General features: G+C 33.5%; 10 protein-coding genes, 1 non-coding gene and 1 pseudogene across 15 annotated transcripts; 8 read left to right on the plus strand and 4 right to left on the minus strand.

The window, feature by feature from the left end:
* Positions 1–18,167: 18,167 nt before the first annotated feature.
* LOC133197518 (uncharacterized) lies at positions 18,168–22,300 on the plus strand. Its single transcript, XM_061333595.1, has 3 exons — positions 18,168–18,346; positions 18,829–19,977; positions 21,455–22,300. Exons 1-3 carry the CDS (start codon positions 18,340–18,342, stop codon positions 21,694–21,696), a joined length of 1,398 nt encoding a protein of 465 aa, XP_061189579.1. The 5' UTR covers positions 18,168–18,339; the 3' UTR covers positions 21,697–22,300.
* A 36,155-nt stretch (positions 22,301–58,455) lies between these two features.
* Trnas-gga (transfer RNA serine (anticodon GGA)) lies at positions 58,456–58,528 on the minus strand. The gene has a single exon. It is a non-coding gene; the product is annotated as a tRNA-Ser (tRNA).
* A 19,829-nt stretch (positions 58,529–78,357) lies between these two features.
* LOC133197526 (uncharacterized) lies at positions 78,358–142,763 on the minus strand. Of its 3 annotated transcripts, none has more exons than XM_061333607.1 (13): positions 142,616–142,763; positions 140,027–140,150; positions 139,100–139,343; positions 136,432–136,523; positions 132,404–132,530; positions 131,601–131,722; positions 131,291–131,380; positions 130,648–130,734; positions 128,763–128,851; positions 119,128–119,347; positions 96,292–96,414; positions 93,974–94,130; positions 78,358–79,069 (listed from the first exon to the last, which is right to left on the minus strand). In XM_061333607.1, exons 1-13 carry the CDS (start codon positions 142,727–142,729, stop codon positions 78,886–78,888), a joined length of 1,773 nt encoding a protein of 590 aa, XP_061189591.1. In that variant the 5' UTR covers positions 142,730–142,763; the 3' UTR covers positions 78,358–78,885. The 3 variants fall into 3 exon arrangements, with proteins under 3 accessions (XP_061189591.1, XP_061189590.1, XP_061189589.1); XM_061333606.1 differs by having other exon boundaries at positions 132,404–132,527; positions 136,432–136,544; XM_061333605.1 differs by having other exon boundaries at positions 136,432–136,544.
* Positions 142,764–142,844: 81 nt separating this feature from the next.
* Positions 142,845–158,435, plus strand: LOC133197523 (pleckstrin homology domain-containing family M member 1-like). 2 transcript variants are annotated; one of them, XM_061333601.1, is made up of 18 exons: positions 142,845–142,951; positions 144,158–144,281; positions 144,607–144,685; positions 144,956–145,009; positions 146,195–146,290; positions 146,395–146,474; positions 146,615–146,685; positions 146,891–147,022; positions 147,789–148,898; positions 149,113–149,238; positions 149,564–149,712; positions 151,804–151,854; positions 154,667–154,769; positions 155,792–155,914; positions 156,172–156,284; positions 156,542–156,673; positions 156,795–156,965; positions 157,635–158,435. In XM_061333601.1, exons 1-18 carry the CDS (start codon positions 142,930–142,932, stop codon positions 157,791–157,793), a joined length of 2,895 nt encoding a protein of 964 aa, XP_061189585.1. In that variant the 5' UTR covers positions 142,845–142,929; the 3' UTR covers positions 157,794–158,435. The 2 variants fall into 2 exon arrangements, with proteins under 2 accessions (XP_061189585.1, XP_061189586.1); XM_061333602.1 differs by lacking the exon at positions 151,804–151,854.
* Positions 158,436–163,878: 5,443 nt separating this feature from the next.
* LOC133197528 (ATP-dependent RNA helicase DDX19A-like) lies at positions 163,879–180,477 on the minus strand. 2 transcript variants are annotated; one of them, XM_061333608.1, is made up of 12 exons: positions 180,412–180,477; positions 177,644–177,712; positions 174,111–174,330; positions 173,258–173,396; positions 172,971–173,063; positions 172,680–172,782; positions 169,994–170,108; positions 169,686–169,863; positions 169,303–169,543; positions 166,373–166,535; positions 164,517–164,714; positions 163,879–164,334 (listed from the first exon to the last, which is right to left on the minus strand). In XM_061333608.1, the coding sequence occupies exons 1-12, from the start codon at positions 180,469–180,471 to the stop codon at positions 164,273–164,275; spliced, it is 1,641 nt and encodes a 546-aa protein (XP_061189592.1). In that variant the 5' UTR covers positions 180,472–180,477; the 3' UTR covers positions 163,879–164,272. The 2 variants fall into 2 exon arrangements, with proteins under 2 accessions (XP_061189592.1, XP_061189593.1); XM_061333609.1 differs by lacking the exon at positions 177,644–177,712.
* A 799-nt stretch (positions 180,478–181,276) lies between these two features.
* LOC133197520 (dnaJ homolog subfamily C member 16-like) lies at positions 181,277–195,365 on the plus strand. The gene is made up of 13 exons (XM_061333596.1): positions 181,277–181,430; positions 182,924–182,990; positions 184,772–184,983; positions 185,126–185,259; positions 185,829–186,013; positions 186,149–186,409; positions 187,903–188,033; positions 189,407–189,596; positions 190,611–190,802; positions 191,816–191,883; positions 192,520–192,666; positions 193,497–193,661; positions 194,260–195,365. The coding sequence occupies exons 1-13, from the start codon at positions 181,282–181,284 to the stop codon at positions 194,651–194,653; spliced, it is 2,295 nt and encodes a 764-aa protein (XP_061189580.1). The 5' UTR covers positions 181,277–181,281; the 3' UTR covers positions 194,654–195,365.
* Positions 195,366–199,281: 3,916 nt separating this feature from the next.
* Positions 199,282–201,595, minus strand: LOC133197521 (cilia- and flagella-associated protein 107-like). The gene is made up of 3 exons (XM_061333597.1): positions 201,387–201,595; positions 200,744–201,032; positions 199,282–200,442 (listed from the first exon to the last, which is right to left on the minus strand). The coding sequence occupies exons 1-3, from the start codon at positions 201,489–201,491 to the stop codon at positions 200,174–200,176; spliced, it is 663 nt and encodes a 220-aa protein (XP_061189581.1). The 5' UTR covers positions 201,492–201,595; the 3' UTR covers positions 199,282–200,173.
* A 25,036-nt stretch (positions 201,596–226,631) lies between these two features.
* Positions 226,632–230,216, plus strand: LOC133196534 (uncharacterized). Its single transcript, XM_061332407.1, has 3 exons — positions 226,632–226,845; positions 229,709–230,012; positions 230,156–230,216. The coding sequence occupies exons 1-2, from the start codon at positions 226,749–226,751 to the stop codon at positions 229,999–230,001; spliced, it is 390 nt and encodes a 129-aa protein (XP_061188391.1). The 5' UTR covers positions 226,632–226,748; the 3' UTR covers positions 230,002–230,012; positions 230,156–230,216.
* A 3,733-nt stretch (positions 230,217–233,949) lies between these two features.
* LOC133196940 (LIM domain-containing protein A-like) lies at positions 233,950–235,879 on the plus strand. The gene is made up of 3 exons (XM_061332786.1): positions 233,950–234,140; positions 234,467–234,970; positions 235,357–235,879. The coding sequence occupies exons 1-3, from the start codon at positions 233,950–233,952 to the stop codon at positions 235,877–235,879; spliced, it is 1,218 nt and encodes a 405-aa protein (XP_061188770.1).
* Positions 235,880–237,491: 1,612 nt separating this feature from the next.
* On the plus strand, positions 237,492–248,752 carry LOC133196535 (spermidine synthase-like). The gene is made up of 8 exons (XM_061332408.1): positions 237,492–237,674; positions 238,861–238,981; positions 239,475–239,567; positions 241,266–241,419; positions 242,342–242,425; positions 242,724–242,869; positions 248,105–248,227; positions 248,426–248,752. Exons 1-8 carry the CDS (start codon positions 237,544–237,546, stop codon positions 248,471–248,473), a joined length of 900 nt encoding a protein of 299 aa, XP_061188392.1. The 5' UTR covers positions 237,492–237,543; the 3' UTR covers positions 248,474–248,752.
* An 11,205-nt stretch (positions 248,753–259,957) lies between these two features.
* LOC133196941 (uncharacterized) lies at positions 259,958–264,447 on the plus strand (annotated as a pseudogene).
* Positions 264,448–268,760: 4,313 nt separating this feature from the next.
* Positions 268,761–286,991, plus strand: LOC133197530 (uncharacterized). Its single transcript, XM_061333612.1, has 5 exons — positions 268,761–269,064; positions 270,761–270,877; positions 274,495–274,543; positions 286,219–286,278; positions 286,628–286,991. Exons 1-5 carry the CDS (start codon positions 268,851–268,853, stop codon positions 286,683–286,685), a joined length of 498 nt encoding a protein of 165 aa, XP_061189596.1. The 5' UTR covers positions 268,761–268,850; the 3' UTR covers positions 286,686–286,991.
* The last annotated feature ends 1,367 nt before the right edge of the window (positions 286,992–288,358 follow it).

A 288,358-nucleotide genomic window follows, 5' to 3' on the forward strand; every position in this document is an offset into this window, starting at 1 on the left:
ACATCGGTTTATGCGGTCCGGGGGTCCGTGTTTTATGCCCTGTCCACAAATCTGTTTTGTTTGTAGATTTTTTGAGATAGGTCAGTGTTCGTTAACTTCACCTTTTTCATTAAACAATGAACAATATTTATTTTTATCCATACATGTTGATTCGATATATCCCACTGAATTCGAAATAAGAAACACCAAAGTGTCTAACATGTCTGCTTCATATTGTTTTGGATATTTTACTAGAGAAAGAAATTGAAGGCAAACTAACAACCACACTTTATGATAAACGTGATAATTTTAACATTCCTACTTCCTTTAGTTAGATATACCATTATCACCTGCATATGGTGTTTATGTCTTCAAATTGGTTTCGATATGCAAAAACTTGTTCAACGTACGAACAATTTCTAAACCGACGCAGGCTTCTGAAAAATAATTTGGTCCAACAATGGTATTAAAAATATCATTTAAAGTAAACATTTCTAAAACTGTATGGTTGATGCAATGACCTTGTTTACTAAAACAACCTGTTGTTAGGTCGAAGTTGTCTACTGTTTCAGTACAAATCACTAGGACTTAGTTTTCATTCTGATCCGATGAAGACAAAAACTAACCCTGCCGAAATATATTATAGTAAACTTTATTTTACTATTGTTAACTATGGTCTACTATAGTATCTGTAATGTATTGGAATTATCATATTCACGAATTGTTTATGTATCATTGTCTAACTCTCTAGTAGAGAAGACAATTAAATCAGTAACATTTTGCCAGGATGACGGGTTAGTTGACAGTACAGTATATGGTGTCAAAAAGCTGGAATTATCGCCTTGATTTATTGACATCAACACTTCAAACGTGTGCAAACGTAAACAGGACATTTGGAGCATTTTTTGGAACGAGAACGCCTAGATAGAACGTTCCATCGTTAAAATGATATTGTCCTACGAACCCGGTTTAACGATAGAATTCATTCCGTGTATTGGCAATGTTGCAAAATAAACAAGGGCGATAACTCGAACTCTATGCATTTTCTATGAACAATCCAGAGGTTCCGAATGTCATCATGGCGTTAAATTTGAAGCGAGGAAAAAACGTTTAGAAAATGAGTTGAATTTTCGTACTTATATGGATTATTTTTTAGGCAATCGACCGTAAGTGCACCGAAAAGCTGATGGAAATACCTGCGGCAGAGCTCGCATAAGATGAAGTAATACAAACATGTGGACAAGTAGAACTTACCAAAGCACATATTGACCCACTTACAGAAAATACAGCAGTCAACTTTGCTAAATCATACAAGCCAAAACAAATTTCAAAATCGGTTGGAAATCAAGGGAAATACCCGTAATGTGAGAAATACAACATGATGATCGACACTGTCCTGCATTCAATAAACCATGTAATGAGTGTAGAATCAAAGCCGCACCATTCTGTAAAGAACACTCAAGACAATATCATCAACTCAGAGGACATCCGCATCGTAGTTGTGGACATAGACAGGGAACTGGCATACCCCCACAGCGCCATGTGTACTACTCAGACTACCAGGAACCAGAACCAGATCAGAATGTGTGTGACATTTTCAATCAGAGCATAATTCAAAGTGCTATACAGCATTCATGGAGAATTCATTTGAGAATGTGCATGTGGCATCCAGCTGAGAGTGATTGGACTATTATTTTTCGTGTACAAGGATCACCATTCACATTGCAATTGGCGATAGACAGTGGAGCAAGATATAACATTATTTCCAAGGAGATGGCCCGGCGATACACCAGTTCGTGAGAGTGGTAGAGTTATATATGGTGTTTGTGAAAACCCTACGAAGGAGTATGGTGAAATAACATTGCCTTGCAAGTATGGAATAGTGTTTCAGAATGTAGCTTTTAAAATTATGGACACACAGAAACACATCAGTCTGTTAGAAGACCTGACTGTCTACATTTTGGACTCATTATGCGAGTGAACATGGTGAACAGTGTAAACCTCTTAATAAATGAAATCATTCAAGAATTCTCAGATTTAGTGGGAAACAGTATTGGTTGCTTACCTGGAGGATGTGATGTAAAAATGGAGGATTCTGTGGAACCTGTGATTCATGCACCAAAGCCGTTGCCTGTTGCAATGCGTGACGATGTGAAGAAATAATTTGATCACCTAGCAGAGAGTAACATTATTGCACCAGTAGAAGAGCAGACAAGTTTGGTGAGCAGTATGGTATTCACAAGAAGAATGGACGTATTAGAATCTGCATAGATCCTACCGATCTAAACAAAGCTTTATAACGTGAACATTTTCCTATGACGACTATAGAAGATATAGTCACGAGAGTTCATGGAAGCCGGATATTCTCTACATTGGATGCAAACATGAAATATTTTCAGATTAAGCACTCTAAGAAGAGCTCGCTTTTTACAACTTTTTAAACCCCCTATTGCTATTATCGTCATTTGCGCATACATATGGGACTCAAGTGTGCAGCAGAAGTACGAGGGGCATTTGAAAAGTTCCGAGAACTGTTTGATAAAATATTAACCGTTTAGAGGAAATATTGAGTTTGATATCATTGGAAAGATCAGAAAAATATACCCATATTGTGACGTCACTTTGTAATTTTTATTAAGTTATAATACCACTTATACGAGCCTGGTCTCGGATAAGTGAGTTTATTTCAGTAACCCTAGTAATATTTACCTATTAGGGATAAGTTACGTACATTCGAATATATATAAATTTTCACCCTTGGTCACAAGCTATCATTCCGGATAATTTAGGTCCATTTGTATATAGTCTAATAATAAGTTCTTTTCTACCTCCTTTCTCGAAGAATCGATTAAACGGTAAGGTCATGGAAATTTTCTGGGAGTTAAATTGTGGTAATGTTTTAAATTTTTAATTAAATAAACTTGATTTTTAGTATAATTATTGAGGTTTGTAGTTTCAAAGCAAATTAGACGTACATGTACCGATGGCGAAGTTTGACTTTGGATTTGGCCTGATTGGACTTCTTCGTAAACTGAATTGATTGTACGCGATATTCTCTTGTTTGCTTTGAATAAAAGATTAAGTGCAAGAATATTTTCACATCCTCTAAATATTTATAGTCTATTAAGTGTATGTATGCTCAAAACTATAATATTTATCGCTGCAAAATGCTGAAAAAGAGTGATGAAATATTTCTATGATATAAATTGCCTACGGAAGCTTATCCGTGTTAAGATTGTGAGATTGAATACGTTCAGCACTTGCTAACTCGTTCATGAAATTATTCGTTATTATTTAATTTTATATCATTTTTATAAAAGACATCATAAATATATTTTTTGTACGACTGCTTCTTTTACAGATGAAAATAATTATTTGACATATTAAAGTTTAAAAGGTAATCTTTCAGAGATGGTTTTAGCATGAATGTCCTTATAAGATTCCATACTTTTCGTATCATTTATCAACAGGGAAAATAAAAGTAAAAGACGTGGAGTACTGCTGCAAGTGAGTTTAAATTCCTATGCATGTTCAAAAGATGTCACCTCCACGAAACCAAGCTATGAAATTTTCCGTTTTTGAACAAATAATAATATAACTTTTAACGAGGTTGGATCCCGATATTTTAAGTCTTAAACTTTTTTTGTCAAGTATATTTTTAGTTTCTACATACATAGCTTAATTAAAAATCAAAACAAAATATGGGAGTCAATATGCTTCTTTTGGCGCTACAGTACATTTAATATGACCTTTTTGCACTGAAATTTGTGTCTTAATCAAAAATCACATCTTCGACATTTTCCCTCCAATGTTTTTATCCAAATAAATCATGGGACAAAATAAACTATTAGTCTATTTAAAAAAGACACATTAAAATTGTGACTAAGAAAAAGTTGCAAATTGCTTCGCGTAATCAACTATTTGACCTTTCTGCACTCACAAAATGTGATTTTTCTGGCTTTAAAATGTAACAAGCAAAAAAATTATTTTAAAGTCTTAAACTTTTGCTGAATTTAAGCAGATTGACCAAAGTTATCTTATATATTCAGAAAAGAAAAACAAAAGTGGGGGTCTATGATGTAAATTTCTAGATATTACTAAAAAAAATTGTTAATTTTATATTAAATTTGGCTCAATTTTTTCCTGGACTTTCAGAATATGTTTTCTATATTTGTCACAATATAATGAAAGAATTCATGAGAAATAATTTTATAGATATTTCAGAACCAGAATAAAGCATTTCACTGCAAAAAACAGCTCTCTGTGCAACCAGCATGGAAAAATAGGAATTTAAACTTAACAGTACTGTATATACTTCAAAAGGGAAAAATTGATCATTTTCTTCTAAAAAAAACCTTCCGCCACAAAATATAGTCCCTAGCTTAATCCTATTTGAATGCAATTTAATCACGGTTTTTTCATTGGATATAGTTTAATTTGCATTGTAGAATCTAGATTTAATGTTAGAACTTAAAAATGATGCAGAATTTTATAAATAAAGGTCCAGACCAAAATCTGCTCAAAGGCTCAGGATCGAACCTCCTTAAGGGAAATATTCATATCCGTTTAAAGAATATTCTGATGTCGTGCGATTAAATCTCATCTTACTCCTGTCTGCAGCACTAAAGGGCCGATTTTTTTGTCAGGAAGGTTAGTTTAATAAAGTATAAACACACCACATCGTATTTTTCATGCACTTTCTATTTAATAAAAGGATTTGGGGCATTATTTTAAAAATATGACGAAAATTCCCGTATACAGTAATGTTTTTTACTACTGAAAAGAGTAATAATCCCGTTTTACAGTAATACTTCCTCGAGAAAGGAACTGTGCCCAACCTGTTAAATCGGAGAAAGCATTCACGAGAACTTGTGCACTTTCACTTTTTGAAGTAATCAAAGTACTGTATGTACTGAGAGGATGTTTATTAAGTTGTGTAAGTATTATGATCTAATTGCAGACTTGTATCGTTTCATTTGTTTGTTTGTCTTGTGAAAAAGTTTGGAACAGTACTGTTTGTTTTCTTTTCCTATTTTTTTTTTTACATGTTATCCTGGCATTTACATAAAACATGTTACCAAGAAAACAAAAAGGTCCAAGATTTTATAGGTGACATAGTATGAACTGATTTTCCTATTACATAATGGGAGGGGAGTTAATTTGTATATGATGTTACACAACATATGGGAACTCGTGTGGTCCACATGGTCAATTACTGCATAAAAATCCTACTAATGAAAGCAAAATCACAGTTTATTGAAATAGGATGAAAACATTTCTTATTAATTTTGCGAGCATTTTTCTCACAGTGAGCAGTGAGTCAAACCGCAGCAAAACTGTGGAAATGTATTCTTCATATGCTTTAGAACAGGGAGTATATTTCAAAGAAACTGGTAATTTTTTTAAATAGATGGTCAAAATCAAAGTGGTTCCTCATCTCCTTCGGATCGATTGAATTCTGATATTTAGTCAAGCTATTAGAGCACTGTGATAGGCAGATTAACAACGTGATTGGTCAGGAGTCTCACTAGGATAAGCAGCACCCATTACTTGCTACGTATGTTTTGATCTTCATATTGATATTTTAAAAAGGAAATTAAATTTCACAAATAAATCAGCTTGCTGAAATTCAGTTTTGGCTTATCAGGCTCTACTGGAATGGCTAGTCTGCTGATGTGTGCGACGAGACGGGGAAACAAAGCTTGTCGAATAATCAGTTAAATAGAAATTATATATGAATCAACGATTAATTAAAGATTTAATAGGTTGATATAAAATTGCAATATGGAATATTAACTAGTATATTGAATTTACTAGTATATAAGAAAAGTCAAAACCAAGGAGTTAATAATGTGTTGTCAAAACAATATTGATCCATTTATTTTAGGTACACTACGATATTCAATTCTAAGCTAATTTGGTAAAGGATATCCAGGATATGTCCAAAAGTTACTGTATGCCTTATATAGAATACCAGTTTTTTACAGCGCACATACCCATGGACAAAGAGTTGCAAAATACTCAAGATTTTGTATTCTCAGATATTTTATTGTGCTTGTTTCCTTTATTGCGCACCTATGTCAGTGTCTAATGGGAATTTAAGCCTTGAGACTAATTTTATCATTCCGTTTAATTATTACCATATACATGTATAATTGTGTATAACACACAATGGTCCTCGCTTATACCTAAAGAATCTGGGGGGATAAGACGAGCCATGTGCCCATGCCCATTTTTCGGCTATGCAAGAAAATTTATTGGAAAAAATCTCTCAATTGTTCGAGTTTACTTAAGCATTTTAATGTTTACCGTAGTTTTCAAAATGATATTTATATTCTAAACAAGCTAAACAGTTGACTTTCATTTACTGTCACAAATGTCTAACATGGGTAAGGACTTCTATTAATTAATCTGCATATTGAGTGTTTACACTTATTGTGGAGATATTATAAAAATGTTAACATCGTATGTAATGATAATGGTGATCTAGAAGCGCTTTTATTTAAAATAAATAAAAACGGGAATAAAAGTATTCAAATATCTATTATAATTTTTATCCGGCATTTTAATTAATTAACTATAAATAAGTTCATTACTACATGTATATATTTTATTTCCAGTGAAAAATATGTTATTCCTATAGACATTTTTTATAAAGTAAAACAAAATTAAAACCAAAGAAAACAAAACAAGAAAAAAAAAAACAACAAAAAAAATCAAAAAAAACAGAGCATGACTCGAACACTTTCCTCAATAAACGTCCCTTTAAAGAGCTCCTCGCTAACCACTGTACCACGGAGTCACACATACATACCGATTTAAATAGCATACAGTTCTCTATATTTAGCAAGCGTATTTGGACTTAGAATTTTTTAAGACCACGGTGAAAATTTAAGTAAGTTAACTTAATTTTTTATGTAGAGTGGGTCTTCGTACCAAATATTTGCAAGTGTAAAATGCAACATCTTTCCATTGCCTTTCATTAATCGTTCTCAAAAAAATGGTACGATGACCCACTCTATTTAAAAAATGTAGTTATATCATCCAATTTATGTCAGTTTTTGTGAAAATTGAGCGTGATGCCATTTTCTTGTGTTAATCAGAATCATTTTCGCTGTTACAGTATTCAGGTTTTGTCAAATTTGTATGCAAATGGTAATAAGCATTACATTAATTCAACAAAAAGTGAAATTTTTGTAAAATGAATTTATTGATTTTTTATCGATCGTTATGTAGGCATATGGCTCGGCTTATCCCCCCAGTTTCTTTCCCAGAGATAAAACTACTCCCTTATAGACATTTTTTGAATACTCAGAATACTTGGTATCGCAATTACCTCGAATTATATAACTTACTGTCGCAGTTTTGCGATAAAGTCAAGAAAGTTATAAATCTCCCTTCATTTTCGGGGCATAACATATTGTTTACATATATTGTTTACGCTAGTGACAATTGAATGATACGAACAATAATTATGTCGAATGTACAATGTAATGCTGATGGTTGCACTTTAGAAAGCAAGTCAAAGTACTCGGAATGTTTAGACTTCCACAATAAAGTTTATCAGAAAGAAATGATTAAATTTATTATTAGAATAGTCTACTTAGCGGGAAACATCCGCACAAATTTAACACAAGAGAGCTTGCATGTTAAATTCATCAGCGTGGTGCACCGAACATTTAGCAAGGTATTTCACCAGGGCTTCTTTCTTATATGTCCCTTAAAAATCTGCAGTGATCGATCTCATAGTGTAGTCAATAGCACATTGTCCTCAGCTATCAATCAATGTTTCCTACCTTCAACGCAAAAGAGTTTCATTACGTTAAGTAATGGCGATATCAAGTATTCTTTCTTTTGTTTGAAATAGTCAAACTACCCTTGTGGTATGAGGTTATATAAAACTAAAATTAGTTGTACTTTAAAACACTTAATAGGTGATGATTAAATTAATAAGCCTTGGCAGTTATTGGTAATTAAAACATCTTAACGATTCGAGTGTACTTTCAAGTACTTCCATGACCAGTCATAAAAGGCGTTTATCCTTTTTAAGCGCTAAGCGCATGCGCAAGCGCTTATTAAGGAGTCTTCATAAACAGGAAGTCATCCAATCAACGACTCCTATCGGCATTATGTTCTTCTAAACATAGCACCTCAGATATTCCGATAAGCGCATTTTCTAAAAATAGCACCGCTGTAGTGATCTAGCGCAGTGCTATCATATCTTAATTTTATGATGGATCTAGCGGTGAAGACCAGTAAAGTTGCTTGCACTTTTTTCTTTTAACAATGTTTAACATTAAAAAATGAGTTGGTGTACAAATGATGAATACCGGTATGACAAAGCAATAGTTATACGCCAGTATGAATGCACTATTGTATATGTATTAGTATTTGTTTTTGTCATCACTTTTACGTACCGTATTCGATGATGGGCCACATCGATAGAAATATGATTTTGCGCGATAGCAACAAATTACTTGAGTTGTTTGCATATTCATGCTCCAAGGATCGTAATCAATCTGATCAAAGTCTGGGCATGAAAATAATTACTCAGCAGCTAGGTGAAGGTATTCCTTAAGTAGTTAAATTACGCTCATGTCAAACGTTAAATCTTTTTTAACATTTTGAGACACATAAGATCGACATTAAATTCTGAAAAAGTGTATGTAAGTAAAACTGTGACAATTGTTGAAAAAGGGCATACTTATTCACCAGAGTTCTATTAACTAACTTAGCTTAGCGCTTTTCAGTACTGTAAGTACTTTGATTCAGGGAAACTGCGAGCAGGTTGAGTCAGTATTGGATACTGTATATCATGCCGATATGTTTTATTATTTGTAGAATACAACATTTAAATCTCATTCACTACAATTGGGGAGCAACCGCTAAAGCACATTTGCCATCAAGATGCAACAGGGGAGGTTATTTTAGCTTTGAAACGCTGGCTATAAAATGCACATGTTTATGCATCCATTAATTAGGTGTTACAAGGCTCACACATTTTTACTTTTAAATTTTTTGAATTTTACTATGGATTATAGTTGTTTGATAAATTGTGAAGAGGGAATTTGATTTATACAGCTGGGGAAATGAGAAAAGGGGGGGGGATTTAAGGACAAACATATAGTTTTAAAAGTATTCTAAAAGTTGAGAGGTGACGTAAATATCTCGTTTTGGTTCAAATTGGGTCTGATACACTCCAAACTTTTTAGTACAACTATAACCAATACTGCAGAGATAGTTTAAATTTTTATAAAAGCCATAAAAATGCGTAACAGGAGTAACAACCTAGTAGGTAAGTAATACGATAAAATAAACCAACGGGACAGGGAATAGAGTGCAGGTAAGGATCCACAATTTTAGATTAAACGGGGAGTTGTTTTATACTGACAAGTCCATCATTGCATTTCAACACATTTGTTAAAACAATTACAACGGAATAGGTGAATGACCGTTGACGATTTAAATTCATATTTTGTTTTAATGCATTAAATAGTAATTGACTAGTAAGTCACTTGTTTTATAAGTTGTATTGGTGAATGAGCAGGTCCTGGTCGACGGTGACCATTTGCGTTGAGGTACTGCCGCCGTCACCATGGTTCTTTGCACCCCCATTGGTGGTTGTTGCAGTTCCATGATTACTCGTGGTAGACACGAGTATTCATGGCCTTTGCAAGTGGCGTATCCCGTCGCACCTCAACGCAACTGGAGGAGTGCAACACATATTCTTACGCTCATTCCATTGTTTATCCTATTGCACATGTAAATTGAAATTCAGGATTTGAATTTTGTGCATTGGCTTGTAATTGACAAGAAGTTGGCTTGATTGATACTGAATTGATTGATTGATTGGTTGAACTTGATTGATTGATGATTGATTGATTGATTGAACTTGTTTGAGAATTGAATTGATGACGTTCATGCACTTGTGACCTACCCAGTGCATGATCCGCCGGATTCGGGTCGTCATATTTGTTGTATTGCTTGTTGATTGTGGGGCAGCCCTGTGGTAGCCCCAGAAAATTGATCACCGCGGCCAGAAGCGCCAAATTAAACAAGCAAAATAATATCTCTGTTGTTTGTTTGATCAACAGGGAATCTGCAATACCTCCGTAGATAACGTCAGCATACTGAACATAAAAATGACGTAACAAGAGACACAATTCAGCGAATTAAAAATTTTAAAGTCAACTTTTGCTCAGCACTCGGATGCACGCTAACGGACACAAATGTCTGATGGAAGAATATTTACATACTCTATCATATTGTGTTTTATTTAGGAGATCCTATAGTTCTCAGGTGGTTTAATCGTTTGTCCAACATAGCATGTTATTATCGAATCTCGCTCAAAATATTGCGTAAAAAAGATCTAGCTGTGAGAAAATGACAAAGCTGACAATCATAGGAGAATAGTGGACTGTGTTACAGAATTTGCTGGCAGTGATTCGTCAGGTGTTTTAACCAATTTTGTGGGAACGATTAAAGTTCAAGAGAAGTTAAGTTTAGGGTGCCCCTTATTTTCTCGTAAAAACCCAAAATGGCGCCGGTGCAGTTGTAACCCCACCGTAACTTAATATATTCGAAAATTTTAACTCATGGCAAATAAATAAGATTGTACACGGCAATGTAACTCAGATTCATTTTTTTTAGTTGAAAGTCAAAAGCAATGGTGAGTTTTGGATCGGCGAAGTTGAAATAATACAGAAACAATTCCGGGGGAAGATTTTTGTACATTTTATTCCTAAACGGTAAGATTCCTGTTACTCAAGATACATTTGTGGAAAACTGCATTAATACACTTCATTATTATACAGAATATGTTTTGTTTAATAAAATGGAGAGCTATATAATAGACCGTAAGTCCAGCTGTATCGTAAATAAAAATCTTAAATGGATGCCAATGATAGAATAACCGGACATAAACCGTGCTTATAAACCAACCATAAAATGAAATATGGAATTGCTGATAAAGAGTACATTCTCTACCATCATACAAATTTTCTATGAAATATATTTTCAAAGAAGCATTTGACAGCACTTTTCCATTCTTCTCATGTGGACAAAAAACGCGACTTTTCAGTATGCTAAACATTCGAGATTCTGACGTCATTTTTGGAGTTATTATGTCATAAAAATAAGAAAGTGTCTTCAAAATAAGTGCAAATTTCCAGCTCTTTTAAACGGTATCAAATTTATTAACTTCCGTGAAACGGTTAATATTTTATCAAACAGTTCTCACTCAGAACTTGTTCAGTGCCCCTCGTATTTCAACAAGAAATGATCAACCACTTGAAAAAGTTAAAGGAGAGGAAGTGGTTATGGATGACATCCTGGTACATACTCACGATGAACACAACATTCGTCTCCGAAAAGTAATTGAACGTGCTAGTCTATTAACTTGAAATTGAACAAGGCCAAATGTGTTCTAGCTAAGAGTGAAGTTAACTATGTTGATCATTTATTGATTGATGGAGGACTGAAGCCTACCCCCGAACGTGTTAAAGCGATTACGAAGATGAGAGACCCAGAAATTCATGCAGAGTTCTAAACGATTCTTGAGATGCTTGCGTATGTTGCGAAGTTCATACCAAACCTTTGTGACTTGAATGCACCCCTCAGAGCTCTAAAAACTAGTGAGGACTAGAACTGGACTCCAGAAACAAAGCAGTCATTTGAAATTGTGAAAAAGGCTCTCACATCTACGAAAGTTCTCAGATACTTTGATACTACTCAACCAGTATCCCTCAGCGTGGTTGAATCGATGAAGGGACTAGGTGCAACAGTTATTCAGCAGAATGGTGTATGCTTCAAGAGCTCTTACCCCGGCAGAGCAGAGTTGTGCTCAAATTGAAAAGGAAATGCTTGCGGTGGTATTTGGATACAAGAAATTTCACAAACTTGTTTGGCAAAAGTGACGTTACCATTGAATCAAACCACAAACCCCTAGAGACTATTGGACTTTTGCGAGAAGCGCTGACTTTTACAATCGACGGCTTACTTTTCCACCAGGAAAATATATGGAAGCTCTTTTGCGATATAAATATTTAGCTTAACAGTAATAAAACGATAAATAATAAAACGATAATAATGGGCCATTTCAAAGCCCATATTACGTTGTCTAGGAAGGGATCGGCAACAATCCTTCCCTCAACCCCCTCCCTTCCCACCTTGACTAATTTCTGCCAAGTCTTCCTTCCAAAATGTATTTTCTTTAATATTTAATTCCTTTAGAAAATGAAAATAAAAGGAGATACTATCTCTCATGAGTAAGGCATTTTAAGTAATTTTATTCTATCTCTAATCATATCTTGTGTTGGTAAATAATTTTAGTGCCCTTATACCATAACTATAACCTCTATTAATGTTTTCTTATCTATTATATATTCCGTACCTCCGTACATAATGCAGGTTTAAATCGTCAACAGTAAAAGTCGGCGCTTCTCGCAAAAGTCCATTATGTGCAAGGCAATACCCTCTGCACCATTGCGTATTCAGAAGATGATGATGAAATCACAATCTTACGAGTTTCTCTTGTTTATGTCAATTTGAAAGATCTTGGACTTGCATATTATCTTAGTCGTCTACCTCTACCAGAAACATGTCAGTCTATGGATGATGAGATGATGATTTTTAAAGCCGATACGCTGACGAGCAACAAGCATGACTTGATTGCAGAAGCAACAAAACGTGACTACCAGTTGCAGATGTTGAAAAAGGTCATTTCTCATTAACGATGGTTTGCCTGAGAGAAGAGCTGATGCACCTTTGGAAGTCCTGCAGTTTTTGAACTTCAGAGATGAACTACCGACATACAAAAATGTGAGCTACCGAGGAGAACGCATAGTGATGCCATTATACCCGTCTCGGGTATCTACATTGAAAACCATTCACATATGGGGATGCTGAAATGTAAACAAAGAGCCAGGGAACTAGTTTATTGGTCAGAAATGAATAAACAGGTAGAGGATGTAGTGAGCAGTTGCAGTGCATATTTACAACATTAACGCCGTCCTCAAAAGGAACCTATGATGATACACCCCTTACCGTCTTTACCATTTAGCAAGGTAGCTACCGATCTAATTGAAATAGATGGATTGGACTACTATTCCAACATTATTGAGGTTGCATCACTGAAACATGACAGTACCTCAAAGAATGTTATCAAGCACCTGAAAGATGTAGTATCATCGACATCTTGATCAGTGATAATGGTCCCCAATACACATGTGCAGAGTTCAAGACGTTTATTGCTAATTATGGTATTGTGCGCATAACCTCTTCACCTTTGTTTTCGCAATCCAAAAGGCTGTACAGGCTAACAAAAACCTCTTCAAGAAATGCAGTGATCGAATCATACTGATGATGTTTACTTGAGCCTCTGAGATTTAAGAAACACTCCGCTAGATGAGCAGATTGGATCACCAATGCAGAGGGTAATGGGTCGACGTGCGAAAACTTTACTACGAATAAGTGACAACTTACGGGAACCGACGTCCTTCCAACCAGAAACTGTCTCTTCCAGATTAATGGAATACCTCAAAAGCAAAAACAGTCAAAGCTTTGACTAACTCCACAGGTTTCCATCCTTCTGGACTGTAGATACGAACGGTGTCGCCAGGTTGACATTGGTCAAGATGCAGGTCAACCGCGTTCGCACTTTGTCAAAGAAGGAAGCGGAAGATTCTATCGTAGAAACAACAGGATGCTTAATTCTTAAAACAAATATATTTTGCTTATTATTATACTTTTATATAACGCCTCATTTAATTATACAATTACATGTATCCTAGCATGCCAAAACAAGTACAATATAAAACGAAGAACATTAAATAAATTAAAAAGACATGAAAATAATACCAGACTGAAATTCGTATACTACGAATGAAAATTAAAGTTTTTTTTTTAAATAAAAATTAAGTGGATGCTTATTTGTTACATTATAAATCAAAAGCAAGTTTATAAAGAGATGTGTTTTAGAACAAGTTTCACAACAAGTGACTGTTCGCACCAAGGTCCAGCGGGCTGAGGATACATCGAACCTTCTAACACCATACAGCCTACTACATGTATGAGTGCGTGGCTTTAGAAAGCACAATGAATCCCCAGAACGAAGTGCACGCTGTGGGCGGTATAGACTTGAACCAGTTCCTGGATTATGTTGAGGCTAGTTTCTGTTAAGCCTTGAGGGTATACAAAAGGATTTTATATTTTTGTTCGATATGCCACAGGTAACCAATTAAGAGTTTTGAGATTCGGTGTAATATGCTCATGTTTCCTTAAACGTAAAATATATAATATAAATACGCTAAATATTAATATTAATATGAAATACATAATAATTAATAGGGTTGGGACGGTACAACCTTTTCTATATCGATACGTATCACGATATTTGAGCCACGATACGATATGTATCATGGTATGTTGAATTGGTTATAAAATGTCTTTTTATGCCCCCGTATCGAAGATTAGGGGGTATATAGTTTTTGCCCTGTCCGTCCATCTTTCTGTCTGTCTGTTTGTTTGTCCGCAAAAACTTTAACCTTGTCCATAACTTTTGATTGGTTAGAGCTATGGCTTTCATATTTCACATGTGTATTCCTTGTGAAAAGACCTTTCTTTGGGTACCATCATATTTGACCTTGACCTTGGAGTTTGACCCAGTTTTGCAAAATTTTAACAAACTTTAACCTTGGCCATAACTTTTGAGCAATTAGTGCTAGGGCTTTCATACTTCACATATGTAATCCTTGTGGCAAGACCTTCCTTTGGATACCAACAACTTTGACCCTTTGACCTTGACCTTGGAGTTTGACCTACTTTTTAAAAAAACTTTAACCTTGGCCATTACTTTTGAACGGTAAGTGCTATGGCTTTCATACTTCATATATGTAATCCCTGTGACAAGACCTTCCTTTGGATACCAACAACTTTGACCCTTTGACCTTGAACTTGGAGTTTGACCTACTTTTGGAAAACTTTAACCTTGGCCATAACTTTTGAACAATTGGTGCTAGGGCTTTCATACTTCACATATGTAATCCTTGTGACAAGACCTTTCTTTGAATGCCAACAACTTTGACCTTGACCTCGGAGTTTGACCTACTTTTGGAAAACTTTAACCTTGGTCATAACGTTTGAATGATTGGTGCTTTGGCTTTTATATTACACCTGTGTATTTCTTAGGAGAAGGCCTTTCCTTGGGCTCTATTAATTTTGACCTTGACCTTGATGTTTGACATACTTTGAAAAAACTTTATCCTTTTCCATATCTATTCAATGGTTGCTGCTAGAGCTTTCATATTTCACAGGTTTATTCCTCGAGACAAGACCTTACTTTTGGTACCAACATATTTGATTTGCATTTGAGAAAGTTTAACCTTTGCTATAAGTTGCCATACGGGGGCATCAGTGTTTCACAAACACATCTTGTTTGTATTGAAATGAACAAAACATTTCTTCGCAAATAAGAATAAATTCAAAGAAGTTGAATACCTGTTGTAAAAGAAAATAATTTTACACAAGTGGTGTTAATTATTATGTATTTCATATCTATATTAATATTTAGCATGTTAATATTATATATTTAACCCAAAATGTTAAGTAAACAAAGAAACACATTAGTTATAATATTTCTTCATACGTATCAATATGCATATCATCCGTACATTGAATCGATATATCGTCCCAGCCCTAATAATTAACACCACTTGTATAACATTATTTTCTTTTACAACAGGTATACAACTTCTTTGAATAAATTATTCTTATTTGTGGAGAAATGTTTTGTTCATTTCAATACAATACAAAAAAGACATTTTATAACCAATTCTACATATCTTATCGTGGCTCAAATATCGTGATACGTATCAATAGAGAAAAAGTTGTATCGTCCCAGCCCTAATACCTATCATCAAACTTGATGTCAGTTCGAGAACTTGTTTGAAGAACATAGACTTTCTCTAATTTTCTGGATATTTCCAATAAAAATTAACCAAATTTGGATGCAAAATCCATTTCGATGGCATGCTCAGGCAAGACTGACACATTTGTGTTTCCCAGGAGTTTTATAAGTAAGCTTGAATAATTGTTTCGAGTCATTGCCTATTTCCTGAATTTTGTTTGTGTAGTATTGAGTTTTACAATGACCTTGTAAACAAATACAGCTGACATTTTTCATACAAATTGTAAGGCCATTATTTTCACACTGAATTGTCTACAGATTTTTCCGTTTGTCCGCTCATGACAAGTAGCGCACGGCAGATGTGACCGGTCGACAGGGCATGCTTTCTCCTCCATGGAACCTGATCTCACCTCTGATGTGTTTAGAGGTCGAATTTTGCTCTGCTGCACAGTTGCATTGTTTCAATGGACGTTTGAGCTTGATTACTGTTCGTTTTCGTCTACATGTGTATCACATTTTACATACAAATAACTTTTACAATATAAGTTAACAGTTTTTTCGAATACAAATTTTAAAAATTTCGCATATAAATCATAAGATTATCCCATATGAATTACAGGATTATCAAAAATGATTCACAGGTTTTTGCATATAAATAACGAAGTTTTCAAATATGATTATCATTTTTTGAGAGGGAGAGAGAGATCTGAATTTATTACATGATGAGACGTTTTACTTTTTATTACAGAAAGGTCCTCTTCAGAAAATTTCAAACATATATATATATATATATATATATATATATATATACAGTGAACCCACTGCTATCAATATACAATTCGAAAGTGATATCCGTGAGGACTTATCATCCCCTTTTAACGGATATGTGTACAAAACTTTTATTTTAAAAAAAAAAACTGGGAATAGAAGAGGCATAATGATAGTACATGCAAAAATCAATTTATATTTTTTTCTGCATAAGTTCGGATTGCCTTTAATAAGGTATCAGTATGTTGGTCGGGGTACATCAAACATCATTTTTTAGTGTTGACCTTAAGCATCAGCGTTACTTTTTTGTCCAATACGGTTGGCATACAAAATCAGAATGGTGGCTGTCTTGATAGGTTGTCTTTCTTTGGTTATTTATCATTTCACATTCTCTTTCCAGAGTTACCATTTCACATTCTCTTTCCAGAGTTATCATATGGGAACGACAACTCTGGATAGATCATTTCAGTCACTGGGCCGAAAGAAATAAATGCAGCGGGAGTTGTCTCGGTTTATTTGTGTGTATGTTTTCCAAGTGTTGGAAACATAATCTTATAAAAGCACATCTCTCTCTCTCTCTCTCTCTCCTTAACAGATTTCACTTTTCTAACATAAATTCTATTGAATTTCAAGTAGATCTAGCACAAAAAACGTTTTTCCTTTAATTTTTTTTTTAATATTTCAGATATATACATAGATCTATATGAAATTCCCAAAGCTTTTCCATATGAATTCATTCAAAAATTATATATTTTCAATTAAAAACATAAAGAGTTAGACTATTGATTTAGATCTAATAATTCGTTGAGTCTCCGGCCTTGTAACTGAGCCGTAAATATTTGTGAGCGTGCGCAAGAGTCAACGCAGGTCAACTGACCGACTTTTCGTACGAAGACTTGTAAACAATCGTGAAATATTTTTACACGAGCAAATTTGTTTGGGATGGGCTAAGTGGTCACGGTTGTGTAAACAACCTTGTTTATAGGAGAAAAAATATTTTTAATGTAAAATCATCCCGCGTAGCATTTAATCACTGAAGCGTTTTATTAAGACAGATTTTTTTTTCAAATGCAAACACTTTTCCTTTTAAACCTAAATATAGAGAAAAAAATTTCAGTATTTAATTTACTTTATGAAGATATTTAAAGGTAATGTAGATTAACCTTCATTTTTCATACACTGACATGGTTATTTCTGGAATTGGGTCAGCTATTCGCACTTTGTTAATCATTCAAGGTTACCTACGTCATCGAAAGAAGTGTAATCTCAAACCAAAAGCAAACATTAATATTCAAATAAAACATGATTTTTTTATCGCTTTCTTCTGAAAATCAATAATATCTTTCATGCTATATCTTATAAATTGCCATTGTTGAATTGTTTGTGAATCTTTCGTTATTTTTTAAGACACTTGTTTAGAGAGTGTAGTCAGATTATATCCTATTCAAGGAAGTTGTACTGGAATCCAAGGTCATCGGAGGGCGAATCGGAGTAGGGCAAGTGCACTTTATGACGTTATAAACACAGAGAATAACTCATACTCGTCATTTATGATATTGACAGCGCCAGCGACGGTTGGATAGCGGATTACATTACTGCAACGTTTAATAATATTTATTATATTGGAAAATATTTATTTGAAATTATTTTTTCATGGGATTAAGATTTATTTAACGATTTACATCTAAATGTTTGGTAAGTATTTTTTAAATTAAAATATTATCACAGTATTTATTCTTATTTTATTTTTATTTTCAGAAAATAAATATTGCAGTTTTTTATCCTCATGTGCTATTTAAAAGTTTTATTTTAAAAAATTATTCTTTTCTTTTGATTTTTATAATTTCAAACAAATTTAAAAAAATAATATCGAATAAGAGTTTTGTAAACAAAATAAATTATACAATATAATTTTCCTTTATTATATCATTGGTTTCTCCTCTTCTAAAAGGAATTGTTAAGTAAATCTTCTTTTTAAAATAGCAGTTTCCCGTTTGGCCAGACAATGGCTTTGTTGGAGAAACACCGTTGTTAAAAAATGTAGACCAGTAGGTCACCGACTTAACCGGCGCTGAGAGTGGGAATCAAAATTGTGTGCGCTCGTATACGAGTAACACTGTACTTGATGCTAAAGTTGAAACTAATCAAATTACATATTTGTGTTTCCTCTTTTTCAGACTTGACTGTTGGAACTATGTCTCAGTGTTATGATCGGGGATCAGTCTGTGCCTGCCCTCCCGTGTCATACGAACCTCACAAAATGCAGAGACTTATGCCAAGACACAATTTGTTCTACACTATGGATTCTACTCCGAATCAGCCAAACTTGCTACAATCAAATACCTCCGCCCCAATGGACTGTGAAGTAAAACAGAGCAACACTTTGCAAAGTGTCCTCTTGGGAAAAGTCCCTGCGGCCTATTCTCACTTGACTTCCCACAGGAAGTCACCTTATCAACTCAGCCCTCCCCATAGCGCCTCATCTCCCCGAAGGAGTCCCCACACCCCTAACACATTCTTGAACATTCCGTCAAGGACTCCACCTAACGGGTCCCCCCAGTCGTTCCAGTTTTCTCAGGAGGTTCCATTTTCCCGTCAAATGTCTCCACAATATCCTGCAATCTCATCCCCCCACCGCTCATCCCCCCGCCACTTGCCATCACCACATTTGATGGCCTCACCACGCCCCTCACCCTCGCCTCGACATTCGATATCGCCTGCTTCATCTTGTTCAACAGAAATTTGCCAAGAGGAGCCAATTGATCTTTCTTGCAAAGTGTTGAAGGAAGAAAATAATACTCCTAGCGGTGAGGACAAGGACAGTGCAGGATTTTCTTTATTAAGGAACTTACTGTGTGTTGGGAAAAACAATCAAACGGGTTCCCGTAAAACACAGGACGCTGCCAGTGAATACAGCGAAAATGAAAGCTGTTTAGGAGTACAAGTCACTGGAACCACACCGGTTACACTAGCCAAGAAAAATATGTATCCCGTGGGATCGCGTGTGTCGGACTGGCTTGTGAAAATCATCCAATTTGCAAAATCCATTCCGGAATTTGTCAACCTTTCGCACAATGACAAAGTGACATTGATCTTGAATTCTTGGACGCGGCTGTTGCTGTTGTACATGTCAGAGAGTAACTTTCAGTTTGCTGTGACCCCCACTCATTCCGAGCAGCAAAGTGAGGAGGTAGAGGACCCCCCACCCAGCCAACCGACCATGAAATCAGTCGAAAATCTTCAGGGCTTCATCCGCAAGTGCCAAACAATGAATCTTGATCAGAAAGAATATGCTTTCCTTAGAATGGCAGTTTTGTTTAACTCTGGTAAGTTGAATTTTTTATTAACATTTATAGAAATTTGATCAGCATTTTTCTTTTCGATAATGCCAGCAGTATACTGACCCAAACTTGGTCCAAAGTTAGACCGTTAACTTTGCCCTGAAACTGACCGCCGAATGACCACACCTGACATCAGTTAGTGACCGCTTGTTCAACCCCTGATTGCTCTAATCTAAAATCGATGGACACTAAATATAATGAAAAATGTGATACCAAATTTGCATAGCATCATTTAAGTTCATCAAAATTCTTCAGTATGATTTGGAGTTCAAAATCAGTACATGACCCGACAAAGGCCAAGCTGCGAACACAATGGCTACAGCAACAATACGATGAGGTCGGCCACTGACGGTAATTATTGGCAATGGGCCCACGGCCTCCGTCATCCCCAGCCTGGGTCCTAATAATTACTGGTAATCTTTGCAAAAGTCGATGTCCTCCTCACCGATTTTCAGCCCTACTGCGAAAAGCCTTTGTCGACCTTAAAACCCATTACCATCAAGAGGCATCGCCCTGGTGTCAATGTATTAACTCAGAGAGTCAAAAGTATTTTCCTCGTAAACAAATTTACGCATAATTGATATTCATTTATACCGGGTTCCTGATGGAGTTTCTTATTTGTATCTGACCTTTTTCTTTCTTTCTTTTTTCATAGCAACCCTGTACCTTTCGTTCGAGATTCTATCTTTAAATATCCTGAAAGACAGGTGGCCTTTGTAATGCAACAAGGTTATCGTGAACAAAAAGATATCTTTGGTGCTGGAAATAGATGATTGGCATGCTATTCAAAAAACATTTCAAGTGTAAATATACTCTAGTTGTTAAAGAATTACTTTGCCCTTCAGTATTTTCGAACAAAAAAGTTATTGAATACCTCTTATTATTTGCCCTTGACGTAAATACCTCATAAAACCACTGACTAGTGTATCATATGACGACAAGAAATTTGGACAAAGAACTCGCCTTGCCTTTTTTTTGTAATTGGAATTTGATACTCTGCCAAAAAAGGAGGTGGTTTTAACCCGGATTTCGGTACCTACCGCTCCTTTATATTTCAAGGTTTTAAGGGACGCAACATAAAAATATATAAATGTTTTAATATGCTTTATTTTTATCTTGTACAGAAAATTATGAATAAAATTGATCTTTAACTTGATGGCCAGACTACTGCATACATTGCAATCAGGACCTATAAACTTGCGGTATCTAGCCACAGCTCTCGCAATTCCGTTTTGTCAATGGTTGTACTGACGCATTTTCCCGATTTCATCAATAAACAACCCCAGCGTGACTATCCCACTTGCGTAAACAGGACTTAAGTACATACGTTTGTTACGAATGTCGATACCAACCGGGCCTAGTGCTGCTGACCTTATTGTTAAGTTTAAATGTATACAGATATAATTTACTCTTACTCTGTTTGGTCACGTTCATTCAGATGTTTTAACTTTTGTTTTAACAGGATATGTGGGTTTAGATAGACCAGATCAGGTAGAACAACTGAACACATTAATCCAGCAGCTTCTGCAAGAGCATGCGCGCTCTACCCGCCCAAACGACCACCTTCACTACAGTCGAGTCCTGCTTTGCCTCCCTGCCCTTTATGGCATTAACTGTAAAATGATCGAAAATCTCTTCTGCAAGCATATCAACGGAAATATGGACATCGATGTTCTTTTAAAAGAAATGTTACAAAACTTATAGCAATTCCATGAAGTGACTATTTTTTATTTGTTGTTTTATTTATTTTGTGGACTTTATATGGCGCTGGGCGTCCTTATTTTAACCCATCATTCCATGGAGTGTGTGGTTTTCATGAATGCGGAAATATGTTGTCAACACTCCTTGAGATGTATACATGTATGATATTATTTCTTGTCGAGAGCCGTGGTAGGCGCACCTTTTATTCCCCTTCACAGCTACATGAACATATTTTGATGATTAAGATAGTTGAGTTATTGACCTTGATATTATTCGTCCAGGGATCGCTGACCTGCCGTTTACGGTGCGAGCGTTCAGTCAACTCACCGTAAAAAAAATACATTATACTCAACTATGCTTAGACTTTTGGTGAATTACAACAAAAGTGTGTGAAAAGAAGATCTTTGGGGATGAAAGAAATCGATATTGAGATTTCATGTCCTCCAGTGCGTCAACCCTTCTTGTCACTGCCCTGTGTATCAGAAAATGAGAATGAATAGTCACTATGTATATTTCTGATTGTCGTAAACATATGAGTATATGTCATATCCATTTTAATTTATTTTTCTTTTTTTAAAAAACTATTAAAATATATGATAACTCTGAATATTTTCTTTCTTTGTTTTTTATCTTTGACAACACAGATACATTTAGATTACAAACTTTTAACAACAACAAAAAATCAAGTAAACAAATGGCAATGACTTAAGGACCTTGGGGGAAAAACAAGGTTATCGTTCTTTTGTGACGTCACCTAATGGGAAGTTGAAAACATTGACCTGACTGAGATCAGTGATCTATTATAAAAGAGGAATTAGGTCACCTACTATTTATCATTAATAATAAATAATGTGTGGTTTTTTTCACCAGTCTTCTGCAGAAGCGGAAAGAACCTTGCCCGTGTTTTAAAGCTTAATCAAAGAAAGTGTGTGTCTTTGAGAAATGTCAGGCGGCCAAAAAGTAACGGTGTATACGTCAGACATTGATGTCGACCGATATTTTATATAAGCCGTTTTCGATCAAAGTTTTGACTTTTTATGAGTTTGTAGTGTTTTTTTTTTCTTTCTATTTTTTTCACATTATAAAACGCAAATTATCCAAACCGTTCTACAATTTGTCTTCTAATATACATAATTACACATGTATTCCAAGTCTGTAATTCGACAGTTGTATTTTGAATTTGAAACTGATCATACGCGTCTGATCATACACCCAGGTATAGTAAATGATTTGAAGGTGGGGTATGGAGGCCTTCTCTTCCTAACAAATGAATATTTAGATGAATAAACCATTGTGATCAGCAGATTTCACAAATTAAGTTAAAGTATTTTATGCCTTACTGTCAATTGTACAAATTGTGGCAATTTTTCTCTTAATGCCAATATGTTTAATTAATTTTTTATAAATAAAAATCCGTTCGCAAATTGTAGCTCCTTTCTTGGAACTGAGGCTTTAAACATGCTTCGAACATACATTACCAAAATTATTAGTACATGCTTGCATATCAATGTGAGAAAATGATTTTTAAAAACATTTCCATTCCCGTAAAACTTTTACACCCTCCCCCCCATTGCGACCCCATTCTTGCATCGGGGTTCATACCTACCTACCTAGTCCTTGTTGCACCCGGAGGCACATAGGGCAAGGACTAGGGATTTCCACTGTTCTCTGTTCTCGGGTTCATAGTCTGAACAAATGCACAAAACATTGGGCTGGTTAATTAACAAAACATTGGGCTGGTTAATTATCTAACTATTTGACTAAACAAGTATAGCTTTTTCAAAAAGCTTTGCCGTCTTTAGCAACACTTAAACAGTAAACTGGTATAAGCCTATCATGCCGTATTATTCTTCAGTATTGTAGTTTTCTTCCAAGTTCTTGGCTTTGTACATCTGTCATGTTGTAAATTTTGAATTTAGTTGTCATGTTGTAAATTTTGTATTTACTGCCACCCGGTAAATTCAAAACTTTTGAGTACATTTTTGTTATTCAAAAGTTTTGAATTTACCGGGTGGCAGTAAATACAAAATTTACAACATGACACATCTTTAACAGCTTTTTACAGACATTAGCTCTACCAGATAAACGAAGGAAAAAAGAATAAACACAATTTTCAATGTTTGCATGCATAAAAAGAACATATTCTGTTAACCATGAAAATATAGAAAAACATAATAATTAGATGCTCTAAAAAGTTGGTCGTTTTCATTTATTGCAATTTTCTTTTGATCGTTTTGTCGATTTTTTAAAGATTGAAAATCTTGAAATGTTGTTAAGTCGTACGAAGTTAGACCGCCAGAAAACTATATCTCCCTTGCCTTGAACAGCATTTCAACCAAATGAAATTATTGAAAATTTCACATCATGCATTTTCTACCAATCAAAGAAAAGAAGAAGCGCACAGTTCGAAGACTGTAAAATACTTCAACTCTGTGTCATGTTCTAAATTTTGAATTTACCGGGTGGGAGTAAATACAAAATTTAGAACATGACAACTTAAATTTTGTATTTACTCCCACCCGGTAAATTCAAAAGTTAGAACATGACATCTGTATACCGTATTCCAAGGAAGACGGTCAGTATGGCATCTGCTGTTAATTTTTTAGAAGATCCTTTTTTTCCACATTTTTTTCATTTCTCAATCTGATTAAAATCAGATCCTTTGATCTGCTGGCATGGATTGCGACGCAAGGACCTGAGGAGACCCCATTCAGGTTAAAGGGTCTGATTTTAATCACTGCAGGGCTCTCCATTCAAAGTCCAAAGGCCTCATTCCCTATTCAAAAAAGGTACCTTTTTCCTAATTGAAGTGTTGATTTCGCAATTGTTAGCCCCCCCCCCCCCCCGAAAAAATTAAAGAACATTTAGTAAGATAATTTTTGTAATTTCTAAACTTGTTAATATTCATATTCCTCTATATTGCAAAGCAGAAAGAACAAGGTTCAAGTAGGGCCTTTTTTGGCCCTGTGAATTTTTGACAAATCAAAGCTGCTCAGTATTATTTGAAAATACATTAAATTTTACTTGAACCTTTGGTGACTGAAAATCAAAAATGGCGTAATTTTCTCGCTTGTCGATGGATTATGGCGTCATGAATTGTGTCATTATCCTCAAATCCTGAAAATTTCTTTGAAAATGGCCAAAACTTTAAGTTGTTTTTCAATATTTTGCATAGACTCCAACCTCTTATCCAAAATATCCAATTATATAATGAAGAACTGTTTGAGAAGATTATAATCAACGTTTCATTTTTTGGATCGAGGGATGGGCTTATATTTTAATTCTTTGCTGAAGGTACTCAAATACACCCATTTTCTTCATAAATGTAATTCAAGAACATCGTAATTTCACAAAGCCTGCTTTTCAATACCTGGACTCTCAGAGGAAACTTTTTGTAGGAAATAAAAGCTCTAAGTCTCTTTATATTGTTCGAATATGGGGCATCGGGACTTGGTCAGCTTTGGTAGATGCGCTAGGCCATTTTACGGATAAAGTTAACCTAGCTCTTAAGTTGATAACAAACATAGAAACCCAACATATAATGATTTTGATGTATAATTAATTTCACAAAATTCCTAGTAGGTCGCTAATTTTTCCCAAGAAGTGGTTTGAGAGACCTATAATCAAACTGCTACATTCCCATGTCTAACTCTGAACCCCTTTTGCGACTTCACACTATAGCCCCAGGTGCCATGAGTAAATCTAATTCAACATTATACGGAGGTGCATGTAAATTAATTTGAATAATTATATATCTTTTATCCCGAGGAAAAAAATTCTAATACTAGCACATGTAGATCTGTATACGAAAATATATAAATTCGACCCCATATTGTGGCCCCATCCAAGCCCCGAGGACATGACTTGAAGTATTCTGATTCTAAACTAAGCGGAGCATCCCCTCGCGGCAGGAACTTCACCGGTAATGGCAATGTCTCCATACGAGAGAAAAATTCTCAAGAGGGACGTTAATGATCTGAAGATACAATCATCTAGTTAGGTTTAAAATAAGGTAACGAAAATAAAATATGTTGCAGCACTAATTATTTTTTTTTACAAAATCATCGGGGGGGGGGGGCGGTCATTTTTAAACCAAAGTGCATAGCATCCGGGGGGGGGGGATAACATGCATATGTAACTGGGCAGTTTCCCTTATTCCTAACAGAAACATATCACGTATGCTCTAAGTTTCAGTAATTTACCTTCCTACTAGGTATATCTCAAAGTTGCATACTGTATGCATAAAATCTGAGAATACCCACGGAGACAATATTTTTTCGTAATAAAAATGACAATATACCGCCGTTGAGAGGTCACTGAAACCATAGACCTAAACTTGCAAAATGTCTTTATAGCTTTCAGGAATTACGTGTGCCTCACGAATAAATTCCATGTTGTAAACATACACCTGTGGAAATTTGGTAATGAAACAGCGACGTTCATCATATTATTTCAATTACTCAGCATCCGAGATGAAACTTAATTCATACAGACTGTCTCAAGATACGCACAATAATAAGACAATACGCAAAAATTTAATACAGTTGAGTGAACTCACTGAAGCGAGTCTATCGAAGCGACCCGAATTTTCCAAGGTTGATTAGGCGGAAGCGAGTATTGTCAAGTCGTACATAAAATTTCAGGGTTTGAAGGTAGTAAAAACGCAATATTTTGAGAAATATTTCACCGGTTTATTGAAAATGAATAGGGTTCGTCCTTTTACGATGCTACATAAGTATGTGGAAGCTGAGAATTGATAGTCTAAAGGTTCTCTTTGAATCTTCGCCAGAAGCTGTAACGGACACACTAACACACTAACACACACACATACGCACAGTAGCGATGCTATATCCCCTCCGCAACTAGTTGCGCGAGGGGATAATAACAAGAGGATGCCTGAATGTATCAACATGGCTAATGGTCACCTTGTTGTTCTTGAAAAACAGATTTCCTACGATTTTTCCTTTATGTTCCCTTGTATAAAATCTTGAACCCTTATTTTGGCGCCCTCCTATCCCTAGGGACAATGATTTAAATAACTTAAAATTTAATCTCCATCGTTCTTAGAACGCCTTCATATAATTTTTGTCTTTTCTGGCTAAAAGATTCTTGAGAAGAACATCTGTTTCATATTTGGATATTTCATTAGAAAAAGACGTTAATGTTAACCTTACAACAAAAATTTATGAGAAACGTGTTGGTTTCAGCTTTTCTATCGTCAAAGTCCCTTATTTATGTAGCAAAATGCCATCATCACCCTCATACTGAGTTTGATTCCCAGTGGATTCAATATACTAGAGTATGCACTACGTACGAACAATTTCTCAAACGAGGCAAGATACTGACAAATAAGTTGATGAAACAATTATATCAAAAAATTTTATGGTCGATACAATGATCTTGTCAGCAAATACAATCTATCATTAAATCGAATGTTGAATGACGTTTTTCATACAAATTGAAAGGCAAATATTTTCACATTGAATTGTCTACTGATTTTTTCCGTTTGCCCGATCATGACAAGGAGCACACGGCGGGTGTGACCGGTCAGCAAGTGATGCGTACCTGATCCCCCACTCTGACGTTTTTAGAGGCCCGTGTTTGCTCTGCTCCAAATTTGGATTGTACTTTTGAACTTGATTACAAGTTCGTTATCTTCATATTTCATTAATGACTCCACCAATTGTCACTACTTCTTCATTATCTCCTCTTGAATTTGAGAGTGGTACTTCATTTGATCAAATTTGAACCCCATGTCTAAGAATACTCTGTGGAAGTCTCTTTAAATTGATTTATTGCTTCTTGAAAAGAAGTTGAAAATATTAAAAAAAAATTACAAGGGATTCAACTTGTTCGACAAGGAGCCACGTCATAAGGGGCAAATGTTGAGAAATATGTATAGTGAAAATTATTTTCAAGAACCATTTGACGAAATCAGAGAAAACTTGTGTAAATTTTTCCCTATAAAGTGTAAATCTATGTTTGTTCAAATTATGTCACCCAGGGCTAGGGAGGGGCTTCAAAAAGGGGGCCAAAGTTTATTAGATGGGGATGTGTAAGAAATATCTTTAAAATATTGTCAAGAAAACCTAGCTAGGGCATAATTTATCAAATACAAGTAATAACACAAACATCCTTAGATAGTGCTAATAGGATTTTTTCAGGACACCCCCCCCCCCAAGGGGACAGGAAGGATTCATAATAAGGGATCATGGTTTTAATAGGAATATCTAGGATTTTTTAAAAATCCAATTGCAAAGAACAACAGGGCTATAATTAGTCATATTAATATGCAAGTATTTTCAAGGAGTGCAAATTCAAGTTTGTTTTTTTTTTTTTCAAGTCAAGCAAGTAGGGGTGGGGCCATAAAAGGGAATTAAAGTTTTATATGGGAAAATATAGGGAAAATCTGAAAACATCTTCTCAAGGCCAGCAAGATCACGATTAGTCATATTAGTATGCAAGCATCTTCAGGTATAATAGATTCAAGATCAAAGCATGGACCTCGGGGATAGGAGGGGCCACAGCAGAGGAATAAAGTTTCACATCATAATATACAGGTAAAATATCTTTTCAAATCTTCAACTCAATATCAGCAAGGCCTTGAATAGTCAAATTATAGGCATTCCCAGGAAGTGCAGATTCAAGTTTGTTCAAATCGGCGCCCCCTGGGATAGGATCGGACCAATATATGGATCGGAATTTTACGTAAGAAATATAGGGGGAAATCTTTAAAATATGAATCTCAAGCACAGAAGGACCACAATGTGTTTATTTTGTTTTGTCAATGATTGCATATTGGTATATAAATATCTTATCGATATAAAATATGGGGACACAAGGACATACTGGGTCCTTTATTCATCCAACAGGATACCGTTTTAATAAGAGCGGAAGTCCTCTCTTAATAGAGTAAGTAGAGAAGCCTATATTTTGCCACGTACTGAATGACAATAATATATCCTCATGATTTTCTCGTTACTACTTTTCCACGAAATGTTGAAAGATAGAAAAAATGAACTGAATAATTGTTCAAAATATCACATAAAATTTAAGAAACTGTAAGTACTTTACACAAGTAAAAAGGTTGAAAAATACACAAAATAAAGTGACATAAAAATTTACATGTTCATTAATATACTTGACCTATTATATATTACATGTATCTATAGCCACATACAGAATATCTTTTACTGCATGGATGAGAATTGAAATGTAAAGATAACGAACAAACTGTGAGCAGAGCAAACACGGAAACTGAAAACATCAGAGGTGGGATCAGGTGCCATGGAAGAGTTAGCATCCTCTGTCGACGACCGATCACTACCGCCGTGTGTCCTTTGTTGTCGGGTAAACAGAGAAATCTATATCAATTCAATATATAAAAATAATGGCCTGACAATTTGTATGGATGACGTGAGTCAACATTCGACCTATAAAGACAGATTGTATTTGCAAACAAGGCCATCGTATCGACCATAGAATTTGCGAAATGTTGATTTTAAACGAGATTGTTGATATCCTGGTATTATCAACTTATTTGTCAATAGCTTGACTCTTTTTTAAAATTGTTCGTTCGATCATAGAACATGTTCTTGCGAATCGAATCAACTGGGATACATATATGCAGGTGATATATAATAGTAAATTGCTACATAATAAAGGAAGTTGACAATAGAAAACATGAAATCATCACGTTTATCATCAAGTTTATTTTTTGGTTTGCCATTGTCTTTCTCTAGATAAATCTCCAAATATTAAACAGACGTGAAGACTCTGTGGCTTATTTAATTTCGAGTTCAGTGGGGTATATTGAATCAACTATGAATGAGATATTGTTAATTGATAAGAAGTCATCGATATATGTCTAAATGTCGAACTGGGGGCTCATCATGATCATGTACTTCCTCTTTTCATGAGAATGCATTTTTCTATCATTATTTCTCATAAGCAAATAATTTTGTTCACACAAAACTTAATGAAAATTTTGGATTATTTCTTTTTGTAAATTCATTATTGTTATATATGTCTCTCGTTTCTTAATGTTTGATTTGAGGCAACACTGACATATGACCTAAAAGTCTTTTTCAATAATTGGGTGTTTAATGAAAATATAATTGATCTACCTTTGGCAAATAAGTCCACTGTATAATCAAAGTACTGAAAGTACTGAAAGCCGGGCTTTAATATGTTCGAGTGTATTGTCTAATCCTAAATTAGTAAATATTTGAAAATCTTTCTTTCTGATCATTGATATTTAACAGGTAGAGTTTGTATGATTATAATTAACAATAACCCATCTACCAATAAAATTTACGGTCCAGAACCCAACGTTAAGACCCCAGGATAGGACTTCGTGATATTTTTAATGAAAATACATTTATACCTTTCTAAACATTAAGCTCACAATGGTTATGCATGGTAACAGTGCACTTTGAGTGGTTTTGCTGATTCATACAGGCACATATATAGTATCGGAGGAGCTAGGGGTGTCACCATTTTTCAAACATAAACTTTTACAATGGACAATGTACATTGAAAGGTTGATTGACTCTTCGCAATCAAATTTAAATTGGAACTTTCAACTCACTCTTCGTAATATAAACCAGGTATTTGTCACGAGCGACGAACAGATTTACTAAAAGCAAAATGGATAGTCTAATTTTGATTAGATTGTACCCATCATTTTATTGTAGCATATTAAAAGTACGGTAATTTGGTAATGAATTAATGAAATTCGAAATGTGAAAGTAAGTTGTAGCCCACCCCTACTCCTTCTCCAACGGAATAGGATTTTCGGGTTTGGACAATTCTCCTTTTTTCTGATAATGATACTACATGCCTGTATTAATCAGAAAAGAAATATTCTTTATTTTTGGTCCTCTAGGAAACCAGCTGCACGAAAATTATAATTATCTAATCTTTATGACATGAATATGAGTCTAGTTCTAGTTCCAGGTTCGGCCATAATGGTCATTGCCTGAGAAAATCATGATGTATTCAGGTCTTTATGGCTCGTACATAGATGGCTCTTCATTCTGAACAGGAAGTTTTGAAGCAAAGACTAACCAACTTTTTCTGAAAAATTATAATGTGTTGTACTTAGATAAAGACTAATGAACATTTTTATATGTTGTTTTCTTTTAATTATATATTAACATAAACGATTTTTATTTCCCAGCACCCTTGAGAGCTTGCGTGTGTTTTAAGACCATTTTTTTTTTTGGAATGCGCGCACACACTCAATATACTGTAAAGCGCTTATGGAGCACATGCGAGATGAATCCAAGGTGACATACCATTGACTTTTCACTAAAAATTTGATCTGAATTTGTAAGCATAAAAATTTTCGACGCTAAATTGATTGTTAAATGGGTATAAATAATTTATATATTATACATAAACATATTCACATGAAATTTCTATCTTAAAGTTTACGTTTTTATTTATTTATATTCCATGCTTCACAGAATATAAATCTTTATCCCAGTCATTTAAATTAATACTATTAAATTAAAATATTAACCAAATGGAATCGCATTGTTTATTTCATATTATGAAAGAAAACAAATAGTTTTGAACTTCATTTACATCACCTTTACACAAGATCTTAGTCGCCCGCGTGGCGCAGTGGTAAGAGCGTCTGCTCTAGAGTCGCGAAGTAAGGAGTTAATCCTTACGTCGCGGGTTCGAATCCCACTGTGGGACGTGGAGACCGGTACTTCCGTTGAGACCGTATAAACCAAGGGCCCGTGTCGCAATAGGTGCTTGCACGAAAAAGATCCCTCACTGCTCAACGGCCGTAAGTGCCGAGTATAGGACAAAATTTGGAGCTCTCCACCGGCAAGTGGTAGTGTCTCCATATGAATGAGTGAGGGACGTTAAACAACATACAAACAAACAAACACAAGATCTTAACCATCATAAGGATTTCTGTTCGAAATTATTTATTAGAAAGGAGAAAGTTAATTTAATTGCATTCAGGGTTATCGAAGTAATACCGTATTTTCAAACCCTTTTCTTTAAACGCATTCAAATTTTAACTTTTTTATTTGAGTAGTAATATATTGAAAACATTTCAGCATTACCAGTATTACAACTGTAAGATTAATCTTCGTGAATATTTACATACATACATCATTAGGCTAAAAAAAAAAATTGTTTGTTTCCGGTTATACCCGACTGACCTCCTACACATTTTTTTTCAGAAAATTACGAGTATCCGTAACTGTCTCTTTGTTTTACGAATTCGTAATGGCGGCGCACTTGTTTGCTGCAAGTAGTCGGTGTTCGCTGTTATTTTATGCCGTTAATATAATCATAAAATCATCATCTTTTTGCAATTATTTTGAAAGGAAAAATTTAATAAATTGTCTCCTGTTAAGCCGTTTTCACAAGATCAACCCTGAAAATATCAGCAGGAATTAACACGGTATCGTACCAAATTACATCTAATAAATGACCACCGATGTTTTTAAAATTTATTATTACATTAAATTTCTTGCCATTCAAGACACCTTAATGCTATACTGATCTTAAAAAAAATTACAGATATCACGACATTGTCAGTGGGCTTACTGTTTATACATGCATCACGGACGTAAATAAATATAGGTCAGACTAATTAAAATATAATATCAGTAAACGAACAAAAAATGTCATACAATTTTTTTTAATTCTACCAATAACATATGGCTAGTGAGGGGAATATATAAGTCATTTGTTTTATTTAATTTCACTAATTTAAACATTTAAGGTCACTAATTTTAACTTTTAAGAAAACAATTTTTTACAAAAAATGTTTGTCTGTCAATTGCCAAACTTTTTTTAAAAAGAATGTTGAACCATATGGTTTGCTGATTTTTCTTTAGATAGATTTGAATTAGAATTTAATTTAAAAAAAAAAAATAAATTCATATTGGTTTAATAATTTATGTAATTCATAGTTAAAGAAATGCACATTTTTAGAGATATTCTTAAAGTTTCAAACAAACACTACTTTTATCGCCGACTAGATACACCAGATACACCATGTACAATTGTCAGGCGACCTAATTCAGGCATAACGCACATTAATTAATTCTTTAAACTCCAATTTACTTATCTATTTATTTGCTGAAAGACAAAACAGAGAATATAACCACTCACATAACATCGACGAAAACGATATGAAATATAGGCAACCTGTCGAAAAGCCCGCGCTTATTGAAAATAGTTCGCTTACAATATGCATTCAGTAGCGTATGTGCACAAATTGTTATATCACGATAATAATAAAGTAAATATCTAATTCCTCTTTCAATTTAATTCTCAAACAAAAATATTGATCAATTAACAATTCCGTAGATTGAGATGTAAAAAAATATTTGTTTAAGTATCGTCTTTCAATGTGACTATTTTGTTTATCGGAAGCGTCTGCTTTGACGCTGTTAGGCTTTTTGTTTACTTTTCTGAACATGTGCTATTTATAGTAAGGCAGTCGATCACGATGCCTACAGCCAGGACTTTGCTTTCAGCAAAGCCCGGCTAAAAATATACTTTGACTTATTTTTCTGCAACAAACCTATAGGTGGCCAGGAGAGATGTCAAATCAATACATATAATTATACGGGTTCACAATCCCTTGAACTATATGTCATGCATGAAAAATAACGCAAACTGCGAGTGAACTATCCTTTGCAGTTGGACTTGTGAATTATAAAAAAGTACGCATTTTCATATGTGTGTGATTTAAGTATGTATGCATATAGATAGTGTATATATAAACAAATACTTTTGCTCGGAACTTATGTAAATGTACAATATATTGGTTTAATGACAGTCATTATAAGTATTGTATATATAGGGAAAGGTTTTCCTAAGTTGTTAGAATTTGTAACCAATCCCTTTGTATTAATTATGCAATAAAATATGTTCAAAACAAACTGGTTTTTCCCCTTTTTATGCCCGTTTTCCCTTTCAATCATGCAACTCTCTCTTGTGTATATGTATATTGTATTACATGTATATGACTATGTATGAGTATTAAGGACATACGCAAGGTACCTTACCTACTGATAATTTTTCAAGATATTCTTAATGTACGATTATATGCCATCAGATGTTCGTAGACAAAAAGTTAGCATTATCTGGGGTTTTGAAAAGATATCAATTGATGAAAATTCTTGTACAATTAAAAAAAAAATACAAAAAAATTACTAAACATATATTCTAGATGTTTTGTTTATATCCAAACTTGTTTTAGAAGAAGTGTACAGCAGCATATACAGACATAAAAATGTAGCACACAGTTTCTTTAAGTATTGGAACTCTTCAACTCCAGGGGAAAAGACAATAAAGTTCAAACTACGTTGCGTATGTCCTTAACAGTGTAGTTTCTTTTTTGTCCCTTAAGGGCCCTTAATTGGTCAATAAGCCAGTTGAATTGAATTGAAATTTTAAAATTATGTGGACGTTTAAACACATATCTTTTCCCTAATAGTGACAATGGCATTGCAGGGAGAACACATATCCAACTCAAAATTTGGATCTGTAGCACTGATCAAAAAAACGCCTCCATCTGATTGTTTTATTTCCTTCATTATTGCTACTGTTTACCTGATGTATGGAAAGGAATGAAGTTGTATTTTGCTGATATAGTCCCCCATATGTGACATCTACTCTGTAACATCTCTGTCATAAGTGCACAAAGGGAAGTTTGCTTCACCTCTCTGTAACTAGACAGACGTGTCCTTGATTTGCCCCGCTGACCGTCGTCTGCACAAATGGACAGTGGTCAAGAAGGCATGTGTCAAACAAGTGTGGGCAAAGGCTATTTACGTATTGGTTTATTCAGAGTTCGACAGATGAAAGAAAAAGGGAATAGTAAAATCTTTAAAAACAAAAAGACAAAAAAGAAGGAGAAGAAAACTTGGACTAATTATATAGGCGTGTTCCAAAAATGATTTGAATGTTTGCAAGTGCAGCTCCATTAACAAACGTCACGCTATATTTTCGTCTGATGAGTATGGGACAAAAAAGAATCGTATGGGTTTTAAATGTAGATTGTTTAAACTAGGTTTAGCTTGAAGTAAGGGCACTTATGAATATCACAAAATTTGACATTACAACTATTGTGTCAGTAGGGTAAAGCTAAATAAAGCAAGCGAAGGCCGTGACATACATCTCACTACAATGGTGTGTAGCCCTGGCACATTGCCAGGGTCCGGATCATTTGTCTTGGCCGTGCTTGTAAAGCGGGTAGGAGGCAGATAAGGCCATTTGTTGTCGTTATGAATGAAGAAAATATGGGACATCTGATCGTGATCAATACTATTACATTGCAAATTTTGGATATTTTCTTTAGTAATTCACCGGGAACACATGGTCCCAGTTTGGCCTGATACGAAAAATTGATATATGTTGAGCATCGTATTCATATTTTTTAATATTGAGTCAACATTTTGCATTGATGAATAATTTATTCGACCAACGTTTTCAAAATGCTGTAATGAAAATAAAAAGAAAAGAAAAGAAGTAAATAAATAAAAATTTGGTAAACAAAAATACCAGTAATATTTTGTTTTTGTTTTTTTCGACGCCTACAATATAAATCTGACGTTGTTTACTCATTTTACTAGTAAGTCATGTGAAACTTAAAAAAAAATAGTTTGCCTTCATTCAAACAGCAGTGCACAAGGTCAGAAAAACTGGTTTTCAAGGTCAAAGTGCATGCACACACTTACAAAATCATTCTATTTTTCCATGCTTGGAGGAATCCGAGAATTTTTATTATATTACCTGATTTCCCTACTTTCAATGACCTACAACCAAATATAGTTGCCACGTCTAAGGATATTAATATATATATATATATATATATATATATATATATATATATATATATATATATATATATATATATATATATATATATATACATGTACTTTGATTTTTGATTTTCACCGGAAATAGCATTTCTTTCAAGGGGATGTAAAACAATTAAGTTGTTGGGACTCTAAATATCATAGTACAAAATTAGTTTAGAATTTATATGAAAATTTCTCAAAGAGAATCTTGAGGAAATATCTGCATCAAAAATATTAAAAACTCTATTTCACGATACTAATTTGAGATACGAAACAAATTTCTTGGACCTGAAATGCATTTACAATTTCAATTATTAGTCTCGATAGAACAGTATATATGAAGTTCTTTCAAATGTTGCAACTTGGAAAATGAATCCAAGTTATGCAAGCAAAATTAAAATTACACTGTAGCTCCTTCAGATCCAAAATTAATAAAGAATATTTACAAGTTGTATTCAGCAATTGCTAAGGATCCGTTTCTCTTTTGTAGGTTAGGATTGGTTATCCAAGAATGCTTTGTGTAGCACGGTTACCTAAATCTTGAATTCGTTCTTAATTGCAAAGGTATTGCAAATCCTACATTTTTAGATCAAGTTTGAATCTGAAATATTTAGGTCAACGTTGAGCAAAGTTCAGTGGTCCTTTGAAGCCGTGTATCATAAAAAGCTTGTAAAGCAGTTGTTTTCTCAGAACCTTTTTTTTTTTTAATCTAATGAATATTTTCCTTTTCATTTACGTCTACATTCAGATACATCTCAAGAATATATTATCTAGTTTAACTAGAGTATAATTACAATTACCATACCGACAATACATCTAAATATATTTATACATGACCACGTTTTCCCCTTGACTCTAAGTCGGTCGTGGTATTTCTCATTAACTTTTTATTGAGATGATTTTCAGATTTTTCGATTAATTGCTTCAGCATTTTCTAAGCAGGATGCAAAAGTGAACATAGCTATTTAAGGTGAAGCAATTTCAACTTTCTTTGAAAAAAAAATAGTGTCGTAACATCCGAGAACATTTATGGGCTAATCAAATTGTAGTATTAGAGGAATGAATTTAGACGATATTTGATAAGCAATTCGGTCATGTGTTCACAAAACTTGAGACGATTAGTTAGGAATGCCGATCATTCATTTTATCTCCCGCCGTAAAATTCGGTCGCACATTAATAAGTACAAATATGCCAAGGAGAAGCACAGCCCAGAATTTCCGCCGAGCGACGCGCAACAATGCAAACTCGGGCTTGTTCAAGGTCACAACATCAGATGAACCTCGTGGTTGGACACTGATATTGGAATTCTTTAGCTATTCCTTGTCCTCCTGTGATCCTTTGAAGTTTTCCCCAATAATCCGGTCAGTGGGCCAATGCATTTGGGGGTTGCATCACTGAAATTCCATATCTTCATTTCTTTCTATTAAAAAAAGAGAAAAAAAACTTAGGTGCTCCTGCAAAAACATTATGTACAAAAATAAGTAAATAATATCATGTTTACGAGCAGCTGCATGTATTTTACGAGTCAACCAATAAGACGAAAGTCGAATACATTCATCGATCAACTGTATCCAAACTGTCTACAAGGCAATGCCTTTCATTGAGCATAAACTTGATCTTGGTTGGAGGAGCTAGTAAACTGATTCGTTGATTAACTTAAGTTTTACTGGTAATATAGTAACCAGTTGTGCATTACACTGACGATGTGGCAAAATACACAGGAAACAGCTAAAATTAACATGATCTGATCAATGCAGCGGTTTTTTTTTTTTCAATCGGAAAATTATTAAATGTACTTTAGTTCAACTTTAAGAAATGTGGACCCAAGTTTTGAAATCTTGACGTGTATAATTTGTTCATAAGAAAAGAAAGCACTTCTGTGCTCTTCAAGATTAAGTCTAGCTTTATGTCATTTATGAATGTTTTTGTCCCAAGTTGTTTTTGCACAATTGATTTTATTCATCACGAAAGTACACCTTAGGCTTGCAGCAGTCTATTCTGCACTACGCAACACCGATAATCCATTGCGGGATCTGCCTTTCGTCATTGATTACGATGAAGCTTTAAAAAGCCAATCGCTGTCCTTGTATCAAGTATTGATCGCGTCACAAATAGATGGTACGCAGAAATAGGTTAATTCATTTTTTCCATCAGTGCAAGTATGGCCCTGGTGTTCTGTGCACTTTACAAGGTTATTTCGGGATAATTGGACATAAAAATCGACAAAATATTCATGCACTGCAAAAATTCGAACAGTGTGATATTTTTAAGTACCCGTTTTAGCTATGTTGCACCACAGGCATTTCAGATGACGTCATAAATGCTGCTGTAGCTGATTACCATTTACAAGTCTAAAGTTTTACTTATATACTTATCATTACCCACCACCGACTTTATTCGATCCTGTTGAATATATATAAATATTGGTAACAGAATACGTGGGTGGCGCATACCGCTAAAGGCTACCCATACATATTAAAATCATACAACCTTTTCCTACCAAAACTCGGTGAATTATGAATATCACTTTATCGTTAATAGCAGCTGGATTTTCATTCAGCTATTGAAGAGTCGTGAACTATTTTAACAAGTAGGTACCTTCTCTAGGCTGCAGGGGATGTTACCATACTCGGAAATTGACGTTTGATCTTGTCTTCTTATAACGGTAAATTCGGTTAATTACAAATTTATGAAAATCATTCGAATACGATTCGCTGATAAAACATAACTACATCCAGATGTTTGAATCAGCCGATAGATGGTATTTAAAGTATGGGAAAATGTGTTCCATAATCATTATTATTCGGATTGCCAATTTGAAACATTTCCAAAGTCATATCAAATAGTGAGAATTCTTCCATTGTAACCATAGTTAAAACAAAATAATCGACTAGGATGCATAATCTTAGATGCATATATATATATATATATATATATATATATATATATATATATATATATATATATATATATATATATATATATATATATATATGCATAATCATAGGTATATAACATGAAGTATTATGCACTTATAAGAATATGCACTGTTTGTCTTGGAGTCTGTCGTAAAATCTGTCGAATATTGATTGGTTGAAAAGAAATGCGAGGTAAGAAAATTAAAAACATGTATGGGCAACAGCCTATGAGTAATTCGAATTGATAACAGTGGTTGTTTTTCTCGTTTCTATCTTCCTATCAATTTTTCCTTAAGGGTACATCGAACCGCAAAAAGAATGCAGTCTGTCCATTATATATGCTATCCTTATTTACATATTGACGTGCGGTCAGCGGTGCTAGTTATTGAATTATGATACTAATTTCTTGCAAAATTTGTTACATTAAAATTAATTGGGTAGATAACAAGATGTAGACGATTTCTATCATTCGCCAAATTGAGATCATTAAACATTTGTTTAACTTGTCTTATAAACACCCCCATATTCAGGGTTTTTTTTTTCATTCAGTCTTCAACAGGATTCATGCCCCCTTCATTCCTCACCAACCCCGAGGTGTATTTTTTTCCAATTCACCCTTATCCTCTTATTTATAGAAATGGGGGTATATGATACGAAGAAGCACGTCTACGAAAAGACAAAATAATGATTTTTGTAAAAGATGCTACTATTACACTCATTTGTGTACATCCAAGCCTTAATCGCCTAAACAAGAATATCTCGCCTGAACTTCTGTAAACCAGTGACACTTTTATAAACATTATTGAAATATCACATAGAAGATATACTATAAAGATGTTATCTCAGATGATACAAGATATGCACCCTGTTTATTTCACAATATATAAATATTGCATGTAGTTGAGTGTAACATTGAAAATTTTCACCCCAAGAAAGCCATTGTCAACCGAGGCGCAGCCGAGGTTGACAATGGTTTTCGAGGGGTGAAAATTTTCAATGTTACACTCAATTACATGCAATATTTATTATATTATACTGAATGTTTTATATAAATACATATAACAGTGAACCTTGCGCGCATAAATTCTGCGCAGTCGCTATTTTTTGGAATAACACCCGTCGTCAAGCAATGTTAACTGTTACTACGCTGGTGGGCGTGGCTTCATTATTCAGCGGGTAATAGTGTTTTTTAACAAATGTTTCTCGACGAATCAGATTCAACTAATTTACATGAAAGTATAATATAATCAATTAGCAGTCGACAGAGACGGATACTGGAGGCTTATAATCTTATAGTATTATTATTTATTTATTGCTTAAGACATACATCTTATCGCATTTCAACATATAATACAAAATATTACAAAATGGCATTGTATAGCGGTCCTTATTGATTACAAAAATATAATACAATATAACAATCATGATTTCATGGAGAATTACCATATGAGAGAATGCTTTCTCTCAATTTAAAAGCAAAATGAATATATTTCCCTAAATTACAAAGATCATGGACATTGCGTGTACCTAATAATTGTACAAATTTAAAAACAGATGGTTTTTGCCAGTAATACAATTTGATATATTTTTTACGGAGCTTTTCAAAATGTGGACAAATTAAAACAAAATGGTATTCATCCTCTATTTCACTTTTACACATTCTGCACATTCTACTCTCCCTAAGTATTTTATTATGTCGTCCTGACTCAATTTCAAGGTTATGAGATGAAAGCCTAATTCGACTAATTTGCTTTTTGTACATAGAAGGTATGGGCTTACAAAGATAATACTGTAAAGAAAAATTGTCTACTATATGTTTGTAAATGTTAACATTTTGATGAATAGTTGATTTCTTCCATAAGGTTTTGAGCACATATGTCATTCAATCTTTGTTTTATAACTGGGAAAAAAATTCTATAACAAGCTCTATCTTGTTCACACCACATATAAATGTATCCTAACCCAATTTCATACAATTTTTCTTTAATACAAAAGGCCCAATTTTTCTTACTGTTTTTCATTCTGTCACAGTTAGTGAATTAAGTCAATTGATGGCATTGATCTCTCAAATTCTAAAGATTGGTTCTCTCAATTCAAAAGATTGGGTTTTTTTAAACGATGAGGTATAATTTTTGTAAACCTGTGCTTTATTTATTCATCTATAAGTGATGTTATTTAATTGGACATTTAAAGTTATATAAAACATCTATATAAGGAGAATACGTACATCTGCACTTCATACGCATGCGCTTATTAAGATTCTCAGGTACAGGTAAAGAAAAAAGTTTACTGTCCATCTGAATATTTAAATAGATAATCTGATTTATGAGTCAGATTCTGGAACTGACCTTTCTGTAGTGGTTGAATGATCGGTGAGCTCCATCACCTGGACATATATACCTGACACGTGACTGCGGTGTTACAATATTAGATTAGAATTTTGATGCAAAGTCACGGATTTTCTACCAAAGTAGTTAATTAATCCGAAGAAGTCTAAATATAGATACAAGCTCTTAAAACATATAAATGCGTTTTTAGACATTTTCATTTATAGAATGCCAATTTATCGGTTTATATATCTGGTATGAAATATATAATAAATATATCAAAAACAAGAACATTCGCTAAAAGAAATTATCATGTATCTTTGAAAATTAAAATAACATAAAACCCATTGGTAGGGGAATTCCTAAAACATGTGTTGAAAGCAGATAATCAAATTAGTTTCGAACCTAAATTAACTCCCAAGCGCAGATGTCGATCTAAAATATTTCTCCACTTCCTTGTACCATCATCTTTTATTAAATGTATTGAATTTAATTAATCACGGTTTACAAGTACTTGAACAATGTGTAAATTATGAAAGTGAGGACTTTCCGCAAGCTTTAGATTTCCCGATTTCATTTCTTCAAGAAGTGTTCGTTATATAACGTTTATGCTTTGACATCTCATGCTAAGCACAATTCACTGAAATGACGAACGATTGGAGCTTTTATTGAAATTTTAATCATAATGTACATATCAGACTAGTTAGGCTGTTTTCTCCACGACACATTTCCTTCAGTTTAAGGACAGATTATACAAACAAACATCGATGCCTGGATTGGTATATACTTTTTTTTATTCTATATTGATTGTAAATGAATAGAATAATAAATTTCTAAAATATTAAGAAATTCTAAATTTTCTACGGTGTTCAAAATTCCACCTCTCTGCAACCTTCCTTAATAATCAATACAGTTTTTTGTCACTTTAAATCCCATAATTGTGAAAGTTTGAATGAAAAATAAAAATCTGTACGGTTGAACTTATTTATCTTATATAAGCATGACTGAAGTTGTTATTTTCAAGATTTTTGATAAAAGTTTGTTTGTATCATCTGTCTTTAAATTAATTCAGATGTTTTATTATTCACGAAAACCCTTTATAGAATATATAGCATACTTTGTGTGTCTATAATACTTCGTGTGTTTCCAAATTATATACATGTACTTAATTATGATGATAAGTATTTCGCAATAAATAAAATCTTTTACCGTTTAGGAAATGTTTATATAGCAGAGATGACCTTGGTACGGTTATTATTATACTTGAAATTCATGGTAAAGATAAGTACGAAAAGGACGCTCCACTCGTTAAATTGTGACAGTTGTTATTTTTGTCCAAGAAAGTTAATGGATGAATGTATCATTTTTGCACGACATTGCCGCTGTATTTCTGAAAATGGAAATATATTTAAAAAGAGGGGAGTACTTGTCACGCAGGTGTACAAATGTCACATGTTTTAAAGGAAATCTTCAAAGAGACATCGAATACTTTCAAACGTTTCTGAGCAAAACAAAATTACGGTTAAAAATAGTATAGTTTATGTATATATTATAGTATGGGGTTATTTTAAAGAAGTCGACACCTGGCCTGGCCAGGTGGAATAAACTTTTACATACACTCCATACAACAGCTTCGGTAAAGCAGATAAACTGAAATGGTTTTTCTTTATTCTAATTTTTTTAACTACACTAATACATGTACTTCCCATTTAAAAAAAATATTCAGCTGCTTATCGTACAAAACCACTGACCTAGTGACACAGAAACACACATTCGAGTCGCATTAATGAACAAGGGCACACTAACGCGGCGATTGAAACCGACAGCTCGTGAAGGTCATCCGTCAAACGTTCGATTTTGGACGCAAAAATATTCGAGATTTTGTCGAGTCGGCAATAAATTTGGCGACCTTCAGTTCTAGTAGCAAAGAATGAATTAATTTTGTACAAAGGATCGCATGTTCATTGTATTCTCATTTGGTGATGCAAAGACAAGATGAATGATCATATTCAACGCGCTGTCACTCGATATGCTAATCAACTCATGCTTTACAGAGTTGAAAAATTGCTCATCTATACATTGAAAGCACCGTACAGATACTTTCAAATACTCTTGTAAGCTCTCGGGTTTTGAACGTCTCTTTAATGTATGTACTAATATTTTAATTGTCAGCATAAAAAATCAGGCACGTCTTCATCTTTGAGTACATAAAATACACATTCTTTTATACAGGAGTAATTTAATAACAATTTTTGTTTTTGTTTTGTTTTGTTTGTTTGTTTTTTGTTTTGTTTTGGGTTTTTTTAAAATAGATTCTAGAACATAGATAATTAACCAAGTAAACAATCATTCCACAACAAAACACAGGATGTCGCCAACTTATGTATAAATCATTATGATTAATATTAAGATTTTATCTGTGAACGAAATCTTGAGTTTTATCGGTCAATTGACCCACTAAAACAATTACGTGTACTTGACAATTTGAACATAAAATTTATTTAGATATTAAGATTAATGCTTTACAACAATTTTAATATAACCCTCATTGTTTTAGATATTTAGGTTATTTTTTAGAACATTTATCATGAATTTACTGATCGTTTGGGTGTCGCTGTGTCATAGAGCGATAGCGGTGTGGTGACATATACACGTCCTTTTTTATTGTACTGAAGTTCTCGTGGTGAAATTAATTTACATATTCTTCCATAAAACAGAGGATGACCCCGTCCGTGACCTAATTACGTCATTTCTTCAGCCACTGTGATTGATTTGTATATGATATTTTTGCATACATTATTTATACATGTAATTGTTATTGTGTAGATTGTCGTGCATTTTTTGTAAGATATTATAACGCCATTACACGGTCCATAGGAAGTCAAAACATATATTTGGAATTTCTCAGCATCATGAATATATCTTATCATTTTCAGTAATTCCTTACTTTCTCTTCATTCATTTAATATAAATATAAAACCAAATGGCCAAAGCTGCACCTAATGGTTTTAGTTTTTAATATGTATACACAGAAGTACTTTTATATGAGACACAAATACATACATAACATGTATTCACAGTATGACTAGAAAAACAGATGTCATCCCACTCGCCATATTGACGATGAATAGTTATGTTCGATAACTTTGACACAAAGTGTCCCTGGATCTCAATTTGACAATATGGTCACCTGACATCAAAATGATGTCCCAAGGGATAGGACATTGATATTGACCTTGTGACCTGAAAGAAAACATGGGTCAGCTCTTCTTATTATGCTTCATTGCTGTACATGACAATTAAAAGGCTTAGATTTGAAGTTATAATATTCATAGAACACGTGACCAAGTAACTATAAATACTTTCGGTCATTCATATTCTTTATCTCGACTCTCGCTGTAACTATTCACGAAGAAGAATGTAATGTTATAACAAGAAGGAGACGTCTTAATACCAATCTGTGTATATTTTGTTGACAGAAATAATTACACAATGGAAACATATTGGTGAAGATGGTAATACATGTATTAAAATTGTGTACTAATTTGTGTAATACATGTTAATTGATTAAAGGTCATAGCGAGTAGCACTCCTACTTTGGTGTTTACTTGTTATTACTTAGAACAGAATTAATTCATATTCGGACGAACGAAGTGAGGGAGAGTATAAAATATTTTCAAAAAATTTCGGTATAATATCATGACCTACATGTTGCTAGAGCATTTCAGACCGATAAACTATAAAAGAAATTTCTCTTGTCTGAAAATATTTAAAATTACGAATTTCAGGTTTGATTGACACACATCTTAACTACCATGCTTTAAAACGTTTCCTTAATGAGAAATTTGCTGAGTTTTAATGAAAAATATGAAAACTTTAATCTAAAAATTTCAAAGCAAAAATGTGAGGAAGCGAAACGAACACATCAGTATTGTACGTCAGCTCGTGTTCAGTGATGTGAGCAGAATAAATTGAACACACTCGGTAAAACGTAAAGTAACAATATAGAGCTCATGCCCATGTTTACAAACTCAGATGTTTTACGCAATGTCACATGTATGAAAAATATCTTTGTTACCGAAAATTGAAGTATTTTCATGTAAGTTCATTTCATTAAACTGAAGTTATTATTATTTTTTTAATAAAAATAGATATGTTAAATTGTAAACAAAGCATAATTGCAACTTTGTAAGGCCCCTTTAAAGACTGGTCGGTCAAAATTGTTCCTGATCCTGTACATGACTAGAGAACCTTTGACAATTTATTTAAAAGAAAAATGGTTGGGTTACCGCCATGACTACTGATGCAGTGTCTACAGAAATCAGACAACGGAGTGAAACATTAATTCACGTGCCTCACCAAACATGTATCCCCTCTTCTTCAAAGGACCATGCTTAATATATGATACGGTTTTTTCACATTTATACAAGTTGTTCGAAAAACTTTGCTGTAAACCCCAGTAACTGTGGAAAATGCCAAGCAATGTGTAGTAAACTATTTCTCTTATTTTTGTTTTTTTCAGAATTTCTTACACATTGATGATCCAAGAAATGTTCATACATGTATGACGTACATGTAGACCAAAGAATTGCCTAGCGATGACCCACCCATTCAGTGTTCCTACACTGTATGACGTAGTGTCTTGTCAACCTTTATTCTCATAGCAACACATTTCATGATAGTAATTTTATAAAACTGCAACATTATAACATTCAATTGAAACTGATACACAATTAAGTAAATATATTTTGAATTATATAAAGGTAATCGCTAATTGAGCGATTTCGAACTCTTGTTTTCTTCGGTACTCTTATACAATTGATGAATACAGTATGATGTAAAAGTAGGTCCGGATTATCATCTGAGTACAATGTACATTCATTATATTCAAATTTTACTGGAGACTACATCCTATGTGTTACGAGGTTCTGCTTAGTATCAGTCGCGTACTCCGTAATCTTTACTTAGTTTAGAATGAAATGCTGGAGACCGACTTTTACTTTCATAGCTAAAAGTCGAGAAAAATGAAATGTTAAAAATACCTATATCTATATACTTTGTTAAAATAAAAGGACAATTTCGGGGCTATATATGAAACACATTCTTTCTTTACACAGTACGTTCAAATCAATAGCAGCACACAGAGGAGTTAAAATTCACTTCAAGTTGCTATAATTTCATTTTTGAAACAAAAAAGTTTCAAGAATTTTGATATATCAACAAATTGTGGAAAGTTATGTACTTCGTGTGCCATTAAACATGCAGCAAAGTACTTCAGTCCAGAATCCTAAAGTACATTAGATCTAGGTAACGGTGATTTTATAAAATTAATCTATCACTGATGTGATATTATAAAATTACTATACAGTGTACATGTACTTCAAATGTGACATTATAAAATTATTCAGTTTCCAACGTGACATTATATAAAGTCTATTTCAGACGTGACAATACAAATTCGTTTTATTTCTGTCAGACTTAACACATACAGGAAATGTTCCATAAAAGATGCCGGAATATAATTCTAAAAAATCCTACTAACATAATTCTTAAAAACCTACTAACCCTTTTGAAGTTTTTTTTTTTTGAGTGAACTCAATCTGATAATTGATTAATCTATTAATTAACACCCCAATTCGTCATGTATATAGAAAGTTCAGATAGTATGTACATGTGAGTAGTTTAAAATGGAACTCTTATAGCCGAGAGAACCAATCGACTTGGATGGTAGTAAGTGCAAATGAATCCATGTTACATGTAATGTTCAGAAGTCTTTTCTAAGGGCGGGGATACCGTTAACGAACTTATTTTAGATAATTATATTATGAGAACGGATGGTTCTCGGCAAATTTTTTTTCTTCTATAAACTTGACTTTTTTTAAAAATTTTATTTTCATTTTTTTTTAACACGCAAGTCTGTGTGCATAATTATCTACTAAATATCTTTGTGTTGTTTATCCCACATTCACTTCACGATTCTTTTGTATTTCAAATCCCCTTACACTCCTACACAGAGGGTAAATATTCCATACCCAAAATGTATACTAAAAATTCGTGTATCCACGTCAGAGAAAAGTCTTGCGTAATCTTCCGGTAGGTTAATAGTGGTGTCGCTTATCGCTTAGAAAGTTGGAAAAAGGTCAGAAGATAATCGAAACCTTGTTACCTGTTGGACCATACAAGCTTCGGCAACCTTCCGTTGTTATGTCTGACCATTGGTCGCCTTTGGGTATTTGGGTATGACTAAGTCGGTCATGTTTATAGTTACCGAGGTCAGCCTCATATATCTGGTAACCGAATTTACTTAATAACGTATGAATGAGTCTATGGTCGGTCATAGTACTTTAAAGGTCCAAAGTCTATATTTTCATAACAAACTGCCCACGTGATGTTTTACATGAAGTGTCCGAACTTGTCTTCGAAGCATGCAGAGTTGCCAAAAACATCTGCATTTTAAAAATTATTTAATCTCCTTAATTCGTTTTTTTTTCCAGTCTTTATTATATATAGGAGTGCAAGTTATTGAATTACTGTTAAGAGCAAATAAACAAACTGCGTTGACTAAGGTCAATGAAAGGTATTCAGGTACATCAGAAATTATTTATATACTTATCTAGTTGTCTACATGCGCGTCCTGACCGGTGAAATTTGAGTCAGCTTGTCCTTTATCGTAGAGGAATGCCAACGTAAACAGACACCCGACCCCTTTTGTATTCACTCGACGTGTGCATGATAGGTAGAATTTTGGCAAAGTTATTTGTTTACATTTTTATCTCATTTCTGGCTCTTGACGTAAATAAATAGCGCTCCTTCGATTTCGCTGTCCCTGAACCTAAATTGTGTAAATATGAACGTTTCCCTTGACACAGTGCGCTACTACGGTTTAACGACAGACATGTGATGTATTTGTAAGTGTTTTGTCTCAACTGCAACGAGGAAACAAAACAAAAATATATATATTACCGCATGAGAGAGGTCTAAAGTCAATTTTTGATGTCAACTGCTGCAAATAAGTTCAAAGTACAAGTACTTGTACTGCGTGATTTCTGAAACAAGTGTGTGTGTTGTATTTGATGATCCAGAATAAGAAATGAATTTTAATTGATATTGTAGCAATTGTCCGAATGAAGGAGACAAAACAACAAATATCAATTACCCTGAACGTTAATGACTGATGACCCCTCCCTTTTTTTTTTAATTTTTTTTTATACGTGATGTATATATTCATATGAAACTTAAAAGCTTTAAAATTGTAAAAAAAAAATTTAATTGATAAACAAAACTACATGTGATTAATGCGACATTGAAGGTTTACCAACTATTAAATTGGCAATTTATTGTACTGATTTCAAAGTTAAAGCAAGACTAAGACTTTATACTGTGTCCTGTATGTACCACTGCGGTAATGTCATGTTGTAAATTCTGAATTTACCGGGTGGCAGTGAATACTGGTAATTAATTTACAAGTTATCATTTTGTATTTACTGCCACCCGGTTAATCAAAATTTACACCATGACAGCAAGTTTAAAATGTCTTTCATGGTCCCTTTTGGAAAGCAGTCTTCAGTAGAGTTGCTCATCACTTATTGTATCAAGACAGGGGAATTTTGAACATTTCTGTAAACATCTCCTCATCAATAACATATGATAATCTCTGCGGTTTAAATTTGTAAGGCATTTTGTCTGAGGTTAAAACACACAGAAAATAATTTTGAAGGTTGGCTTGCACTCTTACCACATATCTTTGAATTAAAACAAAATTGAAAGGACCTTAAAATTAAAGTCAATTGGATGCAAATGGCTGACTGGCTCCCAAGGCCACCGGGGTTAACATTGTTAGTTTTTAACACGACTGCCGGGAATTACGAAATAGTGATCTATTTCTAGAAAGCCGTGAAGTACTTCGCCCACTTTAGCTGATGTAAGAGTGCGCGGTGTCACTAGCTTGGGTGTACCTTTTTCTTAGAACCGTTTGGCAATCTTACTTCTGTCGACTCTCTCAGGCATCTTTTGCAATTTTGCGTTACCTAATTGATATAAGAAAATGTAGCGGCAAGTGGCTGCCAAATACGTACAACACAATGTTTTTTTGCAATTGTTTCTCAGTGGGTTTTTCGTTCCTGGGAAAGATTTTTTGTCCTGGGAAAAAGTACATTGATAAATGTTAAAGCTGCGTCTTTATTTGAATTTAAGTTAGCTACAGAACTGTAGCGTTATGGTTTTATATATGTCTTTGACCATAAATAACGGTACAGACTGCAGCTAAATCAAAGTACACCCAGTCTTAAAATAATTTTCACAGAACGATTAACTTTAATTAAATAATTGTATAACCTTTTGCTACAATTCAATTTTATAAAATACAATGTAATTAGCACGTTTAACTTTTATAAGCGTCGACTGAAGACGTACATGCAATTTTTCATATCACATAGCGCAATTGTAATCAGCCCTAAAGACACAATATAAAGGTGAGGTTGTCTGCTTGGTCAGGGCCGGGATTCCTGTCCTATTTATGACTTCATAAAGACATGCAATTTACAACAGCCCTGCCCTAGGTTCATGGCGACATTTGGTCATGAACTATGATGCACAGTGGCAGACTGGTGATAGTACCAGGTATTGCAGGAAAAGTTTATTTTTTATGTTTTCAGCAAGAAAACAAAGACACATCTGGTTATTTTTCTTGACAAATTCATTGAAAAAGCCCCCCAGTCATTCAGATAAAAGTATATGCAGGAGTGCATCCAAGTGCAGAAGACTTATTTTTAGATCTTTATGCGAGAGGGAATATTTTGTTAAACAGCCCCGAGAACTATAAGAACTGCTAGCTGATTCTTTATATATAGACATAATGTATATGTACCAAACTTGATGTTCTTATACTTTTTCAATCTTAAAAGAAATCGGTGAGTTAATGATACTCCAGTTTTTCCTTTTGTCACGACCGATTATTTAACAATGTTCTAGATTCACAGCTAAAAGTAGACGTTTGTGGTTCCTGGTGTTAATGGTGGCGATATTCCCTGGTTTCTCCGTGACTTTGAAACGTGGAGATCGCGCAGCTGTGCATTTGGCCTCCAAGGCCGCAGCAAACTATATTTGACCTGAAACGGACAGTGACCTCGCTGTTGGCCTTACTGGCCGACTGACCAGAGAACGAGTTTAGGAGTTGATCCGTAGTCTTGTGGAATTGCCAGCCCCGCCAAATACACAACCGAAAGTTGTCCTACATAAGCTTAGATTGACCTACATACATACATACATACATACATTCCCAGTTTGTTGATTTAGTTGCAGGTGATATATCCGTTAAATTGCACTTTTCTTATATATTAAAAGAGATTAAAACATAACGTGTTGCTTTTCTGTAATTATTGCTCGTATATGAAGTTGATTTCCTCCTCAATTTATTTCTTCAATTATTTTTTCTCTATTTTTCAAAAATCCATACACTTTAACAATATATCTGACTGTCTCTTTCTGGGAAATGGATAGCTAAAATTTCTAACGATATTCTTAAATTAAGTCGGTATGATTAATGCAGGCACACGGTGCAATGTGCTGCACTTTAGGTGAATGCTGGCGACAGATAAAAATTGATTCTCCCATCTGTTGTTTTATTGAGCTTAGATTGCATTCTCGTCAATAAATACCCATTGTCAGTGCAAGTACTTTACCGAATAAAATAATAGTGGTGCGAGGGTCACTAGGTCTATTTACCGAAAAAAATGCCAAAAATATTGAGGCTTCTCATTAAGAAAAGCGAGTTCACCTAGAAGGTTGTGATTAAAATCAAGAATAAATCACACAGGGAAATAAGTGTACATTTTTTTCAACAGTGCTGTTTTTTTTTTTTTTAAATGTACTGTATGCACAATATTTGTGTTGTTTGCATGTAACCTTGTAAATGAAGTCAGAACCAGTGAAAACAAATTCAGGCAATTTTAATTTTCCCACAGTACATTGCTATTGACATTACGAACCCTTTTGTTTTAATTCAATCAAATAATCTGTTTAATGCGCTTTGAAATATTTCACAGAACACAAGAAAAATACAGCTACCAAGACAAGGTTATATAACGATTAACGATTATATTTATATACGATTTTTGTCACACTGTAGTGAAAATTAACTTGTTAACGAGCTTTCCTCCAACATACCGATAATATTTTTGTCCTTGGGTCTGTTAGTTTTTGTGTTGTTCTTTTAATTTCCAGTATAGTGTTTTTGCAATCAAAGAAAAATATTGCTCTCCCTGTGAACTGCCCCGTATTGGGCGTAACCTTCCGAGGTGGCCCTAGTGTCCACTTCTGAACCTTGGCCGACGAGTGTCCGTCTCACGACAGACAGAGCTCCCCCTGTAGTCTGGTCAGTTGCTCATTAATAAAGAACGACCTTCTCTTGACCTATTCCAGAGCTAAAACCAATTGTCAATGGTCAGTTCAATAACCGGGCAGCTCGGAAAGCATCCTTGACTGTTGTCCAAACTATCGGGTCAGCTGTGTTACGGCTTTTGTCCCCAGGGGTCACACTGAGTAGCCAAATGGATTTAAAACATGTGTTTTGATATCTTCATAAACTACACATGAATACTGTTCGTTCAATATTTCGTATTTATGATGGTACATTTGCTTTAGAATATTTTCTTCTATAGTATAAAATGATTCTAAGGCTATTACCCATACGAGGGTCGTTCAATAAATAATGCAATAGGTCATCTAAAAGTAAGAAAAGTACGTAATACATATTCTAAACATTTTCAATCCCTCAAAGCATTCCCTGTTATCCTTTACACATGTCTTCAGCCTTTGTACCAATGACCAGAAAACCTCAGCATACCTATCTTTAGGGATGCCCCAAAGACACTATCTGACGAATATCACTTTCCATGACATATCAAATATTGTCCAATCTCCTTTTGATTGTTTTCATGCATTTTTAGAATAAAAAGATCTTACAATGGCTGAGATGTATCGAATATGGGGGAGGGCAAAGCTCTGTAAATTTTCTTTTCTTCATAATTTCATTTTTTCCTCTGCACTTATTTGCAACAGCGTTGCCAGGTGCAAGAAAATCACCCTGGGGGCGGTATTTGGACTTCCTTTGCAGGAAATCTGTTTATCTTTCCTCAGTGCAATATGAACACAAGGTTAGCTTTTTAAAAAAAGCTGAGAGTCAGCCACTGGAATATAGAAAGTTTCTTTCATGCTTTGTGATGGTATATGACTTGTTTTATTCATCATGTTATGATTCTTAAAAGTCATTGTAATCTACAATATTTACATTTCCAATGTCTTTGTCCGAGATAAAATTACAAATTGTTAAAATACTTTATTTCTATATAAATCTACTGGTTCATCGATAGGCGCGGTTAAAAAAAAATCACGTGCGGGGCGGGACAAATAGAGACAGAAACGGGGCTATTAGCACGGGAATTTGCAGAATCAGGAGCATGTAAATATAAGGAATATCTGTCTTATTTTTTGGATTCATGACGATGATCAATCGATTGGCTTGCGTGATAATTTTATGCATAAACGCCTTCGGCGTTTATGCAAATTATCACGCAAGCCACTCGATTGATCACATCATGAATCCAAAAAATAAGACAGTTATTCCTTAATTAAATTCGCAATGTTGTACATAATAAATAATAAAGCATGGAATAAATTTTAGTTAGACTACACCGTGATCATTGTGATGACCTCCAATTAATTTCTCTTGGGCGCGGACGTCAGAGAAAGTTCGTCACAGAAATGAACAAAGCCAGTAAGAGCCCAGTCATTGAACGTTGACAGATGTATACGAGGGTTGTCCCCAAAAAAACGCAAACATTTTCAATATTTTTTGTTTCACTAATATTTTAAAGTTAAAAATTGGCATGCATTAAAATCAACATTTTTGAAACAATTCACAGAAATTTCAGTAAATAATATCCATAAATAACATTTTTTTCTTTGGTAAAGGAATCATTCAAAACAGCTGCCGGCGCAACACCGACGACGTCAAAACGTAATTCTTGGAGTTTTTGAATTTGTTCAGGAATAGTGCGTCTTTAAAAAATCGTTCATGCATAAATTCGATAGTGCATTTTATTTTCTTTTAGTTACCGAGTTATCCATTTCACACGTGTACTGCAGTTAAGAATAAATCAAGGAATAAATTCTTTTAATAAACAATTTCCCAACCCCGATCATAAACCTAACTGCTCGAATACTTAACGGTGGTCTCCATGCATGACGTCCAGCTCTAGCCTTTTCAGTTTATCGTCCTTTTTGTTGGTCAACCAAACGCTTCTTCCATCGGATAACCAGTTCATTCATATATGAACCTCTTTTACTATGTACGAACCTGTGATCGATACATGCATTTGTGTCGTTCCCTCGTTCCCAGCTCTTTTTCCGTATGAACAGGAGTCAAACCCCGCTCCACACAACACAGAGTGAAAATTTGGTGCGCCGCATTACCGCTCGACATCGCCGTTTTTGGCAATATCTAATTAATAGTGTTTGTGAATATAACGTCATATTTTTGTCATTAATTATGAAGTCAGAGTATTGATTTTTTTTTTACACACGAGTACTCTAGATCATAAAGTTTCTAAGGATATAATTTTTGTCACATCATATATCCGTATAGCCTGGTAGTAAAGAAAACATTGCTGTCAATGCTATTTTTGAATGTCAAGAAATTGCCGTGCGCCGGCCACCGATATTTAACACCCTTTAAACGATGTTTAAAAATGCAAATGGCATTGAAACCTTATTATATTTAGCCAAAATTACAAAAATATAATTTTCCAACTTTATGCCAAAAATGAATAATTTTGGTCAAATAGTTTATGAAATATTTAAAAAGTTCGCGTTTTTCACAACCCTCGTACATTTTCATTTTCATTGTTAAATTCTATAAATGATATAGATTATGATACAAAAAAAGAAGGTAGACTTTGGGTTAGCTTGTTTTAATTATTTACAAATAAAAGTTTTTAATCGTGCAGGTTCCAGGCAATGCATGGGGGGGGGGGGCATAGTGCATGTAGTTTTAAATCAATTTCTTAGTTTAAGCATCCATTTTAGTGTTATTAAGAAAGAAAAGAATTGCTTCCAGAATAAGGTAGTGAAAGCCATGGAAAACAATTCAAACTGGAAATTCAAAATATTTTTATACATGCAGTACGTATACCCAAAAACGTAACTAATGATGTCTAGCATCAAAGCAAAACTAGATTAACATACTGGATTCAATCTCTCTCACTCTTTCCCGGGGGGGGGGGGGGCTGTCTAAATCTGCGCAGTTTCTCTCAACTATCGCAGTTTTATGTGGTCATTATCTCACCTTTCGGCGCGCACAAGCGGCACTTACACGTCTATCATCATGTAAATTATAAGAATTTACTGTCATACAGTAGTCTTCTGATATTTTCATAACTTTCATCATTTTTCACTGTTTTGAGACCTTTGTGGCAAGTGGATTATTGTGTGAATTTCGACCCGTACATGTCTTATGCAATTGATCGAGGGAGTCTTGCATCAGACATCCAGGGGAATACACTCACTCACAAATCCTTGACTTGCAACGGCGATTTAGGATATATAATCAAGTGTTAAATGTGCTCTACATATATAAACTTCTTATCTTTTATAAGAAGCACTGAAATATTTTCATAGAAGTATATAAAACAGTACAAATTTCCCACTAAGAACAATCTATGTCTTTAATTTTTCGCCGAGAACAACGAAGCACAATGCAGTCTATAAATAGATCGAGGTCTAGAGTGTGCGTGAAGAAGCACGCCCTCTGGTTGGAGCAAATAGTACGAGTTTCTTTAGAACAAGTCGTGTAAATCTTTTTCCCAGAATTCCAAATTACGCAAGCGCACTTGCAGTTTCATCCCACCGTAACTAGTCAGCCCGTCGGCTGACTAATAAAAGTTACCATTGATGGTCCTTCCTTTGGGTGTATGTACATGTTTTACCGGACCTCTTGAAAAAAATGAAAACTAATAAAACAAGCTTGGAACCCTTGTTTCTCTTTACAATAATAAGAACAATAGCTCTTTCTTTGATTCCACATTTTATTATAGAGATTCCTTTGCAGCTATAAAAAGTGCACCCATGTTTCGTCATCCATATGCAAATTTAACAAATCTTCTATTTTGTTAAAATATTTGTTTTTAAGTAGACCGTTAGCACATTTAATGCGTATTTTTCTCTTACGCAATTTTAAGAAAATAAGGCACATATCTGATAGAAATATTATTATATTCCTTTCCGTTGTCAGAATTCTATAAAATTTTATGACGATGAAATGCTTAGTGTTCTAGCAATGTCTTTGGATGTAAATCAGATATCATGTTGCACATTGCATAGATAATTTTTGTGTCCCTACAAATTTCAATCGACCAGTTTGACTTTTATATTTTAACTCTCCTTTTTTACTTTTGAATTTCTGAATCAATCTGAAAACTATACAGCGTTAAAGACTATTCTTTCAACATATAAAATTCATATCTTTAATATGAGTTCTTCGGCGATTTACCTAAGGAAGCACAGTTTTCACAACGCTCTCATTTTCATCTTCTTGGCAGAGATCATTTTAAACGGTTTTCAGCTCAGTGTAGTGAACATGCATACTTTAAAAGTGAATTTCTTTGCGAAGACAATAGGAATAATCATGATCATGGAGTTTTCTGTGATTAGGAGCTCTTTAATTGAACGTTTTAACTGTGAAGAAATAAAATTAAATAGATCCACATTTACTAAGATATACTGTTTGTTGCATTATTTATTGAACGACCCTCGTAGACTTCTATATATACCTTCAAAGAATTAGACACCTTAAGCTTATTAAAAAAATCTTCCAACAGATTTTATGCATGTTCAGATGTTAGTAAAATGTTCCAAAAAGCAACGAGAGGTATGTGGACCTGTTATTAATACGGGAGAAATTAAGTATATAAAGTGTAGTAATTAATCTTAGGTTTCCATGTTTCCATGGTAACTGGCTCAGTGATAAATAATTCCTGTACTTAAAATTGTCCATAATAAAACGTATTTTACATTGCGCATGTGTAGATTTGACCAGATTATATTACACACGTGTTTTCATTTAACCTGACCTGTCTAACAACTTCCTGGTAGAACAAACGGGCGGCCAGGAAGACGGAAACAGATTGCAGTCCAAGCTGTCGTCTCTGTAGAGTCAAGGTCTAGAGAGCCGAACGTGGGGAACTGGTTCCTGCTTAGCGGGATCCCACTCGTATTGAACCAGGACAGAATTAGCGTCAGCCCCTAGCTACTTGATCCTACTTGCGTTAGTATAAAATTTCCTACAGATGTCAAACACGTAATACAATGATATAATCTCCCCTTAAATTCAGAGGTCTGTGTGTCGTACAATGTGTCATATTCGGCCTTAATTCCTTCAGTTTCATTATCATAGATAAACATATGCATGACTTCCTATTGATTACAGGCCCGTAGGAAGCATTTTCAGTTGGGGGAGGGGGGGTCACAACCAAACATTTTCAGTTTGTGGACACTACCAAAAATTCCTTGACAAGTAAAGAAAAAAAGGTCATCAGAAGTTATTATTGAGGGGGCACAAGCATATAGTAGCTACATAGTAGCTATGTTTTCTATAGTATTTTATATATCGGCAAAATTAGGGGGGGGGGGGGCACGGGCCCCTTCCCCACCCCCTCCCTGGTTCCTACAGCCATGGATTTAACTGGGCAATTGATCATTATGAAGATTCTAATTTCATAAATCTCTATGTTTTTCATGTTTTTATTTCATTTTAAAAAAATCTTATCGTAAAGAAATCATAGATATGCAGATTAAGAGAAATTATACAAACTCTGACTCTGTCTCTGCTTGTGTACATCCCGTTTTTTACAAACATACAAAGGTATTCTATCCATAGCTTCGGAGTTTAACAGGAAGAGGCCCAAGGGTCGCAACTCTTACCCGAGACTTATGGGTTGTGCTGTTCTTCTTCAGATTTCGATGAAGGTCTGCAATCACTTTTTGAATGAACTGTCTTACTATTGCACAAACTGGGATTTATGCATTATTGTATATAAATCTAAGGTTTTAATTTTTAGAAATAAGGACAAAATCAAATCTAGCGAAAAATTATGGTTTATTGGTTATCATATTTTGGAAATTGTTGAACAATTTACATACTTGGGATTTTTTTTTTCCATTATAAGAATAAATTTGCAATGGCGGAAAAACAGCTGTCTGACCAGGGAAGAAAAGCATTGTTTGTGTTGAAGAAAAACCTAAGAGGTTTGTCTTTTAATAATGAAACTTTATTATCACTTTTTGATTGTTGTGTTGGAGGCATTGTTAATTTAGCATCAGAAATCTGGGGAATTCACAAGGGTGACAATGTTGAAAAACTACATCTTGATTTTTGTAAGCAAATACTAGGAGTTCAAAAATCTACATGTAATGCAGCTGTTTATTCTGAGTTAGGTAGACTTCCTCTGTTGTATAAAAGGATGTTTTCAGTGGTAAAATTTTGGAGTAATATATTAGCCAATGATAACTGTATATAATTTATTAGAAATTGTTATGAGAAAAATGTACATTAACTGCGAATTTCATGCACCAAAAACACAAAAAAAAAACCCAAAAAAAACTGGGCTTTTCAGGTGAAGAAATGCTTAAATGATCTTGATTTTAGTGAAGTTTGGGTTAAACAACAAATAAATACAGCTACCATAAGATCTATTAAACAAAGGATCTTGGATCAGGCTAAACAAGAAATATTTGATAAAATTGAAAGTTCGCAGAAATGTTCACTTCTTACTATAAATATCTACATGATGGGTTTTAACTACAGTATTATTTAAGAAAATCAATTCCGGATAAGTTTCAAAAATGTATATCAAAGTTATCAAAGTATTTAAACAATAAAATGCTTTCTTTGGTTTGTTAGTACGGGAATTAATGTCGCAGCTCTCGCAGAAAAAAATACATAACCCGCGTAAGCGGTTAATACCCGTACTAACAAACAAAGAAAAACATTATAATTTTTATATTTATATCTGAATAAAAACATTCAAAGTAAAATTAAATATGTTAAATATTGTATTATAGATGTGTATGTAATGATATGCATAATTGATGGAACAGCAGTTGCTCAAGAAATCTATGCAGGTGGCTTGCTTAGTGGTGTTTACAAACTGATAAAGAAAATGGTTTTCATAAGAAATATAGGAAATAATACTCAGGGGATGTAAATATATCCTCACAACTTTTAGATATTAAAACTGTGAGATATATAATTTAAATTTTGATTTCTCACACATATTTTCACAACTTTAGCTTATCCGGGAGATTTTTACTTTTATCCGGGATCATTCATCGTATATGTAACAACTAAAGCTAAATATACCTACATGTATGTATTATACAATTTTTGAAAGTCATTTAACCGCTGACTTTAATTACAGAAATTTCTCACCGCAATAACATAATGCATACTACATACTGTTAATTTGCCCGTCACATCAGCAGGATTTAAATACTATTTGTGTCCCAACGACTCATTAAAATTCAATGGGTCACGGATATCGCTGCATATTTTATTATTCTTCATTGACACCATTACAAAACCAAATAATTGTAAAGGGAGAGGAGAAAAATGCAGCGGACCAGACCGGGATTCGAACCCGGGCCCCCTGAATCTCCAGTCAGGTGCTCTACCAACTGAGCTATCTGGCCACCGGCGATCGAACCCGTCTGACCGCCACGTTCCTCCCTCCTTAAAGGTCTTTGGCCCCCCCAAAGACTCCAACCCAGGCTCATCCCTGGCAGGCCTCTCACCGGTCACTTCCAGGGCATGGCACGGCACCAAATGTAACGGGAGAGGAGAAAAATGCAGCGGACCAGACCGGGATTCGAACCCGGGCCCCTTGAATCTCCAGTCAGGTGCTCTACCAACTGAGCTATCTAGCCACCGGCGATCGAACCCGTCTGACCGCCACATAATTTTAATTTTGTATCTGATGATATCAGATTTTGTATTTTGGTATATAAAACTTCAGTATTTTGTTGAGATGATTGCACTTTCCATGTATATTTAAAAATTAATGTATCTTAAACTCAGTTTTGGTTTTCTAATAAAACAAGAATTTGGATCTTAAATTGTTATGAATTCTCTGTTTCTGAATCTTTAATCGGGACATTATGATTTGGCCTCATCATTGCATAGCGAAATCTTGTGCTGTTTGGAAGTATTAAATATTAATTATGATCATAAAAAAAAACACTAGCTTTATAGAAAATTTCCATTTGCCTTTTCACTGAAAACTGGGCAAGGAAAGCGTTAAAAGAGGGTGTAGCATAGGGCATAATAGCTTTTAAAAAAATCAAATCAATATCAGAAAATTTAATTTAAAAGAATATCTATCGTGTTAGCTATGGTTATCACAAAAAAATATACACTTAAAATTAATAACCTCTAATTTTTTTCTTATACTAGTAAATAATGTTTTTCAATAACCTGTATCAGCAATATCTTCTTTTGAGTAATATATCCTATAATCGGATTTCTGTATAACAGGCTGCTTTAGTATTACTGTTTCATTATATAGCTTCATAATGAATACTATTTATACGGACAAATGGCCTATATTTGCCCTAACGACCTTTCGGTACCAAAGCGAGTATTCTTGTTCAAGGTCAGTAGTTTTTCCGACCATTTGATCGCTTTATTGCCCCTTTGTCGTAACTTAAGTCGAATTCACCTTTGCTATAAGCTTATTTAGGTTTGAAGTTTTGTTTAAGGAGAATGTGAATCAGGTCAATACATAGCCAAGACTTACTGAATAAACCGATGCCTTACGTCCGTCCTTCTCATTTACTTACGGTTTGATTTTTTTCGTTTGTTTTGAACATTTTTTTTTATTGACAATCAAAAAGGATCAGAAACAAGTGCTATCAACTTACTAGTTCCTCTCCTTGATGGTTTGACAATTAAAAGATTAAAATCTTTTCTTTCAGTCTTCTCTGCAAAGAGTATTTTAGAAGATCAGGGGATCTAAGGGCTACAACGCTCACCCGATTCACCTTGGTCATTTGTTCTTCATATTTAATCGTTTCAAACATATTCTGCATTGTACTGGGAATGTTTGCATAAAAATATGGCTATAATTGTCTGAATAGTTCTTAATTGAGACGAACATTGACAACGACAGTGACGGCAGACAACTTACAATACTCATGAACCCTTGGCTGAGATGAGCTATAATAGGTAATACTAGTAATAGTCATGACATCAATGAATACCAGTTAGATAGAGAGAGAGAGAGAAAGAGATGATCAACGACTGGAACAATAGATGAGTTCAACCCCGGGGGTTGGGGTGGGAATGGGTTTCCTTATAAATGTGAATTTCTCAGTGATTTCTTTATAAATATCGAAATAAGATAACGTTTATCAGATTTCCTTTCTTGGAATATACTTGTTACTGAGTACTTCAGAAATTCATTTAGCACTTTTTTACTGTCTCTCTTCAGCAAATCATCATCGCAAAATAATGAAAATATACCCTGAATTAAGACTGTATACGTATTTTGATAGAGTTTCCTTTTGTTTTATTTACTACTGTCAGCTTGTTATTTATTTAATTTAGCATACTAGTTATAATTTGTACCTTGTCACCAAAGATAAGATAATATGTTTTCTTTCTATGCAAAAGAAATATTGACAAACAATATAAACGCATGGGTATCTCCAACCTTTTCTATATAACTTGGACATTTCTTTTTATGACTACAAAATAAAAAAACGTAAGATAATATAATTTTGATAATTTTTTCCATTGATCTTTCTGATGCGATAATACATTCCGCCACAGTTGAACGTGAAGTCTTGACCTTAAGACGGGTAATTTATATCCTAAGGCCATAGTCTTGATTTTTATGAAGTACCCCCTCCCACTCTAAGTCTTATATTTCGTTTAATTCAAATGTAATAAATATATACTTTGGAAAGGTATGGAATTTTTAAATAAATTCATCATAAAATTTTAATTTTTAAAAGTTTATGTAAGCAAAGACTGTTTCTCGATGTGTGCCACATGATTTTGTTTTCTAGATTAGCCACAGCGAGGAAATGTAATTTTAGAAAAATGGTCGCTCACACTCGAGATGTTCTTCCAGTCTGTGCAGTTGTTTTTAATCTTAAAGAAAAATAAAATTAAACACTTGAAAGAAAGAGTTGATCGTACCTTATGCTTTTAAGACTTAAATCATCATTTCAGTCTCGGGAAAAAAACCCAATAACTCTAATTTTAAGATGTAAAACAACATTAAGCGTCTCTTGGATATAAAAAAAAATAAGTTTCTTGGGATAAGAAAAACTTTATTAAGTAGTGATATAGTCATTTTGCGTATATGTTCATGTGGATATTTAATTAGAGAAACTTAGTACAAGACTTGGTTGTTCTCTTTTGTCCTTCTTACAGCCAAATTTAAAAACTCGTATCTCATTTAAATAGAGAAATTAAGTAAACAAAAATGCAGTCCTAGCCTCATATGGTCCAAAACAATTGCGCGTTCATGAGGACCACTTTATTCAAGTATGAAAAATTGTTTCACGCTTATTAAAAGCGTGCTTGTCCAGCAGATTCAAAATGTTGTCACGTGTGGATTCATGAAATCTTTGTTTACCAACATGCTCGCTTGGGAAGGTAAACTTTTAAAGATTCTGAACCATACTTTCAAAATATTTTTTTAAATAACGCATATATTGAAACTGTATACGGATCACGGATATATCTGAAGCTATTTATAGATTTTTTTTTCTTTTTACTAGATGACCATATAATCTTTATCAATTTCAAAATAGACAAGTTCGTGAGTCCCTTGTGTACATCGCTGATGGCTATATGGAGTGCAAGTACATATGGACTAAATAACTGGGTCACATTATTATGTACTACTGGCTCTGTTGTGAAACACAAAGAGAAACTAACAGCTGGTACACTGTACACGACTACCCACGTCCAAATATTTTTCAATGTGCCATATACATGTATAGTAAAAGGATCATCTGTCATCAATTTCAAAACTACACTTGTTGTAATGTTGCTCAAAGCTACAATTGTTGAAATGTTGTTCAAAGCTACACTTGCTGAAATGTTGTTCAAAGCTACACTTGTTGTAATGTTATTCAAAGCTACACTTGCTGAAATGTTGTTCAAAGCTACACTTGTTGTAATGTTGTTCAAAGCTACACTAATTGAAATGTTGTTCAAAGCTACACTTGTTGTAATGTTGTTCAAAGCTACACTTGTTGAAATGTTGTTCAAAGCTACACTTGTTGAAATGTTTTTCAAACCTACACTTGTTGTAATATTGTTGGTCAGGGTGTCCCCTCCATTTTTCGGATTTAAGAGGGCTGGGTGGTTGTGGCCATTTTTAGACTATATTGATCTCCTTTAGAAGAAGAGCTCCATATAAAGATATACAAAAATGATCAAATTTTAAAACTAAAATGTATGAAATTTTTGTTTGCCAAATGATAGTTGACAGCTTAAGATATCATATCTAAAAAATTAAAGTTATATCTGATGGTTAATTTGTTGACCCCCAGCCTCCTTAAAAGATTCATATAAAAATCAGTAATTGTGGTTTGTATACATGATATGTTCTTTCATGAAATAGAAGAGCTAGATTTCCTGCAATTAAGTAACTTGCATTTGAAGACTTAATTCAAGTTTCATACAATATGATAAGTACATTATTGTAATCACGAATGTTTTAAAATACACTATTATAAAGCTTACAACAGTGATTTCTATTGTACGATTTTGTAGATGTATACATTTACTAACAATACTATATAGACCATTTTGCTATAAATTCATGTTTATCATGTATGGATAATATCAACCACAAATAGTATGTTAAAATAAATACATATTTATCCAATAATGATTAACAGATTTCAAAAAAAAAAAAAAATGCTGGATTCAGTCATTTACTTAAACTACATTTTATCCCTAGTGGTTAGTTTAACTGTTTTCAAGTACACCGCGACTTTCAAATTAAGTTAAAGGTTTTATCTAGATGTAAACTAGTATAGACACTAGCCGGGTAGAATTAACCAGATTATCACACAATACTGAATTAATCCAGGCATTGCAATTCTTAATGTAGGTAACCGTAATCCAGTATGGACGCACTGCGAGTTGACCCACATTTACTTGAATTAACGCGGGATTATCCTGGTATTGTGCCGTCCAGTCTTAAATATCCTGAATACATTTATTTTTAAACATTAAAATGTTTCTATGATGTGTTTTAAGGTATATGACGGTTGCAACATTGCAGAAAAAAATGCACGTGATCAAATCTACCATAAAGCCCTTCGGGTTTATGGTAGATTTGATCACGTGCCAACCCTTATTTACATCCGGATAAAAGTTTTAAAATGATACCTTATTACTTATATTTACATTTGTGACTGATTTAGTACAAATAGTTGGGTCCTTTAGTTTTAAACCCATAAATTGATTTATTTTTTTCAAACCTCAACGGTATAAATTGAATGTGTTGAACGCGTCAATCACTTCTGACGTCACAATGAAATTATGTAGATCAATCATTTATGGTCACATGACGAACCTGTTTTTACACAGGTGTAAAAACGACTTGTTCAAATAGTGTCATTTAAGGGAAAACATTTGCAAATGTAAATATTATTTTTAAGATTTAATCTTTTCATGAATTATTAACATAAAGTAGCTCATGAGAAAAAAAATGCTTCCTGAAAAAGATTTGGAGGTAAAGTGCGTAAAAATCACACGATCGCACTTGAAAAGATGAAAGAGCCCCTTGTATAGTTCTTCCATATTTGGAGACACTTCCATATTTGGAAGTTAGACGCATTTGCAGACGATTGTGCATACAGATATGTGATAAACAAGAATGAATAAATCATATATATATATATATATATATATATATATATATATATATATATATATATATATATATATATATATATATATATATATATATATATATATATATATTTATGAATGTCACTTCAACTTCACACCGTTATTTAAAACACGTTCGCTAGCAATTTTAGAAAATGGTTCAAGGTACGTGTATATTCATTCACAACCAGCTTTGAATCATGATTAGAAGGTATATTAAGTGGATGTAAATAATCAGAATTATACAGAAATATGACCAATAGTTGACCTTATTGCTTCAGAAATAAGGGATCTGAGTATCGCACAACGTTCACAATTCAGTCTATAAATATAAATATATGTAGATTGCTATAGGTCAAGTTGTTATCGAATGATAACTGATAAGTCACGTCTTCTATCCTTTCAAAGCTTTCTGACAGTATTTTTTTCTTTCGCCATTAGGTCAAGAAAAAAAAATCAATATGTGAGGGCAAAATAACGCTAGTGAACGAGGGCCACAAGCGAGAACGCAATGCAAGGACGACAACATAAAGGAGTTAGAGCGACTAGAGGTAAACAACCATATATATTGATGCATTTGCGCACAGATGAGACTTCAGCGGGGAGTTTTGCAGCAAGGTGTACATCAAGTCATGTGCTCATACCATAAGCGTTAGCTTTGTTTGTTAAACGTCCCTTCGAGAATTTTTCACTCATATTTAGGCGCCACTACTTGCCGGTGGAGGGCTGCAAATTTTGACCTGTATTCGGCACTTACGGCCTTTGAGCAATGAGGGACCTTTTTTCGAGCCAGCACCTACATGTACTGCGACACCTGGCCTCGGTTTGTACGGTGTCATATGAAGGACCGGTCTCCGACTCTGCGTCACACAGTGGATTCGAACGTAAGGGTCAACTCCTTACTCCGCGACTCTAGATTAAACGCTCTTACCACTGCGCCATGCGGCGACTGTTAGCCTGCTAACACAACCTCTATTTATAGAATATGACGCAAGACAAGGGAACCTGATGAAAACCTTTCGCATGTTTCAAACTTGATAACACTGGAGAAAATACATTACCATAAACATTTACATGTATTAGTTGATTCCTCAATTTACCGTTTGATTAAGTCAACTGTGGTCCAGAGTAGGCACTATATTTTTTAGCGTAAATTTAATTTTGGTGGGGAAAAGTCAGCATATCCCATTGAACTCCGTGACAAAAGCTGATTATTGCTTTACGAGCAATGAGCCCAGCTAAAAATCTGTTTCAAGTTATTCAAAGTTGCTTTATGTACACATCTGTTGAAATTGGCTCAGGAGGCCCGTAGGAAGCAATTTCACTTTGAGGGGGCACGACCATACATTTTCAGTTGGGAGGGGGGGGCAGGGGGCACTATCAACTACCAAAATTCCTTCACAAGCAAAAAAAAAAAAAAAAAAAAAAAAGAAGATCATCAGAAGTTATCATTGAGGGGGCAGAAGCATATAGTAGCTATGTTTTTTATAGTATTCTATATATTGGCAAAATTATTGGGGGAGGGCACGCCCCCCCCCCCCCCGTGCCCCCGGTTCCTACAGCCACGCTCAGTTATTTCATAGAAGCTTATTACGGACAACGCACTATGGACGACGAATAGCAATAGGTCACCTGAGTGACTAAAACAAATGAAAGTTGATAAATTCATGGGGCTTAAGCTTGCCAACTTCAGAAGTTGATAATTGTAAAAGTTCACATGGCATTCTATAAACATCGACGTCTAGATTAAGATCCCGGCATAGGAAAGTGCAATAAAATGCTCATTTTAAATGTCTGTGTACTTTAAACCAAAATTTCTTAGCGGAGATAGACATTTATTGTGTTAAGTATACACCAGCAGAGATCGTCTTCTATGTGCATGTAATCTTCTGTATATAAAACTGTAAAATTATGTCGTGGTGGCAGAATATTGAAATTCACGTTGTCTGAGGCATTAAAAGTACAAAAGGTCTCTAGGTGGATACTTATTTTGAGAATAAAATCACTTTCATTCAACTTTAAATTTGTAGGAATTACAGTCGATTTAAAAGTCTTAGTTTTATGTAACAAAAAACCCCAATGTTTCTTCGGGAAATTATTAGTAAATAGGACTGTTTTCATTATTGGAAGATTCATTGGAATAAAATATCTCAGGGGAAAGAAAGAGCATACAACAGTAAGGCCTGTAGGAACTTGGGTAGTGGGACACGGACTTTCTGTTAGGTGACACCCACACACCCCCTCCAATATTATCGCGGCCTGTAAAAATTCATTTCTGTCCCGGAGCGAAGCGGATTATAAAACAGCGTAAACTGACCCAAACCAGGTTATACTCGAATAATTTGGCCAAGAATTAGAGTCATTCCTTATAATTTAATTTTAAAATCATTTAATAAGTAATTATGGGTGTAAAATTTCGTTGCTTTTTATTAGTTCAAATTTGCCGCTCGATAATACAACCGTAGTAACGGAAGTGATGGGAAGCGAGGGGAGGTAAAAACTGATACATAGGCCCAGCAGCCTTGTTGTTTGTTTACGTGTGGTAAGATCGAATTATTGTTTGAAGTTAAAGGTACATTTATTAAATCTGGAATTTTCCATGAGTCCCGAGGACTGGAAATGAGAGGATTGTCTGGATACAGATGATTCAGCTGGTTGTCGGGGGGGGGGGGGGGGGTGTCCCCATACCAAACAAGGTTATACAGAAATAATTTGTGTTCCTTTTTGGATATTAACCAATCAGAGGCTAGAATACAAACAAAATTAAATTTTATATATATATATATATATATATATATATATATATATATATATATCATATTTCACTATTTTTATATCAGATATACATGTATACCATATATACCATCTTTGAAAGTGTTTAATATAATGTGCTCATACCTATACATGTAATACCAAGATTAGATTTTGGGATTCAGAAATAATATGCAAATACGGAATGAGTTATGGTGTAGTGGACAGTATTATACACCTAAATCAATGGTACTTTTAAGTTGGACTCGAGTGGTCACTTACAAGGATGAGCAGCCACTAAGTTGTCTTCCTTTAGAACTTCACACTTTTTCAAGGAAATACTTGAACCAAGTATTGATGTTAATTTATAAACTCTTAACACTTCCCTAAAAAGGAACGAAAAGTAGAATGAATTTTGTCTCATTCACCGCAGATGAATTATAATAATGACCAACACTTCAGAAACTATTTATATAGGGTCAGTTTTCGGTCAAAAGCAGACAATTGAACACACCCCGCTTTCGAGTAAGAGGTATACATATATATGTATGCTACAATCAGATACATTATTTGTATTATGCAAACTCTCATGCCCTTGATACCAGAAAAATAAGTGTCCTTCATATACAGTCCGATGGTATTATTCATGAATTATATTTAGAAAATAGTATTAAAGCATGGTAGAGATCAGAGAATAAAGATATAAAGAGAAAACTTGTTGACATATTGACTAAAGCATGTATACGTGTATCAAACTGATTGTATAAAAAGATTTTGTCATGAAAAGACTTTCATCAGAATAGTTTCATACATACAATTTAAATCAATATTTCATCCGAATATTTACCCACAACTTAAATCACTGAAGAGAATTCGTCGGATTTTCTTGTTCTCCTGACATTTTTTCAATAAACATGTATATTACAAATGCACAGCAACAACAATTTCAAAATATTTCATATGATTTTTTTCAAAGGATTAAGTAAATGAAAGTACCAATCAGATTTATTTGTGAGTGTTATTTTCTTGATAACAATGTTACAGGATGACAAAGAAAATCTTAGCTGATTATATAACTTGAATATGCTTATTTCTACAATATGTTTTTTGGGGGGAGGGGGAATTTGTTGAGAGTAGGCAATTTGCATTTTATCGTCCGAATATCCTTTGCCTCTGAAAAAAGAAATATAATTTATATATATCACATATCAAAACATCAAATTTTCTATTTCTTTTTTTAAATAATAATAACAAAAATAAAATAAAATATTTGTAAAATATTAAGCCAAATAATTGTCCACTTAAATAGCATAAATGAGGTTAGGATAACTAATTCTCAGAAACTGCGCATTTTCACCTCACATATTGATTTATTTCTCTCTTTAATCTTTATATGTCTTGTAGATTTTGTTTTGAAAAACAGATTTGTATTTAACCACAGTCGGTAAAAATATCCTACTGACGTGTCTTTAGGTGCAAAATGTCTCCACAACATTGTTATGTCGAAGAATCCACGCTTCAAGTTCAGAAATGTCAGCAGGTTAACTGTTTTATATAAGCAACGTACTCAAAAAAAATATAGCAAACAATATAACCTCTTATATAAACGATCTGTGTAGAAACGGCCTGTGTATGGTATGTCAGATTTCCATGTTTTCAAAGGATTTTTTCAATAAATAAATATATCTTTGTTCTAATATATATATATATATATATATATATATATATATATATATATATATATATATATATAGAGGTCCTTAATCATTTCTTGGTTTACAATTAAGGTTTTCAGTATTTATTACTATCCGGATTTTAATTGTTATTGTCAATCAAAGTGGTTCACCGAAAATAAGTCGTCTAAAATGGTATATGTCCTAGGCGCCGTAGGTGCACTGAAGTTATTTTATTTAAGTTAATTTTTAAGTAAAGTGCTTGTGCTTATTAACCTAGTACATCCCAGGTCAGCAGGTAAATTTATACTTTATTTTAAAAAAAATGATAATCTACAAGAAATGATTTATGATGCGTAGTTAAAAATTCAATTAATATACACTTATTACTACAATTTATATTTCAGACTTCATTATCTAAATGATAGTTTTTTACGGAATCTTGATATTAGTTTCATTAAATGGTAATATTTTGGTGAGTTCTGTTCCATCTGGATACGAGTTTTCAAAAATCAGTCAGCTCAGTGCTGCACCAATAGAAAGGGGAACGTTATTACGTCACACAGTATCGTGCTGTTGGTGAAACTACTTATCGACTTGGTACGGTATTTAGCAATATCTACTGATAAAATCAATAAACAAACTTTTTTATTTTTCTTTGCAATGTTTACTTTGTTCGAAGACGAGGACATAGTTTGGTCAGGATCTATATACTAACGTTAGTATAAGTCCCTGGTATGGTTAGCATATTTGGTGAATCAATATGATTCAATAGGGAAATGTGCTGGCAAAAGCATAACAAAACAACTTGACAGTGCACTTGTTAAATGAATATCATTCCACATTTTTTTATTAATAAAAAGTGTTCAGTTCTATAGAATTCTGAAATCGCTGTCGTAAAAAAATTGCCAGAGATCTAGAGCACCCGGCCTACCCAGTATTTTTGCATGCAAACTATTTTATTATCACACATATACACGAGTAGGATTTTTTCAATTCTGTTCAAAGCATTGAAAAATAAAACTGATTTATAATTTGATGCTTATCAAGATATATTGGTACAGTTATTCTCCCCTAGTCTCAACTGTCTAGTGCCCTCCTATCAATAATAAGGGTGTAAACTTTTTTCCCAGAAAATGATCATTAAAAATAAAAATAAACTGTCCTATCTACCGAATAACTGATGAATGATTTATAAAAGTGGCATAATTGTACTTAAAGATTTATGTCCAGAAAAATAGGTTTTTAACATAATTTTGCTGGAAATTTTTGTGTTTTTGCAAAATTAATAGGCGACAGGCACAGAAAGTAGCGTGGTTTGCTCTTTCCTATTTATCTTTATTAATATGCATAATTAATGCTTCAAGTTGTGAAATATTTGAAATGATTTACACCGTAGTAAAATTTTCCAAAATAGGCGTTCAGATTGTATTGCCATTTGATGAATGGCGTGTGGTCGGTGCAGTTCGGAAGATCTCGTTAATGACGTCACGAGCTTAATGCATGCTGACACAATTTCCGAGCACGTGGTGAAACTCAGATCCAGGTACAACAAACCCCTACATTAACAAGTTAATAAAAAAAGTCAGACAAAACGTCTTTTTTATCTTGTCGTTAATCACCATATTTTTTTCCTGAGCATTTTCAATCCCAAGGCCAGTTCAGTCTAGTGGCAAAACAGATAGCTGTTTTTAACCAGATTTTATATAAAAAAAAAATTATAGAAAGTAATTGCATGGAACTTTTCTCTATTCATGGTGTGCTGTGTCCGCACATGTCAGCGTTGACAGTTTTATTCGGTGGGGATTTACATATTTCTAACTCTGTCATTATAATTAGTCGCAAATACGGTCCGACCTTGTTCATGAGACTTTAATTACCTAATTTTTTATAAACCATGGCTTCAGCGGATTTAAGGTAAACAGAAGAACAAAATCAAACTTTAAAGGGCTTGACTGATTTTTAGAACATGTTGTAAAGAAAATTTATCTGTAGGTCAGTATTCACGTATACAAACGAAGAGATCAAGGTAATCTAGAACGAATTTAGTACTTTCCATGGTCCCTGGCAAGGTAAACCCTCCATCAGGTGATAAAATGTCCGACAAATTTCCATACTTAAACATGGCGTCGAAACGTGAAAAACGGTCATGAAAAACTTCAGAAATGATCGTATAAAGGTGACTTGTACCAAAAGTGAAGACAAATTCATTTTTCTTTTTAATTTCGATTTCGTGCTGTCTTCCCACAAACACTTTGCACATGTTGAGTCGAGAATAACTTTAAAAAATGAATTTGTATCTTATCATGTTCAGACTGTGAATTTACTCAAGGCATAATGAATATTTTTGTAGATTCATTAGAATTTTATTTGTTTATTTATGAACAAATGAATAAATTTGACTGGGGTTGCTGAAGTCTCAATATGGGGCCCTCTGACGGGGAAAATGACTCGTATGTTGTTTTTTTTAAAATTCAAATTATCTCAATACAATGGTAAAAATTTCTTTCCATTTTTTCATTTACTCAATAATATCATGGGGAAAAATATTTACAATCAGTCAAGCTATAGCACAAAACACGTACAAACTTGTTCATGTATATATATATATATATATATATATATATATATATATATATATATATATATATATATATATATATATATATATATAAAAGCGATGATGATCACTTCCACAGATTTATTTCATTACACTGCATGGTTTGTTTAAAAAAACCTAATTCATTTTGAATATCTCCGATTTTTCAACTTCCTTTCCTTTGAAAACTTTATATGTTCATTTTTTTTTAAAGATTTAATTTAAAGAGTGACTCCCTATTATCACCTTGTAAATTTTGAATTTACTGAGTTGAGGTAAATGCAAAATTTACATTGTTCAGGATAACTAGTTTTTATGTTGTAAATTTTGCATTTACCTCCACCTAGTAAATTCAAAAGTTACAACATGCTACTTTATCGTCATTTGAATTATAGATCCATTGAAATCGGACTGCAATGGTGTGTTATTCTTCTAATTTTTATCCTAAAGTAAAGACTGCTTCCATTTTATTTTAGAGAGAGAGAGAGGGAATCATTGTTCTTAATATAAACGGCTAAGATAAAGGAAAATATTGTTGTTCTATCATCCTCGCATGCCAGTGTTGACTCAGGACCCCTGGCATTGCGAGGATGTTGTTCCCTATGATTAGTTACTCTCCTGATTCTTTTTAAAGTGAAGATAACATGTGTAAAATTTCATTATCTTTAAATTAAATCTTTTAATGAAAATTATCAATTGAATTTGAAACAAAAACTTTAAAAATCGAGTAGCACATACAATATGGCGTACGTGTGAACAGATTTTGTGGGTTCTCGAAAGTACAGCTAACTTCGTGATATGGGGTTAGACAGGACAGAACACAAGAAACAGGACACAAGCTGTACTCGTTGACGCAGGGCGTGACGTCATTAATGAAACTGTACTACTGAAAACTCTGCAATTTAAGTGTCTTGGTAGCCTAGAAATATATTGAAATAATTTCCAATGCTTGTATGGTTCTATCTCCTAAATTTAAATGGGTTAAAATCCACACATAACTAGACATTATAGATCGGTTCCTTTACAGAGATATCATTGAAGAGTTTTATCGGTGACCTTGGCGGCTAATCCATTGACGTAAATGCGCTCACAGAATTCACCATGCACCATTCTTTAGATAGCTGGGTTGGCAAAACAAAACGCCTGCAGTTATGAGAGGACAACGCAATTGCGGTATATTTAGTTCTGAATCGCATGAAAGAACGCCTAAATGTGTTGTTTTATTTTTAATAACATACCTTAATTGGACACTTGCCAGAAAATTATTCACTTCATATTTGCGCTGTTATCAGAGTATTGGATCTTTCGAAAAAGTTGGTTAATATTGTGTTTATCATGGAAGCATCAAAACAGGGGATGGGATGAGACTCATAATAATGACCTTCGATCAAACAGAATTCCATCACTAATCAATTTACAGATGCATTTGCAAGTCAATGAAACCGGCCTGGTTAATTGTTTTTCATGTTTAATTCGACTCTGTAAGTTGGGAAGAACGAATTTCAAATAAAATCTCATTAATCACCGACATAAAGATAGAACTGGCTGTAAACTTATTTGACTGATGATAAAACCACGTTTAATTAAAAACTATAGTCGGCATCAAGGTCGTCCAACCACATATGTGCCTTATTTGGGCGTTCTATCATAAATTTTCATCAATGTAATGTGTTCATATTAATGTCGGGTTATATTGGTACAACCCTGACAAGTCTGCATCATCTTTTAATGATACATAGCCAATGTCAAGTGTTCGCCTCCGCACCTGGTAAATCACTGGTCACATAAACAAGTATTCTACGCAACAAAACAACAACAAAATTATCTTCATCAACAACAATGCGCGAAATGCTAATTAGGAAAAGGGAAAGAGGCGCAACTCGTTCAAGGTCACCTCAAAGATTGTCAAACGAGTCCAAAGTTTATGGAGCAACAAAGCAACCGAGAAGTGTGTGTGTTTGAGGGTGTGTGTGTGTGTGTGTCCACGATAAACACTGAATAAGTAGTCATGAAGACTACATTAATAGTTGTTGACTTTTTAACTACACTTATATAGAAATAACCAAAATTGCTCTATGTAAAGAATCAAGGCCATAACAGAACAAAATTAACCTATACTGTCAACAAACGACGGAATTTGTGAGAGTCTGTTTCCCTAAATATCTTCATCTTAATGCCAGTGTTAGCCACAAAATCTCATTAAAATTACTAGATTTGAAAACTAAGTGCGTGTTGTTAGCAGCCGGATCCTTATTATGGTCGATGTATGAATTCCTCAAAAAGGAAGAAAGTATACACGCTGATGATATAATGAAGACCTTCTGTCGCAACGAGATTTTTTTTTGTTCTATTACGATAGAGTGCTCTGTATATATAACTTAGATTTTGTACAACCAAATAAGGTATGGTTATCTACTGGATTTGTGACGTAAGGTTCTGGTCCGATTTCCTATCTACCACTGTACTCAAATACAACAATTCTTCAATTGCAGGTCAATAAAACTTGAATTGAAGACCAACAAATTAAAATTATATTTTCTATTATATAATGAATATAATATTCATGATTGGGTTTATGTGCCAAGTACTTATAGTCTAAAACTGTTTTGCTTTTCCTTGTTCACAAAGAGCAAAAGCCTCTTCTAGTACATTAAGGTCGAGAAAAATGTTCTACATACGCTAATAAAAAATATGCCTGAAATTTAAGAAGTTTTGCGGGTAACAGTGTCTGGAGAGGTAAATAAAGTTATGCATATATTAACACAGATTTTGTACATTCTATCGACATCGTGCTATCTGCTTTATTTCTTTTTTTTCTAAACCGCACAGAATTGACGCAGACAGATATTTTTAAACCAGGATTCATGAGGTTGAGCATTGGAGATCTATTATTCAACTGAACGGGATAAATTTTAGTGCACTGCTGGTTTCAATGGGGAAAAAGATTAAATGGTGTATTACGATCAAAAATAGCGAAGTTTAAAACTTCAAGTCCGTATCTGGTATTTGACTGGGGGGGGGGGGGGGTCCTTAAATTCGTTCCAAATGTGTGTGATGTTTTGCAAGGTCGCAAAATCTGTTTCCTGTTCAGCTCCGATTCGTCAGCATATGAATATATTAAATACAAACGAGTAAAATATTAATATACTAACATAAATGTGTTCAGTATATGCAAAGATGCATCTATTTGCATAATTTAGAATAATAGAAATTTAGAAAATAATCTTATTCTTTCTTTTTGATCTCAAGTTTCAATGGGAAAATTACGCTCTCACGCATTACTTGTACGTAGCAAAAAAGAGATTCTAAGGAAAGGTTTTGTCTGTCTGCCCCTCTCTCTGTTTCACGCATGGTTGAAGATAAAGGGCACTGGCACAATTGTCATAGAGAGACGACGAGGCCTCATAAAAGCGCCATCTAGATCGACCCAAGGTCAGGACACCAGAGCTATGAAGCAGCAGCGCCTAACTGTATCTGGCTCGATCAACAACCAAACGTTTGCCTTTATTAATCACCTAATATTGATAATATTTTGGTGTCTACCCACGTGGTTAAGGTTATTATATACTCACGTTGCATGGTTTTCTTGAATACAAGAATAAATACTTTCAAGGCTATAGGACGAATACAATTATAGTATTTAATATATATATATATATATATATATATATATATATATATATATATATATATATATATATATATATATATATATATATATATATATATATATATATTGTTACATGTTCTATTTTTTTATTTTGCTTCGATGAGTGTGAATACATAATATCTACATGTGTACATCAAACAGGTTAATTAAAAAATTAGAACATTCAAATTGTTCCCTGATTTTTTTTTTCTTTTATTTACAAAAATATTTTTTTTAAAATTGTGAATAAAACGTCAAAATATCAAGAAGGTATGCGAAATGTATTTTATAATGTAAAATTTTAAAACAAAAATCACAGAAGCTGTGCGATTTGAATTTGCACATATACCACCGAAATAATAGTTAAGTACAAAAAAACGAATAAGAAGTGTTTGATGAAAGAAGTACCTCTTATAACCGTGACAAGGTTTATACACTCCTCTCCTCTGTCCCCTTCCCTAGCTTTCCAAAAATTTGTTATTTTTTTTATTTATTAAAAGATACACATGTAGATTGTGTATACTGTAGAGGTCACAGGGCAAAATCGTTTTAATTTTCTGTAATATGATTAAATTGTTTGGAAAGCATTATATTTATCTCACACTGGCACATTTCAGTTCTATAAATGCTTTAAAATATGAATGGCACTTAACGGAAAGTCAGCCTAAACTGAACACCAATGTGAAAATTAAAAAAATTGCTACTATTTTATTTAATTTTTAAATTTCCATATTAAGAAAAAATGATAATAATAAAAACCTCATTGTCACAAATGTATTCCCAAACAGCGCGGTACTCATGAGCAAAACAATAATCGCGAAAGAATCATGCATGTTCTTTAAAAATAGGAACAAGTCGCGACATAAAATCCAGAAACCTTTGTGTACGAATAAAACTGTATTCTAAGGCATTCCTTTTGCGTTATTGGTACACATATAGATATTTATATATATCAAGAACAATGACCAGCTTCTATTCTAGGTTTTAATTAAGATAGAAATCTTGAAGTCACCAAGTCATAATCGTCTGCAGAATCAATCTGAAGAACGAATTCAGAGATTGACGTCAGCAAACCCACCAATATAATACATAACAGACGAAAATAGTTACAAGTCTCAATAAATAAACCTTATGCAAACGGCATCGATCAAGTTTTAAATGATTTTCTAAGATAAAAAGATACATTTCAATGAAACTGTCTAACTAGCATTCATATGATTTTGTAATTATTCACGGTCATATAAATCAAGGACCTGGACGCGTGATTTGTTTTAAGAATGACAATTAAGCGAACTTCTAGAACCCGACACCCATTGACCTATATGACAGTTTTGATAGCCTCTCCATCAGAAACAGCACCCGGAAACCAGCTCTAATATGTGGGCTTAACTTCTTACATTACCGTCAGATTTTCCGTGTATAAAAGTATATATCTTCCAGGTCTTCCCTGGAGATCAATACCTCTTCTTAATACAGTTATCATGTTCCTTGTCTAATGACTTGCAGAATTTTTGCTGCAGAACACTCCTCTCTTTATAAAATCGGTCAGAGCCATAAGGAGTTTTTGTTACATTTTGTACGCCAAGGAGCTATCTCTTTGTCACTGTATCGGGTTAAGCTCAATGGATATAATTTTGAGAGATGGAATATAGTGTTAATTGCTTGGTATTTAGCTTGTTTTCTCAACTATACAACAATTTCACGAATCAATACTATATTTATATCTTCGTGAGAAAAACAATCCTTTGCTGTTTTAAATCATGAGCCATACACATGTACTTGACTATAACATTTACTTTGGTCTCAAATATTGTGTGAGCAAAGTAGAAAATGATCATCACAAACTTTTTTTTCAGTAGAAATCTAAATATGTCGTATTCAAAAGAATAAGACATAGTTAAACATCCCGTATCATTCCTTACAAAGAGGCCCCAGGGCCATAAGGTAATTCCACCCCAGTGTGATGTCATACATCCTTGCAAAATCTTTTATTAATTCAAGTTCGTGCCAATAGAAAGATATCTTTTTGGAAGAATGTAATTAAAAATATTGTTTAATAAAAGAACTTCAAACACAATATTTACTATAAATAGTCATTTTTTTCATTAAAAAAAATTTAAAAGGGCAATTAATAATACTTACTCATGTATCTAATCATAAATTTCAAAGATAGAATTACAGAGTTTACGCACTTTTACTATATGATCAATAGAGCCTCGGTCTAACATCAGAACCCCTGACCCAGGGGCCATGAATTTCACAAATTAGGTAGATTCACCCTTGGTCATCATAACCATGCACTTAGCAAAAATAGACCTGTTCATGGCGTTTTTGCGAATCTTTGTTATTTATGTCTATGGTACAGTAATGACCTTTCATCAACCCTGTGTGTATGGTTTTTGCTTTTTATTCGCGAAAATTACGACACAAATATCCACGCTAATAGTCCCACAAAGACTATACAAACGATAAACTCATGAAATTTTCAATTCAATTTTTTTTTAATTAATTGCTTTAGATACACGTTTACAGTCATGATGACGTACGTGCAAATCCAAGGACATTCCAAGGACAATCATCGAACGTGGCTGATTTCCCCCCCTAAAATTTATACATACAATTTTAAAAATAATCATTTTGTACTTTCCATTTTAGCTTTAATGATTCAGAAGTCTCCTCTCATCTCGACTTGTGATTAATTTCCGTCATAACTGTAACGCGTTCACACTGAGGTAAACCTTCACACATATGGGTCAAGGAGGAAATTTCATTTAAAAATACTGAAAGACAGAATCGAATGAATTTCCTTGTTGAGATTTCATAACGTCAAATCTTTGATACATTTATTCTCTTCTTTGATTTGTAAGGCAGTGCATTTTCCCCTGCTTCTTGCTGCAGACCTTGTATTGCGACAGGCTTCAGAAAATTTCACGCAGTTAAAAATACATTAAGATCAAAAAAGGGATGTTTTATAAGACAGAGAATAATTAATCATGTTAAAAATAGGCTAGGCCAATTCGTGTCCTGTAAACTTACAAAACGTTTTACATTATAATTAACTGAAATTAACATTTTTTTTCTTTTAGATCTGCACTTTTATCGTGACCAACAAAACAATTTTGTTTATCTCTTGCGGGATCAGAGAGGAAAAAACAGAGCCTTTTAAACACCTACAGTCTTAAATCGAGTTTGCTGTGTTTAATATTACCATGACGGGATGCACTTTAAAAAGCAGTCAAATTACTGTTTTTCATTTTTTTTTTCTAGGACTTCCTTTTTTTAAAAAAAAAAAAAAAAAAAAATCACAGTAGATATACATTGTACCAACATCAATATTTTCAAGTGTGACTTTTTTTAGGAGCATCATTACAGGAAGCCTTGATAAGCGGACACTGAAGTTATTATGGGATCTACTACAGAATTCCTATTGATCAGGAGAAATGAATGAAATTTTGTCGTTACCAATAACTTAAATCCTGATCAAATCCTTTAATTCATTCGACCCCAACGCCACCTATACGATTCCCCCACGGTCACATACTTCGATCTTATCCTAGCGAGGTCGAGGCTAGGCACACAATACTTCGACAATGCAGAGCTATAAATGATGTTTGTCCACTTCGAGGCTCTGTAGCCGTTTTTGCAACTATATTTCAGTTTATCGTGAATTTAGTCACGTAATTGGATTTATTTTTTCCAGACCTTTGTGACAAACTTTAGAATGCATATACAAACACACGCAGTATATCCACAAAAGCACCCCCCCCCCCCCCCCAAATGCAGTGGGAACCACAATTCATTTCAAAGTTAAAACAAGCAAAACAAAACAAAACAACAACGTGCCCAAACAGTTCGACAACCGGATTTTGATTAATTATTCGTATTTAATATTAGAGCAATCTTCACACTGAAATGAGAATAACATACCCCAACATTTTCCGCTTTTAAGCATGAATTAAATGATTATGCATACATTATCTTCAAAACATGGAAATAAATATTTTGACCAAAAAAATGTATACTGGACATACACTGGAAGAACTGGGCTGTTAAACGGAAGATAATCCACTCCCGTGACATAGCGTCATATCCGGGTCTGCTAAGGAGGCGAAGTCATACAAAACAAAACTCTGGACCACAATAATAATGCAAGTGAATCTATAAATATTTAACAGTTCACGCTTCTTGAAAGATAAATAAGTTTATGTATTCTTCCGAACATTTCATGTTGAAATCAGAAAAAAGTTTCATCATTTCTCTATAATTTTGTTCTCTATAATTTTGCTAATGTTTCGCTTCAGTCTTTGATTAATTTGCTATTGGAATGACCTACATACACCATTAAGATGTAAAATTCATGAGTTTATTTATCCCTCTAGTAATAGAATCCCTAAACGGGGAAGCTGGTCAAGGATCAATAACAATCACCCTCACGACCTTCCACGGTAAAAGTTAGGCCTAAAAAATGGTACACCATGACGTCCATGATTGACTTTCTGCACTTGGTTGTTCGTCCGTGCTGGTGTCATCCGATCCCAATTCGCTACTTTCCAGGTCGGATTCGACATCCGAATGCCGCGGAGGTTTGGTAAGCCTGGGATAATACGAGGGCTTAACCTGCCTGGCGTCAGCACGGATATACCTGAAACAGTTGACACATTTAGTTTGCAGTTTTGTTTAGATTAAGTGTACAATACTATAAGATAAAATCCTTTAACTGTATAAAAATAAACTAATGACTTTTTTTCCTCTAGATGGCAATGGGGCAAAAAACAGCTAAAGAGGTTATTCAATGCACACTTTCAACAAGCATTTATATAATTCTCTATATCATCATGTAGTACAAACGACTCATGTATGTATGGTCCTTTCTCTTTATAGAGTCTTTTCTTTTTATTGAAACACACTAAAAACCAAAAATCATGCCGGAAAGTGACAATTCAGTATTACACGAAGTTATTCCTCATTAGATGGCAAGTCAAAGTCAAAGCTCTCTCTTTGTAGAGGCGATTTTTTTGGTTTGGTCCCCTTTTTGAAATCACAAAACGGAATTACTTTCATATTTCGGGTGTGTCATAGCTTGATTTGTGATCATAAATGGAAGCCTCAAATCTATTTAGAAATTGGGCCAAATGTCGATCTGGCTAATCTCACTCCTTTCCTCTCCAGAGATCTTCATCTCTCTCTCTATACCTCACATACTGCACTTAATATGCTTTCAAATGACCATCTTTTCATATCCCCCCAAATAATTATGATGAGGATGGTTGTAGATTTACCTTCTGTATCATCGAATTCTACACACCGTAGCTCATCTTTTTGAATTTATTCTTACAATTATTATAATTCACACGTTTAATCCATTTTATATCTTTAAAACTTCCTATTTTTTTCTTCAATTCTTGTAATAGTAACTTTATATGATACAAAAGAAATATATACTGTGCCCAACTGATAGAAATAGAGTAATTTATTATCAAAGATAGATATGATTAGCTAAAGATTTGCACTGCACTTGTTCAAGAGGTTTAGAATACTCTACACCGAATACAGGAATAGGAGAGCTCTACGAAACTTTTTAATTATAGACAGGGTTCATTTAAGTTCGGGTTGTAAAATCCTTTGTCTTAGCTTGGTACAAGCCGGCAATCACGTTATAACAAATTCCTGCTATGTCACCGACAATACCAAAAAGGCGAGGCCTTAACGCGATCTTAAAAAAAACTAATTTAATATCAAGGGCATGACAACATGGAATCTTATCCGGATCCAAAAGTCAATCATTATAGGTTTCTGAATATGACACACTTTATTTCCCGATATTTATCAAATACATGATTTTAAAGTCATGTTTTTTCTGTAAGATAAGTAGATTTGAAAAGAACCCTTAACCCACCCATTTCAAAAGTCATTCAATCATTACCTGAGCGATGAAGGGGAAAAGGATATCTAAATTGAGAGGCGTAATTAGATTGGCTGATTTTTTTTCCTTCATGCTACATCAAACGTGCACTTTTACTCTTGAAAAACTGGGTTAATTCAGTAGCTTCTCCATTGACAGCGGAGTCAAAAATAGAAACAGATTTCATTTTTTACGATTTTGACATCTGCACATAGGTCCACTAAAATCATAATTATTATTCAAACATATCCAATAAGCACAAGCTATTTGCGTAGGAATGATTAAAAATGTTGAAAGGCGTGGGCTTTTTTTTTCCATCACATCAATATTAGATGATATTAACTTGCAAGACAAGCAAATGTAGTATGGTACAAATGTACCTCTCTGTTTAAGAGAACGTATGTCATTAATGGCATCTTTAGGAATACAGTACCTGCAATGTAACCATACATTAAGCCAACTTCCTATCATTAACCGTGTTAATAAAAAGCGAGATCTTTCACCCCAATTCTAGCAGTGACGTACACAAAATGTCGTTCACCATATTCTTCAGTGATAGCGAACACTTCCCCGGTGGATCAATAAAATCAGGAACAAGGCCAGTAAAACATACAGTATCAAGAAAAGACCGAAAAAATAGCATGCCTGCACGAGAGGGGAATGGGAAAATAAATGAAGCAAGGAAGTCCCAAGGACAGGAGTATCTGTCCATTCATCACCGCTTGCATGTTCTCACCTCACCCCGAGGGATAAGCCTAGTGAATGTTTGATGTTACATTGAATAGACAAATGATACACTGCAAACTCATTGCGAAGACGTGGGTTTTCAGTTGAATCAAGGGTGGTTCAAAGGAGTTATATCATCATCCGTACACAAAGGTTAAAACATCTTGATTCTCCTTCGTTTGCACATACATATCCCTTCAAGCTCCATTGATTTTGCGACTATAAATATATCGGGTTTCTAACCTTCCCGAAAATAAATGTTCTTATTTAATTCAAAATGTATGATTTACTGCATGTAGTCAGACTGGTAACCTTGAATGCGTCTGATGACCTCCCTTGTTCATTGCTCTTTGTTGTAATTGCAGATGTCGAGATTGCGCGGGTCGCCGACCAGACACGGTTGGCCGATTGTCGTCTGTTCTAAAGGATGTTGCTCCGACCCAATCGCCTTCAAAGATGTTCACTTTTGTCTCAAAAGGCTTTGCTATGTTTTACGATCATAATTAATGGTTGTTATTTTCAGACATAATTTGGGAGCGGAATGTTTTTGTTTGTGTGTGTTTTAGGGCATTAACACTCTTTCAAGGCCCTACACAAGGACACAATTTGAACAGAAGTACAAATCCACTAAAACTTTTTTGTTGTTGTTTGTTGGGTGTGAAACTCCTATTTTGTGCTTCAAGTATCCCAGCGTCTCTCTTTTTTCTTATGTAATCAAACGTTCAATAGTTTGCTCAATTCAGGTCTAATATCATTGATTATGAATTGGTTTCCATGTTTTCTCGCATGCTATTTCTTTCTCTTTAGAAAGTGGACATGCTTTAGTCCAAGCTAAAGCCTGTCCATTTCTCCAAAAAGAATAATTTATGTCTATGATCAGTTGTCGTAATAAAACATAAATAGGTATATATTGCGACCTTACATAATTGTTCATGAACATTTTTAACAGAGCCAGTGCAGAAGGGTTGTTAACAACAGGGAATTTCCAGTCATAAATTTTTATCAATATCTCGTCCTGATGCCCTGAGCAGGAAATGCAGAAGACAAGTGCATATTGGTCATTTTCAGTAAACCAAATAAAGGCAGGAAAAAATGCTTATTAATCAAACTACGACAATTTGGCGTAAGCATGAATTGACTGGATATTTTCTACCTTTAAGGTCTGCGTTTTGGTCTCAAATATCCCTGAATGTTACGGACCTTTTATTATAACCCATTTGTTGAATTATTTACGATCTTTTGGTGAGATAATAATACTTTTACCTGGAGATTAAAGACCTGAGTTGGAATCTTGACATTTCATTAACATTTCACAAATATACATTATGAACAGAGAAATGGCTTTTCCGCCTCATGTAAGCCGGGATGGCACAAAAACCAGTGTTTGCCTCATACCAGTATCTTCATTTCCCTACGTATGAATTCTGAAGGACATCATATATTCTTTTTTTTTATCTTTCGGTGACGTATATTCTTCTGAAGTAATAGGAAATCTTTTCAGTTATTTAAAATATTGACGTCAAGAAAAACTTACAAATGCAGCATGTATTCGGTTTTTGGTTTTGAGTTTCAATTTCTTAAACAATATTTATTTACAAACATATAAAGCTTGATAAATAAATTAGGTAAGTAAAGTATATTTACAAAAGACTACAGCCTATTTAAACTGGAATTAAAACAAGAGGCCCATGGGCCACATCGCTCACCTGAGTAACTTTGGCCATGCTGTTCATTACCAGACTTCCCCCCTTGTAATACCTATTGACCTATTGTGGCCCCGCCCTACCCCCAGGGGCCATGATTTGAACAATTTAGAATCTACACTACCCCAGGATGCTTCCACATAAGTTTCAGTTTTTCTGGTCCAGTGGTTCTTCAGAAGATTTTTAAAGATTTTTCCTATATATTTCAATGTAAAACTTGGGATTCCCTATTGTGCCCCCCCCCCCCATCCCCGGGGTCATGATTTGAACAATTTAGAATCTACACTATCCAAGGATGTTTCCACATATGTTTCAGCTTTTCTGGCTCAGTGGTTCTTGAAAAGAAGATTTTTAAAGATTTTTCCTATATATTTCAATGTAAAACTTGTATTCCCTATTGTGGCCCCGCCCTACCCCCGGGGGTCATGATTTGAACAATTTAGAATCTACACTATCCAAGGATGCTTCCACATAAGTTTCAGTTTTTCTGGCCCAGTGGTTCTTGAGAAGAAGATTTTTAAAGATTTCTCCTATATATTTCAATGTAAGACTTGGATTCCCTATTGTGGCCTCGCCCTACCCCTGGGGGTAATGATTTGAACAATTTAGAATCTACACTACCCCAGGATGCTTCCACATAAGTTTCAGCTTTTCTGGCCCAGTGGTTCTTGAGAAGAAGATTTTTAAAGATTTCTCCTATATATTTCAATGTAAAATTTGGATTCCCTATTGTGGCCCCGCCCTACCCCCGGTGGTCATGATTTTAACAATTTAGAATCTACATTACCCCAGGATGCTTCCACATAAGTTTCAGCTTTTCTGACCCAGTGGTTCTTGAGAAGAAGATTTTTAAAGATTTTTCCTATATATTTCAATGTAAAACTTGTATTTCCTATTGTGGCCTCGCCCTACCCCCGGGGGTCATGATTTTAACAACTTAGAATCTACATTACCCCAGGATGCTTCCACGTAAGTTTAACTTTTTCTGGCCCAGTGGTTCTTGAGAAGAAGATTTTTAAAGATTTTTCCTATATATTTCAATGTAAAACTTGTATTTCCTATTGTGGCCCCGCCCTACCCCCGGGGGTCATGATTTTAACAATTTAGAATCTACACTACCCCAGCATACTTCCACATAAGTTTCAGCTTTTCTGGCCCAGTGGTTCTTGAGAAGAAGATTTTTAAAGATTTTTCCTATATATTTCAATGTAAAACTTGGATTCCCTATTGTGGCCCCGCCCTACCCCCGGGGGTCATGATTTTAATAATTTAGAATCTACACTATCCCAGGATGCTTCCATATAAGTTTCAGCTTTTCTGGCCCAGTGGTTCTTGAGAAGAAGATTTTTTTATGACCCCACCCTATTTTTGTCTTTTCTTGATTATCTCCCCTTGTAAGGGGACTTGGCCCTTTATTTTAACAATTAAAACTCCCCTTCCCCCAAGGATGTTTGGTTAAAATTGGCCCAGTGGTTCTTGAGAAGAAGTTGAAAATGTGAAAAGTTTACAGACGGACGGACGGACAGACGGACGGACGACGGACAACGGGTGATCAGAAAAGCTCACTTGAGCTTTCAGCTCAGGTGAGCTAAAAAAACCAAAAAGAGGCCTACGAGTTTTAATGGTCACCCATTCAGGTTATGACCATTTTGGGCCCACCTAGACTTATATCACATATATTTCACAGTCTGGATAACACTTTATTCCTATCATAATTATGCAGCTTGCCAATATGAATGAAATAAAGAAAATTGTATAATAAATTTCAATCTATAACCCCCCCCCCCCCCCCCCCCCCGCAAAAATTCTTCCTATTCCTTCATTGATTCCCAATTGTGGCCCCACTTTCCCCAAGGGCCATGACTGCATGGTAACCTGAGGATCCTGGCATATCATGACCCTGCTGTTCTATCGATTTGAACAAACTTGAACCTGTATTACCCAAAGATGCTTCCAAACATGGCACTGCTGTTCTTAAGAAAGAAAAATTTAAAGATTTTTTTCCCCTATATAATTGTGTATAAATTTTTAATCCCTTGTTGTGGCCTCACTCTCCAAAGGGGAGGATGATTGGAAAACAAGAGGCCCAAGGGCCTTAACAGTCACTTGAGTATAATACAACGCTGTAAAGGATCCATAGAAGTATAAAACTAAGTTAATTGATAGAGGAAGCAATGTTGCCCAAGAATTTAAAAAATCTGGTAAAAATACCCTTGCTTATTGTAAACCTGAGTGATGTCCTTGGGATCATACTTGGTTTTCCCAAGTCTTACAGGGATGATAATGAATGCAAAATATACAAATACAATTGACACTTGCCTATTGTGTAAGATATTCAATATACAGAGATGTTTTTGTCACTTGCCAAACCACTTGCCCAGTGCTACAATTCAGTACACACAGACTTGGGTATATGATGTGGGTATTTGCCACTTGTCACTAATTACAATATGTCACCCTGGCTGTCTGCAATTCTTTGTTCATTTTGATAAAGTATAAAACAATTGTATCCAGTCTCTTGTCAACCATGACTCTTCTACAAGTGACAATAACTTAGATCACCACAGTGTAAACATACTGTGAACAAGTACAATTTTTGCCAATTATATAAAAAATCTTTATGTCAATCTTTTACGCTGCTTTCCAGACAAGAATCTGACTTTGAGCATGCTTTGCTCATTTAAACCTAACACTCAATTTTATTTTGTTTCTATATAAATAATATTCTTTCTTGTATTCTCAATCAATCAAATAACCTGTGAATTAAATTATACACAAAGATTTCTTGATTAACAACATCTAGCAAAGGGGAGTAACTCTCATTTGCTTCACACTTGTGTACTCAGTTTGCCTCCTAGATATCCAGAAGCAAAGAAAAGGCACATTTACTTATAATTATATTTTAATACATTTATATTGATATTATTCCATTTAGTTTGTTTGCTTAGTACTCAGAGGCAGAGGAGAAGATTTTCAAAGCATTAATGCATTTTTGCTAATTAATCAATAGAGCCCCACCCAAGTGCAAGAACTCCTGACCCAGGGGCCATGAAATTCAAAATTTTGGAAGAGTCACACCCTTTCTTATCATAACTATGTATTGAGTTTGTTTACTTAATACCAAGGGCAGAGGAGAAGATTTTCAGAGCATTTATTTATATTCAGTATATAATAAGCCCCCCCCCCCCCCACACACACACACATGGAACCCCTGACACAGGGGCCATGAAATTCACAAAAATGGAAGAGGCACTCTTCCTCATCATAACTCTGTACTTAGTTCATCCGCTTAATACCTAGGAGAAGAAGATTTTCAAAGAATTAATGCATTTTCACTATATAATCATTAGAGCCCCACCCTAACACCAGAACCCCTGACCTAGGGGCCATGAAATTCATAATTTTGGAAGAGGCACTCTTCCTCGATCATCATAACTATGTACTTAATTCATCAAATTAATACCCAGGAGCAGGGAGAAGATTTTCAAAGAATTGATGCATTTTCACTATATAATCATAAGTGCCCCGCCCTAACACCAGAACCCCTGACCTAGGGGCCATGAAATTCACAATTTTGGATGAGGCACTCTTCCTCATCATAACTTTATACTTAGTTAGTTTGTCTAATACCCAGGAACACAGAAGATTTTCAAAGAATAATCTATTTTCCCTATATAATCAATAGTGCCCCACCCTAACATGACAGAACACCTGACCCTTGGGCCATGAAATTTAATTTTGGAAGAGGCACTCTTGCTCATCATAACTATGTACTTAGTTAGTTTATCTAATACCCAGGAGCAGAGAACAAGATTATCAAAGAATTAATACATTTTCAAGTTATATATATAATCAATAGAGCCCCGCCCTAATACCAGAACCCCTGTTCCTGGGGCCATGAAATTCACAATTTTGGAAGAGGCACTCTTGCTCATCATAACTATGTACTTGGTTAGTTTATTTAATACCCAGGAGCAGAGAAGAAGATTTTCAAAGAAATAATGCACTTTCACTATATGATCTATATAGCCCCACCCTAGCACAAGAACCCCTAACCCTGGGGTCATGAATTTCACAATTTTGGTAGAAGGCTCAATGCTTATTACAATCATGCCAACAGTTTGATTGCTTGATGTCCAGGAGTAAAGAAGAGGATTTTTAAATGTATTAATTTTGGTGGTTTTAGCCCCACCCTTCAGGCCCCAGGGGGGGAGGGGACCATGAAATTCAAAATTTTGTTCCCCTTCACCCATAGATGCTATATGCCAAATTTGGTTGAAATTGGTTAAGCGGTTTCAGATAAGAAGCTAAAAATGTTCAAATGTTAACACACAATGCAAAAACGGATAGCAATAACCTGAGTGACTCAGGTGACCTAAAAAATGAATCTGCCTTACATGAGGATGCTTGCTTATTTATTTAATGGCCCTGTGTTGATGAGAAAAAGATTTCTCAAAATATTTCTAATATATTCTCTGTAAATCTTTGTTCCGTTATTGTGACCCCACCCATTCCACAAGGGCCATGATTTGAACAAAGAAGAAGGTATGGTTTTAGCTTTATTGTGCCCTAAAAATTTAATGTTTTCAAAAGTTTTGAAACTGGCTTAAATATTAGTTGAGTATATAACTGTAATAAATCAGGAAAGAATAATAGCATGATGGAGTACCATTCTGGATATATGATTTCATTAATTTGATGCATTTCTCTATTTTAAACAGAAAAAGCCTCAAAATGACCCATTTCAAGGGTTATTTTCCTTAAGAAAATAGTGTCCACAGCCGTCGCCCACGTTAATTTTTAGATATATTGTGTAAAATTCTTTGAAAAATCACATATCTCAAAATCTTTGTGGGCGATGCCTGTGGACAATATTATCTGAAAGAAAATTCCATTGAAAATTGATGTCTTCTGCAACTTTTCAAGAAAATACGGGAAAATGCACAAGTTTATGACGTCACAATTAGCATTTGAAAGGTCATGTGAGAAAAAAAAGATTTGTATGATCTTTCTGCATGGAATTTCAATAATTCAAAAAGCATGAGTTTTAATTTTTTACATCACTTTTATTTTTAAGAAAAACACAGGGCAAGATTTGTATTGAAACCGTACCTTGTTCTTTGAAACTGCACTACCTGAGGATGCTTCACTTTTTCATATGACTAATCATGGACCTGTTGTTTTTTTTAGAAGATTTTTCAAAGATTTTTGCTTATATATTGCCATGTAAACCTTGATCCTCTTCTGTGGCCCCATCATATTCCCAGGGGAAATGTTGTGATCAAAGAACAAGGTATACGGTTATAATACAGATCTGGCCCTGAAATTTTCTAAAATATGAAAGTGATGTAAGAAATTAAAACTCATGCTTTCTCAATTGTTAAAATTCCATACACTACGATCAAACAAATCGTTTTTCTCATATGACTAACTAAATGCTAATTGTGACATCATAAACTTGTGCATTTTCCTGTATTTTCTTAAAAAATTGCAGAAGACATCAAATTTCAGTGGAATTTTCTTTCAGATAATATAGTCCACGTGCATCACCCACAAAGATTTTGAGAACTGATTTTTCGAAGAATTTTACACAATATATCTGAATATTGAAGTGGGTGATGACTGTGGACACTATTATCTCAAGGGAAATAACCCCTGAAAAAAGTCATTTTGAGGCTTTTTCTGTTTAAAACTTAAAAATATACCAAATTAATGACGTCGTAATTCCAGAATGATCCTCCTTCATGCCATATTCTTTCATGATTTATCACACTCATGTACTCAACTCATATTTTAGCCAATTTCAAAACTCTTTGAAAACATAACAGTTTTAGGGCACAATAAAGCCAAAACCGTACCTTCTGCTTTGAATCTACACTACCTGAGGATGCTTCCACATAAATATGTTATATGTTGTGCTTTGCTGCTCTTGACAAGAAACTTTTAAAGATTTCTTCCTATGTAAAATTTTGATCCCCCATTGTGGCCCCTACCTAAACCCAAGGGTCATGATTTGAACAAACTTGAATATGTACTACCTGAGGATGCTTCCATATTAATATGACCAATCATAGCCCTTTTGTTCTTGAGAAGAAGATTTTTAAAGACTTCTTCCTGTATATTTCCATGTAAACTTTTATCCTCTTCTGTGGCCCCACTCTATCCCTGGGGATCATGATTTGAACTATCTGATTCTACACTATGTCAGGAAATTTTAGCTCAGTGGTTTTTGAAGATTCTTGACACCACCTTATCTTTGCCTTTTCTTGATTTTCCCCTTGGAAGGGGACACTGCCCTTCATTTGAACAAATTTGAATCCCTGTCACCCAAAGATACTTTGTGGCAAGTTTGACTGAATTTGGTCCTGTGGTTCTTGTGAAGAAGTTGAAAATATAAAAAGTTTATGCATTTTTCATTCATACAGAGACGTCGCCATATACTGGTGAAGGGCTTCAAATTTAGACCTTTACTCGGCACTCAGGGCCATTGAGCAGTGAGAGTTCTTTATTGTGCCAACGTTTACTGTGACACGGGGCCTCGGTTTTTAAGGTCTCATCCAAAGGACCCGCAACTTTCACTTCAAAGTGTCATTTGCTTGGTGAAGGAACAGTTGCTTTCTATCTTTTATTGACTTAGGTCAGTTGCTGCCATGATTCAAACACAACCTTCCAATCACTGAGCGAGCACTCTACTGACTGAGCTACGGTGATGGCCCCATAACTTTTGAACAGTTAGTACTAGGGCTTTCAAATTTCACAGCTATATTCCTTGTAACAAGACCTTCATTTGGATATCAACAATTTTGACTTTTTGACCTTGGAGTTTGACCTACTTTTGAAAACTTTAACTTTGGCCATAACTTTTGAACAGTTGATGCTAGGGCTTGACCTTGGAGTTTGACTTGCATTTGAGAAACTTTAACCTTTGCCATAAGCTGCCATACAGGGGCATCAGTGTTTCACAAACACATCTTGTTCTTACAATCAGATATGATTGGCAACTCATTATTGGATTTAATTAGAGTGCTCATTAATTATGTTAATCAAAACACCCCTGATTAAACAATTTTTGCTTACATGATACACTGTAGATATATGTTTGAAGAAAACCATGTAGGATGAATCCACGCCTCAGGGTGAACAGGAAATTGGGGTATTCAGGGCAAAACCACTCGGAACCATGATAACAACAGGGGTCGAATACAAGGGAAACAGCTAAAGCAGCAAATTGTATGGCCCTAGTTTAAGTACCATCCATTTGGCTAAAATGACCTATGACACAGAAGGTCATCAAAGCATATATAATAGGCGCTTCCACCTAAATACTGATAAACAGAATTATGTATCTTATTAGTGTAGTCTACCTGTGTGTCAAGTTATACTGAAATCAGACCAAATCTATAGGAAGAGTAGCATTTTGAAAAATTGTTTTCAGATGGACAGACAGAGAGCTAGACAGATGGACAAAGGATGGACACCTTACTACCAAATAAGCTCTTCTGGTCTCTCGGACCAGTAGAGCTTAAAACTGAAAAGGATTTCTGTTAACACACCTTTCACCTGTCTGTCTGCAAGTTCTTTGAAGAATTTATTTTGTATGCACTAGGAATGTCAATAAACAAGCACAGTGTTGTTTTTCTCCTTATATGGACTACAGATGCATCATATGTGATATTATTTCTTGGAAGTAATCTGTCAATTCAGATTTTTAACAACTTTCCTAGAAATATCAGTCTATTTAAGTCTGAAGTTTACAGCATGACCACATCTTTAAATGATGAGGTCTAAAAAAAATTGGACCATATTTCCTGCTATTAGATACATTAATGATAATCTTCACCTAAAAAATGCAATTTATCATTCTCTTAATGCAATAAATAAGGTAATTAATACGACTGAAACCGTACTTTATCAGATTTATAAGGTTTCTATTTAAGGAAATTCACATTAAGGCCTTCACTGGGCAATGTACGTTTTGCAATATTTTTTTACTTTTCAAAAAGATTAACTTGTTCACAATTTGACATGCACACAATCTTTTTTTAAAACCTTTTTTTAAAAAAATACATTTCCAGAGGTGGAAATAACATCTTTTATTTTCGGGAAATGTCTGGCAAAGCTGGCTTGACACTTATTACAGCTTAAAAACATACAGTTGCCACAATTGTGTTATATAATTAAATGGAGACAGAAATTCTTGTCCTATTTAAGTGATTGCTATTGGGTGTTCCTGTAAAAGACACAAAAAAAATCTCATATTTTGAACATGCTGAAGATTTATAGGGAAAATACATTCACGTATTGATAAATCTGTACAAAATTGCATCTATAGGGATTTACACTTCAAATGAATTTACTTAATAAGTGATCAAAATATTCCGAATATGAATAATATGACTGATCTTGTTTTGCATGTGCCAAGTTTATTTCTTAGGGATAGACCAGGAAGATAAATTGACAGTAGTCTGGTAGAGGACACAATATGGTACTAGTGCCTATTAAATTAAAACAGTTAAATGTTATTTCAAAAACATGACTCACATGTACCAAATGTCACCTAGTGCACTTCTTAATATTAATTCTCTAAACAAGTAAACGGAATTATATTTTTCATCAGACGTTCTTTACACTGATGCTGATGGAATAATTTGACTCAGATGAAGTGACAAAGTATATTTTATATTTCATAGTATATTTAACATAATGAAATACCACCTAGTGCCAAGTGACTTGCAATAGCTATGTTAAAAATATACTCAGACTGCAATGTACGACATTTTAACTGCACTCATTGAGATAAACTTGAACTGTTGACTAAAATGAGAATATATTAGATATCTGAATAGATTAATAATTTAAAGACCTGAGGTTTGAAATTCCTTAAAAAAAATGGATAAATTTAAATTTTTTTTTTTTGACAAATGTTTGAGGAAATTGATATCATAAATATACATACCAGTAACTTAATAAATAATGTGCAGTACTTAATTATATCAAATGAACTTGAGATTAAATGTCACTTAATTCAATTAATTTCACCAATTGCCCTAAAATGTTTTTTTACTCAAAGCATATTTAATCCTAAACTTGGGTCTAGATACCATTCAAGAATATCTCTGAATGAATGGGATTCACAGAGGCATTGACAACTGTCAAAATGATATAAAAGCTTGTTCAATAATAAAAATAAATGTTTAATGAATAAATTTAAACTTGTGACAGAGTACGTCTGACATCTTAATGTTTTGACTTGATTGAAATTCACTTTTTTCAAATTTTGCAAAAGTACATTGAGTTATTTGTATAAATGTGCACTTTAACCAGAAAAGGTTACTCATTTTTTGTAAAACTGAGTTTATTTAAAAATTGTAATTTTAATATTTTATTAATCCAAACAAAGGAGCACATAAGAGGAAATTATAATTATGAAATATAAAAATTTCAAGAGTGCAGATTTTTGCATTTCTTAATTCTTTAAGTATTGGGCAGATTTTCCTTTGGGAAACTCTTGATTGATTTGATTGTTATTATGGCATAATTATAGGATCCAATGCTTCATATACTTATAGCATACACTAGTAAGGTCCATGCAAGCAAATCTTTCTATTCAGTGTTTTTTCAAGATTTTCATGATTTTGCTTTCTAAATAATGAGAGAGAGATATAATATTTCTGTCTTAAATACCCTCAAAGGCAGAAAATGAATGATAGAAAATTGGTCTATATCACCTAACTATCAGATATGGGATTTTATATCTAGTATGGTATCAGAAAAAAGAACTGGTGTTACATATTACCAAAATATTAATGAGAATGTTTGGACCTTTATTTCTGTTAAATTATGCATTTTGTGTCTTCATATGTATCTGTAACTCTGAACATATGGATTTTATAACTTTCTGCACAAACAGACAGAACAAAACCTACTATTTTCTTGGCAATGCAATAACTCAGATGTTAGAGAAACAAACATATTTCCCTGGTTTTGCCATAAAATCATTTAAAATATTCAAGTTGCTCTGAAAATGATACACAGAAACAAAATTGTTTAATAAAAATATCCACTTTAACCACATGTCATTCCTTCCTTTTAAAAAATTGATCTGTAAGTATCATGTATGACACATATGAATGAAAACATCATTATCATAGAAACCAATTCATCATTTCCTAATTGGTTTGAACATCCTGTTTAAAAGAAAGGGTCATGCTTTCACATTAAAGTACACTGAACACATTTAAATATATATACATGTATTATATATATTGGTCAGATGAATACACAAACTGAAAATACAAAGCCTGTCATTATATAAGTATATTAACAAAAATTAAAATTCCTGATGAGGTTAAAATAGCTTAAATTTCCATCCGTACTATTGTTCCTAAGACATACGAGGCTCGAGGACTAGGAAACTGCTCATCACTCAGAAACAATGAAGATCGTGCACTTGTGACGTCAAGTCCTCGTACAAGCCTACACTCTCCTCTTAATTTCAATAAAATATAACGAAGGTATATTAATAGAATATAATTGGGAATACCACAGGATGATATGTAACTACTTGATCACCTCCCCAAATACAAAGAAGCCAGTCAGTGACGAATTGTAAGAAATAGGCAGGCGCCATGTGTAATGAGCAGAAGTGGTGCCCCAGGGGCCACATCTACCTCAGAAAGGTGACCCATAAGTCAAGCTAAATACACTGAAACATTTACACAAGAATTTATTTAGTCAGACAGCATTTGTAAACGTGCATGATCAGAAATGTGCAATGAAACAAGATTAATGGTTGTCATAAATGTCTACTAGCTTCAAGGTCCAAGTTCTTAATTTTTTCATGTATTTTAAGGAGATGTCAAAAAATCCAAGTACTTTTTGCTTATAGATGACATACAAAATTTGCAGCATTTAGCCTAATGAAGTTAAAAAAAGAATTGTAATTTGCACTTCAACAGTGGCAATAATACTCACTGTATAATATTAATGATCACAGTTTCACAGCAAATTCCAAGAACATTCCAAATGAGGATTATGTTGCATAATTAAAATTTTTAAAAATCATATATACCAAGAGAAAAAAAAAATAAAATGTTTCCATTCAAAAATGAAGAACACTTTCAGAAAATCATATGGAGGTCAAAATGGAATGATGGTCTATCATTATTTTGTTCTTTTTTTTCTTCATAGAATACACAATAAACATCAAAGTTACCTTGAGTCTGATGTTTTTATCCAGACCTTTAGTTGGACTCCTGCTGAAACAACTGCAAAAGCATCCTCAGCCATTTTAAAACAACAGACAGACATAATTCTATCTGTCTCTCCATCATTTAGACTGGCTAGGTATTTTTCTCCATCAGAGTTCCTGACTAAAATAGAAAATCAAAATTACTAGTAAATTTAGAGAATTTTTGTCCCCTGCTTTTGGGCCTGTTTTATTGGTTAAGGTGAAATGATCTGTAGCATATTGTAACTGTCTTGTCTGTCAATCATAGTGAAAAAAAGTTTTATATTTTTGAAATAAAATGTTCTGATACAAAAATATCAGCCTTCAAATCATGTCAAGGTCATGAGGTCAGAAATCCTATTGCATTCTGAAAGATCTAATTACATTTCCAAGTAATGTACATGTGATAATTAATATGATTTGTGCAAAAGTTATGGCCAAGGTTAAAATTTTTACAAGTACATGTAGGTTAAACTTCAAGGCCAAGGCCATAGGGTCAAAATTAAAAAAAAAAAGGGTCTTTTCACAGGTAATGCACATGAAAAATATGAAAGCACGGTCTCTTCAGGTGCTAAAAATGTGGTCATGCAGGTTAAAATTTTTGAAAAGAGGTCAAACCTCTTGTCAAGTTCATAAATCATAGTTCATATAGAAATTTAGGTTTTGGCACTTTTTGAATTTTTGTTGTCAATTTTATATGATCCTTATTTATTTATCAATTATGCAGCAATTTGTACAAAAAAAACCTTGCAGTTCTTTAAATTTGTGTACTGTAAACTGCTAGTAAGTATTACTTACACTTAGCCTGCCAGTAATTTTTAGAACACATTCTAATAAGCAAGTTTCGAGATTGTTACTCTCCTATGATAGAGGCGCAAAAGTATCCAAATCAGCATGGAAGTGGGATAGGTTGTTAATGAATACAAACGTGCATAAATAAGTGAACGATTGCTATGGCTTTTTCAATTCATTTAATGTTTTAGAAAGATGATAATGTTATAAGCAATGATAATTTTGACGGTTTTATAAAGCTCTACTATATATATTTACAAAATTTACTTTCAGTTAGGATACTTGAAAACGAAAGAACTGGCCGTCATAGTCTTTGTAAGAAAAAAAAATTCTTTTATTGTACAAACCTTTTCTAAAAAGTTATTGGGCTCTTTGAAGTTATTATAAGGGAAAGATTCATTCAGAATGCAGAGGTACAATGATCACATGCGTGTGTATTTATTAGAGATCTATATCTCTTCCCTCATTTGATAAGTTCTTATCCACTGATGCTTTATTTTGTTCCGATCTTTATTTTACTTTTGTTGCGATTTTTTTGCTAGTAGAAAAAATGGCACCTTTACTTTAATTTGGTAATTTTCGATTTGGAGAGTGCATCCCGACAATCAGTTATGATGGTATATGGATGATGTAATGTATCCAATATATAAATAACTGTCCCAACTGCCTGCTTACGCAGAAACAAAACTTCCCTCCGTAACGAAAGAGCGCACCAAGGGAGATAATCTAGAAACTTGGGTATTGGGTGGCTTCTCTCTTTGGGATGCAAAGATCTTAGGAAATTCACACTTAAAATATGAATGTAGTTTATTATCATAAAAAAGATGGTGCAGAATTTTAAACAATTCTATGATATTTACTGAAGTTGGTTAGATGGGATATCAATGGTCAGTATAATATAAAGTTTAAACTGTGTAATTGTCACTTTTTAATTGACAACCCGTAGAATTTCATAAATTTAAAAATATCCATGCAAATGCAGTGAAATATACCATCTTGACCTTGAATTCACTCCTCTTGACAAGGTTAAGATACATTTTTCCAACCAGCTGAAAATTACACTGAATGGGGCAGGAATCAACAATTTGGCCTTTAAAAAACTGAAGCAAAAGACACACTATGTAATGCATCCTGTGTGAAATGACTCCTTGTACCTCTAAGATGTGGAATGTGACATTAAGATATCTGAGGATGGCTGTTATGTCAGCCATTAATGCTGTAGTTTTTTTCTGGATGGGAACAAAATTGGATGTCAGTTTCTTCTGTATGAATGGTACATATGACCCTGGTTGTTATGATAATCGACAAAGAAATAAATATGTGTGCCAAATACCACGAAGATACTGTTAATGCTGTCTACATAGCAAACCATCCCTGTCTGTTTAGTTGAACAAGTATCAGTCTAGATTAAGCCAAAGGGTTATAGGTATTATTATTTTTTGTACAACAGAAAATGACTCATAATTATAAGAAAAATATTCTATGGACATATTCCTGCAAGCATGTTTTACCATTAATATATCCTAGTCCTGTATCGAGACAGAACGCTGAGGAAATCAGGATGTCATCTTTAATGGTCATGCTGTCTGTGATTCCAAAGTCTTCATTATGGTTGCCTAATTTATGGACAAGACCTAAAATGCCCAATAAAAATATATCAGTTTATGGATGATAATATTGAAAAAAAAAATGTACAACACATTTAGAAATGTCATCTTTAATCTATGTTTTTCGTCACAGTTGGTCATAAATTTAAATAATTCTTTCAGAACTATTTAATAATTTTTATCTGTTTAAAAACTGTGCTGTTCAAAATGCAGTTAATGTGTAACAAGATGGCATATATTTCACATATTAAAAAAAAAATTGATAACAGATTATTTTTGGAAAAGAATGAGATAAAAATCACACTACCATAGATTCCTTCTAAATCCGATGTATATATCCTGGGATAAAGCAGACATGATGCTATTTTTACCCTATTCTTTACAGAAATTAGACCCGTAGATAAAAAAAAAAATTATGAGACACATGCCCATCCCAAAAAAGACATAGTATGTGGAACATAAATACCAAAAAGGAAACATGTCCTTGAAATATCAAGACAGTTAAAGTGGAGTGAGAGAGAGACTTAAATTAGAACATTCTATACTCTAACAATGCTGTCAAGTGTCTTGGGTCTTACTGAAATATATAATGCATTAAAATTCCCTGGTAAACATTATAAGGAATATAATAGTAGGTCAAACTCAAGTAGCTATCTTTGAATTTTTGTGTATAATTTCACATACATGTAGTAGGTAAAACGAATAAAAAATGAAAACCAAAATGAAATGTACAATTCTTTCATTTAATATAGCATAATAATGTTGATTATCAGTATATAATGATTAGTTAATCATGCAGTCTTAGTTAATTTGTGTATTATTTTGATAAACTATCAAAGTATATGACATACACATCAAGTAACTGCATCATAATAATCCTTGATTATAAATTATGTAAAAATGAACTTTTTTGCATTCTTGTGAACCTTTCAAATTATTTTTTGTAGATGTATGACTGAAATTGCATGGGACTACATTTTCTGGTGTTGTTAATACACTGTTTGACTGGGACCAAGATGACTTATACGACCTTCGATCACAGGGTGATTGTCTCCAGGGATTATTATGCAATATATCCTCTTATAGCCTATCCTCCTAAGCTCTTAGGGATAAACGTACACACAATGTTAATTATGGAAAGCATGACGAAAGATTGGCAAATTCTAGAACTTGAAAAAGCTTTGTTTTGGGTGTGTGAGTGTTACTCTAATTAGAACAATTTAAATTAGATATTTGTACATGTGTTTCTCCATCTATCCAGATATCAATTCACTCAGGGAGTAAGTCATCACTTCAAATATAACACACCTAATTTAATTAGCTCATGACAGTATGCATGGTCATGCACATTGCAAAGAATGTCATAACCACATATGATACAAAATCTGTATGAAATTCACTAAATTAATGATAATATTTAAGATACTGGCTCTGGGATTACTCCTGTATTCATAACTGATATATTTTTTTCATTGGATCAGTAGTAGATGAAACTGCAAACTATTTATAAATGACATAATTCATATCATAAGTGGCTAACAAGGTGACTAATTAATGATACAAATATATCATAAACATGGAATTGATAACATCTCATCATGGTTTACTGACACATGAAGTTAAGCAGAAAAAAATTCTAAGTAAGGTGACAGTAAGCAAAACTAAACAGATATATCTTTACCAATAGTCCAATTAACACTTTGTAAAAGTTGTGTCCCTTTGCAGGGTCAAACAAAAGGTTAAAAGGGAATTAAAGAACCTACATTTCTCCTCTTTATGCTACATACCAAACATCTGGGCTTGCTCTGATAAATCAGCTGTTTAATTTTTTTCTTTCAAAGTATTTGTAGCCCCATCTTGGGGCAATCAATATACGAGATGCAAAGTTATTTTCCAGTCAAATGACAAAGTTACAAACCAGAAAACTACAGAGGTTACATTGTGGGGATTCTATGGGTTTTCCCCAAAGAGGGAAGCCAAGGGACATAACTTTTGAAAAGTGTGGATTCAAATACTCAAGCTGCAAAGATATTTAAGAACAAAGTCTATGCTATTAGAAATTTGAAAACATTTAATTTAATCAATAAAATGCTTTCTTTTTTTGTAAATATATATTAATGGTTGCAATTATTGTTGAAAAAATATGAAACCTAAGCAGCTAGCTAGGGTACGTAAATTTTTTCTGCAATTAGGTTGCAACCATAATCTCAGATTAACAAACAAGGAAAGGCATTTTTTTGTTTATATAATATCTGTATAAATAATCATGTAAAGTAAGTTTAAGTACATAAAATATTATATTGTTGATCTTTATGACATATGGTATGTTTCATTAACGGAACAGCTAGCTCACTGCTTAAGAAATCTTTCAGACAGATTGTCCGTGAAAATCTGTTCTTATAACTACAATTACTACATGTAGTTAATAAATTGTTAATGGATTGAAAAAGGGAAGTGGTATTATGATAAATAAAGGAGAAATATTCAGTTGATGTAATTTTATATATGGATGATTTTCTTTACTCTGATAGACTGAATTCCTCCTTAGCTATGTAGACCTGTTTGATAATTGTGAGGACAGAGGTAAAGTCCTGAAGCTAGCCCAGGTGTTTTCTAACTTCAAAGCAAAACTTATAAAACAAACGCACTGAAAATATCACAGGAAAATACATTCCGCATTTAAATTTACAAAGAGTACTCATTACAGGAAACCATTTAATTGCAGCTGTAAATCAGAAAAAAAGTAAAGGATGACTGCACTTAAGGACATGCGGAATTTGCGACAAAATAAACTTTCAAAACAAGCATTTTTCTTTTCATTGCATGAATGGTCAACATCCAATCTACAACTTTATGTAATTACGTTTAATAAAAGTGTGTATTTACGAAGTTCGAATCTGTTTTCAAAGGCAGGGGTCATCACAATTTCTTGAATCTTCGTTCGATAATGAGGACGCCCACTTTTTTACTGACTTTATACATAGTCAGCGCATGTTTGTCTATTGTTCTACGTTTAACAGTAGTTGTATATTTGCATAAATAATACTGTGTCAAAAGGGGATTAATAGACAAACATGCGCTCATGGTTAAAAAGAGAAAAAAACTGATTCTTCTTACATTCGCTCTCTGTGTTGTAACCAAGGACTGTGACATGTTGAATATTATAATTCACCACGTGATTTCTACCTCAGGTAACTTTGTGAATACTTAATTCCGTCACGTGACTTGTAAGGTAGCATGTTTTGTGCTAACTGGGACATTGTGTTCGAACACGTTAAGTCATCTGGCATTGATATGAAATCTGCTTTAATCACATTGACGTACTCATATTGTTAATTTCGTTTTGAAACCTTTGTCAGAAGTGTATTTGTGCCATACAGAATAAAGAGGGAGATTGGAAAGAGTGATCACGTTCGCTTTTCCAAACATGTCATTGTTATTTATCAAGTCTAATTTTAGACCCACTCTTACAATGTTAGCTCCACCTCTCATGCATATCTGATGTTCAATCAAGGGCAGGTAAGTGTAAATTCACTATATTTGGAAAGCAGTAAGGACAAAAAACATTAAATCATTTTATTGTATTACAGTCTAAAATCATGTTAAGATATAAATGTGGTTCCAAATTGACAATATTCTTTCATAAACATACAAAAGTGAGATAAGGTTTAGATATAAAAGCAACGGAAGCAACCAAAAAAGACCCAAAAACAGGCGTTAAGTGCAGTCATCCTTTATATATTTATATAACTTATAACTTCTATAGAAAATATATTCTAAGGTCTATATAATAAAACATCATAATTTTGTAATTTAAGTATGTAAGTGAGACAACTGATTTATTGTTCTATTTTTGACATCCATGGAAAACACTCTTCTTGTTTTTGTAATAACTAAGGTAACACAGAGCACCTGAGGTTTCATTCCGAAATTGAAATAACGTATTTGTATAATAAAAGAATTTAATTTCTTTCATTAGAAAAAAAATCAGTCCAATGATATCAGTACCTGAGGAGAACACTGATAAAGGTAGTCAAACTCAAACTTTACATTCAAACAAATGTTAAATGAATAAACTGAAGAGCCAGGATCTTATTGTGTAAAATTATCCTTAAAAGGCTTTAAGCATTGAAAAAATAAAACCTCAAATTCTTCCAAAAACTCTTAATTAATTACAGATTTATCGCATTTTGTGCAAACACTACAGTTTTCATAATTGAGTGTTTTGATGGTTAACAGGTCAAGAACAGTGGATATAATACAAGTAAATATTTACTTTTGAAATATCAAATGCCTTCTTTTTTTTCTTCCTTTTTTTCTTTTTAATAATGATTCACTACTTCAAATATATTATCTTAATCTTTAGGGCCTATATAAAGTAAATGTGTGCTTCCTATTCCAATCTGGAAAAAATAGGGTAGGTATGTAGGGAAAACATTTTATTTTATTTAAATAAATTTAAACAATAAACAAACCTAAGAGAAACAAAGTTCACTTCTTTTTCCAAAAGGGTGGATTACAATTGGCAAGCATGATTCCTCAGAGAAATCACTGTCAAATCTGATTAACGGGTATGTATAAGGATTATGTGTTTTCTCAAAGACGGAAAAAACATTAATCAAGGATTTCTAATCATGAAACCAGAATTGTTTTCTCCTGCAAAGTACAAAATGAAAGAAAAATTTAAAGGTTTAGCTCATTTAATTAAGGCTTGGTCAGGGAACTGGGAAACAAACAATTTATTACAATGTCTTTATTTCAAACACATCTGTGTTTTAATTCTCCTTGACTTTTTTCCTCTCCAATTGTTGATGAAGGAATGAAAAAAATCAGTAAAAAATGAGCTCTGAATTAAAAATAAATTTTTGAATTATGAAGGATTCATGCTATGAATTTTGATCAACAAATTACATTTATTATACATTAAATTTTAACCAAAACACCTTCAGAGTGCTTTTTGTGGTGATATATGTACTAGCTGTTTAAACAGCTACTAAAGGACACTGTTTACATAATACTTAACAAAATATATGTAGATCAAATTAAAAGCATTTTTCCACAAAAAAAAATTTCCATAAGACCTTGAAGGTTTGTAAACATGTTCGCTAATTTGCTTTTTTTGAAAAGGCCACTTCCTTGTAACTGGTCCAAATTTAGATTTAAAGTGAAATTGAGAAAGTGCATTGTGCACCTGTAAAAAAAAATAGGCAGACAAAAATGAGTCAAACATTAGGCATGCTGTACGTCCCATCATTTCTACAATTTTTTAAGGATACAAATTAGGTGTTAGGGAGTGTAGGTTTGTTCTAAGCATACAACTGTAAGACGATCAATGAACCATATTCCTATTAAATGTTTTTTACTAGTCAGGAAAGCTGTGGTCTAGCTTAACAGCTTTTTCTTGAAATACAAAAAAGAAGATACTTTTAATTTTTTTTCATTACATGTATATAAATCAAACCTGGCAAATTGTAAATAGGTGCCACCTATATAATTTAGGATGTAATATGTCATTTGAATTTCTTTTTTCTTTCCTTATAAGATCAAGGTTTTATTTTACTCAACAGGAGTTGATAATTATATGTTGAATCAAAATAAATATTCATTTCTTGTTGTTTTGTTTGTTTGTTTTCTCTCTTTCTTTTTTTTCTTTTTTGGATATAATTTTCACTGAAGTACAGCATTATATAAACAAGGCAGAACTCCAGACATCTATGCTTATTAAATAACAACAGACTTAGGAATTCAGGTATCTTAATACATATTCTACTAAGGTTATCACAGAGATCAAAGAAATGTTGCAGTCATTATTCTCCAATAAATCACAAATGTTATCCACAAATTATCAATAAATTTAAAGCAGATTCCTTCTAATTTTAACTGTTTTCATTAGGAAAAGGATCAAGGAATCTTTTGATTGTGACCCATATTGATGAGAAAAAAATGTATACTTGGGGCTCAGATTGCATCATCACACTTTTTCTGATGCTTGAGATGCAATTATGAACAGGAGTAGCATTGGATTGTGATGTCATAAAGACACTTCACTACGACTGAGGTCCAAATCTAGCTTCTCTGTTTCTCAAGAAGTCTAAAAATTTGCCATAGCAGAAAAGAAATAATTCCCTTTTCATTGAATTGTCAGAGAATTATTAATAGTATCCCTAAGTCTCAGATTTTGTTGGCTTATACAAATCTCACCCTTTGGGCTCAGCTTATATTTGCCCCAAAAAATCCATTGACTTTCAGGGTGTTTATTCTCTGACAATTCCTATGATTCTGGCATTATTTCTTTAAAATATTGAGTTTAAGTGCAGTAACAATTTTTTTTCAATGCATAATTGATGAATTTAAATAAGAATTAATTACAAGTATTCCCTCTACCCCATAAAATCAAGTCTTAATTAATCAGTGGCAAAAGGGAGGAAACTCTTAAGAAACATATAAAATAAGACCCAGTTATTTTTTCATTACAGTTAAAATGGTGAATGAAGCTACACCAAATTAGCTTTTTGTTCCTGAAAAAAAAAAACAAAAAAACACTAACATTTGAATTTTCCCATTATACAATCCTTATGTGTTAATTAGGATTATACTTTCACGGCAACATTTTGTATCATTGTTATTGCATATCCACCTACAGTGTAGTCTTTAAGAAAATTAAGGGCTACAATTTTAATACTGTAAACATATTTATTTTAGCACCTTTCACACCAAGTCTTGTCTGCTAATTCATGTTCACACTAATATATAATTAAAATACATGTTGTTAAAACCCAATGCGTTAATTATGATTGAGCTATATTATAATCTGTTTACAGAATTTACATTCATTTACAGTAAATCTGAGAATACTGCATGGAAGAGTTTAAAAGGATGTTACCTGTAGATAATCCTTTCATAAAATTTAAGAAATGTAGCTATGTTGTTCTAGAGAGGAATAATATACATCCTTTGAATGGGTTCAAGAACCAAACTGATGGCAACAGTTTGATTTGAGAGAAGTTTACTAAAAACTGACACAGTGGAAGGGCTGGAAGTGACAACTTTACTTTCCACACATTTCATTTAGTTCACATTGTTTGTTCTTTTTATCTTTTAAACTCATTTTTAAACTCTTTTTTTTTAAAGGTGCTTGGACACAGATTTGAAGTTAATATTTTCTCAAATTTTCAGTATAATATCATGACTTATATGTTTTTATAGCATTTCACATGGAAATAAAATAAAAAAAAAACTCATTTTATCTGGAAATTATTGAAACTACAAATTTTGGGATGCGTTTGATTGACACATCTATGCACTTTCACAAAGTAAACTTTTTTATGTACAAAATTTGAAAATAATACCTTGAAAACTAACAAAAGTATAGGACAGATAGATGGCGGGACAGACAGACGATGCGGTACCTACAAGCTCCCACATATTCATGTATGCAGGCCCTAAATAGTGATATCAGCAATTTGAAGAATTTCAAAATGGACTCTATATAAGAAAATACCACCTTCCGGAACTTACACAAGTGTCTCAGGTAATGTATCTAAAATTTTGTGATGAAACTTGTTACAGTAGCAATACTTTAACCACAAATTCTTCAGGGATGCCAATATATTGGGTTCTTACACACAAAGGATTAATATTTTATCACCATTACTTTGCAGCTATCTAACTTACTGCTGCTCTTTTGCAATAAAGTCAAGAAAGCTCCAAATCTCATGTCCTTTTCGGAGCTTAAAATATATTTTTTATGCTAGTGATGATCCAATGATTCCAACAATGAATATTCTGAGAGTACAATGTATTGCACTTCAGAAAGTAAGTCATCTCATTTAGAATGTTTAGAATTCCAAAAGTAATGTTTATCAGAAAGAAATAGTTGAATTTATTATTAGAAGAGTTGGCTTTAGTGGAAAATATCTACAAGAGGCCCATGGGCCACATTGCTCACCTAAGCAATTCGGCTAGGAAAAAGCAGAAATCCGTCATTATAGAAAAGTTGAAAATTAATATAAAGGTGGTCCAGGAAAGGGGAGGGGGGTCATGATTTGAACAAACCTGAATCTACACTACCTTCCATATTTCTATAACAAATCATTAGGTATGGAGATTTTTTCCTTTATGTTTATCTTCTATTGAAAAACTTTGATTACCCACTGTTGCCCCTCCCTACCCCTGGGGATCATCATTTGAACAACCCTGTATCTACACTTCCTGAGGATGTTTCCATATTTCTATGACTAATCATGGTGTATGCAGATTTTCAAGATTTTTTTCCTGTATGTTTATCTTCTATTCTACTGTAAAACCTTGATCACCCATTGTGGCCCCTCCCTACCCCTGGGGATCATCATTTGGACAAACCCGAATCTACACTACCAGAGGATGCTTAAATATGAAGAAGACAAATCATGGCTTTGCTGATCTTAAGATTTTTTCTTTTCATTCCTTAGTAAAACTTTGATCACTCATTGCAGCCGCAGCCCTATCCTACCTCCTAAGTTATGATTTGAACATATTTGAATCTACACTACCTGAGTATGTTTCCATGTAAATATGACCTATCATGGCTTTAATTTGCTGTTCTTGATAAGAAGAATTTTAAATATTTTTCCTATGTATTCCTTTATAAAACTCTGATTGCCCATTGTGGCCCCACCCTACCCCCGGGGGTCATGATTTGAACAAACTTGAATCTACATAACATGAGGATGCTCTCATATCAATAAGAGTAATTATGGCATTGCTGTTCTTGAGAAGATTTTTGAACAAACTTGAATCTACTACCAGAGGACGCTGCCATGTAAATATGACCTATCATGGCATTGCTGTTCTTGAGAGGATTTTTTCCTAAAAATTCTTTTGATCTCCTATTGTGCCCCCTACCCCCTCCCCCCCCCCTTTTTTTTTTATCTCAAGTGAGCTAAAAACTCAGATTAACTGACTATTAATTTAGGTTTTTGACAACTGGACCTTCCAACAGGTACTTTGATAATCATAAAGTCAGCAAAAATCCAGATAATTACTAATTATATCCCCCTATTCTTGTATAGGTCTGTAGACCTTTATTCGTACAGTCAGTCCTTCAAAACAGAGCAATGTTTTGTTGAAATTGAATTGGTAATTATGAAAATATGAAAAATTTGGGGGAAAATGGTAAACAGATTTGATTTTTATTTGTTTGTTTGCTTTTTGTCCCTTCAAAAATTTTTCGCCTAGGGCTTAGTCACACCTTCTAGGATTATAGGGCTAACAGATGTCAAATGGATAAAAAAGGATAGCAAAATACAGTTTTATTAGTAATATGTTGATGAAATTCATCCCTCTCTGCTTTTCCAGCCCTTGCATTCATCGTGAAGAATATACAATGGATAAAAACTATACAGAATTGTACCTTATTACAATCAATGGTTGACTAAAAGACTGTAGCGTTTCAGTAATGAATGAGTACCGTATATACTCGCCTATAAGTCAGTCCGCCTATAAGTCGGCTGTATTTTTTAAGCTTCAATTAGAGAGATTGAACCACTAAAATACCAATCTTTTTATAACTCGCATATAAGTTGGATAAAGAGTTTTGGACCAAAGTTTAACTCCCAAAAAACCGACTTATAGGCGAGTATATACGGTACCATGTAAATAGAATGCACAATGCATGAGAAATTGGCAAAATGGTTTAATTTTCCTACAAAATGGCTCTTTGGTTTTTGAGTATGACAGTAATGGTCGTGGGGTTGATGTCCGATTTATCGTTTTCTCAAATGGTAATTGTCTCATGTCGAATGGACATTAACATAAGCAGAACTGTCAAGTAAAGAGGAAGTGTATGAGTTTCATAAAATAAGCACTATACCGACCATACTTTAAACACACATGTACCTACCACACTTTATTCCAGTGGTGTCCATTACAAGTTTTGAACGTGCTCAAAATATACTGTCAGATATGAAACAAACTTCACTAGACATGTTTGGACATAGAATATATTTACCAAATAAGAAATGGATAAGAAATTAATTATGAATGGATAAGAACAGATTGAAAAACTTGCCATCAGTTTAACATCAGTTAGCGCTATCCATCGAGATGTAACTGCAGAGCCCTTAGACTGGGACACCATCATTTGTTCTGGGAAGGCTGAAAATTTAGATCAGCTACACAGTCCATATGGCCATCCAGAAGTGAGGGATTTTTTTTCATGTCAACATCTGTTATAGCTACTGTAACATGGGACCTTGATTTATATGGTCTCATCTGAAGGGCCGGTCTCACGTCCCGCAGTGGATTTGAACCCGTTATGTAATGATCAACTCCTTAATTACTCTATGACTCTAACCACTACACCTTGCGGGTGACAATAGAGGTGGCAGACAATTATTTTGTAAAGGACAGGGTGTTTAACTCCAAGCTTTTTAGATAGAATGATCTTTAAAGTGTTAATTATTTTAAGATTTATCAAACAATTATCATAAAATCATACAAGATCACAAAAAAAGGGCTGGTTAACCATGAAGAATCACAGAACGACTCAAAACCACTGCACTTTTTATGTTTATTAAAGAGCAGTATTAAGAGCTTACAAATCTGACAACTTTTTCAACATCTGCATGGGCTCATTAGACAATAAACCGAGAACACATTTGCATTCTCTCCCCCTGTATATCAAACAAAGAAACTAAGTACATGGTTATGATGAGCAAAGGTGCCTCTTCTAAAATTATGAATATCACTACCCAAGGATGCTTCCAAATAAATATGACTAATCTTGGCTTTGCTGTTCTTTAGAAGGTTTTTAAAGATTTTAATTCCTATATCTTCCTAACCACACCTTATCCATGTGGGTCATGATGTGAAAAAAAAAAGAATCTAGTACAGTATCTGCAGTTGCATCCATATAAATACATGTATGACTAATCAAGGCTTTTTTGTTCTTGAGAAGAAGACTATTAAAGATTTTCCTATGTATTCCTATGTTAACCTTTGATTCCCACTGTGGCCTAACCTTTATCGGGGGGGGGGGGGGGGGGGGGGTCATGATTTATACAAACATGAATTTACACTACCTGAAGATGCATCCATATAAGTAATAACAAGCTAATTCAGAGAAAATGTGTTCCTTGCTTAAAGAAACAAGAGATCAATGGGTCACATTGCTCACCTGAGAAACTATGGCCCCATTAACAGCAGATTTTTTCACTTACTTATTCATATGCAAAACTTTAATAAGATACTGTGACCCCATCCCAGCTCCGACTGTCATGATTTGATAAACTTGAATATAAAGTAAACCAGAAGTCTCTGACGAGACTGGTTTGTACTTATAACAAAGGAATAAAAGTAGCACTTGGACTTGAAACTATGCAACAGCAAAAAATAATGTTCCTTCAAGTTGGTTTAGTCTTTAAAAAAACTGAATTATGTATGATAGTGTAGTCTACTTCTGTGCCTACTTGTTATTGAATTAAAGTCAAACCTTGTTATCTCAAACTCGATGGGACCAAGAAAAAACTTCAACATATCCAAGGATTCGAGATATTGAAGGTAAAATCCTTAAAGAATAAGCAGTTGGGACTTCCAAATCACTTCGACATATCCATGATATTTGAGATATCGGTGTTTGAGATACCGAAGTTCAACTATAATTTAAAACTCAAAAAGTTTTGCTTGCTCAGTCTGAAATTTATTATTTTCCCAGTCGGGTAAGTTTATCATGAACACTGTCTTTCCCAAGATGACATTTCACTTGCCTCCGGCAATGGGAAAGTGTATAACTAGGCTCCTAAAATGACATCATTTACTCTAACACAGCAATTGTAAGTATTTCTATATAAATTCAACCTCAATATCTCGAACTAGATGGGACTGAAAAAAACTTTGAGATATCTGAATTTTCGAGATATCAAAGGTTAATTTCTTAAAGAATAAGTGATTGGGACTTCCCGTTCACTTTGATATATCCATGGTATTCAAGATATCAGTGTTCAAGATACCAAAGTTGAACTGTATCTCAAAATCGAAGCATTAAATATCATGAGTAATGCTTCTTCTTTTGAGGTCAGTAGCTACTTCATTTCATTAGGTTTAAACATGTATGATGACTTTGTAAATTGACCCTTAGTGTTTTTGAAATATTGATTGCTTCACTGTTTTCTATTTGAAATGATTTTTTGACGCATAAATCTGTTCATTAGAGATTTCTTAACATTACACACTTGTTAATGTCATTTTATACAATTTGTTAAAATTGTATGAAAGGAATTAAATTATTCTAAATTTTTAAAATAGTTATATATTATATCTTAAACGTCATTCAAACATTTTTTCTACACTTTCTTTAATGTGAATACTGTTCACTGTTTTTAAACATTTTTATGTTTACTTATTAAAAAAATCAAATAAAAGCATAATAATAAATTAAATTACCTTTCAAAATACCAATCTGTTTTTTTTTACAGTACAAATACTGTGATAATAGATAAACACCAATAATTTGTATAAAAAAAATTGCATGACGTATCACAAGTTCTGATCCTGATATGCCTGTATGGCAAATATTATTCATTTAAGAAAAAAAAGAAGAGGGCCAAGGGCCTTAATGATCACCTGATTATAACACTATAAAGGATTCATAGAAGTATAAAATTAAATAAAAATAAACTGATGGATGAAGATATTACCCAAAAAGCAAGAGAACTAAGATGATCAGGGATCAACAAATAATTAATTTAATACTTATTAGCAAATGCTATTTCTCACTATCACCATGCAGGCTTAACAAAACAATAGTGCTTGTGTTCAAACAGTAAACTCATCACATTCCCTCTCACATTAGGCTTTACTCTTTGAATATCATTTAATGTACATAAATTATAAAGTATTTTTGCCTCATTTTTATTTATCTATTATATAAAAGTCTATCTGACCAAATATGGAAGTTAGGGCTGTCACGAGTACCCGAAATAACTGAGAACCGCGGTCCAAGTTGTTCGGTTCGGTTCCTGTTCCATTTTTCCGGATTTCGGTTCGGGTCTGGTTTATATATTAGAGTCTGTTCAATACAAAAAATGGCGTCGAAATCAAAGGAATGATGACGATAACAGTGATAAATAAACATCGCAACTGAAATGTACTTCATTCCATGACAAAACACTTGTCACGGAAGTATTAGATAATTATCAAAACGAGCAGGAATGGTCAGGTTGTGGCTAATAGTAGGCCAAGTCACCGATGTTCGCATGGTTAAGACTTGTTTCCAATGTAAATTTAATGTAACAAATAAAGATTTTTCAAGTTAAATTCATGAAATTAAGGTTTAAAATAGATGTAAATACCCGACCCGAAAAACCCGAAACCGAGCCGAAAATTTACAGAACCGACCCGACCCGAAAAATTTTGGAACCGTGACAGCCCTAATGGAAGTACATATACTTTTTATATTGTACTTTACAAATTCTTGTATAATTCTTTTATTCAAATGATTAATTATCATAAGTGTATAGCAAAGGGAAATAACTTCTCTCAATAGAATACAAATTTCCTAAAAGATCAATAAAGCCTGCCCAGCACCAGAACACTTGACCTATTAAGTGGTAAAAAATTTCACAAATCTGGAAAAAATATCCTTGCTCATTACAATGTGTTCTCTGCTTGCCTACTAGATGCACAGAAGCAGAGAAAAAGATTTTTAAAGAATTAATGCATTTTCACAAAGTAATAAATAGAGTCCCACCCTAACATAAGAACCCCTGACCCAAAGACTTTCAATTTCACAATTTTGGCAGAGGCACCCTTGCTCATTGTACCATGCACTTATTTTATCTGCTAAAACCCAGGAGCAGAGTGGAAGACTTTTAAAGATTAATGCACTATATAATCAATAGAGCTACACCCTAAAACCAGAGCCCTTGACCCTGGGGCCATGAAATTCACAATTTTGAAAATGCCATCCTTGTTCAAAATAACTTTGCACTTACTTTGTTTGCCAAATACCAAGGGGCAGAGGAGAAGATAATTTATGCATTTCACTGTATGATCAAAAGAGACCAATCCTAACTCTGGTCCAGGGGCGATGAATTTTATAATTTTGAAAGAGGCACCCTTATTCATCATGAGCATGTACCTAGTTTATCTGCAAAATACCTGAAGGCAGAGAAGGTTTCAATGAATTTATATATTCTCATTATATAATCAATAGAGCCCCACCCAGGGGCCATGAATTTCACAATTTAAGAAGAGGCACCATTGCTAATCAAACCATGAACTTAGTGTAACTGCTTAATACACAGAAGCAGACAAGAAGAATTTTCAAGGAAATAATGCATTTTCACTATGTAATCAATAGAGCCCTACCCTAAAACCAGAACCAGTGACCCAGGTGCCATGTCTTTTCATATTCTTGGAAGTGGCACCCTTGCTCATTATAACTAAGCACTTTAATTTGCTTGCATAAAAGTTAGGAACAGAGAAGATTAAGATTTTTATGTAAATAATGCATTCATTTTAACTACATAATCCACCACGACCCTTCATAACACCCAAACCCCTGACCCAGAGGCTAAGAATTTCAAAATTATGGAAGATGTATCCTTGCTCATCATAACCATGCAGTTAGTTTGTCTCCTAAATACCCAGGGGCAGAGAAAAAGATATTTAAAGAATTTTCACTATCTCATCTATGCAGCCCTGCTGAAAAACTATAACTCTTACCAAGGGGTCATGAAAATCTCAATTTTGGGAGAAACACCTTTGCTTATCATAACCATGCACTTAGTTTATAATGCTAAATAACCAGAAGCAGAGGAAAAGATTTTCAAACATGAGGCCCATGGGCCACAGGGCTCACCTGAGTAACTTTGGTCTTGCTGTTTTTACCTGATATCTCCCCCTCCTGTAGTACTTATTGTGGCCCCGCCCTAACCCCGCGTGTCATGATTTGAACAATTTAGAATCTACACTACCCCCAGAATGCTTCCACATAAGTTTCAGATTCTCTGGCCCAGTGGTTCTTGAAAAGAAGATTTTTAAATATTTTTACTATACATTTCAGTGTAAAACTTGGATTCCCTATTGTGGCCCCGTTCTAAATCTTGGGGTCATGATTTGAAAAACTTAGAATCAGTACACTACCCAAGAATGCTTCCAAATAAGTTTAAGCCTTTCTGGCCCAGCGGTTCTTGAGAAGAAGATTTTTAAAGATTTTTACTGCATATTTCAATGTAAAACTTGGATTCCCTATTGTGGCCCCGCCCTAACCCCAGGGGTCATGATTTGAACAATTTAGAATCTACACTACCCCAGGATGCTTCCACATAAGTTTAAGCTTCTCTGGCCCAGTGATTCTTGAGAAGAAGATTTTTAAAGATTTTTACTGCATATTTCAATATAAAACTTGGACTCCCTATTGTGGTCCCGCCCTACCCCAGGGGTCATGATTTGAACAATTTAGAATCTACATTACCTGAAGATGCTTCCATATAAGTTTCAGCTTTTCTGGCCCAGTGGTTCGTGAGAGGAAGATTTTTTAATGACCCCACCCAATTTTTGTATTTTCTTGATTATCTCCCCTTTGAAGGGGACTTGGACCTTCATTTTAACAATTCAAATTCCTCTTCACCCAAGATGCTTTGTACCAAGTTTGGTTAAAATTAACCCCGTGGTTCTTGAGAAGAAGTCGAAAATGTGAAAAGTTTACAGACGGACAGACAGATGGACAGACGACAGACAACGGGTGATCAGAAAAGCTCACTTGAGTTTTCAGCTCAGGTGAGCTAAAAATTAATGCATATATAAACAATACAGCCCCACCCTAACACCATAACTCCTGACCCAGGGGCCATGAAATTCACAATTTTGGAAGAGGCACACTTGCTCATAATAACTATGCACGTAGTCTGTTTGTTTGATATCCTTGAGCAGAGAAGATTTTCAAAGGAATAATGCATTTTCACTATATAATCAATAGAGCCCCCCCCCCCCTCCCCAGAACCCCTAACTCTAGGGCTACAAATTTCACAATTTAAGAAGATGCATCCTTGCTCATCATAACCATGCACATAGTTTTTCTGTACAGGGGGAGAAGTACAGATTTTATCAAACAATATGCATTTTTCTCTGTATGAAATTAAACCATTGATGCTTTATACCAAAATTGGTTGAAATTGGTTCAGTGGCTTAAAAGAAGAAGCTGAAAATGTTCAAAAGTTTACAGATGCATATGGTGTGTCTGTGATTGTCCAATTTTTGGAGTTACAGTATCAACCAGACACAGTCAGTCAAGCAGTCCCAGAACAGAGAGCAGTCCTGGAATCTGCTGTTGGTAATCTCAGTCCCAGAAAGCAGTCCTGGAATTTGCTGTTGGTAATCTCAGTCCCAGAAAGTAGTCTTGGAATCTGCTGTTGGTAATCTCAGTCCCAGAAAGCAGTCCTGGAATCTGTTATGGGTAATCTCAGTCCCAGAAAGCAGTCATTACATCATATCAAACACCTACGTTTGTAAACAGGGCACAAGCTCTGTTATTGATAATGTTTACGTTTTACCGGGTGTGTTCAATTTGTTTAGTCTGCACACATCAGTGAGCACAGACTGACAATACTGGTGAGTTGGTTTTGCTTTCTTGCATTTCTACTTTGTGATCCGTTTTACAAAAGAACTAACAACTAAGACCAAAACTTTAGTTGATTGTAAAATTTTTGCAAAATTAATGATTTTGTTTAAAACTGCTGGTGTAAAAATATCTTACTATATCCCTTTTAAAAAGATTAAAACCATTTTCAATATAATGTAAATCAGAAAGTTATAAGCATGCAGAATTAAATTTTGGTCATAGTCGTAAGTTCTTTTGTAAAACGGGCCCCTGAACTTTCTGGATTATAGTTTTCATATTTTTCATTAATACACAACAAAATTACTACTTTTCTTAAGTATTATGGATAAAGGTTACTTTGTGAAAGTGCAAGGATATGTGTCAATCAAACACATCCTGAAATTTGTAGTTTTGATAATTCCAGATAAAAGAAGATTTATCATGCTTTTAATATATTTCAATGTGAAATGCTCTAGCAACATATAAGTCATGATATTAATTTTTTTTTTTTAGAAAATATGATCTTCAAATCTGTGCCCCAGCCCCTTTAAGGTCTTGTGAATGGAATTTTTTATCCCCATTCTCCACATATGCTCTTTAACAAACTTGATAGAAAGTGCTTCAGTAGTTTCAGAAAAGAAGCTGAGAAGTTTCAAATGATTCAGCACATCACACATCACATGAATGTCAGACATTAAGTACAAATAGCAGTACGTCACCTAATATCAGGTACGAAACCTAATAAAATCAAAACATTTAATCTTGCTTTTTTTCCTCCATTATTAGAAATACTGCTATTCAGCAATACTCTATCTTATTCAGTAAATTTATTTTTCAATTCCTGCTAAACGTAATGATAAATGCATAAGTGCCACATACTAAATGTCACTAAATTACATATAGACTGACCTGCTATGTAGTAGTAGTGAATGACATTTGCTTCAATTTGTGTCAAGGCAAACAATGAAGACATGTTTGATCTTTGCAACAATGTGATAATTAACTTAAAACATTGACATGAATATCTTTAAATTTAAAGTAGAGAAGTACTTAAAATAGCCAAAACTGTGATTGGTAGATGATCAAATCTAGGGAGGAACATTTTGGGTTTCACAAGATCAAATCAGCTGACTAACCCCCGTCATTGCCCTGTGAAGTATTTTACTATTTGTTTCGTAACAAGAGTAACTCCGTCATAAGGTATTTGATTTGACATCACTAAGCTACATTTGTGTAGGAAATTGGATAAAGGCGTCGACAATCTACATTAATGACCTTGATGCAAAATAAGGATACACCAATAAAAGGCAATCTAGCTATTCTGTAAAACAGATGAATGTACTCAATGAGATGTATAATTAAGAGTGATCAAAAAGTCAATGAACTAACTGAACAACTTCGGCAAAAGAAAATGATCGGGTGTCTATGTTTATTCTTTTTAAAGTAGACTGCTCCAGTTTAATACACATATGCCCCCGTTCTGCCCATGCATGAAACACCTGGTCCAGGTGGTCACATGACATGCTTCGTAGCATACGGTTCACAACAGCCCATTATATTTTCCAACGTCTTATATTTTCTTACCAAGCAGGTTATCGATTATAAAAAGAATAGCCCACATTTCACAAATTGACAAATCTTGATCATAGAATGGGTGGAGTAGGATTTCTTTTCCCAGTATTGGAATGTTGACCATCACCAACCCGACTCCTCTGTCTTGGGTGCGTTGCATATCCAATATGGATAAAGTATGAGCACTTTCTATTTATAATATCTCATCTGTTAACAGTCTAAAGTAACTGAGATTATAGGGGATCAAGAATTATTTTAATATCAAGGTATTCAATAATTTCTTAACTCGGCGATCTTTCATTAAAATTGCTCCATCTGTGCTCAATCCTGACCCAACCTCTGGAATGTGCAGGCATCTGAATTTTGTGCACTTTTCACAGATTTGTATTGTTTGTAGATACATGTTATATATATTTATTACAGGTTGAAACAAGATGTGTTTGTGAAACACTGATGTCCCCGTATGGCAACTTATAGCAAAGGTTAAACTTCGATCCTCAAATGCAAATCAAATATGTTGGTACCCAAAGTAAGGTCTTGTCCCAAGGAATATACCTGTAAATTTGAAAGTCCTAGCAGCAACCATTGAAAAGATATGGAAAACGCTTAAGTTTTTCAAAAGTAAGTCAAACATCAAGGTCAAGGTCAAAATTAATGGTGCCCAAGTAAAGGCCTTTTTACAAGAAATACACACGTAAAATTTGAAAGCCCTACCACCAACCATTCAAAAGATACAGGGTATGGCCAAGGTTAAAGTTTTTCAAAAGTTGGTCAAAGTTGTTGGCATCCAAAGGTAGGTCTTGTCACAAGGATAACATATGTGAAGAATATAGCATAAGCTCATCTCGTCTTCATGGAGGTGAGCTAAAAAGTATCTTGGAAATAGCAGTAGAATAAACTGTCAAAAAAATGTTATTTTCCATTCACTTAAGATGAATAAATCACACAAATTTTAATGTTATTGGTGTTACTCAATTTGATATATACTTCATAAATGAAAAATGAAACATCTGATGAATGAATTGATTCCTCTAATCAAAATTGAATGTACATTGTTATAAACAATAATGAGGATAAGCCTCTAAATTTACATGCCCTTCAGGCTTGTATGTGTGCAGTTTTCACATGCCCACTTCCAACTTTACCAGGCCCCGGGCTTCGGACTCCCGGGATTTGTCGAAGACTGATTTTCACTTTTTTTCCTATGACAGACTCATGATACTTTTTCCTGATGTACTGCAGAATTGATCTTTCGGTGACTAACTGCATAAAAAATGTTGTAGTTTCAATGGTAAAGAACGTATCAAAGACCACATTTATATTTAAATGGTAAATCTCAGGTAAGGGAATGGCTAAACTTCTTCAGGTGTGAATGCCTGCAGAGTTTTTAGTCTAACTGTGTTAATTAATACCGCTAATGCTATATACATACACCTAGAAACAAAGGTCATCAGTTTCTACTGCTACATACACCTAGAAACAATGGCCATCAGTACCCTTCATGCAGAATGGCTGATTATTTTACACAAGTGGACAATTTTAATTTTTTATAATTCAAATACATGAAAATTTTTGCCCTTTTGCTCTCATTGCAGGTTCAGGTGAATTCAAGGAACACAGCATTAATTCTCTAACACAACTGCATGTGTCTTGGAAAATTTAAAATAGAGCAAAATGTGTGAAATGGCAAAAATAACATGGGATGAAAATAACTCTGTAGACAGTAATATCTTTCAAAATTAAATTATATCTTGTTTATTTTTAAAGGACCAACAAAGGCAACTAAAGAAAGGGCATTCTTTTAACTAACTTAAAAAAGAACTCTGCCAGCTTACTTATAAGATAGTTGCAAATTCTTGTTGACATGTATTGCACATCTCTGGTCATAACAGTTCATTGTGTTAAATACGAAAAAAAAGAAAAAATGAAATAAAAAGAATCCCAACTGGTTTGCAATTGTTTAATATTTGATTTTCAGCCCAGGCTCAACAAAGGCTTGGGGACAAAGAACACAACTACTGTAAACCAACTTTTATTCGCGTGCGAAAAATATTCGCGTGTTGCGTAACCTACATTTACTCGCGAATATTTATTGCCGCGAACCATTTATTTTGCTTTGTATTTATATAGAATGTTTCCTGAGTCATGGAAATTAATCATTGCAGATTGATTTTAAACTGACGAATCGCGAATAAAAGATGACGCAAATAATAGTTGGTTTACAGTATTTGGATTAAAATCGTTATGCAATCACAAAACCATGGAAGATAAATACATTATCATGTATGTATCTATATAGACATATCACACATTTCCCAACAGTGATGTATAACGTGTGACGCAGACTTCATGAGTGAATCTGTATGCTTACTGGAGAACTAAAACAATGTCCAAACTTTTTTAAACTGTATGAAATTGATCAAACCTCTTTGATAAATCAAGATCACATGTGAATAACACAAAGACAGAATGAGAGAGCATCTTTATCATCCTATACATGTATTTAAATTTTCAGAGTCATCCGCATGATGCAGTGTTTACACTGTATAGGTTTTACTCTAGAGTCGCAGAGTAATGAGTTGATCTTTATGTCATGGGTTTGAATCCACTGACATGGAGACTGGTCCTTTGGATGAAAGTGTATATAAACCAAGGTCCCATATCACAGTAGATGCTTGTATGAAAAAGATCCCTCATTATTCAAAGCTGAGTAAAGGTCTAAATTTACAACCCTCCACTGGAAGTGGTGGCATCTCAATACGAACAAAAAATTTTGAAGGGATGTTAAAGAAGCAAACAAACATTTTCAAATGTTTTGATCAAGATATAACTTGAAATAAAGAAAAAAGCTTTATCTCTTCATAAAGCCAATTGCTCATCATGTGATGGAACTGCCTTCTCACAGTGCTTGGCACAGTAATTACAATGGGCAGGGCTTAATCAAAATCAGTTAGCAACACCTTCTCTTCAGATTTGTGGGTCTTGATGCAACATTGAGAAAAAGAAAGCTTATAACATTATCAAAGCAAAAGCATTGATACCAATATGTTCCTTGTAAGTTTAGCTTTAGATGTCAGGAACAAGATACATTCTGTAAGTCTATGAGGATCATTCTTAAAATAAGTGACTTAAATGGGAATGAACTTTTGCAAAATTGACATCATTTTGTTTTAATTAAATCATTTCTCTACAGGAGTTTCTAGTTCAGACTGAGGGGGTGGAATACTACTTTTCTTTATTGTTGTAGGAGGTTGTTAATAATTTTTCACATTATAGTGGGTGTGGGGTATGATTTATTAATTACATTCACTGTCAAGTCCATTGTCATGAGTAATAGGTTAGTACCATATGATGACGACATCTTTGTGTTGAAGGTTTATTTTAATGTAATTGTCATGAAATAAATATAGAATACACCAGTTTTTGTGAATTCATAGCCTATATTTTCGTATCTTGGTCTAAATGACTTTTAGTGAAGGCCTATCTACTGTAGAAAAAGTTTAGTACTTGAAAGGTTATTAAACAATTGAAATTTTATTTTATCAATGTAATTTTCTTCACTTTGTTTTGAGGATATAAGCTTAAAACAAAAGGATGTGCATGCTAATATTGTTTTTGTTTAAATGGGACAATAATACATGCTGCAATGAGTGCTGACCAATGATGCAAGAATACTGACGACTTGATACATAGATCTTACAATGTTTGTTTTGCTTAAAACTTGGGCCTTTTGGAGTTAAGTTTTCCTTTTTTGGACAAATTAGGCATTATATTTCTAAAGCCTATAAAAATCATAGCCCACCACTGTTACTTTGCAAGTCTCTAACACAGTAAATCAAATAAGGTCTTATGACTATTGTCTCCCTAAAGTTCCTTCCAAGAAAGAATGGTCTTGGTGACCTAGTTGTACTCAAATTGAATTGGATTATTTAATTGTTCAAAATTCCTTTAATCTTTCCAAAAGCTTTCTGTTCTTCAATAACATCATAGAAATGAAATATTTTTTGGGGCAAATTTGGTCTAGAAGATCTAATCTTCCAAAAAATATGTTGAAAATTTCAAGTGTCTCTATACTATGATCTCCAGTATATCACTTATAGAACACACCCAAGATAAACTGACCCATTTCTTGACATTTAAATGTCGTGCCACAGAAAATTGGTGTTAATAATGGAAAATGTCTTTCATATCTTTAGCAAATGGAATTATTCTTACATCTATAGTAAATGATTGGATAGAGTATGACGTAAAAGAACATTAATTTGTATTATACCTGAAGATGAATATATATTAAGACAAATTAGCACTTACCATTGGCAAAAAAAATTCTCTCTAAAAACTGGGACACTCACATTGACATTTCTAACAAGTACTATATTGCAGACTTTCTTTTTTTTTAGTGAGGGATTGATTAAAAATTTCAAGTCTCTTGGTAGTGGGTTGTTTTGTTTTTTTTTAATTTTTTATGCTTTATATAGGTATGGTGGGGGATCATTAAAACTACTGGCATTCCACCCTATTTGAATAATTTTAAGAGGAAGTGCCCATATCAGTAGAGATTTTTCATGAGTAGAAGTACAAAAATGTACCTGATTTCCAAGACAGAGCCTTAATATTGGTTCCGTCATCACCATAATATATGACATCACTCCTCACAGCTATTCCTCTAACTCCTCTACAACACAAATATGATCCATCTGTTGACCTTATGTTGCCAGACTCAAAGACACAGTGAAAACGCTTGTCCCTTATCTCGTATACTTTGATGAGTCCATCCACTGATGCAGAGTATAGATATGTATCATCAACCTGAAGAAACAACCAAGTTATACATACATATAAATAAATAATAAGTGTTCATTTCATTCTTTACTGATGAATCTGGCTAATGTATGCACATGTACATGATACGCAAATATAAACACAAGAGGCCCAAGGGCCTCATCAGTCATCTAAGTAACCAATATTACCATTCAGCAACATTTGTTCAGCTCATCCTAAGGTTGTGGTCATAGCCTCTCCCAAGTCTTAAAACAATGAATCATTTTTCTTCCAGAAACCTTATAGTTTCTATTTATACACATTTAAAAGTATAAATTTTTAACATATTGCAAATCTGCATAATATATAATTTCTATTTTGTACCATAGAAACCATACCTACCAATCATAAGCAAAAAAATTATTAAATACACTGTATATTTTTATTATTACAATTATTACTTTACTAGCAATGCAAATTTAGAAATCTCAATGATAAATCTGTCAGTACTGGTATAGAAACCAGACCCTTCTACTTTCCAGCTAGAGACTAACATCAAGCTTCCAAAACTTCATAGCACATCTACATGACCTAGAGCCAATCAAAAAAAATTTGGATGCCGTTAAAACTTGGAGGAGATGCATTGAAATTATAGGTTAGGAGCCAAGGTATATAAAAAAAAATCTGACCATTCCTATAACGTACAGACATTTAATAAAATGTGGCCTATATGAAGGTCATATACGCGAGTCAGATAACCTATAAAAAACTTATCTTCACGTAATTTACTGGGAATGTCATGTGAATCAATGTGATATTTAACCTATATATTAACACTCTAAGTGTATCTTATTAACACATATATCAGTTCTTTTATAAAGTCATTATGGTTTTAACAGGTAGTCTACATGTCAGAGAGCTCACCCAGTGACTTTTCTGTATGTAACTGTTACATTGTATCTTGTTAACACTTCCATCCTGTTCTTATTTATAAAGCCATTATAGTATTAACAAGTAGTTCTCATGCCAGAAGGCTCACCTGAGCCATTTTACTAAAACTGCAGATGTTAAAAAAAATATGTCTCTGATAAGACTGTAGCTCTACTGACTTCAATTTTTAAAGGTTTCAATGTTGTAATTGGAGTTGTATCATTTCTTTGAGTTTTGCATTAATTTTACAGATTTATATATATCATGATGTTTCTAAACTTGTACTTATTGAAGTTTAATTCAAATCAGGTCAAAAGTGTTGGAAGAATACAATTTTGAAAGATTTTAAGAGAATTCACATTTAATTAACCAAAGCAACAGTTAATTTTGATATCAAAAATGGATATACCGTTCACGGTAGCTCAGTCAGAAGAGTGCTCGCTTCCTGATCGGGAGGTCGTGAGTTTGAATCTCAGCCACGACTGACCTAAGTTGATAAAAAAATGGGTAGCAACTGTTCCTTCGCCATGCGCTCGGCACTTTAAAGTGAAAGTTGCGGTCCTTCGGATGAGACTTTAAAAACCGAGGCCCCGTGTCAGAGCAGACATTGGCACGTTAAAGATCCCTCACTGCTCAATGGCCCTAAGTGCCAAGTAAAGGTCAAAATTTGAAGCCCTTCACCAGTATATGGTGACGTCTCTGTATGAGTGAAAAATTCTCGAATGGGATGTAAAACAACATACAATCAATCAATCAAAAATGGATACAATGATTTTTTTCTTGAGTTAGTTTACCTGTTAATAATAAAGTTTTATTTATTATAGACCAAAACTGTAAGAAGAGTATCATTTTCAATGAAATTATTTTTTTTACTTACCAAAGCAACAGAATTTGCTGACACCGAAGACTGTGACAGATTGAGTTAAAACTTGATGTAATATACTTTAATTCTTAGGGACTGACCCCATTTTTTTCATAAGTAATGCAGAAAAAAATTATGAGCAGGTCCATTATGAAGTAATAATAGGTTGTACATATACAGGTGTATTACATGTGACCTATATTTTTTTCTGACAGATTGAATGGATTTAAATTTTTGGAATACAGTAAAACCTTGTTATCTTGAACTTAAGGGGACTGAGAATAAAAACTGCATGATAACTTTGGATTCAAGATATCAAGGTTGAAATACATAAAGAAAAGATGATTTAAACTTCCAACACACTTTGACATATCCAAGGTATTCAGGATATTGAAGTTAGAGATACTCAGTGTAACTGTATGTCCATTGCTTAGATCCTACAACACTTACATGTACCTTGAATGAACTTGCATGGATGATTACACAGATGAACACTGTCTACATTGTTCCTGTGCTGCATGTCACATATTTTATCTAGAAGAGTAAACAAGTATTAGCTTTCCTAAAAAGCTTGTCTGACTTGAGCAAATTTATTTTTACGTGAAGAATCAAGAAAAGTTAAATCCAGTGTAATCAACATGACTCTGAGTCATGAAATGAATTCTTTTGCTAAGAAACAAAAAAAAGTTCAATTCAGCAGATTCAGAATTTTTCCTTGAAAGTGTCCATCCTGAACCGAAAATTTCTGAAGTTTCTTCCAACAGGCCTGTTCATGGATACAAAGATATAACCAGTGCTTTTAAATCTAAACATCAATCTGTGAACAATTTTGATAATTAAGAAATGTTTTATTAAAAAACAAGAGGCCCAAGGGCCTTAACGGTCACCTGAGTATAATACAACAATTTAGAAGTTAAATACACTGATAGATGAAGCACTGTTGCCCTAGCCCCCCCCCCCCTCCTCAAGAACCCCAAAAACTGAGGCCATATATTTAAAAATTTTGGAAGAGGCATCCTTGTCTATCATAATCATGCACTTAGTTTGTTTGAATAATCTCCAGTAGCAGAGAAGAAGTTTTTCAAAGAATCAATGCATTTTCACTATATAATCAATAGAGCCCCGCCCTAACACCAGAACCCCTGACCCTGGGGCCATGAAATTCACAATTTTTGAAAAGGCATCCCTATGCGTTTAAATAGTCTCCAGTAGCAGAGAAGAAGATTTTCAAAGAATCAATGCATTTTCACTATATAATCAATACAGCCCCACCCTAACACCAGAACCCCTGACCCTGGGGCCATGAAATTCACAATTTTTGAAAAGGCATCCTTATGCATCATAACCATGCACTTAGTTTGTTTAAATAATACCCAGGAGCAGAGAAGAAGATTTTCAAAAAATTAAAGCATTTTCACTATATAATCAATACAGCCCCGCCCTAACACCAGAACCCCTGACCCAGGGGCCATGGCTTTCACAATTCTGGAAGAGGCCCACCTCCTCATCATAACTATGTACTTAGTTACTTTATTAAATACCCAGGAGCAAAGAAGAAGATATTCAAAGAATTAATGCTTTTTCACTATATAATTTATAGAGCCCCGCCCTAACACCAGAACCCCTGACCCTGGGGCCATGAATTTCACAATTTTGGAAGAGGCACTCTTGCTCATCATAACTATGTACTTAGTAACTTTATTTAATACCCAGGAGCAGAGAAGAAGATTTTCAAAGAATCAATGTATTTTCACTATATAATCAATACAGCCCCGCCCTAACACCAGAACCCCTGACCCTGGGGCCATGAATTTCACAATTTTGGAAGAGGCACTCTTGCTCATCATAACTATGTACTTAGTTCCTTTATTTAATACCCAGGAGCAGAGAAGAAGATTTTCAAAGAATTAATGCATTTTCACTATATAATCAATACAGCCCCGCCCTAACACCAGAACCCCTGACCCTGGGGCCATGAATTTCACAATTTTGGAAGAGGCACTCTTGCTCATCATAACTATGTACTTAGTTCCTTTATTTAATACCCAGGAGCAGAGAAGAAGATTTTCAAAGAATTTATGCACTTTCACTATATGATCTATATAGCCCCACCCTGGGGCCAGAACCCCTGACCCTGGGGCCATGAATTTCACAATTTTGGTAGAGGGCTCAATGCTTATTACAATGATGCCAACAGTTTGACTGCTTCATGTCCAGGAGTAAAGAAGAAGATTTTTAAAGATTGCATTATTTTTGGTGGTTTTAGCCCCACCCCTCAGGCCCTGGGGGGCAGGGACCATGAAATTCACAATTTTTGTTCCCCTTCACCCATAGATGCTATATACCAAATTTGGTTGAAATTGGTTGAGCGGTTCTAGAGAAGAAGTTAAAAATGTTCAAAAGTTAACGCACGACGGATGACGCACGACGACGGACAAAAACAGATAGCAATAGGTCACCTGAGTGACTCAGGTGACCTAAAAAATAAACGTGTTATAAATAAATTAACATTTTTGCAGTTAAGCAAAAGAACATTCAACACATGTCTTTCACTTTTATATTTTTTTTTAACTATGAAGAAATCAAACGTCTGCAAGTTATCAATATGTTAGATTTATAAAAACTCTGAAGGTAGAGAGACTTAGTATGCATTGAATATTTATAAACATTCATTAGTTAATCTGATAAAGATAATCAACAAATGTTGACCTGACCAGCTTCATTCCTTTGTTTTGCTGGACATGAATGATGCATTCGAGAATGGCCAAATGTTATATAACCTGTAATGTATAATGTGATAATAATGACACCAGCTATAATGCTCTGGCTTGTTTGGGTATTTAGCATGTTTTCTTTACTCGTCATGCTCTCAAAATTGATAGTGAAGATAGTACGAAGTTTCCAAGATCAAGTTATCACAAGAATTCTATTGAACGACTTGACCAACAAACCTTGGCTAAATCTAATACTGTCTGACGCCATGACGTCAGACAATAAACCTCTTAGAAGAAGTCCTATTCCCTAGCAAATATAAGTCCAACAGTGAAAAATCTTGAACAGATATTTCATCTAGGAACAACTCAGTAATGACCCAAACCAAAATATTTTTTAACAAACTACTAATAAAACATCAACAAACTACCAACAAACTATACTTTTATGATTTGTTAAAGTAGTTTGATAGTATAGCATTTAATGAAACACCAACAAAACACTGTTTCTAAAAATAACTGAAGTGGTTTGTTAGTCTTTCATTTCTGCTGATTGTGATTTCTTTATAGTTTGTTAGACTTGGTATCTTGCAACAGTGTTTTCTTTGTATAGCATTTGCATCGAACCACATGGGAAATTATTTACAGGCATGTTTAGGGTTGAATTATCTAGAGTTGTAAAAGTTTCCAAGAACGGCTTATCTCTTTACATCCGGTGTTAGACTATTTGCGCCAATTTTCAAACAACCAGCAGGTCAGAAACAAAGGAATTGGGGAAGGGACATACAAATTGTTAGTATATACTAGGTCCCTGATTGGAGAAAGCAGCAACAATATATTAAAGCATGGATCTGGATACAGAAGAGGTATTTATTATATGACATTAAGTTCTTTTTGACCTCAAATAAGACCGGGCTACACTTCATTGAATGTGGATATGTATGTTTTTATTGGGTTTTTATTTATTTTCAGACTGACTTGTAATCCCTATACTAGCTTAGATAAGTTTAGTACTGGATTAAGTGATGAATACTTGAAAATTAGACAAGAAAAGATCTTACAGAGTTGCAATAAGGCAAGAAAAAAGAAGAAATTGCAGCATTTTCCATACCAAATGAAGCAGGGAATATTTAAATGTCAGTTAAAATACAATTACATGAAAAACATCTTTTTTGTGAAAAATTCTATGAAGATGTGATTGGAGAATACGATAAGTGGCTGTCAACTTGAGAATAACATCTCCTAACTAAAGGAACTTATAGTGTTTAATGTCGGAATGTTGCACTAGCTTGCATTGACTAAACTTGTCAATCCTGGAATTTAAAATACTCTGAAACAAGAAGCGTTGAACATTTCAAAATGTGACTGTGTTTAGATGTTTCTAAAGACTTGTGGATTTGTTATGAAAATTCAAATTTAGTGTTTTGTTGATGATTTGTTACCAGTGATTTGTTAGTAGCTTGTTAGAGTGATTTGTTAGTAGTTTGTTAGAGTGATTTGTTAGTAGTTTGTTAGAGTGGTTTGTTAGTAGTTTGTTAGAGTGGTTTGTTAGTAGTTTGTTAGAGTGATTTGTTAGTAGTTTGTTAGAGTGGTTTGGTAGTAGTTTGTTGATATGGTTTGTTAGTAGTTTGTTGATGTAGTTTGTTCATGGTTTGTTATAGTAGTTTGTTAGCTCATTTGCATGTGATTTGCTATACTATTAAACTACTTTCAAAACACAGTGGTTTGTTAGTAATTTGTTATAGTAGTTTGTTTGCCCTTTTTTTCCGTATGGGGAGTATAAAATTGTAAGAAAGGGAGTTGTTGTAATATAAATTGTAGCAGACAAGTATTTAATTTTCAACACACTTACACATTCTCTTGTTTACTGACCCTGAATGCTTCAGATGCTTCAGATGACCTATACTTTCTAGTCAAATATTTTTGAAAAAGAGAAAAGAAATCTTACCAGCCTACATGGATTATTTCTCTAATGATGAATAAAAGTAATAATACTTTAAATCATCCAAATTTAAATTGTCAAAATATACTGAATCATTTAACCCTTTTCCAGTCAAAGAACAAACTCCTGACAGTGTACATATACATGTGACTACATGTAGGACTCCTGACAGTGCATATATACATATGACTCTGATTCCTGACAGTGTACAAATATACATGTGACTTATGATTCCCGACAGCATACATGTTCATGTGAATAGGAATCTTGACAATGCACATATACATATGACTAGGACTCCTGACAGTGTACATATATATGTACCAGTAACTGACTCCTGACAGTGTACATATACATGTGACTAGGACTCCTGACAATGTACATATACATGTGACTGATTCCTGACAGTGTACATATACATGTGACTAGGACTCCTGACAGTGTACATATACATGTGACTAGGACTCCTGACAGTGTACATATATTTGTATACACATGACTCTGATTCCTGACAATGTACATATACATGTGACTGACTGTTGACAATACAATAAACATGTGAAAATGACTCCTGTAATGTGCCTGTGCATGTGAAGAGGACTCCTGACTGTGTACATACACATTTGACTGACTCCTGACAGTGCACATATTCATGTGACTAAGACTCCTGACAGAGTACATATACATGTGACATGATTCCTGACAATACACCTGTTTATGTGAGACTCCTCATAGTGCATATATACATGTGACTATGACTACTGACAGTGTACATATTCATATGATTATCTATCCTGACAGTGTACATATACATGTGACTAGGATTCCTGACATGTTACCAGGGTTGTCCCTAAGAATTGAAATAGCAGAGGATATTAAAGAAGTAAAAGGGGGTCTGGGGTTCCTCCCCTAACACAGGGTTAAAGGGGAATACCAGAATAGCCAGGGAATTACGTCATTATAGGCAGGGAAATTCCCTGGCCCCCGGATCTTAGAGACAACCCAGCTGTGTGATTATGTTTGTTTGTTGTTTAACGTCCCTCTCAAGAATTTTTCACTCATATGGAGAAGCCACCACTTGCCGGTGGAGGGCTGCAAATTTATACCTGTACTCGGCACTCAGGGCCATTGAGCAGTGAGGGATCTTTTTCTTGCCAACACCTACTGCGACACGGGACCTCGGTTTATACGGTCTCTTCTGAAGGACTGGTCTCCACGTCCCGCAGTGGATTCAAAGGATCGTAAGGATCAACTCCTTACTTCGCGACTCTAGAGCAGACGCTCTAACCACTGTGGCACGCGGGCGACGTGTGATTATGACTACTAACATTGCACATATACACATGTACAGGTGACTTTGACTCCTCACAGAAACTATTTGTTCAAGACATTTTGTAGCCTTGGTGTTATAAGTTTTAGCTAGAAAATCCTCACTAAGCTCAGGCGGGCTAGATGTTAAAGGTCATTATGGCCAATATGGAAAATCAGATTTCTAAGTTAACTGTATTACTTGTTAATGAGAAATACCAACTGAAAGGTTGAAAAGAAAGATCATTTACTGTGACGTCATTTTGTGCTAAGCAAACCGCAGACAACTCAAAGTCTAATTGAACAGTTATGTGACTTCATGCCAAAGGACAAGGAAAATCCAATTGATTTGATCTGTGAAGTCATGGACCTTACAATGTCAACCTAGTGTTAACAAGAACAAATTTTCTCATAACACAAAGGTTACTCTCCCTTCCTTTGATCTACTTAGAAAAAAATGGGTCAGTAGGTCATTTAACGATAAAAGACACAGAAAAAAAATGGGTCAATAGATCATTAAATAATAAGACTTTTAAAACGTTAAAATTTATTAACATACTAACATGCAAAGAAAAAGAGCATACACAGAGAAATACTTAATGCGAGAATGTAATACTAACATTTGATGAGTAATGATCTAGTATACGCAATAAAATATACTCATGGTTTTTCCTCACGTACACCATAAATATAGAAGAAAGTGCAACTGCCAACATTTTTGTCAATCCAAGAGAGCTATAATATATTGTATTGTAAAAATATCTGACTTAGGATTTTAAAAAAATCTAAAAAAAATTTTGACCAATAATGGAAGAATTAATTCCACTACTTTTTTATTCCGTCCTCCATGATTTTCTGAGTAGAAAGAACATGTTCAACATTTATTACTTAACTGTAGAATTTATTTAAGGTCAGACAACACATTCCTCAAATACATGGTTTGTATCTCTTTATATTATATCAAAAATCATTCATAATTGTCATTCTCTTGATATTTCTAAATTGTTTTCAATACGTTTTAAAAAATAAGCACACCAAAAATTGTGACAACGGCAATTCAAAAGATTACCCATAAGGATTATATAAGAAATATCATCCTCTGGTATCTTGCCAAAATGCCTGGTAAGGTAGCTCAATTTTTTTTTAGGAAACTTGTTTAAGTAGCAATACTTCAATGCCAAATTCTTGGGGAAAATTATATATTTTCGAGGAATGTGTCATCTGACCTTAATGCCAGCTGTGGTATCGATACCTTCAATCCACAACTATGTACCGGATCAGATGTTATATGTAGGTAATCTCATTTTAGTATGCACTGAATTATGGCTTTTTCTCAAGTTATAGTTGATTTGTACTCTTGATTACATCTAAGGATACTGATGAAATGTATATTCATACTAATATAAAGTTGAATGGTTTAAAAATCCAACCAAACATCTTTTTCAAACAAAAGATGACAAACCCTTTCACCTGTGACACCTAATGCAATTCCCGCCAAACTTTACAAACAAGCATAAAAACCCAGTGAGTTTTTTTTTTCTTATGGTGTACAAACCAAACAGGGTTTTCCATGCAAAATGCATGGAAAAAAATGAGTAACTCCCAAAGCCACCACCCCCCTTCCAATTCCACAAGTTTCAGTGTTTGTTCATACATGTCCTTACTTTTCTAAAAATTAAAAATGATTCATTAATTTTCAGTAACTTTTACCTGGACTGCTGACACACTATCCTCAAAAGCATGTAAACTCTGGAGACTTTTCCCAGTCTGGACATCCCACATCTCTAGTTTCCCTCCATCTGTAACAAAACAGAAATCATTATCAAATATCTGTCTTTAAAAAGACATAAACAACAGTCCAAGTGTTATGTGCTGAACATTCTAAGAGGCATAAGATTTTGTATTCAAAGGGATTTCAGGGAAACTGTTTATTGTATTTTTAAATTGAATTTCCCAGTAAAGATAGTGTACATCTGTACTAATATGTTCAAGAGAGAGAGAAACATAGGAGGGTGAGAAATGTCTTGATTGGTTAAGAATCCAATCATTCAATTTTTGTAAGAACAAGACCTTGGATCATTAGAAATAAACTCCAATTATTCAATGTATATTGTTTATTATACTCCAACAGGAATTCTTGTAACATCCTTCTTCTCAGAATTTCCAGCCAGACATATTACACAGATAAAATTGATATTTATTGTTTACTTCAGTAATTGATGTGAAAAAAATAATTTAATCTATAGGAAGAGTACAGTTGTATTCTAAAACAAACCATATATATGGAAAACCAAATTTGCTTCCCTTTAATTATCTTAAATATTATGAATTTTCAGACCGACATGAAAAGTATTTTTCTAACTCTATTTGCTCTTACAGAAGAAACTACTTATTAGGTCATTTCAGGAGTTGTCATTGATAAATCTCCCATCTGTCTTCCTGTTACCAGCAGAGTATCTTAAGAAAACAATTCTTCTTTTAAATTCTGATTTCATAGTTAAGACCCTTTTAATTAATCATAATTTGTGTGTGAGACCTTTAATCATATATAATTTTGCAATTCTTCTAAAATATGTCTCAATGCAAAAAAACAAAGTTCCACGTCAACAATAATAAGTTGGAATAAGAAGTAATATTTTGTTAAATTGGGAATTCTAGGAGTTCATCATTCCATACTCTCTGTAGATATGGAAAACAAACATGAATGAGTCTATTTAATTATCATTCAGTCTCCCATCTTGTGGGCAGGTTCACACTTGTATTAGACTATTACCTGTTTACCGGTATACACCTTCATCATTAAAAATTCTTCATCATATCTTGTATAACTGTAGCTATATCCAAAGAGGGATAACTCTATGTAGTGATAAACTTACCGAGATAAGCATGTTGTAGAGACTGCATATTATTTTAATTAAAACCTGTGATGTAATGGAAAATGTCCATCTTAACAGTTCAATCACTAATATGTGTGTTTGCGTGTGCCGATGATTTTTAAACAAAATCTTAATTTAAAAATAAACCTCTATAAGATAATTAACATATAAATTTTGTCCTTACTCATTTTCATGGGGTCATGGTTTGTTGAAAACTTACTGGTTAAAGGGGATCTGACTTTGTGGTTAAAGGAGAAACATTATACTGCAGTGAGCAGTTTTCACATTTCAGAGGGGGGGGTATATTTATGAACTCATTGGTCTCTTCATACCATGAAAACAACAAAAATTACCCTCCCCCCCCCCCCCCCCCAAAAAAAAATACTGATTTCGCAGTAACTTAAATATGCATTGTTAAAGTGTTCAGACTGACTGACTATATATACCGGTAGCTATATAGCTATAAATCTTTTGAGAAAAAAAAATTGAAATTATTTTCCAAACAATATCCAGTATCAAACTTTGATTGCCTATGGCTTTAATTTACAATTCAAAAGAATACTAGCATATTTTAATTTTTTTTTTAAACCTTATCCATGCATTCTAATGTAAAACCTTATATCCACTATTGCAGAACCTAGTCCTGGGGGCCATGACATGAACAAATTTCATTCTAAATCATGAATACATTCTAAACTAGAATTTCAAAAGTGAATTACCTGAGCCCGTTATGAAGACTTCCGCCACAGGGTGGTAGGCCACTTTGGTTACTGGACTAAATGTGTAGGTGGATCGCAGAATTTTTCCTAAAACAATGAGAAATATATATAAAGAGCTCATTGAAACTACACTGTATCTTTATCTTGATTTTGATTTTTAAAAAGAGATAAAATTTGTAAGGTATGAATCTCTGCTTATTATACCATATTATACAATCACATAAAAGAAGATTAAATAAAGTAAATATTTTAATCACATTTTACAATATGAAATTAATTTTACCGGTACAACAAAAGACCTATTAATTGTCACAAAATGAAACTTCTCACAACCTCTTCACATAAGAAGATCAGATGTATTGAAACAGATTTTTTTAATATACCCTGCAATTCAATTTTTATTGCATTTCATTACCTTTTGCAACATATCAAATTTTAAAGAGACATTATGTCCATCTATACAGAAAGTTAACTGAAAAGGTGATTGAACATGCTCATTTCGGGTGTAAATTGTGGAAAATGTATATGCAAATGTTTTTTTTATTACAATTTTTGAAAACCAGATTTCTTAAGTCCAGCAATTTTGAGAGAACCTAAAGAAATTTTGAGAGAACCTGAAGAATTACGAATCATGACAACATACCTGTGGCACTACACCAAAGTTTAAAACTGCAATCTGTGGATCCACTTATAATTATAGCTCCCTCTGTCTGGGGGATTCCACTTACTTCACCTACATACATTACAGGATTATTTATAACAGAACCATACAAGGCATTACAGAACAATTTACATGTACATGTACACAATCAGATATATTGAAAAACTAAATTCACAGAATACTAAAAATATGTTCAAACATGTAGGTTATGACATATACAAGCAAAAAAGATTTTCAAGAAATACTATAATCTACCATTCTTACAAATGTTTCAGTTATAAATCAGACTTACAAACTTTAGTGGTGTATTCAGCAGTGAGCAGAACTACAGTGTTAACAGACCCTGTATGTCCCCCAAAACTTCGTACCTCCCTCATCTCCTCCAAATTCCACATCTTCACAGTTGTATCTCGACTATCAAGTACAGACAAACACACTAACAATAGATTATACCTTCATGTAAATCAGCTCAATCTGATTCTTCAATAAACATATGATAAAAAATACTGTTACCCTCTGAATGATGAAACCATGCCCTCTACAGTGATAGAACATAGCAGCAGTCAATATTATTTAACAGCAGGTGATATTCCAAAACAAAAATGTTGACTGTGCTGAATCTATGTGCACATGGTTAATGTTATATGTATTTGTATAAACCATTTAGAAAACTAGGTAACAAATATTGCATGTATATAGCTGCATGAGGGTAACATTGAAAATTTTCACCCCAAGAAAACCATTGTCAAGAAAAGAAGTAAGCACAAGATTAAGGTATTTGTCATCTGAATTTTTCTACAACTCATGCTATATCATATACTATTCTAGGATTCTGTTTCATGTTTTCATTTTGTTTTCAGGTTAATTCAAAGTACACTGCATGTGTATACTTATTCCTTATTCATTCAAGTGTAATATTCATCATTAAGTAACAAACAATTTAATGCAATCACAAATTTTGCATTTGTATTTCTATTCATTAAGTTAATATACAATAAATTATACTTTGGCAGTATTTATGAATTATAGTGCTAAAAGGCATCAAAATTCGTCTCCCACTAAAATAGACCTCATACAGTATTTACACGTATGTACCTGGCTGTCACCAATGTAGTGCCCTGTAAGTCAGAATCTGTAATGAGGTCATTGTGACCTTCTAATTCTGTCAAATAAAACACACCATCTCTCCAACTGCTCACACTAAAAAAGGATGGAGCTTCTTCTACAATAAAAGTAATAATGTTCAAATAATAATATGTTAAAAAAAAATCAATGTCATTAAATTCTGCAACATGATATAAATATTAACAGTCACGTTAACGCAGAGCAGAGCATCCCCACACAAAAAAGCACATCGATCCTAGCTGATATAAATTATTACTTGCATAACTTCCATTACACACTCATTCACTTCCCCCCCCCCCCCCCCCCCCAACACACATGCACACCCAAAGCATGTTACTGTATCAACTCCAACTTCATGCATGGGAATAATAACATTCAGTTATCTAGGTACATGTTGAGGGAGAACTCATGAAAAGAACATAAATTAAGGCCAAGTCCCTGATTTGATTAAATTTGGATCTAAAATTTGACTCGTTAGTTATAAAGATCACTTTGTCAAATTATACAACTAAGAAATCATGATCATAACAAAGTTTAATCATAAAATTGCTGTTCTTAAGGAAAAAGAAAAGATTATTAAACAATATTTACATTTCCAAACATTTTTCCTTCAGATTCCTTGCAAATTTGAAAAAGTTCACCTTCTCATGAACTGCAGTGGGATGAGTAAGAATATTTCCATTGTGACATAATTGAAGTCAAAAAATAGTGCAAACTTTTTTTCAAAAAAAAAAAAAAAAAATAGTTGAATGGCAAAAATATGTGGCAAGTCATCAGAAAAATAATGTGAATTTAAGATATGAATTTAATTTTTGAGATTTCATGAAGTAATATTAACGCTTCAAGCCTGCATATTTATCAGAAAGTGCTAACGTGCTTCATGAAATATGTCGGCGTTAAGCGTTGTAGTTCACGTCCTCATGAATTCTCAAAAATTAATTCATCTTGATAGTTTTAAGAATTACATGTATTCCAAAAGATTTTCCATGTACATTCCTTTTTAAAATCTGATATCTTTATTGTGATCTCATACTTAATTAAAGAAAAGACTTTTTTTTTAAAAAATCATTTGCCTATCAAATATTCTGACCCCCTTTTATGACCCCATTAGCAACTTTACTCTATTCTCTATATGAGGTGCTTCCTCATCAAATTGACTAATTATGATCAAACTTTTTAAAAAAAATACCTTGCAGCTTATACTTATCTTTGAAATAAACTAGAAATATGTCCATAGGACATGGATGCCCCGCCAAGGGTATATTAGTAATGCAACATTTTAACACAAATTGAGAAAAGTGAGGTCAAGGTCAAAGGAAAGGTCAAGGTCAAAAAATATTGATGCAGTTGAATAGCTTACATCAGTATGTATCAGCATATGACGTTAGATTCAGAAACTAATTTAAGAAAAGTGAGGTCAAGATCAAAGGAAAGGTCAAGATCAAAAAATGTTGATGTAGTTGAAAAGGTTACATCAGTATGTATTAGCATATGAAGTTTGATGAAAATATTATGAATGGTTTCTTTAAAACTGAGCTAAACACTAATTTAAGAAAAGTGAGGTCAAGGTCAAAGGAAAGGTCAAGGTCAAAAAATATTGATGCAGTTGAATAGCTCTCATCAGTATGTATCAGCATATGAAGTTTGACACTAATTTAAGAAAAGTGAGGTCAAGGTCAAAGGAAAGGTCAAGATCAAAAAATGTTGATGTAGTTGAAAAGGTTACATCAGTATGTATTAGCATATGAAGTTTGATGAAAATATTATGAATGGTTTCTTTAAAACTGAGCTAAACACTAATTTAAGAAAAGTGAGGTCAAGGTCAAAGGAAAGGTCAAGGTCAAAAAATATTGATGCAGTTGAATAGCTCTCATCAGTATGTATCAGCATATGAAGTTTGATACTAATTTAAGAAAAGTGAGGTCAAGGTCAAAGGAAAGGTCAAGGTCAAAAAATGTTGATGCAGTTGAAAAGGTTACATCAGTATGTATTAGCATATGAAGTTTGATGAAAATATTATGAATGGTTTCTTTAAAACTGAGCTAAACACTAATTTAAGAAAAGTGAGGTCAAGGTCAAAGGAAAGGTCAAGGTCAAAAAATATTGATGCAGTTGAATAGCTCTCATCAGTATGTATCAGCATATGAAGTTTGACACTAATTTAAGAAAAGTGAGGTCAAGGTCAAAGGAAAGGTCAAGGTCAAAAAATGTTGATGCAGTTGAATAGCTCTCATCAGTATGTATCAGCATATGAAGTTTGATAACACTATCTGGAATGGTATTTTTAAAACTGAGCAAAAAACTTATTTAAGAAAAGTGAGGTCAAGGTCAAAGGAAAGGTCAAGGTAAAAAATATTGATGCAGTTGAATAGCTCTCATCAGTATGTATCAGCATATGAAGTTTGTTAAAAATATCTTGAATGGTTTCATTAAAACAGAGCTAAACATTAATTTAAGAAAAGTGAGGTCAAGGTCAAAATAAAGGTCAAGGTCAAAAAAATGTTGATGCAATTGAATAGCTTACATCAGTATGTATCAACATATGAAGTTTGATTACACTATCTTGAATGGTATCTTTAAAACTGAGCTAAACACTAATTTAAGAAAAGTGACGTCAAGGTCAAAGGAAAGGTCAAGGTCAAAAAATGTTGATGCAGTTGCATAGCCCTCATCAATATCTATCAGCATATGAAGATTGATAAAAATATCTTGGATAGTTTCTTTGAAACTGAGCTTTGAACAGAGCTAAACGCAAAGTGTGACGGAAGGACAGACGGAAGGACGGAAGGACGGAAGGACAGAAGGACGGAAGGACGGAAGACGGACATGACAAACACTATATGCCCCGGCCATATTCATGGCGGGGCATAAAAATAGATGCACAGAATTACATGTCTTGATGTGCTGTACAGGTAAGTTTACTATTGGGCCAAGTTTTAATGGAATTGGACAGAAACTGTAAGTGGAATAGCATTTTGAAATAACCTGTAGTTGACAGACAAACAACTAGATAGATGGATGAAAGTCATACTGTATAGAGGGGAAAATAACTCGCGGTGTTAAAATTCGCTATATTCACGGTAATAATAAATCCGTGAATTCAAGAAACAGTGAATAAAATTTCAATAACCTCCATGTTATATTTGGAAATTTGAGAATAAACTATGTTAGGTATATACGTACATATACATACAGTACATGGTCATTCAGTAATTATGAGTAGTACTTGTCTTTCAATTATTTTAATTATTACGCTTTACTTTAATTCAAATCAGCAGAAAATAATCTGTATATGTTAAAATGATGTTTTAATAGCCAACGTTATACGTTTCATAAATCAAAAAACATGGGTAATGGGTTTTGATTACCCGTGCCCAACTATGTTATCATGTGTATTTGTTACCTGATTTATCAATGATGCACATTAGTTTTTATCAACATTTTGGTTTTTAAAAATCATTCAAATAACTATCGAACTTGCTGAAGATGTGGAAGGATATTATTTCATCGATCTACATTAACACATTTCTTACCATCCAGTGGTTTTTTTCGCAGCGATGTATTACAGTGTATCCCTTCGGAAAGAAGATATTGGGGTGTACATGCACTCATCGTAATAGCATATACATGTAGGAAAGGCATTCGACGTTTATTGTCAAGGACTTTTAATAACTGCACTTGTTTTAATTAATCGTCAATTTATTATTAAATCTAACTATTTTATATAAACCTACCCTGTTGTTCGTGAAGTGAATATATAACACTGATTAATGTCATTCTAACTATGCTATAGATTAAACAGATATAGACAAGAGAGGTAACTTTTATTATATACCAATTCCGTGAATTCAACAAACCGCGATCGCGTCAGAGGAGAGAAAAACGTGAAAATTACAACCCCTGAAATCAATCCCCTATACAGTAGTACTAATGCATAAGCTCTTCTGGTCTCTTACTAGCTGAGCTACAAATTGGGGACGGGGGGATAAGAAGCTCACCTGACTGACTCTTTGTTTTCTTGCTCTTCTTAGTTTTTGTCTTTTCTTTGGGGGGACTACTTTCATGGTCACCATTAGAATGGATGGACTCTCTAGGGGACACATGGTAAGGACTGTCCATTTACACAAAAATATATAATCAAAAAAATATAAAGCAGTACTATAAAATAATTAATATATCTTTCTTGGTCTAATACCAATTCTATCAAATAGAAATTGTCAATACTTTAGTATATGAACACCATGTAGAGTCACCTACCCAGTAAAACTACGTTGGATGGAAGGTTAATAGATTAACATGATATGCTTTTGGTATTAAAACTTTTAAATTTGTATGATTTAGCAAAAAATTGGTACATAGTTTTAGTAAACAATAACCAAGGAACAAGTTAATCTGGCATATGTGGCATAACCATAAATTAGTACAATTAGAACTTTTAAAAAAACTAGAAATATGTCCATAGGATATGAATGCCCCGCCGAGGGTATATTAGTAATGCAACATTATAACACAAATTGAGAAAAGTGAGGTCAAGGTCAAAGAAAGGTCAAGGTCAAAAAATATTGATGCGGTTGAAAAGGTTACATTAGTATGTATTAGCAAATGAAGTTTGATGAAAATATTATGAATGGTTTCTTTAAAACTGAGCTAAACACTAATTTAAGAAAAGTGAGGTCAAGGTCAAAGGAAAGGTCAAGGTCAAAAAATATTGATGCAGTTGAATAGCTCTCATCAGTATGTATCAGCATATGAAGTTTGACATTAATTTAAGAAAAGTGAGGTCAAAGTCAGGGTCAAAGGAAAGGTCAAGGTCAAAAAATATTGATGCAGTTGAATAGCTCTCATCAGTATGTATCAGCATATGAAGTTTGAAAACACTATCTTGAATGGTATCTTTAAAACTGAGCTAAAAACTTATTTAAGAAAAGTGAGGTCAAGGTCAAAGGAAAGGTCAAGGTTAAAAATATTGATGCAGTTGAATAGCTCTCATCAGTATGTATCAGCATATGAAGTTTGTTAAAAATATCTTGAATGGTTTCATTAAAACTGAGCTAAACACTAATTTAAGAAAAGTGAGGTCAAGGTCAAAAGAAAGGTCAAGGTCAAAAAATGTTGATGCAATTGAATAGCTTACATCAGTATGTATCAACAAATGAAGTTTGATTACACAATCTTGAATGGTATCTTTAAAACTGAGCTAAACACTAATTTAAGAAAAGTGAGGTCAAGGTCAAAGGAAAGGTCAAGGTCAAAAATGTTGATGCAGTTGAATAGCTTACATCATTATGTATCAACATATGAAGTTTGATTACACTATCTTGAATGGTATCTTTAAAAATGAGCTAAACACTAATTTAAGAAAAGTGAGGTCAAGGTCAAAGGAAAGGTCAAGGTCAAAAAATGTTCATGCAGTTGCATAGCTCTCATTAATATCTATCAGCATATGAAGTTTGATATAAATATCTTGGATAGTTTCTTTGAAACTGAGCTTTGAACAGAGCTAAACGCAAAGTGTGACGGAAGGACAGACGGAAGACGGACATGACAAACACTATATGCCCCGGTCATATTCATGGCGGGGCATAAAAATCTTAAGATCATATTTCATTGAAAATTGTGAATTACTTTGATTGAAACTGCATGTGCCAATAAAAGGATCTTGCTAAATAAGTACTAATCCATTACATAAAATTTCTTTCAATTTAGACATATCTAGAAAACAGGCCAGGCAGCAAGGGCCTCAGAGAGGAATATGCATCTATACTGTATGGGTGGGTGAAAGGGAAAAGAATATGATAACTCAATTCCAAAAAAAGGAAATTTTAAATATATGAAGAATCTAAATCAATCCTGATGAAATTTAAAGAAATTTCTTTGATAGCTAGAGTGATGTTATTACCCAACTACATAAAAATTAAAGACAATAAAAAATCATATTTTTAATTATATATTTATATCCAGGTATATGTGTATAAATATACATGTTTATTTGGTCCATAATGATGTACTGTAAATCAATTTTATTCACAAGTATTTCTGCGTAATTATGCAAGACAGTGTGCTCGCGAAAATTTCACTCTAGTGTATATAGATATTCCTAAAGATTATATCGAGCAATAACTACAATTCATAAAAATTTAGTCTCACTAATAAGGAGTAAATGACAATCTCATGAAAATAAGTGATCTACAGTATGCATTTTGTTAAATGCCATCCTTCTGTGAAAGCAAAAATCATTCGCAGACAGGGGCGTTAATTAATTGTAATGTGATAGATAAAAGTTAAGTAATGGATTTTCTGTAGCAGGGAATATGTCATAAACCCTGGATTTTCCAACTTTCTGTGCAAAAATTAGAGTCATAGTAGAATGTATGATCTACCACAACTAATTAACTCTAGAATTAAAGAGTAATGGTAACCTATAAGAGACCATCTGTTATCAGCTGTTTCCTCTTTGAAATGTTCTTTGGTGGAAATTAATATACACATGTTTGAATATAAACAGTAAAATCATTTTGCATATACCAGTAAAACAAATCATTGATAACTTCATGTGTTACAAATGGTAAACAAATAGAAGTTCAAACTCTTTTCCTTGTTCAACTTTCTTACTTGTTCAAACTTCCTTACTTGTTCAAACTCTCTTCCTTGTTCAAACTTTCTTACTTGTTCTGCTCAATCTGAGTGCCTGTCTCTGTTATCAGGCCTTGAGCTTCATTTTCATGTAGTGTATCACCAGCTGTGCTGGACAGCTCCTCCACTTGTGGATGGACCTCAGTGGAGGGAGGTGTGGAAACTCCCTCACTCACTTCCACATCCATTGATTCCACATCCACATAGGAATCATCCTCTTCATTTTCAGGGGTGACCACAGTAATGTTAACTGCTGACATTTCAAACTCTTGTACATCTATGAAGATAAAATTTTGAAAGAAAAAAGTGAAATGCACATTAAGATTTATACCATGATTATTTATTCATTGAATTTGCTACAGGAATGTAAAACATTAGATTGATACAAAGTTCAACTTAATTTCAGTCAACCTGAACATTTTTAAACTGTAGGTAAACTTAAGCATATCATAGGATATGTTGACAACCCTAGAAATGTACACATCCATCTATGGTTTCAACAATATTGATTATATAATTGATTTACAAAAACTCTGAGATGTTGACATGGGTAATCTTGCCTGCTTATCCTGACACACATTCATTGTCTCAAGAGTATTATAAAATGATCAGGAATTTTGCTCTCTTATTCATCCAGATGATCTTTCCTGAGTTGTATTAGAAAGTAAGTGAAATCTTGGACACCTTTGACATCATTTTAACTCAGAGATTTTGACATCCTTTTATTTATTTATTTTTTCATTCATTCCTTTATTCAGTTATTTATATACTTATTTTAAAGGGTAGTATTTTGTATTAAAACATTCAAAAATTACTTGTTATCCTCCAAAATAATGTAAGGATAAGCTATCCCATGATGCATTGCGGTTTTCTAAATATGGTAATATAATTTGACTGCTATATTGAATTTTGACTATCTTCCGAAAAGGGAGGCTGGTACCTAGACTTGTCAAAACAAACCTGATGATCCATTGCTGTTATTTGTTATGTTTGACTGCGTAGATGCTTCAAAGCTTTCATTGTCATCTTCAGCAGTGGCCAACAACTGCAGAAGATGCTCACGGATTTCTCTCTTTTTCGATATCTAAACCAAAAGAAAATTTTGCATACTTAAGTTGAAGTGCTTGATGAGACTAGCTCTCCAGGTTTTAAAAATCATAATTGTCAAGTAGACATTGGACTTGCATATACTATTTCTTTTAAACTTTAACATTAACAAACATAGCTCACCTCAATGAATATTATAAGGCAAAGTCTTACACTTAAATATTCTGGTTAGTAAACATTCCTATATGTAACATTTATACAAGTTTGGTCTGTGTAGGATTTTTCGGTACTTTGGAATAGATTTACTCCAAACTTTTTTTCTGTATCAAATGGAAAATGTAGGCAAGATTCAGTATCTGAACCATACCTGGTAGTGTGCATTCCTAGATACATCATCCATGCAAGTTTGGTCATCATAGAAGTATATATTGGCTTATAGTAATTTTAGAATGAGACCTGCTCCATAATCTATTCAGAAGCAAGTCAAGCAATGTGCATCTATGCAAGTTTGGTCCAAGTAGGTCTCATAGTTAATTTAACATAAGACCTGCTTCAAAATCTTCAACCTGGTCACTCATCCAGAAAATGAAGGAGAGATCCAACATCTGAACCAAGTCTGGAAGTGTGCCCTTGGATGTATCATCCATGCAAGTATGGTGCAGGTAAGTCTAATACTTATTTTAGAATGATTCTGTTCCAAAAACTTTAACCTGTTCACAGACCTGGAAAATGAAGGTCAGATCCAGCATCTCAAGCAAGTCTGGTAGTGTACATTGATCCCTAGATGTAACATCCAATCAAGTTTGGTCCAGGTAGGTCTTATAGTTACATTGGAATGAATCTGCTCCAAAAACGTTAACCTGGTCACTCATCTGAAAAATATAGGTCTGATCTAGCATCCAAACCAAGTCTAGTTGAGAGTGCATCTCTAGATGCATCAGCCATGCAAGTTTAGTCACCAAAGGGCAAATAGTTAACTGGGAATATACCTGCTCTAAAAACTTGAACCTTGTCACTCATTTGAACTAGAAATATGTCTATAGGACATGAATGCCCCACCCAGGGCTCATTAGTAATACAATATGAAAATTTGTGTTAGCTAGTGTATGAAGTTAGATAAAAATATCTTGAATAGTTTCTTTAAAACTGAGTTTTATACATACATATAATATATACATGTAGTAGTCAAAGGTCATTGGGAGGGTCAAGGTAAAAGAAAAATTGGACAAAGTTGATAAATTCTCACCAAAAATAATGTATCAGTGCATAAGCTTACATAAAAAAAATATGTTGAATAATTTCTAAGAAACTGAGCTAAACATATATTTGAGAAAAGTGAAGTAAAGGTCAAAGGAAAGTCAAGGTCAAAAAATGTTGATGAAATTGACTACCTCTCTCTAATATGTATCAGCGAATGAATTTTGACAAAAATATCTTGCCAATGATTTGTTTCTTTGAAACTTGGCTAAACACAAATTTGAGAAAAGTGAGGTCAAGGTAAAAGGAATGGTCAAGGTACAAATGTTGATGCAGTTGAAAAGCTCTCATCAATATGTATAAGCATATGAAGCTTGACACAAATATTTTGCATTGTTCCTTTGAAATTTAGCTAAACACAAATTTCAAGTGAAGGTCAAGGAAAGGTCAAGGTAAAAAAAAAATACTGATGCCATTGAATAGCTCTCATCAGCATGTATAAGCATATAAAAATTGAAAAAAATATCTTAAATAGTTTCTTTGAAATTCTTGAAAACACAAACTTGAAGTCAAGGTCATAGGAAAGGTCAAGGTCAAGTGTTGATGCAGTTGAATAGCTCTCACCAGTATATATCAATATATTAGATTTCATTCAAATATCTTGAAAAGTTTCTTTGAAACTGTGCTTAACACTATTATAAGAAAAGTGAAATCAAAGTCACAGGAAGAATAAAGGTTAAAAAATGTTGATGCAGTTTAACTGTATAGGCATATAAGGTTTGATAAAAATATCTCAAGTTTCTTTGAAACTGAGATAATCACTAATTTAAGAAAGCAAGGTCAAGGTCAGAAAGTTTTGATGAAGTTGAATGTTTATCTTCAGTATGTATCAGTATATGAAGTTTGATAAAAATATCTTGTATGGTTTCCTTGATACTGAGCTAAACGCAGAAGGACAGATGAAAGTACTAAAGGACAAAGGACAGAAGACGGACATAACAAACACTATATGCCCTGGCCATATTCATGCAAGCCAGGGCATAAAAATGTAGGTCATACGCGAACGGACTCATGCGAACAGGTAGATAGGGCAAACGTACCCGATACCCCTTGAAAAGGGGGGAGGATCTTTCATAACAACAACATTGGATCCTCTTTACCTAAGGATGCTCTTTTGCTAGTTATATTTTGATTAGCTTAATAAAGTATATAGCTGATTCAAGCTACATAGCTAAATCAAGAGACTGTGCTTGACCTGCTCAGGTGAGCTAAAAAACTTTTAAAATAAGTTCACAAAATGTTTACTTTTGTTAATTCTTCGTCAAGTAAATCACCCTCCTTTCGTTCCAAGTTTTCAATCTGTCTAAGTTTCTTTCTCAATTTCCTTATCTCCAAAGCTGCAGACGTTCTCGATGCCATGCCTAGCCATTTGACTCTCTGTGCATTGCTATGAAGAAAGCCCGAGCTGTTCCGCATAAGATTGCACGAGCTACTTTCTCTTTCCCAAACCGGAAGTCATTCAAATGTTTGCAAAACAACACAAAGCCTCCCATTTGTCATGATTTGATGATACGTAAATATAGTTCATATCCACAGGAACACAGATATGAAAATTTCCAATGAGTTTGTTTAAAAGAAAAGGTATATTCTGCTAATTTAAAAGATTTTGATTGAAAGAAAAGTATTCAAGGATAAGGGGTGGTTGTCAGCTGATATCGAATGACGATTGCCTAAATAAAACTTTGAAAGGAAAAAAGTTAATAAAGTGAAGATCCATTCTTCTTATTTATATTCAGAGACATTTTTGAAGCAATTTGCATAACTTAAAAAACAGAGAAATGTTTTCTGTCTGTTAGTAAAATGTTATGAAGGTGGATTTTGCTAGAGTTTGTGAAAGATTATAGCATTTCATACTGATCATCGCATCGATTGCTGTATAATTATAAATGTCTACCTCCCAGTAGTCGTTTCAAAGGATTCTTATTCCTCCTTTATTTTGTTCTAATCTTATTGATAAAGAAGGTGGTAGTATATTGAAGCATGCTGATTAATTACTTCCTATACCCAATGATTGAAAACTCTGCCGTGATACAGGTTATGTGTACTATGTTTATTACTATGATAGTATATCGTCAGAGGCTTTAAATTCATTATGGCCCTAGAGTCATGTCCCTTTTATTGTCTTTGAGTATCTCACAAGACTGTGTCCACTACTTCAACATGATCGTTAGAAAAATTTTATTTGGATTGCTTTTGTCATAATTTTTACAACTGCAGACAATTATAAAGTCAAAACAGGTAAAAAATATAGAGTCATCAACAAAATTTCATCTCACTTAGCATAAATCCTCTATTACTGCATACGTTCGACAAGAAAGTCGTATATTTTTTCTTATGACCTATTTCAAGTGTATAGGTGCTACTATACGCTTTGTTTACATTATGTCAACAGAAGTCATACATGTATATCCAAATTGGAATTTTTGGCGTTTATAATATCATTTCCGTTGAGGTCATGACCCTAGGAATGTTTTTCAAAATGTCCCAGGTAAACATCCATACTTTGAACGAGATGGAAACAGTCAATAAAAGTATGATTTTTCTAAACGATCAGTTCAATCAAAAGAAAAAAATGTTTATAACTAAGGTATGACTTACAAAATGAAACAGTATTTCAAATTTATTTACAAAACAGACACAACCAAATTAGGGTAACTACTCATGGACCTCAGAGGATATTACATAGGGAAACACATGTATCTAATTTGAGGAAACTACTCATTTTTTTTTTCCTTTGAAGCAAGGCAGCAATTGTGAGATAAAGAGATTTTAACATTTTCTCCTCAGGCCCTACTTCAGTTGAGATTGCACATCAAAATGATATCAAGCAAAACATCACAAAAGAACTATCATCATGTGTAAAGAGAATACAGCGAGAACAGCAGCTGAACTCAGATGGACTGATCCTCAGGTATATTAGCCCTATCTTTAACAGTTATGATCTTGGACAAGTATAATAGGAAAGTCTTTATTTGATGTAGGTGTATTTTGCTACAGATTAATAAATATATTTGCAAATGTAAGGAAGGCCCATTAATCTTTTGAGAAGTCTTTTTTTTTCTTTTCCCATGAATATTATAGAAGTGGTGTTTAAAGTGTCAATGGCTTCAATTCAACACTTTAATTTGTTTTTGAAGAACCTGATTTCTTAAAAGAAAGACACACATTAAATTTGTCATGAAATGGAATTTGTTTTATTTATGACAAGGTTAAATGTTGATACTTGAACTTTACAGCACTGATTCAGCAAATGCTATTTGTAACATTCTGGAGAGTATATTTCTTCATGGCTGCAAGCCACCAGTTTCCAAAAAGGTAACTGAAAGAGAATGCACCACTATTTTTAGGACAAAAGTAATTAAGTATTTTAATTGAATTCTTTGAACAAACAAAAAAAAAAATACATCCAAATTAACATAAAAAGGGGCCTTGTAAAGTGCTTCAGTACAAAAATATTCCATTTTCTTATTCATCAAATAAAATTGATTAAAAAATTGATTACTCGGTATTACAATACATGTATCTTTGTATGATATTACTGTTTGAACCACAATATCACAGTTATGTTTACTACATAAATTACAGATAGCAAATTACATTGGTATAAACCAGGGATATGAAAACGGAGCTCTACAACTTGTAAGTAAAAAAAAACATGTTTTCTGTTAAAAAGCTACTCTTAAGCTAGTATAGTATATTCAAATATCTTACTCTTGTGTCTGTGGAGCTAGAGGATTGAAGTAGAGAATGCCCTGATAAGCTTCATCTTAACAAACCAAGGGTTTCTGATCCACTACTCTCCTCACAAACCCTTGGCTTATCATGCTATCAAGAGTCGGGATTGTTTATGTCATGTGATCTCAAATCTTACTTCATACACAGCTTGGGTCTTTGACAGAAATAAAGGGCATATTCAAAAATTGAGGTATTTAAAGAATAATTAACAAGGAGGGATCAAACGATCTTTATTTGTTATTATGGGTGCAAATCTACATGTATATCTGCAACATAGATTACATATTACATTATGTGCACATCAACTTAATGTATGAATGACATGATAGCTATCTATAGAATGACATTATAGTTTACCTCTGGTTTTCATTCCTGAGACTACAGAGTCTAGATATATCCCAAACGGAGACAATGTCATATACAATAGCACTAGCTGATTGGTCAAATAATATCAATTATAAATTCCAGTCACAACAGGGAAAAATCCTGACTTTTAATAGCACAACAGACCAAGGATTTGTGAGGACAGTAGCGTATCAGGAACTCTTGGTTAGTAAAGATGGATCAGCTTTAGGTGTGACTATTTCAACCCTTTTATCAATAAATATACTACATGAAAACTATATGTATAATCATTTTAACTTTGCCAACCTATTAAGGTACATTGTAACTTCTGTTGTTTTTTTTCACAACTGTAACTATGCTGTATCTCGACTCAATGAATTCTGAAGTCTGAATGTGATGAATTGTACATGCAATATTCTTCGAATTTTTCATTAGATACTGTAAATCTTGTTTTATTTGAGAGAACTTTATTTTGGCATAATCATAAGATACTGTCTGCTCACAAAATTTTCATTCTCGCATATACCTTTATCACGACAATGTAGATGTTTTTATTATTAGAGATAACATGCACCAAATACCAGAATTAATGAAAATTTGTCTCACTTATGTATACAAATAACTTTCTTGTGAAAATAAGAGTCAGGAAAATGTGGTGATTTACAGTAATTTTATCATCAGAGATGGCTACAGAAAGTTTTTCTTTTTATTCTTATTTGTGTATTTATTGCTTTACTTTTCTAGAACTTCTGGTTGTTTTGTGAAAGATTTACTCACAGTGATGTAGTAGCTCAGCTGAAGAGATTGGCTCAAGTGAATACAGAGATTGGGCTGTGCAGAGTAAGTCAACTCGAAATGTAATTAAAAGACTTGAATATTTAATGTTCATTAGCTTACTGTGATCAATTAATTAATTCGATAATCATCATTGTATTTTCTGCCAGGCCTGGATCCGAGTGGCTCTCAATGATGGGTTAATGGAAAGCTATGTCAATGCCATGGTCGCAGACAGAAGATCTCTTGAGTGAGAAAATTTAATTCTGCCCATAATATGCATTGTTGTATATATATGTTTAAAGTTCAACCATCCAATTCTGTAGCAGGTACATTATTTATGAAATATATGTAAATGTACTTGATGAAAAGACTCCTTACTTTTTGTAGGTACTTTTATAGCAGTACATCATATTTTAGAGATCATGAACAACCAGGGATTTTTCTGTCTTACTTAAAAGGTATGCAAAAATAATTATAAGCAAATCTTAATCCCCCTATGTTATAAGTACATGTATTCTGTTAATTCATGTATACTAGCTATTGCATGTATTCTTCTATGCCTTTTCCTAATATCATGGTTGAGATTTACAAACTTATCAATCTAGTAAAGACTATAGTAAATGAATTGCCATACAATAATCAGAGTCTCCTTTTCTGTACCAGGATTGATGTCCTATGAGTTCCAGCTGTCCTACAACTCAAGTGTTCTCAATAACTGGCCTAATTCCTCGTTAGTTCTCGCAGGGCTGATTGATGCTGAGAACACACCTCTGCCTGTCATACACCCTAAGAGAGGTATAATAAACATCTTATTCTATCTGTATGTTTGTAGTTTATCAGCCATTCTCTTGGCTAATATAAATGTGAGTTTACCTGATTTACTTAGATAAACCTTCTTTGATTGTTTCTATAATGACTGATACATACTGATATCCAGTAAAACTCAGTTGTAATGAATTCCTGGAGACCTGGGAATTTGCTTTGCTATATCCATAATTTGTTATATCCGTTAAATGAATTCATTAAAGTATATATAGGGAATTTGCATATTCTTTGTAAATGTTTTTGTTATAGTACTGTATGACTACTGGATATGTTCAGGGAAGTATGAAATATAAAACTCATCCTCTGATGAATTGAATTTCAAATATAAATACACGTAATTACAAAAAGTTATGTCAGTTCAATATTTTAAAGTTTGAGATCTTTTGAAATTCATTTTAAAAGACTTAGATTCCCTTATTCCCTTATTTTATTTTTTAACCTCTACAGGACACAAAATCAGTTCGCTAAAGACATGTATCCAGTAATTCACTTTATCAGATGTCATTATGACTGTAAAATTCTACATTAAGGAACTGTAAAGAATTTTGCTTGGGATAAAAAATAAACTTTGCTATATCCATAAATTTGTTTTCTCTGTCGTTCTAAATGAATTTTACTGTACTTGTAATTTGTATAAACGTTGTATAGCATTTCTTAATTTGAAATGATTATACCTTTAGGTAAATAAACTATTTTAATATGTCAAATTCTTAAAAAATGATTTTGAATACATAAGCTTCAGGAAAACCTGAGATAGAACAGAGGGAGGAAGAGGTTGAGACTATAAATCCTGTCAACAGACAAAAGGTACGGACGAAAAAAAGAACTAGTTTGGATGATGGAGGGTTATCTCCCCTCCCACAGGGAAGATCAGTGTCTGAGTACAGTTCAGAGCTGACACAGGAGGATGTGGACAAAATTCGTGGAATGAAGCCTAGAAATAAATCTAGGTCAGAATGTTCCAGTTCTAGTCGAGTTTCCTGCCCTGATCCTGTTAAATACAACAGGAACCCTGCATCATATGTAACAGATCATGTAAATGACAGTGAGCCCATGTTTGATGATGATGATGAAGCAGGTGCTCTTTCTAAGGACAGTGGTAGTCACAATACTACAGTCAAACAAAATGATGAAAGAATTGATCAAATGTCTCCCAGTGTTAACCTTCCCTCAGACTCAGAGCTGAGTTCACCTGGAAAACCTTCATTAAATGATCCAAGCTCCTATGGGGAACTGAGTTACTCAAGTGCTTCTGGTGAGCTCGTAGACTGTAAGGACTTAGAGGAGGATAGTTACTGTGATACTGATGGATCAGGACTTCATATAAGTCCTCTAGAAATGAATGGATATGAGGATATCCATGAATGTCTTGAGGAATCTAAAGATACTCAGAGTGAGCATGAAAAAACACAGCCTGTGTTGATCTCAGAAAACAAAGCTAGTGAAATAATACTGAGCCCTCAACAGCAAGATTTTGTGAATGAAAGAATTTTAGAGGATATTCTCAACACAGAACTCAGTAGTCCCAGTGATAAGAGAGACCATGTTACCAGTGATTCCTCATATGATAACAGTAAAGATGATTCATTGGATGAGAAGGCAAAAGCAAGGAAAAGGTCAAAGGGTAAAAAGGAGAACCTGAAGCCAGAGTTTAATGTGGCACCAAGGGACATAGTTCAGCCTCAGCTGTCCCCAGCCGTAGCTGACGCAATAGAGACAACGATGATGGACCAAACTACAAAAAAGAGGTTCTCTGTCGGGAATGAGGAGGACGAGGATTTTTCTTCTTCTCCAAGGCGACCTAGATCAGGTGCTTTATCTGTTTGTCTAGAGCCAGAAAATAATGGTAAGTGAGAATGGTGAGGCAACCACTTTGTATAGACAATTCCATATAGTAAATTAGTAACTTTTGTATATCTGTCCAAAACAAAATTGGAAAAAAAAAACAAAATAATCCAGATTAAATGGCTCTACAAGTAAAGATTCCAAAAAATTATAAATGTATTAAGCTTTAAAATATAGAAGGGGGTATTTGATTCACCTGTAATTGATATTTTCAGATGGAGTTGGAATATCTTCACCTCCAAGTGTAGGAAACAGTCTTGGTGCTCGGAGTGGGTGGTCATCAGATTTTGAACAACCTGTACGGCCAACTACGATTGCTACAATGCCAGTCAGAAATAAATGTAAGGATCACAAACAAATCTAAACTAATTTTCTGTACTTTCTGCAAATCACTTGAAATATGACCATTTTACAGATGTGTAACAAGTGTTTATGTGATCTCCTAGGTGAGATATTTTTTTTTTTAGCTTAGGCAACATCCTTCCCTATTTCTATCAGACAGTAGCTTCTAACACTCAGTTTTTATTTCAGGATATTTTTGTACAACTGAAATCAATACTTCCTCAAAGAGGAAGGATCCTGATTTTAATCTCTCTATTCCAAATTTGCCAGTACATGTATATATTTCTAGTTACAGACCACCATCTTTTATCTTTTTATTTTCAGCTGAGAGTTTTAACTCTCTGCTGAAAAACTACACACCTTCCAGCCAGGTTGCCTCGCCTACTATGGAGGATGTGCTTCAAGAACTTCCAGAATACAGCAACATCTCCTCATCATCACCACAGGTGGATCTAACATTTTCCACATCTCAGGTAAGCTCCAGTCTATCTATATATATTTTTATGCCCTGTCATGAGAATGGCCGGGGCGTATAGTGTTTGTCATGTCTATCATCCATCCTTCTGTCTGTCCTTCCATAAAACTTTGCATATAATTCAGTTTCTAAGAAACTATTCAAGATATTTTTATCAAACTTCAAATGCTGATACATATTGATAAGAGCTATTCAACTGCATCAACATTTATTTACCTTGACCTTTCTTTTGACCTTGACCACACATTTAAAAAAATTGTTTAACACATTTTCAAAGAAATTATTCATATTTTTATCAAACCATATATGCTGATACATATTGGTGAGAGCTTTTCAACTGCATCAACATTTTTTTTTACCTTGACATTTCCTTTGACCTTGACCTCACTTTCCAAAAATCTGTATTTCTTGAAAGAAACTTTTCAAGATATTTTCATCAAACCATACATGCTGATAGATATTTATGAGAGCTTTTTAACTGCATCAACACATTTGTTATTATTTTAATCTTGACCTTTCTTTTGACCTTGTTTTCACCTTTCTTAAATTTGTGTTTAGTCAAGTTCCCAAGAAACTATTCAGGATATTTTTATTAAACTTCATATGCTGGTATATAGTGATGAGAGTTGGTCGACTGAAAAAAAAAATGACCATGACCTTTCCTTTCATCTTGATCTCATTTTTCTTAAATTATTATTTGGCTCAGTTTCAAAGAAACTGTTTAAGATATTTTTATCAAACCTCATTTACTTATACATATTGATGAGATCTATTCAACTTCATCAACATTATTTGACCTTGACCTTTCCTTTGATCTTGACCTCACTTTTCTTTAATTTGTGTTTAGCTAAGTTTCAAAGAAACTTTTCAAACAAAAATTTATCACACCTTATGTGCAGATACATATTAGTGAAAACATTCTACTTCATCAACAATTTTTGACATTGACCTTGACCTCAGTTTTCTTAAATTTGTGCTTAGCTAAGTTTCAAAGACACTATTTAAGATAATTTATCAAACTTCATAAACTGATACATTTTGATGAAATCTATTCATTAGCTTCAACATTTTTTACCTGATCTTTCCTTTGATCTTGACTTCACTTAACTCAAATTTATGTTTAGCTCAGCTTAAAAAAACAAATCAAGATATCTTTATCAAACTTCATTTGCTGATATGTTTTGGTGAGTGCTATTGAACTTTTTTTATTATGATTTTTCCTTTGACCTTGACCTCACTTTTCATACATTTGCATTTAGCTCAGTTTCAAAGAAACTATCCAAGATTTTTTTTTATTGAAGCTTATGCACTGAAACATTTTTTGGTGAGAATTCATCAACTGTGCGCATTTTTATTTTATCTTGACCTTCCCAATGACCTTTGACTTCACTATTAATTGTGTATAAAACTCAGTTTTAAAGAAACTATTCAAGATATTTTTTATCAAACTTTGTACACTGATGCAAATTTTCATAATACATTACTAATGAACCCTGCCTGAGCAGGGCATTCATGTCCTATGGACAAATTTCTAGTTAAATCGTACATGTACAGAATACTACTGCATACCTTACTACCCTGGATATATGTGATGCTGCTGAATATTTAGAGAGATGGTTTATTGTATTTCACAAATGCATGTCCAAAAACTCCTCGTTATTTTTTCATTGTATGCATGCACAAATCCTGCTGGATTTTTTTTAAATATATATTTTATTTCATTCAAAATACTCTCTGCTGTGTAGGAAATAAAAGATTTTATTTCCTCATGTTGTTTTGAATGGCCCATTATGAAGTTGTGTCTTCCTAGTGTTTGATTGACAAATAACATTGAACATTCATTTAATGTTTTCCAGAAGAGCTTAGCATTCATTTTTTTTTTTTCATTAGGAAAACATTAAACATACCATATTTTTTTCTGTTTAGACCACACCGTGTAGACTGCATCAACAAAAAATAGTTCACTGTATTTTATTTTTATCAAATGAATAATACATGTACATGTATGTGACCACTGTTTAAAAATATTTTAATGAAAATCCGAAAATGAATAATTGCATGGTGATATTGACATGCTGATTGAATTCAGGAAGAAGATTACGAGATAGTCGGTGACCCAGAGTCAGAGGCCGCTGAAAGAGTGAGTGATCAGGGTGACACAGATGCTTGTTTACTAACCAGTCATTTTGCAGTTCTTCCTCTTTTGATTTTGTATTCTATTGCATGCTACAGATGTGTCTTTTCACTTCTTACTCATATTTGGCATAGAAAATTGTACAGTGGGTTATTTTAGCGGGGTGCTAATTTTGGCATTTTGATAGTAGCCCGCTAAAATTTTAGTCGCTAAAATATTCAGTACTCTTCTTAGTGTTCATCTTCAAAGAGTTAAAACCCTGTGTCTGCTAAAATAAATTACGCAAAAATTACTGGCATTACCTTTGAGCAGGCAAAATGCCAAATTTTATACCCACCAAGAAAACCCACTGTACAGTATATGGATGTTTCTTTTAACTGCAGATTACTGTGTAACTGCATGTATTTACTAGTTTACCATAGCTTAAAGTAAATGTTTAAATTATCAAATTTAAAATTTTTTTTTTTTTTTACATATTTCAGTTACATTGTATTCAAAAGCAGATACATGCAAGTTCATACCCCATAAACTATCAACATCATTTTCAATTAAAAAAAAAAAGAAATGAAAACAATGATTGTTTGGCCTTGATTTGATATTTGCACTGATATTAAATGGTTTGCTTGGTTGCTTGACAACATTTGTATTCATTTGTGATTTTCCAATGTACATGTATGAAATTTGATTAGCACATTAAGTTGATCGAAAATATTTACGAAGGAAGTTCATTTCTCTTTTGAAAATTAAGCACTTACAAAGTAGAAATATATAAGCACACAGAACAAAATTCTCACAATATTAATTAAGACTAGCTACCTTTTAATTGATTTTTGGCTGGTGATGATGTTAGATTTATCTACATTAGACATATTTCTAGTTTGTATAATGATTAACCAATTTTCTATCTATTTAGGAGGCTTTAAACACAAATGAAAAATCTAGTACAAAATGTGTAATTCATGGTAGATTTCTGTATATTCTTTCTTACAGCTAATTGTAGATCATTTTAACTGCATAGAACTAACATAGAATTAGAACTCTTTAGTGTACAGTGTAATTAGAGCTTTATTTATTTTTCAGAGTAGTTTATAATGTGTATTATAATACATGTATATATTTCTACAGAATATTTGGAAAGGGGAAATCAATGCCTATCACTGTAATCTGCCACTTTACTGTGGAGATTCAATAAAATATACAGCTTAATATTTACTAACTTCAGTCAGTACATACATGTATTTAGATTATTAAATATTCATCGGAGTTGTAAAGGTCTTCAAGCCTTTATAATTTGTTGGAGATGTGTGAGCATGTGAATGTTTCAAGCTGTGTTTTTTTATTTTTTTTATTTTAGCTCAACTGGTCAGAAACCAGAAGAGCTTATGCATTCTTCATCTGTCTGTTTGTCTGTCCATCTGTAAACAATTTTTAGCTCACCTCAACGAAGTTGGGGGAGCTTACATGTATGTAATACATGTACCCTCGGCGTCGGTGTCCCAGGTTTAAGTTTTTAGAGCAGATTTCTTTTCAAGTACTTCTATGCCCTATATTAATCAGAGGTGCATGGAGGATACTTCTAGTGTGTTTCATTGTTCCAGTCAAGGTTTCAGATGCTGCAATTTTAGCTAAAGAATGACCAAGTTAATGTTTTGGAGCAGGTTAAAGTTTTTGGAGCAGGTCTTGTTTCCAAGTAACTATAAGTCCTATGTTGACCAAACTTGTGTGGATGATACATCTAAAAATGCACACTACTGAACTTGCTTCAGATGCTGGATCTGACCTACATTTTCCGAATGAGTGACCAGGTTAAAGTTTTTGGAGTAGATCTCATTTCCAAGTAACTATAAGTCCTATGTTGACCAAACTTGCAAGGATGATGCATCTAAGGATTCACACTACTGGACTTGCTTTGGATGCTGGATCTGACCTACAATTTCCAGATGAGTGACCAGGTTAGATGAACTTTTTCAAACTTGCTTCGGATGCTGGATTTGACCTACTTTTTCTTGATGAGTTACTAGTTTAAAGTTATTAGAATAAGTCCATTCCCAAGTAGCTACAAGCCCTATCAGACCAAAATTGCATAAAATAATGTTGCATCTAGGGGTACACACTAATAGATTATTAGTTTAGTGTGGGATTGTGCCTTACTTAAAGACAACTTTTGTTGAGGTTAGCTCTGTAATCTCTGATTACCTATGTTGCAAAATGCTACTACTCATAAAGGTTTAATTGGTCCAATTTCAATGAGACTTGGTACACAAGTACTAATACATGTACTATTAAAGGTATTTAATTAATGCTGTTAATGTGTGTTTTGATGTTGACAAATGGTGTAGTTAATAAATCTAACAAATTCTTTCTATTCTTTCAAAACATCTCCTTCAGTTTTGGTCTTATAAGACTTTTTTATGCAAGTATTAGACTATACTAAGATGTATCTTTCTTTATTAAAAGTACAAACCAGTGGAGCTACAGTCTTTTTTGACACTTCTGGTTTAGTTGTTTATCGTGCATTTATATTATTTTTTAAAAGATCTTTTTTTAACATGTACTCAGACCTCATCATCAAAAATAAACATGAAAAAATACTTTACTAAGACTCCCCTCCCCCCCCCCCCCCCCCCCCCAAAAAAAAAGAAGATTTTGTCAACTTTAATGTGAATATGAAATTAATCCAAGAAAACTATTGCAGTATGTATGGTACATGTTTTCTTTTATAGAAAAGTTATGAGATGCTCTATTATGTGTGTCTGAAGTATGTATTTATTGTAGAATTTATTTAGACTTTAAAATTATACATGATTTACTTCACTAGGATTCTCAGAATCAGGCGTCTTTGCTTGGGGTGATAGCCAATGAGAAAGGATTAGATGCCCAGAATTACCAGTGTGGCAGCTGTAAAAGACCAATTGGGTTCAGTAAGTAACAAAGAAATTAAAGATTTTGTTATTTCTCCTAGACAAAGAGATTAACAATATTGTTATTTCTCCTAGACAAAGAGATTAAAGATATTGTTATTTCTTCTAGACAAAGAGATTGACAATATTGTTATTTCTCCTAGACAAAGATATTTAAGATATTGTTATTTCTTCTAGGCAAAGAGATTAACAATATTGTTATTTCTCCTAGACAGAGATTAAAGATATTGTTATTTCTCCTAAGCAAAGAGATTAACAATATTGTTAAATTTCTCCTAGAAACTAAATATTGTGATGGTTAGAATCCTGTCAGGTTTTGCTGATACTGTAAAAAACAAATATATTTGATTCTATATGTTGGGACTTTGGGAGCCCAAAATGATGCAAAAGTATCTGTCCAACATACATGTTTATCAAAAAAATGTTTACAGAGTCTGAGTTTCAAAGTCAATGAGACATAAATGGAGCAAAATCCCCCCCCCTTTCCCTTCTGATTTTCAAATTTGTAAAGTAAGGAAAAGATGATCCTGGATCCCCCTCTAGAAAACACCATGGACCCCCTGGTAAAATGTTAGGCAGGTCATTGATAAACTTGTATATGAAGGAAAGCAACTTGCCCTACACCCCCAACCCCACCCCCTTCCATGAAATAGGGTTAAGGTTTGGACAAAATGTACAGTTTTTTTTTTACTTGTCAATAAAATTCTGAGATTTTTTCAATGGATATGGAACCCCTACTCCCTGGAAAAAAATCCTTGATCTTTTAATACTTTTCTTTGCATAATTATTCTCTCACATTTGCATTACAAATATGGTCAAACTTGTCTAATGCATCCACCACTGGTTCTAAAGAAATTGGCAGGATTAGACAACATTCTGGATTAGACAACATTTTAAGCAAATGAATTTACTGAAAGGGACTTTATGTTTACATCGTATTAGGCAAGATTTCAGAATATAAAAAATCCAGATCAGACAAGTTTTGCTGTATAACTTTTAACATGTACATGTATTTTGTTTAGTTTATGGAAAACCTCGGGTTTGTACATTTGATGGGAAGTATTACTGCTTCGAGTGTCATGAAAATGAGGAGTATTACATTCCAGCCTTCATCATTCATAACTGGGACTTCAGGAAACATATAGGTATCATTCATTTAAATCTATACCTGTGTAATATACTGCATCAGATCCTAGAGTTTCATCATTTTTTGATCTCCACAAAAAATCATGAAATCATGCTACCTGTTCATTTATTCAAATTAATAAACATGCCCAGTACATGTTCTGTTTGCTGTAAAATTAATTCAGAACTACTGCTGAAAATCATAAAACTTTAAAAAAGAAAGTCTGGAATTTGCAAGGAATTGTTTCATATCCATATACTGTACTTTATAAATCAGTGTCCAAGAAGTCCCTGACCTTCCTACAAGACATTGAGGATCATTCCATCATTGATGTTTATGTTGTGAACCCCAGATTGTATGAACATATCAAAGAAATGGACCAGCTACAGGTTTGACTTTTTATAAGTACACCAAGAACAATTATTGTTACTAAGAATAGTATTAATTGGTAGCCAGAAAAAGCAAGCCGAAGGACAAGTCTAATTTTCCTGTTACATTCTGTAAAAGATGATACATGTGTAATTGAAAATACTTTATATATGAAGCATCTTTAACAGATTTTAAGGAAACAAAATTCTGTACAAAGATGATATGTGTTAATTTTGTGTACTTGAAAAAAATGTTCAATATATAACATCTTTAATAGGTTTTAAGGAAACAACTTTGCCATTTGAAGACCTACTTATTCACTTGTAAACAGTCAACTGCAGATGAATTCAGAAAGAGCATGTGGCCAAAGGAATACTTATATGAGGGCATTCATACTTACACATTAGCTGTGAGTGAAAAATGAAGTGAATTAATCATATTTTTGATTTGCAGATTGTTAATTGTTACATTAGCTTTGAATTCAAAATGAAGTGTTTATATTGATAAACTAAATGCCATTTTCTTCACAGGATCTGCTACAAGTGCCCTCAGGACAGCTGATACAAAGTCTGAAAAAGTCCATCAAGTTTGCCACTAAGCATGTGTATGAGTGCCCTCTGTGTAGTGGTAAAGGGTTCATCTGTGAGCTCTGTCACAACCCCAAGGTCATTTATCCATTCCAGACAGATAACACTATCAGGGTAGGTGTTTCAAAGTTATTCCCCTTTATACAGACTCTTTAAAGGATTGCACAATTAATTATTTCCTTAAAATAGATACTTTACTCTTGCAGTGAAACCTGTACAATGAATTTATTGGTTATATTCAGTAAAGAAGAGTCTCTATATCCTCTACATAGAGAGACAGTCAACATAATTGATATCAGCTCCTCCGAAAAATATTGACGGTCATTTAATTTTTACTAGTGACTGGCGAAGAGAGTTTTTCCATGATATTATTGATTTTGATTAGTAGATTCATTTATTGTGATGATACCGTTGCAACTTCCAAAAAACATAACATCACAAAAAAAAATCCAAGTAACACAACCATCACAACTTGAAGATTCACTTGCGCTACAATCAATGTGCAGGATAATGCATATAGCCATTGAATACAAATGAGTTGCTGAATTTCAATGAATGAAATCAAAATACTATTTTATTGATTTGTTTTGTATTCATATAACAAAAAAAATTACTGATTGTGAATATATTTATACTCTGCTCCACATAGGGCAATATTTCATCCCTTGGAGGCTAACATAATCAATGTTGCCCTCAACCCTAGTCAATACCTGTATGATATCACATTATAGTTGTATTGTAGAATAAATGTTTCATATAAAGCTTCCTGTTTTAAAATTTCAGTGTCCAAAGTGTAAGTCAGTGTTCCACAAAGCCTGCAAGTCAGACTCCAAGTCTTGTCCCAAATGTGCCCGGAGAAGCAAGAGAAAATCACAAACGGGGGATTGCCTGGAAACCCCTGATATCCATGACTATGCTTTTACTCCTCAACTTGTCACTTGACAGGAATTTCCTATCATTTTTGATCACCATGCTGGTATCTGGCCAAGAAAATTATACATGAATCAGCTGACATTTTTTGTAAATTTAATACTCGATCATTTTATAGCCATCACTCAAAGACATACCTTAGTATGCCAATATTTCAATGAAAAATTATTTTAGAAACGAATCTACAGTGCCTTTTAACAATTTTGTATATTTTAAAATACCTGTGGTGTTTTATTGTACGTATTTTTCATAGAAAATTTTAAATGAGTACATGTATTTTAAAAGTTGAATCAGCTTTAATCTAAATCATTCAAGTATGTTCAGTTTTAAAATATTTAATGTATCTTATAAACAAGCTACATGAAGAGTTCTGTCTTTGTCCCAATTATGCTTGGTTTGGGGGAAAATAAGGCAGCAATGTTGATAGTACAATTGAAGATAAAATTGAAGGGACAATATTAATTTACAAATCTTTACACAAATATGGAGTCTATGAAGTTACTCGTTAGAATAAATTTGGGTAAACTTATGATTTTATTTGTGCAGAACAAAGCTAATATTGTATTGGTACTCCTGTAAACAATTCTTTTTTTGTCATTTTATTGAAAATAAATGTTTATGTCGTTTTAGTATAAAAGTATTGTGTTTCTAATTTTTCAGGCTTTTTTTCTTTTTTTTTTTTTTTTTTTTACTGTGAAAGACAAAGTAAATGCGAGGTGAAACATCTGAGGAAGGATGTTTTTTTTTAAACCAGAAGTCTCTGATGAAGGAAGAGAAAAGAAGCACTTGGACTTGAAACTTTCCAAAATCAATAACTAGAACAGTGGCTTATATTCCATATAGGCAAAAAGGCTGTAGCCTACACATAATTTTCTCAAAGTATAAAAACATGAAAAAAGGGGGGGAAAATCTAGCTGGAAAAGATTTTCAGAAGTCAATGCAGATGATATTGATGGATGCAGAAAATTTCAAAATTGTGATGAAAGGTAACCTCCATTTATTTTAAAACCCTATTTTATTTGCTTCCATTTCATATATAAAATCATGCGATTTTCGGGAATCCTCCTCCTAAAGGGGGATGGGATTCAGCTCTAAAAGCTCATTTGAACTTTTCGACTTCAAATTAGCCTACAATTGAAGAGAAAGGAATATACGCCACTGTAGAATAATAATCCTTGGTTTAGTCTCTTTTTGTGGCAAAATTTATTGCAATCGGACTAAAACTGTAGGTGGAGTAGCCTTTAAAAGAATTGTATAGAAATTTGGATTTGTATCCATGGCAACTCTTCATCAAAATCAGAAACATATACAGAGAATTATGTATCACAGTGTAATCTACTTGTGTGCCAATTCATATTGAAATTAGACCAGAAAAGAAGGAGATGTAGCATTTTGAGTGTTATTCACTGAAATTTCTATTTTTAGTAACCATGGAAACACCGTTCATCAAAGTCAAAAACCAATATACCGAATTATGTATCTTTTCAATTTTCAGTAACCATGGCAATACTGTTGATTGAAATTAAAAACATGCACAGAATCATGAATTAAGTGCAATCTATTTGAGTGCCAAGTTATATTGAAATCAGATCAAAACTGTAGGAGGAGTAACATTTTGAAGGTATTTTATAGAAATTTCTATATTTAGTAACCATGGCAACACAGTTCATTGCAATCAAAAACTGAAAAACAGAATTAGGTATCTTAGTGCAGTTTATTTGTGTGCTAAGTAATTAAATTAAAATGTGACCAAAACTATAGGAAGATTAGCATTTCACAGAAATTTTTTTTTAAGTAACTATGGCAACACTATTCATCAAAATTCAATATGCAGAATAATGTATCTTAGTGCAGTCTATGTGTGTACCAAGGTATGTTGAAAGAAGACCAAAGCTGTTGGAGGAGTGGCCTTTTTGAATGTTTTTCAGAGAAAGTTTTATTTTCAGTAACCATGGCAACACTGTTGATCAAAATCAAATTTGATAAACAGAATCATGTAGTTTAGTGCAATCTACTAGTCTGCCAACTTATATTTAAATCAGACCAAAACTGCAGGAGGAGTACCTGGTAGTGCTTTGAATGTATTTCACAGAAATTTCATTTTTTAGAAACATTGGCAACACCATTCATCAAAATCAAAAACATAGACAGAATTATGTATTTTAGTGCAGTCTACTTGTATGTCAAGTTATACTGAAATCAGACCAAAACTGTTGGAGGAGTAGGGTTTTGAAAGTATTCCACAGCAATTTCTATTTTTAGAAACCATGGCAACACTGTTCATTGAAATCAAAAACCCATATTCAGAATTATGTTTCTAAGTACAGTCTACTTGTGCAGCAAGTTATATTGAAATAAGACCAAAACTGTAGGAGGAGTAGCAATTTGAAAAAAATTGTTGCCAGACAGACAGTTAGACAGATGGATGGACGATGGACACCTTTCTATCACATAAGCTCTTCTGGTCTCTGACCAGTAGAGCTAAAAAGGATAAAAAAAAATCATTCACAAGAGACAAAAGGCCCATGGACCACAATGCTCACCTGAGTCAATATGGCCCTACTGTTCTTCATCAGCAGATTTCTTCTCCTATATATTCATATGTAAAGCTTTGATCGCCTGTTCTAGCCATGCCCTACACCCAGGTGCCATGTTTTGAATAAAATTGAATCTATCTGAGGATGCTTCTATATTCATATGACTAATCATAGCTTTGCTGTTCTTCAAAACAGAATTTTAAAGATGTCTGCCACCCTACCCTGGAGGGGGGGGGGGGAGGGAGGGGGGTTCATGATTTGAACAAACTTGAATCTTCACCACCTCTGGATGATTCCATATCAATATGACTAATTGTGGTTTTGTTGTTCTTGAGAAGAAGATTTTTTCTATATATTCCATTGTAAAACTTTGATCCCCCATTGCAGCCCCACTCTATCCCTGGGGGTCATGATTTGAACAAACTTAAATCTACACAAACTGAGGATACTTCCATATCAATATGACTAATTGTGGCTTTGTAGTTCTTGAGAAGAAGATTTTTAAAGATTTTTTCCTATTCATTCCATTGTAAAATACCGTTCACGGTAGCTCAGTCGGTAGAGCGCTCGCTTCATGATCGGGAGGTTATGAGTTTGAATCTCGGCCGCGACTGACCTAAGTCGATAAAAAATGGGTAGCAACTGTTCCTTCGCCATGCACTCTGCACTTTGAAGTGAAAGTTGCAGGTCCTTCGGATGAGACCTTAAAAACTGAGGCCCCATGTCACAGCAGGCGTTGGCACGTTAAAGATCCCTCACTGCTCAATGGCCCTGAGTGTCAAGTAAAGGTTAAAATTTGAAGCCCTTCACCGGTATATGGTGACGTCTCTATATGAGTGAAAAATTCTCGAATGGGATGTAAAACAACATATAATGAATCAATCAATCCATTGTAAAACTTTGATCCCCCACTGTGGACCCACCCTACCCCAGGGGTCATGATTTGAACAAACTTGGATCTGCACTACCTGAGGATGATTCAATGTGACTAATCATGGTTTTGTTGTTCTTGAGAAGAGGATTTTTTAAAGATTTTTACTATATATTTCTATGTAAAATTTTGATCCCCTACTGTGGCCCCACCTACCCCCAGGGGTCATGATTTGAAGAAATTGGAAATTACACTATCTGAGGATGCTTCCAAATTAATAAGACTAATCATGGATTATTTTTTCTTGAGAAGATTATTAAAGATTTTTCCTATGTATTCCTTTGTAAAACTGATCCTTCATTGCGGCCCCAACCTTCCCCCAGAGGTCACGATTTGAACAGACTTAAATCTACACTATGTAATGAAGGTTTCATGTAAGTTTCAACTTTTCTGGCCCAATGGTTCTCAAGAAGAAGATGACGCCAAATTTTCACAAATTCTTAATTATCTCCCCTTGAAAGAGGGCGTGGCCCTTCACTTGAACAAACTTGAATCCCCTTCACGCAAGTGGTTCTTGGGAAGAAGTTGAAAATGTGAAAAGTTTACAGATGGACAGCTGGATGGACAGTTAGACAGACACCAGACAAAATGTGATCAGAAAAGCCCACTTGAGCTTTCAACTCAGGTGAGCTAATAATTCTAAAAATTTTACTCACCTTGAAAGGTAATGCACCTTTTTTTCAATTTCACTGGATCACTGGTATAAATTGGGTAACTAGTAAATTTATTCCTGAAAAAAAAGGCCATTTTTTTCTTCAGGTAAAAATCACCATAATCTTGATCAATATTTACTGTTCCATTTGGGAGTTTTTTCTCCCCTGCCAGTGTATTAATACTTTTTAGCTCACCTGAGCCGAAGGCCCTAGAGAGCTTTTCTGATTGAAAAGTGTCCAGAGTACTCATCTGTCTCTCTGCTGTGTGTTGTCTGTAAAAAATTTTTAACATTTTTGACTTCCTTTCCAGAACCACTGGGCTAATTCCAACAAAACTTGCCAAAAAGTATCCTTGAGTGAAGGGGATTTTAAAAGTTTGTTCATAGGAAGTGTCATGCCCTCTTTCAAGGGGAGATAATTAAGAATTCATAAAAATTTGATATCATCTTTTAAAAATCGTCTTCTCAAGAACGACTGGGCCAGAAAAAATGAAACTTATGTAGAAGCTTCATTACATACTGTAGATTCAAGTTTGTTCAAATGATGACCCCTGGGGTAGGAAAAGGCCACAACAGGGGATCAATTTTTTACCTAGGAATATATAGAAAATATCTTTAAAAATGAGTTCTTTGAACTCCCCCCCCCCCCCCCATCCCCGTACATTAAGCAGATAAACTACTGGTTTGTATGTTGATATCATGAGTAAGGGTGCCTTTTCCAAAATTTGTAAAATCTGTGGCCCCGGGGTCAGGGGTTCTTGAGTTCTACTGATCATATAGTAAATCATGATACATAATATTCAAATGTAGGAAAACATGTATGTTTTTAAGAGAGTTTGTTCTACACCAGCATATTGATAGAAATCAAAAGTCTCTGATGAGACTGTAGCTCTACTGGTCTGTGCATATAACAAAGGAAAAGTAGCACTTGATTTGAAACTTTGCAACATGTAGCATTAATAAGAATTATCTTGATGTAGTCTACTTGTGTGCCAAGATATATTGAAATCAGACCAACACTGTAGCAGGAGTAGCCTTTCAAAGGAATTTCACAGAAATTTCTATTTTTAGTAACCATGGCAACACCATTCATCAAAATCAAAAACTGATGCACTAAATTATGTATTTTAGTGTAGTCTACTTGTGTGCCAAATTATATTGAAATCAGACTAAAACTGTAGCAGGGGTAGCCATTTAAAGGAATTTCACAGAAATTTCTATTTTTAGTTACCATGGCAACATCGATCATCAAAAATCAAAAACCAATGCACTAAATTATGTATTTTAGTTTCGTCTACTCTTGTGCCAAGTTATATTGAAATCAGACCAAAACTGTAGGAGGAGTAGGGTTTTGAAAAATTGTTTACAGACAGACGGACAGACAACTAGACGGACAGACACCTTACTATCGCATAAGCTCTTCTGGTCTCTGACCAGTAGATCTAATAAAAATGGTATTAACTTTTTTGATCTTTTTACAAAAGTACAAGATTTATTTATTCATATATGAGAATCCTCGGACATATTGTGGACATAAAAAGACTGCTACAGAAATGTCTAATGAAGATGATTTGGTTGTCAAAAGCCATTCAATCAACACTCAGTTATTAAGATAAGTGTTGGTGTTAATTGCTAGATGCTAAAGAAGGATACATGTGCATGACGTAGAAACACAGCGTGACAAAAAATTAACACAATGTTGAATGGAAACATGTGCAAGTCTCTCACAAAGATATATTTTCATGCTTTTGTTTTCAGCATCCATGACCATGATTTTTAGTCATACATGTAAATAAATTTACAGATGTACATGTATAGTGAAAAACAATGTGTCTCATTTTTAGAAATAGAGAAACTGATAAAATCATTGCTGCTACTGTTTCTCCTGTAAAGAAAAAAATCTCTCTGAACACCCTTTTACTACCAATCTTGGAAGAATTTTTTTTGCATGTTTTGAAACGCCACAAAATTCAAAACTTCAACAGTAGCCACAATAAAGATTTAATTACTTTGTAAGATTTCATACAGTAACAAAGTCACATAAAATACATGTCAGGGAAAAAGTAAACAGTACTTTCTGAATAGAGAACTTGACCTGACACGACACAGCTGATTAACATTAAAAGATGTCTTTCTCACATGAAATAAAATGACTTGTGAAAAGCATTGTCCCCAAATCTCAATCTTATTCACATTTTCTTTCAGATCCAATGTATCTGACAGCTGCAAGCCACTGTTTTAAAATGTTATGTCAATAAAACTGTCATCTATTTGGTAAAATGGTGATGTTTATTCAGAATGTTTGTAAACAGCTGATTAGACTTGATAAATGAAGCAATGAGGTTCCTCTCTAACTGTCAATGGTTCCTCTCTAACTGCCAATCTTCTCTACTTCTTCTATATCATCTGCATCTAACTTCTTGATTTCTCGCCCTATATTCAAACAGCAACACAGATTAAAAACTCATTCACAGGTATGTCTTAAATGATAAAAGAAGCAGCAGGTATGTTGAAAAAATATTGTCAAAACAAAAAATGAAAAGTTTTTTTTTTTCAATTTATTTATTTAGGAAAACAAGATCTACTGGATATCTTTAGCTTAATAATGCAATTACCAAAGTATCTCTCAATTGCTTTCATTGTTTGAAATGTCCTCTGGCCATCCACCATGTTTATTGCTAAGCCCTTTTTGCCAAAACGACCAGTTCTTCCAATCCGGTGGAGGTAGGTCTCAAAGTCGGGTTTGTTTTCTGGGGGTGGAGTTAGGGGAAGGTCAAAGTTCACCACAACTGTCACTTGTTCTACATCAATACCTGCAATGAAAATAAACAGAATCAGTCACATCTCCTCTTATGAAGATATTAGTGAAGGTCACCGTTCATCGAAATCAGAAACATGCACTAAATTATGTGCCTTAGTGTAGTCTACTTGTGTGCCAAGTTATTTTGAAATCAGACAAAACTGTAGGAGGAGTAACGTTTTAAAGGAATTTCACAGATATTTCTATTTTCAGTAACCATGGCAACACCGTTCATCGAAATAAAAAAGCGGTCCACTAAATTATGTATCTTAGTGTAGTTTACTTGTGTGCCAAGTTATTTTGAAATCAGACCAAAACTTTAGGAGGAATAGCCTTTCAAAGGAATTTCACAGAAATTTCTATTTTTAGCAACCATGGCAACAACGTTCATCAAAATCAAAAACAGATGCACTAAATTATGTATCTTAGTGTAGTCTACCTGTGCCAAATTATATTGAAATCAGACCAAAACTGTATGAGGAGTAGTGTTTTAAAGGAATTTCACAGAAATTTCTATTTTCAGCAACCATGTCAACACTGTTCATGGAAATCAAAAACCGATGCATTAAATTATGTATCTTAGTATAGTCTACTTTTGTGCCAAGTTATATTGAAATCAGACCAAAACAGTAGGAGGAGTAGCATTTTGAAAAGTTGTTTACAGACAGACAGCTAGACAGACAGACATCTAGATGGACAACGGACACCTTACTATCGCATAAGCTCTTCTGGTCTCTGACCAGTAGAGCTAAAAACTGAGAAAGAAAGGACAAAGTATTGTAAGGGCCTGAGCTGACATTTTTTTTATCATTAAAATAAACTCTTAAAAGTTTTAACATGATTTGAAAAATCGACAAGTTTCTGACACCTATCTGAGTTTTATACTTGAAAATCAATTCTTTTAAAATAGTTGCCATCTACAGGGAATTTTGATTAAAAACAATACAGTGTACCCAAACAGAAGGCCCCTTCTCTCTTGGTTAAATTCTGAGGGAGTGAAAGGTGTTTATCTAATATCAACATACATTAGCTAGGCATTCATTCTTATCATATGTACATGTATGTATAGGCTAAAACAACAAACAGGTATCTATGAGATGGTGACCATCTCAAAGGCCCCATTTTTGATCAGTGTGAAAGATATAGGGATAAGGAAAAGAACTTTCAGTAGATCGAGGAATCTGTTCCTCGTCAAGGGGTGAGGAAATATGCAATAGACCATGATTATACCTAGAGCCCTAGTACTAGCTGTATTGATCTTTGACTACCTAGAAACTTACATTAAAGTGATTGTGTGGTTTGAGTATGAAGGCAGAAAAAGATGTCCTCCATACAAAGATTTTACTGAAAGATCTGCTGCAACATTGACCTCTGACCTTCACAATTGCTTAAAACTCAGTGCACACTCTTAACATAAGAATAATCTACAAGAGATGTGGCAAAGAGAGAGAAATATGCTCCAGATGTTAAATTTCCACAGAGATCTGTTTTGACCTTGATTTATATACTTTAAAGTCACTGCACACCCATTACCCTGCGGCACAGAGCACGAATCTTTTATTCATTTTTACTGTCTTTCTTTTCTCCGGTACGTGCTTTAGATTTTATTATCATTAACCAGTATTCTTCAAACTATGCTTCTCTAAGTCCTCTGCAATAGAAAACACTCACCCCTAGCTGTGACATTTGTGGTGATCAGAACTTTCTCTTTGGCCTCTTTGAAGCGATTAATGATGGCTGCCCTTTGTTCTATTGACAACTCTCCACTAAGGAGACCCACGGCATGTCCTTCTTTTGTCATTTTCTCTGCCAACCAAGCTGCTGTTTTTCTTGTCTGTTTTAAATATAATACAGTTTTATACAACTGAAGTTAAAATTCAAGAAGTCTGTGAGCCAGTGCTCACTATAATATCCCTGTTCTGAGGTGAATATACACTCTCATGAATCCCACCATATGGCATGCCTAAACAAAGAGTGTGATAAAACTTCGTGCATCTGCCTTGTCAGTAGTTGCTGACAAAACTGTGACAGAAATTTGGTACAGACAGAGGCATGGACAAACAGGAAGTTGACAATAGAATCATTCAAAAATGAATCCCACCATATGGCATGCCAAAACAAAGAGTGTGCTAAAATTTCAAGCATCGGCAATTTGTAGTTGCTGAGAAAACTGTGATGAAAATTTTTTACGGACAAACACAGACAAGCAGATAGACAGTGAGACAGACACACAAGGGTAAAACAGTATACCCCCCTCTCTCTCGGAGCAAGGGTATAAAAAGGCTACTGCATTTAAGTAAATCATCACATATAGTAAAGAGATATTTTGACATTGGTGGAGATTCGTGAAATTGTTATATCTCAGGTTAAAATATCAAAGATGAAATTGATATCTAAGTTCTCCCAACAAATTAATGATTGATTAATTATAAATTCAAAAATCACAAACTTCGTAGCATGTCTTTTAGCAATTAAACATATCATGTACAATTCCCTTGAAAAATATCTTAAAGAAGAGGTTCATCAGTGGGCCACAACATTCATCTACACGTTAGTCACCTTGGCTCTGCTATTCTTCCTCAGAAGATTTTAAAAGATTTATTTTCCCTCTTTGTTTTTAACCCCATATTGGGGCCCAACCTGGCCCCAGTATGTCATGACATTCCAAACTGAATCTACACATAATTGGGATGCTACAAATGACTAACATATGGCTTTCCTATCATAGAGAAGAAATTTTTCCTGATATGAATGCATTATGTAAAATTTCATTTCTGATTTTAGCTAAACCCTAACCAGAGCCAATACTATTGTTTATGATTTGATGAAATATCAAGCAATAACTATGAAGTTGTTTGTGTTTTGATGAAAATTGACTACCACAATTGTTACTCAATACCTTGTTAATTCCATTTCAATGAATACTTTGTACCAGTAGATATGGTAATAAAAGTATTTTTAATTAATATAAAAAAAAAAAAACAAGAGGCCCAAAGGACTTGACGCTCACCTGAATATAAAACAACAATCCATAGAAGTATAAAATAAACTGAAAGGAGCTTTTGTAAATCTTTGATTGTCCATTGTGGCCCCACCCTATCCCAAGAATCCAGAGTCATGATTTGAACAAACTTAAATTTATACTACCTGATGTTTCCATGTTCATACATGTATAACCAATCATGGCTTTGCTGTTCTTGAGAAAAGAATTTCTTCAAGATTTTCCCTACATATTCCAATGTAAAACTTTCATTGTCCATTGTGGCCCACCCTACCCCTGGGGATCATGGTTTTAACAAACTTGAATCTACACTACCTGAAGATGTTTCCACATTTCATCTTTCTTGGCCTAGTGTTTCTGGAGAAGATTTTTCCAATGTATTCCCATGTAAAATTTTGATCATCCATTGTGGCCCTGCCCTACCCCTGGGGGTCATGATTTGAACAAACTTGAATCTACACTACTTTAGGATGTTTCCAGATAAGTTTCATTTTTCTTGGCCCAGTGATTCTGGAGAAGAAATTTTTTTTTTAATATTTTTCTATGTATTTCTATGTAAAACTTCTATGATATCAAAATGACTTATCATAGCTTTGCAGTTCTTGATAAGAAATTTTCCTATATATTCCTATGTAAGACTTTGATCGTCCATTGTGGCCCCGCCCTACCCCCGGGGGTCATGATTTGAACAAACATGAATCTACACTACCTGAGGATGCTTCCATATAAATATGACCAATCATGGCTTTGCTGTTCCTCAGAAAAAGATTTTAAAAGATTTTTCCTATATATCTCCAAGTAAAACTTTGATCATCCATTGTGGCCCCGCCCTACCCCCGGGGGTCATGATTTGAACAAACTTGAATCTACACTACCTGAGGATGCTTCCATATAAATATGACCAATCAGGGCTTAGCTGTTCCTGAGAAGAAGATTTTTAAAGATTTTTCCTATATATCTCTATGTAAAACTTTGATCGTCCATTGTGGCCCCACCCTACCCCTGGGGGTCATGATTTTAACAAATTTGAGTCTACACTACCTGATGATGTTTCCACATAAGTTTCATCTTACCTGGTCTAGTGGTTCTTGAGAAGAAGATTTTTAAAAGATACCATTAATTTTTCACTAATTCTTAATTATCTCCCCTTGTAAGAAGGCGTGGCCCTTCATTTGAACAAACTTGAATCATCTTTACCCAACTATAGTTTGTGGCAAGTTTGGTGGAAATCGGCCCAGTGGTTCTTGAGAAGAAGTCGAAAATGTGAAAAGTTTATGCACGACGCACACCCGCACGGGTAACTCAGGTGACCTAAAAACATCACATAATTAACCATATGTTCATTTATAAATCAAATCATTTTTATATTACTACTCATAAATGATTTTGATTGGGCTTCCCATATGCACCATATTTGTACTGTCAAAACATAGTATCATATGTGTATATACAAACATCAAACTAAATAACTGCCAAGTCTAGCACTAATTAAAAGCACAATCTGTTAATTAACAAGTGTACATTGAAAATATTTCACAACTTTAATATATTAATGTTTATCCCTTACAGGAGTTAATCAGTCATAGAGAGCAATACTTACAGCACAGAATATCATAGACTGGCCTATTGATATTGAACCGTAGATGTTTGATAAAGCCTGGAACTTCCCCTCCTGATCAGAACACTCTATGTAGTACTGTTTGATATTGTCAAGAGATTGTTCCTCACGTCGGAGTCGAATTACGATTGGGTTGTTAGGTATCACAGCCTGCGCAAATCTCATCACTTCATCCTCGTAAGTTGCAGAAAATAATAACATTTGGCAGTCTTTCCCTAATCCCCTATGGAACAAAAACAATTATTCTCACAACATGAAGTAATTCCCAGAGACTTTTAAGGCGATGGATATGTATTTTATTTTAGGAGCCATTAATTCAATGACAATTACGAATGACCTTGGAATATAAAGGTCGTCACACTGACCTCTGAATTCTGATGGACTGGTCTTGATGACCTTGTGTAGCAATCATAACATCTGCTTCATCTAACACGAAAACTTTGATCTTTTTGAGGTCAAAAAAGCGGAACTTCAAGGCCCAGTCACACACTGTCCCCGGGGTTCCAATGATCAAATGTCCATATAGTTTTGTCCCTCTGCTCACTGAATATTGAGAATTTAATTAACTATATGCTTGATGGGTTTTTTATGAAGACTGAACAAAAATTTAATTCCAAGCATTTTAAACAAAATTAATGACTTAAAATTTAAAAAGATAATTAAATCTTCTAACATTTCTCTCCTCTGATGGCATATTCAATTTTCAGATCTGTCATGAACTTTCCCATCTCTTCCACATTTTTGCCAATTTGCAGAGCTAACTCATAAGTAGGTGCTATGCACAGACACTGTAAGAAAAAAAAATGTCCACAATACATGTAATACCACAAAAGTTTTCTAAACAGAGTATAAAAGCAATACCTCTCAATGCTCAAATAGTAACGAGTTTAGTAAAAAGTAAGACAAAGGTCATTGGTTAGTGTCTAATATATCTAATAAAAAATTTATTGCAACAATTAAGCCATTCACAAGCAAATATCATGAATATCAATGCCTTACTTCTCACAGTTCAAAAGTTATATATCATGTAGATCTGAAAAAGAAGTTTGTTAATCTCTGGAGGTCATTAACTCTATTCATGTAATACATATACTTTTAAATTAAATTTTGCAACAAGTACATGTAATTCACCTGCTAAATATCAACGCCCTAACTCTCACAGTTCATAAGATAGTGAAGATTAACAGCATGAAATAGTTATGAAAGTATGAATTGTAGATCAAAATTCAAATTCAAAACATAGATACCCTGGCAATTTTTAAAAGATCTTTTTACATGTACATTCAATGTACAAGCTAAATGTTGAGTTCTTAATTCCTGCAGTTCAGAAGACATAGTGACAGACAGATAGACAGGGAGAAAGTAGAAAGACTGAACCTTGTATCACTCTGTAAAAGCTATGCAACCTTCTAAATATAAAAGCCAGAAGCTGAACTCTATATTTAGAAAATAAGTTGTGTTAGAGGTCTTCAAAATATTTCATCTGCTTCAGCAAACCTGACTCTGCCAAAAGCTTAAGCAACTAGCCAGAGCTAACAGGAACACTGGATGGATCTAACCCGAACATCAGATTCTACTAAGCTGCACTGATACACCAGGAATTACTGCATACATCTTGTTAGCTTACACATACCCTATGATTTCAATATTTTTTGTTTAAATTTTTTACTATAAAGCAAAGAAATAGTCCTGAGACCATGTTTGAGAAATACTTGATGGATAGGAAGTTCTGATCTGCAGTTTTCCATGTAAAGAGTGGAAACTGGATAGTGGATATTGATGCCCAAACTGTGGACATAGGAAATTGTTGTCCACACTTTATCAGTGGGAAGTGGAGATTCATGTCCACACTAGGTAAACCTGTGATGGAGATTTATATCAAAACATTTTCACCTATGGATAGTAGAGATTGATGACCACACTGTGTTTACCTGTGGATAGTGGAGACTGATATCCACATTTTTTTACTTGTCAATAATGGAGATTGATGTTTACACTATGTTCATATGTGAAAAGAGGAGGTTGTTGTCCACACTTTATCTGTGGATAATGGAGACTGGTGTCAAGATGATAGTGGAGATTGATATTAATTCTTTTTTACCTGTGTTTAAGAAGATGGGTGAACAAGGCAAGTGAAGCGCCTATAGTACGACGACAAGTATGAAGGTGAAAAATTAAATCTCAATTATAACAGAATTTTCTTTGATATTTCATCTAACATTAAAGTATACTTCACGTAAAATTTCCACAATTTGCAAAAATTTCACAAAGATTAAAATTATTAGCCTATGAAACAGTGTACACACACTTAAGAGGGCATAAAGGATCGTTTTCTCATACTATACACATTTTTTTGATATGAGAGGTTATTTGCTCCATTTTTTTTTTAAAGTTTACCATCAAAGTTTGCATAAAGATATACATTTTTTGGTTAACAAAAACATGGAACAAAGACCCACTAATACCTTAAAAATACACTTTTATGACACAACATTCACATCTTTCCAAGAAATACTTGAATCCATTTTGTCAAGAGTCATATCACAAGCATGATTTAAATGCCACTATTCATCAGGAGCTGTCTAGCATAGTGATTAGTGAGTTAGTCTCAAAGGAAAATGATACTCAGGATTTTTATTGCTAGGGTTCGAACCCCATGAATACCACATAACTTTTTAATAACAGAATAATTTTTGCCGAGAAAATTTTCCTCAGAAAAGTTTTGTTTATCATAATTTCATCAATTTCAATAAGGAGAACTATACTCTAAATATTAAATTCACATATTGAATATGATTTTTACACATTGAAGTTATATGCATTCTGCACACCTTGTTCACCCATTTCCTTTGGAGGTTGATTTAGATGCTTTGTTTACCCATGGATAGTGGAGACTGAATGAAGTCCACAATATATTTATCTGTAGATAGTGGAAATGATTTGGATACTTTATTTACCTGTAGATAGTGGAGACTGATTTTTACCCTTTATTTACCTACAGATAGAGGGGACTGACTCTGATACTTTGTTTACCTATGGATATTAAAGATCTATGTTCAAACTTTGTTTATCTATAGGTTGAGGACACTGTTTATCTGTGGATAGTTGAAATTGATCCCCCCCCCCCCCCCCCACTGGATAGTGGATATTTATGTCCACACTTTTTATTCCCACAGATAGTTGAGACTGAATTTAATATTTTGTTTACCCATGGATAGTTGAGATTGATTTTGATACTTTGTTCACCTGTGAAAAGTGGAGACTGGTTTTGATACTTAGTTTACTTATGGAAAGTAAAGATTTATTTCTATACTTTGTTTACCTGTGGAAGTGAAGATTGATTTGGATACTTTGTTTACCTGTGGATAGTGGAGATTGGTGTCTACACGACTTAGCATGGTCAAAACAAAGGCTGCTGTTTTTCCTGTTCCACTCTGGCTCTGTGCGATCATGTTTACAGGACTGAAAAAATTATTTCAAATTCTTAAGGTATATGAAAAAAAATTATGCATGACTAATAACTGATAATCAGTTATTTTAAAAAACTCCCATTTTCAAAAATATCTAAAAATACTTCTTAACTTGCATTTATTCATGAACATGAAGATTCAATGTGTAAAACTTGAATTCCAAAAATTAAAAAAACTTACGGGTCAGCTAAAAGTACAGGTAATGCGGTTTCCTGGATTTTTGATGGTGTGTTGTACCCCATACTGTAAATTCCATCTAAAAGTTCCTTTTTCCTATGAATTGATGAAAATGAAAATATGCATTACTGATAACTAAAATTTCTCCAATTTTAAATTCCTCTAGAAAGGTATTATTCTACCAGATCTCTATTCACGCCAGGCTTTAAACGATTCCACAAAGTTTTGGCAGTTGCATTGTTAAGGTTATTCAAACCAAAATTTTTAATTTTACACTGAATCAAACTCACAAATTTAAAGCCTCGAATGACTTGACAGAGTAGAGTGGAGAATTGGGGTCCTTCTGTAAGACTTCTAAGTCTGCTTTAGAGGATACAAGCTTAGAATGGACCAACTTCCTGAGGAGGGAGGCTTCTTCTTTTGTTGTTCCTGGAAATATATCAAAACACATTCATCATTCAATACTAAGAAAAGATTTTTTTCAAATCTTACATATTTCAGACAGTTTAAATTTAAGATTTTATGCTAACATACCATTTTCATTTTAAGTATGCTAACTGAATAGTTTATTTCAAATGAAAAAACATATTACATGTAATACATGTATAGCTAAAATTTGCTAATTGGTTTAGCTACATATTAAAATGATAAAAATATGTAATGTGTTTCAATTGCATATCAACACAACTAAGATGTGTGTTTTAACTACAAATCCAATGTAACCAGTGTTTTCCCTTTATTTCAAAGTAAAGGGTTAGAGATCAATTGTAAAAGGCTAGGGACTGAGGTTTATGAACAAATCTCTGTGGAACTTACAACAATCATTTTTTAAATTTTTGATTTCTAAGCGGCATTTTTATCAATTGAAGTGGTCAATTTGGCCGGTAGCAGGTTCTTAGGGAAAACACTGGTAACGGAAAATTGCTATGTCTAACAACATATCAACATAAGATTTGCCTTGTGTTAAACTACAAATCAACATAACTAAGATTGTGTTTTAATTATACAATCATCAACATCACTAAAATTTCCAAGTATTTTAACTATACATATAGTTACATATAGTATTAAACTAATATTTGTCTTCTGTTCTAACTATATATCAACATAACTAAGAATAGCTATGTATTTTAACTATAATACCTTTCTCTTCATCATCTCCTGATGCTCCTGCCCCATCCTGAGCCTGGGACGGGGCAGCAGCCATGGCACCTGTCCCCTGGACAGGTCGTGGAGGTGCCTGACTTGTCTGGGTGGGGCCAGGCCGTGGAGGTGTCGTGGGGGTGTGGGCAGGGCCACTCTGAGCTGGGGCACTAGGAGATTTGGATGGGACTGTAGTTTTATCTAATGTAATTCTGTTAATCTGAAAATGAACAGTCAAGTAAGTAAACATATTCAAACTAGAAATTAAAATAAGTCTTATATTATTTTTATGTCATGCAAAAAGAAAATGAACATCATGCTTAGTGTTTTTTAATTATTATTTTTAAATATCAGTAATAACAAAATATGTTTTCTACAAATCTAAAATACTACTTTTTAGATATTATAAATGTTAAATACAATAATACAAGATTGTTATTGGCTAATGTGAAATTAGTTTAGCAAACCAGCATAAAAGAAACATTTAATTCACACACTATTACAATTGATTTGCATGCAAAATGTAAATAAATGAAGCAGTAAAGTCTGAAGAATGTTCTTGATTTCACTCATGTTTGTCTGCCTATATTTCCACATTGCCTATATTTCCACATTGCCTATAAATTTCCATATGTCTATTAGTCTATCTGTCCTCTGCACAATATCTCTGAAAGTTGTGGATGGATTTCAATGAAACATTAACTTAAACAGAGGTTGTGGCCTGGCCACAAAGAATTAATTAAATTTAGGAAGGTATGGCCACTAAATTCCCTCCTAAATTTTCTTTTTACCTCCATCCACTGTCAAAAAAGATATCTCTGATACTATACACATAGCTTCTTATGAAATCTTTGAAATCAATCATTTGTCAATGTATCTTAATTCAGGCAAGGAAAGTTAGTTGAAGTAAATTCTCCTTAAATGAAATATAGAGATAATGAACAGTATTCAAGTTCAAAGTCCATCTAGACAATACAAATCAGGAGCTCAGCAAACACAGACTTCCAAAAACATCAGAGGTGGGACCAGGTGCCATGGAGGAGTGAGCATCCCCTGCAGACCTGTCACATCTGCTGTGTGCTCCTTGTCATGATTCAGAAAAATGGAAAATCAGTAGACAATTCAGTGTGTAAATAATGGCCTAACAATTAGTATGAAAAATGTCAGTCAGAATTTGACTTGATGACAGGTTGTATTTGCTGACAAGGTCATTGTATCGACCATAAAACTTGCAAAATGATGACTTCAAACGAGACTGTTGATACCCTTGTTTCATCAACTTGTTTGTCAATAGCTTGCCTCGTTTTATGTATTTTTCATACTTAGAGCATCTCTTGCATATCGAATCAACTGGGAGACAAAACCCCCATATGCAGGTGATAAGAGTATATAGCTGCATAAGTAGGGGAAGTTGACAATTGAAAAATTGAAGTCTTCACATTTATCATAAAGCTTTGTTGTTAGGTTACCATTCGTATATATATATATATATATATATATATATATATATATATATATATATATATATATATATATATATATATATATATATAAAATATATATAATTTATATATATATATAAAATTTCGAGTCCATAAATATTGCATAAGGCATAAGGATAGGTCACACTACAACATGGACAGAGGAAGATAACTCTAAAATGGACACTGAAATTCAAGTAGGAGAGGCTAAATGTTATCTCAGCGCTCTCTAGTGTACAACTTCATAGGAAGTGATCTGTGGGAATACTAAAAAACAGACAATGTACCATGCAATTTGAGTTGTTTTAATAGTGTCTAGCATAAATGAAGAAGTACATGCAATCTGATAACAACTGCTAAATGCTATTGTGCAGAAAAGTATTATAGTTAACACTGTATATACAAGAGGTTATCAAAAGCTTGTGGACTAGCACCATAATAATAAAAAATAATTCTGCTTAAGAAGGAATTCCATGAATGAAATCAATGACTTTTTACACATTTGATCAACATCATCTTTTCTGTCTACAAAATAAAGTATGTAATACAGTTTATACTTGAATAAATTGTCAATGTTTTGTATTAAGCTTGAATAAATTGTCAATGTTTGGTAAGCAATGGTATGACCACTCCATACTGTGCAACCTCAAAATATGACATAATTCTAACATGAGTCTAAAGAAAAAAAAAATTTTGAGATGAGCATTTGTTGGCCAGTTTTCACATAATTTTGCATGTATGATGTGACAGAATTGTTCTGTAAAATTCACAATTTTCAACTAATTTTGTCAGTTCCATGAGGTCTTATTAAATTCAATATAGAGTGCTTAAAATTAGTGGCTAAAAATGATGTCAGAACTGGTGTGTGCATATTTGTTGTTTTACCACAATTTATAGCTTAACTTTGGGAAAAAAACTGGCATTAGACTTTGGAAATATTTTAATAAGTTAGTGAGAGAGACAAAATAAGTCTAGATTACACGTTTTTAAATGGCACAAATGATTCAGAGAAAGGAGAGACACATTTATTGCTGAAACGTGATTCTGGTGTCCAAAGTCAGACATGCTGAAAAATATTGTCACTTGCATGCAGTAGAAATTGAACTCCAACAAGTGGATTAATTAAGCTGCCAAAGTATAGATCCATTTACATTACTGTGTTTTGAAATCAGCTGTTCTTGAAATTTTAAACTCTCATATAAAACAAGATATTAGGTTTCAGTCACTGTTCAACACCAATGTATCTTGTCAAGAAAAGTGTATTGAGGCAGAGGGAATGGATGTTGAGAAGCAATGACATTGTTGAACGTCATAAAACTCAATGACGACAGTGCCGAATGATCATGTAATGTCTTCTTTACATTAAGTTTCTTTTTCAGGGATACAATGGCAGATTATCAAGGTATCAAACTAAAATTTTCAACACTTCTTAAATTTTTGTTGTTTTATGTCCCTTATAAATTTTGTAAGCACAACCAACTTAGTATGAATTTTATCGCATCAGTCCACAAACCCCTCCTAGCTACAGTTCTGTAGATTCAATCTAAAGGCAAGAATCTACCAATCAATATACAACTGTATCAAATTAGTATATACTATGCATGTATGAAATTTTGTATAAAATGCTTCTTTGTTAAGAGAACAAAGCATCAATGCATTATTTTAGATAATATTAATGGCCATGTTACTATATGCACCTAAGCCAAACAATCCAATGCATTAACAACAGATGCATTTACAGATCTAAATGAAAAGTAGTAAATATATATATTTCCTAATAAGTAAAATAAGCATACCCCCCCCCCCCCCTTAAATAACTCTGTAAAACATGAGTGCATGTTACTATCATTGTGGTGCAAGTGTAATTAGGAAAGCAATAATAATTCTAGATCCAATTCTTTAAGTGAATTAGACAAGAAATCAATCACTGATATTTTACTGCAATAGAACATTCTACACAGCAGAGTGTGAAAACCAGGCTGACTTGAAGCACTCCAACATAAGCTACAAGAGAGTGACATAGAGAGACTATGTTACAACACGCTTATATACCTCTTGTGACAAGTCACTTTTCTCAACTTCTTCCGCCCAGTTCAATGACTGGCTACCTGTTCCTGGAGTCTTTTCAAAACATAAACAATATTCTATAGTTCAAATATAAGCTTATACACTTGTACTTTATCATGTTTACTGAGCCAAAATCAAAATCTAAATTTTCAACAACAATTTTCTTCAACAAATTTCCATGCAAAAGCTAATGTTATCATTGATGCATGCAAAAGTTAAAGTTTTAATTCCTACAACAAGAAATCTAAACATACAATCTTTTCTAAGGCAAACTTCAAACAGCAATACTGATGCAGTATTAAAACATTTTTTACATAAAGAGTGAAGTTCATAAAATTGAAGTCAAATAGAACTATTTTTTTTAAGTTGCGACATTTTCAAGTTTCAACATTTGAAATGGAAAGTTATCTCTGTATTCTAGATACTTTTTACAGCAAAAGAAGCAAGCTCTATAGACTAATATAAGAACTGTGGGGATTTGAACTGAAATCTGCACATTTGTCAAACAATTTTTTTGTGTTCCAGTTCTCTGGATACCACAATAACTAGAGAACATTTATTTGTTAATGGTGGGCAAACAAGGTAACCAAAAATTACATGGAGTTCTTGCAGAAAGCTCCAAAGAAAAAAAACATTTTCTAGGAAAGAAAATATATCAAGGATTTTCCTTTAAAATATGCACTCTTTTTTCTCCAATATGATAATGCAACTGACATATGACAGATGATGTGACATCACAAGCTAGACTGCCTCTGACCTCTAAGCATCCAGTGAAACATGGTTTATGAAGAGGTGGATCTAATTTTAAAGTTTATGTAAAGGTTTTTAATGGATAAACTGTGCTCACCAAAATGGTCACATCCTCATATATTTTACATATTACCTCATGGTCAAAGTGTCAACTCAAACACAAATTATAATAATATTAAATATCAGCCCTACAATTTTTTCACAATAAAAAATTATAGCAAAAATCAGATCATTCACTAATATACCAGTAACCAGTTATAAGGTAATAGCTAATAAAACCAAGTGAAGATTTATTCTGTTTTGGGTATATTAATTAAATAAATGTGAATACTGTCTAGGTCCAACAATCTTGTATTCAGTAAAAGGTAAATATTTTCATAGAACAATTTTCATGAATTATTATTTCAAACTTCTCTACAAAAGAGTATTGTAAAACTCTTATTCTGTATTTACCTGCTAATTGTAATACACATTCACTCAAAACAAATGCAATCATAAATTATTATAAAAAGATTAATATATTAAAATAAATAAATAAATACTGACTGAAAAATGATCTATTCAAATCCAAAATCTTAGCATCTTCGTTAGGCAAATGTTTTTTGATCCACTCCTCACAAACCCTTGGCCTATTTTGATATCAAAAGTTGTGAATTTTTTCTTGGGGTGTGATTGGAGATGATTGATATATTGTTCAACCAATCAGTGAGGCAAGTACTATAATTAATGATTATATCTCTGTTCAGGATTTTTCTTGACTCTTAAGTCTTGGAAATGAAAAACATAATGTCATTCTATAAATACATACGGCATCATCCAATGTGAAATTAATGTGCACATATTGTAATCTGGAACCTATGTTGCAGATATAGACTTGCAACTTAAATAACATATAAACATCCACCAATGCCTCCTTGTTAAATATTTTTTAAATACTAATATATTTTTTTTAAAAACGTTCTTTATTTCTGTCATCAATGACACAAGTGATGTGTATGAGGTAAGATTTAAGATCATGTGACATAAACAATCCTGATTTCTGACAGCATGATAGGCCAAGGGTTTGAGAGGAATGTACAGATCAGAAACACTTGCCTAGTGAAGATGAAATTTTCATTCTTAGGGGAAAAAATCTTTTATACACATATACATGTACATTAAAGAAAAGAAAATATTTCATAATCTCATTTTTCATGATCTCATATTTCACAATTCTTAATGTTTTGTATCCATATCTTTGATCTTAAAATGTAAACAGTCTAGACAAACTCCGAAAACAGAGATACTGGAAGTGAGAAATTCAGACTAAAAGATTCTGAAATTGGAGTCCACCCATGTGCACACACACAAAAAATGTTGGCTTTGAGACAAAAATTCTAGGCTTACTTAAACAACTTGAGCAAAGAGTTGGAAAGTCTGGCAATAATATCAGTACTCTGGAATGCTTCATAATAAATTTTGGAAGTCATATTGATCATTTTTTTTATATTCTAGACTATTTGAGAAACTAAACTTATTTTCATTTCAAATTTGATGTTTCAATGAAGATATCATTTATAGTTAAAAATTGTGATTTGAATGTTATGAAGCGATATAAAGTCATCTATAGATATTGATCATGTTGATTGAATTGTATTAAAATGAAATCAAGCAATTCAGATTTTTTTGATTGAAGTATTGAATTTGAAATTGTATATATACACATCACGATAATGCAAAAATTGGTTAATATCTACAAAAATATTTTAATAATTGCATTTTTTTTACTAAATAAAAATAAATTAAGTCAAAATGTACTAGATAGAGCAATTATGCCACTGTATATTTGGAGAAAATGAACAACATTCCATTCTTTGTTTACAACAGATATGACATATACACCATTTACCACAATGCATGACAGTGCGAAAGACTTTGTTTTTTGGAGTTCACTCCATTTTCAGAGTTCATCTAGACTGATAAATGCACAATTCTGTGTCTTCACAATAGTGTGTGAAGTTTACCTGACTTGTCAATGCTTGTTCCTGGGAGTCAACAGCAGCTCCCCAGTCCAGGTTTGCCATCTTATGTCTGTTGAGAATAAATTGGCTGATTATTAACTATTTATAATTAAAAACCTCTGGTTTACTTAGAATTAGAGTACAATAATAATAATGCCTTACATTACACAAATTCCATTAATAGAATCTATATTCCATTGTCACATTGACTCATAAATGAATGATTCATAAAATTATAAACAGTCTCACACACGTGCGTAGTTCGTAATTTTCCGCCAACAGAAAGAAAAGGGTTTTCTCAAAATCAAAGTTTTTGACAGAAAATGAGTACAGATAGCCCCCCTTCTCTATATATGCATGTATATATATTATGTGTATTTGCCAATGTTCTATAAAATTGACATACAGTACCTTTTCTTTTTTTTTTTATTTTGATACTCTGAATTCAACTTTCTGTTTCTCAAACCGTTCTTTAACTTGTACGACTGAAATTCGCTCTAAATAAAACTTTCAAAGAATATAAAAATCTAACTCTAAGAACTAATTTTGTTACACTGATTTATGTTTAAGCTTATACTTTTCAGTCTTTTAGCTTTACTTTGCTTTCGAGCCTAAAATGGGTTTAGTCGATGTATCGACATAAGTTACGTTCGAGTTATCTGATCTTAAATATTTTTCACAAAAATATCCAATTATAATGTTCATTTAGTAAATTACGAAACACGGGTGCATTTTTTTTTTTTAAATTATTATTTCTAATTTTATTTTGGTACTATTTTCTGCTTAAATATATTTCTAGTCAGCAAGATGTTTTATGAAAAGAGTTTCCACAGCAAATTTAAAACTCTAACTTGATACCGACCAAAGCTTCTGATGAGGATGAAGTGTCATGTACTCGTTTTCTTTCTTTTATTTTTTATTGACTGCTTTGCAGATGAGGACTTGTATGATGTACTTGGGATTCGTAGGACAGCGTCGACCAAAGAAATAAAGCAAGCCTACAAAAATCTAGCCAGAGAATGGTAGGTCCACAGGGAATCTCTCAATCTCTTGAAACACTTGATCCCTCAAAGTCAAAATGCAGTCCCACTATGCATAATCTATTGTAATTTACCCTTGATACCTCAAAGTAGTTATATGTACGCAAGCATTAACTAATTAACACCTTTATCTGGACATTTAAATGGCTGCAGACCAACATGATTTTGAAGAATACAAAAGAAGTTGGACTGAAAATAACTACCAAATTAATCATAACTAACCTTTCAGAGCTTTTATATGCCTTTTACCCGGAAAAATAATCATGTTTACTATTAGTTTTTCCAAAATAAATCACAACTTTTTCATCAATCTTTCTATATAGTCATGTATTCCTATGTAATAATTATGTCTGTCAGTATAAGGAAGGCTGCACTTCATTTCCTGAATTTTTTGAAATTTTCAATTTTTCATTTCCGACATTTTTAGTTTTCATTTCCGACATTTTCAACTTTTCATCTCAGACATTTTTCAGGTAGTAATTTTTGGCAATGAAAGCAAGATTGAAGACTTCACTTATAAAAATTTTAAAGAATAAATCATGAATAAATCTTGGAAATCCAATAAAAGAGTTTTGCCTAGCTATCAATGAAGTGAAAATAAAAGATTTCTTTCTTTCCCTGAGGCACTTGTAAGTGTTGTGGAATTTTTCTCATCTCCTTTTCAAATGTTCAGTTTAAGTTTGAAGTCGGATATGTTTGATGGAAATTATAAGGCATATTTTGAAAATGTGGTTTGAAATAAAGTTTTTTAAAATTCCATTTCCACCTAATTGGTTAACATTGGTACCCTACAAAAATTCTGGAAATGAAAAAATAAATGTCGGAAATGAAAATAAAAATTGTCAGAATTGAAATTTAAAAAATGTCAGAAATGCTATGCAAAATTTCAGAAATGAAATGCAGTGATAAAATTAAGGAAATGGTTTGTCAAAATACACTGCAGTGCAAATGTTCATAGTGGCTTGTATACAAGAGTTTTACGCAAGCCCTAGCATTTCAGAGATTTAAAATTGATGGCAAAATTACAGGAAATTTGGTATTTCCTCACATGATTAGAATGAATTAAATGCTTTCTAAGGTTTAGCATTAATGTTACACCATTAAATTATTGGATTTAAAGCAACTGTTGATTTTAATTACACAGAAGTACGGGGTAGCAGCTATTGAATTTACATTGATACATTACAGACATGATTATAAAAGACTAAAACTTGGTTTAAACTCAATTGGAAAATACAATCTCTGGGATAAAACATACCATCTTGCATTAGGTTGATTGGTGTAAATCTGTCACTTTTAATAAGAATTTAATTTTCACAATATTATGTGGGACCTTCTGCTGGCAAAAAATTTCATTTGTTGTTGTGATCTATAGCATGTTCATCTGCTCTGTAGTGATAAATTTATAGCTAACTTATGCTACAAAATCTTTATGTGAAATTTTATAAAAACATACACATGTACTTATTTTACAGGCATCCTGACAAAAACAAAGACCCATCAGCAGCAGATAAATTTACAAAAATCAATGAGGCATATGAGGTATTCAAATTCATCTTTAATCACAGTTGATTTGCTGTTCTATAAATCATAAGTACATATAGCCTGAATTAGGATAATGTCTGAAGAATGCATTACATATAATTCTTATAGTACTATACATCATACTCATATGAAAAACACAATTCTAAAACTTGGCTCATCAATCATCTGTAGGGGGGATATACATGTATAATGTAGTACATGTACTGTGTATATATAATGTAGTACATATATAATGTAGTACGAGGGGCATTTCAAAAGTTCTGGCAACTGGTGTGCGGTAAATTAATGAGTGTCATTATCATAAATTAAATTATATCAATCCCTCAAAATAGTCTCTGTTGACCTGGACACACTTTTTCAGTCTTGAAATCCACGTGGAAAATGCTGCCCTGTAGTCCTCTTTCGGTATACGCTTCATACACTGGAATACGGCACTTCCGACTGCATGACGACTTTCAAATCGCCGTCCTCGGAGGGCTTCTTTGATAACGGCATTTAACCAAAAATCGCATGGAGCTAGGTCAGGACTGTAGGGTGGATGTGGTAAAATGGCAGTACCATTTTCCTTTAAATATTTGGTTACTACCTCTGATCTATGGGCAGGTGCGTTGTCATGGAGGAGCTTTATTCCTCTAGTACTGGTTGTTGGTCGGTTCATTTTATAGTGCTCTACAACCTGAGACAAGACATTCTCTGCATAAAATTGACCAGTAACACTGCTGTGTTTTGGAACCGGAACTTGAGCAACAGGGCCTTTAGAATCAAAAAATAAGGCGTACATTACTCTCCGGACAGACTGGTTTCTGCGTGCAATTTGAGGCCTTGTATCATTTTCACCGATCCAAACTTTATTATTGAGCTTAGTTTCCGGTTCAAAAAAATATATCCACGTTTCATCACCAGTTACAACCTCATTTATTCGCCTTTGGTCACAATCTTCATAAATTGTAAGTAACTGTGAAGCCATTTCTACCCGGATGCGCTTTTGCTCATCCGAGAGAGGATGCGGCACCCATCTAGCACAGACTTTCCTAAGCTTTAAGTTTTCCTTTAAAATACAAAAAACTGCTGACGAATTAATGTTAGTTAAGTCTGCTATTTCCTCAACTGTATATCTAGCATCATCAGCTATCGTATTTTGAACAGCGACGATTTCTTTTTCGCCATATGCACAAACTGGACGCCCCAAACGGGGGTCATCTTCAATTGATTTTCTACCCTCTTTAAATTGAACTACCCATTTTGCTATTGCTCGATATGAAAGAGCATGCTCTCTATATACTACATCTAAATCGGCTTTTATTTCTGTTGCCGTAAAGCCAAGCAATGAGCGAATTTTGCAATGCGCTCTTTGCTCAACAAAAAAATTGTTCTCCTTATCAGTCATTTTTACGCCCAGTATACAGAGTATTCCTAATTATGACATCATTTTAGCAGACCTATACGTCATTTTGAATGTAAAATGACGTCACTACTAATGCATATTTGCCTAAGCTTTACAGTGGTATCAGAGTCATTTTAATCCATAACGTAGTTAAAATTTTATATACCAGTTGCCAGAACTTTTGAAATGCCACTGTGTATATATAATGTAGTACATATATGATGTAGTACATGTACTGTGTATATATAATGTAGTACATATATAATGTAGTACATATACTGTGTATATATAGTGTAATACATATATACCGGTAATGTAGTACATGTACTGTTTGGAATATTAGAATCAGTGAATAAAATGCAAACTGGTTATCAACTATCTGTTTGTTCTTCAGACACTGGGGGACCCAGAACGAAGGAGACAGTATGATAAGTTTGGTTACACCTCAGCCAAAGAGCACAGACAGCAAAGCAGGGGCAGTCCATTTGGTGACCCATTTGGAGATCCTTTTGAGGGATTCTTTCATCATTTTGGGGGGTTTGACTTCAAATTTGGAGGATCAGGGTTTTCAGACACTTTCATTGAGAAGAATAATATCAACATGAGGTGAGAACCCCAGTAACTTGGGACATTCCTGATTCTTAATCATCTTATAAGGCTTGTGTTAATTGATGTACATGTATTCTTTCCATAATTAACAAAAAGACCCATCACTAACAATATATAAGTTTTACTTTCTTTTTTGAAGAGTTTATGAAACCAAGATACTACCAGAGAGTCACCAGAAGCCTTATGTTCTATATGCCTATGCCGAGTTTTGCTATGAATGTGTTCATTTGGAGCCTGTTCTTGAGAAATTATTTAAAGAACTAGAGTCTGTTGGTAAGGACAAGTTCTTCAAGTCACAATAAACATCAGTATTACCTGTACTGAGTAACTTTCAAGTCATCTTTTTGACCTATCTCAGGCCTCTTGATTGTCTATAATTGGGGCCATTCAAGAGCCCCATTCCTAATTCAAAAAAGGTACCTTTTTTCCCAATTGAATGTGTGAATTTTCCCAATAGTCATTTCTCCCAAATATTAAAGAAAATATAGTTGGATATATAATAACTAAACTTGCTATTCATATTCCTCTATTGCAAAACAAAAATTTAGTTGATAACAAAGACTAGAAATCCAATACATCATGATTTAATGTATAATGGTTATCCCAAATTTCCCAAAAGGTCGCTATTTTCCCAATCTTTACGGCCTCACCCTGATTCCCAGAAAGTTGTGTGAGAGCACTGCATCTATAGTTATTTAGAGAAAATTTGATTGAAATGTGAAAGAGTATGTTAATAATGGTATGATAGTGTTAAACTTATATTGTGATAGGTTGGTATGTTTCCTTGTGTATTAGGTAATAATGTCTATTGCTTTCTTATGTTTTCCTTTTAACTTTCTAAGGGATTGGCATGGGAACCTTCCATGCAGGAAAAGTACAGCGGTTGGCAGTGGAATTGAGAATTACTCGAGTTCCAAGGATAATGGCTGTGATGAATGGACGTGTCACAGACTTCAGGGGCCGCGTCACACTTCACAACCTTAGACAGTTTGTTAGAGGGCTCTTTCCACAGAAGTTGATTCAGTCTGTAAGCTTAATTTTGCACCTAAAATGTATCAAATTCATACATGTATTTCATATGAAATGACAGTGTGTTGATAATTTTTTTAATGATTCCTTCCTTGGACAGTATTTGCAATTGTAACAAACTCTTTAATCATAGATAAATGACAGAAACATTAATGACTTCCTGAGTGGCTGGGAGGACAACCACATGAGAGGAATTTTCTTTTCCCCAAAGGAGGAAATTTCTGCTCTGTTTTTGGCCCCAGCTTTTTACTACAAAAGTTTTGTAACATTTGGGCATGTCAACACGAACTCTGATGATGTGTACAAACTCCTGAGGAAGTTCAATCTTCACAGTGGACATAAAAGTCTGTTAATGTTTAATGAGGACAGCCAGTCACCTGTGGCATCACTTAGTGTAAGAATATATTGTTTGTTAATATTTCCAGTGTTATTAAGTTTTGATGTGCACAAATTCTATTTTTTAATTTTATTTTATTACAGCTGTAGCAGAATTCTTCCCAAACTTATTGTTATGTGGAAAATGTCAGTCCTTCATATATTTTAAAACAAAAATATAAACAGCTTTAATAACTTGAATACAATTGATAAATACAGCTAAACTTCGAAATCTCGAACACGGATATCTCAAATACCCCGGATATGTCGAAGTAAGGCTGCGGTCCCGACGAAATTTGCTTTATAAATGATTAAAATAAACCCTTCTATGTCGAACACGGTAATGTCGAATACCCCGGTTATCTCGAAGTAAAATTGTGTACCCATTCTTAAAATCACATGCGTTATCTCGAAGTCAGGATAATTTTTCGCTCTGATGATCAAGTCCGCTAGGTAAACTGAATGCTCTGTTGAAAACATCCACATGTCTGTCACGCACGGGTTACCTGTATTCCTGTGATCAACAGATAATAGCGCGATAATTATACGAGGTGTATGTATGGCTTACCTTGATTTTAATTATGCAAGCCAAAGGTTGTGTGTATATGTCTTATGCATACGCGTGGATGACACGTTAATTGTTTTGTGGCTGGGGTACTTTATCTTGATAATCGCTATATATTTAAGCATAGTTTACGCATATGAAAGCGAAAATTATAAACATCAAAGTGAAACAAAATTCTGTAATTTAATGCAATTAGAATTTATTTTTCCTATATGAGCGCGCAGAATTTACAATCGTCAGTACACACCGTCATGTGATCATGTGTCGCAGTGAAAACTCAAGTTGTGTTATAGTGCCCTATGATTCAGCGTTGTTCTGTAGTTAGACAAAAGTGCGTGTTTCTTCTTTTGCATTTTTTTTTATTACGGTAAAATATTTTCTTTTAACTGATTATACATGTATGAACATGTTTTTCCAATAAAAAAAAATGTATATATATTTCGTTTGCGTTATTCTGACAGCGACCGGTTTTAAATTTACAATGCATAGACGATATCCGGTTATGTATACATGGGAAACGATGCAAGCAGTTGACTTGCTGGGTTGGTAGAAGGATTATACTTCTGTGCATATTGTACAAAGTTTTTATTTTGTGAATTATAAAGAGGATGTAAAAATCTTTTTAATGCTAAATACATGATTGTATATGAAAGAAATTGTAAACAAAATTTTCAAACAAGAAGGAATTTTACATGTTTCTAGTAAGTGCATGTTCACTGCACCAAGTATATTTGAAGTTCATTAGAATTATAACCCTCGATATGTCGAACCCCCCAGATATCTCGAAGTTCATCAACGGTCCCCTCAACTTCGAGATAACGAAGTTTAACTGTAAATTAAAAATATATATATACTGTATTTAACAATGGTGCAGGATGTGTACGTATATATGTATCGTACATGTTAGTAGAGACACACTGATTTATTTATGATTACTGTATTTTCAGATGCAGCAAATGTCTCGTTCGACCATTGATGAAGTCATTGAGTCAAACAAGTTTCTTTTGCTGCCTCGGATTTCTTCACAGACTTATTTTGAGCAGCTATGTCCAGCAGAATTAAAAGCCAAACGCAAAAAGTATGACCCTCGTAAATTCATTTCAAAATTTGGTTTCAATACTAGTACATGTATACAGATTATTGAACACTCTCTTAAGATTTCTTTTAATGATCAAAAGTTCCAATTACCTTTCCTCATACTTGACTTATAATTTTCATGCAAATATTAAATAAAGTAAGTTTTTACTCTCTTCACCATATACGAGGGGTTATCAAAAAGTTCGTGGACTGACGCGATAAAATTAATAATATGTAGTCTTTGCTTACAAAATTTACGCGGAACATAAAACAACAAAAGTTTAAGAAATGTTGAAAATTTTAGCTTGATACGTTGATAATTTGCCAAATTATTCTAAAATTAAAAAGACTTTATGTGATCACCCGGCGCTGTCGCCGTTTAGTGTCATGACGTCCGCTTAACGTCATTGTTTCTTAATGTCCGCTCTCTCTACCTCATACACTTATCTTGATGAGATTACCTGGAGTTAAGTAAGGACTTAAACCCGTATTATTTATATGAATTTACAATGTCATGAGCAGCTGTTTTCAATGCATATAATATTGTAAATGGATCTTTATATGAGGAAAGATCCTCACTTGATTATGCCAGAATACTTAGCTTGTTGGAGTTCAATTTCTACCACACAAGATCAATGTCACTTTTCGACGTGACTGACTTTTGACACCCTGACTACAAATCGACACTAACTGTGCATATTTCATCTCTCTGAATCTTTTTGGGCATTAAAAAACAAGTACTCTGGATGCATTTTATTTTTCTGTAGCCAGTTTAAACATTCCTTATGTCAATACCAGTTTTTCCAGGAGCAAAACTCTATAGAGTGTTTGAAAAAGAAACCCCTCCCCCTTTTTGATGTTATTTTCAAGCCCATAATTGTTTGGACACTCCATATAAAATTTACGATAAAATTTCATAGAAATTACAGAATGGGGTTAAAATTGCAAATTTTACTGAACAAATGTTTCGTACCACATGCCTGAATTAACAAGATTTTTTGATGACAAATACTCACATCTAAAGAGTTTTTCTCAGTTACACTCAGGTAGAAAAAAACGTCATATTAGAGGTTGCGCCGCCTGGACATACCTTTGCTTACAAAAACACTAACAATTTATTAAAAAATAAAAATTATGATTTATGGTTTATTCTATAGATAGAAAAAGATGATGCTAACTAAATGTTTAAAAATTCATTGATGTACCTAAAGCGGTTTTAATTTTATGACGCTAGTCCACAAACTTTTTGATAACCCCTCGTACATGTATGTGCACTGTTAATGAATATTCTTGTACTTGTCAATCGGAAATATGAATATAGTCTTTAACATAATTGCTATGTCATATAAAGTGAGAATGATCTTCTATTTGCAGGTTGTGTGTGGTGCTTATTACCAAAAAGAGTGAGGAGAATGAGAGACAGAAATTCAGGAGATATCTGCAGAAGTCCAGCTTTCTAAATCATGAGCGGGTGAGGTTTACATATATGTATGAAGAAACTCAGGCTAATGTCATCAAAACCCTGAGTAAAAACGAGGAATCAGATAGCAGTGGAGCAGAAAAGGTAGGGTTATTGTTACAGTTATAGTGAATGATGAGTTTTTTTCCAGAGAACTCTATTATTTTGTAATTCTCTGCATACAAAGATGTAGATATGGGTAATGCTTTTCTAAAAAAAAGTTCCAGAAATACATTCATGCTCCAATGGGTAATAATGTTCATATGATATGAAATTAAAGAGGTAGATTTAATACGCTTTGTTAGAAAACAGAGAAAAATAATTTTTTTAAAAATATGCACAATTGTACTAGTGGGTGTAAGCATATTTCAAGACCTCGGATAATAAAACACAACACAAGTTTGTATCATGTACTTCTGAATAATATAGTCCTCCTATAGCATGATATAATCAAGATCAAATACATCACAATTCCAAATTTTGTTTCATTCTGAAGTAGAATCGTCGTTGTCCATTTTCATATTGAAAAAAAGTTGGGTTTGTTTTTGTACCACTTTTACATCCACTGCCAAATTATCTTACAGAAATTCCCGCTTGCACATCATCACAGTCTTGGTCTGTTTCTTTTTGCCAGCCTCTTAAATTCATTTCACTTGCACTTTTTTTTAAAAAAAATCATCATCTTGTAGTGTATTTGTTGAAATCACTTCATAGTCAATGCCAAATAATCTGAAGGCTCAACTTTCACTTATAAATCAGTATTAATAATTCAGCTTTACAATCACCAAAACAAGTTCCCTAACACTGCTAAGTCACACTGTATACAACACATGTTCTATATCATTGAAATCATCATTTAACAAAGAATATTTTCAATGCTGGCAGAAACTCCGAGGCAATGTATGAGGCAATCTTTTTTTCAAAATTTTCCAAAATGTGTTTGAATGTAATCCATAATCATTTATAATTTTACTTCAATGTTTTCAAACTTTTATACAAACTTTGCTACATGTAATTACTTTAACTTTTGTAGATTCTGAAGAACGTTTCTAATCAAAGTTTTTCAGAAAACAGTGACAGGCTTGGTCTTAACATACTTTTTCTTTTGAATTTGTACAGAACGTGGTGATCATCTGGAGAGTAGAGAAAAATCACCTGAGTTATGAATGGCTGAAGAATGCCTTTACCAAAGAATCGGACTTGCTAAATCTCCAAAAAGAACTGGAAGAAAGAGTCAAACAGTTGTTAAATTCTGACGAGTCACTAGCCTACAGAACCGTACTGCCAGAATTCCATAATGAACATGCTTTGGTAAGTATTCACTGAGCTGTATGCTCAGGCCTTGAATTTTGTGATACAAATTGTAATTTTTAAGCAGTGTTCACTTCAAATTTGCTCAAAAGATGACTTTTTTTCACTACTTGATAAATATTATTTCTATGTTAGATAACATTGCTGATCAACATATCCCCCTGAAAATCATTCTCAGAAATATAAAGCTCCAGTCATTAGATTTTGATAAAATACACACAGCAGGATTGTTTATTCTACACATTTTAACAAAGTCCTGCTGCAAGTATATCTATGTAAGGTTCATGATTCCAAACTTAAAGGGTATCACACAGTGTAAGGACAGGGGAACATTTTTCAAACAGAAAATCTGTTATCAAAAATCCTTTTTTTTATCAGTTTAATCAGTTTAATCATGTTAATTAGATAAATTAAAAACTTTAAAATGCAGAGTTCAGACATCCAGTATTTCAGTCATTCTAGTGATTCTACATGGATGATAGTTTTATGTAGAATTACAGCAGTTCTACGCATAGTTCTAGTTTGATTTAAAATGTCTGAATATTTTGATTTATACTGTCTGAATGTGAGGCTTATTTAACGTGTTTATATTACTGCTATGGATTTCACACTAGAATACTCCTACCAAATGTACCATTTATCATGCTTAATGTAAATCAGAGAAAGTCAACATGATTCAGTCACTGTCCGGGGACTATTAGCTTTACTTGATCATGCAGAATCTGATCATTTTCTAGTAGAGTGCACATTTCTTATCTGTGCATTGATGACTTTTTTAACTATAAAGGTGAAGTTACTTGGTTTACTTCTATGAATGCTGTATGTGAAAAAAAAGTACATGTTAGAAGGATGTAAATGTTTCTTGATTAATACAGTAAAACGTGCAATTACATTTATAATGAATGAAAATTGTTCATCCCTGGCACTTAGTTTTAAGTGTGTTTTACTTTATCCTGTATATTCATTGTTGAGCTGGACTTAATGACATTGTTTTTGGGGGTTTTTTTTGGCAGCATCTTTTAGTTCGAATCTTTCATAGATTTCAACACTGGGGAGAAAAACTCTGGATATTTGTAACAAGGTAAGTAAAAACTCTTAAAGGAGAAAACTGATTTCTGTTCGGGGGGGGGGGGGGGGGGGGGGGGGGGGGGGGGGTAACATTGCAATTTTCTGTCTAACATGTTTTTGAGATTGATTTTAATGAACCAGGATAATTTGACAGTGTTCCTGTTGTTCTTTAAAGCTATATATGGTGTATCTGAGCTAAAAAGTAAAAATACAAGATTGAGTGTAGATAACATTATATATGTTATTTATGCTCAAATTCAAATTTTCACTGATTTTGAACTTGAATAACCTCATGTTTCCATAGTTAAATTAACTTTAAACTGTGTCTGTTATTTAAATGCGGAGTCGGTAAATAAATTGGTTATTGTTTTAAATTTCTAATATTTTTGAAACATTATTGATTTAAATTGTGTACTTTACAGGAAAGTCCTATCTTTATCATGTTTATATAAAGTAATAAAACAAAAAGAAAGATCCTTTTAATTTTAGTTAGCGTGAACTTATAAAAAATATGCCATATATGACTTTGAATAAGACTTTAAAAAGATTGTTTTTTTTGGGGGGGGGGGGTTAATTTCACATATTTCCTTTTGCTGGAGGGTATTGTGAAAGATTGTGTTAATAACTATTTTTACCCTTTTGTCGGTAGCATGGACCCTGTCACAGTCCTTACCCTGTTTATGGCTATTGCTATGGTTTTTGGAATGGGTTATTTTATGTCTACAATGGCACAAATTGAGGAAGAACAGCTGAGAGAGAGACAGCCAAGACGGTACAGACCCAGACCCCCATCCAGGTAAAAACACCTGTATAAATACTAATTCGAAAGCTTCTAATTCATAAAAGGGATTTATATTCTAACCTCACTACACTTGTAAAAGTAAACTCTTCTTATCAAAGTTTAATCGTGTTTGTGTAAACTTTGTGGTGAGATTCCTAAGTAAAAATTATCAAAGAATTTCTGGTACATGTATATGTCTGTCTGTGTAGAAAGTTTTCTTCCTGGTGTTGTGTTTAGTTTTAATGTGGATGATTTTCAAAATGAAAAATGGGTAAATCATTACTCAATTGGAATTGACTTTGATCTTGACCTTTTACCTTTAACGTGATTAATTTCCTTTATTTATATACTTGTATTAAAAGTGATAAAGCACACTTACATGTATTTCAATACATGTTTGGAAATATATTGAAATGTTTATCTTTTAAGGGGGATCAACAGGGTTTTAATTATAATTTTACTTTATAATTCAACTTGTATTGAGATAATTGAACTACTGCCGACATGCCTTGACCTTTGACCTTGAAATTGATATATTGACCTGTCTTATGGGAGACCTAGATGAACCAGTACTTGTAGATAGTACAGCTTCAACGTCTTAGAGTTTTTGCATGTTTCTGACAAACATTAAGATGATATAAGCTCTAATTCTTTGATTTTTAAAAATGTTGTCACTTGTTTCTAGTCATGTATCAGTTAAACTGGGTGATAATGTATATGCATTTGAGAGGATCTGTAACTCAAAATAATTATTGTCCTTGCAATTGAAAAAGATACACATCTGAGGAAATTGTAAATAAGTTTGTGATAAGTGTGCTAATACGATTTTTTTTGGTATACTCTAGGACTCCCGACCAGAAGAGAGTAAACCTGTATGAATTGACACCTGACACGTATGATACCCTCGTTCTGAACTCGGACGCAGGACTGACCATGATTTTACTGGTCAACTACGAATCAGGGGATAAACTACTCAATAAGTTCAAAGAAATTGTTCTTCCTCTGACCAGGTAAGCTTTACAAAAATAGAACATCAGATCTTGATTGTAAAATCTTGAAATGTTTAGTCAGGATTAAACTTGCTTCTTTAGAATTTAAAAGTAAGTTTAGCCGAATAAGTACTTGCATACTTAGTCTGTATGATTATTAATTAATTTCTCGGTAGATGTAGATCTTGTGTTATGTACAAACTGAACTAAAGGAGTAACAGAGATTTTTAAGAAATGTATGTATATATAAATATTGCATGTAGTTGAGTGTAAACCCCAAGAAAACCATTGTCAATGATTTTCGAGGGGTGAACATTTTCAATGTTACACTCAACTACATGCAGTATTTATTATATTATATTGAATGTTTTATACAAATACATATAAGAGTGAACCGTGCGCGCATAAATTCTGCACGGTCACTATTTTTTGGAATATCACCCATCGTCAAGCAATGTTGACTGTTACTATGCTTGAGGGCGTGGTAATTCAGCGTGTAATAGTGTTTTTTAACAGATGTTTCTCGACCAATCAGATTCAACTAATTAACATGAAAGTATAATATTAATACATGTATTATTATATAAACAGTGTGTTGTAAGTTCTTGTATCATTACAGATACAGTGGTCTGTCATTTGCTTTTCTAAGACTCGAGAGCTACATTGGTTGGTACTCACATTTACTGGAAGACAGTGTAGGACATAAAGTCGCTTTAAAGAACATAAATATCAACAACTGTATAGGGACAGTGCTAGCTGTCAATGGTATGCGTAAATACTACTATATATACCAGCCCAAGAAGGCTAGAAAGTGGATAAGACAAAGTGGCAAGAATATTCCAAGTGCCATTGGAATGTTTGATTCAGATGAGAACTCGGACAGTGATCAGGACTCGCGCGTTATCCTTGTGGAGGAACTTCTAGATGGATTGCTAGACTGGTTTGACAAAGTGTTTGATGGATCTCAAAGTAAAATTCGAGTCAGCTCTTGGCCGGATCTAAGAGCAGTGTGATGAATGTTCTTATTTCAATATTTTTTTTTTATCCTTTATACCACTGATGCCATTGTGTTCATGTGCGATTGTTGTGATTTCGTGTGCTTGCTACAAACCTTTCCTTTTACGTGATCTCCCTTTTTTTCTTTATTGTTTTTATAAATTATTGTTGTACTAGGTGTATTAGGTTTTTAAAAAAACCAAAATTTATCACAGGTGATGTGTGAATTAGAGAAAACTGAAATATGTTAAACAACATGGCCATTTTGTGTAAAATCAGAAAGATTGTGTGTTGACTTGTTACCAATTAAGCCCTATTTCCTATATACAGTAGCACAAAATGTTTTACTCAGGTATGAAATCCAGTTAATCAGCATTTAAGAACATGATGTTTTTTTTCTTTTAAATCTTCTTCTATAGATCATCAGCTTCTGTTGATGATAAATGTTTAACTCGTACTCTATAGATGTAGTTAATGAATATTTATTTATTTAAATTATTTATTTAAGATTTATCAGACTGTATGAGAACTCCAAAGATATACAGATGTGTATTATTAGTTAATTTGTTGATAGTTGTAATTCATGCAGAATCAAAATTCAGTAAGGAGTCTTATTTATGTAGCAATATAATGCTCCTTCCAAGCAGAAGATACCATGCATTTCCCATCTCTTTGGCTTTTCAGCTTTCGTATTGTCATTCAGTACAAAATACTAAGTGACTTTCTTTATAGTACATGTATTATTGTCTTTTGTGATTTTTTTTATTGCATGGTCCCAAGATTGAGAATCCTCTTTTGATTGGTATGTCACTTTGTCACTTTCCTTGCTGGCTGTGCACAAATTTAACCCATTTTCTAACTTTTCAAGTAAACATGCAGCTTATGCCAAAGAGTGTGCCCTGACCCTGACTCATGTCATTGTACTGCAGAAATATTGGGAGTTCATACTTTCCACAAAGATATGATTAGACAATTTGCTATGGCCCAGACCCAATATCATTAAACAAGATCAAGGTCACAGAGATTAGAAGTGCCAATTTCTTGTCTAGTCCATTATTGTAAAATAGAAGAAATAGGGGGAAAATTCCTTTTTGGCTCAAACTTAGATCTTGGAGAATGTGGCATTCATTTGGACTCCATTGTCAATTCAAGACCAGATTGATGGCATTTGTTTTTCAAAAACAATTTTTTTTACAGATTCATTATAACCAAATGTTAATTTTCATCTAAAAATTACAGAATTTAACATCCATATTTAACATAAGTTATTAAGTGTTCCATTTGGATTGATCAGATTAAGAATAATGTTCACATTAAATGAATACCCCCCCCCCCCCCTCCCACTGGTGAGTGTTGTTTGCTTTTATGCTGCAAGACTTTTCAGGTCAGAGGTACCTTTTTGTTAAAAGTGGAAAATATTTAAAAACATTTTTAGCTCACCTGAGTTGAAAGTGTGTTTTTCTGATCACTTTTTGTCCGGCGTCCTGTCCGTCTGTAAACTTTTCACATTTTTTACCTCTTCTCCAGAACCACTGGGCCAATTTCAACCAAACTTGTGACAAAGCATCCTTGGCTAAAAGGGATTCAAGTTTCTTCAAATGAAGAGCCATGCTCTCTTTCAAGGGGAGATAATTAAGAATTAATGAAAATTTGGTGGCATCATTAAAAAATCTTTTTCTCAAGAACCACTGGGCAAGAAAAAATGATACTTAAGTGAACATTTATTATGTAGTGTAGATTCAAGTCTGTTCAAATCATGACCCCCCGGGGTAGGGTGGGGCCAGAATTGGGGATCAAAGTTTAACATAGGAATTTATAGGAAAAAATATTTAAAAATTTTATTCTGAAGAACAGCAAAGCCATGATTAGTCATATTGATATAGAAAACATGCTCAGGTCATGTAGATTCAAGCTTGTTCAAATCGTGACCCGTGGGGGGGGGGGGGACCACTAGGGGGATCAAATTTTTACATAGGAATATATAGGAAAAAATATTTAAAATCTTCTTTTCAAGAATCAATCAGCCAGAAAAGTTGAAACTTATCAGAAACCTTTAATACATAGTGTGTTTCAAATTTATTCAAATCATAACCCCTGAGGGTACATGTAGGGTGGGGCCATAAAGAAAGATCAAAGTTTTACACAGGAATACATAGGAAAAAATCTTTAAAAATCTTCTTCTCAAGAACAGCAAAGCAATGATTGGTCATATTTATATGAAAGCATCCTCAGGTCGTTTAGATTCAAGTTTGTTCAAATCATGACCCCCAGGTGTTTGGTGAGGCCACAATGGATCATCAAAATATCAAAATTTTACGTAGGAATACATAGGAAAAATCTTTTAAAATCTTCTTGATATGACTGGTCGTATTTATGGAAGCATTTTCAGGTAATATAGATTCAGATTTGTTCAAAACATGGCCCCAGAAGGTAGGGTGCGACCACAATGGATGATCAAAATTTTACATAGGAAAAATTTTTAAAAATCTTCTGAAGAAGAACAGGAAAGTCATGATTGGTCATATTTATATGGAAGCATCCTCAGGTAGTATAGATTAAAGTTTGTTCAAATCATCCATCCCCCCTTTAGGGGCAGGTTGGGATCACTTATGTAATTAAACTTTTCAATACTGAACTGATTTCTGATTTTTTCCTAGTCAGCCATAGTGCTCAGGTGAGTGATGTGGCCCATGGGCCTCTTGTTAGGATATATGTGTTAATTAAAAGGTATATCTGCTCAATTAAAAATTTCAAAATTTAGTTTAACTGATACTATTTATTTACTTGGTTCTGTTAAACTGGCATGCTTAATGATTTTATCTTATTACTGGAAAGTTGTGGTTAATGAAGTTCATCATTTACATCTCCCAACTTATTCAAAACTCAAGAGCATGCTCGAGTATGATCAATTTTTAGCTCACCAGAGCCAAGGGCTCATGTGAGCTTTTCTGATCAAAGAGTGTCCAGAGTCCGTCTGTCCTGTGTCGTCTGAAAACTTTTCACATTTTCGACTTCTTCTTCAGAACCAGTGGGCCAATTCAACCAAACTTGCCACAAAGCATCCTTGGGTGAAGGGGATTTAAGTTTGTTCACAGGAAATGCCACACCTTCTTTCAGGGGGAGATAATTAAGAATTCATGAAAATTTGGTGGCATCATTTAAAAATCTCTAGAACCACTGAGCAAGAAAAGATGAAATTTATGTGAAAGCTTCATTACATACTCTTAAGATTTAAGTTTGTTCATATCATAACCCCCGGGGGTAGGGCAGGGCCACCAGAGGGGGTCAAAGTTTTACATAGGAAATGTCTTTAAAAGTCTTCTCAATAACAGCAAAGCCATGATTAGTCGTATTGTTAGAGAAGTAGAGAAGGGCATTCACATTTGACTTGTGTATTGCCTGTTTCAAGACCTTCTGAATGTACTAGGATTTTTGATGTGACAACACTTTCAGATAAAACTATTTTAACTTCATGACCTTCACCTGGAACTTTAAATTGCTTATCTTATTACTTACTTAAAATTTCAACCAAACTTGCCTCAAATCATCCTTGGATAAAGGAAGGTACGTTCATGTCTCCTATTAATAGGAAACAAATTAAGAATAAGTGCAAAGGTAGGGTCATTCAAATATATTCTCAAGAACGAGTTCAGAAGACAAATAAGGAGAAAGCCTTATAAAGCATAGGTTCAAGTCTGTTGTGTTTAAATAACATACCCAGGGACATCACTTGTAGTTAAAATATCATACAAATATTTTCCATTTGTTCAAATTATAAAACCTAGGACTAAGATGAGGCCACAGAATGGGGTCGATTTTACAAAGGAATGGCAGAAAAATCATTTCTTATTGAGAACAGTTGGACCAGTGTAAATCATATATATAATATACAGGCATCCTTGTGTGGGGAGATTCCAGTCTGGTCAAATCTTGAAGTAGAGTGAAGTCACAGTAAGGGTTTAAAGTTTAACAAAGGAACATATAAAAAAAATCTCAGGAATTAGTCAAACATGCGGCCCCAGGAGCCAGGGACCCGTTTTACAAAGGAACTTACAACGAAAACCAAAATTTAATTTTGTAAATAACTTATTTTACATTTGATTTGAAAATGGTCTGAATCTTTTTGAAAAGAAGTTATGGAAATATATTTATGCAAACAATTTTAAACAGAATCATTCATTATGCAAGATTTTACAATCAACCAAAATTTTTAGACCTAGTTGTAAGTTCTTTTGTAAAATGGGCCCCAGGATGGTCCTAAAATGGGGAGGGGGGGGTGGTTATGGGCAGACAAAGAAAAATAAGTAGTAGTTGAGCATTGTGGCCCTCTTGTTATCGTTGCTGTTGTTCAAATTGTCTAATTTTTGTTTTGATGAATAAACAATCACATACTGAACAATAATGCATATACAATTTTTGTATGTATTATGAAAACACTTTAATGTTTTGGGTGCATTTCATAAAGCACATAAAACAAACAGATTGCAAACAAATTGTTATAAATGTTTTTAAATACTGTATGGAATTGTATAACAATAGTAAATCTTTACAAAACAGAAATAGGTATGCTACAAAAGAAATATACATTTCAAAACAAGATTATGTAAAATTATAAATAAAAGTGAAGTATAGTTATATATTTTTTTAAAATTATGTTTTTATAATCATTTTCAGCACAATCATTAAGAAATTTATTAAAGATTAATTGTTTACCAGCAGTTAATAAATACATTAATTGCTACATTAATAAATTAAAGAGTTCTCCAAAAACATCATAATGTGATTTGTACATGTACTATAAAACCAGAAGTACTTCATTTTCTCACTTTGATTTAGAAAAAGTACATAATTTAATTCTACAGTCTACACAAAAATATATAATACTTGGTTTTAACAAAATACTGATAAACTATCACCGCAAATGTAAACTGAATTTCATTGAGCGTTTTCTGCTTCATAGAATGTATCACAGTATAACAGATTACACTTATCAATTAAAAATACTGTCATGGGTTGACCCTTATAAACTTGTAAACTTAAAAATCAAGCCATTCTGCTCAAGAGTTCACTGTCATGAAGCTTACAATCAGTATGATGTGTATGTATTTGGATACACACAATATGATTTAATCACCAAACAGCAGATAGGAGTTGGCACGAATACAATACTGAAATTTAATACTGCAAGTTTACCTAACTATATAGCCTCTAAACTTAACTATGCTTAGGCTAGCATACAGATGCAAAACAAAATGTACCACATGAAAAAAATATATACAAGTACTATATAACTACTCACAGAGACTAGAAATAGTACAGTATTTCAATACAGTATATGATATACATGTATACTGTATGTACTTTACAGGTGTGACAGAGTTGTAATAGGGCTGAGAAATGACGGAGTAATGAAAAATATCTGTATACATTTAGAAACAAGGCTGATGAAGTAACATAAGTAGAGACAGTTTTAAATGAGTATTACATGATTTAGATAAAAAAGAGACATTCATTGAAAGTAAAGACTTCTACAATTTTTATGTATATACTAGGTCGGGGAGTTTTTCTGGTGATTTGAATGCTACTGTGTTCCTCAAGTGAAGGTCTTTGTTGACTTTGTTGTATGGATGTAAAGTTGTTGACATATCTTTAGAAATGGCAAACCGATTTCTGACCAGATTTTCTCTAGGGGGTCCTACGTACGAATTCTGGTAGGTAGACAAGTAATCTCCCTTGACTTCATCTGCAATCTGGTCCTTCCATTTAGATTGTAACTGCTCATGCAACCCAAAGTTTGTGGGCTTACCTGTCAAATGTAAGGAAATAAAATATGATTTATGTTCCCAAACTATCAGTTACAAGTATATATTTCAGTTATAGATAATCTTTCAAAAACAGAAGGCATAAATTTCAAAGACTATGCACCAAGCTTTTGACATTACCATTCAGCATCAAAGCAAGAGACAAAGTTGCAAGGGTTTATGGGTAGTAGAGTGGACTAAAAACCCTTGGCTAGCAAAGGCATAGATGAAGATTAAGTTCAAAAAAACTTTTCATAATCTAAAACCAATATGATTTTGTTCAAAAGATTAGAAGTGAGGTGATACCCTGTAGTGGATAATCGGATTTCTCTGGTGCCCAGGAGAGCTTGTGACTGTTCCAATCTCGTAATGATGGTAGTGTGTTCTCTTTGTATCGTCCATTGTACTGCTCGTCGTACCATGAGATCTTGTTCTGCATGTACTTATCTCCGTGGTGGTGAAAGATGTGTTCCTGGCCCAGTCCATCATTTCTCATTAAGGCCTTTCGTCGAACTATGACGTCAGGCTTATATGTTCCATAGTTTCTGAAGTCAACTCTATGTGTGCTGTTATGTTTTGTATCTCCTTTCTTGAACTAAAAGTGTAAAGGAGGTAAATTAAGTAACAAAATCTTCATCCAACATCTCTGATTTGTGTGTCTTAACCCGAGTTTTGAAAATCTGTATTTTTACTGCGCCCAAAGTAGAAAAAAAATACCTGATTTGAACTAGATGCTATCGTCATTCGATCAACTTTGATTGGTCATTGAAAGGTAAAACAGTAAAAAATGAACATTTCAATATCCAAAAGATATTGTTTGTTTGTTAGTTTTTTTTTTTTTTTTTTTTTTTTTTTTTTGTTTCTTAATGAAATGAGGAAATCATTCAATAAGGCTTGATAACAGCTGCACTAAAATTGGCGTATAATTTTACAGTGCGGGATAACTTACGGTGTATCTCTCCTCGCCCCAGTTTCCTATCAACACCCCGGGTGAAAACCGTTGTTCTATTCTCCAGCCAGGCATATGCCACTTCATAGGATCCCCCTGTGCCATCTTTCAAATTTTTAAAGTTCTTTAAAACTTTATTTACAATGGCGATTTTTCCACATGAAACGGTGTCGCTACAACGTTGCTAAGGCAAGGCGAGTATAAATTTAAAACCAGACTGCTTCGAAATCCGGCAACGCAAAATGCACTAAGACACGTGTATTATGCATTCCAAATTCCTTTTGGTTGTGAAAGTTGAAGTAGATAAATATATTAACTTGTTGCTTTGCATGGGTATTTGATAAATAAAGAAATAGGGACTCCATAATTATTTTTTTTTTCATTTATTTATTGACAACAGGCCCGTAGGAAGCAATTTCAGTTGGGGGGGGGGGGGGGGGCACAGCCATACATTTTCAGTTGAGGGGGCACTATCAACTATCAAAAATTTCTTGACAAGCAAAAAAAAAAAAGGTCATCAGACGTATTTATTGAGGGGGCACAGGCTTATAGTAGCTATTTTTTTTTATAGTAATCTATATATTCAATTTCAATTTCAATTCAATTTATTGATTCACCAAACATGTTGGCATACAACCATGTTACAAACAAAATGACAAATACAGTGTGTTTTCAGATTACTAAAACATATACTAAAGTACATACATACATGCAAGTGTACAAATCAGTGAAGTCAACTACTTTTACAACTTGAAGTTATACATAATCATTATGCAAATAGTATAAACAGTATAATATGGACAGAGATAAACTAATTAATGCATTAAATATATATTATTGTGCTCTATTTTTAGAACGCAATTCAAAACATTCATGTAAAAATTCGCATAGCCTTCTAGAATGAACTGCATTGTCAGGATTACAAAGTACTTTACAATGATTTTCCTTCAACATGTTATCATTTAAATTATAGATGTTCAGAGGGTAATACTTTTTTCGCAAATCTTTATATATAGGACAGTCATATATGAAATGTATTTCATTTTCTACAACATTTTTACAATAGTGACAAAAACGAGATTCTTTTGGGATACAAGGCTTTGAATATCTGCCAATTTCAATTTCTAAAGGGTGTGCAGAAATTCTCAGTTTTGTTAATTTAGAACGTACAGATTTATTAATTGGAAATTTCAAGTAGTCTTGTAATTCATAGTTCTTTCTAATTTGACTGTAAAATAATAATTTACCACATTTGGTGAATTCAATGTTCTGAAGTTGCAAATTAACATTTTTTATGTAGAAATTCTTCAAGTAGCTGCTAAATGTGCTATCAGTGATATCTAATGATGGAAGTTTAAGTTTCTTTTTTAATTTATCAATCTGACTCTGCCAATTATCCTTTACATCATTATTATACAGAATGTCATCTTCTAAGAAAGCAGCAATAAGAATTTGATTTCGAATTCCATTTTTATTATTATGGTTTTTTAGTCTCTTATAATATTTAAACATAGAGATGAAAGCTTTGCAACAAATAGGAAGTGTTCCTAGCTCATATTTAATGGCTAAATTTGAAGCTTTCCTCTGTACACCCAAGATGTCTTTAAATATTAAATGCTGTATCTTTTCAAAAGGTAGTTGATCACAATTGTTTATATTAACATGCTATGGATGCGAGATTTTATCGCTATACCGGTATATCATGATCTATTTTACTGCTCGATACATATCGTGATACGGAGACTAAAATACCGTTATTTAGAACGTTATAATAAATGTTCAAAAAAGAAGGTACGTTATGTAACAAAATCCGCCCTGTCCCACAATCTGATGAAGATTTTTTTGAAACATGTATAAGATGTCTTCTTTTTATTTCAGCTTAATTTTTTTAAAGATCTCAAATCAATTTTCCTACAAAGCTATCTGAATATAGATAGTTTCTTTTGGAAAATAACACTATTACGTTATGACGTCAACCTAACGACGCTACGCAAATACGAGGGTTGTTGGAAAGTTCGTTATATTACTTTCAAGAAATATTAAAAAAGAAAACATTTTCTTATATAGAAATATTTATTTTGTTGATGTGTGAAGTTTCATTCCATTCGATTTGACAGAAATCAATTTACCTAATTTTAAAATCAACATGTTTGGTAACCCCGGAGCTCGTACATTATTACGTCAAAAACATTGCGTCATGGTGTTTTCAAAAAAAAAAAAAACATCTCCCTTTATATTTCACACAGTTTGGTCCAATAGTCACTTACTAAAAACCTTTCTCTATCAATTTTAATTTATTCTGCTAACAATCATACCAGTAGCATAATTTTGTTTGTCCAAGTTTATTTTTTTTACCGCGTAACTGTGCATTTACAAGATCAGCAATTGTGAAGCGCCTTTCTCTTTCCATGACTTTACCAACTCAAAGTTTCTGTTCAGATTTTTACAGATAATCCATTTTCTCGAAGACCGCCCTTGTCAGATACAAAGTTTTAATCATTCGAACACAGCCTCTATCATTTATAAACATATGCACAAATCGCTTTTGACATTTGCTCCCTACAATATTTAGAGTTTATTCTGAAGATTTCCAGAGTACAACACAACATTTTGTTATACCTTTAAAAATTGGTTTCTATATAAATTAAATCTATACACACATTTCCAAGTAAGATATTTGACCTGTCGATGAGAAATTGGACCGCTTACGTCAAAATTGCGGGCGGGATCAGCTAAATCTCATTTGCATTCGTTGGTGTTCGAAAGTGACGAAATTAACCACGTTTAACTGCAATGTGATTTAAGTAAATTAACATCATGGAATCCAGCACAAGATACAAAGGTATAACAAAGGTATAACAAAACATTCATTGACTATGTTCTCGGGCAAAATGCGTTTTGTCGACCCATCAATCGGATAAATAATGGCCTCAGACAAACAATTTGGCTTTTGGGTCTGACAATATACAAAAGAAAGATTAATTTATATGATTTTAAAACAAAAGAGAGAGGGGGGAGGAGAGAGAGAGAGAGATGCGTAACGCATATTTACGTAATAGTACGTTTATTTGAAGTATCCGATTATTCTAATTCAAGCAAGATTTTTTATTTTTAAAAGCTAGACAATATTTCTTACGCGAATTACTTGGTTTGTTTTTAAGATTGCATTAAAACTTTTTACACTATTTTATAGAATGTCAGATTCCCTATAAAATTTTATAAGAAAGTATTAAAGATTAGATATTTTAATTAATAGATAACATTGAAAGGGCAAATTCCACAGCTCATCCTTTCTAGCGAGTCGCGGCGTCATTCACGAATTTATCTACAAAAAAATGTGTTTAAAACGTTTCTGTCCTATCATCTGAAAAAGCCTCCATCCTACCTCCCCCCCCCCCCCCAAAAAAAAAAAAACTGAAAAAAGTACTATCATTCCATTAATAATTTTATATGTCACTGGAGAAAGCCTATTAGGATCAAACTACGGTAAAAAAAAAATTAAAAGGCGTTATAACGCCTTTTCAAAAGGCGTTATAACGCGAAAAAAGGCGTAATAACGCCTTTTGAAAAGGCGTTATAACGCGGAAAAAGGCGTTATTACGCCTTTCTAAAAGGTGTTATTACGCCTTTCTAAAAGGCGTTATAACGCCTTTCCAAAAGGCGTTATTACGCCTTTCCAAAAGGCGTTATAATGCCTTTCCAAAAGGCGTTATTACGCCTTTCCAAAAGGCGTTATAATGCCTTTCCAAAAGGCGTTATTACGCCTTTCCAAAAGGCGTTATTACGCCTTTCCAAAAGGCGTTATTTCGCCTTTCCAAAAATTTATAATAAAATTTATAATACTAAAACTATAATCTAAATATTGCATAAATAAAGATGGCTTTGGTTCAATCTTTCATATATTTACTATTTTAAAATAACGCCTTTCCATTTTTGGATACAACTCCTTTTCAAACAGGCCGGTAGTACGAATGTGAGTGGGGGGGGGGGGGGGTCCCCCACCCCACTTTTTGGGAGAATAGTCTTGCTATAGTTTAAATATAAAAAAATCATTAATTGATTGCTTGGTCCCTTATCATTTTGTTGCAGTATGGTTAAACTCGGGCAAGTCTTGCATTTAAAAAAAGTTTTACCGAAAAATTAGAAAAAGTTTCCCCTCAAGTTTAGGCAGTTTATTTTTTTTCGGGGGGGGGGGTCTTGTTTTTTTGTTTGCTTGTCAATTTTATGGGACCCCCCCCCCCCACTTTAAAAGCACGGGCCTGTCAAAAACATAATAATGGCCCTTCAAAAGGCATAATAACGCCTTTTTGAAAGGCGTATTAATGCCTTTTAAAAAGGCGTAATAACGCCTTTTGGAAAGGCGTAATAACGCCTTTTGGAAAGGCGTAATAACGCCTTTTAGAAAGGCGTTATAACGCCTTTTAGAAAGGCGTAATAACGCCTTTTGGAAAGGCGTAATAACGCCTTTTTAAAAGGCGTAATAACGCCTTTTGGAAAGGCGTAATAACGCCTTTTAGAAAGGCGTAATAACGTCTTTTGGAAAGGCGTAATAACGCCTTTTTTCGCGTTATAACGCCTTTTGGAAAGGCGTTATTACGCCTTTATTTGCGTTATTACGCCTTTTTCCGCATTATAACGCCTTTTCAAAAGGCGTTATTACGCCTTTTTTCGCGTTATAACGCCTTTTGAAAAGGCGTTATAACGCCTTTTAATTTTTTTTTTTTACCGTAGTTTGATCCTAATAGGCTTTCGTAGGATAGCCCTTCTCAAATGCAAGGATTAAGTATCCCCCCCCCCCCTTTACAGGCTGGTAGAGATGCAGCACTTCTCTTAGATAGTTGGCATAGGCAACTTTCTATCGCATTTTTTTCAATTAATTGAGGCTTTTTTCACCAACTAAGTATAGCCTTTCAAAAAATAAATAAATAAAATTAATAAAATAAAATAAAAATAAACATGTATAAACATTTACCTTCTTTGAAGAACACTTTTACGATCTTTTTTAAAATACGTACTTATAGATAAATACAGTAGCTTGAAGTTTCGACTTTGTAGCTTGAAGTTTCGCTCAATATAAGGGCCTATCTTTAAGTAAGTATTGTAAGCCTTCGATACCAAACCTATGGAGAGAAAGATCATAGGCCTTTATGCCTGCTTTTCAATCCATATAAGGTAGAGCGCTCGCTCCCTGATCGGAAGGTCGTGTGTTCGAATCACGACCGCGACCGACCTAAGTCGATAAAAAAAATAGGTACCCACTGTTCCTTCGTCAAGCGCTCGGTACCTTGAAGTGAAAGTTGCAGGTCTTTCGGATGAGACCTTCAAAACCGAGGCCCCGTGTCACGGTGGGTTCAAACTTTTTTTTCACACGTTTTTTTTTTCACAACCGACCCCCCCCCCCCCAGTATATTAAATTCCTAAACTCTACCTATGCTACAGCAGATAGGAGGGGGGGGGGGGCAACCTTTCAATGAACATTTTCAAAGTTTGGAAAAGAGTGGGATAGGGCCCTGCTCCCCTGATTCTTCGTGCCTGATAAATAAGTTGTTTTCAGACTTGTCCACACTGACAGATAATTTTGTTCCACAATACTTACATTAAATTGTGTGATACACAATATGTCATACACCGCCGTAATGGGGTGAAAGGATTTAGTGACAGGTAACCTTGCTGAAAAGTGAACCCCTCATCCGATACAGCTTTTTATTTTTTTTTTTTTTTATTTTTTGTCCGATATTCTTTTTTGGACTTTTCTGTCGCTTTCTCATTCGATCCAGTCTTCTTTTAACTTCACTGGATCATCGACAGATAAGAAATTACCCCGGTACAACTCTGGTATATGTGGAATGATCTTAAGCAGAATATACGGGTAAAAAATAAATTTTACAAGGTGAAATATGAGCCTTAGTTTTTATATGCATAATATTAACGGCAATGCTTACAATATAAACTTATGCAGATGCAACACGCTTATATTGTGCGTGAAATTATAAAATCTGAAAATATATTGAAACATCAATCGAGCACTTGTATAAATGATTAAAAATAAAAGATTTCAGAATATTAATTAATCTGATCAATCCTTACCAACGGCATCCAAAAAGATTGGGAATTTATCCCCTCCCCCCTTCCGAAAAAAAATTGTTGCAAGAGGACCTATTGTGACGTCATCTTTGAGTTTATTGCGTAATTTATTTACATACATGAATGCAGACGTCAAGTAGGCCGTTTCAGTAGCAAAATAAAATAAAGACTAGGATTTAAGCATTTTCTTTTCTGCAATAATACTTTTAGTGATTTCATTTGTCAGCTGAACATTTTTATTTTATTGCTTTAAATTAAGTATATTAAATTGATCTCTTCCCTTCTCGCTTGTAACGCTTATCAAGTGTAAGGCTTATTTGTATAAAATAATATCGCAATTTGTCATTTCTATAAAACATTTTTAAAAATTTTTATGCTATTTTCATGACAAATATATTTGTATAAGCAATATAAATATGGTCAATCAATGAAAAATTATTTTTTTAACATTATTACACGAAATACACCACTATTATTACTCCTAGATAAGAATTCACCTCTCGACAAACTCGGTATCCGCCACCGGAAATAGTCATGAAATGTCAAAATTAACATACTGCACATTCCTCGAGCAAATTCTTACCATTATTTTTGCTTGTCTTTCATCAAATTATTTTCAAATATATATGTTTTATTTTGCTCGAGGGGTGTGCACTACTTCAATTTTGGGAATTTGTTGTAAAAATAATGGAAAAAATAGCAATTTCCGGAAAGAACGGATGTTCAAATCCTGTGAATACCTCTAATCTACGTACTTGCGAAATTTTGTCATGCATATATCAAAACTACCAATCTTCTTTTACATGTACATAGTAGTTATATTTTTGCTAACGTGTATATCAAAATCCGAAAAATTGTGGGCCTTCGAATAACACGTAACGTACTTAGTTCTTTATGAATTACCGTAATTGTTACAAGCTTATCTTTTAAAAAGATTGGTGAGCTAGCGCTGTAGCATAATAAAATACAGTTCTAAGACATCTGAACCATTTGTAAAATTTGCTGAATCGATTAATTATTAATAAGAAGGCACATTGGAGCACTGGGGGGTTGAGTCGGGGGGGGGGGGTCAAAATTCAGAATGGTAAATCTAAGAGTGGGCTTCACGTCGGCAATGGCATAACTCCTAACTGTGCTTTAAGCATTCTGTATTCTACTGTAATTTCAATTTGGAGGTGAAAAAAAGGTCAGTAGAACCAACGAGCACCTAGTTTAAAATATTCCAGTGTGGTACTGTTTTTTAGCAATCGCATCTTCTCGGAACTTTCCGGCAAGCTCGGTAAACATATCCGAGGTTGCGGCGGTTTTCCGAACTTGCCGGAAAAATCAATGAAGGTAGATTAGAAAAGCTAGGTATTCATTACAATTTTAGTAATATCAGTCTTCGGCGTTTTATAAGACCCGAGTAACTGTTACTTTTTGTTCATTTACGTGCAGGATAGACAACAAAACCCGAAACTTCAGATCATATGTATTTTCAGACGACAAAAACTAAACTGACATGTCTTTCCGACATACTCTGAAAAGATTTTTTTCCGAGCTTGCCGAAATTATCCAGGAAGGTGGTATCACTGTGAGGAAAGCTAGATGTCTAGAATCTTGGCATTATATGACCTAAGTTTTTCTTGTACTTTATGTGTAGGTTAGACAATAAATAAAAAAAAAATTCAGAATCCGGGTCTAGACTGGTATTGCCTGTCTCTAACGTATGAAATGTATATCGCACATATCAGACAGGAAAGGCTAGTTTAAATTCTGATCATATCTATATTTGTATGACAAAACGAAATTGTTATTGCACAGTCTATCTACAGTAGTTTCCCAGAATGCCCGACCGTGAAGTCGAGCATGCGTATTTCAGAAATATAGACTAACGTAGTTGCTAGCGCTCGAGAGCGCTAGCAAAAAAACGATGTAAAAGTTAAACAGTCAAACAACGGCATCCTAGCATCCAAACATGCTTTATTGATATACATATATACTGTAAATAAAAGCAAAAAAAGTGAAGTTGTTTTTTCTCAATATATTTGTTAGAAAAGTAAATGAAATTCATTTGAAATCATAGTAAAAATTTCGTATAAAAATATCGTGATATTTGGGGAGGGGGGTCACGATATATCGCGATACAAATTTTTTGGCGATACCCATCCCTAGTATTTGCAATATTCATCTTCAATAATGTGTTGTATATATTTTACGTAAAGTTTTGAAGAAAATAATGTAGTTGCAAATGTAGGAAAAGCAAGCAGCACAAAAATATTTATATTTTATCCTTTCTACTTCCTTGTTTCTCCTGTTGAATGGATTTTCAATTTTTGGAAATAATGAAAACTGATAATTGAAAATGAACTGAGCAATTTTGTTAGCACGAATTTGGATGAAATTTTACTCTACAAGTGAGGATTTTATTCTCCGAATACTTATACCGTCTTACAGTATTTCTTGCATCTATTGTCATTAAAGACTTAAAGACACACACACACATTTATATATAGAGAGAGAGAGAGATAGAGAGAAATAATCGTTCACACAGCGGCCGCTTTTCTAAACTTTATCAGCTGTGACGTATACGAATGATCTACTTGGACGCGGAGGATGTCCTTACTTGATACATATGCATTCACGCTGGAATATATCAGAAAACCATTGCGTATAAAGAATGTCATCAGTCTCCGTTTTTGGCAAAAGAATCTGATCTTCTTCGTGTGCGTTTCGATATCAAACAGCGGTCAACTGTCCTCTGGGGTCAAGAGTTCATGCTATTTATCTAACCGCGAGCTCAGGAGGATATGACGATATCACAGCTTGTACATGTAATAATCACTCTTCTGCAGACTTAATCATACACTTTATATATATATATATATATATATATATATATATATATATATATATATATATATATATATATATATATATATATATATATATATATATATATATATATATATATATATAAAATATTTCTTCTAACACAATTTAATGTTTACATGTTTTGAAAAAAATGGGCGTTTTGATAAATAAGGAATCTGAATTTAAAAAAAAAATATATGTAACAGTATAACGCATATTAGGAATTAAGACTTTCTTCATTTTGACATTTGACCTCCATCAGCAAAGTTTAAGGAAATTCATATTTATATTGCCCCTTCCAAAGAAATTAAGACTAAGTCTTTGTCACGAAGACTTGAAACATTGTTATGGGAAAACGCCAAATATCTGTCCGTTCGAAACGTAAAATAGGAAGCGTACAATGGCACTATGTAACAAAGGTGTTCTGAAAGTTTTCATTATTAAATTGTATTCATGCAGTTGTGTAATGAAGGTGCGGTCACACGATGCGATTTTTCATTCGATTTTCCATCCGATTTTTCCATTCGATTTGCTTTCGATTAAAATCGTACCGTGTCGAAAGCAAAATCTGAAAGTCGATTGGAAATCGGATGGCGTCCGATTTTCAATCGACTTTCCAGCGAGAATCGTGATGTCACAATGACATTTCCCTCGGCGTGAAATGAATGGTCGTTATTTTTGTTATCTATAATGAATGTATAAGTTATTAATTGACAAAATTAAAGGATACCAGTGAACGGCAATTATTGTGTACAAATGGTTCATTATATAAAGCATACAAGTCATAAACTATTATTTTACCATAATGTAGCGGAGAAGGGGTGGTTATCCCTAAGTGTAACGGACGGAAAGACGTACAAACAGACACCCCATCACTATAAAACCCCCCCCCCCTTCATTTTTCAAACGGGGGATGTAATAAACATGCAGGCCACATGACAACTGGTGGGCATTAGGACTTCAAACTTGGAGTGCAGAGATGCACTGCATCTTGACCCATTTAACCAAGGTCAATCTTCTTCATTCAAATATTGTCCAGTAATGACTAACTTGAGACTCCTTTGAAATCAGGGCTTCAAAACTGGAGGATGCATGGACAGATGAAATTAAGATTAGATGCACTGCACAAAACTTTTAACCTTGTCCCATATCCCAAGTCGGTCAAATTAAAAAAAAGTACAGTCCATAAATTGAGAACCCGTTTACATTTTGAAAAACAGAACAAATAGCAATTATGCCCTAATTTTAAGCTCAATTTGACCTAATGATCAAGATCTAAGCGTGTCCGGCGTCCTTCATATGAATACTTTTCACATTTTTTACTTCTTCTCCAGATCCACTAGACACAAATTCAACCAAACTTACCACAAAACATCATTGGGTTGAGGGGATTCAAGTTTGCTTGAAAATAAAGATTTGTACATTTTAAAGGAATCTTTGAAAATATGTTTTCAAGAAAGGAAGGACCATGATATGCAAGTATCCTCAGATAGCACAGATTAAAATTTGTCTTGACTTTGTTAAAATATGCAGTATTTAGAATGCCTTTGACACTTCCCACGTCCAACCCTTGCACTCATTAATGTCTCCAATTATAAGAAAACAAAATTTCAATAGCTAGGGAAACTCGTTTCGGGTTTTTAATTTTTTGGAAGATGGGGGGGTAGGGGATGGGTGGGAAGGCAATGCCAGCTAAAGTTTTACTCATAGTTTCATACCTATTTGTCTGATTTCATAAAGTTGTGAATCCCAACATTTTTCTTGGAAAAGATGTGCACAGAGCGAGGAAGAATAAAGATTCTGAAAGATTAAAAAAAATGAAATGATTGAACTCCTTCCAAAAGAATATTGAGGGAAATGTTCACATACGATTTTCTTGAACTCCTTTGTCTGTTAAAAGTTTCCACCTGGACTATGAGTTCAACATGTTCGGTAGCACACATGTTTCAAGCAAGCACAAAAGCATTCTAAATTATATGCAAAAACTGTAATTAATTTACATGTTGTCCCAGGGAGGTCATGCACACATATAGCAAGAGGGCATTATATGAACGGACAAATGAGTCATTTTTTATAGTCCACTGACAGGTTCACAGATTTTCATATTTATTATTTCAAAAACTTAACATGAACTCTAACCTGGACTTGATTATGATAAAAAGAAGTAACCTGCAATGACCCAACAGTAGAAATACACATAGAAGACAAAATACTTACACCCAGCAATAGCATTAGTCAAGATGCGGCTCAGGGGGCTGCATCTAATCACCCTTATAGGGATTTATGCGTTGTCAGGAATTGAGGGATTTTTTTCAAGTGAATCTTTAAATGAATTTCAAGGTAGGAAAAAATAAAGTAATTAGATAATTATCGTTTCATTAGAAGTTCACTGAATATTGCGTAACATTGATATTTTCAATTGTATATCAGTAATGAAACGATCTAAATTACACATGTACAAAAGAAATAACGAAAGGAATCGTAAGAATACAAGAGCTCTTTTTTCCAACCCATATATATATATATATATATATATATATATATATATATATATATATATATATATATATATATATATATATATATAAACTCTTCATTTTTTCCCTGTTGTTGTGATATTTATTTATCTATTTTCGTAACTAGTAATGCATACAAAACACCATTTGTCAACCATTTTTATAATAACTTAAAAATTTGTTTTGTTTTTGTTTCTTTTTATTTGTGTTTGTTTGTTTGCTTGGTTTTATTTATTGAATATAAAACTCCAGTAGGGAAACCGAATTCAACTTTCATACATTGCTCAGAATTTCCCAATTTTGCTGGGAAATTTTATTAGGCCATCTTTAAAATAATGTTTAGTTGCCCTCTCCCGACTCAGGATAAAAATTTTGGGTAGGCGGGTAGGGGGAGAATATTTTATTTAAAAAAAATCTTACAAATATGAGGACTAAATAGTTATTAATGTGACGAGAAAATTTCGGAATGAATAAAAAAAAAATTGCTTCCTTGAAGTTAAAACAAAGTTTGGAGTCGGGCCGTTTTTAGTCAGTCGGTCGGGAGGGGACGAACAAACAATTTTTTAAAGATGGCCTTATGGATTATTGTTTTGGGGGACAGTTGTAACGAGGAGTAGTATTTTTGATTTTATTAGTTGCTGCATTATATCTGAGACGTCACAGAAGATCATTGTCAGGTTCTAAGTTTTGAATTTATACCATTAAACCGGATTTTTGCATAATTGTCACTTCTGTATACACTGATTACATTGTATTTAGTGAGAGATTTTTTTTTCATTTCTTGGAATACCATTGGCTATTTTGGTCATATGCAGTAATCATTACACATACACATGCATGAAGTGTCTTGTATTGTAGAAAAAGATACGTCTAGTGAAAAGTCTGGTCAAAAGGTGTTAAGCACTGAAAAATCGTAATGTGAATATTTTCACCTTTATTTCTTATATGAAAGTCACATTTAACGTTATATCTGAAGCAATTTCTTTCTAAACTAGTTAGGTATGGTTTTTAAGAGCTCTTAAACCCGTTTTTCACGACTCTTCCTTCATGCGATGTAACGCATACGCACGGTTCAATAATACAATATTTTATGTACTTTCAACCAATTTACTATTGTATACTCGTATGAATGATTTAATACAGATAAAATATAAACAATATAAAATATCTTTCTTTGTTGTGTGATATGGGGTTAAACGGTTGCAACCAGAGCTGAATTTTTTGTTTATTTCACTTGCTTACGCGGTTTATGTATTTTTCTTGAACAAAGAAATTCATTGCCGAAAAGTCCCTCTCGCCCAGTTACAAAATGAATATACATCAGATAGAATTCAAACTGTTTCGAATCGTCCAAATGTTGGACAACATTTCAAGGAAGAATGGATTGAGAAATTTTATGTTCGGATCGAATGTGTAAAAATCCAATGAAAAGAAAATAATACTCTGAAACTTTGACTTTAAGAAAAAGTAACATTAAAAAAAAAGAAAGAAAAAGGGGGGGGGGTCAAAACTTTCCGACTTGCGAAATAGTAACATGTACACATCGCATCACATCATTAAATACTTATATGTGTATTATAAATTTGAAGAAAAATTGTATAAAATTAACAATGAACTCCATGTGTATAAATAAAGATGGATTAACTGGAACCAGATATTTGAAAACATAAACATATTGCGAAATAAGCAAAGATTGATTGATTGTTTTTTTTTTTTTTTTTTTGTTTTTTTTTTACGCCGAGTCGGCAATATTTCAGCCATATTTCGGCGGTAGGAATTGTAATACTGTATGAACGGTTTTGAAAGTTTTTGGGTTTCTCTGGCGGCCCCCATTGAGCCTACTCTTTTTCGAAAACCAGTGAAACGATCTTTAGCGTGCCAAGGAGGTTGTAATCCTTGACACGGGGCACCGTTTTACGTCCCATCCGACGGACTTGGAATTTAAAAAATAAAAACAGTTAAATCGAAAATTACAAAAATGCTAATAAAAATATATACTTTTAAATCTTATTGTAAAAATAAGTTTCTTGCAAGTATGGCAAAATTGCACTAGAACTCACATTTGCAAAAAGATCATGCATCGTTTGCACACCATTTAAAAACTTATTTCGAACAGGTGTAAAATCAGAACATTCTAAAAGTATATGATCCATAGTTATTGCACAGTCACAAGAGATACATTCAGGTTGTTGTTCCCCGTTCAGTAAATATGAATGTGTAAACCTTGAATGTCCAATTCTTATTCTTGAAATAAAGACTTCGTCTTGACGTTTCAGGCCAAAGTCAGGTGATTGATTAACTTTGTTTTGTATGGTATGCAGTTTATTATTATCACAAAAATCCCAAAATATTTACCAAAGAGAATTTACGTTAAGTTTCACTAAGTACTTAAGATCAGTGTGAGGAATTTTAAAAGGTACAATTTCATATTGAAGAGCAGTTTTTGCAGAACTATCAGCCTTGTTATTACCTGGAATACCACGATGACTCGGGATCCAACAAAATTCGACATTTTTACCTTGTTTAGTGAGATGATAAAACTTCCAAAATGTATGGATGATCAGTGTTCATATTGTGTATGGATTGTAAGCATGAAAGCGAATCTGAAAATATTGTAAAAGAATTTTCACTAGAAGTTTTTATATACTCAAAAGCAAGTTGAATAGCTATTGCTTCAGCTGTAAAAATCGTTGCTTCGTTTGGAAGTCGTACAGACAAAAAAATAAGCAAAGAGGGATAGTACTTGTCAAAAAATATACCATGTTGTGTCTTATGGAGTCGACGATTTCTTTTTTTCCCGAAAGGGGGGGGGGGGTGAAATATACCCATAGGCTAACTTTCGGGGAGATGGAGTTCGTCTTCCAAGTCTAACAAATCTGCTGGATCTGCCCAAGAAATGTTGAGATCAGCAAAGATTGGAGAACTTTAATTTATTTATTTATTTGTTTGTTTATTTATTTGTTTACATGTATTTATATATGTAACTGTAATTCGTTGTAATTAGATTAACAAGAAAGCCCGTTTTGGATGGATTGCTTTGTAAGGAAAATTTGAAATGAGGCTCTATTTGCCTGTAATAAATATAAGTAATAATTTTATTTCGTCCTGTACTCTAAGGTTAATGCACTCACACCTGTGGGACAATGATGAACACTTAATTTGAAGCCAAAAGCGTGCCTAAATTAATGATCTTGTCAGGATTACTGATACGCAACGCCGAACTCTGAATTTCCAACCTGTCTCATAAATAATACTGTTAGATCGAATAAAATAAATTGTAAGCGAAAAAAATCACATCCTCATTTATGCACAGTTTATGAACTGTCAATATCTAAACAGTGTCTTAATAATCCTATGGCATGTTTGGTCAGGGTGTGAGAAACGAAACTTATTTAGGCCCGTAGCAACGGTTTTAAAAGTGGAGGGGCCAACCTCTCCAAAAAAAAAAATAATAATAATAATAAAAATTAAAAAAAAAAAAATGAATAAAAAAAAGAAAGAAAAAATCCTATTTCTTGGAGGTTGGGGTTGGACTTGTTTTTTACTTTTTGGATAATTTTTTTTTCTAATCCTGGATATTTTACCCCTCGACCTTACAGCGACAAAAAGTGTGGGGGAGGGGAGGGAGGGAGGGAGGGGGGCATCATCTAAATGATAGTTTAAACACATGTCACTATAATGAATGATTTCGTGACCTACTTACTTACTTACTTACATGTACTTACTAATCAATATTTTCAAAATGCTGAAAGTACTTAGAGCCATGCAAAAATATTCCCGACTTTTATAACAGATCTTAGTATTACATAAAAATTTTTTAAAAAAAATGAAATGCTCTTGAAACGACTTTGTTCATGAATATAGAAAACTTCTATACTTTTCTCAATTGACTTGCATTGCCAAAGGCAGTTTTCTTGTTACCTCAATATTTTTCTACCTGCATTACAGAGATGAACCTCATCAGGAAATACTTTTCAAACAGGGTAAAATTGATATGGCTAGTCTATCCTTACGTTATAAATATAAGTATTGAGAATCTGGACAACTAAAGTTCGACTTTGACGTTAAACAACACACAAACAAACGATTGTGAGAACTTCTAATCATAACCCCTATACTTTTCCATTACAATTAGGACTTTGGTTACATGATCAGGTATACAGATTTATTTGATTTTCTACTTCTTAATTTAGAGATGGCAGCAAAGTGTCGCACAAATGGGGGATACTGCATCAATCCGTATTGTGAAGCCACGCCAGGGGCTGGAATGACTGAAGCAGACGGATTACGAGTAGTTGATTTTTGGGAGACGGTCTACTTGAACTGTGCATCCTGGGAGTTTGACTTTAGCTGTTTTCAACAAAGTGGAATTTGCTGTTACCTCCAAAAGCCGCAACAGTAATTAACTTAATACTAGTAATGAAACCAATATCACTCATTTAAAATAAAACTAAGATTCTGTTTGTTTCTCCTAACAATTAACCAGTTTTGTCTTTCGGAGGGGGGGGGTACAGAAAGTATTTTTACGTGTCCAAAAATCAAAACAGTTCGAAGGTGTTTAGTGTCGTTTTGCACTTTAAAAAGAACAAATTATTAAACTTTTTTGGTCAAAGAACTTTGAAAAAGTCGAGGCATTCAAAGAAGAAACGACCAACATCAAATAATCACTGACTTTTTGCTGCCGTGGGGGTAGTGGGGGTGTGGGTATCGGTTGATTGGAGTACACATGTACATGCTAATTCGTATAAGCCAGTTAACTATCTGTTGCATTTAAATAATCACCCTCATAGATCACAGTCATGTCTTAAGGTATATATTTATTACTTTTTGCGTATTGATTGGAAATATATTTTTATATACCCAGTGCGTTTTCCAGAACTACTTGGTGTCTTACAGAAAACTTAACATTTCAAGGAATTTTGTAAAGGTCTTTTTAAGAAATTTTAATAAATGCAAATATTTATCGAAGATCAAGTGTATCACAATGCAGATGCAAGGGACATACATCAATATAGAACATTCCTATAACATTTATCGTTGAAAAACCCGCAGTATGGCATGTCAAACGTTGCAATATTCGATCTTTTCCATTTGTATTGTATAATTTTCCATTTATATTCTACCCGCAGTTGACTGCTTTTCATTTTAAACGTATTTATATAGTTTATGTGAAATTTTCAGTTACCTGCACGTGATTTTTTTTTATCATAAAAAGTAATGTTAAACGTATTTATATAGTTTATGTGAAATTTTCAGTTATCTGCACGTGATTCTTTTTTTTTATCATAAAAAGTAATGTTAAACGTATTTATATAGTTTATGTGAAATTTTCAGTTATCTGCACGTAATTTTTTTTTATCATAAAAAGTAATGTTAAACGTATTTATATAGTTTATGTGAAATTTTCAGCTAGGTGTACGTGATTTTTTTTATCATAAAAAGTAATGTAAAACAGCTTAAAGACATAACTGACTATATATGTATTGTTCCAGTATATGTATGTTAGAGTACATTTCATCCTTTTTATTTCTCTTACAGGTAGTCCCCTCCTCTTCTTCTCCCCCAGAAGTGAAACAGAAAGTGTGTCCTTTCGATCGTCCATATAATCACAACTTATCTGCCCTTAAAAACCGAGAAACCTTCTGTAAACCGCATAGATCTGAATTGACTTAGTTACTACATGTATTTATGGACAGAATATTTTCTTTGTTATATGTTACAATGTAGCTTGATTAATTTATGTTCAAGATTTTTTTGAGTACATATATAATTACATGTATGCATGTACATATATATTTATCACTGTAGTTTGAAAATCACATATATTTTTGTGACATCATCTTTTGTTGAACCAGGTACTGTTAATTTCTTATTGGCCTTCACTCCGTCCAACAAGTTACCTGTAGATGTCCAATAAGATTCATCTTATACACTAGACTGCTACAGGTAACATTGAAATGAGGACAATGCTGATAAATTGAAAAGGTTTGTTAAACATCTTAATATGAATAATATAGGAAATTAAGATTTACAATTCAACAAAACCCTCCAATATGAAACTGGCATGAACTGAACGTATCACAGGGAATGTTGTAGAGGAATGCGTAGCATTTCAGTCATACAATCACCGTTCATTACCATAAATTTCACATTAATACACTTGAATCAAGAACATTCAAGGAATTTTGTGATTTTGCACAATCGAAAACATGTTTCTTACAAACTCGGAATTTTTTTTTCACAGTAAAAACTTCAAGCTCAAGTTTGCATTTTGGTGTTCTTCATTAATGACACCGTCAAGAACATCTGAAACTGAAGAAATCGTTGTTTTAAAATGTACGTCGTCATCCATAGCGATGGATTGTACAATGAATAGATTGTAAAGAATAATAGTAAATAGGTGTTTTATTATACCGAAGCCGACTTTACTTTTGTTACATCACAAACCAGATACGTCACAATACAACAACCCATTATAGTTTTGAGATGAAACAGCAATCGGTAGCGACAAAAAATAACTGTGTACTTCCTCTAATGCAGGAGAGTAAAATACCAAAGAAACAACAGTTGCACAGTTCAGTGCAGTATACAAACGAACTCAAATACTCGTAACTGCAATAAAACGTAAAGAAAGATAATGCAAGATAACCAGCACGAACACGGGTTGCCATTCCACGCCGATACCCGTGACAATAAAGCAGTCAGGTGTAACGAATGCGAAAAGTATACCCCGGTGCTGATACCGTAGACAGTAATATCGAAAATAGCGTATGCCTATTTCAGCTTTAATATGGACTGTGCAAAGTAAAGTCATTCAAGCAGAACGAGAATGGTTTATCTGTAGCTGTCCAATAAGTTAACAATGGGATTGTTCGTCAGATATAATTTTTTTTTATCAAGTCAAAGAAGATGGGCGTGTTTGGTGTGTGATCTGCAGGAATAAGGCGTACGAAACATTTATAGTTTAAATGTCTACGATTTGGTCTGCTGACCACAGCTGGACATACCAAACAAAGTTACGCAGATGGGAAAATGTTACATTTAGTTTGAAATACTTTGTCAAATCTAATATATCAGTCCGCTTATCTTAATAATTACTTCACGTAAAACTTAGTAACGCTTCACACAAATAATAAACACCTATAGGGTATAGTAAAATGCAATTCCATGTATTTATTAAAGTATCATTAGGTTGGAAGAATTGCTTTCGCTTTCGGTGCAACAGAACCAGAATTTACCTATTTGAAAATAAATCAGTACATAAAATTAAACTGATAAAAAAAATTGATTGTTTGTACTAAAAAAAAATATTAACGCTCCATGCGAGGATCGAACCAAAAACATTTCATTTTCATTGCACTGGACGGGTAACGCATATACTACTGAGCTATCACTTCTACACACACTTCATGATTTTTAAAACGACAATGAAGCACCGCATTTACACATAGGAATTTTTTTTTTGGAAAAAGTTCATTTTTTATCGTCTCTGGGTCTTCTCTCCATTTTTTATAAATGTTTGTTAGTTTCTTTGAATTAAAATGCACACAAATAACGTTTCAAATTCATGGAGAGACGACCCAGAGGTAGCAAATTTTTAGAAAAACGGGTTTGAAAATGTAACATTTTGTACCAAATGACTCATCTAGCCAATTTTTCAAGTTCTTTTTTAGCAAATCAAAATACAATATCGGGAAAATATTTCCCTTTCCTATTTCACAGGAACCCGATACATCAAAATAAGGCTAAAATTTCATGTGACAGATCAATGAAATTTTCACTTTTCAAGTGCGCCCACATTCCTGCCGAATGCCAGTCAAAAGCCCTCGTTCTTAACCGAGCAAGTTTCAAGTTTCTTTATTTCCTTAAGCACACTGCTCAACGCGTTATCGGCTATTCGGTTGTTATCGGGCATTCGGTGGATAACAAATTTTGACAGGTTAGTAAATTGTTGCAAATAAACACTGTAAAAATAGAAACAGAGAATGTTGATTGTGCTTTTTGTGAACAAGAATGAATATAAATACAAAATAAAACCCCAATATATCTTATTATAGTATTTGTAAGTCTTGAGAAGACTTTAAAAGTCAAATTTGTTCTATTTTGCAAGTTTTGGCCGATTGGCATTGCTGCATATAGCTCCTCTCTTCAAAATCATCATATTTACCTCACATTAATTATTGTCCACAATATGACATCGTCAGAATCTCGCAAAGATGTAATTAAAGGGTAAAAATAGCCCTTTTTTAACTTTCAGGATGTTATCGGAAATGCGGTTGAATGATTCACTTTGTTATCGGAAATTTCGGTTTTAGTTATCGGAAACAAAGGTTGAAATAGGTTAGGAAAAATCTAAAGAAACAACAGAAATCTTCAATAAATCATAATATTTAAAGTGGCAAGAACACAATTCTAATTTCTGGATATCATTTTTCTCTTTTTAGAATATGTAACTTTAAGAAAAGGGGTGTTTTTTGATCAAGAATGTTTTGGCATTTCTTATAATCACTTAAATGTGTATGATCTTGACCTGTTCGAAAATATCGTATTAGTTAATTCTCTGAATTATAAATCTCTGTTGTAACAAAAATACAAAGGCCAAATTTATTTATTGAGATTCTTACGTTGCATTATTCGCAATATAAAAGCATCGCAATAATTGCTGAATTCACAGTAATTTACACTTAGTTTTCTGTGTGTTGCCTTCCAGTTACGCACTGTTCTTCGCTCTTGTCTCTGTTTTCCTTGCTTCGTTTTTATTCCTTGACGTTGCATTTTTGATCTCCCCTTAACCACTGTTGTTCCTTTTGTTAGAACTAAGTACATACATGTATTAGTTTTGTATAAAGCAATTAAAGAATCTAAACTCAAGGGTGGTTAAATGAATTTTCCAAAAGGGTGTTAGACCAAATATTACCAAGAATTCCAACTTTTGAGAAAAAAAATGACTTAACTAGTTTACAAAAAGCGTTACTAACGGAAAGAAACTATTTTCAATGAAATAAAAATATATCTTATTCAAGTTCAAAAGTCTATTGAAACAGTATACATTTGGAGCAGAGTAAACACGGAACACTAACAACATCATATGTTGGTTCAGGGGCAAGAAGGGATCATCCTTTGTCGACCGATCACACCCGCGGTGTGCTCTTTGCCTTATCGGCCGAATGAAAAAAAAACCTAGACATTTCAATGTGTAGGTAGAGCTCATTTTCGGATTTAGGATGGGATCGTCGGGGAAGTTCGGACCTCACCTGGAATTTGCAGAGTTATTGAATATTTATAGTGAAGTAAATAAAAAAAAACTTTGGCACACCTCCTTCCCCATTGAAAACGCGGATCACTGTTTGTAGAAAAGGTTAAAAAGGTTAAACATGTGAAGAATTGAAGTGAATCGACCAGCAACCCCCTCCCCCTCCCCCTAAATAGGTATTTTTCACGTTCGGGAAATGAGTTCAACGTTTTTTTAAAGTCAATTTTATTTATTTATTTATTTTTACTGAACCATGTTTTTGTACAAGGATAGTCTCCTTAATCTACTACATACCCAATTATAACAAGAAAGAAATATTTCTTTACGGTATATTTGCACCTCATTCAATTTCCTCTATTTCAAACCATAAAATGGTTTGACACAAACAATGCTATCGCTCTGCATTGGACAAAACAAACTTTTAGCTCATTGTGTCACTTGAAGTGACGATGTTTTTTTTTTTTTTTTTTCAAAAATGACATAATAGATCGTAAGACCTGACTAACTAAAGAAACTAAAGATTTGTTATATACATGTATATTTACGTCTGAAACCACCTAAAGCCAATAGTGCCTATCTTTAATGGAAAACAGAAAAATGATTGAGCAGATAAGTGGTTCTATTATAAAATCATAATTATAATTATATGCATGTATATCAAAAAACTAACAATGGACAGCTAGAAAATTTTCACAAATTTCTTAAAAAACATTACGTTTGAGATTTTCAAAGATTGACAGATTTTAACGGACTTTCTTCCAATCTATTTCTAAAGCTGAAGAAAACTTTTTAACCTGAGTTTCCGATAACGTGCACTCGTAAAAACCGAATTATCCGGCAACATCAACCTTGTTGACGATAACATGTTTTCACCTAACGAGACATTTTATATGCCTGTTAACTAACCCTTAATTTGGATTTTTGATCTTAGTCTGCTTATCTACAGGTATATGATTGTCCATAGAATATATAAACTACTTTGTTAAATACAAAAAACTGAAAATGACTTCTAAAAAAGCTAAAATGTGATGACATATTCCGAAATTTTTCTAAAATATCATTTGAAAGAGCTGTAGATCTTTTGAAAGAGAGTGATTTGATTTGTGCTTTTTGCTGCTGAAAGTATAATCATATATCTGCCAAAGATCACAAACTTTGTTTGCTGGAGTACGCAATTATCGTTGAATTAAGAAATTTAAAATCACCTACGTTTTCTAAACATCGCTTTTCTTGCACCGAATGCCCGATAACAACCGAATAGCCGATAACGCGTTGAGCAGTGTGTTAAGCCACTGGCTCAGAGTAACAAGTACATGTTATTAAGAAAAAATCATACAGAGAGAGTTAACGTAAATATACAGGCATGAAAATAGTGTTATACATCAATATTTTTTTTTTAAATGATATAGCAGTATTTTTAAAATTGTCCAAATTAAAAAGATATTTAACACTATTAGTACTTGGCACTGAATTAATTTTTGAAAGTACACTAGGCTTGATATAATAGTACTTTCGTCTTCTATATCATGATTACAACGTATACATAATTTTTAACCTTAGTTATATTCTGGTACTAGTATATAATTGTAAATTTACTAATTTTAAAGAATCATATGGGAAAGGGAAAATATGGAAAATAATACCCTTCCTTCTTCTGTATATATTCAAATCTTTACAAAAAATGAAAATAAAATGGAATTCAAGCAATTCAGTACACCCTACGGAAGAATATTATTTTTATTTCTATATGGAAGTCCAAATGTGCCGTAAATAGAAAAATAATTTATTTGATGTTGCAAGACAAAATATCTGATATGTCCTGACAAATACCTTGCGTTTTTTTTTCTGGTGGATAGATTTCAAAATAAAATGCTTACCTGTGGCAAATAACAATGGCGAAATAGTGTGGTACAATCTTAAATTAGACTATATGAATTTATGCTATTCTATACAATGGTGAGATACAAGTCTAAGTTACAAAATAAAGTGAACTGAAATTAATTCTAAAGATTGTAGTGTGACCAAGAGAAATGTTAAAAAAAACTCGCCAGTGTCATTCATATAGATTTTAATTGTTATACATGTATTAACCCCGTACAGTTTGGGTCAGTTCTGACAATGTGTTTTGTTTCTCAGAAATAAATTAAAACAGTTTACGGGAAATTTGTATCAATACAACCACATTTATTACTAGTATTTGGTTTCTAAGTGGCTAAAGCGTAAGGATATTTTTATTTTTTCAAAAACTGGGTTTATTCTTCCAGGACAAATAATGGCAACTAGATTTTTCTTTTTAAAAATAGAACACAAAGAAAGTGGCAAAACATTATTAAATATCAAATTCTTAGAATCATTAGAGTTGTTATGGATCATTTGAAATCATAGGGTATGACATCTAGCACCAACTTTTACTAGGACTTTCAACTTTAAAGCAATGCAAGAAATTTTTATCAAGTCATTCAACCGTTTTGGGGCTATTAAAGACATAAAATCATGTGTACAGCAAAAGAGGTTTTCTGAAAGGAAAATTATGCTGCATAGTGTTTAAATTTAGTCAAATTTAAAAGCATTTAAAAGTGTATGGCGCAAGATTTTCTTTGCAACATTTATATGCAAAATTGTGGTATTAATGGAAGTTTATTAAATTGATTCAATTGCCTTATATTTCATCGCTCACAGAAAGTCATAATCAAAAATTCATTATCATATATTGACATTTGCTGTGTTTTTCCACAAACCAACTATGAAATTGATTTGAATGTCATTCTTGTGTACACCTATGCATTGTGTACACCTATGCACACGGAGAAACTCGCGCTAAAGTGACCTCACAATGAGGCCACAGAGACGTAATATGTAAGTACGAACATATGTAAAATGTAAATATAAAGAATGATTTTAAGTTTCGTGAGAGTTATTGGTGTGTAAACCACACAGACTTGCGCGCAGGCATCACTTTAGCCCTCTTTAGTGTGCATGTTATGTCATAGACGAATAATTTTAACACTCGTAAGATTATTACATACTTAAAATAAACATAAATGTTAACTGAAATACCAAAGAAAATTGAGTTAAAATTGAGATTTAATTTTCACTTTTTATTTGTCGAAGTATAGGCATTTTTCAAGGCCTTTTCGCCCTTATTCTTTATTTAAATACATTCTCTCAAGAATTTATTTTGTATTCTTTTATTTATTTATATTATTTCATTTATCTAGTTATTATTTTTTTTTAAAATAATGTGGATGCTTTAGCAAACACGCATACATGGTAGCTTGGCCACTGTTTGGGATGTTTGTCTTAAAAATTGAAATGTAAGAAAATGTACTATCGAATGAAACACGACTTATCACCGGTCAACCACTTTTATCTTCCAAGGAATCTTTTGCTAAGGAACAGGATAGAACAATTGGCAAATGTTGGGGGGGGGGGGGGATTATACACATTATTTAAGTCCACAATGATGAAATTTTAAATACATAACCGGTAGTCGAAATACTATGGAGCTTCAAATTAACACACACTCAAACAGATAATTGTTAGTTTTTTCCCCAACTGGCATTAAAGGACAAAGACAAATAACAATGAAAAAGTTTGTGTACATGACACTCCATTACATATAGTATCATACTTTTTACCGTCTTTGTTTTCTTTTCCTCTCTTTTTTTCATCAAATACCATTTGCAAAGAAGAATGCATGTCCAAAATGTCCTAGCAGCATTCAAAGTATTTCATTTAACCAAATAGAACTCTGCAAAAATTATGTTCCAGTTTTTTATTTTGTAAAATAAAAATGTTAGAAAGACAAAGATTATTCTTCGTCACTTAGTTACGACACTTGATAGGCAGAATGTCATATCCTTCAACCTCACCCGCTCTTTCTTTCCTCCCCCGCAAAACAGATACTCTTCTTTTGCAACCTAATTTTGGACTGAAAGAAAATGACCAGAGGCAATCCCTTTGACCTTTATATCACAGACTCTTGATGTCATTTTTTTCTTAAGAAAATATATCCCCTACATATTTTTTGAGTGGGTGGTTACATTTTTGGGGATAAGTAAAAAAAAAAGTATGACGTCAAGTTCCTGTGTTTTATACCAATTTATTGTAATTTAATCTTCATATTGACTGATTGAATATGTATTTTTTAAAAGATGGAAACGACAAGGATCAATAACATGCACGTTTCGGATTTTAGCTTTTTGATATATCCCACCATAGATCGTTTAAATTCCATGTCATTTATCAACACAAAAAATGGAAAATCTTCACTGTCCTTAGGTTCCAGAAAATGGACTTTTCCTAGTATATAAGTTGAGTATTAATTAGTATAGTTATAAGAAATACGAAGATATAGTCTTGTCAAAGGCTACATCATTGAATGTCCTGAGGAGGTTATGTATACAACAGCAAATGGACATCATATGATCTAAATATATAACGGATAAATGCTAGATTACCATGCTTCAGAGCAAACACAAGTTATTATTTATTACCACCTACTGGCAGATTCATAAATTCCTCTCCTATTTATTATTTCCTAAATTATCGTGACCTCTAACCTTTATTCATTAGGATAAAAAGGTGTGACCTTCAATGACCAAACCGTAAACGGACATAAGACGACAGGAATATCCAGCGAGAGCAGCAGACACGATGCTGCTTCGGGGCTTGCTTCTGTTAGGTCTCATTGGGGTCTATGTTGTACCAGGAAATGAGGGGTTTATTGGGGACTTTTTCGGTGAATACAGAGGTAAGAATACGCTGAAAGTTTTAAGAACGTATCTCTAAAATATGAAACATATTAATACACTATTTAATTATGCGTATTCGCATATTTTAGAGCATATTCAATATCGAAACTAGCACATGTACATTTATATATAATAGTTTTTCGATTTAAAATTCCAAAAGTTTAATACAAAATATAAATACATGTACAATAGTAAAGGTAAAAAAAAATGTATATGTACTTAAAAAAGAGGACTTCATGTTTTAGCGGCTTTGGCGCAGAAAACGATGCGCTAATTCTTAAACACCGCTAAGAAAACATTTATAAATATGATATACGGCACGGACATGTATAGCGCTAATTCATGATTTTGCCAACAAGTCCATATCCAGTGATTGCGCTAAATTTTGAAAACGCCAATTTATTATTTAGGCATCGATATTTGGAGACGTTTCCTTTGTTATTGGATGATCCCTGAGACAAGGTGTACCATTAAATCTATTTATGTTTTACTTATTTGTTTCCTATTGTTTTTCAGCTTATCACCTTGCAATGATTTTTTTCTTCCAAATAAATTCAATTACTATCTTTATTTTATTTTATTTATTTTTTTCTTTATTTTTTGAGACGTTCACATTTTGACGGGGCCTGGGTGGTTGAGCAAATACTAAATAATAATAAATTATCAAATCAAGGTAAAACATGAAATTTTTGCTTGTGTCATGTTCTAAATTTTGAATTTACCGGGCGAGAGTACAAACAAAATTTATTTACTCCGACCCGGTAAATTCAAAATTCAGAACATGACACTTGGTTGATAATGGCAGAAAGATTCTGTTCACTAAAAGGAACAAATTAGTGCCATTGAAAATATAAAGACTAGGAAGATTCTGTGTGTATCTAATTTATCAAAATGTCAGACTTTTTAAAACTATAAAACCATGTTCATCTTGATCTAAGATCTGCACAACTATACTATATAATACTAACTTTTTAAAGGTCATGGGCCACCTTTGCTGAATGAATTACGGTTCTTACATGAAAAGCCGATTTTCTTAATGTATGAATATCCGATATTGCCAAAATAATACATCCTGCTTTCATCCATAGAATAAAAAATGTGTTAGCATACATTAAATTTTGATTTTTGAGCAACTGTTATAATGTGAAAATTGTCTCAGCAAATCCATGTAAATGTAGATTTTGATATGTTGGAATTTTTTGATTCGCAAACATCAAAGCAGTTTGTTTGATGTAGCCTAACCGGCGTCAAACTTATTAATTAAACATGTTTTCGCCTGTAAATAATAAAGGTAAACACACCGTTGGACAAGGAATGAGCGCATAGATTGTCAAGAACCGCACCATAATTAATGACAGTGTCAGTGCCTGCTGATACGAAACACTGCACTCCTCGCCATCCTAAAACAATATTAAATTCTTGACCAGCCATAAAAGTGTTCGTTGAACCATTGACTTACTCTGGTATTTTAAAGACAGAATGATTAGATAATAATAAATATCAAAGTTGAGTAATAACACAGTGAGGAAAAAACGGACTTCGTTGTTTTTTCGGAAATGCAAAACAAATCTTATCATGTATCTTATCTTCATTTTATATTCAGTTCGGACAAATGATTAGATATACACATTTTTGTAGCTTGTTTTTATACATATATACACGTATAAGTCCCACTGATTTTTGTAATACTTTAGATGACAAGCTGGTATACAGCAAGGTGCTGATTATAGTCAGTGATTTTTTATGTTGGTACAGAACAGGTCAGATACAATCAGTGCTTCTGTTATAAACTGTTTGTGACAGGTTTATGAATAGACGCTTTATATTTAGGTTTTAGAGCGTAAAGAAATGGCTCACTTGCAGAATTTATAGGATTTTGTCAAATATGAGTGTTCCGCAAGAATGGCCGACGAAGCTCGGCAATTCTGGAGATGACTCATTTTATCATATTCGACGTCATCTTCCGAAACCACTGAAACTCTATTTTATATATATATAAAAAATAAACAAATGCAGTATTTGATATAGAATCATGTATTTCTTGTGCATCCGTAATTATACGCCTGGTTTAACTCCTTGTACGACATTTACGTTCTTTTTAAAACAAAAAATATAATTAAACATATAATCAAGTACTTCATAATCGGGGGAAAAATACATCCAATAATTCGTTGTACTACAAAATCTTTTCTATAACCTACAAATTAATTATTAAAACGAAACATTTCACAGATATTAAGTGGGATGTCGATTTTATATTTATAATAAAAGTGATTATTTCCCCTATTCTTTATTTCCTAAAGGGGCATACCTTTTCCCACTGTATTAAATCGCAACTTTGTTGTCGTGTGGCGATGGACGTATCCTTACTTTGCATTTATCTTAAAATGTTTTTAAAAAGTATGATATTTATCTGAATAAAATTTTCAGACACCAGTCAAAATACTTAGGGTTATAAGTATAAAAAGATTTATTGATGACTTCCTATTATTAAAGATTTCATAGCAGTTGTGACTTTCCCTTTGGATAAACCCTTGTATTACTGTAGATCACCAAATTTTCGCGACACTTTATTTTCGCAAGATTAGTACTTGGTACTTATAAGCGGGACAAAATTTTCACGAATTCTGGTAATTGCTGTATATAAGCTATGGCAATAAAATTATACTCGAGAACGAAATTATTCATAATCTTGTTTGAATAGACATTATTAAAAAGAAACGGATAAATATCAAAACAGAGGCTTCTATAGAGACATTTATGACATTGTAAGATTCCATCCAAGTTTCCCTGTAAATATAATTTAAAAATGATTATTAGAATTCAGTAAATATAAAATAAAATATTTCTGTCTAATTTCAGATATAATGTCAAACTGTCGTAGAGATGGCGGATACTGCATTAATCCCTACAGAATGGCTGCTAGTGAGCAAGAAACCGAGGAAGCTGCCGCAGGAGCAGGAGGGGCCGGGGCAAATGGAGCCGCTGGAGCACGGGGGGCCGGGGCCGGTAGAGGAAGAGGTGGGCCTGGAGCCAGAGGAAGGGCCCCTGCAAGAAGAGTTGATTTCTGGGGAATAATCTATGAAAATTGTCTCTCCTGGGACTATGACTTTGGCTGTAACAGACAAGGAGGCATCTGCTGTTACAACTACTAGACATAGTAAAGGTGAGATCGGAAGAGAAATGAAGATAATGAACTCAAATGTAATATAATGTGCCACCAAGTACGTTTATTATTAAAATTACCTTATAATACATATTACACAAACATTTAAAATAAAATAGAATAAAATCCTTTTTTTTCTACAGGTAGAGATTTTATCTTTCTCAGAAGTGTATGTGTAGTGGGTCCTATCGCACGTCTCGAATCCATTGAATTGCACGAACTCATCAGTCCAACAAAGCCGGGAACATCGCCTGTAGACGCTCTTTGTATTGATATAATACATGTACATATTAACCAGGACCATGTCTGTTGTTATTTGTAAAAAAAAAATATCGTTTTAATTTTTTTTCAAACATAATATTTCAATTTCCTCATAAATGGAAAGGGTGAGTGTGTGTGAATTTTCATAAAACTTGAAGAAGAGGGCCCTCAGAAATCGCCCCCCCCCCCACCCCCAGCTCCTTAACCCGCTGTGTACTTACATTTTCGTATGGAAATTTAAGATAGTAGGTCTATATTTCTTCATAATTATTATACTCTGATCTACATTTATTTGTTTATCCAGTTAATAACTAGTATATTCAACAAATGAGAAATAAAACAGACAACAAGCAAAATCAAACACAGCAAAAAATAGCCTGACCCACAGAGTCTGAATACAATAAAACAGAAAGGTATAAAACTAGAAACATAGATAACATTTACAACATCATCAATAGCAAATTACAATGTCATAAATTAAAATCATATTAATGAAAAACAACCAGAAACAACCTTTACCAGACCAGATATATATAGGTAGCACATGTTCAGTCCAGCTATACACAAGACAATATTTAGTCCTGTAACAACCAGACAACAAATATAAGCAACACAAGTCAAAAGTCAACAACTAAACAACCCAAATCAAATCCAACTTGCATCTGTCAAAGTCAACAAATAGTACCTATAGTAATCAAATCCAAAACATGTCAAAGTTGACTACAGATTTTGGCAGCAGTTATCACATTGAACCGTCAATAATGCAAAAAAGTGGTTGTGCCTTTGAAGGCTAAAGAGTGATAACATGCATCCGGAGAGCTTGGTCACTGCCTGGAACTTAGGAGCTTTAAAACGACTAAAGTAAACATGGTTTTTTCTATCAAAGAAATAATAAAAACAATAAATGAATAAAATAAAATAAAATACACTGAAATTTTTTTTTGGGAAGCTCTGCTTTGAGATAAAGGGCAAATGGACAAAAGTTCCGGGACAGTGTACAATATGACCTAACGTTCAGGTTGTTACGAGCAATACATGTACACATGGCAAATATTAAAGTTCTTCCTCGTTTCGTTTACTAATTACATGTAATTGAATGATAAGAAAATTATATAATGATCGTACTCATTATATGTATTCCTTATACCTGGGTAATTCATCATTTAGAAAACGACTCCATGAAGGTTCAAAAGATATAGTGCCTGTACAAGATAAAATAACCCTGAAAAAAAGTTCAGCGTCTCAGGGAACACAGATGCTAAAAATTAAATTCTTTGCTCTAACTGTGCAAAAGAAACCATTGAATATTTATATAGTAAGGCAAAGTTCAATGTCACATAGTCGGTAACCCTTGAATGTTAAAGAGGGTAATACTATCATGACAACCCCTACACATGTGAAACATTAATGCGATACATATATCACAATACTTTCTGTCGCACGAGTGGCTTAGTGGTTAGAGCTTTTTGCTCTAGAGTCGAGGAGTAAGGAGTTGATCCTTACGTCGCAGGTTCGAATAAACTGTGTGAGGTGTCCTTTGGATGAGAGCGGCAAGTTATTGACAAACAAGTTGATGAAACAAGAATATCAACAGTCTCGTTTAAAATCATCATTTGTAAATTCTATGGTCGATACAATGACCTTGTTAGCAAATATAATCTATCATTAAGTCATATGCTGGCTGACTTTTTTCATACTATTTGTTGGGCCATTATTTACACACTGAATTGTGGACGGATTTTTCCGTTATTTACCGATCATGACAAGGAGCACGCGGCGAGTGTGATCGGTCGGCAGGGGATGCTCACTCTTCCATGGCACCTGATCCCACCTTTGTTTTGGAGGTCCATGTTTACTCTCGATTTGTATTGTTCAATGGACTTTGAGCTTGAATACTGTTCGTTATTTCCATATTTCACCGTAACCCCCCCCCCAAAAAAAAAAAACGGGGTCCCGTAGATGCTTATAGGCCGTAAGTGCCGAGTACAGGTCTAAATTTGCAGCCCTCCACCGGTAAGCGGTGGCGTCTCAATATGAGTGAAAAATTCTCGAAGGGATATTAAACAATCAAGCAAACAAAAAATGCTTTCTCCCACGGATCCGAACTGAGAGCATATTGGCAGAATAATATACTAAAGATTCTTGAAAAGTAGTTTAAAAGTAAAAGTCATGAGCTAGGTCGGTAATCCTGGTAATAAAAAAAAATTGTGATAAACGTTATACATGCATAGCATCAAATTTCAGGGACGTAGCATCGTTTTTGAAAGTGGGGGGGGGGGGGCAGCCAGAGAAAAAAAAAATTCAACTTACCTGAAAAAAAATTGGCAAGCACAAAAAAAAGGAAAATTGTCCCAACTCGAAAATCCTATTTCAACCCCCCCCCCCCCGGCCCCCCTGTTGCTTCGTGCCTGAATTTTATCGATTTCGCCCTGTATCATTTGATAAAGGCAACAAATATCAGTCAAGAATTATGATTGGTTGAATTTATGCTTTGATCATCATCACAAATTCCCAAACCTAACAATATAGGAGAAACCCTGCAAAAATAATGGCCATTTATGTCAATGCTAACAAACCAACATAGAATTGTACATGTAAAAAGTACGTGTCATAGTTAGCAATGATTCCAGAATGTGTAATAACCATGAAAGCACTAATTAGTCTTAGTCAATGTTTAATGTGTCACAATTCTTGGTTGAACAACAATATTGAAGCCATTCATTCATGGAAGAGAACTCCATTAACAATTTCAAACAGGTATAGTTTTCACAACTTTTGTGCGACTCGAGCAGTGTTTTTTTTTTCATTGTGAAGGAAAACAGTCGTATAAAGACATATTTACTTTTTACCATCATTTCTGAAAGTACCTTCACATCCCTTAAAGACATCTGTAAGGTCTGTTGGAGGCATATGTTGCAAGTGGAAACACGTGACCCACTTTATCAACCATATAGGACACAAACGCCACCATTCCTGCATCAACCGTCAACGGGTGCATCTTATTTATAAGCTTCTTTCGTACTATTACAGACTAATCAATAATCATCATCAGAACTGTCGAATTTAATAAACAGTCATAAACTACAACTGTCACGGCCATCAATGATTACAGGAAACGCCACATTTACTACAAAGGGAGAGAACACCGGTCAATCTTCAACAAAGATAAGAGATAACACCTATCGCACTATTAAAAACCACAAAAATCATACCATACTCAGTCAATGATCATAGGAAGCAACTGTCAATAATCAGAGGTGACAGCTTATACTGTCAGTATTAATCAAAACAAACGAATGTAGCACCTGTCATGCTACATCAATGATTATAAGAGGCTACTGTCACTTTTCATTTAATAATTAAAGAGCTAGTGCTAGTGACCCAGTCACTCTTCAACAGAGCAACTGTCAGATTCAATCAACCAGAATAGAGAGCAACTGTCAAGGATCATAGCCCACATTAAAATCTGTACAATCTATCATTTATCACAGACACCAACTGTAACAATCCATCAATCACCATAAACAACAATTATAACAATCCATCAATCATATCACACATCTAAAGAATAACACACCAACTAGATCACAAAGAGAAACAGTCACACCATTAACATTACAAAGAGAAAAAGTCACACACCACCAATGTTACGAAGAGAAACAGTCATACACCACCAATGTTACGAAGAGAAACAGTCACAATCAAACCACAAAGAAAAGCAGTCACACCATCGCCCATAACAGAGAGAAACAGTCACAATCAAAGAAGAAAGAAAAGCAGTCACATCATCGCCCATAACAGAGAGAAACAGTCACACACTATCAAGATCACAGAGAGAAACACTCACACACCATCAATCGTCACAGAGTAACAATCACACCATCTAAATCATAAAGAGAAACAGTCATACACCATCAGCCATTACAGGGAAAAACAGCCACACCATCAATCATCAAAATGGCCAATAGCCATACAGGATCCACCATCACAGAGAAAAACAGTAACACAACATCAACAATCGCAAAAGAGAGGAAAAAGTCACAGACCAACAAATATCACAAGGAGAAAACAATCACACATCATCAACAATTATAAAGAGAAACAGTCACACACCATCAACCATCAAAACCAAAAACATTCACTCTACATCAACTATCACAATGAGTATAGACACACATGATCATACATCATAGAGAGAAACAGTCACACACCACCAACATCACAAAGAAAACTGTCATACACCATCAGCATCACAAAGAGAAACAGTCACACACCATCAACATCACACATCAACCACCATCACAGATAGAAATAAACACACATCATCAACCATCACAAAGAAAAAAACATTCGCACGCCATCCTACTATCACAAAGAGAAACAGTCACACACCATCATCTATCACAAACAGAAACAATCACACACCATCAACATTACAGAGAGAAAAAAACATTCACACGCCATCAGCTATCACAAAGAGAAACAGTCACACACCATCATCTATCACAAACAGAAACAATCACACGCTCAATCAACATCACAAAGAGAAACAGCTTCCCTCCATCAACTCATAAAGAGAAACAGTCACGCTCCGTCAACATCACAAATAGAAACAGTCACGCTCCATCAACATCACAAAGAAAAAGCGTCACAATCTATCGACATCACAAACTCCATCAACATCACAAAGAGAAACAGTCAAACTACATCAACATTACAAAGAGAAATAATCAAACTCCAGCAACATCATAAATAGAAACAGTCACACACCATTAACCATCACAAAGAAAAACAGTCCCGCTCCATCAACATCACAGAGAGAAACAGTCACATTCCATCAACATCACAAAGAGAAACAGTCACACTTTATCAACATCACAAAAAGAAACAGTCACACACCATTAACCATCATAAAGAGAAACAGTCACACATCAACCACCATCACAGATAGAATCAAAAACACACATCATCAACCATCACAAAGAAAAAAACATTCACACGCCATCCTACTATCACAAAGAGAAACAGTCACACACTATCATCTATCACAAACAGAAACAATCACACACCATTAACATTACAGAGAGAAAAAAAAAACATTCACACGCCATCAGCTATCACAAAGAGAAACAGTCACACACCATCATCTATCACAAACAGAAACAATCACACGCTCAGTCAACATCACAAAGAGAAACAGCTTCCCTCCATCAACTCATAAAGAGAAACAGTCACGCTCCGTCAACATCACAAATAGAAACATCACGCTCCATCAACATCACAAAGAAAAAGCGTCACAATCTATCGACATCACAAACTCCATGAACATCACAAAGAGAAACAGTCACACTCCAGCAACATCACAAAAAGAAACAATCACACTCCATCAACATCACAGAGAGAGAGAGAGAGAGAGAGAGTCACGCTACACCACAAAGAGGTACAATCACACATCCTTAAACGTCACAGACAGAAACAGTCACAGACCTAAAACTTCCCAGAGAGCAACTTTACACTCCATAAACAATCATATACAGAACGGTTACACTTCATCAACCAACATAGAGAATAACAGAAACAATTCAGGAAGGGTTTTAGTATATTGAAATTGTTGTAAAAAGTTAACGATACCAGATTTGTGGGCAATTCTTTTTTTTCAAGTTCTCTGATACGTCATTTAGATAATTATGATGTTCATATTGCTATTCTAAACAATTATTTTTTTCATGTTTTATATCCTGAATTGGTCCATTTATAGTAGAATGACTGTAGGACGGGGCTCTGTTGAATATATAGTGAAACTGCATTATTTATTTAAAAAATCTTCTCTGCCCCTGGATATTAAGCAAATGAACTAAATGCATGTTTATGATGAGCAAGGGTGCCAAAATTGAAAAATTCTAGGGCAACATAGCTTCATCTTTCAGTTAATTTTGCTATATACTTCTATCGATCTTTTACAGTGTTGTATTATATACTCAGGTGACCGTGAAGCCCTTGGGCCTCTTGTTTTGTTTTTTGTTTTTTTTCATTTTCATAGGAGGGAACGTGCCATTTACCCCCAGGAAAGATTATCAAAGACAACAAAGTACAAAAGACATATATGGGAAGAAATTAGTCCCGACTTTCAAGTATGTTCATTTGTAACCAGTAACAAGGGTTACAAAAGACTGTAACTGAGTAGCATTTCCTCAGTTATTTAATGGTTACAGTGGTTACAGTGGTTAAAAATGGGGACTTTATGGTACAATTTTCACTTTTTTGCTGGTTACAATGGTTACAGTGGTTACAGCAGTTACACTGTGGTTAAAAAATGAGATTTTATGGTACACAATTTTCACTGTGTGGTTACAATGAGTTCTTTAACCTGACTGTGTGGTTACAATGAGTTCTTTAACCTGATATCAGTTTTATGAATGAAATGTGATTGGAACCTTTCCGAAAATAGTATAAAATATTTTAAGTCTCTAATTAGATTTATCAATTAAATCTAATTATAAATTTCTAGTGAAACTTTTAAATAAGAAAAGATATTAAAGTGTAAAAATTGTTGATACTTCTTTGAGTACCTGTGTCTCAAACTCTCATCTACATTTTGTGTGTATACCTCAAGTTTGTGAGGTTAGTCCAGTCATGGAGAAGGTATTACAGGTAACAAATCCAGGCATCCAATCAAATGGCTTAACCACCTGCAGTATTCGCAGCCACTCTTGCCATATCTAACAAAAGATGAACTCATTGTTGCTTATGAAAATGGGAGAAAATACATGTACATGCAGATATAAAAGTTTCAATTAATTCAATTGGTTGGAGCCATAATGGCTGTAATATTTCACATTTTGGCCTAATAAAATGTTTAAAACGCTTGAATTAAATAACAAAGAGAGTATATGATGTAGATTTGAATTTATTAATTTTAAATCAAGGGCAGATCACAAATACCATGGAATATAAGAAATCTTTAGTGTGCAGTGTATAGATGTTCACTAATTGAATTGTTGCGCACCAAATGATCGACTTGTTTCAAAAGTATTTTATTTCTCAATCAATTTATTTCCTGTGATATTTTCTTTCACGTCTATGAAAGTACGCCAAAATTTTAATATATATATTTAGCTATTGTTCATTAGATGCCTAAATAAATTTTTATTTGATGAAACACCACCTAAGGATCCGCTCCACTTTCACAAAAACTGTACGCATGATACTTTCATTTTACCTAAAACCCCGAGAATTCCGAGTGACATTAACCGTGACTAACACACCAAACATGAATACAATTAAAGACGGGTGGTTTAGCGAAATTAGTGAATTATGGCCAGGGCAAGCTATGTCACTTCAAGTTGAAGAAGTTTTGTTCCAAGAGAGATCAAAATACCAGGATGTTTTAGTATTCAAAAGGTAAGAATCACATCGTTACGGAGCCGCTTTTTTCCCACGTTGCCGGGAAAGATGGCCGTGAACAGCTGATTATGTATAATTAAGAGGATTGGCACGATGTTTAAAAAACAATACATGTTTTCTTCACTGAGATACTTTCATTTGTTTATACTAATAAAAGATAGCGGGAGTTGAATATAGAATGTTTTTGTATGTAGTAATGATTATAATCCAGAGGCCCACGGGCTTTGATGATCACCTGGGTGTCAAGAATGTATGGACTTGAAACAATACCTGTGTTTCTGACATTTCAAAGTTCCCTTTTTACCAGGGTTGGCCAAAATATACCTGTGGTGGTAATTAGCAGTGGTAAGTACTGTTATTTCCCATCCCAGTAAAAACTACAGATCTTCTCTAAACTGGGAAACATGGGAAATGTCACATATTTCTTACCCCATTCAGCTGGACACAGTACTGTAGGCCTGGATCCTGTCCCCAGGGTACATGAATTTCACAATTTTAGGTAGGGGACTTATCATCAGGCAATCTGTCTAGGAGTAAACAGGAATTTTTACAATAATCATTTGCATTAATTATAGTGTTGGTTTTTGCTCCATCCCACAGACTGACAGTCCAATTGTACACAGTGATATCTAGATTTTAAACTTAAACTGTCCCCCTTTACCTATATATGCTGTATAACTTATTTGGTTGAAATTGGTGCATATTTCAGAGAAGTAGCTAAAAATGTTCAAAGCTTTTATGACAATGAATTATCCTAGAGACATAATCAGACGCAGATCCAGGAATTGAAGTTAGAGGGGGCGCAAAAGTAAGCAGGGGTCTGGGGGCTGCCTTGAGGCCCCCAGTGGGTCCAGGGCAAAGCCCAGGTGGGGGCCCAGGGGGCGAAGCCCCTGGAAGCTCCTGGATTTTAGAGATTTTGTAGGGTAAAAATGAGGTCTACCAAGTGGACACTTTTACATTTTCTTGACGAAACTATGATTTACGCTAACTTTGTCAATTTTAGAGGGGCGCGCACCGGGTGCAACCTCCCCCTTAAATCCGCCACTGATAATTGAGCTAACAATGTTTAATCATCAATGTTTAAGGTGTTCACTAGATTTTCTCATTTAAAAGATTCCCTATAGCTGATGTCCAAAGTGAAAAATTTAGAGATTATATATATATATGCTTTTGTACTTTTCAGTAAAACTTATGGGAATGTGTTGGTCCTAGATGGAGTCATACAATGTACAGAGAGGGATGAATTCTCTTACCAGGAAATGCTGGCTCATTTACCACTGAACTGTCACCCTAATCCCAGAAAGGTAATGTATATATATATTTATATATATACATGTACTGAACTGTCACTTTCATCCCAGAAAGGTAATGTATTTATATATACACGTACTGAACTGTCACCCTAATCCCAGAAAGGTAAATAAATGTAATATATAAAATATATACATGTACTTTGATGTTCATTGTTCAAGAAAGAAAACAGTGTATGAATTACAACAATTTAATTACCATGAGGAGAGTCAGCAGTAAATTTTTTTATGCCTCTGAGATAAAGCATATTCGGACATTGTGTTTTTTTTGTTTATTTGTACAAAGGTAGCTTATTTTTTTTAAAACAGAGGGTGGATCTTTACTCTCTGGCATTTTGACAAGGTCATTGTAATAACAATCTTTTTCAATCCAAAAATTGATACTGGAAAAATGTTAGAAGCTATTGTATATAAAATTCAATAGCCTATGTTTCTTAGTAATTGTGGTACTGACTTTAAACTAATTCTAACACTTACTTATTTTAAGGTTCTGATTATTGGAGGGGGAGATGGTGGGGTTCTTAGAGAGGTTGTGAAACACCCAGAGGTTCAAACTGTGGAAATGTGTGAAATTGATGAGGTATGTACTTATGGATATAATGTTTCAAAAGCATGAAAAAATAAACAAGGTTGTGTGTGTTCTAGAAACAAGCATTTATAAAAATTAAATACAAATTTGGTAAAATCTTTAACTTGGGAATTGAAGAGGCTTGTGGGACTTAAGTATAATGAGTACCTAAGGCTGTGAGAGACTAAGTCCCACCTATGATGAGACATGAATTTCACAATTAAGTAAGGATCCTATATTCATTACTAGTAACACTTTGGTCATATTTAAATGTATGTGTATAAATTTGGTTCAAAGGTAGATGATTCATAAAAAATTGATTTCTGATTTCAATGAAGATTGTAATTTCTGATCCTATGCACAGAAACTGAGTATGTTAATTCAAAATAGGGCTGTGTATTGAGCAAAAAAATTTGATATAATATTTTTGATGCGATATCCAATATATTGGATTCTTTAACAAGTATATCAAAAAAGTCTTATAAATCATTTAATGCATGAATTCTATAAAAACTAACTGTTTTATAACCCATTTCGAAGGTCTTAGAGCTCTCACTGTCTTTAAAATTACACTTCAAACTCAAACTTTTAATGACTGTAAAACAACGTGTTCAAATAAATTTGTCTATGTATTTTGTAATATTTATTTAAGGTAGGCTATCTCCTTAATGATTATATCATTATTGATCAATTTTAATTCAAAACAGTGAAAAAAAACCTTTGGTGATTGAAATTCCCAACTTTTTCACAGAATTATGAGAAAATCTGCCTGTCCGATACGTATTGGAAGTTAATGTTTCGATACGATACATTCTTAAATATTGATACGTATCGATATATTGATACAGCCCTAATTCAAAAGTGTCTGCATGAATTATACCTGGTTCGAATGGAATCCTAATCAAGATAAATTAATCTGTTTTAGAATTTTGTATCAATTTACAGGCTGTAGTAATGTCATTTTCTCTTCAAAGGACTATATTCTGTAGTGGCCAGTATCTGCCCCCAAAATAAAACTTTGATGGAAAAATCTTTAGTTATGTTCGAAACCAGGTGGATATTTGCAGACTTCAAAGCATTAAATATTTTTATCAACTATGACATCATTAGTTAGATATGACGTCAATAAAATGACGTAAATTCCAAATTGCAATGATTTTGAGAGAAAATAGCGTATTTTACGTCGGTATTTTGATTGGAAATTATCGAGCGCAGGTCTGCTCAGACTAGATCTTTTGATATAATGTGTAGAATGATAATATCAATGAAATATGTGAATATGGTACCTGAGCAAGCTTGCGCTCTATAAAAACTATAGTGAAAATTGAACAAACTCTGTGCATTTTGGCCTCTATTTTAAAAATAACGGAAATCCAAATAGTTTGTGACGTCACAGAGACAAGAAAAGCCAGCTAATTTTTCCAATTTCATAATATATTGTCTTAATTTGGATTATTTCATACAATATATGCACTTTTTCTCATTTCAAGAGATTTTCAAAATTTGACTATTATGGGGGCAGGAATAAGCCCTTACCGTATATAGTTCTTTGTCATAAACTTAGCCAAACCTAAGGCTTTAACCTAAGGATAAAGGAGGAATTGAATTAAAAAAAAATTAGTACCAGGGTGTTTAATTTGTTCATAGCAAAAAATAACCATGTTCAAATTTTGTTTATGTTAAAAAACATTTTTTTTGTATGCAAAATAGAAAGTGATAGAAGTTTCCAAGAAGTATCTGCCAAAGATGGCTATTGGGTTTGAAAGCTCTAAACTGTCACTACATATTGGAGATGGATTTGAATACATGAAAAAACATCAGGGAGAATTTGATGTTATCATCACTGACTCTTCAGATCCAATAGGTAAACACAGAATAATCCTTAGAGAATAAGACTAGTATAATAATATTATTTATCTATTTACACTTCACATGACGATACATGCGAAGAGTCATGTAGCTGTGCATAACACTGACAGGGTTTTACTTCTACAAATGGGCCATGTTACAAACCCAAAATCCATTGCCTGTCACATTCTTACAGAGCTGATTCAAACAATTCTGACATGCCATGAAAAAATCCCTTAAATGTCAGTCAGATGCTCGTCATGGTCGCCCCCAAACCTGTTTACTAGCTTGTCTGTGGGAAGACAACAAATCTAGAGAGGTTTTCATGTGTAAGAGGCATGTACCTTGAACTTGTGTATGAGTTAGTTTTACTTAAGAGTGCTGATGTTTTTCCAAGATAGAAATTTTTAAGATCACCAGAATTAAAAAGTTCAAATGAGCTACTATACATGTATTCTGATCCAGAGAACAAAGTGCAATAGGGCCAATTCTTTTTGGTCTAAAACAGCTAGCATTAATGCTTTTCAAAATATGTTTTCTTCAATCTTCATTCACATTAAGTAAACAAATTCATTATAAAATGATAAATTTTATAAAATTAATATATGCTGTAATCAGTTAATGACACATGTTTTAAGTAATGAACTTTTAAATGGACAGTTAGAACATTTTGGCACCAAATATTGTATGTGTGCATGCATCAATGAAACACTAATTTTATGAACAATTATAAGCTCAAAGGAATTGAATTATGAGTTCAACATGAAGTGGGTCGGCAGGTATCTTAAAGAATTCCATTTTCTTCTTTAAATTTAGTATGTTTCTTTTTTAAATTAAACAAGATTATCCTATGTAAAAAAAAAAAATAGAAACAAACAAAATTTTCCTTCTGAGTGTAATTACAGTGAAAATTTAAATAAATTGAAAAATGTTTGCAGGGCCTGCGTCTTCATTGTTTGAGAAGTCATATTATGAATTGATGAAGAAAGCCCTTCGACCAGGAGGCATTGTCTGTTGTCAAGGTAAAAAAATTATGTGTACTTGGTGAATCCTGCCAACATGACAAGTTATGTGAAGAGTTATGAAGAAGGCATGGTTAAGTGTATTTTTTTTTCTGAGGGAAGATTTATAAACCATGAAGAATTTGGGAAAAGTTTAATTAGTAAACTTCTATAGTTTGCATTGTCAAAATAAGATATTTTAAGCATATTTTGATGATTTTCAATTTTTACCTTAATATTTTTTTTGATATCAATTCATTAAGATGCTAAGGGCCCATTATTAAGTATTACCAATACATGGGAATCTACATATTGGTAGGTGAATGTCTATGGCTCCACATTGAACTTATTAAGGGCATGCAGGACTTTTGCCGTGGTCTCTACCCAGTGGTGGACTATGCCTACACGACCATACCAACCTACCCCAGTGGACAGATTGGGTTTATACTCTGTGGACTTACTCCAGTAAGTGGTCAAATATGATGAATTGTACAATATATTTTAGGTTTGCTGGAAAGTACAAAATAGAAAGCAAGTACCATTTATCATTTTGAGCCAACAGGTTAAAATTATACCTTTGGGATTTGTTCAATGATAAAGTCATCATAGTGTTGTTATTTAAGTCAATTGTAAGCTTGATACATGTATTTTAAAGTTCAGTCTTACAGTGTAAAAAAAGTCAAGATCATGATCTGTAAATACATATAATTTGTACCTTTTTGGTCAGTTTTTTGATTTTCAAAACATAAACAATTACTGGTATAAAACACTCAGAAACACAGAGTTGAAAGTGACCAGGTTTGTAAATACACATGTATTAATATTCAGCATTCAGCTAGTTTGCTTGTATTTATACCTTTTGATCACCATAAATCACTCATGTATTTTCCATGACTCTTGTGAGACACTAACATTGTATATTATTTTTCATTATATTTAATTTTTGTGCATCCTCAACAGATAAGTAAACATAATAGTACTTATCTTTATGAATTACTTCAACTTTAATTTTTGTGTCGCCTGCAGAGCAGCGTGGCACTGAGGGATAACTTTACCCGGCATCTGTCTGTCCGTCTATCACACCCTGTATCTTGAGAACTGTAAGAGGTATGGATTTGAGATTTTGCACATATATCGCTCGGCACTATGGTTTTGTAAATTACCTTGATTTCCAACCTCGTGACCCTTGACTTTTGACCTACTTTTCAAAAAAGTTCATAGTGCCGACATAAAGCATATTTTTGACATTTTTAAAAGAGGTTAGTCTATGCTATTTAGCTGAATAGCATGTGCAGTGTTTGTCATAAGACAATATGAAAAATACCAACATTACAATCCATTTATGGGTGAATTAAAAAAAAAAATGACCACCAAACTGAAATTTTTTTGAAAAATTCAACTACTTCTAACATATTTTTCACTTATATCATCATATTGCATGTGCATTCTAGTTTAAAATCCTGAAGTGGCAATTGAATAGACCATTGGATTAAAAAGTTTCAGAATTTTTATTAGTAAAATTTCTTTTGAAAAAATAAAATATCATTACACCTTAAAAGACTTTCTAAAATACATAATCACAAGAAATTATAGTTTTTTATGCTTCAAAATGGTAAAAGGGATATAAATGATTAAATCTAGACCTTCATTGAGTATCTTCTCTTGTATATGTGACAAAAAATTGGCTTTTTGATTGTTATTTTACATTATTTTTTTCAATTCTGGTTTGAAAAGTTTTAATATGAAAAAAATATGAAGCAATAAAATTTCCCAAATTTCACTTTTTTGTCTGTTCAAGCCAATTCTTTAAATCTAAGCCAAAAAAGAATTTTTATATACGAGTTCTCTTCTCTTCTCTTCTCTCTCTTCTCAAGTGACCCCATGTTACATTATTGTGTTGCACTCCTGACATCTGATATGTATTTTATTTAACATTGTTTAAAAAATTATAACACACAATAACCCATTCTTACTTTGTAAATTAATTTGTCGTTTTGATACTTTTGATCGTTTACAGCAGGTTTTTCATATTTTGAAGACCTTAACACATGCTTATTTGCGAAGTGTAATATATATAAATTGTATATAAAACTGTATGTGAAATGATGAAAAATATTCCCTGAATTGACCAGAAAATTTTTGTAATTTGTTGATAGGTATAGTGTTTTGAACATCAAATAGTATCAAACATTTTTTTCAACTTATTTTTTAGTGAGGATAGTTAAAAAGCATTGGTAATTATAAAGCAGTTTTGTTGCACTCCTGACTGCAGTAAAATCTAAAATTAAAACCGTAGAACACAAAAATTCATAAAGTGTTGGCAACATCAAATGGTAATGAAATTGTGCAATATTTATAGTCCAATACTTCATAATTAAAACAGATGAAAGTATTTGAAATTCGCATTTTATCTGGAATTATTCCCTATTTATGCCAAAAAACTAGCTTAAATGTATATTTAGAGGATAAAATATATTTTATAGCATATTTTCCATTAGAGGACAAACACAGTAACCCACCAGAAAAATTCTACTCATCATTTTTTTCTTTATTTTTATTCTTGTCATGCTTATTGGATTATTTATAATTCTAACATATTTGTTGCACTCCTGACCAAAAGCATTGGGACCTTTAAAGTAGAATTATGAAGTGAAAATTACATAAGAACTTGTTCTGTTGTTTCAGTGAAGTTGAGGGGGAATTACTTGAATTTTATGACAATTTTTTAGTGTGTTTATCTTTAACATTCATTAAAAAAATCACAAAAAAGATAAAAACACATCTGAATTGATAAAATTGAAAAAGGAAGGATTTTAATTACAAAACTGTCAATAATTTGGTATTAAATTATACAAAAAGATCATTATTAATTAATGAATACTTCTAAGCATGAATAGAAGTGTTTTCGTCACACAACTTGAATCTTTAAAAAAATGTGTTGCACTCCTGACCATAGAAATATAGATCTGAAGCACAGAGAGATCCGGTAATTGATAAATATATTTGGTAAAAATGTTCTTTGTGTCTTTCTTTTCCAAAATAAAAATCAGAAAATCATATAATGATAATAGTTTTTTCATGCTTGGGAGCAAAACATCAAATGTTGCACTCCTGACATTATTGGGTATGCACATATGCTTGACTCTAATAATGCTGCTTGTGATTTATATAACATTTTCAAGTTTTAAAATGTATATCAGTTATTGTTTTACACTTCGAAAATTCTTTTTTGTCTTAATTTTCTTTCAGAATTTTACAATTGATGTTTTTTTGGCAACACTACATTTTTTCTGTTGCACTCCTGACATGGTATAACATTTTTTTAAACATCAGCCATGACCACAACTTGATTAAACAAAAGTTACTACAACCCACATTTAAAGCTTAATACTTTGAATATTATCAGGGAAGTCTTTATTTTCAACATATAGCATTATTATTTATTTCACAGACCTCCAAAAAATATTGAAATTTCAAAATGTCACAAAAAGGTGTTGCACTCCTGACAATTTTAGCATCATTTTTGGGCATAACTTTTTTTTGTTAATTGAGATATTAACGAGATATTTGGCAGGTATTTAGACCCTATCTAAAGACATATTCTGAGACATAAAAATCTATTTTCATTGCCTGTATTTTTAGTGTGGGTTGATAAATATGAGTTTGGTCATTTTCATACATGTGATATGTACAGGCTGTACGCAAAATGTACAGTTTTTTGAGCCCATTCATCGTGTACCGGCGGGACACCAAAATTCACGGAATATGAAAATTTGTACAGTATTTTGAATTTCTCGCTAAATGCCGCCATTTTCCTCTCATTCTCGCTCGTGAGACACTGGAAAACGTCACCTGTGTTTGACACTTGACCTTCTGATAATTGTGTAGTGTACACAAACCATCACGTGCGAAGGTGTGAACTGCCAGTTGGGATAATTATCTTGCTATAAATCCGTATCAAATACCCCTTTAGGTAGCTTTATTTTTTAAGGGGTACTTAATTACTGTTAATGTTTCGTATACGTAACTTGATTGAAAAAAATTAAGCCAACTTCTAAAGTTGATATACATGACTTTAGTCTTAATATACGTGAATCTGACCCAGATCTTCGTAGGTATAAAATATACGATGTTTATTACAATGATTATGATGGAATTTCAGAAGAATTTAAGCGATATTTTATACCATTTTTTTGTACCGTTTTTTGATAGGCAGTGTACAGTTTTTTCACCCAAATTCCAGTTTTTTTATGGCTCCTGTACAGTTTTGTGGTCTTTGACTTATCACATGTATGCATTTTTTTTGAGTTCACCCTTATATTGAAATATGGTACTATGAAAAAACATCGGAATCAGTATTCCACAATGGATTGTGTAGACAGTGACAAAATTGCAGTAAAGACAGACTGAAATCTCTTTTGAAGGATTATTGGAAACACGTCTAGCTCATGAAAAAGTACTTTGAACCAGTATGATATTCAGTTACCACCCAAACTTATGTTTAAATATCATGAAAATACATCGGGATCAGTATTCCACAATGGATTGTGTAGACAGACTCAGATCTCTTTTGGAGGATTGTTGGAAACACATATTTAAAAAATGATAAATAGTTATTTCTAATAATTTCAATTTGATTATTCATTAGAGGGTTAGGGAATCATATTTTCTTTGATTGTCAGATTCTATCACAGTCTTATACTATCCATGGATGCTTTTTTTCTTTGCTGGCAAATAAAGTTAATAAACTATGAACTATCATGCTAATAGTAAATAAAAAGCTGACCACACTTAGATTTATTTACACCTTTAATGAAGCTACAAAGCAGGCGACACATACGTTCCTTGGAACACATTTATCAAAAGCATCATAGAATAATGTGTACGTAAAAATGAACCCCTTTCTGAGAGGACAAGAGCTGTATACAATAACATGATTTACAGCACAAGAGCCGTAAATTTAAGATGTGATATTCAGCACATTAACTGTATACAGTAAGATGTGATTTACAACATTGGCTGTATATAATTAATTGTCACAGTTGCTGTATATAGTAAGATGTTATTTACAGCACAATAGTTATACACAGTGAGATACAATTTTCAGCATAAGGACTTTATACAGTAAGATGTGATTTACAGCACAGAAGTTGTATAATTAAAGTTACATAGGTTTTACAGCATCATAGCTGTATACAGTTTTACAGCACAAAAGTTATATAAAGTAGGATATGATTTATAGCATAATAAGTGTTTACAGTATGTTGTTAATTACAGTACAAATGCTGTATAAAGTAATTTTAATCTACAGCACAAGAGCTGTAACCAGTAAGATATGATTTTCAGCACAAGAGCTGTATACAATAAGATGTGATTTACAGGACAATAACTGTATAAAGTAAGCTATTTTTCAGCAGAAAAACTGTATACAGTAAGTTGCAATTTACAGCACATGAGCTGTATACAGTAAGTGGTGATTTTCAGCACAAGTACCGAAACAGTATTACAGCACAAGAGCTGTATGCAAAAAATTTTGCTTTAAAGCACAAGGTGTATACAGTATAAAGATATGATTTATAGCATGAGAAGTGTTTACAGTACTTTTAAAGTTGTTTATTACAGTACAAATGCTGTATACAGTAAATTTTAATCTATAGCACAAGTGCTGTATACAGTAAGATGTGATTTTTATCATTACAGGATGCCGACTTTAAGGAGCCAGTTAGAAAGTTCACTCAGGAAGAAATGATCAAATTGAAACTTCAGTACTACAATGCAGATGTCCACAGAAGTGCTTTTGTTCTACCCCAGTTTGCAAGAAAGGTACAGACCACTGAATGTGTTATTGTAATTTAATGTCCAAACTTTTACAACTTTTGTAAAACATGAATTTAAAGAAATGCATTAATTAAGACTGAAATGATGCATGCCAAAATTTGAAGCTGACGCATTTTCTCTTCTTCTTCTTAGTAAATCTAACAAATATGTTATATCTGATGAGTCTTGTTTTCTATTTTGTAGGTTTTGAAAGGAGAACATATAGAAAATGGGCCTAGTAACAACCAGTAACCATGACAGCTATTAAAATTTCTCATTTCTCATGTCATAGAATTATATATTTGTAGATCTCAGGTAGAAAATAAATCTCAATGCACATCATGCTAATGGTTATATTCATAGTTTATGATGTCCAAAAAACATCATTATATACTATCAGTAAACTGTGCAATGTACCTAAGCATTCATTGAAATTAATGTTTTATCATTTAATACTATGATATTCCAAAGTTGTGATACAATGTCACTGCCACCTTATCATTTGAAATTAAAATATACATCTGAAGGTTACAGTGTCTTTTATTTATTTTTTAATTTTTACTTGACATTTAAAAAAAAAAAAGGTCTGTCAGATATAAAAAGTGCCTTGTGTAAAGGATTACAATTATCCTTTTGGCTCACAATAAATTGTTTCCCTGGTATTCATTGTGGAGGGAGGGGGGGGGGGTGTTCTGGGCTGTCTCCTTTCCGAGAATTGCTGCACTGACCATTTTGATCTTGAAGATATCCCTTTTAAATGTGTGCATAATTGAAAATAGGGTAACTTTATTTTATTAAAAAATTCTTAAACCACCTGTCTAGAAAAAAGTACTTTTTGATAAGTGTATATAATATATTGGTGGGGCAAAACTAGGAGATCAAATTTTATGTGAGATATGTACTGCACATTCTTCTGTTAGTTGTTTACATGACACTGACATTTACTTACGAGTACTTTAATTACTTGTAATTCTTACAAAAAACACTTCATTCCACATATGATATTTATAACTCCTCACGCAACTCGTACTGCAGTCATGAATGTGTACCTGATGTCAGCATAGCTGCTCTCACTGCATATGCAACCAATACATCTATCCCCAACAACAAAAACTGCGATGATTGGATTCCTTGCTGTGGGTATAAAATTTTTGTTATGGTTTCAGAAAGTGTTGTGCATTTTTAGCTAACCTGAGCGGAAAGCTCAAGTGAGCTTTTCTGATCACCCATTGTCCGTCGTCCATCAGTCCGTAAACTTTTCACATTTTCAACTTCTCAAGAACCACTGGGCCAATTTTAACCAAACTTGGTACAAAGCATCCTTGGGTAAAGGGGAGTTTAAATTGTTACAATTAAGGCCAAGTCCCCTTCCAAGGGGAGATAATCAAGACAAGAGGCCCAAGGGCCTTAACTGTCACCTGAGTATAATACAACAACTTGGAGGATCCATAGAGTATAAAATAAACTGACAGAGGAAGCTTTGTTGCCCAAAAGCAAGAGAAATAGGATGATCAGAATCAATGAAATAATTAGTCTAGTATTCAGTAACAACTCATACATTAAATTCTAATTCATCCCCCATTTAGCACTATCACCATGCAGACTATTAACAAACTATTAGTTCCTCTGTACTACTTTTAACCCCACATTGTGACCACTCACATTGGCCTCTCTTGGTCTTTGAAGAAACTTTAAGATTGAAGAACATTTAATGTTATATTTGTCTCATTTTTATCTATTTATTATTTACAAGTCTATCTGATCATTAAAACTATGAAAGTACTTTTTGTATTATTCAATAAAATTTTTGCATAATTCTCTTCTATTAACTTTCAAATACATTATTTACAGTGATTAATTATCAAAAGTAAATGGCAAAGGGGAATAACTTCTCTCAGTTGAATACAAATTAATAGAGCCCTGACTAGGACCAGAAAACTTGACCAAATGGTCCTGATGTTCAAAAATCTGGTAAAAATATCCTTGCTTTAATTAAAACTTTAATTCTGTTTGCCTTCGATATGCCAAGGAGCAGAGAAGATTTTCCAAGAAATAATGCATTTTCACTACAGATTCAACACACCCCTACCCTAACACTAAACCCTATGTCCCAGGGTCATGAAATTCATAAATTTGGTAGAGGTACCCTCATCATCACTATGCACTTAGTTGAAGATTTTCAAAGAATTAACACATTTTCATTTTATTAATAAATATAGCCCCCCCCCCCCCCCTAGAACCTGAAGACCACAAGTTTTAAAATTTTGTAAGAATCACAATTGTTCATCATAACTATGCACTTTATTTATCTGCTCAACACTAAGGAGCAGAGAAGAAGATTTTCAAAGAATTAATGCATTTTCACTATATAATCATGTAGCGGAGCAGCAATCAAGACAAGATGGTTTTAATCAGTGTGATGTTTATTACAAGGATTATATACTAGTACCAGATTCTGCAAAACAATATAAAATACATTAACTAAATTTGATATCACACATAACAGCAGAATCTATTGTTATCATAAAATCAGATAATTACTACATATTAATTAGATAATAAAATAATAAATATTGACACAGGTCAATGAGTTATATCTCTTGACAAATGATATTTCTTTTTATATATTCACTTCATATAGTGGATAAATATTTACAATATACATGTACATATAGCTACATAACAAACTATGGGTATGAATCCATCTCTATTTCTAATACAGTGTATTGTCTTACTATGGGTTTAATATCTACAATTTATAAATAACATTTAAATACACTATATATTCTTTTGTGTCATAAAATACATTTCATTACAAAGTTTAAAATCAACTAGTTCATCAGCTTTGACAAACTTAAATAATTTAATAAATTCTCTCATATGCCACTTTTCATTCATACAATTATTAATATGAAAGTATTAATGTGAAATAAGAATGTCAAAAAGTCAACTTACTGTCAGTGGTCTATAAAATACTCCAAATATCAAAAATACAACTTTACACACTGACTGCTCCTAGGCTAGTAATTATCTGGACACTCTGGAGGGGGTTAAAGGTTTTGGCGGGAAATTATTAACCAATGGGAATTCTTACTTATTTATTTATTCAAGGTTAAGAGTTTAACTGTAATTTTAAAACTCTAGAGATTTCTAGACTTTAATTAGAGGTAGTTGTTATAAATTTATTTAAATGTTTAATATTTAAATAAAACATTTTTATTTTAAATCAAGTTTATTATTGAAAGTTATTTCATAACTTTCAATGGCATCTGAAAGAAAATTGTTGTTATAATTAAAATCAATATAAAATCATGACTATTACAATCAATAGAGCCCCGCCCTAGCACCAGAACCCCTGACCCTGGGGCCATGAATTTCACAATTTAGGTAGAGGGCCCAATGCTTATTACAATCATGCCAACAGTTTGACTGCTTGATGTCCAGGAGTAAAGAATTTTTTTTTTTAAAGATTACATCAATTTTGGTGGTTTTAGCTCCACCCCTGGGGTCCCTGGGGGCAGGGACCATGAAATTCACAATTTTTGTTTCCCTTCATCCAAAGAAGCTATATGCCAAAATTTGTTGAAATTGGTTGAGCGGTTCTAGAGAAGAAGTTGAAAATATTCAAAAGTTAACGCACGACGGACGACGACAGACAAAAACGGATAGCAATTAGGTCACCTGAGTGACTCAGGTGACCTATAGAAAGACAAAAATAGGGTGGGGTCATTAAAAAATCTTTGTCTCTTACATGTATAATGCCGTTTGTTTAAAGTTTTTCTTAGTAGATCAAAGCAACAAATATCTAAGTAAATGTTTGCCTACATGAACTTCATGTTTTCTTCACTATTTCATAGCATCTGGGTTTTAGCTTGAGTATATATGTGCTAGATTTTCTAATTAATTAGAGTTATCCCGCCGCCCCTCACATATGTATTTCAATTGTCAGTCCCTGCATGGCTGACTCATCTACGAGCCACCCGAGGAGCTCTGAGTTTTGTTAGTATATATAGTTCACCGTGCATAGGCCGAGAGAAAGAGAGGGGGAGAAACAGAAAAAAGTTCCATATTCAATGTTACATTCACTGCGGTATTTGATAACATTATTCTACCTTCAAGCTGCTAACAACCGGGAAATGCTTCTGGATGTGAACAGAAAGAGTGCGTACAAGGCGAGGACAATCCCCCGCTATGAGACAATATATTTCTCAATTTTCAGTCAGAGTTCACTGAAAAGATTTTTTCTCTAACATGCGCGGATCTAGAGGGAGGGGGGTTGGTTGGTACGAAAAGTCACAGAAGTCAACGAACCCCCCCCCCCCCCCCCCCCACCACCACCACCACCACCACGAAATAGGTTTTTCACTTTTGGGAAAGCAGTTTACTTTTTTTTGGTTTTGTTTCCGTTTTTTTTTTTTTTGCTTGTCAAGAATTTTCTAGGTTGGATTTTTTTTTTACTGGGGTGGACCCCCCCCCCCCCTGGAAAAAATTCCTGGATCCGCGCCTGTCTAAAATAAGGATTTTAGTCATGTCATCTTCAACACATTTAATTCATTTCTTTTACTGAATGACTTATTAATTGATAATTTGATAAATTAATAATTTGTTTTCAAAGTTGACAGTTAAGCATATTTAATTGAAAATGGGTTTATTGGAGCCATAAAAATATTTTTTGAATATGAATGGATCGGGTCTCCATTCTTCATTAACTGGCGTTTAAATTGCGGAAAAGTAAATATAAAATCTATTTTATGTTTCAAAAAACGGAGTCTGATTCTATTCTATATGAAAATCGAATATTTCTGAAAAAATTATACGCTTCAACAAATTCGTTTATTAAAATCACTCGTACTGAAAAATGATAATATAAGTTTATCTATTAGATTAAATCAAAGCTTCTTTTTAATAAAGGATGTTTTACTTTTTTGTTGGTCGACCGCGTGGCTAAGTGGTTAGAGCGTCTGCTCTAGAGTTGCGGAGTAGGATCGAGCTGATACTTACATCGCGGGTTAGAATCCACTGCGGGACGTGGAGACCAGTAAGGGACCAGGCAAAATTTATCACAAAGATGGGACCGGTACAAACAGGCATGGGACAATGACTTTTTTCATCGAAGAAAACCATGGGACAAAAACATTTTTAGCATTAAGTACCCATGGGACACAATTTTTTTTAATGAGTTACAGTACTTAACCAAAGAGAAATATTCATTATACATGTTATATTTAAAAATATATATTATTTTTTTTCAAAACAAAAATATCTTTTAAAAAGTCATATCTTTTAAACTCAAACGAAGAATATATTACAAATGGCAACATCTTCAAATTAATGGAAAATATCACAAAGTGACAAGCATTGCTAACGAGTTATGAAAATGAACAAACAAAAAACTTTCATCGATGTTTGAAATATCTGTAATCTGAAAGATTACTTAGTTTTGTTATAGTTACACTATAGATATTAATTGGCTATCGGTAAATACACTCACAGTTTTTCATTCACGAGGGGCGGAGCCCCAAGTGAATAAAAACTGCATGTGAGTGTATTTACCGATAGCCAATTAATATCTATTGTGTAAGTTACTTGTACCAGAGGACCAATGAGAGAAAGGCAAGTTGATAATTAGCACCGCCTACTACATGGTGTCAAGCCACGGTCCGGAGTCTGTAGTATAAATAGCTGTCTCCATCTGCAAGGATCATATTTTACTACGGCGCTGCGGGTGCAAATCACTGATAAAAAATTCGGAATGGGTGCATGTGATGTACTTCGAAATGTTGAAGACACAGAAGACATGATTTTTTGGTCAGGTACAGGGGTAAGGATTGTAAACTACATGTATTATACTGACGCCGCCAACTCTGAAAGAGAATTTATCTTTCGAGATCGTTATTTTTAAAGGGGGGGGGGTGTCAATGGAAAACATCGCCGTTGAAATTTTCTAATATGGAAATGGACGTTTAGAAACAGGGACATATATACTGTCTAGTATAATGGTCCCTGATAGACACTATGAAATGATTTCTGACATTTTAATGAAAATTTGAAATGCTTTATGAAGTAAAAAAAAAAAACGCAAGGACTTCTGCATGATGTTAAATTACTATATGTACTTGGAGAAAGAAAATAGAAAGACGAGAATTCGAGACAGAACGTATCATTTACTGAATAAGGAAACGCATAGAAAAAATACGGATAATTAAATTACGAGGCGAATTTTAGCAAGTTAATGTTAGTATTTTTTTATGTTAAATTACTATATGCACTTGGAGAAAGAAAATAGAAAGACGAGAATTCGAGACAGAACGTATCATTTACTGAATAAGGAAACGCATAGAAAAAATACGGATAATTAAATTACGAGGCGAATTTTAGCAAGTTAATGTTAGCATTTTTTTATAATTAAAATGTTGACTTCATTCATTCATCAGCCATTGCCGAGGTCTGGAAATTAACATCATTCATTCATCAGTCAAGGTCTTGTCACGGTATGGCTTGATGCCAAAAAAGTGGGCGTGACTTAAAAAACTGCGATTCTTCTGGCAAATACACCACAGCATCATCAAAGCAAAATCTAAATTTTCCGCCAGTCCTATGGTACAAATTCCAATACTCTCACTAACATCAAGATGTAACCACGGGACAGTTAACTTTTCCATAAGTCTAAAGGCATGGGACAGATATTTTTTTGAAATACGAATGCCACGGGACACGTACTTTTTTAAAATGAGAATTTTGTTTTGTACTGGTCCCATCATTGTGAAAAATTTTGCCTGGTCCCTAATTCGGATGAGACCGTATGTTGGCACATAAAAGACCCCTCACTGCACAATGGCCCTATGTGCCGAGTATAGGTATAAATTTGAAGCCCTCCATCGGCAAGTGGTGGCGTGTCCATATGAGTTAGACAAACAAACAAACTAAACTTTTTTGTTGTTTTTTGAGTATGTCAAGTGTTACTAATCTAATGATATTTTGACCCGGAACCTTTTAACTTAGGCTTAAATTCAGTTGCCACCTGCTGATCAATCAAAAGAGGTAACGTCATTGTTAAATTAAGTTGTCGTCTGCACTTAGATAAAAGCAAAATATTGTAGAAAGCAAACATTTATAGTCACTAGCATATGACTTTTAAAGTTTTGATCATGCATATAGCTTTCTTCCTTACTTAACGAAATCATAGGGCAGTTTAATCATGCCTTCGGTAGTTTCCAGTTTGTAAGGAAACAGTCCAGCACACTATATGAAGGAAAGCGGAATATCCAACTCAGGCAAACAGTTTGGTTCTTAATCTTGGGTCTGGCAAAACGCATGTTGCCCTCAGTCAAACCATTTCTTTTCCTTGAGGTAAATAGCTGTACCCTTTGTTGAAAACGAAATTGATAAACCCAATATTTACTACTTAATAATATTATGTATAGATACATTTTTCTTTTTTCTTTCTTTTTCTTTTTATTTATAAGAACCAGGCAGAAGTAAAAATAAATGATTCATGATAGTAATAGTTTTATTTTAATTAACACAATTTTATTAAAAAACATCAAAATAAATGTTTTAATACAAATATAAATGGGTTTTTTGCAGAGGTAATTATAAATTGAATTTTATAAATGCCCTACTGTGCTGAAACAATCAGTAGTATCCTTTATAGGGTGCTTATATGTGCTGGCGATTTTTTAAAAAATCCTACATGTTTAATGAATATGAATTATATGCCTTTGAAGAGCTTATATAACAGAATATAAATCAATCGAAAAACCCATGGGTTATTTTAATTATGAATAAATATTATGATAATAAAACATGAAACTTCATGAAATTTTAGTTATCTCCCTTGACACTCTTCTGTGAAGGAGTCGAAAAGGATGCATTTCACTCTTCTGTGTAGAAGGTGAGGATTTATGAAAAATGAATTGTTGCAGTCCATTTTTGCTAGCGCTCTCGAGCGCTAGCAACTACGTTAGTCTATATTTCTGGAATACGCATGCTCGACTTCACGGTCGGGCATTCTGGGAAAACTACTGAAGATAGACTCTACGATGATAATTTCGTTTTATCATAAAAATTGATATGGTCCGAATTCTGAATTTCTTAATTTATTGTGTAACCTATGATTAAAAGTACAAGAAAATTTGGGTCATATAATGTCAAGATCACAACTGGTCAAACCTAGCTTTCCTTAAAGCTAACCATGTATACTACCTTCCTAGATAATTCCGGCAAGCTCAGAAACAAACCCAGGAAATCTTTCAGAGTATTCGGAAAGACACGAGAAACGATTGATTCAATGCAGTAGCACTGATATAATTATAATTCTTTAATTTCTCATTTTTCCTTTTTTGACGGAAAAGCCCGAGTAATGATCCGATTGTTATTGCTGGCGCTCTCGAGCTAGCAATAACTCGAGATGTATGCTCGACTTCATGGTAGGACACTCTGGGAATACTACTTGTAGATAAATTGTCAATTTCGTTTTTTAATCTGAAAATGCATATGATCTGAAGTTTCGCGTTTTGTTGTCTAATCACAAATAAACGTTCAAAAGGTAACAGTAAATGCCAAAATTGTACAGATCAATTATAATTTCTAAAATTATAATTTAAAAAAACTAGCTATTTTTAACTATCTTCCTGGATCTTTCCGGCAAGCTCGGAATAACAACCTCGGATATGTTTTCCGAGCTTGCCGGGAAAGGCCCGAAAGGACTCTGATGCGATTGCTACAAAACAGTACCACACTGGACTGTTTTTAAACTAGCTGTTCATTGGTTCTACTTATCTCTTATTTTTCACTTCAAAATTGAAATTACGGAAAACTACAGAATGCTTAAAGCACAGTATCCCGAATTTAATCCAACAATAGCCTTTTTATAAATAGTCTGATGAATATTCTGTATTAAACACTGAATAGCTGATACATTCACCATTCTGAATTAAAACACACACACCCCAACACTACCTCCAGTGTACCACTGTGTCTTCCTATTAATAATTAAGGACGACCATTTGATTCTGAAGGGGGGGGGCTGAAAGATTTTGGAAATAAATAATCTGTCCTCAAAAAAGTTGGAAATAAATAACTGTCTTTCCACGACCGGCAAGAAAATAAATAATCTGTCATTGGCTATTACTACTTAACCCCCCCCCTCCCGGTCCCTCTTTGAACTTTTTTGTTTTTGTTTTTGTCAAACTTTTTCGATTAAGAAGAAAATAAATAATCTGTCCTTGATCATTTTGAAAATAAATAATCTGTCCTTGACTGGCATGAAAATAAATAATCTGACTCGAAAGATTTTGCCAGACCCCCCCCCCCCCTCCTCAGAATCAAATGATCGTCCCCTTAATCGATTCAGCAAATAAATCCAATAATTCAGATATCTAATTCTGTGGTTTATGATAGCTACAGCGCTAGCTCACCTATCTTTTTAAAAGATAAGCTTGTTGATGTTATGTTGATTCTCATATATACTTAGGACAGGTAAAGCAAAATATTCCAACAAAAATAGGACTTTTATATGGAAAACCATCTTTCCAGCAGTTTTTCTTCTTATTTGTCTGAGAAAAACAAGTGTGGAGTTTCACCTTATTGCCCAAATGAAGACAGTTTGATTCTCATAAAAAAACTGTAATAGACATTAAAAACTACCTAAAATCATTGAATATCGGAGATATACCTTCTGAGGGGCACTTAATATGCCTTCGAGCTGGTATTTTTACACTAGCAGGGGATTATTCTATCTGTCCCTTCCACCGATACTCCCTTGGTGTAAGATGGAAGAAGAAAACATCCTGCTCACACCCAAGTCACACTCACCATTCAAAGGCCAAAGCAGAGGTTGGGAGGAGCATCACACTATATATGTCACGGCACCTCCATACAGTGTATGGAAGTGTTGTTCCTGTCGGCTCAGGTATTACATTTAGAATTGCATCCCTTGTAGACTAAACCTTTAAGAACAGTACCTGTGATCATACACCTATTCAACAGGCTATTGTTTGTTCACATTCTCTGTCATCGTCGGAACCCACAGGTTTTCTCTCCGTTACACTACATTCAACATGGGCGTAGTCACAGGGGGGCAGCGGGGGCATTAGCCCCCCCCCCCCACTTTCAGATATGGGGGGACAAGAGTATGTCTGTCCCCCCCCCCCCACTTAATGTAGAACAAAGTCACAACTATGTTGAAATTATAGTAAACCTCATAGCTATTATATCATTGTGCCCCCTCAAAAATAATGTCTGATGACCTTTTTCTTTTTTTTTTTTTTTTTTGCTTGTCAAGGAATTTTTGGTAATTGATAGTGTCTCCCAACTGAAAATATATGGTTGTGCCCCCACTCAAAGTGAAATTGCTTCCTATAGGCCTGTTAATTTCTTTATATTACACGTTTTAGATCTTTCTTGGATTTGAGCCCCCACCCCACCCCCACCCCCACTTTTAAGTTTGTGACTACGCCTCTGTTCAACATGTAGTGTTACGGAGAGAAAACCCTTGGGTTCCGATGATGATTCTCTGTAAAAATGATTGTGTTTAATTTTAAAATACTGGTATTTGATATATAATAAAGCTAGTCTTTGATAATTCTAGTAGATTCATGCTGTACATGTGGTATATAACTTGTACATGTATGTACTAAATACGACAAAACAAAACATACCCTTTTTCATGTCACACCGTGTATCAGATCCTAACCATTATCAACCTAGGGTCATACTGTTGTCTCAGGCTGATACAAGGTGTGATATGAAAAAAAAGCTACATATTATATCAAATATAATTCATAGAACAATGAATTAATTTTTTATATAATTAATTATAAATGTATGAACTTTTTAACCCCCCCACCCCCCACCCTGAAATTTTATGATTATTTTACGTATTTTTTTATTGACTGGGTAATTTTTATTTACAGCAGATATATATTTTACATGTAACTCTAGATGCCTGTTACATTTCATTTAAATAGGTTTATGCAGTAAATGCAGAAAAAGTATCAGCGATGAAATGAAATCATGTGAGGTAAGATTTACACTAGGCATCTTTTTCAAGGCGTTCTCCATTTAAGTACTAAATAAAGTCTGCAGGGTAAAAAATATCTGAGTTTAAATAATTTAAACTCCCTTGGTTCATATGGAGGGTGATCATGTTTAAAAATCTATACACGTATAAATTCACAATTTGTTAGACGGAAAATTTGTATATCAGTCCATTTTTCTACATATGAAATTAATTGATCTGAAACTTTTATCTCAAACACTGTACATTGCAATTCTTAATGTTTCCCTTTTTACATGTCATATCTTGCTTTTTAAATTTTGAACTGTCAAATTTTAGCAAGTTATCATTCATGAAAATTCAAACATCAATCACTGTATTTTATACACATTCATACTATAAAATTGTATCTGATGATAAAAAAATTAAATTTACAAGTGTCGAGTACGTCAACTAGCCCCTGCACGTTCATCTATGCCCAGCCTTGAATTCAGCACATTGGAATATAACAGTCAGATGTCTAATTCATGTAAATGGTACATCTACTAGTTATAAATATTGTGCCTCCCAAGTACACTGATTACTTTTAAGCATTCACTTAAAATTTACTTAATAATCACATTGCAGTAACATTCATAGTCTTGAAGTCTTATATATTCAACAATTTTCAAAATACGCATAGAATGTGGAGATATCATGCTGTGTTTGTTTCTATCATTGTTTATTTTTATTATAAGATGGAGTGTGTCAAAGAGAAAATTCATATGAGAGTGGATGTACAATATATACCATTAATCTGACCCTACCCATATACATACAGATCATCCTCATCATCATACAAAACATAAATCTATTAATCTTGATGTCCATTTTATCTGTTTATGTAACTGCATGATACTTGAAGGAAATATAATGAAATTATTTATCTGAATCAGTTGGGGAGAGGATTATCTAAGTATTTGGAACTTCTGTCTAATACCTTTGACATGAACTGTCAATGAAATATGTTTCATTAATTAAAAATTTAATTTATTTAGGATATATTTATCAGTGTAAAAGCATTAAGTCATTTAACTATGTACCATTCTTTTGTAAAATGACATAAACATAGTATAATGATATATTTTCAGTGTTGTCAAAAAGTACCCCCTGCTTCTAACTGCAAAATGACCCTGAATGACACAGCGGAGGTAATGTTAATTAAAATACAGGATTTTTTACAAAGTAAAATATTTATCAATTTACTCTCAATTTACATCTCAATATTCAAACATTAATGCATATGTACTTTATATTTCCATGTAAAATGCTGATGACTTGGCATTCATTTGAAATGGTTATAATATCTTTATTATCTATCATCATGATAAACGTTTTTTCAGCAATCCAGGAGCCTCCGGCCAAGGGCAGAGAATTATGATGAAAATTGCCATCCAGAGACTTTGTCACAGGTATTTATTTTGAAGATTGATTCTCTGCAATTTGTAATCATTAGGTTTAAACAATACCCCACTTAACAAGTTACAGAAGGTATAAAATATTTGACCTCAGGCCCATGAAAGGGGGGGGGGGCAGAAGGGGGCTGCTGGTCTCTACTCTTTTTGGAGGATAATTTTTTGATGTAGTTTAACTGTAAATTTTCATTTGGAAGCTGCTCCCCCCCCTCCCATTTCTGTATGTTACAGTGGATCGCTGGCAAATTCCAGCATTAAAAAAAAAATGTAAGGAATAGAGGAAGGTACAACAACCCTCCTCTCCCTCCTCTCCACCCAATAGAATTTTTAGCTCTACTGGTCAGAGACCAGGAGAGCCTATGCGATAGTAGGGTGTCCGTCGTCCGTCTAGCTGTCTGTCTGTAAACAATTTTTCAAAACGCTACTCCTCCTACAGTTTTGGTCTGATTTCAATGTAACTTGGCACACAAGTAGACTACACTAAGATACGTAATTTAGTGCATCGGTTTTTGATTTCGATGAACAGTATTGTCATGGTTACTAAAATAGAAATTTCTGTGAAATTCCTTTAAAACCCTACTATTTCTACAGTTTTAGTCTGATTTCAATATTACTTGGCATACAAGTAGACTTCACTAAGATACATAATTTGATGAATTGGTGTTTGATTTTGATGAATGGTTATCCATGGTTACTTAACATAGAAATTTTTGTAAAACTCTTTTTAAACATTACTCCGGCTACAGTTTTGGTCTGATTTCAATCTAATCTGACACACAATTAGACTACACTATGATACATGATAGTTTATATCAGATTTTGATTTCAGTAAATGGTGTTTCCATGGTTACTAAAAATAGAAATTTCTGTGAAATACTTTCAAAACACTACTCCTCCTACAGTTTTTCCTTGATTTCAATATAACTTGGCACACAAGTAGACTACATTAAGATACATAATTCTATTTATTACTGCATGTTGTAAAGTTTCAAATCCAAGTGCTACTTTTCCTTTGTTATACATACAGACCAGTAGAGCTACAGTTTCATAAGAGACCTCTGGTTTATTTTAAACATTAGTATATTTTTTAAAATTTAATTCTATTTAATAAGTATTATTTTACTTTTCATATTTTTAGACCCCCCCCCCCCCCCCGTCTTTGAATTGAAACATGTTGTTACGGGCTTGCACCCGTCCATCAGTCTGTCAGATCATCTGCTTTTTTCAGTGCAACTCCTATGAAACTACTTACTCAAAAGAATTTCATAAAACTTTGTATTAAATATATAAGGACATTATGTGTAGACATCTGAGAAGATGTGAATATTCTGATTCATTTTTTTTAAGCTCACCTGGCTGAGCTGAAGGCTCAAGTGAGCTTTTCTGATTAAAATTTGTTCATTGTCTGTCATCGTCATCATTGTCATCAACTTTTTACAATTTCGTCTTCATCTCCAGAACCACTGGGCCAATTTCAACCAAACATGGCACACAGTGTCCTTGATTAAAGGGAATTCACTCTTGTTCAAATGAAGGGCCACACCCTCTTTCAAGGGGAGATAATAAAGAAAAGTAAAAATTGTGTGGGGTCATTTAAAAATCTTCTCTGCAAGAACCACTGGGCCAGTAAGGATAAAAATTATGTGAAAGCTTTCTGACATAGTGTAAATTCAAATTTTTTCACATCATCCACCCGGTGGTAGGGTGTGGCCACAATTGGCAATCAAAGTTTTATATAGAAATTCATGGAAAATTATCTTTAAAAATCTTTTTTTTAGGAAGTCATGATTAGTCATATTCATGCTGGCTGCTACCACTCCGGGTGTCTGTGGCTGAGTTTACATGGAATTAGTGAAAGAACAGGTGAGTTGACAACTGATTGCCTGCATGAATTGTTCTTTCCTATAAACTGTTTACAGTTTTCCCCTCATATTATTTTTGTCATATCACACTTACAAACAATTTTGTCCTGCCTTAAATTTGCCTAGACGCAGTTGTGTTAAAAATATAATTCTGTCATCTTTGAATTTGCCCTGTAAACAGTTAAAGTTCTATCACTTGCAACAAGGGTGAAAGGGGCTAAGCAAAGCCCTGATCAGTCATGTTAATATGGAAGAATCCTCAGGTAGTGAGGGCTCAAGTTTGATCAAATTATGGCCTCTTGCCTTTTAGGTAAGGTGGGGCCACAATTGGATATTAAAGTTTTACATACTGTAGATTCCTAAATATACACGAGGAGTTAATTTTCGCGTAATTACGTGAGAAGCACCACTCGCAAAATAAAATTACTCGCTTTTATTTTTATGGTGCTGAAATCAATGTAAAATCCTTTGAACAACTGTCCACTCACGAATTATTGTTCTCGAGATTTGACGTGAAAGAGCCATTTTGCGATAATAAGTACTTGCGAAAAATAAGGAATCTACAGTACTAGTAAATAGGAATTAAGTTGGGAAAAATCTTCTGATGAAGAACAGCAGGGCCATAGTGACTCAGGTGAGTGTTGTGGCACATAGGCTTCTTGTTTGGTTCTGTTGAGCAATGTTGCCCGTGGATTTCTTATTTTGATTGATGGTCCTCAATTTGCATTGCACATAGTGTATTTTAAAATAGCTAGTTAGAACATTAAATGCCATTAACTGAATATGTCTATGACAATAATGCTTATTCATAATTGCATGATGAAGTGCTACTCAAAGATTTTGTTTTATGGAATCGTTGATATTCCTATTTGATACATTATTTTTTTCTTTTTTTAGGTATAGCATAGTACGCTATGACTTCAGTGAAGCTCAGGCAGGTAAAAGCTATTGTGATGCCGAAATTGCACACATGCGCTCCAAATCAAGAATGTTTGTTTCATCAGGGAAGAATGTAACAACACCATTTGACATGAAGAAGGCAATAATGGATGAAAGTGGTGTGGCAGGATGCCAGTGTGCAGTTGTGGAAGTTGACAAGAAAAACAGACTATGATGAGTCATAGCATCAAAGGAGTTACTTCCATCAGTAATCTTGCTTTTGATGGAGAAGAAATCTTTGCATGGCACAGTTTCAATGTGGGCATTGGTATGAAGATAAAGAGAGAAGATGTCTTGAAATCTGAACTACTTGACACAGGACTCATTATACTATCAGACTTTGAAGAGCCACCAACAAAGTATGGTATGATCTCCTCTCAGAGAAAAGAAAACTGTTCAGATCCACAGAGACCCCAAACCAGGATTTTCCACTGTTCCGAATTAGGCTGTAATCAGCAGTTCTCCACTTATCAGCTTCTGCAAGAACATATGGATCTAGATCGACATGTGCAAGAAAAAACCTCAACATTCGATGAAATTCGACATCTTTGGTCAGAAACATGTCATTCAAATTTGTTCAAGTCTAAACAGTTGCATCAAATAGGCGCAGATTACCACTCCTTGGAAGATTCCAATTTATCAGGAAAAAAGCTTCCACAAGGATGGGCACTAAAAAAAGCAAGAAAATTTGCTTGCTTCTTTACCAGAGTAAAAGAATTTCTCCAAAGAGTGTATCATGAAGGTGAAGAATCTGGAAGGAAAGCAATTCCGATTGAAGTAGCTCAGCGTATGAAACCTCTGAGAGATAGCAATGGTGAGAAGTTTTTCAGTTCTGAGGAATGGCTGCAGCCTTCTGAAATTAACTCTTATTTTGGTAGACTTTCTCTGAATGGAAAGGCCAGTGGTTTCAAGGAGGAACCAGAGAATGATGAACACCTGAGAGAATCTTGCAGTCAATAGAAGAGGAAGAAGAAAGAGAAAACATAAGAAATACACTTTTGTTTGAGAATAGCAGCACTGTGTGATGTAAATGATATAACTGCATACAGGTAAAGACGTCTGTATATTGATATTGTTAGCATTTTAGGGAATATATATATTATGTGTCTGTGAGTGTGCATAAAACATTCATAAATTTTATGATGTTTAAACTTTTTGTACCAATAAAATAATTTATTGTTGAAGGTTTTTTTTTTCAAGTTTGTCATGGTAACAATTTGTGATGCTGCACAAGGTAATTCCAAGTTTTTTCTCTGTTTAGCATCCACCCATCTTTCAACCTACCGATTTACAAAAAAATGCACAAGTCTAAAATTAACCACAGATTTTAAAGTTGGAAAAATGATGCATTTAAAGGATATGATATATTATCTATTTTTCTCATAGAGAGAATTATTCTGTAGGAAAATCAATGTATTAAATGATTATTATATACCTAATTTGACAGATTATAGAAAATATATAAAGAAATTGACAGAATTCAAAGGTTTATACCAAAAGAATCAATTTCAGGACTCCTGATTTTTTTTTTTTCTGATCTTGATTTTCGAAACCAAAGCACATGAGGATGCTAAACATATAAAAAAAAACTTTGGATGGCCTAAAACTTTGAAAAACAAATTTTGTAAAGCTTGAATTCAGAAGAAAAAGGCAAATTTTTGTACAAAGTTTGATTTTAGGGAAACATAATTGTTTAAGCATGTAGCTTTGTTTGATTTTAGAAGGGAAAAAAATTATGTCCAAATAAATAAAAGACTCAATGAATTTTTTGTTTTAAAAACAATGTTATAGCATAAATTTTTCAAGTTTATTGCAATGAAAAGATATTAACAACTACTATGATAACAAAAATATTTGTTTAAAAAAGTAGTTCTGGTACAGAAAAAAGATGATGTGTTCTTTTATTTAAAAAAAAAAAAAGATTCGTCAAAAATCATGTTTGTTATATATGGTTATCAAACATTGCTTTATTTAAGAAATAATGTATCATTTTTAAACATCTATCGGGATATAAATACGGGTTGGTCACGAGATCAAATTCCATAAAGCCCGAAGGGCTTTATGGTAAATTTGATCTCGTACCAACCCGTATTTATATCCGATAGATGTTTAAAAATGATACATTATTATTTATATTTACATTTATGACTTATTCATATTTTATATTTTCCTGATTATAATCTTTAACGCGTGAAATGTTTTATTTTTCAAACTCAACGGCACGTATTTGATCCATTGTTTGCGCGTCGACCCTTTATGACGTCACTGAGAAATTACGTCGAACGTTTATGACGCGAGGAACCTGTGTTTATACGGATAGAGATACGCGTTGCTTTCAATAGTGTTATATAAGGGAAAACATTTGCAAGTGTAAATATATATATTTAAAAGTAAATTATAGTCCGTTGTCATGGTAACCAAAGATTGTTTTTGACATATATAATGATTATTTAAGATGTATTTTTAATTATGCTTATTTAAATGTGCTAGGTGACATATACAGCGGTTATTCTTTTTTCTGACATTGTATGGATATATCTTTGTTATTTTCAACAAAAATGCATTTTAGACATATTCCGTTGCCATGGTAGCAAATTATCTGTAAAACTAATTGGTTTAACTTAATTTTGCAATACATAAGATGTGTACTCCCTATTGTATATTCCCAAAATTCTTGCATAAGTGGTATATCTTCTTTAACATACAACAAAAATGAGATGGTTTATGCTTTTTTGTCAAAAAATGAATTTTTCGGGAGATTTTGTTGCCATGGTAACAAAATATATTAAGAAAACCCATGGGTTTTATTTAATTTTTTAATTGTTCATAATGTGCACTTTCTAACATATATAATCAGAATTTCTGAACTTGTGGGATTTTTTCATAATATTCTGTTCAAATGTGCAAGATTTTAAGAAAAAATGTAAAAGGCGAATTTCATGAAACACAGCAAAATGAACTCAAATTTAACACTTTTTAGAAATGATGAACGATTATAACAATATGGTAATAATTGAATATTTTTTATGTTACTTCCTGGGAAAAAAGATTCATTTGTGTTATTTTCATCGAAGAAGCACTGCTCCATCATTAAATTATAGCTAAATTGACCATGCAGTTTTGCTATTTGTTGCTTGCTAGCCTTTTACTATAACATGGCGTCTGGTTTCCATGGCAACAAAGGTTGGCCAATAAAATCATAGCATCCAATGATGTTCCATTGGTCCATAAAGCAACATATCAAAATTTCCAAAAAATCTGAGATGGTCATGAATCACCCCCTGTCTGGTTCTTACAAATAGCTGTACTGAATACAATTTTATCAATAAATTAAAAAAATTCAAATAATAAAAAACAAAAACAAATTCTAATAACAGCGTATTACTTCCCTTGATCGAGTGTGCTAAAGTTTCAAATGTTGATTAGGCCTAGGCCTTAAATAAAAAAAAATTGTTTGTTTGCATTTGCCTAGCGACCCACTTAAAATGCACCCGACCCAACCCCCTTTTTAGCCATTTTTTGATATTTTTTTTTTTTGCGGGGGAGGGTGTAGGTTTTAAGTTTTCAGGATTTTGAAACTGTTTCAGTTTCTATTTCTGTTTTTTTTTTCATCATTTAGTAGCTTAAAATCAATGGAGTTATTTACATTTACATGTAGTAACTCTTTGAAAAAAAAAACAAACTATGATTTGTTGTCCAAAAGAAAAACCTGAAAACTAATATCTTTTTTATTTTAAAAAAAACCCATTCCTACCTACCCACTCTAAAAATTACAACTGCAAACAAAGAATTTTTTATGCTTGGCCTTACCATATTCCTCATTTATTGAATGTTTGATTTCAATGAAATCAATTCATGTACTTCTAGGAAACACATAACCCAGCAATGCCATTGGTATTAGTGTCACCAGTCGTATAGTAGTTTTCCCATGCAGATATTTTTGCTTTTAAACGGGGGATCCTCATAAAGGTTTAGATGTATTACAATGATTTTGATTCCCAATCAGTATGAAATAAAGCTTTTTTTTTCTCTCTCTCTCTCTTTTTTTTTTTTTTAAAAAACTCTTTCACTTGCAAACGCGCGCCTATATATAATTCTTGTTGTAGTGTAGCCTTACTATTTAATTTTTATATATACGAGTAGTATCTCAATTCACAACTGAATTAATATGACAAATGATTGTAGGAAGCTCAGTTTCAGTTTTTTTTTCAGTTTCAGATTGGTCAGTATTATCGTTTCATATGCAAAGTAATATTCATTTCGTGATATGGTAATCAATTTACTAAATTTAATCACTCTCGAATAGTATTAGTGTAGTAGTGGCCTTTAGTGAAGAATAACACCACTTATGGGTTCATCGTTTATTATTAAATACTTCAGTGTTGATATGGATGGACACAATGATAATATAATTGTTGTAGTTATAGTTTTAAGCCCTGTAATAGGAATAAACAATATTGAGCATAAAAAATCAACAATAAACTTGCAAGGGAATATGTATAATACAAGAAGGATAACTCTTGCTATCTTCTTAAAGTTTAAAGTACTTTACAAGTTATTTCCCTTGACTGCATTAAAAATATATAATCTGATAATGAATATTATGCATATACAATATTACTCCACAAATATATACATTTCAATGCAACTATTTCACATTACATTTATCTATGATAAAAGTATTATATTTCATTTGCTTATCAATTAATCACCTGTTTATGGAACAAGGCTTAAACTCAATAAGCTGCCTGAATCAAGTCTCGGGTATACTACATATTAACTGTAAATAATAATTTAACTATATCACTTCAGAATCAATAATCAGATCCCATCAATGAAATTGATAACTGATATTTATAAATTACTAAGGTCGAATGATAAAAGTAAAAGAAATAAACTTGATGATCAAATCAATTGAATTTACTCATGAATGATAGAAAATGCATAAATTAGATAATTTACAGAAATATTAAATCAGATATTAATCAAGATAATAAAATACTTACTATCTGTCAGTACATCTTTCAGGTCAGTCAGGATAATTCAAATATGGCAGATAGAAAGCGAAACTTCGGATGACTTCGAATTCGTATACCCGATCTGCGAACACAGACAACATGTTCCACACGAGTTCTTTACTCTTCAAACAATCGAAAACTTTATTCCATAAATTTTACCTTTGACTCTCAATTGTAATGAACTAGAGTTGAGACAGGGTTACTTGAACACAGATCACCATTTGATTCGAGGTTACCTATACATGTATACCTAAAAAAACACAGGTATACAAGTGGTCAATAGTGTCTAATGTTGATGCTTACATCTGTTGTATGCATGTAGGTATATTCCAAATATAGATTCTGAGAGACGATAGAATGAGTTTGGTGAACTGGATGTCAGTCCTCGTGGTTTCTCAGACAGCTTTCTGTATTGAACAACCATACAGACTTGTTGAGAATACTACATGTTTGGAGATAAATAGTCAAGATCGTTTGTCATGTGGAAACAATGGAGATTATCACTGCCTCCTGGATGAGAATTACTTTAATGAGTATGAGGTGTGCAGGGGATGGAAGTGGATTCCAACAGGTGAGATGCGAGTTTCTGTCATGTAATAATGATACCAGCTACTCAAAAAAAAATCTTAATCGAGTATTCGTATGATTTCTTTTCAAACACTCTCTGTTTTTACCTGAGTGTGTAGCAATACCTGTATGATCAGTGGGTTTTTTTTAGCCCCTGGATCGAAAGATCCCGGGGGTATACTGATTTTGTCCTGTCTGTCTGTTTATCCGTTTGTCTGTTTGTCTGTCTGTCTGTTTTCAACATTAACCTTGCCCATAACTTTTGATTGATTGAAGCTATGGCTTTCATATTCACATGTGTATTCCTTGTGACAAGACCTTTCTTTGGAGACCATCATATTTGTCCTTGACCTTTTGCAAAATTTTATGAGACTTTAACCTTGGCCATAACTTCTGAACAGTTGGTGCTTGAGGTTTCAAACTTCACATGTATATTCTTTGTGACAAGGCCTTCCTTTGGATACCAACAACTTTGACCTTGACCTTGGAGTTTGACATACTTTTGAAAAACTTTAACCTTGGCCATAACTTTTGAATGGTTGGAGGTAGGGTTTTCATACTTCACATATGTAATCCTTGTGACAAGACCTTTCTTTGGATACCAACCACTTTGACCTTTTGACCTTGACCTAGGAGTTTTACCTACTTTTGAAAAACTTTAACCTTGGCCATAACTTTTGATTTGTTGATGCTAGGGTTTTCATACTTCACATATGTAATCCTTGTGACAAGACCTTTCTTTGGAGACCAACCACTTTGACCCTTTAACCTTGACATAGGAGTTTGACCTACTTTTGAAAAACTTTAACCTTGGTCATAACTTTTAAATGGTTGATGCTAGGGCTTTCATACCTCACATATGTAATCCTTGTGACAAGACCTTTCTTTGGAGACCAACCACTTTGACCCTTTAACCTTGACATAGGAGTTTGACCTACTTTTGAAAAACTTTAACCTTGGTCATAACTTTTAAATGGTTGATGCTAGGGCTTTCATACCTCACATATGTAATCCTTGTGACAAGACCTTCCTATGGATACCGAAAACTTTGATCTTGATCTTGATGTTTTACTTACTTTTAAAAAACTTTAACCTTCGCCATAACTTTTGAACAGTTGCAGCTAGGGCTTTCAAATTTCACAGGTATATTCCTTGAGACGAGACCTTTCTTTGGGTACCTTTGGCCTGGATTTTGCATTTGAGAAACTTTAACCTTCGCCATAAGCTGCCATACGGGGGCATCAGTGTTTCACAAACACATCTTGTTTGTCTGTGTTTCTGTATGCATATATTTTTGGCATTGTTAGAATATCACTGTATTTTGTTAAATTGTTATTGTCATAAATGAAATGTGCAGGTCTTAGAGATGTCTATGTTAAGCAATGTAAGTCATGCTTATTTCGGGAAAACATCCAATGCCACATTATTTTCCTTGTCAGTATAAACACATATTTTATGTTCTAGACCAAGGAGGACATTCTGTTTATATTTCTCTTGTTTGTCATTTTAGAAAAATAAAACTTGGCTACTGAAGTGATTGCGTAGAGAATTTACATATTTATTAACTTAACAGTCATGTAGTTCTTCCGTACAAGATCAAGATCATGCAGATGTGTAGTTGTTAAAGTACAAATATAATGTTTTACGATAGAATACTTTATTTTATTTAAGTATATGTATTTTCAATTTGAAAATTTCAGGAAAATGTGCATATTTTAATACTTATGGAAGAGGAAATGTTGACGAAAGAGATTGTGATCCTGTACCAGGGTTGACATGTGCATCAGCTCAGTATAGTTCTACAGATAATACTCAAAGTGGGTTCAGTATATATGATTTAGAAAATATAGTTTTCAGTTCATTTTAGCCAACTCACTTCTGATTGAAAGGCTCTCTTCTCATGTATCTTGTCAAACTGTCCACTTCATCCTTTTCTCCAGAACTTCAGATCAAACTTGTCTCAAAGCATTCTTTCACCGGAAAAGAATCCAGGTTTTTGAAAAGAAGAGACAAAAAGAGTAGTTATGGGAGAAGGGGTTGATAAATTCTAAAAAAAAAAAAACTATCTGTACAGAAAAAAACTTCCGTGTAAGCAGTGTAGATTCTCTACGTACAATAGTTAAGACAAACTGGAATAAATCTGCTTTTCAAAATTATCAGAACAGAATGCATTCCTTTGTAGACAAGTTTAGTTAGAAAATCGTTTCTTCACAACTCTACTAATAATCAGGATGGGGCTACAAAAGAAGAGTAAAATTTTACCAGACACGTAAAAGAAAAAAATGAAAAAATCTCTGTAGAAAACTTTTAAACTACCCGTGGTATAGAGTAAATTTCCCACATACTAGGATTTCCCTGGAAATTCTACTCTAGAGCAGGATTTCCCCCGGGGGACTTTCCAAGGGGGGAGATCCTTCTCTAGTCAATTTCCCCCCTTTATTAGTTACCAGGGTGTTACATGTTGAAATATTGCTTCAAAAAGGTTGAGCTTAATTTATTTCCTTAATATGATGTAAATGGTAATTTAAATATTAATCTTATAGTAAATATCTGATATATATTACGTTATTTCCTTTGTAGTCTGAAATGATTTATACTATGATATGGGGGACATAACTAAATTGGCTCCAAGGGAAAGTTCTACTCTAGAATCCCCCCCCCCCCCCCCTCAGACAGCTAACTCTAGAGTGCGATTTCCATTGGGGAAATTCTACTCTGCTGTCGGTTCAAATCATCCTGCGGGAATCAGTGTGGGGACATGGAATACAGCTTTGTATCGTTTTATATTGAACATTAAATTTACTGTAATTCCAATGATGGTGGAGATAAAGAGACAGACCAGTAGGTTCTGGTGTTGAGCCTGTTTAGGTTTTAGCTCACCTCAACAAAGTTGGGGAGCTTATGTAATACCCTCGGCGTCGGCATCCCAGGTTAAGGTTTTTGGAGCAGTTTTCTTTTCAAGTACTTCTATGGCCTATATTAGTTAGAGATGCATGGAGGATGCTTCTAGTGTGTTTTATTGTACCAGTCAAGGTTTCAGATGCTGCAATTTCAGCTAAAGAATGACCAGGTTAATGTTTTTGGAGCAGGTTAAAGTTTTTGGAGCAGGTTAAAGTTTTTGGAGCAGGTCTCATTTCCAAGTAACTATAAGCCCTATATTGACCAAACTTGCATGGATGATACATCTAAGGATGCACACTACTGGACTTGCTTCGGATGCTGGATCTGACCTACATTTTCCGGATGAGTGACTAGGTTAAAGTTTTTGGAGTAGATCTCATTTCCAAGTAACTATAAGCCCTATATTGACCAAACTTGCATGGATGATACATCTAAGGATGCACACTACTGGACTTACTTCGGATGCTGGATTTGACTTACATTTTCCGGATGAGTGACCAGGTTAAAGTTTTTGGAGCAGATGTCATTTCCAAGTAACTATAAACCCTATATTGACCAAACTTGCATGGATGATACATCTAAGGATTCACACTACTGGACTTGCTTCGGATGCTGGATCTGACCTACATTTTCCGGATGAGTAACCAGGTTAAAGTTTTTGGAGCAGATCTCATTTCCAAGTAACTATAAGGCCTATCTGAACCAAACTTGCATGGATGATGCATCAAGGGACGAACAATCTCAAAACTTGCTTCGGATGCTGGATTCGACTTACATTTTCTGGATGAGTGACTAGTTTTAAGCTTTCAGATAAGTCTATTCCCAAGCCCTATCAGACCAAAATTGCATAAATGTTGCATCTAGGGATGCACACTCCTAGATTATTAGTTTAGTGTGGGACTTTGCCTTACTTAAAGACAACATTCATTGAGATGAGCTCTGTAATCTCTGATTACCTATGTTTAACTCTACTGGTCAGAGACTAGAAGAGCTTATGCGATAGTAAGGTGTCTGTCATATGTCCGTCTGTATGTTTGTCTGTAAATAATTTTTTCAAAATGCTACTCCTCATACAGTTTTGGTCTGATTTCAATGTAACTTGCTACAAAAGTAGAGTACACTAAGATATATTATTCTGAATATCGGTTTTAGATTTTGGTAAACGGTGTTGCCATGGTTACTAAAAATGGAAATTTCTGTGAAATTCTTTCAAAACGCTACTCCTCCTAGGGTTTCTGTCTGATTTCAATATAACTTGGTACCCAGGTAGACTACAGTAAGATACATTATTGTCTTTCATCGGTTTTTGAATTTGATGAACGGTTTTGCCATGTTTTATAAAAATAGAAATTAGATGAAGTTCTTTCAAAACTCCTCCAAGAGATTTTGTCTGATTTCAATATGTCTTGGTATACAAGTAGACTACACTAAGATACATAATTCTGTACATTGTTTACGATGATGGGTGTTTCCATGGTTACTGGAAATAGAAATTTCTGTGAAATTCTTTCAAAACGCTTCTCCTCCTACAGTTTTGGTCAGATTTCGGTATTAAATGGTACGTAAGTAGACCAACCACACTAAGATATACATAATTCTATATATTGGTTTTTAATTTCGGTGAACGGTGTTGCAATGCTTAATAAAAATTTCTGTGAAATTCTTTAAAAATGTTACTCTTCTTACAGTTTCAGTCCGATTTCAATATAACTTGGTTGTAGACTGCACTAAGATACCATGATTCTGTGTATCAGTTTTTGATTTTGTTGAAGTGTTGCCATATTTGCTAAAAATAGAAGCTTTTGTGAAATTCTCTCAAAACCCTACTCCTCATATAGTTTCAGTTTGATTTCAGTATAACTTGGCACACAACTAGACTACACTAAGGTACATAATTCTATATATCGGTTTTTGATTTTCAGTGAACGGTGTTGCCATTATTACTAAAAATAGAATTTTTTGTGAAATACATTCAAAAGTTTAAGTCCGATTTCAGGTAACGTGGTACACAAGTAGACAACACTTAGATAATTCTGTGTATACTATTGGTTTTTGATTTCGGTGAACAGTGTTGCAATGGTTACTAAAAATAGAAATTTCTGTGAAATTCTTTCAAAATTTTACTCCTACTGCAGTTTATGTCCAATTGCAATTAAACTTGACTCAGAAAGAGACTAAACCAATGATCATTATTTTATTTCTTGCTTTTGCAATAGTTTCAAGTCCAAGTGCTAACTTTCTCTACGTTTGTTCAGTAAAATCATTAGAGCCATAGTCTCGTCAGGGACTTCAGCCTGGGGCCCGTTTTACAAAAGAACTTACGACTAAGACCAAAACTTCACTTGTTTGTAAAATTTTGCAAAATTAATGATTCTTTTCACAATTGCTAGCGTAAAAGTATCTTTCTACATACCTTTTAAAAATATTAAAACCATTTTCTATTTAATGTAAATTAGAAAGTTATTAGCAGACTTAAATTTTGGTCTTAGTCGTAAGTTCTTTTGTAAAACGGACCCCTGGTTTTTAATTTTAGATAGTGCTTGTTACGTGAAGAAAGAAATCACAACACAAATAAGTACAAAGTATGCGATTTACTATAATTGAATTACTTTCAATTCTTGTTTTTTAAGGATATCTGCTCCTCAGCCAGTAGCTATAATTCTTAAAATTTTCATTTAATAAAAAAAAAATATCTTAAAATAAATTTTAAATTGAAACCTTTTCTTGAAACTATTTTTTAGAGAAATCAAATTTCCTTTAATCTGGCTTTAAGATACCAATGCTTACTCAGTATTAGCATAATATGAAATTTTAAGTGATCTGTGATGCCTTCCAATGATAGCACAAGCTTTTAAGTTTTTATAGTATGTATGATCATTAATACTAGTATAACAATTGAAGTTTACAGAAGAACTAAGTTACTGTATTAAAGTATGCAATTTTATCCATATGCCAGGAGGCCTATAGTTTTATATCCTAAAACAAATTTTTTGATCAATTTTCAATTAGAAAATGCATAGCGGGTGCTTTATTCACGTTTCCTGAAAAAATATGTGAAAATCGATAATTTATTCTGTATAATATGATTAACTATGACAATGAACTTTGAAGAAATACCATAGGTAAATACACATTACTTTTTGAATTCGGAGATATTTTTGTTAGCATTTTCAATTATTTAACTGCTGATTTTCAGAACCTGAGGGGCAGACTACCTTAATTTATTAACTTACAATTCCAGAATTACTTGTAATGTTTGTGTTTTAATTTATTGATTTACCATAACAAAATTATTTATGTTTGTTTTGATATGCATTGCTTAGTTACTTTAATAGCTGCAGACTGTAGCTCTCCAGAAAATCTGGTTTGTCAAGCTAAAATTTTCTCGAGAGCTACAGTTCTTTAGCTAAGATGTTAAAGCATCGTTTTCACTGACAAGTACTGAAATTGCGTTGGTTCTATCCCTACATGTTAATGTATTTTCCTAGAGTGTTACGAGGAACGCATGTATGTCGCCTGCTTTATAGAATCATTGAAATAAATCTAAGGGTGGTCAGATATTAACTTGCCACTAGCATTATAGCAAAGAAAAAATGCACAGGAGCGTAGCACGCAGAGTGGGGGGGGGGGGCATCTTTTCTGAGAATATTTTTTTTGATGTAGCTTCACTATGTAAATTTTTATTTGGAAGCTGCTTGCCCCCCCCCCCCCCCTCCTGTTGTTGCTGTATGTTCGAACACTGGCAAATTCCAGCAATAAAAATATGGACCGAACAGTTAAAGAAAGGTCCAATCCCCCTCCCCCCTCCCTGCAAGTAGAATGTCCGAGTTTGGGCAGTTTAGGGGGTTATTATTATTTTTTTTTGCTACGGACCTAACTCCACAAATAGTAGCATTTATAAAATCTGACAATCAAATAGAAATATGAATCCCCAACTCTCAAAGCCAAAGAGAATAATGAAAAAGGGTGAAATTATTAAAAATAATTATTTGTCATTTTAAAAACAACTATCCTCCTAAAGAGATTTCAATCTTTTTTTGGCCACATTTGTCAGTCTACAACAATCATTTTGGTACACCAATCCCGACGTAATTTTATAGTATTTAAACTGTACATAAAACGTACGCTCAACTAGGACCTAAGGTCACATACTCATTCACAACTATGTAACCTGTTTACTCCTTTGGTCCGCCTCGTTTAAAGGTCCGGGGGGACCTAATACGATAACATATAAGGTCCGCCTTTTATAAGAAAAGGTCCGCCTAAGTTTAAAGGTTCGGGTGGTGCAACATGTTTTGATCTTGATTTAAACACATAAAATTAAAGAGAGTTTGTTTACATCATATGAAGAAAGATTAAGGATTTACCCTAGCTGTTGTGTTTATATCTTTGTACAATATATCTCTTAGGGCAAGAATTGCTACTCCATGTTTAGTGTGCTTTTAGCAATGCCGTTTAGGGTAATGATTTTTTTAAAAAAATGTCGCATTTATTGGGCTTGTGTTTGTTTTCCCCCAGCATTTGCTTTGTGTAAATTAGGACGATTAAAGGTGTGAAATCTGCCGGTGTGTATAGGCAATAGAACAATGGGGGTGTGAAGTATTCGTATACCTGTAAGGTACCCGCAGGTAGAGCCCGCGGCAGATAGCAATGTCAATGTAATGGTCATGTGTTTGTTTTAAATCAATAGATATGAATTCTCTATTTTAATAAATTATGCTGAAGAACAAATTTTAATACTTTTATGATATTCATGCGTACACATCAAAATTGTGATATAATTATATAATTATATATAGTCTATTTTTATTACAATATTTAAAGAAATTTCTTATTCCAAATGTAGAGTTTAATACTAAGACCGATAAAAAATAAAAGTATGTATATGCTTCCCTTTAGTTTTAACAATTAACTTGTTTTCAGTTTATAATCATATTTTGCCCTTTATTTGTGGATAGGGTAATATATAGCCTAATGTTGTATTCGATCTATATTTACTGCAGAAACAAAATACATGTAATGTTAAAGCTTGAAACAGGTGTCTCAATGTTGAAAACAAATACATCAGATTTAAAGTATAATCATAGTTTGGATTTAATTCTTTCTTATAAAAATATCACTCTTCCTCGTCATAATGAACTACAAAAGAAATAATGTTTCATTTTCGTAATTTTTTTTTTTGCCAAAAGAAAAAGAAAGAAAAAGAAATTACACATTTTACTGTGACTATAATAGACAGACGGGAATAATGTAGCAGGTTGTATAGCATGACCGATTAAAATTTGAAATCATTATTGTAAAATATTTTCTTTTATTACCGACATGAAGCATTTTGGGCAAAGTTGAATGTCCAGTTCTATATACAAGTCATTTATGTATCTCACGTCTGTATGAACGGGGGAAGGGGGAGGGAACATCAGTTGATCCTCTTCCTTTTTTGCGTATCAAGGAATTTCTATTTTCTACATTAATTTGTGCAATAACCACCCCCCTCCCCCAAATGCACCCAGAAATATACTGACTGAATGTTTCTGGGGACGTTGTCAAGCGTGCGTCATATTTCCCATTTCAAGCTACATGATATGTACATTTTCGTGATGTCGACTAGAAGCGTTTCAGTCTAATTTTAAATCAAAAATATATTTCATTTAAATAATGCTGATTATTTATGATTATTTATTTTATTCATTTATGGAAAGAGGCAACTCACGGTTATCCGGAGAAAAAGGTAATTCATGGGGTTTTCCATCATGAGAGTCCAAGCTCCAGACAGCTCAGTATTACGTTACGCTACAACTCCATACCAAGTAGTCCCGGAGAATTGACACTGTATGGAGAATGACTGAGAGTCATACTCCATACTCTCCGGGACTACTTTCCCTACGAATAATGATATGGAATAATAGTGAGCTGTCTGGAGCTTAATTGAGAGTGATCTCCCGTGTAGAATTTTCTACGCGGTGAAAACCAATAAAGTGTATTGTTTAGTACCACTACATCTGCTCAAGAGTTTTTGAAAAATTCTTTACGAAAGCTAGGAACTTTGCCAATGTCCTTAAATTATCCTTTTCGAAGTCCTCAGTCATTCTCCGTTGTAACCATGGAGGAAATAATACAATCGGTCTCATGACAGAATTTTTGAAGTTCGATTTTCATAAATGCTATACATTGCACATATGTTGTTTCGGATATTACCTAACAATTTTGAATAATGATTATACAGTCGCGGATCAAGAATTTTTTTTCCGGGGGGGGGGGGGGGTTCCATCCCAGTCAAAAAATTTCTAAAAAGTTTCTTGACAAGGAAGAAAAAAAACGTAAAATCCATTTCCCAAACGTGAAAAACACCTATTTCGTGGTGGTGATGGTGGGGTCCACGTTTTCTAAGGGGGTCCAAAGTCATTTTTTATTTACTTCAGTATACACTTAACAAAACTTCTAAGTGTTCACTCTAATAAATGTAATTATTTAAAAACTACATGATGGAATGATATGATATTTTCAAATTATTATAACCAATGAGTCTTCTCAACAATTGTCGAAAGAAAATCACTTATCACCGATGAAAACCAATGTCCCGTGACGAAGCTTGAAAACAATAAATCTGTACTTTGCGTTACGTGCTTTGTGTAATCAGCTTCCTTTTGTGATCATTATCAATTTTTAACAACTGGTTTAACTTAAAAACACAAAACATGGGCAAAATGACCATTGAGGAAGGAGGGAGAGCCGTTGGAATGTTGATATCTGGATCATTCTTATGACACGTTTTACTAACTTTTATTTTACTGTTTATTTGTCCTTGATATTACTTTTAAAAATTAACAACCAGTATAAAAATCCATTTAAACACATTTTTCTATAGGTTATGTCTCATTTTTATCGCCAACTTATCCCAATTTGAAAGCTTTGGACAAAATTTAACCAAACCGGAAGTGATCCGGATCTTCGTCTGAGGCCAAGGTTTCGCGTCACAACCAGGTTAAAAGATTGTTACATGGTCCTGAACCACTTTAGAAATATTTAAATCAGCAACTTCAATGGTAAGAAAACGGCAACAAATAGGTGCCCATGGCAGTCTAATATCATCTCAAACAGTCTGAATCATCCTTAAAGAGGTACACCCAAGGAGGGTCTAAGTGTTGACAAAAAGGCATCTGTGTGATGCACTGGCCTGCCAAATCCCCGGATCTGAATCCCATGCATTGAACACATTTGGGACTTTCAAAAGGAATGTCCAACCCCAACCCCCCTCCACACAATTTCAACGGTTTAGAAAGATCCATGCAGTAGGTATGGCAGCAGATAGGTCAACCTCCTATTCAGGGGTACATGGTATCCATGAGAAAAGGATGTCTTGCAATAAATTGAACGAATGGTGGTCTTACTCCATAGAGATTATTTTATGTGAATTTTCTTTTTGAGGGTACATCATGTCCTTGACACTTTGCTTTAAAGTCTGACGAGATACATGAAATTTACGCAATTTCCGGTAATACATTGCATCTCAGGTGAGGAAGAGGGGGAGGGGATGGCAATAACACCTTCTTTATATTTTCATCTGCTCCTTGCGTATCAAGTACGTAGAAAATAAACACCAACTTCAATTGATATAATCTGGTGTATTACAGATTTCTTTTCACTTGTCACACAGGGCATTTACCACATACATTATGTACGTAGTGTTGATGACCCCCTTTCTTATTTTTAAGGTGATTATTTTCCTAATTCATTGTATAAATACAGAAACAAATACTCCCTCTTTTTCATGCTATATGTATCAAAGTCTATAGATACGGGTACAGTACAACTAATGATCATTCTAACATAACATTTTTGTGATATACATGGATAATAAATCTGACCTCATATCTTTTGATTGTATGTGGCGAATATATTCTAGATAATATACATCATACTACCATTATACATTCAGATTCGTCACTGCCTTTTATAAAAGAATCGTCCTACGATTTTCCAATACCTTGACATAAAATAAGAGGCCTATGGGCCACAACGCTCACCTGATTTAATAAGACCCTGCTGTTTTTCATCAGCAAATTTATTCTAACATATCTTCTAATGTAAAACATTAATACCTATTGTGACCCCACCCTACCCAAGGTGTCATGATTTTTATAGATATAGCGCTAGCCCCACCCTACCCCTCGGGGTCATGATTTAAACAAACTTGAATTTACACTACCTCAAGATACTTCTATATCAATGTGACTAAACATGGCTTTGTTGTTCCTGAAAAAAAGGTTTTAGAATTTTTTTCCTATACATTCACATGCTAAACCCTGATGGTGCATTGTGGCCCATCCTACCCCTAGGGGGTCATGGTTTGATTGATTGATTAGGATTTAACGCCGAGTCGGCTATATTTCAGCCATATTTCGGCGGAAAATTAATTTTATGTGACCGGTTATCATGGTTTAAACGAATTTGAATCTACAATACCCGAGGATGTTTCCATATCAATCTGACTAAAGATGGCTTTGCTGTTCTTGTGGAGAAGATTTTTCGATATATATATCCTATGTAAAACTTTGATCCCCCATTGTGACCCCACCCTACCCCGTGGGTCATGATTTGAACAAACGTACATCTACACTAACTGATGATGCTTCCATATTAATATGACATTGCTGTTCTTAAGAAGATTTTTGAAGACTTTTTCCTAGATATTCCTATGTAAAACCTTAATCCCCCGTTTTAATCTATCTATTACAAAGAGAAAATTGTAGACAGGGTTCATTTTCGTAGCGTACAAACTAGAGAAAGAGACAGGGCGGACCTTAAAACGCAGTATAATAAAAGGTCCGCCCTCTATATTTCAGATATCGTACTATTACAAGGCGAAAATTTTGAACAGGGTTCATTTTCGTAGCGTACAAACTAGAGAAAGAGACAGGGCGGACCTTAAAACGCAGTATAATAAAAGGTCCGCCCTCTATATTTCAGATATCGTACTATTACAAGGCGAAAATTTTGAACAGGGTTTATTTTCGTAGCATAAAAACTAGAGAAAGGGGCAGGGCGGACCTTAAAACGCATTATAATTAAAGGTCCGCCCTCTATATTTCAGATATCGTACTATTTCAAGGTGAAAATTTTGAACAGGGTTTATTTTCGTAGCATACAAACTAAAGAAAGAGACAGGGCGGACCTTAAAACGCAGTATAATAAAAGGTCCGCCCTCTATATTTCAGATATTTTACTATTACAATGCGAAAATTTTGGACAGTGTTTATTTTCGTAGCATAAAAACTAGTCAAAATGGCAGGGCGGACCTTAAAACGCAGTATAATAAAAGGTCCGCCCTCTGTTTTTCAGATATTTTACTATTACAATGCGAAAATTTTGGACAGGGTTTATTTTCGTAGCGTAAAAACTAGAGAAAGAGGCAGGGCGGACCTTAAAATGCAGTATAATATGAGGTCCGTCCTCTGTTTTTCAGATATTTTACCATTAGAAAGCAAACATTTTGGACAAGGTTTATTTCCGTAACATAAAAACTTGTCAAAATGGTAGGACGGACCTTATAACTGCAGTAGAATAAAGGTCCGCCCTCTATATTTCAGATATTTTACTATTACAAGGCGGAAATTTTGAACAGGGTTTATTTTCGTAGCATAAAAATTAGAGAAAGAGGCAGGGCGGACCTTAAAACGCAATATAATAAAAGGTCCGATCCCTATATTTCAGATATCTTACTATTACAAGGCGAATATTTTGAAAAGAGTTTATTAAAAGTTTTCGTAGCTTAAAAAACACTCGTTAAAATGGCAGGGCGGACCTTAAAACGCAGTATAATAAAAGGTCCGCCCTCTGTTTTTCTTTTTCCCCAGATACATGTATCTCATTTACAAAGCAAAAATTATGGAAATGCTGTAAGTTCCTATTGTTTTTTTTCTTTGTTGGTTCGTGTGTTTTTCCAGGGTAAAAAGATAATTAGGTTTTTAATTTTAGGATGGACGCTAAATTAACTTAGAAAACTCTTGGAATGGCCTAATTGTGCATAAGAAATGCATATATACTACATGTAGTACTGTACTTTTTTTCATTTATGCTGACAAAAAGACAAAACTTTCATGTCAATTAATTATCCACTCTATGTACATTTGCAGGAGATGTGTCTACTGTATTGTATATCTATGTGCAACCATAAACATTTATCTGAAGGGACCACAGATATATATTATTATTTAATTAGTAATGTTGATGACGTGCAACAAGAGAACTATAACCCCCCACCCCCACCCCCCCATCCCACACACATAAATAAAAAAGAAATAGCCGCTAAAAGTCGAAGAAAATCTAATTTAAACCAAAATCAAAATAAATATAAAAAATATTAACAAAAGAACACGACTTGGTGGTGTTTTATGAATTTTTATATCAGTCACGATCTCAACAGACACTTTCCTTTTTATATTAGGGGGAAATACACGTCAAGTTGCTCTGTAAAACTCCTCTGTAAATAGTATGGGTGGATAAGATTTTCCCTAGTAAGAAGGTGGAAAAGGAGAAAATTCTGTACTGAAGCGTACTGAGAATTTCCTATGGTGGATAATAAAGCCGGGTTGTTTCTTCCAAGCTCGCTGCATGTCATTTCCGAAATTTTGTATTGCATTTCCGACATTTTTTGTTTTCATTTTACAATACAATCAACACTAAGTCTAGTAAAAATACAAAGTCTAGTAATAAAATGCAATAATTTCAATAATAAAACATGCAATTTTTGATCACCAAATTTTAATGCCCACTGAATTATATTTGTTGAAAGCACCGAAAAACAGAATCCCCTCAACTTTGATTACTTTATTCCCTCAAACATAGTTTCTGTATGTCATAAATTCTATCTTAACCTATCTGATCTCAAATTCAGTCTGATTATCTTGATTTGAAAAGATGAATAAAATTCACAACTTACACTTATATGTGTCCGAGGATAAAATCTTCATAAAATTCTTTTAAATATATGCAGAACTTATTATTTGGAAATCAATGAATTATTCTTGATTTATTCTTTAATTAATTTTTTTTCAGGGAAATTTCAATTCTGTTTTCATTGCCGGAAAAGTACTTTATGATGATAAATGTCAGAGATGAAAATTTTAAAATGTCAGAGATGAAAACTACAAAATGTAGGGAATGAAATGAACAATATTTAAAAAAATTCCGGAAATAAAATCCTATGCTAGGCTCATTTTCCAAAAGGGGAGGGGTCTTTAAACCCAAGCTCGTTTTTCCGGGAAAAAAATATTAATGCGGGAGGAAAGTCTACAACATCAGTACTATTTAAACTATTTGACATGTTTCAGCATAATTTTGCTATACCCCACCCTTCAAAAAAAAAAAACAGGCCCATTTATAATCTTTTCCTTTTTTGGGGGGTGGGGTGGGGGTGGGGGTGTTTTATTGCTTAAAATGTTCAACTCAATTGACTTAGGTTTGATTTTGCCAATTAATGCACATCTTCCTTCACCAGTGTTAACCCCGGGGTAATATCAAGCAGGAATGATATAATCTTAAGTCTTTAACTGGATAAGAAACGATGGTTATAAAAACTCATGGGATATGCGACTTCAAGTTTCGTCAAGTGAGACAATAGGCCTACCCCCAATGCACAGACATGTTGTTTTAACAACAACGGGGTATAGGCTAGTACACCGTAACACAAGTCCCTGTTACAGTGACCCTCCAATTATTTCATAGTTAGGTTCAATATGAATCGTAAGAATTATGCATAATTATTATTAATAATATAATGAAATATCTTTCGAAAGATATGAAAATTCTTTTTGGGAAGTGGAAGTCGAAAGTTGTTAGGAAAGAGACTGTAATGAAATGATCATTGTTGGACTTAAGAACACTATATACTGAACAATGTGCCAGTGAAGGTATGCGTATTATATATCTGTATTTTTTTTTTTTTATTTTGCAATGATAATATTGATATCACTTAAACTATAAAAGACACATGTCGTACATGATTTTCCCATAAGGTAACTCGATCAACAGATCTTTGCATCTTTATATTTTTTGTTTTGTGCACTACCTGGGAGGTATGTACTACGATAAGGAGCAAACAGTTAATCAGTGCTAACATCAAATTTTGAATAATTTTTTGATAGATATTTTGAGGTTTTGTACTGAAATATATCATAGTATTAGAAATATAATTAATTAAAATTGATTAACGAAATCCAGCAACTAGCGAGATATCGCGAGACTTGATCCTGTTAGTATACATGTATATACAATGTACATACATGTACGTTCTTGGAACTCCATTTTGCTGGGAGGAACTATACCTTAAATAATTTAAAAAGATTAATAAAGCTTATTAATTTCGAATCAATAAAGGAGAAAAATCTGCATATTAAACCGAAGGCGGACCTTTTATTATAGAGGCAGGCCGGACCTTACCGGTATATGTTATCGTATTAGGTCCCCCCGGACCTTTAAACGAGGCGGACCAAATATTATGCGACACCGACCGAGGTCCTTGTTGAGCATACGACTTTTATCCTCCTACATTTAAACTTCAGTTTTTGTGGTATCTGTATAGTAAACAGTTTCAAAGAACACTGTCATGAGCTCATAAACGTGTGTTACAAATGCACCTTGTCTACCAAATTTAAAAAAGACAAATTAATTAAATCAACCATTTGTAGTATATTTGCAAAGTAGATCAAAGGTCAAGTGGATTGTAACGCTAGTATTTTTCATAATGTTTTATGGCAAACAGTACACATGCTAAGACGTTACGCTTGATGTTGGTGACGTTTAACGTTACGCTTTAATAGCGCTACGGAAGTATTAACTGAGAAAATTCATCAATCAGACAATTATTCTTAATGTTTGGATAAGCACATTATGAACATATAATTAACTTTGTATTCGATAAAAAAAAAATGAAACTTGATCGTTTGAAAAACAGCTAGATCTTACAGTATACAATCAATTTTAGACTCTGGACAGCTTTGTTGAACCTGTAATCCAAGCATGCAGTTTGATATTAATCTTGATAAAATATTTCATATCTATAAGAAAAGCAAATTATTTTGATATAATTTATTTTTAATTTAAGTTTCTGTAATTGAGTAAATTAAATGTTTGTATTTATATGCACGTTTTAAATTATTTGCGTTACAGGTTCTTTTTCCGTAAAAATTATTGCTTCTTTAGTTTGCCGTATCTCATATTCAAAGCATTATATATGTCTTCCCTGAAGATCAATTACCTCCTATTGGAAATGGAAGCATAGAGTTTCGATCCGACATCATATTACTTCACCAAAAGCAACGGCAGGAAAGAAAAGAAAACAAATCGCACGTACAAACCATATCTACATCTTCCCATAACATTTCAGTGATTAAAATCAACTACCCTCGGTTTTCACTAGTACCACAGCTGTTTTTGTTCAGAGCCATCTGTAACTTTAGTAAATTGGTGCCGTGACCAGGATTCAAACCTGGGTGTATAATGTTCCGTCGAATAGAGAGAATTGGAAGAACATAAAAACGTTTAATTCTACATCAAAGCTTTACAAAAACCTTCGAAATCAACAACTTATATCGAAGGTTCTTTCCTAGCTATTGAATAGATTTTACTACTACATTTTTTTTTATTCAGAACAATTCAAAAAGTATTAGTTTTATCACTTTCGGAGACGACGGGAAGTGACGGATTCGTAATCAAAAGGCAAATACATAAGCCTATGGGACGATCTACATGTACAATCCTTGAATGTAGCGTGATTCTTTTTTTTTTTTTTTTTTTTTTTAAAGAAAACCATGGACCAGAAAAGAAATTGAAAAAGAAATTACTCTGAAAGTGCTTAATTTTATATAGAAACCAACGAAATAAACCATAAGTTCTGATGGAGGATCAGGCACGTAGAACCCGGGGGGGGGGCGCATTTTTCAGAGTTTGGTATTCTGCTATAGTAAATTTTCATTTAGATGCTTGTCCCCACCCCCGCCTGTTGTTGCTGTAAGGTCGAGCACTGGCAAATTTCAGGATTTGGACAGTTTAGTTTTTTTTTTTTGAGGTTGCTCTCCCCCCCCCCCCCACTTTCGAAACCGTTGCTACGGGCTGAGGAGGTTGTTCTTAATAAAATCAAATATACCTGTAGACTATGTATTATTGTCATCTAATAAACCCATGTATACAGTATGCATTCTGATTGATAAAATATGTATAAACCTCTATATATTAGTTATACTAATAAATGTAATTTCAGCATAAAAGGGGATGGTACTTCTGGAGGGATGAGCGTCTGTTTAGCAAATAACCATGAAAGGTTGGTGTCATAAAATATTTTAAAAGAAGTCAAAATGGTAGTCATTAAAAATTTTCAAACAATCAGTACATGAGACTGATGCATATGACAGATTGATTACCATTAACAGTGATTAATGTCACGTGCACTGAAATACCACAGAATGTAACATCGTGACTCATTCAAGAACCATGCATACAAACAAAGTGTAGAATAGCTCATTTTAATGTAGCATATTTATATTATAATAATTTTAATGAATATATATTTGATGGGATATAAATAACATAACGGGGAAGAATGAGTGATTTTTACAGGTGGTAGGCATGCGAGCAGCTACATTAAAGGCTCTTGTATTGTTTTATTTCAGAGAGATGCTTCTCCTGATGTTTTCATATATTTTCTTGCAACATTTTATCAACCGGTGAACCACAGGGAAATAAAAGCTATTAAAAGACGATGGAAGTAAAACAAAATCGACAATGGTTTTTATTATCATCAAGTAATTCGTATCAGCAAATTTTTCACTACGTCAAAGTCTGCAGGTACTTGTTATGTAGTACTATGTATATTAATGTATCTACATGTACAACTTCATTGCCTTCAATAGATATATATATATATATATATAAAACTTTGTCATACAATTGAAATGAGGCATGGTCTGAAAATAATTTAGTGCAACAGCTTCAGGCTTCAAGACGTGATGGAATTAATTTTTTCAGATTTTTACTTCATTAATATGAAGCAATAAAATTCCCCAAATTTCACTTTTTTGTCTGTTCAAGCCAATTCTTTAAATCTAAGCCAAAAAAGAATTTTTATATACGAGTTCTCTTACAAAAAATACTAGATTTTGAAGTGACCCTATGTTACATTATTGTGTTGCACTCCTGACATCTGATATGTATTTTATTTAACATTGTTTTAAAAATTATAACACACAATAACCCATTCTTACTTTGTAACTTAATTTGTCGTGTTGATATTTTTCATCGTTTACAGCAGGTTTTTCATATTTTGAAGACCTTAACATATCATTATTTGCAAAGTGTAATATATATAAATTGTATATAAAACTATATGTGAAATAATGAAAACTATTCCCTGAATTGACTAGAAAATTTCTGTAATTTGTTTATAGACATAGTGTTTTGAACATCAAATAGTATCAAAAATTTTTTTTCAACTTATTTTTTAGTAAAGATAGTTAAAAAGCATTGGTAATTATAACGCAGTTTTGTTGCACTCCTGACTGCAGTAAAATTTAAAATTAAAACCGTAGAACACAGAAACTCAGAAAGTGTTGGCAACATCAAGTGGTAATGAAATTGTGCAATTTTTATAGTCCAATACTTCATAATTAAAATGGATGAAAGTATTTGAAATTCGCATTTTATCTGGAATTATTCCCTAATTATGCCAAAAGACTAGCTTAAATGCATATTTAGAAGATAAAATATATTTCATAGCATATTTTCCTTTAAGGACAGACGATACGTTCCTCAGTAATATATAATTTTTTCCAAGATTTTGTCATTGAAGTATTGCTACTTTAATATGTTTACTCACCAAAAACTGAGGTACCTTACCAGGCATTTGTGCATGATACCAGAGGATGTTGTTTCCTATATAATCCTTTTGGGAAAAACTTCTTGTGCTAATATCACACTTTTTAGTGCTTCGATTATTTGAAGACAAGAAGAAACCTGCTAAGAAATCAGAAGGTAATTACAATTTTGAATATTTTTCATACATTACGAAGATTTGCAAAACAAATATTTGATGAAGGTATCGTCTGACCTTAAAGGACAAACACAGTAACCCACCAGAAAAATTCTACTCATCATTTTTTCTTTATTTTTATTCTTATTGGATGATTTATAATTCTAACATATTTGTTGCACTCCTGACCAAAAGCATTGGGACCTTTAAAGTAGAATTGTGAAGTGAAAATTACATAAGAACTTGTTCTGTTGTTTCAGTGAAGTTGAGGAGGAATTGCTTGAATTTTATGACAATTTTTTAGTGTGTAATTTTTAACATTCGTTAAAAAAATCACAAAAAAGATAAAAACACATCTGAACTGATAAAATTGAAA

Source organism: Saccostrea echinata, unplaced genomic scaffold (assembly GCF_033153115.1).
Source record: "Saccostrea echinata isolate AGI-Se365-2 ecotype Australia unplaced genomic scaffold, CSIRO_AGI_Sech_v1 ptg000030l, whole genome shotgun sequence".
Lineage (NCBI taxonomy): Eukaryota > Metazoa > Mollusca > Bivalvia > Ostreida > Ostreidae > Saccostrea > Saccostrea echinata.

Excerpts from the sequence above, each read along its gene's own strand:
- LOC133197518 (XM_061333595.1), top strand. Across the intron at positions 19,978-21,454 it reads GGCAGTTTTGTTTAACTCTG|GATATGTGGGTTTAGATAGA; the intron begins GTAAGTTGAATT and ends TTGTTTTAACAG.
- LOC133197520 (XM_061333596.1), top strand. The coding sequence starts at position 181,282 with ATGAGGATGAAGTGTCATGTACTCGTTTTCTTTCTTTTATTTTTTATT. Across the intron at positions 186,014-186,148 it reads CACAGAAGTTGATTCAGTCT|ATAAATGACAGAAACATTAA; the intron begins GTAAGCTTAATT and ends CTTTAATCATAG. Across the intron at positions 188,034-189,406 it reads TTAAAAGCCAAACGCAAAAA|GTTGTGTGTGGTGCTTATTA; the intron begins GTATGACCCTCG and ends TTCTATTTGCAG.
- LOC133197530 (XM_061333612.1), top strand. The coding sequence starts at position 268,851 with ATGAGTTTGGTGAACTGGATGTCAGTCCTCGTGGTTTCTCAGACAGCT. Across the intron at positions 270,878-274,494 it reads TTCTACAGATAATACTCAAA|ATAGTGCTTGTTACGTGAAG; the intron begins GTGGGTTCAGTA and ends TTTTAATTTTAG. Across the intron at positions 286,279-286,627 it reads TTAGCAAATAACCATGAAAG|AGAGATGCTTCTCCTGATGT; the intron begins GTTGGTGTCATA and ends GTTTTATTTCAG.
- LOC133197528 (XM_061333608.1), bottom strand. The coding sequence starts at position 180,471 with ATGGCAAACCTGGACTGGGGAGCTGCTGTTGACTCCCAGGAACAAGCA. Across the intron at positions 177,713-180,411 it reads AACAAGCATTGACAAGTCAG|ACTCCAGGAACAGGTAGCCA; the intron begins GTAAACTTCACA and ends TGTTTTGAAAAG. Across the intron at positions 170,109-172,679 it reads CCAATCTCCACTATCCACAG|TGTCTGTGCATAGCACCTAC; the intron begins GTAAACAAAGTA and ends TTTTTCTTACAG.
- LOC133196940 (XM_061332786.1), top strand. The coding sequence starts at position 233,950 with ATGTTACGAAGAGAAACAGTCACAATCAAACCACAAAGAAAAGCAGTC. Across the intron at positions 234,141-234,466 it reads ACACCATCAATCGTCACAGA|AGAGAAACAGTCACACACCA; the intron begins GTAACAATCACA and ends CATACATCATAG. Across the intron at positions 234,971-235,356 it reads CAACATCACAAAGAGAAACA|AGAGAAAAAAAAAACATTCA; the intron begins GTCAAACTACAT and ends TTAACATTACAG.
- LOC133197523 (XM_061333601.1), top strand. The coding sequence starts at position 142,930 with ATGAGTTTGTTTAAAAGAAAAG. Across the intron at positions 147,023-147,788 it reads TGTCATACACCCTAAGAGAG|CTTCAGGAAAACCTGAGATA; the intron begins GTATAATAAACA and ends TGAATACATAAG. Across the intron at positions 148,899-149,112 it reads TCTAGAGCCAGAAAATAATG|ATGGAGTTGGAATATCTTCA; the intron begins GTAAGTGAGAAT and ends TGATATTTTCAG.
- LOC133196534 (XM_061332407.1), top strand. The coding sequence starts at position 226,749 with ATGCTGCTTCGGGGCTTGCTTCTGTTAGGTCTCATTGGGGTCTATGTT. Across the intron at positions 226,846-229,708 it reads CTTTTTCGGTGAATACAGAG|ATATAATGTCAAACTGTCGT; the intron begins GTAAGAATACGC and ends GTCTAATTTCAG.
- LOC133196535 (XM_061332408.1), top strand. The coding sequence starts at position 237,544 with ATGAATACAATTAAAGACGGGTGGTTTAGCGAAATTAGTGAATTATGG. Across the intron at positions 242,426-242,723 it reads AGGCATTGTCTGTTGTCAAG|GTGAATGTCTATGGCTCCAC; the intron begins GTAAAAAAATTA and ends ACATATTGGTAG. Across the intron at positions 242,870-248,104 it reads TACTCTGTGGACTTACTCCA|GATGCCGACTTTAAGGAGCC; the intron begins GTAAGTGGTCAA and ends TTATCATTACAG.
- LOC133197526 (XM_061333605.1), bottom strand. The coding sequence starts at position 142,729 with ATGGCATCGAGAACGTCTGCAGCTTTGGAGATAAGGAAATTGAGAAAG. Across the intron at positions 131,381-131,600 it reads TGAATACACCACTAAAGTTT|GTGAAGTAAGTGGAATCCCC; the intron begins GTAAGTCTGATT and ends TAATGTATGTAG. Across the intron at positions 79,070-93,973 it reads ATAAAAACATCAGACTCAAG|GTATATCCGTGCTGACGCCA; the intron begins GTAACTTTGATG and ends CAACTGTTTCAG.
- LOC133197521 (XM_061333597.1), bottom strand. The coding sequence starts at position 201,491 with ATGGCACAGGGGGATCCTATGAAGTGGCATATGCCTGGCTGGAGAATA. Across the intron at positions 201,033-201,386 it reads GGGGCGAGGAGAGATACACC|TTCAAGAAAGGAGATACAAA; the intron begins GTAAGTTATCCC and ends TTACACTTTTAG. Across the intron at positions 200,443-200,743 it reads ATCCGATTATCCACTACAGG|GTAAGCCCACAAACTTTGGG; the intron begins GTATCACCTCAC and ends TACATTTGACAG.